Here is a 279,715-nt window from a genome sequence, read left to right on the forward strand (position 1 = left end):
ACCCAAAGAGAAAATCTTCTCCAAGATCCAAAAAAAAAAAAAAAAAAAAATCCAGCCTCTACTTGAAAAATCCAGCCTCCAATGATGGAGAACTCTACTTCTGAGAGAAACCAATTTCACCCTTGGACAACTCTCATTATTAGGAAGTTTTTTCTTTTATGCAACTTCTTATCTGCCCCTCTGAAACTTTCTCCAGTTGTTACTGGTTCTGCTTTTGGATTCAAATTAAACAAACAAAATTGTGCCTTTCATTTCCTTAAAAACTTTTTATCATGTCCCCTGCCTTAAACTTGCTCACCACCATGTCTTTTCCTCTCCATGCTAAATATCCTCAGTTGTTTCAACTAATTGTTGTTTTGATGTGGTTTGGTGTATGTTCACTATAATAGCCTCCTTCCTCAGGGACATAGATACTCCAGCTTGTTATAATGTCTTTCATTAAATGTGATGGCCGGAATTAAAGTCCAGATTGGCCAAAATGAGGCAAAATACAGTGGGATTAACACTCAATCACTCTGGATACTATATACAAGCCTAGTCAGTTAGCCAGCAAGTATTTATTAAACACTTACTATGTGCCAGATACTATGCTAAGCACTGGGAATACAAACAAAGGCAAAAATAGGCCCCTGAGACAACATGCAAACAACTATGTACAAACAAGTATATACAGGATAAATTGGAGTTAGCCTCAGAGGGAAGGCACTAACATGAAAAAAGAACTATGAAAAGCTTCTTGTAAAAGATGATATTTTTACCTAATACTTAAAGGAAGCCAACAGGGAAAGAATTCCAAGCATGGGGGGACAGTTAATGAAAATGCTTAGAATCATATTAGTAAGATCAGGTGCCAGGGTACACTGTTGATTATTTACTTTTGTACACCCAAACTTTCTAGTGGAGTTCTAGTCTCTAGTGGAATTCCCCAGGGATTTTTCCTTGGACTTTTTTTTTTTTTTTTTTTTTTTGCTAGAATGAATTTTATCAGTTACTGATTTCACAGCAGAGGTAGTATGATTATCACCAAAGTATATGTTTAGAGCTTAAAAAAAAAAAAAAAACTTAGAGATCATTTGCCTATCATCCTTACCACTCAACAGAAGCTCCTCTTTAAGTTACCAGGGATCTCTTAATTGCCAAACTCATTGATCTTTTCTAAACCCTCCTTCTTCTTGATTTCTGAGCAGCATTTGTCATTGTTCAACACCTTCTTCCTCTAGATAATCTTTCCTTTCTGGATTTCTGTAAAACTTTCTATCTTCATTCCCCTCTTACTACTTCTTCTGATAAACTCTGAACGCAGATTGAAAGCATATTTTCCCCCTTACTTAATCTTTCCCCTGTTTTTTTTTCCTTTTGATCTGTCTTTTCTTTCATAATTGTGATTAATATAGAAATGTTTTACATGATAATACATAGATAAGCTAAATCAAATTGCCTATCTGAGGAAGAGGGGAGGGAAGAAGGAAGGGAGAAAAATTTGGAACAAGAAAAATCTTGTAAAAGTAAATGCTAAAAATTTTGACATGTAATTGAGGAAAAATAAAATACTCCTAGAGAGGGGGGAAATCTAAAATAGAAGAGAGTGGTTTCTCATATCTGCTTCTGCATTCAATCTATTATGGGAGGTTGTTTTGGTTGGTGTATATAAAAACAATCTAGCTTCTCTCAGATCTGCAGTTGGAAAAAGGCGCAAATAATGTCTTGGTGTTATTATGAACATAATTTTACCTCATGGATCTCCTGTCAGAGTTTTATGGATCCCCAGAGGTCCTCAGACCACACTCTAAGAACCACTGATATAACTCCTCATCTTTACAGATGAGGAATCTGCTGCTAAGAAAGCTCAGGTGACTAGTCTACATTACAAGAGGGAACAAACAAGAGTTGAGATTTGAGCCCAGAGCTTCTGATTCTAATTAAGTGCATAATTAATTAGAATATAATATGCAACTTCTCTACAACTTAGAGAAATCCAAGACCCAGGATCATACAGCCAGTATGTAACCCCTGTAGAAGGTGAACCTAGGCCCTTCTGGATTTGAGGACAGTTTTCCATCAATTCTAAAAAAGGGAATAAGAAAAACAAACAAAAGGCTATAAATGATTACATGTGTGTCTGTAAACCTGTTATTCATTTGTTATTAACCTGAAAACAAACAAAAAAAAATAACCAATTCCTACTGCTTATTTCTGTCATCCCTGTTGACTTATTTTCTTTGTATGTGGCATGGATTTGTTACTGATACTGTTTTTAATTACAGGTTGCAGTCAACATATAATCTGTTCTTTTCCTTCTGCTTTCTTCACTCCCCCTTTTGTTTCTTGATGAACTATATTTTTGAAAATAGGCTGGGCCATCCTCCCAAACCAGTTTTTGCATGGAGATCACTTAGAATCAATCCAGGCATCTGCTGATTTTGTTTGGAGCATCTTGCCCATATCTTCATACGAATTTCCTGTTTCTTCATCCTCAGCCACAAATAATGGTCCTTTAGCTATGGCTGTCTTCAGGGTGGTTTGTTTTGTTTACACTCAACATAAGTACTACAGGACAAGATTGCCAATTATCCTCTGAGATGATATTTGTTACCTTTGGGAACTGATGAAACTTGCTTTATCAACTCCTTTCTTCTCCTTTCCTAAGGAAATCTGTGAACCATCCTTCCATTTAACTGCAAACTCTTTGTGTCTTTTGGCTTCATTTTATAGAAAGAATGTCAATACAAATGTGGCTCATTTCCTCTAATAGTGTGTCCACTGAATCATTATTCCATGTTAATTAATACTAGTAAATGATCCAGAATCATGTGAAGCTTAAAACCCTTAGCTCATTGTTCCTGAATTTCCCTGCCATCACTGTGGGAACAAAAGATTGCTACACAGAACAAAGGCATTTTGTTTATTTTTGTCCTTGTCATGATTCACCATGGTCAGTGTAATTCATCCCTGGTGGCCAACCTTCTGGTTATAAGCCTTATTAAAACTTAGTTCTGGGATGACCAACACATATTATCTCCAGGATTCTGTTATTGTTATTATCTATTAATATTGGCTAATTTTAAAACTTTTTTGTTTGTACTTGCATTTGTCTCTCCAATGTTCAGCATGATACCTGCCATATAGTAAGCACTCAGAAAATTATTTATCAATTTAGTTGATATTTATCATCTCAATTGATCCTTACAACACTTTGGGGTAGGTACTGTTGTTATTCCCATTTTATAAAAGAGGAAAATAAGATCCTCAGAGTTTAATGATTTGCCCTTTGTTACACAGCTATGTCAGAAACAGAATTTTACAGAATCTATGTAAAAAGATTTCTCCAAAGCCATCTAATCCAACCTTTACCTTTAAAAGAATCCTCTTTATGGTATCATTAAGAAGTGTTCATGCCTTTGGCTGAATGGAATCTGTTATCTACTAAGGCAGTCCTTTCCATTCCACTTTTGGTTAGCTCTATTTGCTAGGAAGCATTCCTTGCAGCATTTCACTAGAAATTTTTTTAAATAATCATAACTTTTTATTTTTCAAAATACATGCAAAGATAGTTTTCAATATTCACCCCTGCAAAACTTTGTGTTCCAAATTTTTCTCCCTCCCTCCCCATATCCCTCCTCCCACAAACAGCAAGTAATGCAATATAAGTTAAACATGCAATTCAATTTTTCTAAACTTATTTCCACATTTATCATGCTGCACAAGAAGAATCAGATCAAAAAGAAAAAAACAAGAAAAAAACAAGTAAGCAAACAACAACAACAAAAGGTGAAAATACTATATTATAATTCACATTTGGTCCCTATAGTCCTCTTTCTGGCTGCAGATGGCTCTCTCCATCACAAGTCTATTGGAATTGGCTTGAATCTTCTTATTGTTGAAATGAACCTCCCATCACAGTCGATCATCACTTGTTTTCTGCCATGTACAATGTTCTCTTCATTATACTCACTTCACTTAGTATCAGTTCACGTAAGTCTCTCCAGGCCTTTCTAAAATCAACCTGTTGATTGTTTCTTATAGAACAATAATATTCCATTACATTCATATACCATAACTTATGCAGCCATTCCCCAACTAATGAGCATCCATTCAGTTTCCAGTTCCTTGCCACTATACTACACTACAAAAAAAAGCTGTTACAAATATTTTTGCATATGTGGGTCCCTTTCCCTCCTTTAAGATCTCTTTGGGATACAGACCCAGTAGAGACACTGTAGAATCAAAGCATATACATAGTTTGATCGCCTTAGGCATAGTTCCAAATTTCTCTCTAGAATGATTAGATCAGTTCACAACTCTATCAATAATGTATTAGTGACCCAGTTTTCCCACATCCCCTCCAACATTTATCATTATCTCTTCCTGTTATCTTAACCAATCTGAGAGGTATGAAGGAGCATTGTGGCCACATTCCACACTAGAATCCCGGTTCCATCTAACAATTTAACATTGAGTAATGTTTTAGAGAAATTTTTCTCTCACAAATTTAGCAAGAACTAACACACAGTTTTTCTTCAATACCTTAGGGACACACTCTTTCCTATGCTATATTGGTCTCTGGGGAAATAGGCTCAAAACTTGCTCAGTTCCTATAAAATAGTATTCCAAAAAGTTCATGCCCAGATGCAACATTACTGTCAGTGATACTGAGAGTCCTTCCCAAAGATCACTGCTTGTTCCTCAAGGCATGGATGCTGTCTGTAAAACTATCCAATTCTTTTGGCATACTTTCCCAAGGTCAGAGCCTCTGATACTGTAAGTAGAAAAATTACTGAGATCCCCCAGAAACAAATGAGGAAAAGAGTCACTAGCTGAAGCCAACAAACCTTCCTGAATGTCCTCTACAGCCAAATAGCTTCCTTTTCGTTATACAGTTATCCAACCAGAACCAGTGTCCCACAGTCTACTCTCCAATATATTTCCTTATATATCATCACATTTCTTCCAGAAGCAGTTCATTTGCATCCACCATTTAGAAAGATGTTATCTTTTCTATAACATTTTCCATGTGGAGGCTCTAACTGAAGTACTTTGAGTATGCCCAGATCCCCATGATATACTACTCTCTTCTGGAAAGCCATCTACTTATCTGCCCACTCACTCCTTCAGTCTTCTTTACTAGCTCAGCAGCTACCTAACTGTAGGTGTTCCCTAAATTCTACTCTGAGTTGTCTTCCTTTCTGCCTCCATACTCACTCTTAGGAACCCAATCCACTCCCATCGGTTTAATTATGGTCTTTGTGCAGATAACTCCCAGATCTATTCTCTCTTAAACCTCAATCCCATATCACTGATTGATTATTATACATTTAAAACTGAATGTCCTGAAAATATTTTGAATTCAACGTATCTAACCTAAATACATTACTTTCCCCCCTAAATCCTCCCATCTTCCAAACTTCCCTATTTCTATTCCACCATTCTTCTAGTTTCTTAAGTTGGAAATCTCAGCATCATACTCAATTCCTCCCGTCCCTCATCCCACATATTTAATCATTTGTCAAACTTTACATCATCATTATAATCAAAATAATCATTTTAAGAACTTATTATTACAATCTCTCTTGTATCTAACCTCTTACCTCCAATCACAAAGCTAAAATCTTAGTTCAGATCTTCCTTACCTCTTATTTAGAATGTTGTAACAGCCTCCTAATTGGTCTCTGCCTCAAGTCTCTCTGCAGGCCTACAATTATAACTCTCCAGTTATTCTACACAAAGCTTCCAAAATGATTTTCCTAATGCTGATCTAATCATGTGACTCCCGTACTTAACCAACTCTTGTGACTTCCTACTGCCTATAGTAGGAAGTCTTCTTCTAACTTATAGAGCCCTATACCGATCTACCTTCCCAGTCTCATTGAACTCCCCTTTCCCATACTCTGCCATTCAACAAAAGTGTCTTTCTCTTTGTTTCTCGCTCTTGATCCTCTATTTCCTATCTCCATGTTTTTGTATCAGCCATTTACTATGCCTGAAAGGCACTCCCTTTTACCTCTACCTCATACAATCTCTTTCCTCCTATGAGGCACTCCTTAGATACCATTTTCTTTTTTCTTTTTTTCTTTTTTGCTTTGTATTTCTTTTTTTTAAACATATTTTTATTAATTTTTATAATTATAACATTTTTTGACAGTACATATGCATAGGTAATTTTTTTTTACAACATTATCCCTTGACTTTCTTCTGTTCCAAATTTTTCCCTTCCTTCCCTCCACCCCCTCCCCTAGATGGCAGGCATTCCCATACATATTAAATATCTTATAGTATATCCTAGGTACAATATATATGTGCAGAACCGAATTTTGTTGTTGTTATTGTTGCAAAGGAAGAATTATATTCGGAAGGTAAAAATAATCTGGGAAGAAAAACAAAAACAAAAAAATAATAATAATGCTCACAGTTTACACTCATTTCCCAGTGTTCCTTCTCTGGATGTAGCTGATTCGGTCCATCATTGATCAATTGGAATTGGATTAGCTCTTCCACTTCCATCAGAATACATCCTCATACAGTATCATTGTTGAAGTGTAGATACCATTTTCTAAATGAAGCTTTTCCTGATTGCCAGCTCCCCTCAACTGCTAGCAGTCTCCCCCCCCCAAACTACCTTGCATTTAATAATTTTGTATAAGTTTACATTTATTTATTTTATTTACATTTATATGTATTTTTTTTCTCTTCTCCGTTAGAATGTAAGCTTATTGGGGGTAAGGATTTGTTTCATTCTTTGTACTTGTAACCTCAGCACTTATCACAGGGCTAATACATAGTAACTCCTCAAACAGTGTTTGTCAATCAATTATTGTTAATTGAATGATCAATGGAGTGGACTTATGGAAAAGATGGAATCAATGTCATAGGCATGTGGATTAATTAGCCTTGCAAGGAGGAAAGCTATCTCTTCCTCAGCAAAGGAAGGAAAGGAAGAATAAATACAGAGGAGGTTTGCAACATGGGGTAGAAACCAAGAGACCTCACAATAGTTGGTTTCTGCTTTGTCAGGAAAAAAGGCAACACAGATATCTGCTGAGAGGCAGAGGGATATAAGAGGCATTGAGGATTTAGGAGAGAAGGAGTTTAGACCAGCTGGTTAAGGGAGTGGGATAGAACAAAAAAAAAAAAAAAAAAAAAAAAAAAAAAAAGATTTGTTCTGTAGCAGAGATGCCCTAATAATGATTGTAAAACATGAGTTTATAGGGGAACAAGTTGGCACAGTGCTGTGACTTGCTCCAGTAACTCAGAGTATGAATACAATGTTCCTTCCCTCTTCAAAGACTGAGGAGCAGTGGTGACAGGGAGTTGGTACCAGCTTGTCTGGGGCCCAGGAACATAGCATCAGTATAGCAGCAATAGCCCAGTTCCTTTATTCTCATTTGTTAAGAGAACCAGTGAACCATCCTTCCCTTTAACTGCAACCTCTTTGTCTTTGGTTTCATTTTTATAAGGAGAATGTCAATAGAGATGTGGCTCATTTCCTTTAGTAGTGTGTCTAGAGTAGGATGAGGAACACCCATAAAATTTTCCACATGGAGAACTTTCACTTGATTCTGAATAGAGCCTGATGTCTACTCTTTCAGAATTCAATCTGGTGTCTGAGGCTCCAATAAGTGCAGTACTGGCCTTTTTCTTGAGCTTCAGACTTTACCAGCTCTAAGCATACGTTATGATGCACAACCCCAGGGACCCACTGAGGTCTGTTTGGAGAATCGTTAGTTTTTTCTAATTTTTCTAATCTTTTCAGATATAGGCAAAGTGCGAGAACTGGTTGGGGCAACATGGACTTTTTTTCTAGGTGAATTGAGTTGAATTGAATTTGCCTCATCTCTGAGTTTTTCTGGCTCCTTGTATGGTATCTGAGGTCCACTGGGACATACCAGTAAGATTCAATTCACTTATAAAGCTGAATCCCAGGGTGGTTCCTGGGTTTTTTTACCTGTAGTATAGAGGTTTTTCAATTCCAGCTACAATCTTGAGATGAGGTCATGCAGCAGGCTTATTCTTTCTTTTCTGCTTCTCTTTTCTATAGCTTTTCTAGAAGAAAGCTGAAAAAAAAAATTTTGTCTATAGTTTTTCTTTATAACCTCAGCTCATTTTAAGCTTTAGCACCCTTAATACCATTCTTTTCAGCACTCTTCTGTTTTCATTATCCATTACCTGCCCATCTTCTGCATATCTTTTTCTTTTTAATAAAAATAGGTAACATTTATGAAGCAATTTGTGCCAGGCACTGTGCTAAGTACTTATAATCATAATCTTACTTGATCTTCATGACAAGGTAGGTGCTATTAATGTTCCCACTTTACAGAAAAAATAATTGAGGTAATCTAAGATTAGGTGACTAAGCCAAGGTCATACAGCTAGTAAGTATCTAAGGCCATATTTGATCTCAAATCATAAATCCAGACCTCTCACCCTACCCACTGTTAACACATAACTACCCATATAAAATCTAGTTTGCCAGTGTTCAACCATATTGATCTCTTTAGATAATCTCCCCCACCCTGCTTTGATTCTTCATTGGAATTGTTTTGCTCTGAATTTTTAGAATTTAATTCTTGAGTGTTTCTCAGCATTCTTTCACTTGCATCTCCCATATAATTTCAGGCCATGTGATTCTACCTGGTCTTTCTCAGAAATGAAATCTTCTTTCCTGGAAACTAGGGTACATTTATCATGTTATATACATAGATTTCTTCACTTGTTCTATCACAATTCCAAGATAGAGATATCACCTCTCTCTAAAATCATATCATTTCCAACCCCACCACCATTCTCATTGATAAGAATCAGATCCAGAACTGCAGCTTTCCTTAATAGTTCTTCTGTTTTTTGAATGATGAGATAATTTGTTGTCCAGTTATTTTCATCATGTCTACTCTCTGTGACTCCATTTAGAGTTTTCTTAGCAAAGATCCTAGAGTTGTTTGCCATTTCCTTCTCTAGCTCATTTTCCATGAGTTAAGTAACTTGCTCAAAGTTCCACAGCTAGTAAATCTCTGAGATTAGATTCGAACTCAAGAAATTGAGTCTTCCTGACACCAGACCCAGTATTTTATCCACCTTGCAATCAAACTGCCCAATGAAATAGATTTAAGACAAATAAAGAAACAACTAGCTTCTCTGTCTGGGGCACAGAATGAACTCCAATAACTATCTGAATAATTGAAGTGCCTTCATTACTCTACCATATCTCTGTACCAGGCTTGTGATCTGTTTACCAAGGTATTCCACAATATTCTTTGATGAAAATAATGCTTTATGTGCTTCATTCAAGTGTACTTCATCCTTATACGCCCTTGCTCTCTCCTGATTCCAAATCCAGCATTTGGCATTCTTAGCACTATTTTGTATACTGCCTTTCTTAAAGTCTTTTCAGTTGATTACATCTTGAAAGAACACGTGTTCTGCTAACAGAACATTTGAGAACCCAAAGTCCCTGACATGCCATATCAGAATAAAACTCAGATGGATATAGAATCTATGCCTTTTTTGGTACAGGGCATTCTTACATGAACTGATTCTTTCTCTCAATATACCTTGTTTGTATTTTACAGTCTTAGAGAGTTGTCTGGGGCCCAGCTTCTTAAACTGTGGATCATGGCCTCATATGGAGTCTCATAACTGAATATCTTTATTATCAGTAATTGTTTGATTTGTATACCTATGTTATATAATTATATGCCCAGGATCACATAAAAATTTCTTGGGCAAAAAGGAGTGTGGGCTGATTCCATCACTGACTACCAGACAGGAATCAGATTAGATCTCTTCTCCTTGGCCTTACAGGACAGAACTAAATAGGAAATGAATAGAAGTTACTGTGAGGCAGATTTCTGTTCAATATTTGATTCAATTCAATAATCATTTGCCAATCACCTGTCATCTCTAAGACACTATTCTGGATAACAGGAATATAAAAACAAAATTAAAAATAGGCTGTGTGTCTAAAGAACAAAATGCCCTAACAATTAGAGCTGTCCATATGTGAAACAAGTTGCTCTGGGAAGATTAAAGTTCTTCAGTCTCTTGAGATATTCAATCAGAGACCAAATGACACTTGCCAAAGACACTGTAGAAGAGTTTTCCTGTTAATGGGATAAGTGGAATGAAATGCCCTCTCTGTTTCCTTAAGATCAAAGATTCTATGATTCTGTGAAGAAGTACCTCTATTAGAAATCCCATTCTTGAGCTGTGGGACAAGTGTTCTGGAATAACCAGAAGACAGAAGACAGGAATGGCAATGAGACATTGTTTAAAAGAGTGGTGAATTTGAAGTCAGAGGACCTAGTTCAGATTCCCATTGTTCTATATACTTAATCCTTTTGGGCCTCAAATCCCTCTTCTATACAATAAGGGAATTTGATTAGATGAGCTCCAAGATTACTCCTATCTCTGTATATATGCTCTAATGATACTCTAGCAAAGATGTCAGACTGAGAATACTTGGCCTTGTGACCTAGCTACCTCAACTATCAACCATTATCCCAGCGGTGCTAGATGTGTTTCTTTTCTTAATATTTTATTTTTAATTTATGAAATAAACAAGCATTTCCATAACATAATAGAATTTTTTAAAAAGATGATTGCTTATGAAACTAAAAATCTAAAGCTGTTTTTCAATAAAGCAGAGCCTTAAGAAGGAGTGCGGTCTCTCTATCATCTTGATCCAGGAACTCAAAACAACTACAACATAATGAAGGCTAACCAGTGTACTCTTAGATGTAACAGTAAGCTCATTAATATTAGTGCTTAGGTCATTCAATATCATTAATAAATTTCAATTTGTGCTCCAACTTAGAAGATAGCCTTTTCTGTATATTGTCTCATTTTCTGTGCTGTGCCTGAGGTATTGGAGTCTTACCATATCTGCCATTTTCAACTTTTAAAGCCTCCTGACAGTAATCATGTTACTTATATGTACCTGCGCATATATCTGATCCTTGACTCCTAGCCTCTTAGGCAAAAATAAAACTGGACTGTTAGGTATATGTGCCAGAATCAGTGAGCAAAAGAGTCCCTATGTAACAGTGTGCTGTATAGTAACAATTTTCATCATTTTGTTCATCCATTATCTGGACAATGCCAGAATTTAATTGCTGTTAGATTTCTACAAAAGACTTGCCTTCAGAAAACAATGGGAAGAGCAATTATTGACTCAGCTATGTACCTTGACTTCCTGATTGATGTTCTGAATTTCATGTGTTAATGGATCTAAAATATAACTAAAATTCAACTATTAATATCAAAATAGGTGGATATCTGCATAATGATCAGCTTTACTATAATTCTGCCACAACAATTATATTTTGTATTATCATTCTTTTATGTCACGGGTTGATCTCTAGGAAGTATGTATTTCTATTGTTTACAGTGGAAAGCAAATTTGATGAATGATTATTCAAGAGTCTTTCTATATGATTTGGGGGAATGTTGTATCCTTCTATAAGAACATTTCAACCAATTAACTTTTTTTATTTGAGGGAAATGGTTGGATGGTACACATGTTCATGAAAATTGCATTTGTATCTAATAATGTTTTAAACATGTATTATCTGACCAACTCAATTTTTACTGAGTTTGTTCTGTAGCTTACTGTATTCTCCAACTCTATGAAGTCAGTCTATGCAGTACATATATAAAGTGCTAAGATTTTATGTAAGAGTGTTACAAGAAAAATATTGTTTTCAAATACATTACAAATAAAATAAATTCTTATAAATATTCTCAGTTAAAACAAAGAACAGGAAACTTTACTAGGGTATTTCCCCTTGAAATCTGGATCTTCATTTGTCTTAAGCATTTGTTCAAATACCTGTTACTAAAGAAAAAACAAACTAATTAATACAATTGTGAAATGTTGGTTTCTATGTGTCATTGATTTGGATCTCAAATCTTTAACAAGGAAACTGTTGTTTTCATTGCCAGAAATTCAAACTGCTAAAAAGAGACCTTTAAAATAGAGCAATTGATCAATAAAAAAGATTTGTTTTGGCAACTTGATTTGGTGTTTTTAGATGTTTAGAGATGTGTGGCCTCTGACTACAAGGAAATCTCCTCTTATACAGGTGCTAAACTATATCAAATCCATTAATTTAATAATCTCTATTCTTAAAATATTTGATACAAATAGCTCTCAACTTGAATAAAAGAATAACATCAGAAATTTTTTATTAATTTTATAATTATAAAATTTTTTGACAGTACATATGATGAGTAATTTTTTTATAACATTACCCCTTGTATTCATTTTTCCAAATTATCCCCTCCCTCCCTCTACTCCCTCCACTAGATGACAGGCAATCCCCTACATATTACATGTGTAACAGTATAACCTAGACACAATATATGTGTGTAAATCCAATTTTCTTGTTGCACGTTAAGAATTGGATTCCGAAGGTATAAGTAACCTGAATAGCTAACAGTTTACACTCATTTCCCAGTGTTCCTTCTCTGGGTTTAGTTGTTTCTGTCCATCATTGATCAACTGGAAGTGAGTTGGATCTTCTTTATGTTGAAGATTTCCACTTCCATCAGAATATATCTTCATACAATATTGTTGTTGAAGTGTATAGTGATCTCCTGGTTCTGTTCATTTCACTCAGCATCAGTTCATGTAAGTCTCTCCAAGCCTCTCTGTATTCATCATGCTGGTCATTTCTTGTTTTGTTTTGTTTTTTAATAACAATTGCTCATATTTATTTAGTATTTTCTTTTTTAAAAAATTTATTTATAATATTATCCCTTGTACTCATTTTTCCAAATTATACCCCCCTCCCTCTACTCCCTCCCCCCCAATGACAGGCAATCCCATACATTTTACATGTGTTACAATATAACCTAGATACAATATATGTGTGTAAATACCATTTTCTTGTTGCACATTAAGTATTAGATTCCGAAGGTATAAGTAACCTGGTTAGATAGACAGTAGTGCTAACAATTTACATTCACTTCCCAGTGTTCCTTCTCTGGGTGTAGTTATTTCTGTCCATCATTGATCAACTGGAAGTGAGTTGGATCTTCTTTATGTTGAAGATATCCACTTCCATCATGCTGGTCATTTCTTATAGAGCAATAATATTCCATAACCTTCATATACCATAATTTACCCAACCATTCTCCAACTGATGGACATCCATTCATTTTCCAGTTTCTAGCCACTACGAAAAGAGCTGCCACAAACATTTTGGCACATACAGGTCCCCTTCCCTTCTTTAGTATTTCTTTGGGATATAAGCCCAGTAGTAGCACACATCAGTAATTTTTAATACAACAAATTATAAAAGTATAATTATGTACTCTGCAAAGGTATGTTTTTATGAGCAAAAAAGAAAATTCTCATGATTGGATACACTTAAAAATTCTTTGTTTCAACTGAAATTCAGTCATTTTCAAAGTAGAGTTCAAAACTTGTGAAACATTTAATTATATTAAGTGGATTTTTTGTGTTGGCAGGTTGTAGACAAACTTAATAAAACTCTTGCTCAGATACTGGTGTGAATATATGTATAAATGGATCTGCTGGGCATTAATTAGCTTCCACTGCTTAAGACTTTTGTTGCCTATTACTTGGTTCAGATCTATACTGTGTGTATCTCCAATACTCCCAGCGCATCAACCCTTCTGGGCAATAGATGGAGGAAGCTGTTGTACTGTTCTTCTAAATCGGAACACTAATTGGAATTTATTAAAAATATTATATTACCAAAGCACTAATATTATAGTGAGCTTACCACATCTAACAGAAAGCCTTGATTATATTATACTTGTCTTGAGTTCCTGGTCTAAAATGATAAGTTTCAGTCCTCCTTGAGGCCCTGCTTTTTTGAAAAACAACTATAGATTTGCAGTTTGAAATGCAATACTTGGTTCTTTGTGAAGTAGAGAAGAAAATGTGAGGAAATCAGACAATATATTCCAAAGCCTATTTGTCTACATGGGCAGGCCATTTCCTAGAAGAATCCCAGAATGTGGACATCCTGTCTCTTCTCTGATCTCATACCATAGCACTGTTATATTGACCTTAACATTCTCCTGTGCTCAAAACTAGTGTGGTGGGGATAGGGTACAGAGAGAAGGTTATATGAGGAAGCTGCTGCATAAAAAGTTTTCTCCAACTAAAGCCCCCTTAGAAAAGTACTCCATTAGGAATAGCTCAAGATGGGAGGACAAAGCCAATCCTTTGGCCTTTTGTTACCTTTTATTACCTTTTGGGGTTTTGCCAAATATAGCAGATGTTTATATTTATTGTCTCAGTACTTTGGGGGCCAACTTTTTTCCTGTTTTATAGTTGCTATAGAAACTAAGGGAAGAGGAGCATGAGTGAACCAAATGAGTCCTGAAATAGCCAATGTCACTTCAATAGTCACTCAGTTCCCCAACTACCTGTGGTGCTTCTTATGCCCACAGAAATGTTTAGGTGGACCAGACTTCAAAGTGGAAGGCATCATATAGACTGAATGAAGTATTTAATGATAATATGCATTTAGCTCCCTGTAGTCATTCTGACAGTCCTCAGGAGCCCCTTTTAAAATGTCCCCCCTGCCATGAGATAAGAACCAACCCATTGTTCCTGCTTAACAACATCCACATGCCTGGTAGAGTTTACTGTCCCATGAAATGAGGCACCTTAAGGAAAGAGGCAATGGTACATATTCTGCAGCACAATGTCTTTGGAAAAGACTAGAGCAAGTGGTTCATTAAGATTGTTTGAAGCGTGAGTTGAAGCTAAGCTGTCTGGAGCAAAAAAAAAAAAAAAAAAAAAAAAAAAAAAAGACAAAATAAGAATAGAGAGTAGCCCTGATGGAAAAAAACTGCCTTTACCCTCAGAAAACTGATGTAACCTTAAGTTTGCTTCTGGATTTTTCCTGTCCTCCAGGTTCAATGTAGGTAGAAGGGAATTAGATTGTGTACTGAAAGCAGGCAGATTTTGCAGAGGCTAATTTATATCACTGGAGTGGAAAGGAGAAAAGGAAGGAGGGATAGAGGGGGTTTGCCCTGGGTGCTTGATTTGGCTGATATGTCCCATTCCTCTTTCTGAAGCAGTTAGAGATGATTGGATAGTACTTCCTGACTCATGTTTGGTATGCCACCTCATAGGCCTTTATAGTCCACGTTTCATTCATGATCTACTTGCTAAATTATCTTCTCCACTGGTCAGCACTCTATCTGTTCATCAGGTGACCTTAATTAGAATGGAAACTGGAAAACACTAATAAGGAAGGATGACAGAGCTCTGGGTGTTGAATCAAAGGTATTGATCTTCAAAGAGCTATTTGGAAATTATTCACTTGGAGAAAAATCCATGATGAAAAGTAACTAGTAATAAACCTTGAATAAGATTGTTCGTTCTGTATGTTACCACCTGATTACTGTAGCAACTGCTGCTACTAAATGAATGAGACCTCAGAGATCTAGATTGTGAGTTCTTTGAGAGCTGGGACAATGATTCCTACATTTTTGAAGCCTCTTTTAGTACTCAGCACACATACTGACACATAATTTACAATTCAACAGCTAATGTTATATCAATATTGGGTTTACTTTACTAATAAGGAGGAACCCAATTTCAGTGTGATACTACAGAGGCCAACATCAGGCTTACTTGAGTTCCAACGCTCCTGGAATAATGATTATGTCACAGTTTTATTCTATTTTAGTACTGGTCTGTATTTTGGGTTTCTGCCATCTGGTAAATGATAGTTCCTCAACTTTCATTTTGTGGTTTAAACAGTCAAACATTCCAATGAGCTTGCTCGCCAAATAGAAGAAAATGCCAACCCGTGTGGACATTATGCATTTTTGGAAAGGATAATAATTTTCATGAAATTTCCCTTGTCTCATCACGTGGAGTTGAAAGTATAAGAACATATAGACATCTCTTATCTGTTGTTACTATATCGATGGCTATCTATTACTTCTAGGATCAAATATAAAGTCCTTTATTTGGCACTTAAAGCCTTCATAACTTTTATCCTTCTATTTTTCCACTCTTCTTCTACTTCATTTCACACAATCTATGATCCAACTATACTAGCCTATTTACTGTTTCTCATCATCTCCATCTAGGTGCCTTTGCTTTGGCTCTCCCTCATGACTGGAATGTTCTCACTCCCCACATCCACTGATTAATTTTGTATGGCTTCCTTCAAAACTCAATTCAAATCCCATTTTCTATATGACACTTTAGTCTCTTTAGCTACTAGTTCCTTCCCCTTCTAAAGTTATCTTGTTTCTACTCTATATGTAACTTATATATCTCTTTTTATGTAATACCCATGTTTTTCCCTTTAGGATGTGAGCTTCTTAAGGGCAAGAATCAATTTTTTGCCATGTTTTATATGCCTAGTTCTTAACATAGTGCCTGGCACATAATAAGCGCTTATTGAATACTTCTTGACTAAGTCCCCTAAAATAGAAAGTGATCATCTGAACTGAAATTTACCCTTTGATTGGCGAGCCCTTTCTTCACTGATAATGTAAATTATTAACATGAATAAGATTATATGGGGGAATTCTCTAAACTTAAGGGACTAAAATTTTAAAGAATCATAAACATTATAGAAACATCTGTTAATATTCCATCACTATGTTAACTATAAATCATTCTTGATTGTTCAATCAATTAGTCAACAAGATTTTATTAATCACATTAATCATAATGTTTTCTAAGTGATAGATACAAAGACAAAAATGCAACAATCCCTATCTTCAAAGAGCTTATATTCTATCAGAGGAAACAACATGTGCACATAAGTATATTTAAAGTACTCAAACAAATAGAAAATCTTTTCAGGGAAGAGACACTAGCTACAGAGAGTAGGAGGTAGGAGATCTGGGAAGGACTCATATAAGTATTATTATATTTTATCTTTTAAAGAAAGAGATTTTTAAAAGGTAGCAGTGAGGAGTTAAGTCTAGAAAGTGTGTTGAAGGTGCAAATTCTAAAGAGCTTTAAATGTCAAAGAGTATATATTTCATCTTATAAGTAACAGAGATCCCCTATAGTATACTGAAAAAGAAAGTAACATGGTCCATCCTGTTTTAGGAGTGTCATCTCAAGATACCTATGAAGGATGAATTGGAAAGAATTAAATCAGGAAGACCAAATGAAAGGTCTTTTTTTAAAATCACAAGAGTCAGTCTATGCAATAAGTCATAAGGGCCTGAATCAAGATAGTGGCCATGGGGCAAGGGATGTAATGGGCATGTAATTAACAAGATTTGACAACTAATTGAATGGTGGAAAGAAGGAAAGGAGGGAGAGAGGAAGGAAAGCAGGAAGAGATGAGCATTTATTAAGTACTTACTGTGGGCCAGGCTCTGTACTAAGTGCCTTAAAAATATCTCATTTTTTCTTCACAACTCTAGGATCCCGATGCTGTTATTATCCCCATTTTATACATAACTGAGACAATCTGGAATTAAGTAATCAGGAATGATTCCTAGTTTGTATATATGCAGGCATATATGTATATATTATGCATCTACATACATATATACATGTGCATAAATATACATATGTATGTATATATCTATATGTACATATATATGTAGATCAAAATATTTCCAATTCCTCTGGACTTCTTTCTGCACCATTCCCTATATGGGTACCTTCTCCTTCCCCCACCTTTCAGCTCTCTTCTTTGTGTTCTTCCATTATAATGTAAGGTCCTTAAAAACAGGACTGTCTTTATTTGTACTTGTATTTGTATTCCTGGCACTTGCCTGGTGGCCTGGTATATATTAAGCACTTAATAAAAGACTTGTTGACTTGATTTAACCTGACTCATTGCAAGAAATTAAAGATAAAGTGAATGTCTATCAGTTGGTGAATAAAATAAGTAGATTATAGTATAGGAATATAATGAAGTATTATTATACTCAATAAATATGATAAACGCAGAAAAGCAAGCAAACTGATACAAAGTGAAGAAAATAGGAGTAGGAAAATAATGCACATAATTATTTCAACAATGGAGATGGAAAAAGACACAAAAAAATTAAAATCAAATGCTGTGAAATTTTATTGGCCAAATTTGGCTCCAAAAAAGAAATATGAGGATATGCTTCCCTTCCCTCTCTGCAAAAGTGAATTATTGCATGTGTGGGATCCTGAATATAATATCAGACTTTTTAATGTATTTGGTTAGCATGACTGAACTGTTTTTCTTTTTTTCTTTTTTTGTCATAAGGCTGAACTCTTTAGGAGAAAGAGGAATACAGTAGAAAATGTATGTGATATGAAGGCAAAAGATATCAATAAAAATTCATTTTCATGACAGCCAAAGAATTTATCACCTAGTCCTGGTTAATAAGCCTCTCCAAAACAAGGCTAAATTACTCCTAGGACTATAACTATTAGTGCCTGGCATATAGAAAATGGCTAATGAATATTAACTGATTGATTGCTTATTAGATTGTGAGCTCCTTGAGGGCAACAACTATCTTTTATCTCTTTTTTAATCCCAGCATATATTATAGTACCTGACGTGTTAAATGCTTAATTAAATGTTTATTGACTCATTAAAAGTTTTTTAGAGAGATGGAATGTATCAATTTACACTTTATTACAGACACAACCTAAAAGGTCAGAGTTATCTTCATGTCATAGGGTCTCAGAGTTGGACTTTGGTAGAAGAATCTACACAATGGACATGTTTGAGGCACAGGTCGTTTTTGTTGCAGTTTCCTCTGGAAGCCTGGGTTCAAATCCCATTCTGATAATCAGCACACGTCCTTTTAGAAAAATGAAACTTTATTTTTAAAAAATTATTTAGTATATAGTTTAGGCTTTTCACTTATTCCAACCAACCTTCCCCCCAATTTTGAACACATTCCCTATGTGCCAGTTAAGGTTGTTTCTGTGGGGTTTTTTCCTTTTCAAGTTGCTTATTGACAAGATCTGCAAAATATGTGAGTATGCAGGAACTTGCTCAAAACCCATCCTAACACAGCATATGCTTATCATGATTATTTAATATATGTTCTAATTTAACCAGATTTTAATGTCAGCATCCTGTTACCATGTGCCATATGGAATAAAAATGTCAAAAAAGACGAGCGTGTGCATTTCAGCTGACATAGAGCGTAATTATTATATATATTTATGGTCCCCTTAAAAGGTTCTTGTAATGAAGTGGGAGGGTGGGTAAAGTACAAATGAAGAGGTTAAAGAAATGACATTTTAAAATATATAGCACCTCTCTAACTTTGTCTCTCCCTGCTTCTCCTAATTTCAAAAGAACCTTTTTTGGATTTATTTTAATTAGGTTTCAGTTTGTAACAGCAATGCATTATACTGAACATTTCTGAGTAAGCAAAGACTTGGCAGCAGAGGGTTATACACCTGGTAATTTGGAAGTCAGATGGTTTTCTGACATTGGTTTTAATGGACTTCCATTCCCATTTGTATGTTAGGGATGGTCAAGAAATAGTAAGGGGTTAAATGTCTTTGGAACTGAGGAAAATTAGATCTTTTCCATAATCCATTTTCAGACTATTCGGACTATTGCATAACTGCTGAAATAATTTAATCTTTGGGATTTTTTTTGGGGGGGGCAGGTAGGAGAGGGGGGAAAGGAAGGATTATTGAGCAAAGAATAAGTAAACATTAGAAGTTCTTTCTCCCCCCCCCATAACCTAGTTATCTGCAATGCAATATTCAAAGAAAAAAAAAAAAAAAAAGGAATTTGTGTGTGATACCATGAGCTTGTTGCATTTTGCTCTCTAAAAGTAAAATTAAAAGTATTAATAAGGTGGTAAAAAAAAAAATCCTATTTGCATCCCCTTTAGAACTTTTTTGTTCTCTTCTGTATGTTTTGTTTTGTTACTGTTCTTTACTTTCTGTATCACTATTACTTTCTTAATAACTCACTCCCATTCCCTCTTCAAACAGAAACTTATGAAAAAAAAAAGACAAGTATAAAAAACAAGCAAAAAAAAAATCAACATAATGGGCATGTCTAAAAATGTACATCTCGTTCTATAAATTTTTCCTTTTCAGATGAGAAACCTGGGAATTCCTAATGAAGAGCTAACAGTTGAACCAGACTTCTTTAGTCCAGAAGTACTCTAAGCTCCAAGGTACCATGTTCTTTGATCATGGATTAGTCAGAAGTGGAATTGATTCCCCTAGCAGAATCAAGGGCAAGGATTTCAAGCTAGTAACCTTGAATTCCACATTCATTTTACTTTGCAGGTTTTTTTTTTTTTTTTCCCCCATCTCTTTTTCAGAAGTACAGATGTTCTACTTAAGTCCCCTCCTGGCAGATTTGGAGGCTGGGTGTAATTAACATCTACAGGTTTGTAAATGGAGGGTCTCAGATAAGCAGAGTTCTAGAACTCTAGAGGAGCTTTGTTACTATAATTATTGTTGTTAATAAACCATAATCAAATCATAAATATCTTGACAGGTAGCTGTGCATGCATTAAAATAAAACTGTTGGCAAACAAAGCCTTATTGCATAATCCTGCTTTGCATTAGTATTAGTTACTACTTTTTCTATCCAGCCCTTATCTCCAGATTGTCTCTTTTGTTGAGTGATTAAAGTATAAAGGAGAAAAAATACTCATTGACCAAAGTTTTTTTATACCTATTTATAGTTTTTTGTTAATGATTTGTTATCAGCCCAGCTGAAATAAGAATAAGGAGAGGTAATGATAATCTCAAGAACATGCAGATAATCCTAACAGTAACCAGTAAGACTGGAAAGAGTATTTAGAGCTAAATCTTTGGAGTGCTTTACTGAGTAATTACTTCCTACAAATATAGGAAAAGAAGCTAGATAGATCAGACTTAATACAACCTCCCTTCCAGTGCAAGAATCTTCTTTATAGTGTCTTTGATAGAGTATCATCTAGCTTCTCTCTGAACACAGCAACATGGAACTCACTACTTTCTGAAATAACCTGTTCCTTTGTTGAACAACACTGAATATTAAGAAATATTTCCTTTTATTGATCTGATATCTGCTTCCTTTTAACATCCAACTCCTGATACTAGTTTTGCTTTCTAGAACCATATAGTGTTTCTGAAGACAGTTACCAAGTCCCTCATAAGGATACCCTCTTCCAAGCTTAACACCCAAACTTTTTGGAAGAATGAAAAGAAGAAAGGAAAGAACAAATTAATGAAGAGACAGAGGGAAGAACAGAGAGAGAGAAAGAGAAAGAGAGAGAAAGGGAGAGAGAGAGAGAGAGAGAGAGAGAGAGAGAGAGAGAGAGAGAGAGAGAGAGAGAGAGAGAGAGGAAAGTATGGAGAAAAGAAGAAAGACTGCAAGATATATGACAAAGTCCAGAACTGGTCCTTTGGGTAAAGCAACAATAAAAACAGCATGGCCCATATCTCCAATGTTCTTCATGTAACCTGGTTTGGAGAACCCTTACTATCCTATTTATCCAGCTCTGGACATGGTCTACCTTTGCAATATACAATAAGGTACCCTAAACTGAAGATATTGTTCCAAATCTCTGACCAGCAAAGAGTACAGCAGGACTATTGTTTAACTCTTTTGCTTAAGCTTAAGTTTGTATTAGCAGTTTTTGGTTATTATATTTTATTATTGATTTATATTGAGTTTATATACTCTAGAACTGCTAAGGGATATAGAGTAGGTTGTAGAATGATCTTCCCAAAATATAGTATAGTAGCATCTAACCATATTTCCCAAATTAGGCTAGAGAATATAATTTAGCTTTATAATTCAAGAAGTCAGAGCGGATGGGATAAGGTATTTAGACTCCTTTGCATGATATTCCTCAGTATAATTTGGAAGAGGCAGACCACCGTATCAAGGCCTCTTTCCCTTGAATGAGGATTGAACAGAACAAGCAGAATCCTCACCCTCTCTGGCCTGAATTTATGGGATCAGGACACCCCCCTGGATTCACTATCTTGGAAGAAAGCCTACATGCAATAATCTGTCAATCCACAAGCATTAAATGTTGCCTCTGTGTCAAGTACTGTGTTAGGCAATGAGAATACAAAGACAAAATGAGTTTCCGACCTGAGCAAGCTTACCTTCTACCAGGGGAGACAACATGAACATTAAAAAAAATGTGTAAAATAAATATATTTAAATGATGAATCAGGCTTGGAAGGTCAGGAAAGGTTTCATGGAGCATTTGAGCAGAGTTTTGAAAAAGGGAAGCTCTAAGAAGAAAAGATGAAAGATGGGAGTTCATTTCAGGAAAATTCATTTCAGAACCAATGCAAAGATACAAAGATGGAATGATACAAAGATGTGAGGAACAGAAAGGAAACCAGTTTGCTTAAACTTAGAAAGCAGCAAAGAAAGCACTATGAAGTAAAATGAGAAAGGTGGGTTGGTGCCAAGTTATGCAGAGCTTTAAAAAGCTTAGGGTAATTTCTACTTATCCTTAAAACCTATAGGAAAGCATGCAGTTTATTGAGAAAGGAATGATTAGTTAGATTTGTATCTAGGAAAATAACTTTGGCAGATGTGTGGGAGATGCATTGGAGAGGGAAAAGTCTTAAACCAGCAATTCTAATAAGGAAATCATTGTAATAATCAAGGCAAGAGGTGATGAGAGCCTGATCGAGAATGGGGAGAGGGGTGTATTAGTAGAGAGAAGGGAGCAAATGCAAGATATTTTGGAAATATTTGGAGCAGTTAGGTGGTATAATAGATAGAAGGTAGAGTCAGTAAGGCCCAAGTTCAAATCTGACCTCAGATATTTACTAGTTATACAATGTTGACAAGTCACTTACCTTTTGTCTGCCTCAGTTTTCTTCACTATAAAATGGAAATGGTAGCACATACATTATAGGTTGTCACAGAGGTTAAATGAGATAAAAATTGTAAAATGTTTAGCACAATGCTTGGTATATAGTCAGCATTATATAAATGTTAGTTTTATTATTATTAAAAATTAAACAAGATATGACACTTGATCACATATGAGGAATGAGAGGCAGTAAGAATTCAAGCATGTTTGCAAATCTGGATAACTGAAAGGATAGTGATACCTTTAACAGAAAAAAAGGAAGAGAAAAAAAGGAAATAATTTTGAGGGGAAAATAACAACTTCAATTTTGGACACATTGAGTTTGAGTTGTCTATTGGATATCCAGTTTGAAATACCTAATAGATAGATGGAGATATAAAACTGAAGCTTAAGTGGGAAGCAAAAGATGGATAAATAGATTTAGTTAGTCAGCTACATAGAAATGATAATTAAACCCATGGCAGTTGCTGAGATCAACAAGAGAAGTAGAAAGAAGACATAGGAGGCAGCTTTTGTATAAATCCAGTTAAAAGTGTAGTATGAAAAACGAAACAGCAAAGGAGACTAAGAATGAGTGTCATAAGGAGGGAAGAAAACCAGAAAACAAAGTTCAATAAAACCAGGGAGGAAAAAGATTCCAGGAGATGATACTCCCTACCTAGTGTTGAGTGCTTCAGAAAGGTCAAGAAGGATGAGCATTGAAAAAAGATGTAATGATTTAAAGAAGATTGGAAACTTTGGAGAGAATGGCTTCAGTTGAATTATGAGATCACCTGCTCTCTTTGTTCCCAGCACCTCCCCCCAAAATGAAAGAAAACCAAAAGTTTTATATCAAATATTCATAGTCAATATATACTGCCTTACAGACAGTGAAGTGGCATCGTGGTTAGAGTTCTGGGCATGAATTCAGGAAGGCTTAAGTTCAAATCCAACCTCATAAACTCACTAGCTGTATGACCCCAGACAAGTCACTAAATATTCATCTGCCTTGGTTTCTTAAACTGTAAAAATGGGGGGAGGGTAACAATAGTACCCACAAGATGACTCAGTGAGTAGAATGCTAGGCCTGCAGTCAGAAAGCCCTGAGATCAAATTTGGCCTCAGACACTTACTAGCTGTGTGTCTTTGAGCAAGTCACTTAATCTTGATTGCCTTAATCCACTGGAGAAAGGAATGGCAAACCACTCCAGTGTCTTTGCCAAAAAAAATACCATAAATATCATGGTTCACAGAGTCATAAAGAGTTGGACATGACTGATACAATTAAACAACTTTCCAAGTTGCTGTATTTGTGAAGTACTTAGGAGTTCTTGGCATATAGTAGCTGCTTAATAACACTTTGTTGCCATCTTTCGAACAAAACATCTATATATTGGACATATCCAAAAATATATCTCATTCTATATCTTCAATTCATCACTTCTTTGTCAGGAGGTGAGTTAAAGTATGACATTTTAAGAAGCACCTATTCTTTTTTCAGTAGTATTTTATTTTTCCAAATACAAAGATTTTCAGCAAAGATAGTTTTTAGTATTCATTTTTAAGACTTTGTGTTCCAAATTTCTCTCCCTTCTTCCCTTCTCTTCCCCTTCCCCAAGACAGCAAGCAATCCAATAAGGATTTCATATATACAATCCTTTTAAATATATTTCCATATTAGTCATGTTGTACAAGAAAAAAAAAAAACAAAAGGGAGGTAAAACATGAAAAAAGAAAACAAAAACAAAAACAAAAGGTGAAGATAGTTTACCTTGATCCACATTCAGTTTCCATAGTTCTCTCTCTGGATACAGATGGCATTTTCCATCCAAACTCTATTGAAATCACCTTGAATCACTGCATTGTTGAGCTAAGTCTATCAGTTTATCATCACATAATATTGTTATTGTGTACAATGTTTTCTTGGTTCTGCTCACTTCACTCAGTATCAGTTCATATAAGTATTTTCAGGCTTTTCTGAAATCAACCTGCGCATCATTTCTTAGAGAGCAATAATATTCCATTTCATCTGTATACCATGATTAAGAAGTAGCTATTAAGCATCTACAATGTGGATGGCACTCTGGATTCAAAGCAAAAAGTAAAATTGTCCCTAGATTGAATAATTCTTTCCTAAAAAATAGAAAGAGTACTTATATGCTATTGGAATACTGCAAATCACACGGACTTAACTGAATATAAGACTTTATGAAAGAGAAAATGACAAGCACAATTTGTGAGGATGAGGAATGTCAGACAAAGCTTCAAGGAATAGATGGCACCTGCATTGAGCCTTGGAGGAAAACAAAGAATCCTGAGGGATGGAGGATATTAGCCAGCATAATTCAGGGTTCTTGTAGCGGATAACACAAAAGGTTATAACTTTCTTTGTTGGGCCAGAATAAAAGTTCAGGTGTTTTTTGCAAATGTTCTTTTTTTTCCCAGCCAGAGCTGAAGATGGTGATGCTGTCTTGGAAAATCCATTCTTGGTAAAAAAAGAAGTCTGATGGATTTCCCAGTAGTGAGAAGCCAATGAATATGAAGTCTGCTGAATATGAAGAACTGAACATTGGATTCCCCCAGAGTTCTCACCATTTGCTTCTGGAACTCATTCTTGATGGCCAGGATCTAAGGCAACATATCCATTGAATCATACTATCATTGCTCTTCCTTAGGCAAAGAGTAAATAAAGAAGGGTCCTTCCTAGGAATGGGCTCCATTGCTCTTGTGGGATTGTGGTCTTATTGAAAGGGCAGGAGAGCCCCAAGAAGTTCTCTGAATGGTGTTTAATCATCTTAAACTAGAAGATATACAGTCAAACCTGCTCTGCCTCTGTATCACATATGACTTTTTTGAATCTCAATATTCTCAGCCTCCAATTAACCTTCAAAATCGGCTTTATATCTCCCTCACAAAACTATTACAAAGCTCTAGAGAGCATATTTATGAAAGGCCTTTGGGAATTGGAAATTACTGACAACATGTAATGATCACAAGTTAGGCCACTCATAGCATGGAGAATCACAAAAACTGAGAGCTGTCTGGGACCTCAGTAACCATTTACTTTAATGGGTAAATAAGAACCCTTCTATATAAAGGTACCTTCCCCAAGACACATGTGACTTCTTTGAATACACGTGACTTAAGGAACTCTGTATTTAATGATTTCTCTGGTTTTTTTCCTGTATGGTTTCATTTTGCTGAACTTTTTTCCTTCTCTTTTTTTCCTTTGTTCAAAGAATTGTTCTCTAGAAATTGAAAAAGTATTTCCTTTGTAACTGAGAAGGAAGGAAGGAAGGAAGGAAGGAAGGAAGGAAGGAAGGAAGGAAGGAAGGAAGGAAGGAAGGAAGGAAGGAAGGAAGGAAGGAAGGAAGGAAGGAAGGAAGGAAGGAAGGAAGGAAGGAAGGAAGGACTTTAAATTTTACTTCTAAAATTAATTTATTTTAAAATTTTAATTTATTTTAATCATCTTTTTCAACATACTCAGCAAGTGGTCTTCCAGCCTTTGCCTAAAGAGGAGGAAACCATTGCTTCCCAATGTAACTCATTCCACTCTGTGAGAGCTAAGTAAGTTTTCTTTACTTCATGCTTAAATCTCTGTACAGTCCACCCATAGCTTCTAGGTCTTTCCTTTGGAGCTAAGCAGATTAAGTTAAATCCTTCCTCCAGAGAGCAATCCTTCTAATACTAGAAGATAACTGTTATATCTGCTTTATATCACTTTCTGTCTTGCATTATAGTCAATTATGAACAAGTCTTCCCCTTATTGGATCATAACAGGGACAGAATTTATTTACCTCCTTTACATTACAAGGTCTACTCTGTGGTCCTGGACATAGTAGGAATATAGCAAATGCTGTTTGAATGATTGGATTGCTGTGTTTTTTGAATCAGAGGATCACAGAAATAGGTGATTTCAAAACAAAACATTTATGAAGTAGTTATTGTATATAGATAATAGTACTAAAGAGTGATCGAAAGTTTAGGTAAGACATTGTTTCTACCATCATGGACCGTACAGACAGCACAGGGTATGACACTGAGATGACATTAACACTTTTCCTGGACCCTCTAAATATTTATTATGTTTTTATAGTGAAGTTCAAGTTGTTTGAAAGCTTGTTTGGAAGAGTAACCTACTTAGCTGCTTAACGTGGAGAAAATAGCCATAGATCCTAATTTTCAGTGACTCCTCCCTCTCCCAAGACATGTCTGAAAGGAATCATAAGAGCTATTGTTTTTCCTATTTTTGCATTTTCTGTCAGCAGATCATTTTTATATACTTTACAATTTGATCAGACTGGCTTTCTTGTCCCTCACTTCTCATTTCTATGGGGCTATTCCTTATCCCCATGATGTTTAGAATGTATTTGTTTCTTGCTTCTTCCTCTTAGGATCCCTAGCCATATCAAATCTCAGCTTAAGATCCATGAGGTAGCGAGATGGTACAGTGAATAACCCACTGGATGTGGAGGCAGAAAAAACTAAGTTCAAATTCTGCCTTAGAAATATGGCAAATTACTTAACCTCTATCTGCCTCAGTTTCCTCATCCATAAAATGAGAATAGTAGCATCTACCTCTCAGAGTTGTTGCCAGAATCCAATAAAATATTTTTTCAAAAGCACTTTGCAAACATAAAGTCACTATATAAATGCTAGCTATTATGATATTGATAATAAAAATAATAACCTTCATGAGGCCCTTTCTAGTTCCTCCTCATACTCAAATTATTTTTATATACAGCATTTTAACCTTTTTATGTGTATATTTGTCATTCTCCTCTTCTCCCCAAAACAGGTTCCTTAGGGACTCCATTTTATCTTTGCATTTCCAGTATCTAACTCAGTGCTTAAAACATAATGGATGCTAATAAATATTTGTTTACTGATTGAACAGGCACCATGCTTGATAAATGTATGTGAGTAGTTACTATTATCTTTAATATTAAATCACTTTGTGACACTTAAACTTTATTAAATCACTTTCCTCACAACAATCCTGGGAGATAAGTAATAATAATATAATAAATAATATAAATGCTAATTTTACAGATGAAGAAGCTAAGGTGCAGAAGAGCCCATGGGTACACAATTATTAAGCACAAAGAGGGTTTATTTCTCGACTCTAGTTCCAAACTTTCTTCTTCCTCACTGCTGTCAGACCTTATTCATAATAAAAAGATATTATGTTAGATTCCAAGCCTGTATTCCTACTTGGAGCATTTCAGCTACTGTTTCACTCAGTTCCTCTTAACTAGTCAATCTCTTTCTTCACTATTTTTCATATACTATTTTGCCTCAGTTGGCAAACTTTACTAGTCCTAACCAGTTTGAACCACTGAAAAGTCCAAATTAGAGGAAACATATAAAGAAAAGCAATAGACATTACCTTCAACTATATTCAATAAATGAAACTCTTAACAAAGTGTTTATCTAGTGCAGATGTTAGAGAGAGACTAGATTGAAAAAGAAAAGAATCATTCCAAACTCAGTTGTATTATGATAACAGATGTTTAAAATGCTAAGAAGTTTAGAAGTTATTTAAACTTCCACATTTTCTTCTTTAATGTATTTAATCTAAAACTTGTTAGCTAAGTAATGAGAAGTCCCCTATATGCATTATTTATTCAATTCAAAAGTAAGAGTTTGAATGAATAAGGTTTTTATGAACAATTGAGTCCCAAAAATGTGTGTAGCTGACTCAAAAAAAAAAAAAAAAAACTACATATCTTCATGGTCTTAATCAGCTGGCTTTTACATCCCAAGAGAAATCCTCTCTCCTCCCCACAGGATTAGTTTAATTCCTCCTCCTCCTCCTCCTCCTCCTCCTTCTCCTCCTCTTTCTTCTTCTTCTTCTTCTTCTTCTTCTTCTCCTTCTTCTTCTTCTTCTTCTTCTTCTTCTTCTTCTTCTTCTTCTTCTTCTTCTTCTTCTTCTTCTTCTTCTTCTTCTTCTTTTTCTTCTTCTTCTTCTTCTTCTTTTTCTTCTTCTTCTTCTTCTTCTTCTTCTTCTTCTTCTTCTTCTTCTTCTTCTTCTTCTTCTTCTTCTTCTTCTTCTTCTTCTTCTTCTCTCTCTCTGTCTCTCTCTGTCTCTCTCTGTCTCTCTCTGTCTCTCTCTCTCTCTCTCTCTCTCTCTCTCTCTCTCTCTCTCTCTCTCTCTCTCTCTCATTTTCTGTCAGAGTTTTTAAAACACCTCTTACCTTACAGACATTATCAGTACAAACTGCTTTAAGAGAAAAATTTATCTTATAGGTGACAATGGGGCCCAATCATTATTTCTCCTCCTCCTGATAGCATCATCAAATTATGCTCCTTTTATTTTTTTTGGAAGCCACTATTTTAGATAACCAAAGGGTACCTGCTGTTCCCACATTAATGCAATCTACAAGACATCTTTCTGTTTCACTGGCAAACCACTCTTGTTCCACAGACACCAGGAACTGCTAATTAGCTCTCCATTATGATTTTTAGCAAAGTAAAGCAATATGACATAATTCAATTAAAATGACAAAAGGAGTTTTCGCCTTGACATATGTTTCCCCCTGTGTTTTCTCCTGGAAGCCAATGTTTCCAAGCAGGGTCCCCACTTCTGCTCACTTAAGCAGGAAGAGAATGCCTACCATGAAGGGGACACCCACCATGAAGCAGGCACCATGCATCAGGAGATCTAAAAATATTTGCATCTTAAGGGAAGATGAGGCTAAGGTTTTTCTTAAGCAAACCCAGAACTCTTTTTGTTAACTCCTATGAAAAGCATGCTTGAAACTAAGGGACACTGGTTAAATTATCAATCATTTTATTCATATAAATAAGTTTTTGTTTTTGTTTTTCTTTGGCTGAGGCAATTGAAGTTAAGTGACTTGTTCAGGGTCAACAGCCAAGACGTGTTTAAGTGTCTGAGGACAAATTTGAACTCAGGTCCTCCTGACTTCAGGGCTAGTGTTCTTTCTATCTACTACATCAACTAGCTGCCCCATAAATAAGTCTTTACCATAGATCATAGCTTTAGAGGTAGAAGAGAGCCTAGAAATCACAATAGGGACCTTCCCCCCTTTATTTTACAGATAAGGAATCTAAAGCCCACAGAGATTGAGATTTATCCATGTTTATGTGGTTTGTAACAGAGACAAGATCCAAAAGGAATGTGTTTTTTTTTTCCTTTAATTGACATTCCCTGTGCTAGTAGTGCTCCCGGACCTCAAGGAGCTTACATTCTATAGGATTATAATGAGAATTTATTTGTTTAGAGGAATTGTGTTTAGTTCTGGGTAGCACATTTTAGGAAGGCCATTATCAAGCTAAATCACCCCAGGGAGAGAGGAAAGGCCTAAATGGAAAGAGTTACTAGAGACCTAGCATAAACAAGGATATTTTGAAGCAACTTGGAATATTCAGTCTGGACAAGAAAAGATGGCAGGTATGTGACACTTTGATAAATCTGTCAATTCATTGGTGTGATTGTCCCCTTTTTACAATGCAGATTATAAAATTTCCAATTTATTTTTTTAATGGATGAGGAAATTGAGAATAACAGAGATCTTGGCTTGCCCATGCTGATAAGAGCCAGGACTTTAATCCAGATCTGCACATTTAAATACAAAACTCTTTTGCTTCACTACTCCCTTGGAAGTAAAGTAACAAGCATGCTTCCTCAGAGCAATATGAATATTTCTTGTATTACCAACCTCTATTCTGAGAAAAGTACTTTAGTTATAATGCAAATTACTATCACTGTTGTTATATCATTTTTGGTCCATATCTTTCCACAATTACCTTTTCCCCCCTCCTTTCTACTAAAGTCAATCCAACAAGCTTGAGGCCTCTATTTGGTTCTTTTAATCTCTCAGATACATGTACAGTCCCAGTTGGAATATACACTAATTGGCTCTCTTTCTTGCTACACTACTAGCCAATCTCTTTTAAATCTCCATGTCCTTTTCTGCTATGAGTCATTGTTTTACAGCAATTGATATAATTTGTAAAGAGAACATTGATATCTCTACCATCCATTGATGGATAATCTTTACACTGGATTCTAGGAATACAGTGACAAAAGGAAAACTCATCCCAGGTTTCGAGGAGTTTACCATCTCCAGGGGAGATATACACAGTAAAATCAATATAAGACAGAAGGAAATGCCAATAAGTGGAGTGATCAAGAAAGGCTTCACAAAGGAAATGATACCTGACCTAAGTCTTGAAGGAAGAAGTTTTCTGAGAGATTGCAGTGAAGAGGGAGGGCATTCCTAAGAAAAGAACACAGAGATGGGAACTGGCATGGTGAATTCCAGCAAACACCTAGCTGTCCAAGTTGGCTAGAATATAGAATGCACGGAAGGCATTAACATGAAATATGTCTAGAAACATAAGGTTGGGCCAGGTTATGAAGGATTAAATAACAGGTTGAGCAATTTGTCTCATCCTAGAGGCAATAGGAAGCCTTTGATAGTTTTTTAAGCATTAGAGTGGCCCATGCCTTTGGAAGATTATTTTGGGAGATGTGCTGGAGGAGGGATTGGAAAAAAGAGAGATTGGAATAGTCACTGGTAAGGAAACTCTTAACAGTAGCCCAGGTAAGGATGATGAATTGCTGGATTAGGTGGTAGCTATGTGAGTAAAAAGAAGGGGATAGAGTTGAGAGATGTAAATTTGAAGGGAGGGCCAGATCTCATCTGAGCAGCTATGCTAGATTATAGGACTAGCGTAAAGGATTTGTAATGTCCCTAACTATAACCATGGCTGTCACCTCTCCTTTCACCCAGAGCTTTACATCATTTCTTCTTTCTCCTTTATTTGAAAATTGTCAGGGAAGAGAAAGAGATTTTATATATAATCAGGCCATTTATATATACATTGAATTTAGGCTTAGCAGACAATTCAAAATTGTTGTAGGGAGGAGGGAGGGTTAAATTACCACATATTCAGCTAACAAGAAATAGAAGACCTGTGCAAGCTTTGAAACAAGGAAGTAAAGGGCCCATCCATCAAACACTTCTGAAAGTAGCCTAGGTGTGTGCTAGAGCAAGCTAAAATGAATCAGCAAAGCCAATTGTTATATTTTCAGTATAAGCCTTTATATCTTAGAATCAGCATTGATTCTAATCGGGGCTTGATTTATTGTTTTGTCAATTGTTTAAACTTAACAAAGTGATGAAAAACATTAATAATGCAGATTAAACTTAAAGGTGTGTCTTCTGTGTGTATGTTTTCCCCCCTTGGAGAGCCAGTTGTTAAACATTTATCAGCATGTCCCTGAAGGAGGCTTTCTAAGCCTCCATGTCAGCTGATACCAGGCACGGCATATTGTACATGCCCTCAGGTTTGGAACTCTGGCATTGGTCAGTCTTCTTGTTGTATTTTTTACAAAAGAAGGCTCACTGGGTAGAAAAGAGAGAAGTATAGTTAGAAATTAATGTTATGGGATTTTTTTTTCATTATCTAACAAAATAATTAGTATTTTTTAAAAGATCTTCAGAACTAGCCAACCTTGCACCTTAATCACAGTCCCCACCCTTGAGGTGACTGTGATTCTGGTAGATAGGATGGCATTCTGCTTGAAAGCCAAAGATTCTCTCATTTCCTGATGCTCAGCTTCATCTAATATCTTTTCATGAGCTGATACCACCATCTGGTGTCTGTCAGCAAATTGAACCAAGAGAATGTCGTCTGTAGCAGACCACAATTTCCAAAAGTTTTAGCTCTTTGTGCCTTATTTAGAGCTTAGAAAATGTACTTCCCTCTTCCTGCCGTTTTTTTTTTTTTTTTTTTTGCAAAAATGATCTCATACCAACAAATCACTTGCCTATTTTGTGTGTATATGTGTGTATGTACTTCTGTATATGTATCATTTATATTTTTTTTGTAAGCAAATACCATTATATTTACATATTGTTTCTATCACACATGCCTTTTGCTTTCATGGTTCTTGGAACATATTCTGTTAATTACTAAATTTAAGCCTTTGACCAAAATGACCCTTGATGGTTTTTTCAATTATCTTAGTCTAGTGGAAAACAAACATAGGGAATAAAATATCAGACTTAGAGTCAAGAAGTCCTGACTTCAAATCCTCTCTCAGACACAAATCATGTGACTCACTTAACTTTTCTTTGCCTCAATTTCCTTATCTGTAAAATAATAGTACTCATCTCCTCGAGTTTTTTTTTTTTTAATGAGGATCAAATGGACATATATATATGAAACATTTTATAAATCTTAAAGTGCTACATAAATATAACTTATTATTATCATAGATGAATACTTAGTATCTTAGAAATAAAGCTGAGATGAACAGGACTCTTTCCAAAAATGAGATGATTGATGCCAGTTCCAATGATCTCATGATGAAGAGAGTCATCTGCACCCAGAGAGAGGGTGCAAAAATTACTAGTGGTTTAACATTTCATTCTACAGCTCATTTTACATATGAGGAAACTGAGGCAAACAGGGTGAAGTTACTTGCTCAGGGTCACCCAATTAGCAAGTTTCTGTGGTCTTCCTGACTCCAAGTCTTGCAGTTTATCCTCTGCATCAGGTAGCTACCTATCTCAACCAACTACCCTCCCTGAAGTCTTCGATACCTCTTTTCTAACCAACTATGAGTATATGTAACTATGAGAAAGTGTACATGTTCTCAAGCCAGGTGTCCTGAACTATTATAAATATTAAAGGTATTATTCTAGTCTGGGCCCTGGGGAAGCATCAGGACAGTGTGTTCCAGGAAGGATTGTGTTCTGGCCTTTTTGTCGAAACATATTCCTGTTATTTTAGAATAGTAATCTACTCAGAAACATGTCTGTCTTTGACTGAGAGCAAAGCTTTACCTGCCCCTGGCTCTTATTAGGTCTTCAATTTCTCCTTCTAAGGTAATGCTCTGCATTAAATAACTCAGTCTAATGGGAAACACAAAACCTACAAATATAATAAATATGCCAATGGGATAAGCCTTAGGAGGACTTTTTCCTTATGAGTTTCATTAAGGCAGCTTTTCTCCAAACCGCACTGCCCCCAGGAAAGAAATGAGAGGGGGATGGAAGAGAAACTTTCTGACTTTTAGTGGAATTGACTGCAGAACAAATGTGTTAAGAGATCTCCCCAGGTATAGGAAGGAAAGAAATCTTGGCTTTGGTGAGCTTCTCCATAATATTTATTAAACTCCCAAGGTTTGAAGAGCCCCTGGTGAAAGGAGAGGCAGCTATAAAAGAAATCAGACATAGTTCCTGCTTACTACTGAAATGGGGAGACATATGAAAAGAAGATAAAGCCACTTTCCAAGTATCAAAAAAAAAAGAGAATGTAAAACTGAACTCCAATGAGGGATAGTGATTTTCCAGGGTTTAATGCAGTGCCTGTGGAGCTCTACATCCAATATAAAGTTTAGCTTAAAAACCCCAACATTTACTGCCTTTTCCTTAAATTTGCCTTGCTTTTATTTTGGATATACTTTGTATCTATTTATATGTATATATGTTCTTTTCCCTCAATAAAATGTAAGCTTCCTGAGAGCAAGTACAATTTTATTTTTGCCATTGTATTTTCAATACATAGTAAATGCAGTTTATGAATTGATTGGTTGAAAAGCAATAATGGACTTGAGTCTTGCCTTATAAGTGACTTAATTATAGGTTAATTCATGAATCATCAGCCTTTAATTGTAATAGTTTACAATTAGTGTGTAATGTGCAGCACCCAACATAAGAGGCTATTCTGGAATATTTATTAACTTCACTGTGCCTCAGTCACACTCTTAAAACAGATTTCTATGAGTCATTCTTTGGCTCTATCACATTAGGGGATGAAACAGACAACTAGATGGAATAGTAGATAGACCTGGAATTAGAAAGATCTGAATGCGAATTCAGCCTCAGATACTTAATAACTATAATCCTGCACAAGTCACTTAACCTTTTTTTTGTAAAATGGGGATAACAAGGCACATACTTCCCAGAGTTGTTGTAGAGACCCAACAAAACAATAATCACAAAACACAATGCCTAGCAAAAGAATTATTATCTTTATTAGGTTCTCATAAGAATCAAGGATGTGTGTCTACATTCTACAATCAGGTATCCCAACTTGAGGGAGTGAGAATAGTAGAAATAATCCTATTGGGTGTGATTGCAGTATTGTGGATAGTTTCCTCCATCTCTGTAGCATCATCATTTCTATTTTAAGGGGGAAGAAACAAATGAAACTATCCCCCTCACAACAAGCACACACTGTGCTAAGCTGCAATTTGCATTGACAAATATGAAAAGGAAAGAATCGATTCTATTCCATGGATCCATGATTCCATGGATGTTATCAAGAGATAATATGTACATGTCAGTACATACAAAGTAACTTTGGATGTATCCTGTGAACAAAACCATTTAAGTAAACATAAATATGGGAAGATTTCCTTAACCTAGGGAGCATTCTCTTCCAACTCAGATCATACAACCCTTCACTAACTTAGTAGCTAAATCCTAAGTCGTTGCCTCAAATCCATACAAGTTAAATGATTTATCAAATTCATGGAACTAATCATATCAAATCCTGACAGAGGCGGGATTTGAATCCAGGTCTCCCTGATTCTAAGCTCACTATGTTATCCTAAGCTGCCTCTTTAATTATATACCTGAAAAATATTTGAACTTCAAGTAGATTGTTAAAATCTAGTCATCCTGATGGATTTCTGTGCTCCATAAGCAGTATTGGCAAGTCAGATTAGAAACAGCTTTGCCGTATTAGCTGTCACATCCACAAAAGTGTGATAAGCCATTACTGTATATTAAAAACTCATGATAACAGGTTACTCACTGGTTCCCTCCCTCTTCCTTTTCATTCTGTCCATTTCTCATGTATCAGTTGGGAAGTTCCTGTTGTCAAAACTTGTCTGCCATCTACTGACCTTTTGCAGAAATACATCCTTTTCCTGTAACAAGTCCCATTTCAATATCCTCAGTCCTCAGTCTTCCCTTTTTCCTGAGTGAAAGCTAGCAATTGCCTGCAGAAGCAGTAGTTTCTCCTTAATAATCTAAAAGGAGATTTTTGGTACTTTGTAAACATTTTTATTCAATTCTAAGTGAACCATTGAAATAGTAAATTTTCTGGGATAATTGGGTTAGAAAAGCAGGTATTTGGGGGCAGCTAGATCGTGCAGTGGACAGAGCATCAGAGAGTCAGATTTTGGCATGTGTTCAAATCCTGTTTCAGACAATTAATGTGACCCTGGGCAAATCCCTTAACCCCAATTGCCTCACAGCAAAAGACAAACCAAAAACAAACAAACAAACAAACAAAAATCAGGCATTTAAAACACCTCAATTATTGTGTAGTGTAGATGATTGAAATTTCTAACTAGCTTATATTTTTTCCTTAGTGCTTTTCTTGTTCATTCCTCTCCTATCCGTAATCAATTTTATAAGTCTTTGTCCCTTGCTAAAAAATATTCCTTGTATTTGTCCCTTCCTTTCTATTCTGTCACCATGTTCTCATCAGGAATTTTAAAGAACTACAAGCTCAGTGTGTAGCATAACCCAATGTAGAACCCACAAAAAGTTATTTTGATCATACTTTGTGAGTATTTAGAATAAGCAAGGTAATAGGCCTGTTGGCTTAATAACCTAGTAATATGATATCTAAAGTAATATGTTCAGTTCTAGACATTACATTTTCTGATGGACTTTGACAAACCAAAGTTTGTGACCTACAATGACCTATGATGGTCAGGAGACTCATCCAAAGAACTGTTGACAGAATTGGAAAAATTTTAATTTGAAGATAAGATGTGGGGAAAATATGATAGCTTTCTTCACTATTTGATGGATTGCCATGCACTAAATGGCTTATATAGACTCAACTTATTCTGTAAAATTTCAGAGGATAACAATTACAAGACAACATTTCAACTCAATAAGGATTAGCTAAACAATATATGAACACGCATTTCTTAAGTATGCTAGGCATTGGGCTTGGCACTGGAGCCACAAAGGCAAAAATGAAATAGTTTATTCCCTCAAGGATCATACAGCCTATTAACAGATGGAACATGCTCACAGATAAATATAGGATACATGCAAAATGAATGTTCAGTGTGAGTGAGAGAGATAGTAGAGAGCAGAATTAACAAATTAGAGAATCACAAAGGACTTTTTGAGGACAGTACTTATTTGGAACAATTTGAAAGAAAAATGGATTGCTTTTCTTTTTTTTTTTTAATTTTTTTTTATTCATTTTTCCAAATTATCCCCTCCCTCCCTCCACTCCCTCCCCCCGATGACAGGTAATCTCATACATTTTACATGTGTTACAATATAACCTAGATACAATATATGTGTGTAAATACCATTTTCTTGTTGCACATTAATTATTAGCTTCCGAAGGTATAAGTAACCTGGGTAGATAGACAGTAGTGCTAACAATTTACATTCACTTCCCAGTGTTCCTTCTCTGGGTGTAGCTGTTTCTGTCCATCATTGATCAACTGGAAGTGAGTTGGTTTTTCTTTATGTTGAAGATTTCCCCTTCCATCAGAATACATCCTCATACAGTATTGTTGTTGAAGTGTATAGTGATCTTCTGGTTCTGCTCATTTCACTCAGCAACAGTTGATTTAAGTCTCTCCAAGCCTCTCTGTATTCCTCCTGCTGGTCATTTCTTACAAAGGAATAATATTCCATAACCTTCATATACCACAATTTACCCAACCATTCTCCAATTGATGGACATCCATTCAACTTCCAGTTTCTAGCTAACACAAAAAGAGCTGCCACAAACATTTTGGCACATACAGATCCCTTTCGGCTCTTTAGTATTTCTTTGGGATATAAGCCCAGTAGCACTGCTGGGTCAAAGGGTTTGCACAGTTTGATAACTTTTTGGGCATAGTTCCAAATTGCTCTCCAGAATGGCTGGATTCTTTCACAACTCCACCAACAATGTATCAGTGTCCCAGCTTTCCCACATCCCCTCCAACATTCATCATTATTTGTTCCTGTCATCTTAGCCAATCTGACAGGTGTGTAGTGGTATCTCAGAGTTGTCTTAATTTGCATTTCTCTGATCAGTAGTGATTTGGAACACTCTTTCATGTGAGTGGAAATAGTTTCAATTTCATCATCTGAGAATTGTCTGTTCATATCCCTTGACCATTTATCCATTGGAGAATGGTTTGGTTTCCTATAAATCAGGGTCAGTTCTCTTTATATTTTGGAAATGAGACCTTTGTCAGAACCTTTACTTTTAAAAATATTTTCCCAATTTGTTACTTCCCTTCTAATCTTGTTTGCATTAGTATTGTTTGTACAGAAACTTTTTAGTTTGATGTAATCAAAATCTTCTATTTTGTGATCAATAATGATCTCTAGTTCTCCTCTGGTCATAAATTCCTTCCTCCTCCACAGGTCTGAGAGGTAGACTATCCTCTGTTCCTCTAATCTATTTATGATCTCATTCTTTATCCCTAAATCATGGACCCATTTTGATCTTATCTTGGTATATGGTGTTAAGTGTGGATCCATATCTAATTTCTGCCATACTAATTTCCAGTTTTCCCAACAGTTTTTTCCGAATAATGAATTTTTGTCCCTAATGTTGGTATCTTTGGGTTTGTCAAAGATTAGATTGCTATAGATGTACCCTTTTTTGTCCTTTGTATCTAATCTGTTCCACTGATCTACCGTTCTATTTCTTAGCCAGTACCAAATGTTTTTGGTGACTGCTGCTATATAATATAGCTTTAGATCAGGTACACTTAGACCACCTTCCTCTGACTTTTTTTTCATTAGTTCCCTTGCAATTCTCGACCTTTTATTCTTCCATATGAATTTTGTTGTTATTTTTTCTAGGTCATTGAAATAGTTTCTTGGGAGTCTGATTGGTATAGCACTAAATAAATAGATTAGTTTGGGGAGTATTGTCATCTTTATTATATTTGCTTGGCCTATCCAAGAGCACTGAATGTCTTTCCAATTATTTAAATCTGACTTTATTTTTTTGGCAAGTGTTTTGTAATTTTTCTCATATAATTCCTGACTATTCTTTGGTAGATGGATTCCCAAATACTTTATACTCTCAACATTTGTTTGGAATGGAATTTCTCTTTGTATCTCTTGCTGTTGCATTTTGTTGGTGATATATAAGAATGCTGAGGATTTCTGTGGATTTATTTTGTATCCTGCCACTTTGCTAAAATTCTGAATTATTTCTAATAGCTTTTTTAGCGGAGTCTTTGGGGTTCTCTAAGTATACCATCATGTCATCTGCAAAGAGTGATAGTTTGATTTCCTCATTTCCTACTCTAATTAAAATGGATTGCTTTTCAAAACTGAGTTTTCCATACCACTCCAAGCTGAGATCCTTAATACTTTTTGCCTAGGTTATTCCAACAGATTCCCAAGTGTTTTTCTGATATTTTGCTTCTAATCCATCTTGCATATCCTTGCCATTTTACTATTTTTAAATATTTTTATCATATCATTCCTGTTTATACCTCCAATAGTTCCCAGATTCTTATTGCATCAAATATAAATCCTTACTTCCAAATTCAGTGCCCCAAAAATCTACCCCAACTATTGGCAAAAAAAATTCTTCCATATATAACCCATTATACTTTGTTCTAGATCATCATGAGATCCATGAACATGTCATACAGATTCCCATTTCCATGCCTGTAGTTCCGTAATTTCTTTCAATTAATAGACATTTATTAAATGCCTATTATATGCTAGATATTATGTGAAATATTGGAAAATCAAAAGAAGAAAAAATGAAATAGCTGTACAGTCCAGCTTTCCCCACAACTAGTTTAAAAAGATTTAAGAACACCAGACTAGAAAGTGATTGGGAAATTTAAGAATAAATCAGTATATCAATTTTTTTCAATCGATGATCATGAATTCATGACCAGAGCAGGGATAATGGAAGAAGAGTCTGTTGCTCTGACCCCAGACACTCTAAACAGGAAAGAACCAGCAGCTTTTTTGCTCTACTCCCAGAGTCAGATCTTGGATTCAGTCCCTATCCAGAGACATGCCAATAGCTCTGTCCCTCTGATCTTGCAGAGCCTTCTAGCAAGTTTATGGAGCCGGAGCTAACAATTGACTATGGAAGTTCCAATCACGGGCAAGTTTGCAATTTTGTTTCCCAGATTCAAACTGGAGTCTAAAGGCTTGAAAGTCCAAAAAGTACTAAATGTCTAAAAACATTTAACCATAAGACCTTCAAGTGATACAGACCAGGATCATAAAAAACACAACATTCTCTAGAGAAGTATATAGAAGCTGGCCCTAACACAAAGTCTCAATTTGAGAAGTAAAGATAGAAAAATGGGTAATTTTTACAAATAATTCTATAATAGATAGCTAATGTAGTACCATGGAAAACCAAAACAAATTCAAAAGAGGAAAATAACTCTAAATACCTATGAGCAAAGTCTCAAAGAAAAACATAAGTTGGTCATAAAGTCAACTAAAATTCCTAAAATAAATAAAATAGAGTTTTTTAAGAGGCTAAATTTATATTAAAAACAAAATGACATTTATAGAGAAAAGGATTTTTAAAAATATAGGAACTCCTGAACAAAGGCTTAGAATGAGAATTAACTGCTTAACACAAATATTTATAGAACCTTATTCAAACAATATCTTGAACATTATCATAGATCAAACAAATTATTAACTTCACGAAATAAAAAGAAATATCATAAGCAAGAGTTAAAAGATTGTTAAAAAAAAAAAAAAGGAAAGCATAAGGTATCTCATGTCAAAAACCAACTGACCTAGAAAACAGATCAAGAAAAAATAATTTAAGAATTATTAGACTATGTGAAAGTCATGACCAAAAAAATTAACCTGAATATTCTATTTTGGGAATCCATGACAGAAAACTGCCAAAATATCTTAGAACCAACAGGAAAAATGAAAATAGGAAGAATTCACCAGTACTATCATGAACAAAACCCCAAAGTGAAAACTCACAGAAACTTTATAGTCCATATCCAAAGCTTTCAGGTTAAAGAAAAAATATATTGCAAGCAGCCAGAGAGTTCAAGTATAAGAAAAGACATACTGGGGATCAAATAATATCCACTAGCTTCCCACTGAAAAGAAGCTGAGAGTGTGGAATATGGTATTTGACAAGGGAAAAGATATAGGCTTAAAAACAAAGAAAGCTTACTTAGAAAAACTAAATATAATTATATATGGGGAAAATGGATCTCAAACAAAATAGAAGATTTCTGAGCATCCCTTTTAAAAAGATCAGAACTAAGTAGAAAATTTGAAATATGTTAAAAGTCAAAAGAAACAAACTATATATATATATATATATATATATATATATATATATATATATATATATATATATATATATATATATAATATGCAAATAACTGGAAGGAACTTTGTAAGGATGAAAAGTTTGTGTTTTGGTTAGAAAGGAATGTGACTATAAAACTCAAATGTCACCAGGGTCAGGAAGGGAATAAATAATGCAGAATGTCTGGGGGTTATTTTGTTGTGTTTTGATGATATTAAAAGAATAATGGGAGGGAGAAAGGACCTACCAGTGAATAAAGGAGCTATGAGTGGAAGAACTTATCTCACACAATTGCGGTACACAAGCCAATTATTATAGAAATAAAAAGCAAGGGATCAGAGAACCAGGTATCACTTGAATTTCCCTTTCATTTGAATTGGTCAAAGGAATATAAAATACACACATAAAAAATTTGATGAAAAATACATTCTACTCAGCAGGAAAACAGGAGAAATTAGACAGAGGAATAAGAGTAAGGACTGATTAGAGGAAGAATGTCATAAGCAAAATAAACTCTAATTTCAGAGCATAGATTGTGAACAGGGTTTTAAAAGGAACAAAAGAGAAAGAGATGGTAACCTGTGATTGAAGTCTGAGTGAGAGGAAGAGAAGAGGAACTGGGGTAAGAAATCAAAATGCATCAAGCATAGAGAACTATTGCTAAATAACCTAATTTGTTCTCATTTCTCATTTTTTCTTATAATTAAGGAACAGAGAACAAAGAAAGCAGAAAAATATAAGAATAGCAGAGATGGAAATATACAATCAACAATCATAACTATGAGTGTAAATAGGATGAATTTTCCCTTACAAAATAGAATGTGATAGGGAAATGGATTAGAAAGTAGAATCTAACAATATATTATTTGCAAGAAACATAATTAAAGTATAATGATGCATACAGTTAAAATAATGGGCTGGGACAATATATGTTATGATTCAACTAAACTCAGAAGAACATAGATAGTGATCATGATTTTAGATAAGGCAACAGCAAAATAAACTTCATTTAAAAATAAATGGGGAAATTATATTTTGTTAAAAACTATCATAGATAATTAGTCATACTTAATATATATGTCAAATGATAGAGCATTTATATTCTTTTTTATAACCATATTATTTTTTATTAAAGCTTTTGATTTTTAAGACATATGCATGGATAATTTTCAACATTCACCCTTTCAAAACCTTATGTTCCAAATTTTTTTTTGCTCCCTTCCTCTCACCCCTTCCTCTAGATGATGACTAATTTAATATATGTTAAACATGTGCAATTCTTCTATACATATTTCTACAATTATGATGTTGCACAAGAAATATCAGATCAAAAAGAGAAAAAAATCAGAAAGAAAACAAAATTCAAGAAAATAACAACAAAAAAGTAAAATACTATGTTGGGTCCACATTCAATCCTCACAGTCCTCTCTCTGGGTGCAAATGGTTCTCTTCATCATAAGATCACTGGAACTGGCCTCATTGTTGAGAAGAGCCATGTCCAACAGAACTGATCATCAATAATCTTGTTGTTACCATGTACAACAGTCTCCTGGTTCCAGCATTTATATTCTTTCTTCTTCTTTTTTTATTGTAGCTTTTTATTTACAAGATATATGCATGGGTAATTTTTCAGCACTGACAATTGCAAAACCTTTTGTACCAATTTTTCCTCTCCTTCCTCCCACCTCCTCCCCCAGATGGCAGGTAGATCAATACATATGTTACATATGTTAAAGTATATGATAAATACAATATATGTATACATATCCCTACAGTTATTTTGCTGCACAAGAAGAATCGGCTTTGAAATAATGTACAATTAAATTGTGAAGGTAAAAAATGCAGGCAAACAAAAATAGAGGGATTGGGAATGCTACGTAGTGGTTCATAGTCATCTCCCAGAGTTCTTTCATTGGGCATAACTGGTTCAGTTCATTACTACTCTATTGGAACTGATTTGATTCATCTTATTGTTGAAGATGGCCATGTCAATCAGAATTGATCATCATATAGTATTATTGTAGAAGTATATAATGATCTCCTGGTCCTACTCATTTCACTCAGCATCAGTTCATGTAAGTCTCTTCAGGCCTTTCTGAAATCATCCTGCTGGTCATTTCTTACAGAACAATAATATTACATTATATTCATATACCACAATTTATTCAGCCATTCTCCAATTGATGGGAATTCACTTGGTTTCCAGTTTCTGGCCACTACAAAGAGAGCTGCCACAAACTTTCTTGCATATACAGGTCCCTTTCCCTTCTTTAAGATCTCTTTGGGATGGATATAAGCCCACTAGTAACACTGCTGGATCAAAGGGTATGCACAGTTTGATAACTTTTTTAGCATAGTTCCAACTCATTCTCCAGAATGGCTGGATGTATTCACAATTCCACCAACAATATCAATTTCCCTGTTTTCCCACATCCCCTCCAACATTCAGCATTATCTTTCCCTGTTATTCTAGCCAATCTGATAGGTGTGTAGTGATATCTCAGAGTTGTCTTAATTTACAATTCTCTGATTAATAATGACTTGGAGCATCTTTTCATAGGGCTAGAAATATTTTCAATTTCTTTGTCTGAGAATTATCTATTCATATCCTTTGACCATTTATCAGTTAGAGAATGGCTTGATTTCTTATAAATTAGAGTCAATTCTCTATATATTTTGGAAACGAGGCCTTTATCAGAACCTTTGACTATAAAAATGTTTTCCCAGTTTATTGCTTTCCTTCTAATCTTATCTGCATTAGTTTTGTTTGTACAAAAACTTTTCAATTTGATATAAGCAGAATTTTCTATTTTGTAATCAATAATGGTTTCTAGTTCTTCTTTGGTCATAAATTCCTTCCTCCTCACAGATCTGAAAGGTAAATTATCGTATGTTCTTCTAATGTATTTATAATCTCATTCTTTATGCCTAGATCATGAATCCATTTTGACCTTATCTTGGTGTACAGTGTTAAGTGTGGGTCAATACCTAGTTTCTGCCATACTAATTTCCAATTTTCCCAACAGTTTTTGTCAAACACTGAATTCTTATCTCAAAAGAGGGGTCTTTGGGTTTGTCAAACACTAGATTATTAAAGTTACTGACTATTTTGTCCTTTGAACCTAACTTATTCCACTGATCAACTAGTCTGTTTCTTAGTCAATACCAAATGGTTTTGGTAACCACTGCTTTATAATATAACTTTAGATCTGGTACAGCTAGGCCACCTTCATTTGATTTTTTTTTTCATTAATTCCTTTGAAATTCTTGACTTTTTATTTTTCCACATGAATTTTGTTGTTATTTTTTTCTAGGTCATTAAAATAGTTTTTTGGGGAGTCTGGTATAGCACTAAATAAATAGATTAGTTTAGGTAGACTTGTCATTTTTATTATATTTGCTCACCCTATCCAAGAGCATTTAATATTTTTCCAACTGGAAATTGGATCAGACTTAATTTATGTGGAAAGTGTTTTGTAGTTTTGCTCATATAGTTTCTGATTTTCCCTTGGCAGATAGATTCCCAAATATTTTATACTATTGGTACTTAATTTAAATGGAATTTCTCTTTGTAGCTCTAACTGTTGGATTTTGTTAGTGATATATAAGAATCCTGATAACTTATATGGGTTTATTTTGTATCCTGCAACTTTGCTAAAGATATGGATTATTTCCAATAGCATTTTAGTAGAATCTCTGGGGTTCTTTAAGAATACCATCATATCATCAGCAAAGAGTGATAATTTAGTTTCTTCGTTACCTACTCTAATTACTTTAATCTCTTTCTCAACTTTTATTGCCAAAGCTAGCATTTCTAATACAATATTGAATAGTAATGGTGATAGTGGACAACCTTGTTTCACTCCTGATTTTATTGGGAACAGTTCCAGTTTATCCCCATTACATATGATGCTTACTGATGGGTTTAAATAGATGCTACTGATTATTTTAAGGAAAAAGTCCATTTATTCCTATACTCTCAAGTGTGTGTGTGTGTGTGTTTAATAGGAATGGATATTGGATTTTATCAAATGCTTTTTCTGCATCTATTGAGATGATCATATGGTTTTTGTTAATTTGGTTATTGATATGGTCAATTATGTTAATATTTTTCCTAATATTGAACCAGCCCTGCATTCCTGGTATAAATCCTACCTGGTCATGGTATACTACCCCAGGGATGATTTTCTGTAGTCTTTTTGCTAATATCTTATTTAAGATTTTAGCATTAATATTCATTAGGGAGATCAGTCTATAACTTTCTTTCTCTATTTTCAACCTAACTGGTTTAGGTATCAGTACCATGTCTGTGTCATAAAAGGAATTTGGTAGGAGTCCTTCATTCCCTAATTTTTTTCAAATAGTTTATATAGCATTGGAGTTAATTGTTCTTTAAATGTTTGATAGAATTCACATATAAATCCATCTGGTCCTGAGGATTTTTTCTTAGGGAGTTGATTAATAACTTGTTCTATTTCTTTTTCTAAAAAGGGACTATTTAAGCAATTTACTTCCTCCTCTGTTAATCTGGGAACCCTATATTTTTGGAGGTAGTCATCCATTTCACTTAGGTTATCAACTATATTGGCATAAAGTTGGGCAAAGTAACTCCTAATTATTGCTCTAATTTCCTCTTCATTGGTGGAAAGTTTTCCCTTTTCATTTTTAAGATTAACAATTTGATTTTCCACTTTCCTTTTTCTAATCAGATTTACCAAAAGTTTATCTATTTTATTGGTTTTTTCATAAAACTAACTTAGTTTTATTTGTTAATTCAATAGTTTTTTTTTTACTTTTAATTTTATCAATTTTTCCTTTTAATTTTAGAATTTCAAGTTTAGTATTTGATAGGGGGGTGTCTAATTTGGTCTTTTTCTAGCTTTTTAAGTTACAAGCCCAATTCATTGATCTTCTCTTTCTCTATTTTATTCAAGTAAGCCTCTAAAGATATAAAATTTCCCTTTATTACTGCTTTGGCTGCATCCCACAAATTTTGGTATGATATCTCGTTGTTGTCATTCTCTTGGGTGAAATTATTAATTGTGTCTATGATTTGCTGTGTCACCCAATCATTCTTTAGTGTGAGATTATTTAGTTTCCAATTATTTTTTGGTCTATTTACCTCTAGCTTTTTGTTGAATGTAGTTTTTATTGCATTGTGATCTGAAAAGAATTCATTTACTATTTCTGTCTTACTGCATTTAATTTTGAGGTCTTTATGTCCTAATATATGTTCAATTTTTTGTATCGTTTCCATGAACTGCTGAGAAGAAAGTATAATCTTTTCTGTCTCCATTAAGTTTTCTTCAAAGATCTATCATGCCTAACTTTTCTAATATTCTGTTTACCTCTTTAACTTCTTTCTTATTTGTTTTGTGGTTTGATTTATCTAATTCTGAGAGTGCAAGGTTGAGATCTCCCACTATTATAATTTTGCTGTCTATTTCTTCTTGCAAGTATCTTGGTACATATATGTTTAGTATTGATATTGCTTCATTGTCTATGTTACCCTTTAGCAAGATGTAGTTTCCTTCCTTATCTCTTTTAATTAGGCCAACTTTTGCTTTTGCTTGATCTGAAATAAGGATGACTACCCCTGCTTTTTTTCTACTTCACCTGAAGCATAATATATTTTGCTTCAGCCTTTTATGTTTACTCTGTATGTATTTTCCTGCTTTAAATGTGTTTTCTGTAAACAACATATTGTAGGTTGTGACTTTTGATCTAGTCTGCTAGCTGCCTCCACTTTATGGGAGAGTTTATCCCATTTACATTTGCGGTTAAAATTACTAAATCTGTATTTTCTGCCATCTTATTATCCCCAGATTTTGCTTTTCTTTTTATTATCCTCCCTTACCCCCCTCCCTAATATTACACTTATGGACACCACTTGCCTTATGCAGTTCTTTAGAATCCTTCCCACCCTCTTTGAATCACTTCCCCTTTCTTGTACCTTTCCCTTATTACTCTTTTCCTTTTCCCTTTTCCTCTCCCACTTTTTAATGAGGTGAGAGAAGTTTCTCTGTAAATCAAATATGTCAATTATTTTCTTTTTGAGCCAAATCTGATGAGAGTAAGATTCACACAATGTTTCCCCTCCTCTCTAAATTCCCTCCGGTATGATAGGTTTCCTTTGCCTCTCCTTGGGATGTAATTTCTCTTATCTTCCCTTTTTCTGATACTATCCCCTTTCTAATTCTGTTTCTCTTTTTTATATTATATCAGTAAAATCAAATTATACATGCACTCTTTATGTATGCCCATAACAGAAATACAGTTCTCAAGATTTATTTTTACCTTTTTCTGCTGCTCTTGAGTCCTATAGTTGGAGGTCAATTTTTTTGTTTAGCTTTGGTTTTTTCATTAGAAAAAAATGGAATTCACCTTTCATTAAATGTCCATCTTCTTCCCTGGAAGAAAATGCTCAGCTTAGCTGGGTAGTTTATTCTTGGCTGCATTCCAAGTACTTTTGCCTTTTGGAATATCATATTCCAGAACCTTCCATCCTTTAATATAGAAGCAGCCAGATCCTGGTGGCTTCTCAGTATTTGAATTGTTTTTTTCTGGCTGCTTGTAATATTTTTTCCTTAGTCTGATAGTTCTGAAATTTAGCCACAATATTCCTTGGAGTTTTTATTTTAGGGTCTTTTTCAGAAGGTGTTTGAAGAATTCTTTCAATGCCTATTTTACCTTCAAATTCTATTACATTTGGGCAGTTCTCTTTGATGATTTCTTGTAAAAATGGTATCTAGGCTCTTTTTTTTCATCATAATTTTCAGGAAGTCCATTAATCCTCAGATTATCTCTCCTAGATCTATTTTCCAGGTCTGTTATTTTCCCAAGTAGATATTTAACATTTTTTTCTATGTTTTCATTTTTTTGGTTTTGCTTGACTGATTCTTGATGTCTCAAAGGAATCATTCATTCATTGTTCAGTTCTGATTTAATGAGTTATTTTCTTCATCAGCTCTTTTTACTTCTTTTTGTATATGTCCAATTGAGTTTTTAAATGAGTTGTTTTGCTCTATGGATTTTTTTCCATTTCACTAATTTTTTTTTCTGAATTATTTTCTTTTTCCAATTCACAAATCCTACTTTATGGGAGTTCTTTATCTTTTTCAATTCACAAATTCTGTTTCCCTGGGAGTTCTTTACCTTTTCCAATTCACATTTCAGGAAGTTGTTTTCTTTTTCCACTTTATCAAATTTTTCTTTAAGTGAGTTGTATGCCTTTTCTGTACTCTCTTGCATAGCTTTTCTTTCCTTTCCCCATTTTTCTTCTAGCTCTCTTTTAAGATTTTTTATAATTTCTCCTAGAAAAGCCTTGTGTGATGGGGACCAGATTACATACCCTTTTGGGGTTTTGTCTGGAGACTGTCTGCTATTAGTCTCCTCAGAATTGAAAACCTGCTTTCTTTCTTTATAGAAGCTATCTATGGTTAGCATATGCTTGGTTTTTTACTCATTTTTTTAAAGCCTTTAGGGTCTGCCTTCAGGACAAGGGGGTTACAAGCTTCCTCTGCAGAGCAGGGATAGATATATGGACAGTAGCTGTCCTGCAAATGGGCTACTAAGAGTAGCCGAGTTGTGGAAATTTCCTGGGAAGAATCCCGCATCAGAAGTGTCTCTGCCCTGGGAAGCACAGCCGAGATGCAGAGGTGCTCTGGGAAGAGCCCTTCTGTGCAGATTAGCAGATGCACTGGGACTAGAGGCTGAGTAGGGAAAGTGTCACTGCTTCAGGCAGAGCCCTCCTGCTGTGCAGATTTGTGGCTGCCCCAGGCAAAAGCCCCATGCTGCAGAATGCTGTTGCACAGCTGTGCTATGGTTTATGCTGGGTCACTTTCAGTATTGGGTGGGTATAGCCAGATCCTGTTAGATTCTGGCATTTTATTTGGAGTACACTCTTTGGCCTTTTTGTAACTTCTCTATTTATCTACTGCTTTGCAATCAAAGCAGAGCAGCTAACCTGTGGTAGAGTCCTCCTTGCAAAATCTCCACCCTCTGAGACCACCCCCACGCTGTCCATTCAGTGTGCTAGCCTCTGGTTCTGCCTCCCTGCTGCACTGGCCTGCTTCTGCCAATTAGGACAAACCTTTTCTGGCAATTTTCCAGATTATCTTCGGCTGGTAATTTGTTGTACTCCCAGTATTCATGGATTTGACCAGCCAAGCAATTTGGTAATAAATAGTGAGGATATAAGAGGAGCTTAGAATGAAGTGTGTGTCTTCTCCACCATCTTGGCTCCACCCCTCCAGCATTTATATTCTTAAAAGAAACTCAAAACAAGTCAGTAAATAGAAATAGACAGTAAAACTCTGCCAAGGAAAGACTTCACTGTGTTTCTTTCAGAGCCAGACAAATCTAACAAGATAGAAGGAAAGGAGGGAAGGAGAGAAGGAGAGAGGGGGAGAGAAAGAGACCTAAACAAAATTTTAGAAAAAGTAGATATAATAGAGCTCTGAAAATAACTGGATGAGAGTAAAAAGGATTGTACAAATATCTTAGCACCTTTACAAAAATTAGCCATATATTTAAAAAATAAAAATCTCAAAAAATACAGAACAGCAAAAATGTTAAACACATCTTTGCTGACTAAAATAAAATAAAAAATAAATACATCAAAAGTCCTTCATTTGAAGGAGTGATTCAAAATGAATAGGAGACTAAGTAATTTAATTCTAAGTAATTGATTGGTCAAAAGACAAATTATAGATAGAATCAGTTATTTTATTAAATATGACAACTATGAGGAAATATACTAAAGTTGGTAAGATTTAGTCAAAATAGTCCTTGGAGGACTATCTAGATTTCTAAATTTTTTCTTCTGAATAATAGAGAAAGAACAGATAAATGAACTTCACATGTAATGTTTAAAAAACAAAAAATACCAATTAAACATCAAAATAAAAATTTTGCAAATTGGAGATTAACAAAATTGAAAGCAAAAAAGCCATTAAATCAATAAATAAAATTAGGAACTAGATTTATTTTTAAAAATAGACGTTAGTTGTGTTTAACGTATACTTTTTAATATATTTAACATGTATTGGTCTAACTGCCATCTAGGGGAGGGGATGGGAAGGGAAGGAGATGAAAAGTTGGGACAAAAGGTTTTGCAAGGGTCAGTGCTGAAAAATTATTCATGCATATGTCTTGTAAATAAAAAGCTATAATAAATTTTTTTAAAAGAAAGCACCAGTCAAATGGTAAAAAATTAAAAATTAAAAATTAAATAAAATAAAAATAGATATTAGCTAATTTGATTTTTTTAAAAAAATAAGTGAATATCTCTTAGAGGAGAAAAAAAAAATGTGAATCTAGATAAATGCAATGTCATCCAATGTAGGATTCTTAGAATTGTCTTTGCAGTCCCTCATTACCTCATGCCTTGATTATCACAGTATCCTAATCTTGGGTCTTCCTATGTCAAGTCTTCTTTTATGCAATCGATTCTCTATTTATCCACTAAAAATGGTTTTCCTAAAATGAGAGCCCAATGATGCCCACATGTTCCCTTCTTAATAAATTCCTGTGACTCTCACCTCCAGGAGCAAATATAAAAATGCTTTGTTTGACATTCAATGGCTATAATCTAACTCCTCCTACCTTTCCAGTCTTCTTACATCTTACTCAACACATACTCTTCAGTCCTGTGAACTGATCTCCCAGATGTTCTGTGAACAAGGAATACAATCTCTTAGCTGTGAGCATTCTATATGACTATCCCCAGGCCTGGAATGTTCTTTCTTCTGCTTCAGCAATTGACCTTTCTGGCTTCAAGTTCCAACTAAAATTCTATTTTCTACAGGAAACTTCCCCCAACCTCTCTTCATTTTGTTGCCTTTCCTCTGTTAATTATTTCATATCTATCATACATACACACACACACACACACATATATATATATATATATATATATGTGCATGTAAGTATATACATATATATAGCATATAATTAGCACTGTATATATTTTTGCAAGTTGTTGCTCCCATTAGATTGTAGTAAGTTCCTTGAAGGCAGCAACTATCCTTTGCCTCCCTTTTTGTGTCTTCAGCTCTTAGAACAATGTCTGGCACATAGCAGACATTTACTGAATGTTTATTGATGGGTTGACTGGATTCTAGTTGACTATAGGGAGCACTGAGAATTATTTACTGATACTGTAACAAAGCTAAAATGATTTAGATATTTAGTATCTTTTAGACATTTCAGGCATACACTCTAGGAAAGTCATTTTAGAAGGGTGACAAAGGGTGGGAGTGAGGAAACACTTGAGGCAAGAAGACCAACCAGAAATCAACTGAAATAATCCAGGCATACAGTCATGAGTGCATGTGCCAGAGTGATAGCTATGTGAATGGAGAAATTACAGAACTTGACAACAGAATGAATGTGGGAGTTAAATATAAGTGAGAAATTAAGTATGAAAAAGAAGTTATGTGTCTGAGTGACTAGGAGGATAACACTGACCTTGACAAAAATAGTAAAGTTTAGAAGGAGGATAAGATAATAGGTTTTATTTTGGATGTGTTGAATTTGAGGTGTCTATGGGATATTCTATTCAAGATGTTTAAGAAGCAACTAGTGCTATAACACTTAGGGTCAGGAGAGAGGTGAGGACTGGATATATAAATTGATATTAGAAGCCAGATTGCAAAACTTTGAATTTAGAGTTTTTTGAATGTTTAAATTGAATAAGGAAGTAAAGGTACTAAGTGTAAATGGCTTTTTCATAGAGTTTACCCATGAAGGAGAAGAAACATATAAGACAATAGCTAAAAGGGAATGATCTAGTGGAACAAGTAAAGGTTTTTAAAAGCATAGGGATCACATGGGCCTTTTGAGAAGCATTTGGGAAGCACCTAGTATACAAGGAGAAACTGAAAAAAATGAAAGTGGAGATCTGCTGAAAAAAAGATGGGATAAAATGAGATCAAGGGTGAATATAGAGGGGTTAGCTTTACTGGCAAGAAGGGCCACTTTTTCATTTGAAACAAAGGTGAAGGAGTAAGTAGTGGGGGAAGAAATATGAGAGGAAATAAGTAGGAAGAGAAGAATAGGGAGATCTCAGCAAATGGCATAATTATTTTCCAATTAAGTAAATGTCTATTTCTTCGATTGAAAGGATGGGGGGAAGAAGTAGAATGACAGGATCCAGTGAAGGAATGAAAAAATTTAGAATAGACAATGGTGAGGTGAGTAGCTAATAAATTGGGTGGGGGGGGGATATCCAAAATTATTTATTTGCTGTAATGAAAGCCAGTTGAGATTATGTCATAGAAACCAGGCAGTATTATTTCCTGATTTTCTCCAGATCCATTCAGCAGCATTTGAAAATGAGAGAAGGTAGTAGATGCTAGAAATCATGAAAAGGTTGTGATTTGGCAAGCATTATTAGTGATAGGAAAAGGGTATAAGGGACTCAAGTAGAGAATTTTGTAGAATTGAAGTGATTCACCAAAGGATCAAGATAAGGAAGTTTGAAGAACATAGCCAGTGTGGGAATGGTGAACTAGCTGTAAGAGCTACAAAGATTGAAGATTCATGCCAAGGGCAAAGTTTTAGAAATAGTTAAAAAAAAAAAAAAAAAACTTCAGTAGGTTGTAGTGACCATTAGTATCGTGGATAGTGCATCTGCTCAGTTCTAGCCCTTTACAAGTAGTAAAAGGAGTTTTTTTTCACTAGGGAGTTCTCTGTATTGGTCAAATTACAGGTTTAGTCAAGAATCTGTGTCTATTGGCTAACTTGTTCATCATGAGTTCACTGAAATTTTAGTTGGTTGTTTTGATATAAATATTTGTATCTATTATTGTCCTTAATTTCTTCACCTCACTCTGCATCTATTTATACAAATCTTCCCAGATTTCTTCGAAATCATGTCCTCCAGCATTTTTTACAGAATTGTTTTTTCCATTACATTCACATACCAAAATCTGTCTAATCATTCCCCAGTAGAGAAGGACCTCTTTAATTTCTAGTTAATTGCCACTCACCACAAAAAGTATCTGCTATAATTATATTTCTATACATAGTCCTTTTCCTCTTCTCTTTGATCTTTTTAGGGGTATAGACATGGTAGTAACAACACTGGGTCACGTATACATACAAATTGCTTTCCACAATGTCTGGACTATTTTAGAAATCACTAACTGTGTTAATGTACCTGTTTTCCCACATCATTGTCAGCATTTGTGATTTTTCTTTTTTGTCAACTTTTCCAATCTGAGGTATATAAATGAAAATCTCAAAGTAGCTTTTATCTATTTTTCATTACTATTGATTTTGGAGTATTTTTTCATGTAACAATTGATAGTTTAGATCTTAGCCTTTGAAAACTACCTGTTCATTTTTTCAATTGAGGAATATTTTTTATTTTTATAAATTTTAACCAATTTTCTATACATGAGAAATGAGACTTTTATTAAGGAAATTTGATGCAAAGATTTCCCCCTCATTTAACTGGTTAAAATTACTAATTCTGTATTTCCTGCCATCTTTTTAATCCCAGATTATGCTTTTCTCTTTCCTTTCCCTCTTACCCACATCCTCAGTATTAAACTTATATGAGTACCACTTGCCTCATGCAACCCTGCCTCTTTAGGATCCCTCCCTCTCCCTTAGAGTCCCTCCCCTTTCCTTAAACCTTTCCCTTACAATTTCTGTATTCTCTTCTATTTAGTCTACTCCTTCCCTTTACGTTTTTCCCCTCCCTTTTCAATGAGGTAGGAGATGTTTCTTTGTAAACCAAAGATGTATAATATTTTCTCTTTGAACCAGTTCTGATGAGAGTAAGGTTCACATTATGTTCATCCCCCTCCCTTATTTCCCTCAGATATAATAGGTTTCCTTTGCCTCTTCGTGAGATGTAGTACTTTTACTTTTCCCTTTTTGTGGTACAATTTCCTTTCTACCTCTAGATCCTTTTTTGTATCATAATAGTGAAACCAAATTATACATGTACTCTTTATGTATATTCATAACAGAAATATAGTTCTCAAGAGTTCTTTTTGCCTTTTCATGCTTCTCTTGAGTCCTATGTTTGGAGATCAAACTTTTTGTTTAGCTCTAGTTTTTTTCATCAGAAATAAATGGAATTCACCTATTTCATTTAATGTCCATCTTCTTCCCTGGAAGACAATGCTCAGGTTGCTGGGTAAATTATTCTTGGCTGCACACCAAGTTCCTTAGCTTTTTGGAATATCAGATTTCAGGCCCTTCGATCCTTTAATATGGATGCTGCTAGATCCTGAGTAATCCATATTGTGGCTTCTCTGTATTTGAATTTTTTTTTTTTTTTCTGGCTGCTTGTAGTATTTTTTCCTTGGTCTGCTAGTTCTGGAATTTAGCCACAATATTTCTTGGGGTTTTGATTTGAGGATCTTTTTCAGTAGATGATCAGTGAATTCTTTCAATGTCTATTTTACCTGTTTAGTTTTTAGCTGTTTCTATAACATCTGGGCAGTTTTCATTGATGATTTCCTGAAAAATAGTGTCTAGGTCTTTTTTTTAAATCATGATTTTCAGAGAGTCTGATAATCTTTAGATTATCTCTCCTAGATCTATTTTATAAGTCTGTTGTTTTCCCAAGTAGGTATTTAACATTTTTTTTCTATTTTTTTCATTTTTTTTTTTGGTTTTGCTTGACTGGTATCCTCAAGTCATTCATTTCCATTTCTTCAATTCTAATTTTTAATGAATTACTTTATTTACTTTTTAAATTTCTTTTTGTAATTGTTCAATTGAATTTTTAAATGAATTGTTTTGTTCTATGGAAGTTTTTTCCATTTCACCAATTTTATTTTTTAAGGAATTATTTTCTTTTTCTATTTCACTAATTCTGTTTTTCAGGGAGTTTATTTCTTTATCCACTCCATCTTTTAATGAGTTACATGTCTTATCCAGACTCTCTTGCAAAGTTTCCCTTTTCTTTCCCCATTTTTCTTCTAGCTCTCTTTTAAGAGCTTTTTAAATTTCTTCTATGAAAGCCTTATGTGGTGGGGACCAAATCATATCCACCTTTAGGCTTTCATCTAGAGACAAACTGTTCCATATGCGAGCAAAAACAGACCTTTTCTGGCGAATTACCAACCTTCTGTTTCCTAGTTTTCTAATGTAATCTGAAAATTATTCTTCAAGTATTTTATAGAATTCACTTGTAATGTATTTTTTTTTGCATGATACATAAGTCTTATTTAGATATTTGGTCTACTGAGACTTGTTTTAATAAACAACAAAGTGCATTTGTAAATATAAATCTACATATAGGTACAAGTCATTAAATCTTATGTTACAAGTTAGTGATCAACATCAGTTCAGATCAAATTACTAATTCCATATTGAAAGAATGTGAAAAAAAATCTTCAAATCTTAACACTTTATAGATTGCATTGCTTATAGTAATTACTTCTAATGTTTACTGAAGACACTAATTGTAGGGTTTAGAATGTATGGTCCTAGCACCTTTTCACCCTAAACCTTTACATAAAGTGACTTCCATTATATTTCTTTTCATTTCTAGGTACTTAGTAAATGTTTACTTAGTTGAACTGAATTATTATCACTAGTAAATGTTTGTCTAGCATGCTAGTGGAGATTCAAAGAGACCTAAGATACAGTCCTTGTCAGGAAGAAAGGACATGGATTTATTAGGTAAACAATAGCTTTAGAGCTGTCCACTCATTTTAAGATAATAAACTGAGGAAATGTATTATTATTAACAATTACACTTGTTAATACAAAACTTATTGTATTGACATTAAATGCAATGTCATCAACATCATGATCATTACCACAACCATTATAATTATAGTTGTTTAAATTGTTGTAAAATTTCAGAGAAATAAGCAAATATTAAGAAACTGGTGAAGTTAGAGAAGAATAGGGAAATCATGATGGTTAACTACTTTTCTAGATATAAACTTGTACTTCCTGAGCTTCTAACTTGCTAGTTGATAGGAAAAGCAATGGAAAAGTTTATTCTCAAAAATCAATAACTGATAAAAAATTACCCATGCATGTATCTTGTAAATAAAAAGCTATAATAAAAAAGTGGTAATTATAGATCCCTTAATATATTATTAAGGTTTTGCTGTCTATAAGGCCTTTAGACATAATGTTGACTCCCTGCTTGTCTATTTTAACCATTACTACAATATGTAGAGCTATCTATTTATCATATGTATTACTATACACACTTTTGCTTTGTCTGAAATCCCAGTTGTTTAATCCTGTTTATTCCCATTCACCTGTAACATAATAAATTCTTTCAATCTTAAAAAAAAATCAATAGCCGAGTTAAAATGATATGCATCATATATTGGACATCTAATTAGATTTTTTTTTTTCCTCAACTAGGTTGAAAGTAAGAGGAAATAAAACAAGTGAAATGCTTTCTATGTCAGGAAAAAGGAAGGTGATTGGTTTCTTCATACTGAGAGATTACATCTCCTTTCCTAAGTTGATCTCTGTACATTGTCAGTTTATATAGTATTTCAAAATTTAGAACAATTTTGGGGAAAAAAAATCAGTTTAGTATATAACATGCAAGTTTTGTTTTAATTATCTTAACTCAGATGAGATTACTGTCTTTTCCAAATAGTTGATCAACTTGCTTTAATTTAAAACGTTTTAGTGAGATCTGTAATCTGGTTTATAACCTCATCATTCAACTGAAACTACTCTCCACCAATGATCTCTTAATTGCCAAACCTGCTAAGTCTTTTCTCAATCTTCATTCTTCATAGTGCTTTTGACATTTTTGTCAAATCTCTTTCTGAACATGCTCTCCTCTTTGAGTTTTCATAATACAATTCTCTCTTAATTTTCTTCCTACCTGACTGATCCTATTCAGTCTCATTTGCTTGTTGTTCTATATTATGCCCTAAATCTGGATATTCCCCTAAATTTCTTTCTTATGGTTATTTTTTACATATGTAATTTCTCTCATGAATACCATTAGTTCCCATAAGTTACTATTTTATCTATACAAATCACTTCCATCTTGCTAGCTAGCTGGCTACAGCAATATCCCTATCTGTATCTAAGTGTGATTGTGTTTCAAGCACTGGCCTAGGTGCTGTGTATGCAAAGTATTTGGAAATTCAAATACAAAGAATAAAATAAATCCTATTCACAAGAAAATTACATTGTAATGTGAGAGGCAATAGGTACATATATAAATACATACTATATAAATAGAAAGTATATAGATACAAGGCCATTTAAGAACTACAAATATGTGCATGTGGAGTGGAGGAAATCAGTAAAAACATTTAGGAAACAGTATCTAAGATGTTTCTTAAAGAAAGAGAAGTGCCCCATATAATTGAGATACATTCCAGACATGGGGGTTATACATTGACATCAATATCTATGTTCTTACTATCACTGACATACATCCAGCCCATCTCTCCCCAGAGCTTCAGTCCCATATTACCAATTACCTGTTGAACATAGTCAAAACTAAACTTATCTTTAAAAATAAATAAAAAATCAACCCCTTAACCTCTTTCAGCCATCCCTATTTCTGTCCAAAGCACCACTATCTTTCCAATTTCCCAGGCTCACAACTTTGGCAATTTTACTCAATTTCCTTCATTGTTTATTGAATTTATATCCAATAAATTATCAAATCTTTACATTATTATTTTCTACCAGTTCCAAAACTAAAGTTCCATTGCATTATTCTAGGGAATAGATATTGGAATAACTTTAGTAATTATCATTAATTAGTATTAACAATACCTAATTTAACCAATTTTGTTACTTCTTTCATTAGAATATATCAAACTTCTCTATAACTTTACTAGTCTACAGTAGTTGTTGGTGCTGAAAAAATTCATTGTCCTATGGCCAATATGGTAATGAGCATTGGAGCTTAGTTAGGTGAATCCTTAGATAATAGGCATATATGAATATCATATACTTGAAGCCACTCCAGCTTGGTGAGGTCTGCCAAAGCTTGGACTACAGAAGCATAACCTTTGAGAAACTAGGATCACTTCTATGCCATGATAAGACATTGGAAGACTAGTGTGACTCAGTTGCATAGTGGATAGATTTGGAGTCAGGAAAACCTAGTTTTAGAAATTCCTGGACAGGACATTTAACCTCTTTAATTGAGACCATTTGCCAAGAGTTCTCTCATCTCCTCCTCACTCATTTCTTTCCCTCACTACACATTTACATATAACTTTGATCCCATTCCATCTATCTTCTCCGGTAGATCCCCACTTTCACTTACCTTTAATTTCTCCCTATATCCTCCTCCAAATAGGCCCATGTCATCCCTACGCTTAAAAAACAAAAAACTCATTTGCTCTACTTGACCATCCCTGCTATGTCCTATATCTTTCCTGTCCATGGCTAAACTCCATGAAAAATCCATTTATCCGCAGTACCTCCACTTCCGTCATTCAATTCAAAAGACTTTGACTTCAAACCTCATCAATTAACTCAAATATTGACTCCAAAGTTATCAGTGATATATTGTGCTCCAAATCTGATGGTCTCTTCTCAATCCTCATCTCCCTGCTTGACTTTTCTAAGGCCTTTAACACCATTGATCACCTTCCTCTCCTGGATACTCAAGTTTTTGTTGGCACTTCTCATTCCTGGTTCTTCTTCTACCTGACCATTTCAGAATCTCTTTTGTTGGATCTTCTACTTCACACTCTCTAACCTTGGATGTTTCCCAAGGATCTGTCTTGGACTCTTTTCTCTTTTTCCCTTCATGCTTTTATATTTGATCTCATCAGTTCAATGGTTCATCTCAACATAGATGATTCCTAGATCTCTAGCCAGCTCTAGCCTCTCTCCTGCCCTCCAATCTTACATCACTAGCTGCTTCTTGAACATCTAGAACGGGATATCCCATAGACATCTCAAATTCAACATGTTCAAAATGGAATTTAACTTTCCTTCCAAACACTCCTCTTTCCCAAACTTTTCTGTTTCGGTCAAGGATACCACCATCTTTCTAGTCACCCAAGCACACGCCTCTTTATCATCCCCGATTTCTCACTTACACAGTTTTCACGATGCATGACTTCACAAACTCAGTTTTTTTTTTTTTCTGGATGGTCTCCCTGCCTCATTTTTCCTCCCTCTGATCCATCCTCAATTAACCTTCCAAAACTGACCTTCCTAGAGTGAAAGTCTATGCCACATAGAGACACCTCAACTTAACCCCCAGTGGCTCAATATTTCCACCAGGATTAAATAGAAAATCAATTTGGATTTTAAAGGCTTTTATAACCTGATCTCTCCCCACCTTTTCAGTCTTGTTAATACTTTGTACTCAATGTACTCTAGAATCTAGCGACACAATTTTTCTAGATATTACTTAATATAGAACATTCTATCTTCCAAATTTGTGCCTCTTTTCTGGCTCTCCCTTATGCTTGGAATGCTCTCCCATCTCACCTCATACTCCCTCACAAGTTTCAGTTTAAATCTTCTCTTCTGCAAGAAGCCTTTCCTGGTTCCCACTCAATGCTTTCTCTAGGAAACTCATTGACAATGCATGTGTGTTGTTACAATGCATATGTATGTTATATAATAGTGTTTTTACACATAGTAAATACTGAATTAATGTTTGACTGTAAGCTTGTTTTTTTCATTTAATAAGACCCACATTACTTACCTCATTTATTGTTGAAAGGAAAAAATGAAGATAATATACATGAAGTGCTTTGCAAACTTTAAAGCACTATATAAATGTCAATTGTCCCCATTTTACAGATGTTGCAGATGTAAGTTTATTCCCAAAGGTACTGCAGATAACACATAGTTTTCTGGTTTCTGTTTCATCACTTTTTTTTCCCAATGAGATTTTTTTTTAGTCACTCTTAAGTGGCATCCAGTTTTTAATTTATTTATCCCCAAAGTATACAAATTATACACTATATAGTATACATTTATACACTAAAGTGTAACAGCTAGTGGCTTTAGGAAGAATCACAGCAAATTCATTTTTTATTTCTTTTTGCAGAGTATGCATTCCCTAATTCTCTTAGTAGAGTTCAATCTAATTTAGCAGATATATTAAGCACTTACTAGATGCAAGGTATTATGCTAGACTCCAAGGATACAAAGATTAAAATAAAAATGACAGCTATTCTCAGAGAGTTTATATTCTATGAGGGTGGGGAAAGGTATGACAAATACTCAGATAAGCCACCTTATACAAGGCAAAATTTGATGGTAGGTAAAGGAAGTAGGAAAGGTACCTAGTGCTCTGGGAACACCTAAGGTAGAAGAAAAAATTTTCATCTGGGGATATCATATCTGGGGTATCTATAAAAATGCATGAAGCAAGAGATGGCATGTTGAATTTGATCAATGACTAGTTAGTATGTGGAAAATAAAAAGAGGAAAGCTCAGAAAGATAAGTGGAAGCCAGGTTGTGGAAGACTTTATATATCAGGTTATTTGTCTTTTATCCTGACACTGTATATTTGAGTAGAAGTGATATTGGTCAAACTTATTTCTTAGGGAAATTCTTTTTAGAGCTTTAAGAAGGATAGATTGGAAGTTCCAATAGAGCAGTAATGAATTGAACCAGCTACACCCAGCAAAAGAACTCTGGGAGATGACTATGAACCATTACATAGAATTCCCAATTCCTCTATTTTTGTCTGCCTGCACAGGCTAATTGTACACTATTTCAAAGTCTGATTCTTTTTGTACAGCAAAATAACTATATGGATATGTATACATATATTGTATTTAACTTATATTTTAACATATTTAACATGTATTGGTCAACCTGCCATCTGAAGGAGGGGGTGGGGGGAAGGAGGGGAAAAATTAGAACAAAAAGTTTTGCAATCATCAATGCTGAAAAATTACCCATGCATTTATCTTGTAAATAAAAAGCTATTTTTTTTAAAAAAAGACATTTTTGCAATTACAAGCAGCTCCAACCCAAACTGGTTAAAGAAGCTAAGAAGCTGTCATCAACAATAAAAGAGAAATGTACAAAAGTAAAAAAAAAAAAAAAAAAAAAAAAAAAAGGATAGATTGGAAAGGGAAATAAGTTCTAGAGAGCCAATTCAGAAATCTAAAAGAAAAATGATAAGGTTGTAGATTAGGGAAGTGATAAAGGAAAGATAGAATGGTAGCTGAAATGGCAGAAATAGGCAACTGACTCACTCAGACATCAAACAGGCTACAAAACTAGGTGAATTGAAATAGAAACAGGGGAATTAGAAGAGATTATGAGGGTGGGGAATAGATGATGCATGCTATTTAGAATGGAAGTTCTTTGAGAAAAAAGGCTATGGTTTATATTCCCAGCATCTAATACAACAAGTTCCATGCACATAGTCACTTAATAAATGTTGAATTAAATTAACTATAAAATAATAAGTAAGATAAAATATATAGAAGTTTACAAAGAATATCTATACATGGAGATTCTCCCTTAATCTCAAAACCAAATCCAAATCTCTGCTCTGACATTTAATAGCAGTAGCAAGTCATTACACATTTCTGAGCCTATTTCCTAATCTACAAAGTACTATTCACACCAGTTTCCTCAAAGCCTTATTTTAACCTTAAAAGTTAGGAAGCACTTTAGGAAGGGAGTCATTCATTTTAAAAATTGATGATAATAAGACTGGATAAAGTTTTGGCATTTCTTTTTCTTTCTAATTAGCATGTTTTTTTCTACTCTTCAAATAAATATTAAGTAGTTTGGATACAAATGGATTTTATGAAGATACAAGTGAAAGGCTAGCACTAGACTTGAAATCCAGATACCAAGGTTCAAATTTAAACTAAGACCATTAATACTTATGTATCATCTAAATTCTCTCAACATGCTTTCTCTTCTAAACACTGGAATAATAATAATTATCCTTCTTGGGTCAAAAGATAGCTTTGAGGATCAAATGAGAGAAGATATGAAAAGTTCTTTGTGAACCTTATTTTATCAAAATACTATGAGATTATTACCATTTCATTCTCCCCAGACGCAAAATGATTTCTATTTGTGTCTCCAGGGCTCCATGTATCTGTCCTTACTGCTATTTTAAAAAAAAAAAAAAAAAAAAAAAAAGTTCTAACTTACAGCACAGATAAAATTATTCATTTATCACCATGTTATTGGGTGTGGAAAGGAGGAGAGTGTGTTAGTAGCTACTTATCACCTCTATAAATAACTGTATGTCCTTAAGCAAGTTACTTCTTAGTGAGTTTCTTTTCTCATTAGGAAAAAAAAAAATAATACTTGTATTAAAGTGCAAAGTGCTAGAAATATGGGTGTGGTTCTAAGTGATTTCTAGGTTTCTCTCTAATTCAATAATTCTATGATTTCTCTAGAAACAGAGTTAAGATCCTAGCCCCTACCTTCTAATAGATTCTGTGTCTGGAGAAAAGCAAAATAAGTGCTCGAGATAAAGAGAGCAAAAACAAATGGAACAAATACAGATAAATTTGTTTTTAATAAAGGAGTTAATTTTCTTTCAATCCTATATAAAACAATAGCCATTAAAAACTTCATTTTTGAAAGTAAAATATTTACATATGAACAAGTAACTGTGCAAAATTTACAAGAAAAAAATGGAAAGACAGGATTTCCTAAAAGACAAAATAAAAGGTGTAACAGTTGTCTGGTGTTGATAAAAATACTGATCAGCATTCAGTTTACACGCGAGAGGCAAGGGGAAGAGGGGAAAAGAGAGTCTAACATGGAAATTCACACAAAGAAAGCCAAAGTATTTACAGTCATAAAAGTACTATCAATAGACAATTTAATACAATAACCTCTGAAAATATAAAGAACCAATTAGTATATTTGTAATAAAAAAATAGGTACAAAGAAGGGACTTTGCTCTGGACATCTTTAAAGTTGGCCCACAGCTTGCATACAGTCTTTTAGCAAAATAATTATAGTTTACATAGCCATTTTTATGTTATGTGCCAAAAATTATGTACAATTACCGACAAAATACACCAACCATTTTTCAACACTTGATTCACACTGAGAAACAGTCTTTTGATGATTCTTCTCAACTTTGATTTTTTTTTAATCTAAGCTTTCACTTTTAGCTAAAAAACACAGTGCAAGTAAAATATATTTATGCTGAAAAGGTTTTCATTTTTCTTTTAACTTTACAGCTTTACAAACTATAGCAAATAAAATGCTTTTTACAGATGCTAATAACACATTCAGAAGGAACCCTCCATTACGGACTTTCAGGGCCTCGAATAAGCAGTATTGTGATTAAAAACTGAGGTTATGTTTCTAAAATTAATTGAATATTCCTCTTGAATTTTGAACATTTTGGGGAAGGGAAGAAGATAAATAGTCTAAAAATCAGTTTGCTTGGCCAACTGACTATTTAAAAAATAAAAATAAAAAAGTGAAATGAGGTCATCGGCTGTTGACATATATACCTATGTAATAAGTGTAGTTAAGTCAAACTGAACTAAAATGCACAAATAATGTTGTAACTGCTACAAGTCTGACAAAGGGCAGCTAATTATTTGCTAAACGATTCCATCAGTCTTTATATATGGCTTGTTTGGCAAGAAGGCCACTCAATCAAAGATGAGTTAAGATTTAATTGTCCTTTAATATATCCACAGGCCTTTGTAAGTATTCTCACTGTTACAGAAATGGACTTTCTCTCATACTGAAGAGTTGATTTATAAACAGGAATATAAAACTGTTCCATGTAAAGAGGTGGCTGTTTTTTAAACAATATCCCATTTGCTTGTTACAAAAAAGGCGTAATCTGCAAATATATAAAAATGTCCCCAGGCGTCTCCATCAAAAATACCTTGATCTTTTCCATTTTACTTAAGGAATGCTTTGTATAGCAATAGTGAATGGCTTGTCTCTCGCTCATTTTCTAAACAAAATATGAGGTCCCTGAGGTTGACCCGCGTTATCCTTTGTCGCGTAAACTGTCTAGTCGTTCCAACTCCAGAACTGCCTGGGACTGCTGTACTTGTTCCAGAACCCTTTTGATAAAAGAAAAGTGGAGAGAAAAGATTCCAGGTTAATACTTTAAGTAAAAATATAGAAATATTTTTAATATGATTGTACATAGTATAGTTTATATTGAATTACTTGTTGTCTTGGGAATGGGAGCGGGAAGGGAGAAAGGGAGAAAAATTTGAAACTCAAAATCTTATAAAAATAAAAGTTAAAAACTATTTTTACATGTAATTGGAAAAAATAAAGTAATGTTGTGTGTAAATACATACACATATGCATATCCTCTTCCTCCACCCACCAAAATAAATATGATGAGCAAAATATACCACCTTTTCCAAGATCCGGGTTTTTTTTTCTATAAAAGGAAGGGCTTCTATGAGAACAGTGATTTGTTAAGTCTTATTGTACTAAGTAAATGTGAGCTACTCCAAATAGGCTTAATAGACAGGTTACAAAGTTTGCATAAGTTCTTCAAAAAGCAAAAGATGAACATAACTTGGGTTCATGAACCCAAACTCAATTTCTGAAGACATATCATGCAAAGGGACAAGTTCCTCATGAACTGATTATTATAGACAGGCTCCAACAAATATTCACTGCTAATTAGCTAGAACTGACAATGCATTCCCACTCCAGGGTTAGAAATACACTGAGGTTATGTTTCTAAAATTAAGTGAATATTCTTCTCAAATACAGAACAGAATAACAAATATAGAATAACAGAAATAGTTATAAATGGTGAATAAATATTTAATACAATTATAAAATTTCAGTGATATTATTTTTACTTTAGTGGCTGACTAGCAGGTCGCCTGACATTTGAATACTAGCCAGAATGGAGAGATCCTGTTCTAAGAACCTGTGAGAAAAGGACCTCAGAGGCTATATTATCTAACTGATACTTGACCCAGACTCCTTTCTATCTTATCAATAGCCTCTGCTATTCTCCCACTGAAGATGGGGAACCATTATCTCCCAAGATAGACCATTTTCCTTCCACATAGCACTAATTAATTCTTGAGATTTCCCCCCTTAAGCTGAAATATAATTCTATGCAATTTTCGCACACTGAAACTGCGCTGCCCACTAGCATGAGTCAAAAAAAATCCAAATCCCTTTACATCAAGTCAGTCATTTAAATATTATAGGAGACAGCTACTAGGCTCCCCTGGAATCCTGGTCTTTTCTTACCATTCATTCATTCCACAACATAAAACACATACCAATTGAGTACTTGGCAATAGAGATATAAAAACAAAAAAGGAAAAAATGTCTTCCCCCTTCAGGAGCTTACATTTTAAGAAAGTAGCATTTACACAAAATAGTAGAAACAAAATATATACAAAGTAATTTCTCAGAGGAAAAAGCTAGCCCAGAAGGATCAGGATTGGTTATCTTCAGAAGGTAGCACTGAAGATTCTGTTAAGTGTAGAATGCACACTGGGAATGTCTAGTCTATGAAAAGGTACAAAGCTGTGAGAGTGCTGTATGCAGAAAATGGTAAGTATGCCCCTTTGGCCAGAACACAGGTTTCATGAAGGTTTAAACAAGGCGGGTGAGGCAAGAATGACTACAGATATATTGGGATCAGTTTGCGAAGGACTTTAAAAACCAAACAGAATAAAGCACTGACTTTGGAATTAGGAAGGCTTGAATTCAAATCCAGCCTCAGTGATGTAGTTCTAGAGTTCAGAAGAGAGATCCTTGGGGTATATATGGCCACTGAACTAATTCTGAATGTACCTGTGTTATAATATTCATAAATAATGGGTGATCCCATAGAAGCTAATGAAAATCATTGGGACAGAATATAAAGACAGAAAAGAGCCCAGAGGTAAATTATCACATAGAAGGATGATAGGAAATGAAAGAACAATCCATGATGGAATATGTTCTATAGGTCTTGAAGAAAGAGGAATCGGAGAGGCAAGATATGTGGAAATTAAAGAAAAAAAATCTTAGAAAGGTAGGTGGAAGTCAGATTTGGAGAAGAACCATAAGAGAATATTATCACAACAATCCAGGAAGAAGAGGATGGTCAACAAGTATTTTTAAATACTTAAAAAGAAATCAAGAAATAAAGACTGAGGCCATCACAGTTTGCAATTAAGAGATCATTGGTAATCTTGGAAAGAGAAATTTTCCCCATTTCAGCCAAGTAAGTCATCTGTGGTATGGTTTCTAGTTCTCTCACCACTTGGGTTACCTTTTTCTAGACATATTCTTCCTAAAATATCATTCCTAAAAAGTAATACTTATAAGTGGATACAGTATTCATTCTAGATATGTCCCACCAAGGCGAGTTCAAAGAGACTACTACTCATACCCAGCTTCTTCCCATATCTACAACTTAGGATAAGCATTAGATTTGTTTTTAACATTAACATAACAAAAGTAACTTATTTTGAGCTTGCAATTCAGTAAAACTCCCCAAATCTTTGTCACATCAACTACTGTCTAGGTATGTGTCTGTCTCATATTGAACTTATGAAATTATTTGAATTCAAGTAAAGAACTTCAATATTCTTTCCTAATAAATTTCATCTTGGTAGATTCGACTCATTTGTTCTAATCTGTCAAGATCCCTTTGATTTTCATTCTATTATCCCTGTCATGGTAATAGCATCTACAACTTTGCAAAATTTCCCATGTACTCCTTCAAGTCATCAATAAAATCACTGAACAAGAATGAATCCATGAGGCATTCCAATATAGATCTCCCTTCATATGGCCAAAAAATTCCTTTGGATTTAAGTCATTGAATCAGTTCTGAATCCACCTAAACCACATCTTTCCATCTTGTGAACAATGATACCATAGATAATACTATATCTATAACATTCTTCTGAAATCCTCTGAAATATTAGTATATTCAAAAATAAAAGTAATAAGTAGGATATGAACTATTCATGATGAAGTTATACTGGTTCTTAGTGATTACCAGTCTCTTTTCTAAATGATTACAAACCATCCCTCTGATTCCTGGCACAATTCTAGACCCCATCATTATAGTCAAATTCAACAGCTTTTAGTTTTGAGAACTCACACTCTATCCTTTTGGGCAAGTCAGGACAACATTTGCCCATTTCTTGTTCTATAGGACATTTCCCATTCTCTCTGATCTTTCAAAGGTTCAGTAATCACTTTTATCATTTCTTTCAGCATTCAGCGACATGGTTTATCCAGGTCTACTGATAAAAACTGACATATAGCGCTATACCTTCACTCTTCTATTCCCTTATCTTGAATCTTGATTCCCTTTTTAACAATTTTTGTTCTTTCTAATCCAAGAACAATTATGCTTGGCAGAGAAAACAGAAGTAGTGGTTCTACTTTCTCATGATGACTCATTATTATCCTAGTTTTTCTTTGATTCGCCCTCAGGGAGGGAAGGAAGGAAGGAAGGAAGGAAGGAAAGAAGGAAGGAAGGAAGGAAGGAAGGAAGGAAGGAAGGAAGGAAGGAAGGAAGGAAGGAAGGAAGGAAGGAAGGAAGGAAGGAAGGAAGGAAGGAAGGAAGGAAGGAAGAAGGAAGGAAGGAAGGAAGGGCTTTCTGTTTCCCAAAGCTTTTGCTGCCATGTTAGAATTATTCTGAATTGATTCGTTGCTTCCCTATGCAACCACATATCTTGACTATATTTTCTTCCTGGTTTGAATAATTTGCATTTTTGTCTTAACAATTGCATCACTAAGAGCTCCCCATGTAGATTTTTAGGTCATGGGAACCTAAGTATCCTTTCTTATAACCCTTTAAAATATAATTTCCTACAATCTGGAGTATAGGTCATACTAGATCCAGCTTTCCTCTGTTTCTATATTGTGAATTCTCATATGGGAAACTTGGAATAAATAACAATTACATTGTTACTCCAGCAACTGACTGGTCAGAATCAGCTCTAAAACAGTAGGGTCCTTTGTCGTTTCCTTTAAAAATTTAATTATTACTATGGCACTCAAAAATTTACAAGCTGTTCTGCTTTTGGTAAAGAAATAGTTTGAAAAATTAAAGTCCTCTATTTCAGATAGATAGTAAAATCATGTTCCTATGATAGATTTATGATTTCCCAAACACAAAATTCTCTTTCTGTGTAGGTTAATTTATAATTTAGTTCCATGATAACTATTACTTCTTTTTCCTCCTTCATCAAGCTTCACCTTAGTGCTCTTCACCCTGGCTCAATCACCACCACTAATGCTTTTGGGTTTCTGGATTTCCCCATGTGAGTATGTCTTAAACACATCTATCTATTTTTAAAGTCTATTTCCTCTTCTTTAGCAAATTAGTAAAATTTATTGTTAATGGTACCCTTCAAACCAGAGAGTTATTATATATGTATATAAAATATAATTATAATTATATAGTATATCTATATATCAATATATATAGATATATGTATATAAACTCACATACACACACACTTCAAATTTAGTGCTTCAAAGATGATTGGTGTGAATACTCCTCAAATAAGTAGATAAAGAGTTTTCTGAATCTTGTATCCATTATAATGTGAATTTCTTAAGGTAGAGACAGTGTTTTTGCCTTTCTTTGTATCCCCAGTTAGCAAAATGCCTGGAACATAGTAAATATTTTTTGACTTTCTGTGAGCTGACCTCACATAATACTAAAAAGAAAATATTAATGGAATGAAATCAGGAGCATATTTAAAAATACAGGAACACAGAAAAAGCAGGAATCTAGAGATCATTAGTCTAATTCACACTTTTTACAAAGGAAATTAATATATTCCCACAAGTGAAATTAATATATTCCCACAAGTAAGGGTCTTGATGGAGTATACTTGTGAGGAACTCAGATACTAATGTAGTATTTGGAATAAATGGATTTTAATACTAAATTTTCTAACTTTGACAATACAACAGGATTAATTATAAATATTTGCAGTATACCAGGCAATGTGACATAAGAAATAATGCTTAATTATTAAACTGTGTACTTTGAAGCAGTAAAAGCTTATGGCCAGCAGATGGCATGCAGAGCTCATAGAACTTAGTTACACCACAGTATTAAATTAACATACTATGACTTTTAATTGGAATATTTTGAGAACATTTTGCCTCACTCCCCCAAAAGTCTAACTCTTTAGCACTAAATATTCTGATAATATCTACCTGAATCATGGAACACCACAATTTCAGAATTAAAGTTATACATAGCTCAAATGATAATGAAAAGACATGGTAAGCATAAGTGGGCTACTACATTATTAATAATGACATATTCAGCAAGCTTATTATTCTTAAGTGAGAAGAAATGGCAACAGAAGGACATTTGAAGGGCATCATGGTGCCCATTAAATATTAAAAGAAACACAGAAAGTTCTCCAGGACATTGGCAAATCCTCTAATGAGGATTTATAGAAAGATTGGGACAATATCATTCAGTATGAAGGGATGGAGGGGCTGTAATCTTCACTGGTGAAAGAATGAACCACACCAATAAAAGCATGGCTCAAGCAAAATATGCTTTTTAAGACAGTGGTAATGAATGTTATTAAATACTTAAATACATTGTCAATGTATCACACTAGTATCTTTTCAAACTCGAAATTCTATAGTTATTGAGATTCAAATAAAGCAAATTATGATCAACTCTATTTCAAGCATTTGTTCAAAATGATAAATCCTTCATGCTACCTTAATTCTTCCTATGTTACTTCAATAAAGGGGCCTAGGATACATGCTCAATGAGAATGAAGTACATAATAATTATCCTATCCCACTGACATTATCTGGAGCTGACCAATAGGAAGTCCACTTCCCATACATATAATCAATAATGTGGGAAATTAGTTTTTAAAAAGGAGTGTAAAAACACAAGATTCTGTCTTGATATCTTGACTGAACCTGTTCTCTATTCCCAAATTGCCAGTGGAGGCTAATTCAGAAATAGTAAAAATAGTGATAAAGATCTGAAAAGGTTTCTATCTTAAGCAAACATGGACAATGAGATCAAAAAAATTCAGAAATAAACCATATGCAAAGTATATTTTTGAGACATGAATACATGAATAAGAACTTTGTGGGAAAGATAAAATTCTGGAACCAGTTTCTAAAAAGATTCTTTTTTTTTTCTGGGAATGGTATTACTTGAAGAATTATTATTCAAAGTTATTTTGTGGAATATCAAGCTGTTTATTTGACTGATACTGTGACTACTCAAATAGGGCAATGAGTTTTCCCATGTACTTCTAGTTTTCCAAGTTATGAAGGAGTGCAGATACTTTGTCCATATCTAGACATGCATAAAATGTTATTTTCATTAGAATATAAGCTTCTTAAGGACAGGAAAAATTTATAACTTTTCTTTGTAGCACTTGTATTTAATATAGTGTCTGGCAGATAATAAGTGCTTAATAAAAAAATGTATTCATTAATATAAAAGCAATCCTGAAATACATATAGAATGTCTAGATGGTCAGAATCCATTTATGTATAGGGAGAATGAATGGAAAGAGAAAGACTAAATAGATTTAACAAGAACACTAAAAGCAAAAAAAAATTTTCATTCATACAAAGACCGTGACCAATATTGCTCACTGTCACATCTAACACCATGTTAAATTAAATTAAAAGAACTAGACATCTATCAAACACTTTTAACCCATTCTTCTGAATCAAGAAAATACTGCAAAATTTTGGCTTTTACCTAATTAGGTTTCAAAATCTTTTCAACATTAAAAGATCCATTTATAAATCATTATGTGTCAAACTTTATAATTAGCCTTTACAAACTACATGTAAATTAATGATGAGAGGCACAGAATGAAGAATATCAAATTATAACTGGTTACAATAGCCTGGTAGTATTGAGTTAAAAATCAAGAAGTTCTTAAAAGATAAGATTTGACAAACTGAAACTTATTTAATAAAATAATTTGATAGTATGCTTATTCAGTAAATAAGTTGAACACAAATAATGTGCAAGGTCCTACACTATATAGCTTGATGCCTGCTTTCAAATGAAAAAACAAATTGAAAAGCGCCCACACACAGTAAAGCCTTAATAAATGTTTGTGCAATTCCTCTTTGAGAAACTTTCAAATATAACATATAAAATGTATAAGATAAGTAAGAACAAAAGCTAGGAAAGGGTGGAGCAGATAATTTCTGTCTACAGTAATTAAAGAAGGCTTCAGTGATTAAAGAAGGATTCATGGAAGACCTACCTTTTAAGGTGAGAAGTATTTAAATAATCAGAGATGAGGAAAATGTATTCAAGGCAAAGGAAAGGCAGGTAACAAAAGACATGGTGATTCAGTTTTGGGCATCATGGAAATTAAGGAAAAGTGGTGGGAAAAGAATGAAAAGGTAAACTGGAGCCAGACTGTAAAAGGCTTTCAGTTCCAGAGTAGTTAAGTTCATAATTTATTCAGTAGGCAATGAGAAAACAATGTAAAGCTTTTGAGGAATGGGAACTTATACTGTTAGGTATGCATTGAAAAGATAACATTTACAGAATGAAGTTGGTGAGAAGGCAAATAAAGTAGAAGGCAGACACAAAAGTCAAGAGAATACAATAATCCAGGCAACAGACAATGAAGATCTATCACAGGGGAACATACATGAGAATAAACAGAACTTCAAACCAAATTGGACAAAGGGAATTAATAAGAGCTATTAAAAGAACAAAAAAGTTGAGGTGGGGAGGGGTTGATTATACAGGATGTGACATATTATTTTTGGTCAGTTTTATATAACTTTTCTGTTTGTTACAAGGCATGTAATTTTTGTTTGGGAGGTTACAGATTGGTAAATAACCATGGGGTTAAAGAAAAGCTTCAGTAAAATTTTTCAGTGCACTTAATTTTAGAATTTTTAAAAGTGTCTTCTGATGATCAAAGTCATAATACCACAGTTACTAAAGATTATACTTATGTTCTTAATGTTAATTTGAACTATTAAAATGCATAATTTTACATCAAAACAAGAATTTCCCCTCCGGCCCTACCTCTTTTAGCTAGTTTGCATTTTCTCTTTTAAATTAGATTACTGGGGGAAAAAAAAAAATGCACTTCCAAATTCCTATGTACATCTTATCTTGTAGTTAATACCTATAATTTGCATATCCCCAAAGTAAGAGGGATAAATTAACTATTTTCCATTTACTATAACCCTTTTTCCTCTTCCAAACTACTAATGCAACCCAGGAACTCCTGGGTCATTGCCATCTCCTCTGCTACTGAATCCTCCTAAAAATGTATAATCTTCAATTAACATATGAGTTTTTAGAGAGTAGGAACTATCTTCCCTCTCTATTTGTACCCTTAACATTTAGTTCATAAGTGCTTAATAAACATTTTTTCATTCATTTAAACTATGTACTCATATCTCAATCTGATGTTATAGTGTGATGGTGACTCAGTTCTTGAGAGGTATTCCATTAAAACAAATGTTTTTGACCGCAGGAGAATGTAAGCTCTTTGGGAATGCATATTTATTTTTGTCTTTGTATTCCTAGCATATAGTAAGGGATGCTCCATGCATGCCTGATGAATGACATAAATCAAGAGTAGACTAGTAACAGATAAATCGGGAGGCCTTTTCTCCCCACTACATAAGAACCAATCCCATTTGTTAAAGAAGGCCATATCTTTAGTGAATGAAAGAATTTAGGAATATAAGGTGAAGAAGCACTGTAGCTGGCCTTAATGGATGGAAAAGATTGAGGGAAATTAAGTGATCTAAAGGAAATAGGTCCAAAATCATAATAATAATTAAAAATTCAAGTCTTTCAAGATCAGCAACAGGGGAGGGTTTCCTCTGATATTAGAACACAAGCTAATACATAGGCTAAAGATTAGTGTCAAATCCTCCTTTGACTGTTAGAAAAATGTTAATTTTTCTCTACTTTGATTTGACTCTTTTCCAAAGTCATCCTAATTTTCTTATTTTCATGTTAAAACAATGAAAGGACAAATGCAAAAGATCCCATTTTCTCCCCAAAAAGAATTCAAATATATTATTTAAGTAAATAAGTCAACCATTTATAAACTAACATTTACTCTAGAAACATATTAAGCTAAAAGAGAAATTCAGCCTAATAATCCAGATAAGGAAAACCAAGTTGATGAAGAATACCCATTGTTCTGTAGTAGGAAGTTAGATGCATAGCCTGTTATACTAAATCCACTGCTACATGTATCTTGATTATAGGTGGACAATAAATGAGGCTCAGAATTGAACAAGAGTAAAAATTAAGTTGAAATGGGTCAATATTTCTCCCTTAAGTGAAAACCTATTTATTTATCTGTTTGTTTGGGTGTGAGTAATGGCTAATAAAGAACTTTAAAAGTATTATTATCTCATACAATCCTGGAAAGTAGGATTTTTCAAATGAAGGAAATGAAGATAAGTAGCTTGTCCCAGATCCCACAGTGAATTAGTGCCTAAGATGTTATTTGTACTCAGGTGTTCTTCCAAGTCCACCCCACTCTATCTACTGCACACATAGCTGCAACTTATATAACATTTAAAATGTCAGAAGAACCAAAATTGCAGGTCACCCTACGAGCTATGGAAAAGCACATGGTACACATAAACAGGGTACAGCAAATTGCCAAGAATAATGTATAACTTAAAAAAGAGTCAGGCTGAGAATATAATGCAAGAAACAGAAAAACAAAAAACAAAAAACAACAGCTCATATACTACATTATTATCTACGTCATGTTGAAAGACCTAAAGAAAGGCCTCCAGCTTAGTGTAGTACACTATACAAGAACATGTGGGGAATATGTACAAGAGTCATGGGAAATGAAACAACATGTTTGGATTATAACCTCTACTCTATTGAAAGTAGAAGTCATAATCATCAACCCATTAGAGATCTACCAAAGAATAAAAGAGAAATGTCCTTTTTTATATTCTTAAGTGATGACCTAAACCTTGTTCTCAAAACATGTTCACATATTAAACTGATGATAAAAGTGACAACACTTTCAAATTAGGATATATTTATTATCTTAAGAGTATCAAACGTGTGTGTTTGACCTGTATGACTAAGTAGCCATCAGTGTAGAGAGAATTAACTTCATATTAAATGTTCTAAGAGATGTTAATGTGAATTATTTCTTCAGAGAAATTTGGGAGATTCTAAAGTGATTTACTTAAAAATTACAGGCACTCTTAGTTGTTCCAGTTTGGTTTAAAAGTAATTTCTTTATTAAGCAATCGGGACATGAATTTTGTTTCAGTTACCACTAATGTTATAGTAGATGAAAGTTTGGGCATGGTTAATATAGAAAAAACAAATAATTGCAATATATATATATATAAAAAATAAAAATCAAACTTGGGGAAAAACTTCAAACTGAAATTTCTACCCAAGTTGCTAATAATTACTAGAAAGTTTTTCTATCAAAAAATGCAAAAAACCCAACCCTGAGGTGTCACTTACACTTACTAAATTGACATCTCCTCCCCCCCCCCCAAAAAAAAAGCATTAAAAGAAATATAAATCAATGCTACTGGAGTAAAAGGTACATTCCACATAAAAGAATTCTGAGAAAAAAGGTACATTCATTCACTGCTAGTAGAAATCCAAAATTTTTTAATCTTCTTAGAGAACAATCTGGTAAATATACAGTACAAAATTATCTTCTCTTTGACCCAATGATTTAATTGTTGCATATACATCTCTAAAAAGTTATCAAAAACAAACCAAAATAAAATCTGTTTAAAGAATTTCTTATCACTACTAAATATAAATATAAGAAAATTGGAAGTACCCTAAATACCAATAGGAAAATGGTTAAATCAAGATGCATTAATGTAATGGAATATTTATGCTACTATAAAGATTGATGAGTATAAGGAATACAAAGGAAACTAGAAAAAATATTTATGATGCAATTCAAAGTGAAAAAAGTAATATTCAAAGAATAAAAAATATACATTAACAATGATCATGGGCAAAAATGAATGAATAGACAAAGAATACTAATGGAAACTAAAGAACAGAACTAAAAAGATATTACCTTATGCAGGGGAAACTAATTAATTATAACAAACAAATAGCTTAGTTATTTTTATTGATATTCAAGATTAGATTTCTAATGCTTTTTTTTAACATGTCATATTTTGTCACTTCCTTTTCAATTTTTACTTACATGTTTTAAAATTAGTCTCATCCCCACATCCTAAATTGCAATCACCATACAACTTGACAAAGTTAAAATATTTATACAACCTGATTAGAAGAAATTAACTTTTTTAAGATAAAAGTTCTTTTCAAATCTAAAATTCTATAACTACTGTACCTCTGTCCCTGATCCAGGTCCCGGAGAATCCACTTTCCTTTTCTTCCTAGGACCAATTGCTGCTAATGCAGTTAAGTTGGCATCCCTTTGCCTCATCTGTGCTAGCTCTTGTTGCTGCATCTGTTTTTTGGAAAAGAGAAATGGGGGGAAAAAAAGTTAATGATAATTATTTATTATACACATTATATAAAAAAAGAATACAAAAATATAACAAAACATACCTCCTTTGCTTTCTGTTTCAACCTAAGTTGTTCTGGATCTTCTTGCCTAGATCGAGACTATATTTTGAAAGAATAAAAAGGGAAAAGGAAAAAACAAGAAATTAAGTTTCAACCAAAACTTTTCCATTTTCAAAGCTCATACTTTATTTCCTAGAAGTTATTTTTAAACACAACATTTACTTCCCATGTGTGTCAAATAACCCTAATTTCTAGAATCAAAGATTTTTTTATATGTCAAAAGTTAAAATTCTGGGATGCAAGTTAGTGCAGGAAAAAAAGCTTCTTTGAAAAATCAACAAAAATAAATACTTTTTGGTGGTAGGGGATGCAAAAGAGAAGATAATCCAAGCCTAATAAAATTTAATTAAATTCTCTCACTAGTCACTTTAAGATATTAAACACAATTCAAGCAGAGTCCTATGAGTTAAGCAAAAAAATTGTAAAGGATGAGAACCATGTTATAGCAAACTTTTTTATTAATCATATGAAACTTGGGAATATGATTTAATTGTATAGAATCCAACAGACTAAAAACCACTTAAAAAGTTTTGTAAAAATTAGGTTTAATCAACCTGGGGGAATTCTCACTTTTTTCTGGGTCAAAATGCAACCTTTAACACAAAAATTACAAAAAAACTGAATCAAATCTTCTATAAAACTAGAAAGGCATCCTAGACCTACTAAACAATATAATACCAATAATATAACACTGATGATGATCTACAAATCAACACTTTAAAGTTAAATCATAGAACAAAACTCAAATTTAGAATTTTGTCCTGACCAATGATACTTTGTAGGTTTATTTTTTTTGTTTTATTCGAGTAATGAAGAAAGGTACTGTTCTTGGAGATAGAATTCTTAGCATTCCCAAATTCCTCAGTGGAAACTTTTCAAATAAAACAATCAGATGCTTACTCAGATAAGTTTAAAAACAAAAACAAAAAAACAGAATTTGAACCTGTTTCCTCTGCCATTAGAGTGACTTTCAAACTGATTCTTATGAAGAAAAAAAATGAATGTCCCCTACAGTGAGAGCCACCAAAACCTTTTAATCTTGTTGATTCCACAAATCCCAGTAGACCTGAAATCCAAACACTTGCCTTTGCAGCTCGCATTAAAATTTCTCTCTCTTGTTCATCTTTCCTCTGTTTTTCAATTTGATCAAGCTGTTCAAAGAATTTGAGCTGTGCCCGGACATCACTTGCCTGTTCATATCTTTCATCATCCTACAAGTAAGCAAAAACTCTTTAACATAAGTTTGAAAATATAAGATGTAGAAGTTTGCACAATACACCTGAACAAGACTCCATATGACTAATCCTAATTCCATTTCATGACCTTTTTCTAGAGTTCATTTTTAGTCATCAAAGCAAATATGATCTGTTCTCTAATCTCCCTAGAATATGACTTTTAAGTCTAACAACAAATATCAAGAAAGTAATATCTAATAGAAAATAAAAATTGAATATCACCAGGTTCTCAAAGAAAACCCTTCATCTTTACAAAAATAAACTAATAGAAAAAAATGTGAATGTTTACTATATGAATATAAACTGGAATTCACAGTGTTTATTTATTGCAGGCTACTCTTAGCTGCTGTATTCCCTCCTAAAATGGCAATGAATATTATTTCTGAATGTGAAATTAAATTTTGATGTTTTATGGTGTTTAAATTTATGTTTTTCAATGTAGGTGTTATTTTAGCTCAATGGGTATCACAATCTCTTCCAATCTTCCACCAATCAGGGAAAGGCATAAAAAATGAAATAATGGGATATGGAGCAATATAGGCATCCCTTTGACTAGTTAATCACCTCAGTATGTCAAGTCCTTGGATAAAAAAGTCTTGTAGAGTGACTAGATTGATGTGATTATTTTAAAAATATCTTTTCGCACAAGATAAAGCACTGAATCTGCTAATAATCTTCTTTAGTCTACTATATAACTGTTATTAGTTCTTCATGTCTCTTTCAGTAACTTAGAACACCATGATTGAAAGCAATGAAAATTTCTTTGAAAACTATTATTGTGAAAAACTGAAAATATTTCCAAAAGAGATATAAATGGCAACTAAGTTATCTCAGTCCCCTTAGTTTATACTGAATACACTTCTACATAGCCTATGACACAAAACCAGCCTATTGCCTACACCCACTTTAATTCCATTGTTAATAAAATAAAGTATCATTACCTTATAAGAAAGATTCTTTTGTTGGGCAGTTTCTGATACTTTTTCTACAAGGTTTTGTAGCCTTTGCTGAGTTGCATGTGACACGTAACTTACTACATCAGGATGAAGTTCTGTTATTCCATGCTTTTTACCTAGGGTCAAAGTTTACATTATGAGAGTTCCCATAGCGGTTTAAATCCCTCCACCCCATGATTTGTTTTTGTTTGGTTTTTTCCTCTGACTTTCTTCCCTAGTCATTTAAATATTAAGAAAAGTATTCCAAACTGACAGTAGGAGAAAAAAAAATAATGCAAACTTTCTAAATAATGATAATGATCAATGTGAAATGCTAAATTCTAGGCAATCATGTACAAATTCATTCATATGAATATTCATATGAAGACCAGTGTAAGCATTTATACCTATTAAAAATCTAAAATACTAGTCAAAGTAACTCTTCATATGTAACACTAATTCAATTCTTTCAAATACCAACATACCTATTTCTAATATCCTTCTTTGTAAAGGTGCTGAAAGGAGAAAGGTTTCATCTTTACAAGATCTTGTTAATGTGCCCACTAATTCAGAATTTGTTGCCAATATCCTTGCACTTTCCTCTGATAAGTTTACTCCTGCCATTGATGCAACATCATTAATGTCATCATCATCCCTGAGGAATAAAAGAGAAAAGATCACTATACCTGCATAGTGGATTTATGGGGGGAGTACATACACATTTTTCCCAAGAAGTTTTTGTTTTTGCTGGGGGAAGACAGTAATGAAGTAGAAACAGAATCCCTCTTAAAAATACAAACTATAATGAAACTTAAAAAAATAAAAAGGCAAATTACCTGTTAGGTTCAAAGCCCAACACACATAAGAGATGCTTAACAAATGCTTACTGATTGATTTATCGACTGATTTGGCAAGATCTATCAAAACCAAAGATTAAGAATATAACTAAGTGATGCTTTTAAAATCCGACTGCTTCTTTAAAAGCACTTGTGACAAAATATTATACATACCTGAAAGAACCACCTCCAGGTTCTTTAGGTTTATTCTTTTGTGCAGCAGCTGCTTGTGCCGAAACAGTAGAAAGAGCTTTGGTGCCAGGTAATACAGCAGGTTTGACCACAGGAACTACAGAAACAAAACAGACATACTGAAAACAACCTGAAATTTTTATCACATTTGTTTCTTATTTTGAATTTGTATGTTTAAGTAAGTGGTAACAAAAAAAAAAATTAAACTACTAAGATTTGTTTGAATACACTTTAAGATTACAAGCCTCAACTGTAAATGAAAGTTTTCCTCTGAAACAATTTCTTCAGAATAAGGCTACAGTGCACTAATTTTTTTCCTCTTTAAAAATTATATATTATTTTCAAGCATAAATAATTTTATTTATTCTGATCACAAGATCAGATTAAATTGAGAATTATTCAAAAGAGATCAGTTAAACCATTTACACCATACCAAAAAAAAATGGATGAAAAACACATATTGTACAGTCATAAAATGATATTGAGTGGACAACTCATTTAGTCCATCAGTATATATTTTCTGGATGGGCACATACAAGTACAATGATTTGAATATAAAAAGGAAGAGAAAACATAAGAAGGAATAGAAAAGAGAGAGCCTGCAGTCTATTTTTTTTTAATAGCAATACTGCCCCAATAATACTATATGGCTATGAATAATGGATCATCATCATCTCAAAATATTTGAAATTGCTGATAACCAAAGGGCAACAGAAAGATGAATGCTACTCAATATTATCAATGAGGACTTGTATACAAGTAGTGGTATCAAGAAAACAGAAGATCATAAGAAGAAACAGGCTGTTCACAGAACAAGAAAGAAGTATAATTAAAGATTAAACCACAGGTTTCATTGTTGTCACTAAAAAAACCCTTTTTTTTTTTTTAAATTTGAGAAAGGCTTTCAGTGTATTAATTAAACTTTCTCCTGAGGCTTTACAGAGAAATATAGATAAAAACCATATAATATTTAAAGTTATGGGAGGAGTACAATGCAAGTGCTCATACCTCTGTCACAAATCGACCAAAAAATTGAAATACTAGAAGTTAAAATTGACTACTTTGAGATAAATTTCAAAGAATGCCTAACTTATATTTGCAGTTAGGGAAATTGCTCAATATCTTCCTGATTTTTACTGTAATTGCATAGGCAATCAATAAAGAATTTAGAAAAGCTTCAAAAATAAACAAGACTAAGAGTTATACTGGTTGCTGGTTTTGAAATACACCTTCCTTGGCTTCTAATGCACAATGATGTATAAAATATCTTTAATAGCTAATCAAAATTAAGAAGACTTACCTGTTTGAAGCTGATTTAGTTGAATTTGTTGAGGAGTTGTGAGCATAATGCGATTGTGTGGCTGTCGCAATGCTACCATAGGAGTTTGTGTCAATGTTACCTGTGGAGGTCTTATCAATGCCCCTGGTTTCTGTGGTTGTTGGATAACCTAGCGAAAAAAGGCCAAAAAACACTAAATATGTTCCCAGAATGACAATACCATGCTTTCTAATCTATACTGTTATTTACTTATATTATCAAACATTGATTCCTTATTACCTAGAAAAATATGTATATATGTACATATATCCACATGCATTTGTAAATAAATACACATATGCATATGTATACATGTATCTGAATTTTTATTATGTAAGTATAACTATATGATTGTTTTGTGTATTTATGTTATAAATGTATATATTTATACATAATTACATAAGCATAATAAAAAATCAGGTACAGGGAAATATAATTAGCAATTGTATGACTAATTTGTAATTCTATTCTCTCTTTTTTTTTCCCCTGAGGGTGGGGTTAAATGACTTGCCCAGGGTCACACAGCTAGGAAGTGTTAAGTGTCTGAGATCAGATTTGAACGTGGGTCCTGAATTCAAGACTGGTGCTCTATCCACTGTGCCACCTAGCTGCCCCTAATTCTATTCTTAAAGGTTATTTAACTAGATCCTTATTTGGGATGGAGGAGAATACATAAAGCTTCTGTGACAACTTTTTTGACATAAAATCTTCAAGGAATTAACACAAATATTTAAGATTAATAGTTAATACCCAACAAATAAAAGTCAAAGACATGAAAAATCAGTTTTTTTAAAAAAAACCTTCCAACAGCCATTAAAAAAAAAAACCTTCAAAGTTGTTAATTATCAGAGAAATGCACTTATTAGTAAAATGCAAATAAAACAATTCTGACTTATGCTCTCACCCCCATCACAGTGGCAAAGCTAATGAAAGATTTGTTCAATACTGATGGGGCATGGGAAAACAGGCATGCCAATTCATTAGTTGTTAAAAGTTTATTGTTCTAACAATTTAGAAAGCAATTTGGGAGGATAAGGGAAAAATTATGAAAGCTGTTCAAACTATTTAATATCCACCTGTTCAAAAACATTCATAACAACTCTATTTGTAATAACAAAAACCTGGAAACAAACTAGTAATACCTAATAATCAGGGAATATCAAACAAACTAGTAAGAACATGTTACAAAATATTATTTTTCATGAGAAATGAAGAATATTAAAAATCTATAGAAATACAAGATTTGCATAAAGTAGTACAAAATGAAGTGCATACACACTGACTAGAGTTATATACATAATAATATTAAACAACAACAAAACTGAGGTCAAATATAAAGAACAGCATTTGTATATTTGTCAAAATAAAAGAATACACCCTTCCATTTACTTTGACAAATGGCAAATTACTGTGAGGTTGCATGTAACAGTTTACCTTTTTTTATTCTTATCTTGCTAAACTATTTTAAGAAAATAATACTTAGGGGCACCAAGGTGGTGCAATGAGTAGAGCACCAGCCCTGAAGTCAGGAAGGCCTGAGTTCAAATGTGGCCATAGACACTTAATAGACACTTAATACTTCCTAGCTGTGTAACCCTGGGCAAGTCAGTTACCCCAATTGCCTCAGCAAAAAACAAAACAAAACAAAACACCCATAATAATTCACATACTTATTTGGGTTTTGTCTTTTCAATCAAAATAGATATGATTAATAGGAATTAATTTTTCTGTATTGATCACAGTGAAATTAATTGCAAACATGTCAGTTCAATATTTTATTATCTATCTCCAAACTATTCAGCCCAGCATTCGAGACTCTTTATAATGTGGTCCAAATTTACCTACCCACTCCAATAAAACTATTAATATTAGAACTTTGCATATTTATAATTATTCAGCATTTTGTAAATGCTCAAAAGAACCCTATGAATTTGTGAAATATTATCCTCACTTTACAAATAAAGAAATCTAGTTAGCACGGTTAAGTGCCTTGTCCCAAGTCCCACAATTAATAAGTATAAGAGCTAAAAATAGAATCCAAGTCTACTGACTTTGATTTACTGCTCTCTTCCCACTCATTATATCATATAACTTCTTATAGTACCATTTATGAGGATTCTGTGAGTGAAACTTGACAAGCAGATGCTCCACAACCATGCCCTAAAATTTCCCACCTCTATACCTTTTCATATTGATCTCTTTACTTTGAATGTCTTTTTCCTCATCTCTGCCTGTCCAAATCCTGCCCATTCTTGAATATCCAATTCAATTGTCATTTCTTTAAAAATATCAAGTTAGTATCAATTAATAAATAAGTGCCTGCTACTGTGCTAGCCACTTGGGCTACAAATACAAGGAAATAATGCTAGTTCTCAAGAAGTTTACATGTGGCCTTTCTTTGCTGTGAACATCCATAACCCTGTGCTTGTACTTCTGGTATGCAGTGGGTCCCTCCTAAATTCTAAGCTATTTAAAAGGCAAAGACTGTCCCATTCATGTCTATGTTCATCCCAGTGACCTGAATATAACAAATGATCAGTAAAGATTTATTGTTTACTATTTAAAATTACCATTGTATTGCTAAGTGTTCCAAACAAATGATCATGCAAAAATGGCTTAATTTTAGTAGTTGAGAGAATGGCTTACAAAAATCTGCTTCAATTTAGTTTGACTTCCATCATTTTTTCTGTTCAATAAGCTTCTAACAAATTGATACTTTGGATTGATTCTTTTTACTAAAGTTATGAAGAGGCAACATGGTATAACAGAAAAGCCTGAGAGGGTCAAGGAAGAATGAGGGGCAAAAAAGTACAGTGGAAAGAGAATACTTGAAAACTTCCGCAACTTTTAAAATCCACATAAATTCAAATGTTGATGTGTGAGAGTACTGGACTCAGTAGAAAAGCTAGATTTAAATTCCTACTTTTGATTCTTACATGCTAGATGACCTCAAATAACTCTCTAAATCACTAAGTGCCTAAGTTTCACATTTATAAAATGTTCTATAATCTCTCAAAGGATAAAAAACTCTTAGAAAATTTGACTAAAATATACCTCAAAGACAGTAGCAAACCGAAGACTCATTTATTATTCATTTAAAACAATAATATATACTTATAATATGGATATATCAATGGTTAAAGAACAATTTGCTTATGCTTATTTCTTTTTACTGGGAAATAAAATGGAAAATTATAGGGCTTTAATCTCTCATATAGATTTTAACTATTTAAAATAATAGGTGATTTTCTTCCTAGCAGGACTTTTCTTTGACAATTCATAAAAAGGTTTCTGCAGAGCTAAATGCTTGATTTAAGAGTGAAAGGCAACATAACACTCTGCCAACTGCGAATTAATAGAAAATGTCCTTCCTTTTTCCATACCAGAGGTGTAGGTTGTCCTTGTTTGCTAACGCTGACTGGTGTGGGTTGTGTCAGACTGATGACTGGTGGTTGAAGAGTGCTTGTAACGGTAGCAGCAGTCTTCCCTGCTGTGCGCTGAACGGAGCTGCTCAACACCACTGCCGTCAGGGCAGTTGTTGCTTGTGTTGTGGGCTGTTGTTGCTGACTTTGCTGGATAAAAGCTGCCGAATCTGGTGTTAATTGTCTCAAGGCAGGTAAACTCCTCTGAAATAAGCAAGAAAATGGGAGTATGCTCACATCTCATAAAAATTATATAAGATTTTTCAAAAGATTTTTTAAAAATAATTTTTAAAGGCAGTTCTCTCTCCCCCCCCTCCCAATGTAAAATATCCACTTCAAAGTTTGTTTCCTTCAAAACTCTTCAAGCAGGATTATAATTACATTAAAATCACAGGATCAGGCCTCACATTATAAAAAAAATTTTTGTCTCCCAAAACACTAAGGAAAAAGAGAAAAGTTTGGTCACTGACTATTCTAAGTGAAAACCATTTTTTCTAGTTTAAAGCTACTTCATACTATATTGCCATGTCTTCCATGTAGTTCCTAAAACCCACAAAGAACATTAAATCTATGAAAATACTTTCTAATGTCATATTTGTTACTATTAACAAAAATATTACAAAATCTAACACTACTTGTATTCCCCTAATTTCTCTCTAGAAACATACTGCTAAAAAAGTCTTTTGTTTGTTTTTAATTCCTAATATGAATAAGGGAACTGCCTCCCAGAATAAGAAAAATTCTCTTTCCTTCTTCTAGTCAATCTTTGGACTCATGCCTAAATTGTCCACAAAGCAACTGACAGTTATATTTACTTGGCAAATCCAGAAACCCGGGTTTCCTTATTTTCTAGAAGGTAGTCAAAGCATGTACTGCTTCATGATATTGTGATGTCAAATAATTTTCAGAGAAGCTTTTCTTAAGGAGCATATTTTAATTTTGTCATGCAGCTAAACTTAAAGAAGACTTTCAAAAATCTGAGCAGGTAACTCAATTTAAACATATACACACAGATTTAGAACTTTTGCAATTTAAAAAAAATTTATTAAAGCTTTTTATTTTCAAAACATATGCAAGGATAATTTTTCAACATTAACCCTTGCAAAACCTTATGTTCCAATTTTACTTCCTTCCTCCAGCCCCCTCCCCTAGATGGCAAGTTATCCAATATATGTTAAACATGGTAAAAATATATGTTAAATCTAATATATGCATACATATTTATACAATTGTCTTGCTGCATAAGAAAAATCAAATCAAAAAGGAAAAAAATTAGAAAGAAAATAAAATACAAGCAAACAACAACAACAACAACAAAAATTAAAATGCTATGTTATGATTCACACTCAATTCCTAGAGTCCTCACTGGATATAGATGGCTCTCTTCATCACAAGATCATTGGAACTGGCCTGAATCATCTCATTGTTGAAAAGAGCCACATCCATTCAGAAATGATCATCATATAATCTTCTTGTTGCCATATACAATGATCTCCTAGTTCTGCTTATTTCACTTAGCATCAGTTCAATGTAAGTCTCTACAGGCCTCTCTGAAATCATCCTGCTGGTCTTTTCTTATATAACAATAATATTCCATAACATTCATATAGCATAACTTATTCAACCTTTCTCAATTGATAGGCACCAGTATCTTGCCACTATAAAAAGGGCTGCTACAAACATTTTTTCCCATATGGGTCCTTTTCCCTCCTTTAAGATCTCTTTGGGATATAGACTCAATAGAAACACTGCTGGATCAAAGGGTACGTACAGTTTGATAACTTTTTGCTCTCCAAATTTCCAAATTGCTCTCTAGAATGGTTGGATCAGTTCACATCTCCACCAACAATGTATTAGTGTCCCAGTTTTCCCACAATCCCTCCAACATTTGTCATTATCTTTTCCTGTCATCTTAGCCAATCTGAAAGGGTGTATAGTGGTACCTCAGAGTTGTCTTAATTTGCATTCCTCTGATCTATAATTATTTAGAGCACCTTTTCATATGAGTAGAAATGGTTTTAATTTCTTCATCAGAAAATTGTCTGTTCATATCCTTTGACCATTTATTAATTGGAGAATGACTTGAATTCTTATAAACTGGAGTCAATTCTCTATATATTTTAGAAATGAGGCCTTCATCAGAATCTTTGAATGTAAAAATGTTTTCCCAGTTTATTGCTTCCTTTCTAATCTTGTCTACAATAGTTTTGTTTGTAAAAAACCTTTTTAATTTAATATAATCAAAATTATCTATTTGGTGTTCAAAAATGAACTCCAGTTCTTCTTTGGCCACAAATTCCTTCCTTCTCCACAGATCTGAGAGGTAAACTAATCTCTGTCCTTCTAATTTGCTTATAATATCACTATGTCTAATTCATGAAAACATTTCAATCTTATCTTGGTACATGGTGTTAGGTGTAGGTCAATGCCTATTTTCTGCCACACTAGTTTCTAATTTTCTCAGCAGTTTTTGTCAAATTGTGAGTTCTTATCCCAAAAACTGGGGTCTTTAGGCCTGTCAAACACTATATTACTATAATCATTGACTTTTTTTTTTCTGTGAACCTAATCTAGTCCACTGATTGATTATTATATTTCTTAGGCAGTACCAAATGGTTTTGATGATCGCTGCTTTTTAATATAGTTTTAGGTTTGGCACAGTTAAGTCTTCATTTGCATTTTTTTCATTAATTCCCCTGAAATTCTTGACCTTTTAGAACTACTGTACTTTTTATTCTTTAAAATACAACCTTGCTTCTTCTCATTGTTCCAAGTACATGAATATAGGGAAAAAAAAAAAAAAAAAAAGGACCAAAGGATTAAGGATGTATAAATTACCTTAAGGAAAGGCACGAGGTAAGGTTGAGGTGAAGAATTAAGTTCTCGATATAACCTACTGGTAAAATCTTCTGCTTCAATTTTCCCATCCTAAAAAAATAATAATAATAACATCCATAATGAAATTCATCAGCTGAATAGAATGGAAAGTTTAATACATAAATATATGTATTCAGTGGCATTACCTTCCTCTAGCAATTTAAAACTAGCTTTCCCCCCCCCCAAACCTCTTCCTAGTTGTAGTAATATAATGACATTTCTGGTTTTCATAGGTTTTAAAATTTATTAGGAAAAAATTACTGCCTTTCTTGTCCTCAATACTTCTCAATTCATATGGTAATATTTATCAAGGTGTGATTTACCAAAGCATTGCTGTATCTTATTCAACCTACTTTTGCTTCCTAACAGAGATTTCATGTACATTGTATGTCCAAAATTTTCTCTAAAATTCTCTCACATTAGTGTGATTGCTGCTCAGCAATACAATGTGTAGACAACATGATACAATGGAAAGGGTGTTGGATTTATAGTCAAAGGAACTGGGTTCAAATTCTTTCTCCCCAATTAACTTCTACAAATAGGGATAATGGATACAAATTTAAGAATACAATGATAATGGAACATACAGGTAAAAGACAAATGTGGTCAAAGCAATTAATATTCCTGTAAGTATAGGGTCTTTTCCATTTTTCGTGAATCACTACAGGTATGTTCATAAGTCATGTAAACTCTTTCTAAATTCTCTTGCACTTTTAGATAACTATTACTATTTGCTGATCTAAAAATCCCAAATTTATATATGGGCTCAAGCTATTATGGTCTCTTACAAAAACCCAATGTTCCTCTATGCAAGGAGATTATAAGGTCAGACAGGAGCTGACTTCATATTCACCAGTATTCCTAATCCAGACTTTACAGAAGGTTCAAATTGACTACCATAGTCCTCTATGGCCCCCAAGCCACTGTAACCAGGTACTGGATTTGGTAGGAGCTATCTTATTTTAGCACTTACATTACAACAAGCAGTAAATTCATCTCTCTGTAGCATAATTTTCAAAAGTAACAGTTTATTCTCTTTTCAATCCATAGTCAACTCTCTTTTCTGTTACATTTCTTGCTTCTAGAAGAAGCTTCTTGCTTAAAATGCTCCACAGAGAATGTGTATCCAATTTATCTTTGCTGCCAGCTGACTGATCTCAGTCTAAAACTGATTAACTCAATTGTCTGTTAAGAACTTAGACAATGTTTTGTCCAGCTTAGTTTCCCATCATAAGTCAATTAAGGATTTTTTCACACTTCATAAAGAGGTAGCAAGGTGCTAATACCTTGTTAACACATTAAAATGTCTTTAATTCTATACCTGCACTTTATTTTTATCTTTATTTGATCTCTTCTTCCCCAGAAATGCACAAAATGTAAACCAGAATTCTCCCAGTGGAATGAGACGTGGTCCTTCAATGGCACCAATGGAAAATGGCCAGGTATTGTAGCTTACCTCATGACAGCATCAGGCAGCATGATAGCCTGGTTCCAATAAAGATAAAATTAACTTAATAAGAACCCACAGACCCAGGGAAAGAATTGCAGTTCTGACAGGAGAAAGACAAAGTAAACCAAGCTTGAGTGTGGCACAAGAAGTGCCAAGAAATGGCATGGAGGCCTAGTTCTAAACAGGGTAAGGTGAATAAGGTGAAAGCTGAGCTATCAGAGCCCAAGATCCCAAAGGGAGAATCTGAGTTCTGGTGGGAAAGAATGAGGAGAATGCCTGAAGGCAGATTACTTTGGAAATAGCCAAAGCTGGAGTTAAAGTTGGGTTTGAGCTTCCTCCAAAAGCTGTTTTCATAAGGTTCAAACTTCTCCCTGTAAATTTATCAATCTAAAATAGATTGCAATTTTGACAAAAAAAAAAAAAAAAAAAGAATCTAGTCCATAATAACCATGTGAAATAATACTTTTTAGTTTCACCAGATTTTGAGTCTTATATTCTTTTCACACCTGTCCTATTTAATCATATACTATAGAACAATTATTTTTGCATAAATATGTATGCTAAAGCAAAACATTATTGTTCAAAAATGTTCTTACCAGCAAGTTCTGTACTAGTTCTTTGACATTTGCTGCTGTCTCTGTAGACTGTTTACCAGAAGAGGCCAGTTTTATTAATGTAGATAGAAAATTCTTACATTTCTTCACATTTTCCATAGTTTCCTGTGTTAAATGAAAAAAACAAATATGTGACCCAAAAAAGTATTAAAATTGTAATTTTTCATTAATAGCTCCTAAGCCCACTGGAGTATATTCATTTACTTTTTATTTCTTAACTAAAATTATTTCCATAAAGATGCAAAAATTCATACCTCTAGAATCTGGCATGAAAGTCTTTAAAAGCAAAATAAAATAGTTCTTTTTTTTGTATATTCAAAAATTAACTTTGCCTTGGGGTGAAAATACAGTATAAATTGATGTCCCACTGTGTATCTATAATGCAAATGAAACCAAACAGAGATTTTTATCACAGGCAAAACCATACCATGAGTTTTGATTTGTTCCTCTTCCAAAAATATTTAAGAGATCTGTAATTTCAGTGATAAGGATATTCCTCTTACTAATACTGATGACAATCCTTCCACCCTTTGGGAGACTACTGAGTGATTGGTCAATCAGATTTAAGTAGGCTAGTCCTTAGACAATAGACACAAAGTCCATTACTAAGCCTATACAAGTCTTTCAAAATTCTGTGCTCTATTAGCATGACTTTCACAAACCTAGGATCAATTTCATGTCACAAACCCAAAATCAGGATAGGAATTTATAGAGATTGCTTCCTGCTTCACAGATGAATTATGAGGATGATAAACAAGAAGCATTTTGCATACCTCAAAGCAACATAGCTATGTAAACTATCATTATTAATTAAATAATTTTCTTAATTATATATAATGGACCCTTAATGTGCTTGACCAACAAATCATTTTGTATTCACACATCTCTTTAGAGCAGGTGTTCCTAACTTAGGGTCCATGGACCCCTAAGGAATTAATGGCCTAGATTTTCAGGAAGCCCATTAACTTAGATGGGGAAATCATATTTATTTTCACTACAATTGGCTCCTTTGCAAGTCTATATATTTTATCCATTAAAAACATTATTTTAAGAAGGGCTTCAAAGACTTCACCAGAAGGCAAAAAGATATCCTTGACACCAAAGGGTAAAAAAAAAACCCTTACTGTAGAATAAGAAGAGTAAAGTAGGATCTTACTGTGGCAGCAGCAGAAGTTGCTGTGGTTCCTTGTACAGTCCTTTGAGGAGTTCCAGGCTGTACAGCAGAGGCTGTTCCTAATGCAGCTGTCTGTGCAGTACTACCCAAAACAATTTGAGGCTACAACAAATATGAAATAGTTGGTAATTGTATCTCACATCATGAAGTCAAAGTCAGCTTTCAGACATAGCTACAATTATTTAACTTCCTAGCACTTCTAGGAATAGAGATACAACCAATCATATGGTACTACAATACTGAAACCTGACCACTGGATGGCACAACACTACTCAAGTTTAAAGTGAGTTACAAACATGGTTTATTAACAGAAGACTGCACAAGCTCTAATTTGAATAAGATAACAAAGCATTAAACATTTGTCTCTAAAGTTTCATAGAACTATGCTAACACAAAAATTCTTTGTACCTATGTCAATTATCAATAAAATTTGGACTTTTCAAAATTAGAAATTAAAAGTAATTTGGCTTTAAGAAGTCAATGTTAAAATCTGTTCTAGTGACCAGGAAGGTTAATAACATTTATTTTAATTAGTAAATTGGGGGCTCCTAGTACTCTGGGAAGGTGGAAATCAGAAACCACTGTCTCCCTTATCCCTTTTCCTCATCAAATTTGTTGATCTTTAATTCACAAAAATCAAACTTTCAGAACTGAAAAGAACCCGAAATATGTAATCCAATTCTTTATTCCATCCATTTTACAGAAGAGAAAACTGAGACCTGATGAAGTGAAGTTATTTGCTTAAGCTTACAGTTATTCAATCAAAAATTTGAATAGATTCCAAATTGGTACTCTTTACACTACAAAAAATTCTCCTACCTTAAATTTTTCTAACTCACTAATAGCGTTGAATAATACTTGAAAAATATCAGAATGCCTTCCATAAGGAGATTCATGTAAAATTAAAAACAATGAACAGATTAAATATGCCACTTGAGAAAGTGATTAAATCTCATAAGAACTTTTAGGCCCTTTTTCATCCATCCTGTCTCCAACAGGAAAGGAAAGGAAAGGAAAGGAAATGAGAGGAGAGGAGAGGAGAGGAGAAGGGAAGGGAGAGGAGAGGAGAAGGGAAAGGAAGGGAGAGGAGAGGAGAAGGGAAGGGAGAGGAGGGGAGGAGAGGAGAGGAGAGGAGAGGAGAGGAGAGGAGAGGAGAGGAGAGGAGAGGAGAGGAGAGGAGAGGAGAGGAGAGGAGAGGAGAGGAGAGGAGAGGAGAGGAGAGGAGAGGAGAGGAGAGGAGAGAGGAGAAGGGAAGGGAGGGGAGGGGAGGGGAGGGGAGGGGAGGGGAGGGGAGGGGAGGGGAGGGGAGGGGAGGGGAGGGGAGGGGAGGGGAGGGGAGGGGAAAACTTCAAAAGCCAATTTCATCAAATCACAAGGAGGAGAATCTTCAAAAAAGATATGATAAACAGAAAGCATAGTTTTAGGCAAGAATAAAATAGTAAAAAAAAAAAGAGTAAGGGAATTATTACTTTGACTACTGACAAGTCTGTCAAGCAAATCTGATAGAGTTAAACATATATTAACAACCTCTTATAACTCAAATGGAAGGCTCTCAAACAAATTCTAAGATTTCTGTTCTATTTTATATGAACATATCTGAATATTTACTTATGGTTTTTACATATGTTCTTTCTTTCTTTGCAAACCTGGCCTTCAAATAATTCTTTTTTCATTCTCCAGATACTGGCAATTGCTAATAAATGAAGAGGATATACACAGAAGCTCATTAATAGATAAATTGTTTGGAACATATTTGTTCATAGAAGCAATGCTATAAATGGGAATTTAAATTCCTTATGCCAGCCCACAAAAGCTTATCTAATTGCTAATGTAGTTAAGACTATACCAAACAAAGGAACAAACTAATTCTAGAGACGGCAGTCATGTGGTACGGAATAAGGGAAAGAGTTTCCTAACCATTTCTCAAGTATAATAAGGCCAATTCTATAAAAAATTTGTTATTTCCCAAAGTCTATTTTTGTTATCATCCCACCTTACTTTCTAGGTGCTCTGCATTCCAAATTACTTTTTCCTACTTCCAAACAAAACTTGCATTACCTTATTATAACTGACCTCACATATTGAAAGGAAAAAAGAAACATTAATTCACATTGAGACATAACTGAATATGATATTTGAACTTTTAAAAATTACTAACTCAAGTAAATGTGATATAACGGGGAATCTTTTGTAAGTACAAGTTTTTAAGTTGGGTGTTTACCTTTAAAAAACAAATTAATAATCTAATTCATCTATACAACTGCCATATTTTATTATATCAGTCTCATTATTAAAGTAGTCTCTTTTAATCTTCAATCACTAACTTTAAGCAGAACTTTGAACAGAAGACTAAAATTCAACTACTGTATAAAGATGAAACTTAACTAAATAAATATCATCTTGAGGTCTCTGATACAAGTAGAACAGCTAAGAAAATATTGACTTGCCTTCATAATAAATTTCATTCTTCAAAAGGCAGAAGAGTAACTGCTACTCTGGACCTATTTCTGACAAATAGGGATAAACTTTTTGTATTAGAAATTATAGGAATCTTAGAAGCAAATGACAATGCCATCATAAAGTTCATTAATAAGATAAGAAGGGGAAAGCTGGGTAAAAGATAGCTGAAAAAAAGATAGAAACTGATGACCTAAAGTCTTACACGATCACAAACAATTCTGCTAAAGAATAAAAGAAGCTACATAAAGATAATGATGTGGCTGCACAGGGAATTCATCAATCAACAATTTTTTTTTAAATATACAGAAGATGGAAGGAAGGATAGATAACTGGTAATGAACACAAGAATATCAGATAAGCATGTGAGAAATGCTAAAATAAAGCTGAGATTTATGATGAATGACTCTTTTTTTTTTTTTTCCTCTGACAGATCTTTGAGCTCATCGATGTGATTTCTCCCTCCAGTGGTGCAGATCAGAACCCATCCATGCCTTCTCATCCAATGGTACTTTTGTCCATGTCTTTCCTCCACAGGGGCAGGACAGGGTGGTCCACCCAATATGTTAGGGCCTTCCTCTAGATCTCTTGGCATCATATGTACACTGTCCTTTACTTATCCCTTGTGCTCATTATATGACCAGCCCACCTTCTTTTCCAGTTATACATCTCCTGCTGACATCCTTTATGCCTCTCCTCCTAAGCAATTCTTCCTTGGAAATAAGATGCAGCCTATACATCCCAGCAATGCAACTTTCCATAACCCTTTGGGTGCCCTCAATTTTAATTCTTCAAATATTGTAGTATTCCTTGGCTTTTGGTATATAGCATCACCAAAAGAATACTGTTGTTAAAAAAAAAAACAACAAAAAAACAAAAACAAAAACAAAAACAAAAACGTAACCTTTGTTTCAGAAAGAAACTTGGGATCAATGAAAGTGCTACACATATCCTAAAGGCAATCCAGCCTGCTTTCCTCCTTCTGTTTAATTCTGGGCATAGCTTATTGTCCATCCACTGTGTGTGTCCAAGATATATGTATTGATGAACCAGATCTATGGATTGTCCACTGAAATGCATATCATAGTATGGACAATAGGCAAAATTCTTTGTCCACTTGGTTTTTCCTGTGTGGATAATTATGCCGACCTCTTTAGAGTGATTTTAGATCATATTTAGGAGGCAATGTTCCAGGTCTTGATGTAGTCAGCACAATGTCATCCTCAAACAGGAACATCTGGAGGACCTCACCATCTATAGAGAATCCCTCTTCCATCTGTACAATGAGCAGGACTATCTCCACGATGGTGGCAAATATCTCTGATGAGCATACATCAACTGGTTTTAAGGATCACCTCACACGTATCACTATGAATTACTATTAATAATCTGCTAAACCAAATGTTCTTTCTGTTCTTATATCTTTCAAAAAATTTTATGTGATTTTGACAAATGGCAAGGAGACCCTTTATTGAAGGAAATTCTTTAAGGTGGTGTTTTGCTCAACCAAATCAATTTCTTTATAGTCAAACAATGAGCACAGTGGTATACTATATTCTCTACACCTTTCAGTCAATTATGTAACTGTAAAGACGTGATCTACTGTAGATTATTATTAGCAAAACCTACCTATTCCCTTTCCATGCTTTCATCAATGATGCCCTCATTATATAAAATCTCATAAAAATTTTGTAGAGGTGAAAAAGTAGTCATATGGGTCAGTGGTTGCTGATATTTTTTCTCAGTTGCCTTTTTGGGGTAATAATAAGGTCTGTGACTTTTTCCAGGCATTTAGTATCCTTCCCTTTTTCAGATACCTTGAGAATTAATCCCTCAATGCACTCAAAATTGAATCACCTCCAGCACAGACCTCCTTTGTGTATACTTGGTCCAGTCCAGATGATCTTCCCATCTTTGTTTTCTTTAGTGCCATTTCCACTTCTTCCTATAGCACATCAGGGACTGTGATGTTAGAGTCCAAATGTGGTGGCTCCACTGTCATTGATGGAGAAAACAGTTTGTTATAGAAATCTTCACAGATCTTTTCCATTTTTTGTCTTTGTTGTCCTTTCAGTTTCACTTTTAAATGCCCTTGGGATGATTTTGCTTAGTTGAGTCTCTCACCAAGTTTTATGTAAACTCGTTTTTCCTTCCCCTATTTCATTGTCTTATGAGGTGATATTGCTTATAATATCCCACCAACCTTCTGAGAAAGATTTTTACCTCCAAAAAATTTTAAACCTATAAACACTCTGGGTAACAAAAATAAATAAATAAACAAACAAACAAACAAACAAACAAATAAATAAATAAATAAATAAGGGATTCTTCTTAGCTATGTTGGGGGCAAGAGGAAGACCAAAGAAGAGACAGGGTTGCTAATTTAACATACATGGGATAAAAATAATAAACAATAAAGAAATGAAAGAACCAATCATATTACTTTTGTTTTCTCTAAGTAATAAAAGCTGACAGGGAAATGAAATCCAAGATAAGCTGAGAAGATTATAAGATAACATCTACATTTCCCTCCTCCATGCCCCCCTTCCCCATCAGTTTAGTCACCAGTCCTGAACATAAAGGTACTGAAAGAATTTGTGGATGGATGTGACAGCAAAGCTACACGTGATCTCAGAAAAATTAAAGTAATATGAGAGATGGTATAAGCCTGTCACATTTTTTTAAAACAGGGAAAATGATTTTTCAAACTATAGACTAATGAATTTGACCGATTTCTGAAAAAAAAAAAAAATTAAAGGATTAGTTTTTGTACATTTATAAAAAGAGGTCCTAGGAGACTTTATCATGTATAAGTCCAGACTAATTTAAGACTGATTTTTTTTTTGGATAGTTACTGATCTAGAACATGGGAATGCTTTAGACATAGTATATCCCAAGATTTTAATAGGCAACAAAAATCTCTTAAAATATCATTATAAACTCAAATGAAAGATATGAACCGCAGGTGAATTCAAAACTGGCTGAACAACTCAATCCAAAGAATATTGTCAACCAGTATCTAATAAAATATCCCAGGAGTCTATCTTTTGCCCTATTCCTCAACAATTTTAACCAATGATTTTGATGATGGCATATGTATCAAATCTACAACTGAAGGAAATTGCTAATTACAGGAAGAAAGACTCAAGAAACAAACAAAAAAAAAAATCAAGAGATGGGTCAAATTTAGTAAGTTGAAATTTAATATTGATGAATGAATTTCAATATCCTGGGTTTTTTAAAAAATCAACTGTATAAGTGTAACATGGGAAATTGTGGCTAAACAACACTTATTTATTATGGGGGAAAGTGTGCAATTGTTGAGTGGACTTCATGCTCAACATAAACCAATGGTATGATATGATAATCACAAAAACTAATGCAATCTCAGGCTACATTAATAAAGATGGGCTAATAAGAACAACATAGGTTATTTTCCCAGTCAGACCACATCTGAAATATTTATTAAGTTCAGAGAATATTTTAGAAAGGGACAAAGACAAAGACTTCCAAAAGATGGGAAGAAGGATATTGAGGGAAATTAAAACCATGTCAAATAAAGATCAAAGAAAAGAGTTGGTGGGGAAAGGGAAGAAACATGTTAGCATTCTTCAAGTATTGATGGGTTATCATGTGAAAAGATGAGATTCATTTGTTTGGCCCTAGGGGAAAGACCTAAACAAAGATGTGGTAAATACAGAAAGGTAGATTTCTATTCCATCTGAGGAAACATTTCCTAATAATTAGAAATACCCAAAAAATAGAATAAACTGTCTAAAGAAGCAGTGAATCCCCCTTCATTAGAGGTCTTCCATTAGAAATTGAAAGGCTGAATGAATTCCATTCAGGGATATTATAGAGTACCTGCTGAAGTATATGTTGAACTAAATGTTTTCTGATATCCCTTCCAATTCCAAGATTTCATGACTCTATAAAAAATTTTAAGTGATATATTTCAAATTGTCTTTTAAAAATGTTTCCAAAATGTTAGGAAAGTATTAAATTTGATTATCTAATATGCTATTCAAAATTTTAATTTCTATAAATATAGATATCAAAACTATTTATTTCAGTGGAAAACAACTTTTTCCTAATTAGATAAGGATGTTTTACTATTTAAATAGTATGTTTAAAGAATATTTATTAAAAACTTTAATAAAATCAATTCTTGCTACAAATTTTAATTGATATTATCCTTAATATTCAATTTACCTGAAACCAATAATACCAAATAATTTATAGTGGCTACAATCCCATTCTTATTTTGCTAAAACATATGAAGACCATCTGCAATATATTTTCTCATTAAATAGAACAAAACTATCCTTGTATAGACTAAAATCATTTATTTTACTACTTAGGTACCTTCTGGATAAAGGAAAGACAGGACAGAAAAATAAGTTAGCCAATAAATTTTTTCTTATTTACTTTTGAGTCTGATGTGCATCCAGTGATTTAGAACAGATTTCCTGAATAAAAATTTTCACTTTACTTTCATTCTTTCTGCAGTCATTTAGGATTTTAGATATAATAGAGATATCACTCCTTTTTCACAGAGCTGATTAAAACTTTAAAAATGTTTCACTCAACACTTTTAATTTTTAGCAGTAAAAGGATCAACCACTTTGTGTCCCAAAATAAAATTGTATTCAATTATTATAATAGATTTATGAGGCCTAAGAAACATCTAACCACTGACATTAATCATAAATATCACTTTAACATTCCCACCCATTTTTAAGACCTACTGTTTTGAAAGAGTTCTTAAATTCAGAATTACAATTTCATTTTTATTAACTATTCACCTGGACTACAGGAGAACGTTGTAATGTTGTAGTTGGCTGTACCGTTGTCTGTGCCTGAGACACTTGTTTAATTATGGTAGTTGGTGTCACTTGCCGTGCAATAATTGGTGTTCCAGGAGCCTGAAAAAAGAAACCAGAATTGTTCTAAAATTTCTATCAACAAACACTTGTTAAAAATTTGCTACATTCCAAAGCTGGTGTTAAGCACTGGCATTAAAATGTATATATAGTTGAGATAGGTTACTCTTGACCAATATATGAAAAAAAAAAAAAAAATCAATTCGATAACAAATAAAGTACCAAATACTTTAAATATATATTATGAGATCATTATCTAAAATAATAGCTTTATATATTTAAACAAACCTAACTACTATTCAAAGATTTCAATAATATTCTAGAGGCAAACAAAAACTTATTTTGCTTTAAAAAAAAAAAAAAAAAAAAAAGAGAGTCTACATGATCTAGGTTTTTTCATAAATTCTAACAAATGTAAAACACAAATCATTTTACCTACAATAAAGAGAATATTTTTAAAATGTGAAAATGTCTGAAAATTGTCAGTTTTGCAATAAATTACTGTTAATAAAACTAGAGAACTGCATTAAAGCAAAAAAAAAAAATTGTTGAATTAAAAGTATTACATAAAACAAGGGAAATAGTCACTTAAAATCTTCCTTAACCTACAATTAACAGAAGATACTTAAGCTTCTATTGATTCAGTTTTGATACTTTTCTGAAAGAAGGCTGGTGGCTAAAACATGTGTGATAGGTTTATAAAACATAAAACCAACAGCTAAAACAAGACTACAAATCTTTCATATTTCTTTTTATTTAATAACATATGCTATTAGGGGAATGTAGGATAACATTATTGTACCATGGAAAATAACATTTTAGGTTACCTAACATTAAAAATGGGAAATATTTTATAAGTCTGCTCATTAACATACACATTTTGCCCTTAAATAGGATATTTCACTGTTCACCTTTGAAATGATATGGCTCGGGTAGTAGAAAAAGTTGTTTTAAGTTTTGTACTAATCCCCATTTTAATCACCTAGAATAATCTCAAAACAGAAGAAGATAATTCAAATCAAAATTATAAAAGAGACAATGTCTTAATATAATCTCCCCTTAAGACAAAGTGTTCCATTGGAAAAAACTTGGACCCCCCACCAAATAATCAATCATAACTTAGAATTTTAACATTCTTATATACTTATCAATAAGGAGCATACATAATTTTAATTCTTGTATATAAAACCTACAAGAAGCTAATCAAATATCCATACAATCTTGCATACTTATTTAGAAGCACATATTAAAAATGAACTAACAGTTAATTTCCATTTAATTGGAGTTCTTGGTTAACTCCACAGGATCTAAATGTTTAAAGCAGCTACAAGTGGCTGTGCCACTGTGCCATTACTATCTAGCCAAATTTTCCAACTTTTAAAAGCTAAAAGATGTTTTTTCCCAGATAGCTCAAACCAGGTTCCCAGTTCCTGATTTGGAATGATAATTGGTGCTACAACATTTTAACATTTGTTGATTTACCTACCCAACTCCACTTAAGTGTCAACAATAACTATTAAGAAGATGTTCTACATAGAACTCTCAACTTGAGTCAGAACTGGAACTGACAAAATAGGTAGCTGTCTAGGATATGACATTTTTAAATACCATTTTAGGTTTTGCAATACAAGAGCACATATTTCAGTATGTATAAGTTATAGGTATCACCCACTAAACACCTTTCAGATTGGCTAAGATGACAGGAACAAATAATGATGAATGTTGGAGGGGATGTGGGAAAACTGGGACACTAATACATTGCTGGTGGAGTTGTGAAAGAATCCAGCCATCCTGGAGAGCAATTTGGAATTGTGCCCAAAAAGTTATCCAACTGTGCATACCCTTTGATCCAGCATTGCTGCTATTGGGCTTATATCCCAAAGAAATACTAAGAAGGGGAAAGGGACCTGTATGTGACAAAATGTTTGTGGCAGCTTTTTGTAGTAGCTAGAAACTGGAAGATGAATGGATGCCCATCAATTGGAGAATGGTTGGGTAAATTATGGTATATGAATGTTATGGAATATTATTGCTCTGTAAGAAATGACCAGCAGAATGAATACAGAGAGGCTTGGAGAGACTTACATGAACTGATGCTGAGTGAAATGAGCAGAACCAGAAGATCACTATACACTTCAACAACAATACTGTATGAAGATATATTCTGATGGAAGTGGATATCTTCAACATAAAGAAGATCCAACTCACTTCCAGTTGATCAATGATGGACAGAAACAACTACACCCAGAGAAGGAACACTGGGAGGTGAATGTAAATTGTTAGCATTACTGTCTATCTACCCAGGTTACTTATACCTTCGGAATCTAATACTTAACGTGTAACAAGAAAATGGTATTTACACACATATATTATATCTAGGTTATATTGTAACATATGTAAAATGTATGGGACTGCCTGTCATCAAGGGGAGGGAGTAGAGGAAGGGAGGGGATAATTTGGAAAAATGAATACAACGGATAATATTATAAAAAAAAAAATTACCCATGCATATATACTGTGAAAAAAATTATAAATAAAAAAAAATCAATTAAAAAAAAAAGTTATAGGTATCACAGCGAAGGCTCAAAGTCTATGAAGGACAATAGCACAAAGTCAATTTTCAAAACTTACCTAGGGTAAACATACTTTTGACAGCTCTGTAGTATCAGTAAAAACATCTGAACAACATGCAAGGGTCTCCTTTGGCTTTCTAAGGTATAACTTTCTATGATCATTGCCACTCTTTCAATAATGTCAATTATCATCATCAAATTATAAGTGTAGAATCTATACTGAATATATCAAAAGCAAATTCTATCCATGAAAAGTTGCAAAAAATATCACATTATTGTTAATTTTACTTTGCTTCTAATTTACATATTAATTTTAGGGATGTTTTATCTTAAGTTCTGATTACTGCTTAATTGGTAATGGGCATCCTCACACTTTAACATTCTCTAAAACCTCTCCTCCCACGTATTTCCACCCCTACTTAATAAACAAATGATCAATAAAGAGATAAAATGACCTATAAATAAATAAGTGAAATGAACTGCTTTTTAAAATAGTTTGTGAATATTCCGCCTCTAATTTAGCATGGTGTACAGAAATAATATCACATTTAAAGTAGAGGATTTGGGTTTGAATTTCAAATCTACTACTTAGTACTACCGGGATAACCTACATTGGTATATTCAAGATATTTAAAAAATAAAAATAAAAAATAAACAAACAAAAAACTAGCATAAGTTTTCCAACAAGTATATATTTAACTAAATAGCCTCCCAGAAGCCTTATAACTGAAATTTTGATCATAAAAAAGTTACATCCCCAGTGTGTCTCAGTTTCCTCATCTGTAAAATAAAGGGGTGAGACCAGAAAAGCCCTCTAGTTTAATAAGCCTTGCTTTATGAATCAGAGCCAAAAAAGGAAAAAAGGAAGGAAAGAATCACAACAGGTGCTAGGTCTGACTCTGGGAAATATCCCTGTAGTTTATTCCCAAAAACAGTACCATGATGTATCAATGATACCACTTTACACCAGCCTTACAAATTTTGAGTTAAATGTCCCAAGATCCTAAATTAATATGAGAATAACTTTTTAGAAGAAGTGTTTTTGGAAAATTGGTACTCATTTGAAAATAATCAGAAAACCTGAATATTGTGCTGATACTCTATAAGTCAGGAAAATAATTCAGTATTTTGTGTTGAATCCTTAAGGATTCAGTATTTTGAGTTGGATCATTTAAGAAATCTAGGAAGAAAAACATAGCCAAGGATAGTGCAGGTTAAAAGAGCACAAAAGAAGCCATGTTTTGCAGTACTAGAAATGTGAGATCAAGATGATATTTCACAAAGATGAACAGGAAACAATGAAATATCCTAAGTACACTCACCTGCACAGTTGATATCTGAACAGGAGGGGCACTTGTGGGAGTTGCAGGGCGTGGTGCCATGGTATTCTGAGGCTGGGACTGAGCATGGGCCTGTGCCTGCATCTGTGCCAAGGTCTGTTGAGGAAGCATTAACAACTGTCCATTCTCACTTCGAATGAGGACCATACCTACAGAAAAAGCAAAGTGTAATCAAGAAAAGTAGCTTTTCAATGCAGACATGATTTTAAAAAAATACTTTTATCAGAAGGCTACCAAAGGCAAAGCTAACAAATCAGGATGTGGAGACGGAATAGGGAGACAGAGACAGAGACACAAAGACAAAGAGATGTCTAAAAAGAATAAATTTGCTGAACTCTTAAAAATGATTTTAAATATAAAATTTTAACTTTCTAAATTCCATTTTTATTTGATTAGTTTTTTCAGACAGTTACAGTATTTAAATGACCATTTAACATTATTTACATAAACTAAGAAATAAGACAAAAGAAGATCCTCCTTGTTGTTTAGGTGAAAAGCCTACTAAAATTAGTACATCCCTAATTTGATCTACTAAATAGTAATAGAATGGTAGAAAGAATACTAGATTAGGAGTCAAGAGACTTAGACTCCTAACTTTTGATATTAAGTTAAGTGACTTAAGCAAATCACTTATCTTTTTTTAGTCTCAGTTTTTTCATTTATAACATAAAATGGTTGAACAAAATCACCTTTTCATTTCTAAGCTTTTGTGATTTTACAAAATTTGCACTAGCTTACTCATATTTTCTTCTCCTTTTCCAGACATCTATACCTCCACTTTGACTTTATCAAGAAAGTTAAAAACATATATAATCCCTGTAGTAAATTCTTTTGAGTTCCTCATAGACAGAGCCCAATGAAATCCAAACAAAATGAAAACAGAAGGGAAAGTTACAGTGTATTAATTTATTTTAGGCCTACTATCTAGCTCTCTCTGTGCCAAATGTCTGATTTTTCTTAGGAAAAGGCCATGTGGTTTGGTGCTTATCTTTATAGTTGAATATTGTTGAGTATATATACCCAACATGAAAATGCTCAAGAACTAACAGAAAAGAATTCAGAAAAATGAGTTTTTATGTATGGTTTCTCATTTCTTTAGTTAAATCATAAAAAAGAAAATCCTATCCATCAGATTTGACATTTAAATCATAAATTCTATTAGAAACAATAACAAAATTGTCTAACTTTTAAACTTAATTTCCCATAACAAAATTAGTAATGAAACTGCAAGAAGAGAACTATAAAAGTCATAATCTTTCTCAAGTGAATCCACAACAGATGGCTCAGCATCGTGTTACACTCCAACTGAAAAAATCAAATAGGCAGGGAAATGAGGCATTTCCAATTCAGTGAAACAGATAACTCAAATCCAAATCAACTGGACAAACCAAAGAGGAAAAAAATAGACCTTAACACAAACTCTCCAACTTTCTCCTCACTTTAGTCAAGAATGGAAATTGCATCCTCCACAGGAAAAAAGTAAACTTAGAAAAATTTATTTAAAGATTATATGGCCTGCCTCTTCAATCAAATAAAAGTTGAAGAAATCTAGAAGTTTTATAAGATGATCTTATAGTATAAGATAACATAACATAACATAATATTTCTCTTTCTAAACATTTTATAGATCATACAAATAAAAGACTCTTCCAAGTATTAAAAAGCTCATATCCAAAAATTAATATTACCTCTCATTAAAACTGTTTCCTTTCCTCCTCATATCCCCTCTTCCAAATATGAGAAAATAAAATGCAATAAAAATAGTATTCTCCCACAAAAATTTATATTCTATTGAAAATTTTTCATCTCTTTTAAAAATGTCATGAGCAAAGAAATACTTAAAGTATTGTATGTAAAGTATGAAATAATTAAGTTTATGCTGATAAGATCCTTGTCACTGTATATGGATCATATAAGAATTCAAATATAATTTTCTAACAAGAAAAAATGTGGTCTTTCAACCAAATACATTACAGCACATTTTCTGATTAGAAAATGAGAAAAAAAAAGTAGTCATACTTTACTTGATTATTTATTATTATTTGTTTAAATACACAACAAAAAGCCATATCCTTTTCCTTATGATTAGGTGAAATCTATTAATTTGTAATTAAAGTTTTGTTTAATGCTTAAAAACATTTAGCTCATTTTTGTGATTCGCTGATTTCTCATTCTACTTTTTGTTAGCTTGCATACATAAACCTTAGTTTAAAAAAAACTTTTTTAAAGTAAAACAATAGTTCTGTAGAAACTTAACAAAATATTTAATACATGAAATCACCTACAATCACAATTATAAAGAAATTATTATCTAAAATTTTCTGGATTTACCCATATCAAGTAATGACTATTGTTGAAATGACAAATTTCAGCAAAATATCAATGAAAAGATGGGTTTTTACATAAGCCTATGGGTTAACAAGAAAAGATTGGTGACATACTAGGAGAATAAAATCACAAGTTACAATGTCTCAGGCACAAATATCCAGATATATAAATGAGAAAGAATGAATGATTAATATATTCATTTTGTAACCAATTTTGTGACATTTTTACCACTGAAGAATTTTAATAATTGAAATTTTTAATTAAAAAATTATCAGCCCACAAACAGAACTGGGAAGTTCTGTTCCATGGAATGAAATAATATAGTAAGCAACATCTTTCCTCCCTACTCATGTCTTCAATATATTACTATCACTAATAAAAAAAATTCAAGTATATATGTCATTCTAAGAAAATTATCACCAATAGTATTAAATACCCTGCTTTAAAGATATACCATTCAGGACTTGTAAATCATTTAAGTTATCAAGTAGTAGAAATTAATTTTGGCATGATCAATTGAAACTATTATATCATAAACCTATTAAAAATAAACATAACTGTTATAAAATATAACAATTTTGAGATCACATAAATTACCTTAATAATTTAAGATGAAACATTTCATCACTAACCATATACTATAAAATATAGAGACTAGATGCATTTTACCTATTTTCTTTCCTCTTGTTGAAACCAATACTAGACACTTCTATTAAGAATTCTGTACACTTAAAATTACTTTCTCCACAATTAAAAAAGGACAATTAGAAGCAATTTAAGCTAATATAATTAGTTATCTTTTTAATTCAGGCAGAGGTAAGGGACCTTTTTTCTATACAGCAGAAATTTTTAATCTTTTTTTTTTGTGTCATGGACCCCAGTGACAAATGATATCTATCAGAATAATGTTTTTTAAATGTAATTTATTTTACATAGGATTAAAAAGGATACCAATTATGCTGAAATAGAGTTAACAAAATATTTTTTTAAATAAGTTCACTGATCCAGGTTAAGAATAAGAATGGAAGAAGAGATACTGATATTGCTAAAGAGAAAAAAAAAATCATGGTTAAAAGATAAAAACAAAGTGTTCTCAAAAGAGTTATTATAAACAATTAACAACTATGAAAGAATATTCCAAATCACAAATAATAAGAAAAACACAAATCAAAACAACTGTAAGTACAGTAAATTAGCAAAGAAGAAAAAAGATGGGAAGTTTGTGTTCCAGGATTTATTAGAATACAGGCACACTAGTTCACTGTTGGTGAAGCTGTGATTAATACATTAGTACAATTACTTTAGAAAGCAATTTGGAATTATGTAAATAAAATGCCTAAAATGTCCCAGAGATCTCACTACTCTAGATATAACCCAAAGAGGTCACTGGTAAAAAGAAAGTCCCTCTATCCACCAAACTATTTTTAACAACTTTCATGAGATCAAAGAATGTAAACCAAAGTAGATGTCCAACAAGTGGGAGGAATAACAAAACAAATTGTCGTATATGAATACAATAGATTATTTCTATAGCATAAAAATGACAATTATAAATATGAGAAAATATCTATGTGAATTGATGCAATTAGCAGAGGCAAGATAACAACATATACAATATTACACAATGCACACTATGACTATGTAAACAGAAAGCATAGTCACAAAGAGAGAAAGACAGAAAATAAAGAATGAATGTTGCAAAATTTTAAATAATAAGCATGGATCTAAAAAAGATGTGAAGATGTTCCTATCCTCCCATCCCACTTTGCCAAAGTAGGAGATACACTAGTATAAGACATTAATTTTTTTTTTAACGTTTTCAGCATACTGGTCTGCTATGCTGATTTTTTTTCCCTCTTTTTCTTTTTTAGTCTTAAAAAAAATCACTATTTTTATATGGGATGTCTCTTTAGGATGGGGAGGGAAGAAAGGAAAAGATACTGGAAGACAACCTGCTGATGTTAAAAAAAAAAAAAAAAAAAAAAGATGTCAAAACATTTTTAAGAGGTGGAGGACTCAAACACTACAAAAGATTTTTTTTTCCCCAAAAAAAGAAATAATTTAATAAATCCGTCTTTTGCCTTTTCTAAGAGAAAGGCAACCAGAAGTATATGCACCTCGACTTCAAATTATTAACGGAAAGAAAACTTTACTTTAAAAAGCAGCAGGTATTTGAAAATATTTTACATACTATAGCCAGTTAAAAGATTTAAGAGAGAAGAACATACTGAAAAAAGAGGGAATAGCAAATAGAGAAATACAGTGATGAACAAAAACACAAAATAATAAAGGGGAAAAAAGATGGATGACAAAATTGGGGCGGGGTAGATAAGAATACAAAGGTAATGGGAATAAAAGGAAGGAGGAAGCAAGAAAAAAATTTAGTAGGTTCTAAGATGTTACAGATATAGCCAGATTGCAATATCCAAATTGTATACACTCTTAATTACTAGATAGATATCATTTTAACCCCACCAACCAACCAAAAAACAACCATATTTTATCTCACAGTCAATCCGTATTACCCTTCTTCCCACCAACATAGCCATACATACATAAATATATATATGGCCACCACAAATGAAAACAATAAGCACACTATCTTCAATTAACAATTCCATCAGGTGATTACAAAAATATATAATTTTTTTTTACTTCTCAGAATAATCATACATGTCCAACCCTATTCCCACCCAGCTCCATTTTTCATTTTTCACAGATCAGCTCAGTTTCATCTCCAGTCCTCAGGTGCTCATACATATACAAACACATGTTATTCAATCCTGCTTTACTCTTCATGAACCCATTTGGCAAAGAAGTTTGCTATTTTCTTCTCAGTTGCATTTGACGGATGAAGAAACTGAGGTACACAGGGTTAAGTTATTTGCCCCAAGTCATACAGCTAATAAATACCAGATTTGAATTCAGGAAGATGAGTCTTCTTGACTCCAAGCTCAGCATTCTAACTATTGTATCCTGTAAATCCACAGAACATTATTTTACCCAATTTCCCATTCTCCCTTTAAAGTTAATCCAGTTTCCTCAGAAAAGTTTCCTTCTCCTCTCCTCCCCCACAGTTCCCTACACAGATAACTTGTGAGTCTAAACAAGACTAAGACAGAAGCAGCAGGCTTAGGCAGGGAGTCTGAGTTGAAATCTCATTTTCTTAATTACTATCTGTGACACCAGGAACAAGTCACCTAAATTTTTTGTCTCAATTTCATCATGTGTAAAATGGAGATAACTCTAGTATCTCAAGTAAAACAATCTATGTACTGTATAAGTGTCTGAAATAATGGTGATGATGATGATGATGCATTTTTCTTAAGTAACAAGAAAATTTAAATTATCAAGAAAATTTTTATAATTCTTATTAAATTGAATATTTCCTTTTATTATGTTTTTAAATTTAAAATATTATAAAAAGGTTTCTCATTTAAAATAAGTAATTACACTAGAGAGAAGAAACAGGTTATCTAAAAACATATACTATTTATAACATTTCTTCACTAGGAAAATAAATTCCTTATTCCAAATAATCAATTTACAGAATTCTGGCATATAACCAGTTTTGCAAATTGGGAACTGGCAGTTCACTTAGTCACCAAGCTTTAAAGAGTTATCCCCCACTTATCATTATCCTTTTTTACTTTAATTACTCACTAACCATTCTTTGTATCCCCTCAATTGTTCTTTATCCTCAAATGTTCACAAGATTCATTCTGAATGGAAAAGCAAAATTTTTTTTAACCTGGAGAAATTATTCTCTATATTATGGTGGCCAAGATCAGAACATCATCTCTCCTGCCAAAAGACAAATGCCAGAGAGCCATGAATGTTCTCTCATCTCCATCTAATTCTATGATTCTGCTGCTTTAATTTAGCATCATAACTAAATACAGGCATATAATGATAAAAGTAGTAGTAAATTATAAAGTAATAATATTACTTCAATAATTCAGGAATTAATTATGTTATCAGTATGGTCATTCCCTCCACTATCAAAATTCCTCTATGCCTTGGTAGGCATTCTTCATGAGTTATTGTGACTAGATCGATAGACAGATAGAGATAGACAAGAAAAGATCCTTAGAAGCCATTAAACTCTCTCATTTTATCAGCAAAGGAACCAAGACTCAGAGGGGTGAAATACTAAACTTATACAAGAGCATTTTTAGCCCTGAGATCATCTTTGAAATGCACTGTGCTGCCTCTTTACTCTTCGATATTATTTCTATATCTGATGATGAAGTTTATGACAACAGGGCAGCTAAATTTAAATGCATTATCTTCATTAATAGAAACAATCATTTAACTGGTCTCATATTAATTTAATGAGGTAAAATCAAGGTAGGCATACCCCAATTCACTACAAGCTTATGATCTAGAAACAAAGAAATTGTATGCTCTACTCACAATAAATAATATAGTAATTTAGTAGTAAACAGAGTGCTGTACAAAATTTGGTCTCCTGATTCTTTCTAATGGCAACTTTCTGGTGATAAAATTTTCTTAAACTAACTTAAGCTGGCACTTGAATAAAAGACATATTGTTCATCAGCAGCTGTTTAATAAGGCCTGGTCGACTACCATATATATATACTCTGCTGGTGAAGCCTTTGAAAAGCCAGGGTCATTTCTATACCATGATATACTATTGAAACAGACTTTAGCTCATCATTTTATATATTAGATTAAATTAGTTTATATACTCCTTCAGAACAAGGTCTGGTTCTTATTTCAGCTTTGTACCCCTAGCACCTTGCATTTAATAAATAAATGTTTCTTGGATTTAAGCATGTAAAACAATATTAATTGCTTAGGTATGACAACTACTACTCAAATTTATATTCTCCAATTTTTAAAATTTATAGAGAATTGACCCAAATTTATAAGAATTCAAGCCATTCTCCAAGTGATAAATGGTCAAAAGATATGAACAACCAATTTTCAGATGAAGAAATTAAAACTATTTCTAGTCATGTGAAAAGGTACTTTAAATCATTATTGATTAGATAAATGCAAATTAAGACTGTTCTAAATACCACTACACACCTTTCAGATTGGCTAAGATGACAGGAAAAGATAATGACAAATGTTGGAGGGGATGTGGGAAAACTGGAACACTAATATATTGTTGGAACTGTGAATGGATCCAACCATTCTAGAAAGCAATTTGGAATGATGCTCAAGAAGTTATCAAACTGTGCATACCCTTTGATCCAGCAATGTTCTACTGAGCCTATATCCTATCCCAAAGACATCTTAAAGGAGGGAAAGGGACCCACATGAGCAATAATGTTTCTGGCAACCCTTTTTTAGTGGCAAGAAACTGGAAACTGAATAGATAAGATACCCATCAAATGGAGAATGGCTGAATAAGGTATGGTATATGAATGTTATGGAATATTATTGTTCTGTAAGAAACAACCAGCAGGATGATTTCAGAGAGGATTGGAGAGACTTATGATGCTAAGTGACAGGAGTAGAAGCAGGAGATCATTATGCACGGCAACAACAAGATTTTAAGATGATCAATTCTGATGGACATGGCTCTCATCTTTATTGATGAAGAAAGCCATCTACACCCAGAGAGAGGACTGTGGGAACTGAGTGTGGTTCACAACATAGAATTTTCACTCTTTCTATTGTTTGCTTGCATTTTATTTTGATTCTTTTTTTTTTTTCTGGTTTGATTTGATTTTTCTTGTGCAGCAAGATATTTGTATAAATATGTATGCATATATTACATTTTTAAAAAAGAAAAGAAGGCCCTGAAAATCTGAAAAAAATATTATGTTCTCCACTACCATGTGAGAGCTAGTGTATATTACTCGCCATTTTACATATGAGATAACTAAAATTCCAAAAGCTTAAACAACCTCTAGTCTTCTGATACTAGGACCAGAGCTCTTGATACCCAAACATTCTGTCTCACTGAAACACTGTAACACTTAAGTTATTATCTTCAAAATAGATAAACAATCAATGTTATAAACAAGTTAAACTCATTAAAATTACTGTCCATTATGATGATATACTTAGAAAACCCCAGAGATTCTAATAAAAAATTATTAGAAATAATTCACAACTTTAGCAAAGTTGCTGGATACAAATAAATCCACATAAATCCTGAGCATTTTTATACATCACCAACAAAATGCAAAAGTAAGAGATACAAAGAGAAATTCCATTCCAAATAAATGTTGAGAGTACAAAATATTTGGGAATCCATCTACCAAAGAAAAGTCAGGAATTATATGAGCAAAATTACGAAACACTTGCCACAAAAAATAAAGTCAGATTTAAATAATTGGAAAGACATTCAGTGCTCTTGGATAGGCCAAGCAAATATAATAAAGATGACAATACTCCCCAAACTAATCTATTTATTTAGTGCTATACCAATCAGACTCCCAAGAAACTATTTCAATGACCTAGAAAAAATAACAACAAAATTCATATGGAAGAATAAAAGGTCGAGAATTTCAAGGGAACTAATGGAAAAAAAAGTCAGATGAAGGTGGTCTAGGTGTACCTGATCTAAAGCTATATTATGTAGCAGCAGTCACCAAAACCATTTGGTATTGGCTAAGAAATAGACCAGTCGATCAGTGGAACAGATTAGGTACAAAGGACAAAAAAGGGTACATCTATAGCAATCTAGTGTTTGACAAACCAAAGATACCAACATTTGGGATAAAAATTCATTATTTGAAAAAAAACTGTTGGGAAAACTGGAAATTAGTATGGCAGAAATTAGATATGGATCTACACTTAACACCATATACCAAGATAAGATCAAAATGGGTCCATGATTTAGGCATAAAGAATGAGATCATAAATAGATTAGAGGAACAGAAAACAGTCTACCTCTCAGACCTGTGGAGGAGGAAGAAATTTATGACCAGAGGAGAACTAGAGATCATTATCGATCACAAAATAGAAGATTTTGATTACATCAAACTAAAAAGTTTCTGTACAAACAATACTAATGCAAACAAGATTAGAAGGGAAGTAACAAATTGGGAAAATATTTTTACAGTTAAAGGTTCTGATAAAGGTCTCATTTCCAAAATATATAGAGAACTGACCCTAATTTATAAGAAATCAAACCATTCTCCAATTGATAAATGGTCAAAGGATATAAACAGACAATTCTCAGATGATGAAATTTAAACTATATCTACTCATATGAAAGAGTGTTCCAAATCACTATTGATCAGAGAAATGCAAATTAAGACAACTCTGAGATACCACTACACATCTGTCAGATTGGCTAAGATGACAGAAACAAAAAATGATGAATGTTGGAGGAGATGTGGGAAAACTGGGACACATACATTGCTGGTGGAGTTGTGAAAGAATCCAGCCATTCTGGAGAGCAATTTGGAACTATGCCCAAAAAGTTATCAAACTGTGCATACTCTTTTGATCCAGCATTGCTGCTATTGGGCTTATATCCCAAAGAAACACTAAGAAGGGGAAAGGGACCTGTATGTGACAAAATGTTTGTGGCAGCTCTTTTTGTAGTAGCTAGAAACTGGAAGATGAATGGATGCCCATCAATTGGAGAATGGTTGGGTAAATTATGGTATATGAATGTTATGGAATATTATTGCTCTGTAAGAAATGACCAGCAAGAGGAATAGAGAGAGGCTTGGAGAGACTTACATGAACTGATGCTGAGTGAAATGAGCAGAACCAGAAGATCACTATACACTTCAACAACAATACTGTATGAGGATGTATTCTGATGGAAGTGGATATCTTCAACATAAAGAAGATCCAACTCACTTCCAGTTGGTCAATGATGGACAGAAACAACTACACCCAGAGAAGGAACACTGGGAAGTGAATTTAAATTGTTAGCACTACTGTTTATCTACCCAGATTACTTATAAACCTTCGGAATCTAATACTTAACGTGTAACAAGAAAATTGGATTTACACACATATATTGTATCTAGATTATACTGTAACACATGTAAAATGTATGGGATTGCTTGTCATCTAGGGGAGGGAGTAGAGGAAGGGAGGGGAAAATTTGGAAAAATGAATACAAAGGATAATGTTATTAAAAAATTATTCATGCATATATACTGTCAAAAAAATTTTAATTATAAAATTAAAATAAATAATTTTTTTAAAATTACTGTCTATTAGATGTTCTACTCTAGTGAAAAATCATGCCATAAAAATGGAAACACCAGAGAAATTATATTGTTATAATCTTAACTTAAAATATATAGCAGTAACCTGTAATTTCTGAATACATGGCTATAAACAATTTTCAAACAGTACCTAAGTCCATCTTCATATGATTATCTGGAAGGTCCAACACAGACATATTCCCAGTGCAAACCAAAAAGGCAACTAAAGGAGCAATGTGCAAATAGATTACCCGTTCTTCTAGTCAAGAAGAAAAAAAAGATATCAGCCAATACTAGTCAATAGTCTGAGGCAAGAAGAAAGAAAAAGTTTGTTTCTACACTTGTCCTTTAGTCAAGTCAGATACACCCAACACTTTAAGACCCTATCTGGAATTTTCTTGACAAAGGCATTAAAGTGGTTTGCCATCTCCTTCTCTAGTTCATCTTACAGATGAGGAAACTAACTGTGACTTGTCCAGGGTCACAGTTATTAAGTGTCTGAAGCCACATGTAAACTCAGGAAAATGAGTCTTCCTGAATCCAGACCCAATTCTCAATCCACTCTTATGCCACCTAGCAACCTATTTCTCCAATATAACCTGCAAATTAACTGGCACATTTTGTGATATTGCATAGTAATGGATATTATGACTGAACTCTATGTCAAAAGTTACCGCATTACCTTGTGATAAACATCATATTACAAAATGATACTGTGTTCTCTGAAATCTTATCTACTAAGAAACTGGTTCCCCTAACTTCAGGAAAAATCAAAAAATTTTGTATCTTACAACAAACTACTTATCTGTAGTTGTATATTTTAAAAATAAGTTACATGGCTAAAATATTCTTTCATCTATGTTTAACCAATTATGTATTTGCTTTTTTGTATTTTAAGCTTTATGGTTTATAACGGACACATTCTAATATTCATTAAAACATTATAACAAAAACACTGGGAAAGAATCTCATTCAACATATGAGACTCTTATCTGTTAGAAATGAATCATTCTCATATAATCTAAATCCAAAAGAAATCATGTAATATAGCAAAAACAAAATTTATCATTTGCTTTGATAATAATTTAATCTTTATAATAATGGCTATACTTACTATAGTTATTAAAGTACAACTAAAGGCAGCTTAAATTAATTTTCTCCTTTATCTATTATATAAAGTAGCTTTATTCATATAAGCTTTCAACATTAAACACATGTAATTCCACACAGCACTTGATTATTGTTTATTTTTCCTTAAAAAATCCTTATAACTTAGCCAGCAACTTTCAAGGATCTAAGAACACTTCAAACTATATATTCTATCTGTCCTTTCCAACTATAAGAGAAATCGCAACAAGCATCAAAGTGACCAAAATTTAGGCAACCAAAGGGAAAATCCAGGGGAAAAACAACATCTGAAAGAATCCACAAAGTAGAAAACTATTCACAAAACATTATAATCAAAAGCCTTCTATAAATGAATCTAGCAGAAAGTGCATATCCTTTCATTGCTTTTTCCTAGTACTCCCTCTCCCTTCAAAACATTCTTCCAGTCATGCAGGTTCACAACTCAGAGTCTTCTTGATCCATCTAGTCAGTTGTAAATCTTGCCAATTTTTTTTCCCATATCATCTCCCTCACATTCCAGAAGCAGAGACACAGAAGATAATAGAGAAATGGTCTTAGAGCCACAAAGACTTAAAAGTTCCACCTCTGAAATTAACTGGACATGTGGTCCTGGACAAATTATCCAACCTCTAAGGGCTAGAGGCAATTCTCTAAGATTGTAAACTGCAGAAATGATGATGTGTATTTGTAGAAGTTTTGTAATCTGGAAGTTCACTACCCTACTGAAATCATAGTCTCTATCCCTATCCCTAAAATGCTTCATATTAATCTTCTCTCAACTTATACTGCCACCATCTTAGTTCAGACCTTTATTACCATTTGTCTAAACTATTGCCTCCTAATTGGTCTCCTTGCTTAATTTCTACTCTTCCAGTCTCTGCCTTTGCCAATCTACTGTCCACCCTGATGCTAAATTAATATTTCTAAGAAACATATATAATAACTTCCATGCTAGAAAATATCTAGCTCTGGTATTTAGGTATTTTGCTATCTATTGATAAGTAGTATCACTGGAATAAAATCTCAATTCTTCAGTCTGACATTTAAACCTTTCTACAATGCAGTTCCCATTTTTTATATATTTATTTCATATTACTTTTTGAATTCCAAATACAATGTATTACATGTAGTAGTTTAATAAGTGAATTAAAATCACAATCTTCAATTTTACCTCAGAATAATTTATATATATACATATATATATGTATATATCCACACATATATACATATATATATATGTATTTTAAGTACCATAAATCATTTGAAGCAGGACTGGCTATATCATATGGCTAGTTAGAGTGCTCCCACTATACTAAACTCCAGAAATAGCTTTGTTTAGCTTCTATTTGTTGTAGATAACAAAAAAGAGCAGTAAGGGGTGGGAACCCATAAGACTTGAGTTCAAAACTCAAGCTTTGCCATTTGATAAACTGTATGACCATGAGCAAGCCTCTTTGCATCTCTAACACAATTATCTCTGTAGTAATCATGATGTTTGCACAAAACATAATTGTTATGAGGAGACCATCAGAGCAGAGGGCCCATCAAAAAGTTAAGATAGATTAGTCCAGAGAAGTGTAGTCAGGTGAGATATGAAGAAAGGGTTGGTCTAGATGTCTTCCATAAATGGAAGGAGCACAGTGTACAGAGTGCTTTCCAGGTATGAAATGACAAAAAAATGGAAAATGACATGTATTACAATGTCTAGGAAAACAGGCACATTGGTGTACTGTCGGTATTTCTGTGACATGGTCCATTCATTTTGGAAAGCAATTTCTAAGTATGCACAAAATGAAACTAATGTGCATACACTATGATCCATTACTAAAGTCTATACCTCAAAGAGATCAAGGAAGAAAAAGATGTTTTGTGTACAAAATAGAAAATAATCATAGCTGTTCTTTTTGTATCAGCAAAAAACTAAAAATTAGAGGAGTCCAACTGGGAAAGGATTAAACAGACTATGGCATATAAATGTAATAGAATACTATTGTGCTATAAGCAATAATGAAGGAGATAGATTCAGAAAAACCTAAGACTTATATGAACTTATATTGTATGAAGTGAGCATAATCAGGAGAATAATTTATGCTATTAAGAGTTGTAAATATAAAAAATTTGAAAGTTTAAAACTCTAACCATCCATGACTCCAGAGACCAATGACAAAGAATGGTACCTAACTCCTGACAGAGAGGTGAAGGGCTAAATATGCAAAATGAAACAAAAAAGTCTAGACAGCTACTCAGCGAATTTGTTTTATTTTACTAAGCATGTTTGTTATAAAAGTTTCAGTTTGGAGGGAGGAGGGAAAAATAAATAGAAGGGAGAAGAAAGGTATGAAAGAGGAAAAAAAAAAAAAATACAGGGGCCCTAATCCAGATGGAAGTTAACACAGGAACTGTGGTAACCTAGAGCAAGAATAAGTAGGTACAACTACCCTCATCCCAAAAGCACAACAAGGGGTGGAGCCCGACCTTGGCACAAAGTCTAAGTTCAACTGGACCTGGAGAGATGACTTAAATTAAAGAAGAAACTGATCCTTAGAAAGAATTTTTTGTGGAAATAAATGTATACACACCTATGTATTAAATATTATATACCATAAAAACATAGAAAGAGAAGCAGATAATATACCTTTCTTAACATACAAGCTGGGTATGAGATTTTTCTTAACAAATAAAAATCTAAACACAATTTTAAAGGTAAAATATTTTTTTATTAAAAGGCTTCTGCACAACTAAAATAATGCATCTAAGATAAGAAGGGCAGTAGTCAATTGGGGGGGGGGATCTCTAATAGGGGTTGGGTACCCAAGATATATAAACAGTTAACAAAAACATATAATACAAAAAGACATTCCTCAATAAATAAGTGGTCACAGGTTGAAAAAGTACTCTTCAAAAGAAGAATCACACACCATTAATAATCATAAGAAAAAATGGCCCAAATTACTAATAAAAGAAATCAAAACAAATCTGATATTTTACCTCAGATTCAGAAAATTAAGAAAAATAACAAATAATGGGAATAGTCAATTTTGGAGAGATTGTGGGAAAATAGGCATTGTAGGGCTGAACTGATTCATACTTAGGGCATTGTAGCCCTAATCCATTTTTTTCCTTGATTCTGCTCATTTCGCTCTGTATTAGTTTCTCCTGTCCTGTCCAGTTTTCTTGGAAATCCTTTCATCATTTCTTAAGAATACAATAATTATTTCAGCCAATCAGTAGTCATGAATACTCTTTAGATTCTAGTTCTTTTCTTTTAACTCTCCAAGATTAGTAAGTTTGTTTTGCTATTCTCCCCTAAATATCTTTCTCTACCTTCCTGGAATTTGTTTCCCTCCTTTGTCTAGTTCAAATTAAACAATACCTAATAGATGTCTGAAATATGTGCAAAAACCACATACAATAACTCTCTCAACTCTGCAAAGGGGAAGTGAGGATATTGTCTCATATTTTTCTTTTAATTTATGTTTCTTTTTTGCAGTTTTGTTTACATTGTGGTAGTACTAAATATATTGCTTTCCTAGCGTTGTTTACTTCATTCTGCACCAATTCATAAGATCTATATTGCTACTTGCCTTTTCTTATATATTTATTCTATTCCATTCATATTCCACAATTTGTCATAGGGATCCCAAAGGATCCCCCAATCATAGCCATACATTGTTTCTAATCCTTTAATATAACAAAAACTTTTGTTATAAACATTTTGGTGTATATTTCTTATTTTTTATCTATTTCCTCCTTGGGATGTAACCCTACTAGTGAGATCTTTGAACCAAAAGGTATGGATTTTTAAAAATAAATTTGTTTATTTTTAACTTTTAAAAAAAATTTTGAGTTCTCTTCTTCCCTGCAGTTCCTCTCTTCCTGCCATACTCAACTGAGAAGGAAAGCAATATGCTATCAATTATACATGTAAAATAATTATGCAAAACTTTTTGGATGTGGATAGCAGTTTTTCATTATAAGTCCTTTGGAACTGTCTTAGATCACTGTATTCATCAGAGTAACTGTCTTTCAAATGACCATCACTACAATATTGCTATTACTTTCTACAATGTTTTCCTTGTTCTGCTTATTTCACTTTGCATCACTTTATAAATCACGCTGCTCATCATTTCTTATAGCACAATAGCATTCCATCATGATCATGTACCACAACTTGTTTAAGCACTCTCCAACTGATGGACATCCCCTCACTTACCAATTCTTTGCCTACATAAAAAGAATTGCTATAAATATTTTGTACAAATAGATCCTTTTCCTTTGGTCTTTTTGGGTTATGGATCTACTAATGATATTTCTAGGTCAAAGAGTAAGAATAATTTTATAGCCCTTTGAGCATAGTTCTAAATTACTTCCACAATGGTTGGACTAGTTTACAACTTCACCAATAATGCCCCAATTTTTTCTACATTCCCTCCTGTATTTGTCATTTTTCTTTTCTATCATGTTAGCAAATCTGATAGGGTGAGGTAATACACTAAGAATTCCTTTAAATTTGCATTTCTCTAATCAATAATATTGATAATAATATCCAAATCAATGATTTGGAGCATTTTTTCATACACATACACACATACATATAGATGATTTTGATTTCTTCTTCTGAAAACTTCCGATTCATATCCTTTGACTAGTTATCAATTGGGGAATGGCTCTTATTTTTATAAATTTTACTCAGGTCCCTATATATTTGAAAAAAAAATGGAGCCTTTATCAGAGAAACATGTTACCAAAAAAAAAAAAAAAAAAAAACCTTTTCCTAGTTTTCCTTCAGTCCTTCCTGATTGCATTGGTTTTGTTTCTAATCAAAAGATCCTCTCTATCTTTTGGTTAGTCATAAATTCTTTCTTTATCTATAAATCTGAAAGGTAAAATTTCCTGTGCTTCCCTAATTTATTTATGGAAAGCTGGGAAGACTTAAATTAAATGTTGTAATTATGTCTAACTCATGTGCATTTTTATTTTATCTTGGAATATACAGTTTGAAATTTTGGTCTGTATCTATATGGATACTTAAGGCACTTTATCTGTATAATTACAAATGGTTTTACAAAAAAAAAAAAAAGTTGTCCTTATTCACAGTTCTACCAACCCCAGTTTTAATACTTTCTCCATTATAAAATTACTTTGAATTAAATATAGAAATAACTGGTGCTCTGGTGAGATTATAGAAACAAAGGCACACTCATGTACCACTGGCAGGCTATACATTGAAAAATATACCACAAACCATCCTGGAAAACACATTGTAATTATGTTAAGAATGTGATTTGTTCAGAAGCTATATGAGCAAAACTACAAAACACTTTTCACATAAATTAAGTCTGATCTAACCAATTGGAAAAATATTAAGTGCTCTTGGATAGGACGAGGTGAGCAAATATAATAAAGATGACAATACTACCTAAAGTAATATATTTATTTAGCGCTATACCAATCAGACTCCCAAAAAACTATTTTAATGACCTAGAAAAAAATAACAACAAAGTTCATATGGAAAAACAAAAGGTCAAGAATTTCAAGGGAATTAATGGAAAAAAAAAAAATCAAATGAAGGTGGCCTACCTCTACCAGATCTATTTTATAAAGCAGCAGTTACCAAAACCATTTGGTATTGGCTAAGAAATAGACTAATTGATCAATGGAATAAGTTAGGTCCAAAGGACAAAATAATCAATTACTTTAATAATCTAGTGTTTGACAAACCCAAGGACCCCAACTTTTGGGATAAGAACTCAATGTTTGACAAAAATTGCTGGGAAAATTAGAAATTAATATGGCAGAAACTAGGCATTGATCCACACTTAACACCAAAATCAGGTCAAAATGGGTTCATAACTTAGGCATAAAGAATGAGATTATAAATAAATTAGAGGAACATAGGATAGTTTACCTCTCAGACCTGTGGAAGAGGAATGAATTTATGTCCAAAGAAGAACTAGAGATCATTATTGATCACAAAGTAAAAAACTTTGATTAAATCAAATTGAAAAGTTTTTGTACAAACAAAACTAATTTAGATAAGATTAGAAGGGAAACAGCAAACTGGAAAAACATTTTTACAGTCAAAGGTTCTGATAAAGGCCTCATTTCCAAAATATATAGAGAACTAACTCTAATTTATAAGAAATCAAGCCATTCTCCAATTGATAAATGGTCAAAGGATATGAACAGACAATTCTCAGATGAAGAAATTGAAACTATTTCTAGTCATATGAAAAGATGCTCCAAGTCATTATTAATCAGAGAAATGCAAATTAAGACAATTCTGAGATACCACTACACACCTGTCAGATTGGCTAGAATGACAGGGAAAGATAATGCACAATGTTGAAGGGGATGTGGGAAAACAGGGACACTGATACATTGTTGGTGGAATTGTGAATACATCCAGCCATTCTGGGGAGCAATTTGGAACTAAGTTCAAAAAGTGGTCAAATTGTGCATACCCTTTGACCCAGCAGTGTTACTACTGGGCTTATATCCCAAAGAGATCTTAAAGAATGTTATGTGCAAGAATGTTTGTGGCAGCCCTCTTTGTAGTGGCCAGAAACTGGAAACTGAGTGGATGCTCATCAATTGGAGAATGGCTGAATAAATTGTGATATATGAATATTATGGAATATTATTATTCTGTAAGAAATAACCAACAGGATGATTTCAGAAAGGCCTAGAGAGACTTATATGAACTGATACTGAGTGAAATGAGCAGGACCAGGAGATCATTGTATACTTCAACAACAATACTATATGATAATCAGTTCTGATGGATGTAGCCATTTTCAACAATGAGGTGAACCAAATCAGTTCCAATAGAACAATAATGAACTGAACCAGCTACACCCAGTGAAAGAACTCTGGGAGATGACTATGAACCACTACATAGAATTCCCAATCCCTCTATTTTTGTCTGCCTGCATTTTTGATTTCCTTCACAGGCTAATTGTACACTATTTCAAGGTCCGATTCTTTTTGTACAGCAAAACAACTGTTTGGACATGTATACATATATTGTATTGAATTTATACTTTAACATATTTAACATGTATTGGTCCACCTGCCATCTGGAGGGGGGAGGGGAAAAGTTGGAACAAAAGGTTTGACAATTATCAATGTTGTGAAATTACCCATGCATATATCAGGTAAATAAAAACTTAAAAAAAATAAAAAAGAATGTGATTTGTTACAGGAGCTGGTTTTTTGGTAAAGGAAAGGAAGGAAAATAACTGAATTTGAAAATTATATAAAACTAAGAAATATCAATAAAAAATTTTAGTGAAAAAGTTATTTTTGTATTCTTTCATATTTCTATGAATGTGAATACCTGTCATATACTCCTGATACATATAATCTCATTGCAGGGGATATTTCATTTTTGTTTCTGTGTACCCTACACTCAGCACAATACTTATATCACATGAATGTCTGTCTAAATGAAATAAATTCATATTTTGATTGTACCAATTTAATAAAGAATGATGGTACTATCTAAACTAATATGCAGACTTAGTGTAATAACAATCAAGAAATCAAGGTTTTACTTTATAAAATTAAAAAACAATACCAACAAAATTCATTGAGAAGAGGAGTTCTAAAATCTAAAGGGAAATATAAAAAGGAGATAAAGAGTGGAGGAAGATTGAAAAGTATTACCATAGACAAATTACTTTATAAAAATAATCCTCAGCAAAATTATTTGGTATCTGTTACAAAATTTTTAAAATAATTAATGGAAGCGATTAGATAAACAAAACTTTGAAGAAATGAAACACAATATTCCAGTGTTTGATAAACCTATGATCAAATGAGATAATATTTATAAAGCACTAAGCACACTGCCAAGCATAGTAGCCACTTTATCCCTTTCCTCCCTTCCCTCTCATGAACACAAACTACTAGAGAAAGAGTTCCTCATTTTATAAATAACTGCCAGGAAAGCCAGAAAGCAAGTTGGCAAAATAATAATAATAAAATAATAATAATAATAATAAATAATAATAATAGCAAGCTTATGAACATTTTCCACTTTCTACAATAAATTTCAAATGAATATGCAACCTAAATATAAAAGGTTAGAACATTTTTAGAAAACTTGGAAGGAGGTGTCAATAAAAGAATAGGACCATTATTTCAACTGAGTAAAATTTAGAAATATTTGCCCCTACAAAATCAATGTAGCTAAGGAAACTTTTGACTAGGAAAGGTTTTTACTATTTCCAAAAAGCCCAAATCTGATATCTGTGATATATAGGGAATGGACATAAACATATAAATCTAGTAAGAGTCATTCTCCAATAAGGAAATATGACTATATCTCTGAACTATCTTCCAGTTCTAGAGCTATGCTCCTATGATTTTGTGAGGGAAAGTAGCTATGAAATGGTCCAACCATTCTGAATACCAAATTGGAATTATGTCCCAAAAAAGTTCCTAGAGTGTTCATACTATTTGATTCAAGGATCCAATCTGTAGGCAGAAGGAACTAATAAAGACCAAATATTTATAAAAGCCCTATTTTGGTAGAAAAGAACTAGAAAGAAAATTCCTACATACTGAGAAATGGATGAACAAAATGTAATATATGAATATAATGAAATGCTACTTTACCATAAGAAATTATAAATATGAAAAATTCAGAACAAGATGAGAAGAGTTGCATGAAATGATGCGGAAAGATATAAGCAGAACTAGGAAGGCAACATTCATAATGTCTATAATAATGAAGTGAAAAAATGCTAATCACAGTGGTATAGTCAAAATGGTAAAGCTATAGGAACCAGAACAGTCAAGTTCGCCTCCACAAAATTCCTTGAAATAGATCTATAAAATACAACAGACTGAATCCTGAAGAGGATTATCCTGAAAATGTTAGTGACTTATTATCCAGCTCAATTTAGCACAGGAAGATAGAGAAGTCTGCAAACACTCTAAATGGGTTTGGATCAGGCTCATGTCCCATGCGTAGGCAGAAAATGTGCACCAGGGCAAAAGGAGATTCCAGACATATCTCAAGGTATCATACTAGAGACAGGTGCCAAATAATAGTTTTTTGCCCAATATTTTGCCTTGGGTTTCAAATTTTGGGAGACCTGCACATGAGGGTGGCATTCCCAGGTAAGCCATGGGTTGAATACAAAAACAGAAGTTCAAAAGCAAACTTCAGAAGTGTGGGATAATCCTCAGGAGTCTCAATTCTAGCAACTGGCTTTAGTCTCAGCTCTAGCATGTAGTCAAGCTTACAGGAGGAATAACCAAAAAAGAGCCTTCAATTCTGTTACTCTAAACCAACAGAATTTTCCAGATGATGGACAGTAGCTGAGACGAATAGTAATCTTCTGTTACTTGACCCAAAACTCAGGGAAAGAACATGCAGAGCTTAAGGGCATCAAACAGACTTTGCCCTGAAATAGAGCACTTTGGGAGCACTGAAAATTTTAACTCCCTAGTCTGTACTGTTGATATACTGGAATAACACAATACTCAATATCCCAAGAAAATCCTACAACTTCCAGAGTCAAAGAACAAAACTACAAGCAGCCAGAAAGAAAGAATTCAAGTACTAAGGAGCCACAATCAGAACCACACATGATTTAGCAGTTACCACAATAAAGAAAAGAAGAACTTGGAATGTAATATTTCAGAAGATAAAGGATACCAGCTTACAGTCAAGAATAATCAGCAAAAAATAATGCTACCTTTTGGATTTCCTTCACAGGCTAATTGTACACTATTTCAAAGTCCGATTCTTTTTGGACAGCAAAACAACTGTTTGGTCATGTATACATATATTGTATTTAATTTATATTTTAACATATTGAACATGTATTGGTCAACCTGCCATCTGGGGAATTGGGGGGGGGGGGGAGAAGGAGGGGAAAAATTAGAACAAAAGGTTTGGCATTGTCAATGTTGTAAAATTACCCATGCATATATCTGGTAAATAAAAACTATTATATAAAAAAAATTAGTGCTATAGGAAGAAAAATAGACTTTAAATGAAAGAGAAGATTTTTAAGTATTCCTGATAAAAAAGCTCACAGCTCCATAAAAACTTTGATGTTCAAAAACAGGAGTAAATAATGTATGAAATGTATGAAAAATGATAAAGAGTTAAATAAGAATTAATTGATTGCATCAAAGTATGTAGATATGGTGCATGTTCCCTAAGGGAGTCTATTTAGGCAAGACCTAGGAGTAAATCCATTAAGTTTTGATTATCTTAAGAATGGAGAGAAGAGGAAGAGAAAAGAAAGGAAGGTTAGATAAAATTATCTCACATGATAAGGTCTGCAAGTAGACATCTCAACAAATAAGAACCCGTAAGTAGAATTCTTATCAGAAAGGATCAAAAGAAGGAAGATTATATATACAAACAATTAAGGGCAGAAATACATTTCACTTAAAAGGAAATAGAAGGAAAAGAGAAGGGAAAGGGAAAAGAGGAATTAACAGAGAAGGCAGATCAAGAAAGGGAAATAGTCCTAAATTTAAACAAATTCTTAAAGATTTACAAAAATACTGAGGTGGCAAAGAATGGGCATTTAATGGATTATCCATTAATTGGAAAACAACTGAACAATTTATAATATACAAATGTGACAGAATACTGTCACTTTAAAAAATGATCAAGGAGTCTTAGAGAAACCAGGGGAAACTTTTATGAAGTTGATAAAGAAGTAAAAGCCTAATTGCAAAAAGAAACACAGCCAACAGGAAAATTGTTTTTGATTGACCATGCATGTTTATGCTGTTTTATTTATCATATGGCTTATCAACTGGGAGAAGAGAAAGTGAGAAAGTTGAGTTTTTACTAACTGAAAAGGAGGATTTTTTTTAAAGCAATCAAACACATCAATTTCATGACTAGTTCCAGAGAGCATAAATATATTTCTGCAATAGAGTTTAGGGGTCTATAGAAGTAGAATAATGTACATATTGTGTGGCTATTGTTTTATTCAATTTTGCTTAACTGTTTTTCTTTATTAAAAGGAAGAGTTCAATGGAAGAGAAAGCAGTATATTTTTTTTTTTTAAAGGATCCATGATTTATTCACTCATTCATTTAACCATTGCAGAAAGTCACTCATATTCAGAATGATTAACTCAAATTTTGATTTGGTTCTTTTTTTTTTTTTTTTTTTTTTTTATTATATATATATATATATATATATATATATATATATATATATATTTTATAATATTATCCCTTGTATTCATCTTTCCAAATTACCCCCCCTCCCTCTATTCCCTCCCCCCGACGACAGGCAATACCATACATTTTACATGTGTTACAATATAGTCTAAGTACAATACATGTGTGTGAATATCATTTTCTTGTTGCACAATAAACATTAGAATCCGAAGGTACATGCAACCTGGGCAGACAGATATTAGTGCTAACAATTTACATTCCCCTCCCAGTGTTTCTTCTCTGGGTGTATCTACCTCTGTCCATCATTGATCAACTGGAAGTGAGTTGGATCTTCTTTATGTTGAAGATTTCCACTTCCATCAGAGTACATCCTCATACAGTATTGTTGTTGAAGTATACAGTGATCTTCTGGTTCTGCTCATTTCACTCAGCATCAGTTGATTTAAGTCTCTCCAACCCTCTCTGTATTCCTCCTGCTGGTCATTTCTTACCGAGCAATAATATTCCATAACTTTCATATACCACAATTTACCCAACCATTCTCCAACTGATGGACATCCATTCATCTTCCAGTTTCTAGCTACAACAAAAAGAGCTGCCACAAACATTTTGGCACATATATGTCTCTTTCTGCTCTTTAGTATTTCTTTGGGATATAATCCCAGTAGTAGCGCTGCTGGGTCAAAGGGTATGCACAGTTTGATAACTTTTTGGGCATAATTCCAGATGAAAGCAGTATATTTAAGAAATTATTATTCTATTTTTTAAAAAATAAATAGTACAATTCTTTTTTTAAAGCACGGCACAGACCTATAAAAAAAAAAGAATGAAATATACTAAAGTTCAGAATAATCTTATGCTGGCAAAGAAAGTTTCTGAGGGAAAAAAATGAATTTTTTTAAAAGTTACAATAATGAGAAAGGAATCATCAAATAAAAAGTAGGACTGTTTTTGAAAGTGAAGATAATAATGATGGATGCCAGAGGGAACACAAAGCTATTTAACCCTTATTATACCTGTTTTCTCTGCCAAAAGACTTTTGACTAAAAAAAAAGAGAATGAAAATGGGTAATGGAGTTGATACCCAAAATAAGTAAGCAGATAATAAGAGAGCATAAGGTTGACCTTGATGTATTCAAGTCAACTGATTCAGGTGAACAATATCCTGGAGTGTACACACACACACACACACACACACACACACACACACACACACACACACACCCCTCCCTGCCAGATGTAATTCCTGAACCAATGTCAAAATGATCTTTTAAAATCATGAAGAATTAGAGATATACTTTAAGACTGGAGAAAGAAAAATGTCTTGTGGGGGAAAAATGGAATCTGCAAAGTATAAATCAGTAAGTTTAACTTAAATTAAAAAAAGATTCTAGAATGAATAATAACAGGAGTCATTAATTAGAATCTAAACAAAGAAACTGACAATCAAAAGGAGTCAGGATGACTTTATTAAGAATAGATCAGGCTAGATTAACTGTTCTTCCATTTAGATATCATTAAGTAGGTTAGAGGAATATTGCAGATACATCACCACAATTCTTACAAAGCTTTTCATATCTCTGTTGGGAAAAAAAAAGATGGAGAATTATAAGGTAGAAAAATATGATTGAGTAAATTCAGAATTGGCTCAACAGCTAAAACCAAATCCAATAATACTTCAATGTCAACTTGGAAAGTGACCTGTGCCAGGGAAACTGTGCTTGGCACCATTAACATTTTTATTAATGTCTTGGACAAAGATATAGAAAGAGAAGAGAAAAACATTTAAGAGCTTACTATGTTTCAGGAAATGTGTTAATTGTATTATAAATATCTCATTTGATTCTCATAACAACCCTGTGAAATATTCCCATCTTAAGATTAAGAAAACTGAAGCAGACAATGGATAAGGGACTTGTCAGGGGTCATGCAGCTAGTGTCTAAGGCTAGATTTGAATTGAGGTTTTCTGATTCCAGCTCCAGCACTTTATCTATTTTACCACACAAATAGCATGCTTATGATACAATGCTGGGAGAGATAGTTATTACATCTGATGACAAAATCAGAATTGTAAAAGATCTTGTCAGGCACAAACAAATACTGTTAAATCTAATAAAAATGAAATGTAAAAAGATTAAATATAAAGTTTTATCCTTAGACTCAAAAAATGATAAGTGTAAGATTAGGAAAAAGAAGCTAGGTAATAGATAATCTGGAAAAGAGAGTACAGTTTTAGAGAAGTACAAGCTCATTATGAATCAACAATGTGTCTCAGCAAACTCAAAAAGCTAATATCCCCTATTCACACAATATGTGGAGAATAATTTTCATTACTAGGTTCCATGTTTTAAGAGAATGAGAATAACAAGAAAAATATCCACCAACAGTACAAGCAAGATGATAAAGGATCTCAGGATTATGCCACTTGAGGATTTGTATTAGAGATAGTTAACATCTGGAGAAGAAAAGATTTAGCAGATTGATTAAATAATTTTAAGTATTTGAAGGGCTGTTATATTGAAGTATGGATTAATTAGACTTATTCTATTTGACCACAAAAGGCACAAATAGGTGCAATGAATGGAAATTACATAAGAAAATTTAGAATTGATTTAAAGAAAAACTTTCTCACTTTGAGACCTAAAATGGAATGAATTCTCCCCTATCATATAATGGGTTTCTACTTACTAGTCTCCCTAACAAGAAATCCATTCAAATCAAGGCTGGTTGAAACTTGGGCACTTGTTCAAGTATGGGTTGGTCTTTTCCAACTTTAAGATTCTGTGATTCATTCCCATTCAAACAGAAAAACATGATAGTTTCAGTCAGTTATGGCTAAGCCTGATTATACAGTAATCAGAATGGTTGAATCAATATGTTAGTTCAATGAAACATTTGCTTTGTATCTCTAATCATGAAATGAAAGGCAATGTCCCATTAAAAATAATTTCAAACATCAGCAAGCAGGTAAGGAAACATTTTTAATTGGATGGAGAACTAAAGTTACACTGTTTACTCATAAGATACCCAGATGATCAACCTAATTTATTCCCTTTAGAGTAACTGGAGGTAGGAGAAGGAAGGGAGGAGGGAAGTACTACTGCATATTTCATACCCCCTATTCCCAAAGGCCACTAATTCAAGAGGGAAAATAAAAGCATCTATACCTATGAGGTACTTTCTTGTGGTTGGGAGAGAAAGGATACATATTCCTACTATCAACAATGTGTCCGGAATTATATGAGAAAAATTACAAAACACTTGCCACAAAAATAAAATCAGATTTAAATAATTGGAAAGACATTCAGTGCTCTTGGATAGGCCGAGCGAATATAATAAAGATGACAATACTCCCCAAACTAATCTATTTATTTAGTGCTATACCAATCAGACTCCCAAGAAACTATTTTAATGACCTAGAAAAAATAACAACAAAATTCATATGGAAGAATAAAAGGTCAAGAATTGCAAGGGAACTAATGAAAAAAAACTCAGAGGAAGGTGGTCTAAGTGTACCTGATCTAAAGCTATATTATATAGCAGCAGTCACCAAAACCATTTGGTATTGGCTAAGAAATAGACCGGTAGATCAGTGGAACAGATTAGATACAAAGGACAAAAAAGGGTACATCTATAGCAATCTAATCTTTGACAAACCCAAAGATTCCAACATTAGGGATAAAAATTCATTATTCGGAAAAAACTGTTGGGAAAACTGGAAATTAGTATGGCAGAAATTAGATATGGATCCACACTTAACACCATATACCAAGATAAGATCAAAATGGGTCCATGATTTAGGCATAAAGAGGGAGATAATAAATAGATTAGAGGAACAGAGGATAATCTACCTCTCAGACTTGTGGAGGAGGAAGGAATTTATGACCAGAGGAGAACTAGAGATCATTATTGATCACAAAATAGAAGATTTTGATTACATCAAACTAAAAAGTTTCTGTACAAATAATACTAATGCAAACAAGATTAGAAGGGAAGTAACAAATTGGGAAAATATTTTTAAAAACAAAGGTTCTGACAAAGGTCTCATTTCCAAAATATATAGAGAACTGACCATAATTTATAAGAAACCAAACCATTCTCCAATTGATAAATGGTCAAAGGATATGAACAGACAATTCTCAGAGGAAGAAATTGAAACTATATCCACTCACATGAAAGAGTGTTCCAAATCACTACTGATCAGAGAAATGCAAATTAAGACCACTCTGAGATACCACTACACACCTGTCAGATTGGCTAAGATGACAGGAACAAATAATGACAAATGTTGGAGGGGATGTGGGGAAATTGGGACACTAATACATTGCTGGTGGAGTTGTGAAAGAATCCAGCCATTCTGGAGAGCAATCTGGAATTATGCCCAAAAAGTTATCAAACTGTGCATACCCTTTGACCCAGCAGCGCTACTACTGGGATTATATCCCAAAGAAATACTAAAGAGCGGAAAGAGACATATATGTGCCAAAATGTTTGTGGCAGCTCTTTTTGTTGTAGCTAGAAACTGGAAGATGAATGGATGTCCATCAGTTGGAGAATGGTTGGGTAAATTGTGGTATATGAAAGTAATGGAATATTATTGCTCAGTAAGAAATGACCAGCAGGAGGAATACAGAGAGGGTTGGAGAGACTTAAATCAACTGATGCTGAGTGAAATGAGCAGAACCAGAAGATCACTGTATACTTCAACAACGATACTGTATGAGGATGTATTCTGATGGAAGTGGAAATCTTCAACATAAAGAAGATCCAACTCACTTCCAGTTGATCAATGATGGACAGAGGTAGATACACCCAGAGAAGAAACACTGGGAGGGGAATGTAAATTGTTAGCACTAATATCTGTCTGCCCAGGTTGCATGTACCTTCGGATTCTAATGTTTATTGTGCAACAAGAAAATGATATTCACACACATGTATTGTACTTAGACTATATTGTAACACATGTAAAATGTATGGTACTGCCTGTCGTCGGGGGGAGGGAATAAGGGAAGGGGGGTAATTTGGAAAAATGAATACAAGGGATAATATTATAAAATATATATATATATAATAAAAAAAATTTAAAAAAAAAAAACAAAAAAAAAAAAAAAAACAATGTGTCCTATCAAAAGCACCTTTCAGCAGCATGAGCCTAGGACAGGCCACCTGGCAGGACTTTTCATTCCACAAGCTTTTCAGATCCCATTCTAACCTGCATACATTCATAATCTCACTGCAGTCTGTCATACTATTTAGAACCAAACTCAAAAAGCATAGTTTGTGTTTTATGGAATATTTGACATTAATTTAGTATTTTACTATAATTTTGTACTATAGACTTTTTTTCTGGAATCCTGAAATAGATCCCTGTAGCTCCTGTGTTATTTCTAAGTCTAATAATGAAGTTTCTGGTAATGTAGTACTTAATTAGAATATATTCTCTTCACTACTAGGGGTTATTTTTTAACAAAAACTATAATTTAATTGGCATAAGATGCTCCTAGAAAAGAATTTCCAAGAGGATCCACCACAGTAGATCACTACTTTCTCTGAATTTTATAGTATTAAATAAAGCTAACTAAAGCAACTTGCCTAAATCCCCACAGCGATTATGTGTCAAAATCAGGATTTTAATCCAAATCTTCCCTACTCTAAGGCCAGCTATTTTTCCATTACGATTTTAAAATATATGTATGAATAAATTTAATTCATTCTCACAATTAAACAATAATATAAATACAAAATGGTTGTTTTTTTCCCTTAAAAAAAGTCAAAAGCAAATGCTGGATTCTCTGCTATAATAACAGCACAAGTAAAATAATGAGACATAAAGCAAAACTTGGTCTTATAACTTTTCAATCATTACTGACAAAATGCTTTAATTTTAAATAATTCACTTCAGTTCAGCAAACATTTATTAAGGTGCTAGGAATAAAAAAACATAAATGAAATAGTCAAAGAGCTTACATTCCACTTTTTTAAGTTTAAAGCCCTAAAGTTTCACCTACATTTTTCTCCACTAGGGAAAGAAAAGGGAAAAGGTATACATTCCCCCACATTTTATTTATCGTCTGACAGAATTCTTTCATTACTATCTTTGTAATGTTGAAAATAATCCAAAAGGTTGATGTTTTATAATAATCAATTCCAATCTGTAATTAAAGTATCAGTTTTCTCTGTTAAATGAAAATATTTTCTTTTCTACTACTAAAGGCTGGCTATTTGAAGTTTTCAGCAAGCATAGATTAACAATATTTTTCACTGATAGGATGAGTAATACTATTTCAAAATATACAATGAATACTGTTGTCACTGAGTGATTTTTCCAGAGACACAAAGCTAGTGTCTGAGGCCAGATATGACCTCTAAGTCTCTTTCAAATCTAAAATTCTGTAAATTTAAATTATAAAAAATATTTATATATCACCTTAAGAAGAATAAGGCAGAGGCATAGTAATTCAAAAATATGAGAATTCACGTATTCCTTTTCCTTTTTTCGTTTCTAGTTGGGTTTTTTTTTAATTCCCATTCCTTCATGAAATATATCAAAGATCTGCCCTCTGTTCTCAGATATTCCCCTACCTTAAAAGCTTAAGTATTACTTCAACTGTCTTTTAAAAATTCCATGCATTATAACACATGAAAATTATATTAATCAACCAACTAATTAATTAAAACCTATGGGAATATGTGAGAAAAGAGTGTTTTAGTGTGCTATATCTACATGGTAGTACCAAATGGTTACTTATTTCTTTCAATATTCAACTCAAACACCACCTGCTATATGATACCCCTGTTATTCATGCCCTCCTCTCTACCTCTATCTTCCCCCCAAAAAATTACTTGATATTTTATTTTGTATATACTTACATAAGGACTTGTCTCCTGAAAGACATTGGAAGCTCCTCTTGAACAGGAACCCTCTAAAGGTTTTTTGTTTTGCATCTCTAATATTTAAGCATACTGCCTAGCATACAATAAACCATGATTATTGATTGATTATTGAGTATCAATTACTTTTAACTAAAAATTGTTAAAGTATTTCAATTATCAAATACTTTTCACTACCTGAGAAGAGTCCTAAAAGATAACCTTAGCTTATTTCTTCAATTCAGTATTCTTTCCATGTTACTTAGTTGCATAAAAATTTAAAAGATTACTCTTTTATTTGTATTTGCCTCAATACTCTTTTAATCTATTATGTTTGTTTCTCATTTCATCTATAGACATTACTAAGGTGAATTTTTAAAAATATGAACATTTTTCAAGAATAATACTATTTAAAGTAAAAAGAGTACAAAAATAAATTATCACCAATATTAAAAACACTACATTTCAACATTATTTCCCATCAAACACTGTTAGCTACACTAAAAACATACAAAAACACAAACAGGAATCTATCATGCTATAAATGTCATTACAAATTATTAGAAATGACATGAAAACTGAATAGGTGTTTTGAGTTTGAGGAGTTTTTTGTTGTTGTTTTTTTCTACCTTTTTGCCTCATATGCCCTCTGCTGGAGAAACTACCAAAAGCCAGAATCAAAAAGAAACCTAATTCAGTGGACATTCAATATTTATTGATACTGATGATCAAAGAAAAGATATAAGAATAATCCACCTAAAGAATTGAGCTCTCAACTATAATAATCAACCATAATTCATAGACAAATTACACTAAAAAATTTTTATGTAAAAGTTGAGTATTAAAGATTTTCTCAATGTTTAGGGAAAAAAACATCTTTACTTTAATAAACATTTTATTAAGCATCATTTACTTTATAGTAGACTGAAAGGAAGAAATGATGTTTCATGTAGCTGTCATTCCCTTCTCTCTTCAAGGAACTTGTTTTTAAAACAATCCTACTGAGGACACTGTAAATATTTCCAATTTTTCCCTTCACAGAATTCTAAAATTTAAAACAATGGAAAAAAGTTTTAAATAATAAAAATGAATATGTTTGCCCTTATTGACCTCTCAATTCTATGGTCTAGTTATTATAATTATTTTCTTCAAAATATTATCTTCACTTCTGTAGTCAAATAGACCCGTTTCCAACAATCTTTCTTATCATACAAGCCATTAAGAAATTTCCTATTATTCTCACTCCCACTAAATCATTTTATGTGCTATATAAGAATCATGCAAACAGAGATTATCTATTGTATCCCCAGTACTTAGTATAGTGCTTAGCACATAATAAACCCTTAATAAATTTTTATTCATTCATTCATATATAGGATACCGTCTGAACTAGGTTTGGAGAGATACCCAAAAACATGAAGTAAAAATGGAAAATAAGCAGATTCCAGGTGGAAGATAGGTTCAGCAGTAGTGAATGCAAATATGAGGATTCAGTTTACCTAAAGCATAAAATTTTGATAGGGAAGTAATGAGAAAAAAACCTAGAAAGATAGATTGAATGCCATGCCAAGTTAAAATCTTATACTACAAATAATGGAGTGCCATTGAATGTTTTTTGATCAAGAGAGTATGCTTTAGAAAAATTAATTTGGCAAGGATGGGAGGGGAAAACTAAAGGAAAGGTAATTCACAGTGACCAGTTAAAGTTATCTCAATAGTTTAGATCTCTAAAAGTGGGAATCCCATTTATTCCCTTGAGAATTATCATACAAAGGGGTATGTGATCAGTTAACTTATGGAAAGATGGGTCATATCACACCTCCACAAAAGGCAATTTTGGAGTTCATTTCTAATACAAATACCTATCCATCTAATATCACCCAAAAATTCCCAGTTCTTGTTCTCTCTCTCTCTGTTTTTCTCTCTGTCTACTTATCTCTCTGTTTCTCTGTCTCTCTCTCACACACATACATACACACACACACACACACACACACACACACACACACACAGAGCTGAACACACACATACACACAGCTGAACAAGCTCTTAGCTTCTATCCACCCTATATCATATAGAGTAATGACAGCAGAGTTGTACAGTTGCCATTGGTCATGTATCACATGTGGAATACCTGCTGTCCCCCATATCAATATTCAGATCCTCAAGTCTACACCTCCTTACTTACTGGTAGTAGAAAAGGACCCATTAGGCCTCCTTCACCCCATGATAATTCATATCATATATGTAAATATTTATATCATATATATTATGTAAATGACAATCATTTTTAACATATTTCCAAATTAGTGATGTTGTAGAAAAAATCAAAACAAAAGAGGAAAATGATAGGAAAAAAATGAAAAAAAAAAAAAGGAAAACAGCTTGTTTCAATTCATATGCAGTGTCCTTCTCTGTCTGCAGATGGCATTTTCCACCCCAAGTCTATTGGAATTGTCCTGGATCACTGTAGTGCTGAAAAGAGCTAAGTCTATCATAGCTGATCATTACCCAGTCTTGGAATTACTATGTACAATGTTCTCTTGTTCTGCTCACTTCATTCAGCATCAGTTCATGTAAATCTTCTCAGGCTTTTCTGAAATCAACCTGCTGATCATTTCTTATAGAATAATAATATTCCATTCCATTCATATACCACAACTTATTCAGTCATTCCCCAATAGAGGGTATCTCCTCAATTTCCAGTTCCTTGCCACTACAAAAAGGGCTGCTACAAACATTTTTGTACATGTGTACTCTTTTCCCTCTTTTATGATCTCGTTGGGATACAGACCCAATGGTGACATTGCTAGATCAAAGGGTATGCACAGTTTTATTGCCCTTTGGGCATAGTTCCAAACTGCTCTCTAGAATGGTTAAATCATTCCACAACTTTAGCAATAATGCATTCATTAGTATCACAGTTTTCCTACATTCTCTCCAACATTTAAAAAAAATTTTCTGTCATCTTTTTTCCTGTTGTCTTAGCTAATCTGATAGGTATGAGATAATACCTCAGAGTTGTTTTAATTTGCATTTCTCCAATTAATAGTGAATTATAGCATTTTTTCATATTACTATAGATGGTTTTAATTTCTTCACCTGAAAATTGCCTGTTCTTTGATCAAGAAATGACTTGTATTCTTATAAATTTGAGTCAATTCTCTATATATTTTAGAAATGAAGCCTTTATCAGAAACACTAACTGTAAATATTTGTAATCTCAGTTTTCTAATCCTAGCTGCATTGGGTTTGTGCAAAAAAAAAAAAAATTAATTTGACATAATCAAAATGATCTGTTTTACATTTTATAATGTTCTCCAATTCTTGTTTGGTCATAAATTTCGATCTTTTCCAAAGATGTGACAGGTAAACTATCCCTTGCTCTCCTAATTTGCTAAATCATGAACCATTTCAATCTTATTTTGATATATAGGGTATGAGATGTTGGTCAATGCCTAGTTACCACCACACTATTTTCCAGTTATCTTCTTTTAAGTACTTCATGAAGTAGACCTACTCTAGATTCTGTCATTACTACTGTCATTACTACCTAGACTACCACCAGTGTGCTGAGAGGTTCTTCTTCCTTTCCTCTTTCCTTCATCTTCATAAAAACCTCTAGATTTATGTACAGATTTAATCTTATTGCTCTGCCTAAAATCATAGGACTGATCTCTAAAATGAGCTTAAAGGTCGTCTAACTTTGCAATGATTCCCCAACGTCTACCCCAAATGATATCTCATGATACTCAAATGATGTCAAATGAGATAATGTATGTATAGTGCTTTCAACACTTTAAAGCATAAAAAACAAGCTATTATCATTATTTACCCAAAGAAATTTAAACACCTTGACTCAACATTTAGGACCTACTACAATTTGGCACCATTCTACCTTTCCAGTCTTGCTTTATACTAGTTCAATCCAAATACCCTATCCTTCACTGAAAAGTCACTGAAATACCCCTTTTTCTACTAAACCTACTCTGATCTGCTCTGGCCTCACAAAACATTATGCACATATGCCCTTATTATTCTAATGAAATAGTATGCTTCATCAAGAGCTTACAAGAATAAGAAAGTAATAGTTTCTTTATACTCTACTATGAGCACACTATATATGCAGTATTGTATTCAGTTCTGAGGGGCACTATTTAAAAACATTAGAAAGACAGAAAACATGCAGAGGAGGACAAATAGAATGGAGGGCCTTGACTCAAGTCAAACATTTAAAATGGTTGAGTAGTTGAAGAACCTAGGAAGATTCATCCTGGAGAAAACTCAAGGAGAAAAAAAACAATTGTGTTTGATTATCTACACAGCTACCAAGTGGAAGAGGGTTTATACTTAAATCAATGAATCAAAAAGCATTTATGAAACCCTTAGCCAAGAGATAAGAATATAAACATGGATATCTAGATGTTAGTAGATAGAGCTTTGGCTTGGAATCAGGAAGATTCATTTGAGTCCAAATGCAACCTCAGACATTTACTAACTATATGATCCTGAGCATATTACATCATCCTGATTACTTTAATTCCTCATCTATAAAATGAGCTTGAGAAGGAAATGGCAAACCACTCCAACATTTTTGCCAAGAAACCCCAACAAGAGATTTAAAAGAGTGGAACATGAATGAACAACAACAAAGATAAAAATGCAAAAGAGAGCATTCTAGTACAGAGACTGTTGACTAAGGAAGAATCATTTGAAGTAGGAAATCACAAGAATAGTGAATGAATCTACAAAGCAATCAAATAACAAACCTTTTCCAGAATTATGTTAATTTGCAAAATGTTAGTGAGCAAAGAAGGCTTTAATACAGAAGGTACATGATCACCCACTCAGGGATGTTATAGAAGGGATTTTTAGCTATGTGAAGGCTAGATGACATAACCTCTGGTTTTATACATACGTGTGTGTGTGTGTGTGTGTTTGTATAGCTTGGAAATTGTCTGCTTATACAGGGAACTCCAAAAGTCTTCGATAAAGAATTCCAAGTTTTAGACCTTTTCTCTAATCTTCAGGACTTTTTGATGGGGGGAACTGTGAAACTGTCCTCTGACTTTGGGTAGGAAGCCAAGGGGGAACTCTTCCCTCAAGAGGCCTGCCTCAGGGAATCAAGATAAAGTGGTTTCATTCTGTTATCTTGGTGGGACTAGCTGTACCCTCTATTTAAGTTGAAAATTAGTCCAGGACTACTCTTACTTAACTTGAACTTAAGTGGTCTCATTCTACTGGAAATCTAGGCTTGGGGGGCAGTAATCTCATTCAATTGAAACTTCAGTCTCATATTTCCTATTCAAGGGTAATTTTAAACTCATTTCTTTGCAGAGGTCCGAAGTGGCACATCTGCCTACCAGGACCCCTGCCTGCTGTGAAGAGACACCCTCTTTTCAGTGTTATTAACTCTTGTTTATTTCTCTGCCTTTAGATATAGAGGTAGGTAGATAGAGCTATACTTATATCTATATCTATATTAGGCCTTTATATCTCTGCCAGGACTGACTTCTCAGTGCTAATAAAACTGCCTTTTGCCACTAATATTTCAGGTTCGTAACTTCTTTCACATTGAACTTGCGCCAACACAAAGGGGATTTTCACACCTCAATTCTCTGCACTGCCACTAACGGCATCATTCTCAAACCTCAAAATAAGTACTATGTGCAAGAGAAAAGCCATTTTCAGCTGTGTTCACATTGAAGACTGAAAAGGAGGTAATGATTTAATGAAACAGAAGCAAAGAAGAGTAAGTAATAGGCCCTAATAAGTTCATTTAGCCCTCCCTCACAATTGCCCAATATACTTCAGCAACAGAACAGAATATGTCAATCATTAGGCTAGCAAAGTAATTTAACTCTACAATCCTCATCCTCCCCACCTTGATGTCACAGAAATCCAAAATGCATAAGTTTACTTAGTTATGAACATGTCTGGGCTAAAACAGAGTTTATCCAAAGAACTGAAAAACAAAAGAGCACTTGGGCAGAGTATCTATGTGACTGTATGGCATTCTACTAAGTTTGAGAAGAAAAGATAGAAATGTGGTCTTCACGTCAGGTAAAAGAGTCCAAATATCTGTGAATAAATATTATTAAGCAATGGCAAATGAATCAACATCTAATAAGGAAGAGGATCCCGTGGATTCCCAAGAGAGTATGGAACCAATATAAGATGTTCCTGAATGGTTTTTGAAAGAAAAATAAGATTACAACCAAGAATCACCTATCCAGCAAAACTAAATATAATCCATCAGAGGAAAAAGTGGTCATTTAATGAAATAGAAGATTTTGAAGCATTTGTGATGAAAAGACCAGAACTGAATGGAAAATTTGATTTTCAAATACAGGACTCTGGAGAAGCATAAGGAAGTAATCAGTAAAGTGATAACATAATGGGTTTATTAATAAGGTATGTTTATATTCCTACATGGAAAGATAATATTTGTAACTGATTAGAACTTTCTCATTATAGTAATTAAGAATATATATATATATATATATATATATATATATATATATATATATATACATAGAGGGCACAGGTGTGAGTTGAATATGAAGGAATAGTATCTAAAAAAAAAAAGATGAAATTAAGGGATAAGAGAGAAATGTACTGGGAGAAAGGAAAAGAGAGAAGTAGAATGATGTAAATTATCTGCTATAAAAAAAAAGGCAAGAAAAAGCTTTTATAATGGAGGAAGAAAATGGAAGAAAGGTTAATTGAATGACCCTTGTTCTCAACTTAATTGGCTCAAAGAAGAAATACCATATGGGTATCTTAACCTACAGGAAAATAGGAGAGAAATGGGACAGGGGAAGATAGGAGGGTTATTAAAAAAAAAAAAAAAAAAGAGGGTACACTGGAGGAGAGAGTAGAAAGTAGCATAACTTTTTGAGGAAGGACATTATGAAAGAAGAGAGAGAACAAATGGGAGGGGGGGGAATTTAGCAATAGCAATTATAAAAAAGAATTTTGAAGCAAGTTTCTCTAATAAGGCCCCACTTCTCAAACATAGAGGGAACTGAGTCAAATCTATAAAAAATAAGTCATATCCCAATTGACAAATAATCAAAAGATATGATTTATACCCAAAGGACTATACATTCATGCATATTCTTTGACCTAAACCTAACACAATATCAGACCAGGCCAAAAAAGATTTAAAAACAAATAATTAAGGGAAGTGATCCATATGCATAAAAAATATTTATAGCAACTCGGGACAAAAAAAGTGAAAACTGAGATGATGCCCATCAATTGGGGAATGGCTGAATAAATTTTGATATGTTTCGTGATGGAATATTATTGTTCTATGGAAAATGGTGAGCAGTATGCTCCCAGGGGCGAGGGAGACCTGGTAAGTTCTCCATAAATTCAAGCAAAATGAAAAGAATATTAAAAGAAAATAAGATCTACATACAAGCAAAACATATTGAACTTGAAGATAAGATGAATAAAGAAAACATAAGGATTACAGTCAAGCAGAATACAAGGCAGCAAAAACTCTCAACCCATAATGCAAGAAATACCAAAATTCTACCCAATATTAAAGACAAATAAAGGAAAACACAGATCTAATTCTATGATTTTAAATGTGAATGGATTATGCAAGCCAATAAACCAAAAGTGATAAATGACTAAGAAACACAATATTTTGTTTATTTTAAAAATGCATTTAAAACCAAAGGCATACAGAGAAAGAAAAAAAAAGGGGGGGGGGGGGGGCTAGAAAAAAATTTACTAGATGAATCCAAAAAAAGCATAAAATGTAATCATGCTAACAAAGAGAAAATATTCAAGATTTTTTAAAAACATAAACAAGGAAATTACATTATGCAAAATGGAGCCATAGACAGTAAGCCAATATGAATATTACACTCAATGTGCTCCAAATGCCTTAGCATCTAAATTCGTTAGGAAAAAAAAGCCTGAATTTCATAAAGAAGTAATACAACAATGTCAAGAAATTTTAATGCTTCCTCTCAATTCTAGGTATTACCAAAAGACAAAGCAGAAAACAAAGAACTTCACAAAGTGCTATAGAAATTAGAACTAATATACTCATGTTACAGTCTTAAAGAGACTACTAAAGAATACACATTTATCACATGAAACTTTTACAAAAACTGATCCCGTATTAGAGCATAAAGATATTTGAAACAAATGTGAGAAAGCAGAAATAACAAACAAATCCTTTTTAGACCATAATGCAATGAAAACAGTAATCAGTTCAGGAAGCATTTTTTAAAAATATGTATATAGATATAGACCAAAATAGAGAATTAACAATGAAATCTGAAATAATGGGTCAGAGAACAAATCATAGGAATAATGAATAACTGTGTGAAAAATAAATGATAATGATGAAATAACATACCAAGATTTCTGGGATGAATCTAAAGCAGTCCTCAGAGGGAAAAAGTATGTCCCTACAAACATACATTAACAAAATGGAAAAAGGATTAATGAACTGAAAAGCCAACAAAAAAAAAAAAAAAAAAAAAAAAAAAAACATACTAAAATAAGCATTTGAGATGATTTTTTTAAAAATTAGGAAAGAAATAAATTGGAAACAAAAAAAGATTACTAGTTCTTCAAAAAGGCTAATAAAATCGATAAACTAAATTAGCCAATGTAATTAAAAAGAGGGCAGAAAATCAAGCCGATAAAATAGCAAACAAAAAGGAGAAATTACACATATACACAAAAAAGAAAAAACACACAAAGAAATGAAAACAATTATCAGAACTTTATACACATATGCTAACAAAAATGAGAACACAAAAGAAAGGAACACCTTCAAAAGATACACCCAAACTAATTGAAAGCCAACTACAGATTATAACTAACCCAATATTAGAAAAAGAGATTTCAATTGCAAAGAAGAAACCCCCAATTCTGATGGATTCACAGGAGAATTCTGTCAAACTGACAACTTATCAAAGAAATCATTTATCATGACCAAGCTATTTGATTTTAGCTTAAAAATGAAAAAAAAAAAAAAAAAAAAAAAGGTTCAACATGAAGAAAATAATCAATCTGACTCATATAAAAAAAAAAAACAACAACAACAACAACAACATCCAAAATCACATAATTACTTCAAGAGACATAGGAAAAAATCTTTGACCAAGTACAAAACATATTCATTGCTAAAAATCCTATAAAACACATGCAGAGAATATTTTTTTACCATAAAGTTTAGTTTTTATCTAAAACCAAACCCCCCCCAAAAAAAAGCATCATATGCAATGAGAATATACTAAAAAATTTTTCCCAATAAATACAAAAATAAAGGAAAGGTGCTCACTTAGTACTATTACTTGATATAATTCTGGAAATTCTACAAATAACAATAAGACTAAGAAATTAAAGGCATGAAGACTAGCAAGGAGATAAAGCTATTTTATTTCTAAAATGTTGGTGATGTGATGATTTACTTAGAAAATCTGAGGAAATCAGCAAAAATATTAATTGATACAATAGCTTCAGCAAGATTGTAGACTATAAAACAAACCTTCAAAAAACAATAGTACTTTTATATAACAAGAAACTAAGAGGCAATATTAGAAAGAAAAATTTCATTCAAAATATTTATAAAATGCATATAATAATATAGATGATCAACTTCCCAATGCACACAAAATACTTGTATTGTGTCAATCACAAAGTGATCTTTTAAGATATAAAGAACAAATTTTAAAATTGGAGGAAAATTCAGTACTCAAAGCTAGATTATGCCAAAATAACAAAAATGACAGCACTACCAAAGTGAATTTAAGCTTTGAATGCCATATCAATCAAATTACCAATGGGTTATTTTACAGAACTTATCAAATTAATTTTAAAATTCAATAAAGTGCTAACCTAAAAAAATTTACTGTAAAAATTCTGATCATGAAAACCAAGAAAAGGTCCTAAAAGCACCATATATCAGCCTAAAGTCAATTCTCTTAAAGGAAATAAATGACTAGGGCAAAAAATTACCACCAAAAGAGATTTCAATTGCACTGAACCTACACAACCTCCCACCAGGCTAAAAGTAATGGAATCCAGCACCAATCCACTAAAATTCAACTATTCACAATCCAACACATACAAACCTAAATCAGGAACTTAAAAATCTCATGCCAGGGAAGCAAAAAAAAAAAAAAAACAGAGCTCAATAAAGATTTATTCCATCCTGAAAGCACCAAAAACTTGCAGGCCCCCAAACTGAAGTGACAAAATAGAAGAAGGTTATAATAGATCAGGATAAATAACCAAAGTTAACCAAACTCCCCCCAAAATCAGCAGAACCCAACACTAATAAAGTCCAAAGTCAAGAAGTAGGTTGGGAAAATAAGCAAATGGGGGGGGGGGGGGGAAGGGGGAGAGAACCCAGCCATAAAGGACTACTATGGTGACAGGACATGAAAACATTTGCATACAAAATCTACCACATGTGTCAAGCAAAGACAAATGAAGAGTGAGCATACATAAACCCAACAAAAATTTTTATCAGAGGTAAACAAAATAATAACAGCAAAGAAAAGGTAAACAAAGAAATCTAAAAGGGGGGGGGGATATTTTAAAAGCCAAATAACAGCAGGAGAGAAAAAAGTGGAAAAAGAAATGAGAGCTACAAAATAAAATTATAAAAAGAGAATTAATAGTATTATAAAAGAAAAAAAGAGATACAAAACATTAAGAAAATTATTTTAAAATTCACAAGTAAAATACAGAGTTAAAGTTAATAGCTGAAGAAGAATCTATTATGCTTTTTGCTGAAGTTAATAAAGGAGGGAAGGATAGCAATCATGATATCAGATAAAGCAAAAGCAAAAAAATAAATTTAAGAGATAAACAAGGAAATTACATTTCAATAAAAAATGTAACTGACAATGAAATAATATCAATACTGGACATAGTATATACTAGACCAAATGGCACAGAATGCAAATGCTTATAGGAAAAGTTAAATTATTATAGAATGAGATAAATAATAAAATTATACCACTAGGTAACCTCAATTTTTCCCTCGTGGATCTAATAAGAAGGTATGGAGATAAATAAGTGTTTTGAAAAGATATTAATATGATACGTCTCTGGAGAATATTGAATCTGAAATACAAAATATAGCTATTCATAGCTGCAATTCAAAAGAATTGATCATTGGGACATAAAAACCTCACCTAAAAAATGTAGAAAAGCAGAAATATTAAATATATATTTTTCAGACCATAATGCAATACAATTGCATTCAGTTAAGAACCTATGAACCACAGATTTAAAAACAGTTAGAAATTAAATAACCTAATCCTAAAAAATAAATATAAATAGTAAAATAAATAGGTCAAAAAGCAAATTATAAAATTAGTTTCATTACATATAATGACAACAGTGAAATAATATGTCAAAGTTCAAGGGAATGCAGCCAAAGCAGTATTTAGATGGAAATAAATAACTCTAAAAGTTTACATCAATAAAAGGGCAAAAAGAAAAGTCATATTAATGAATTGGACATGAAACAAAAAAGAGCTAAAAAATAAAACAAATTTTAACATTAAAATTAAATTTTTAATTTTTAAATTAGAATTTAAAACCAAAATAGAAATTCTGAAAATCAAAGGAGATATTAAAATTGAACAAAGTAAATGAATGTTTTAAATTTTTTTTTAAAAAAACCCACTGAGGGAAAACTGGGACACTAATACATTGTTGGTGGAGTTGTGAAAGAATCCAGCCATTCTGGAGAGCAATTTGGAACTATGCCCAAAAAGTTATCAAACTGTGCATACCCTTTGACCCAGCAGTACTACTACTGGGCTTATATCCCAAAGTGTTAGGATTACTAAGTTACACCAAAGAAATACTAAAGAGCAGAAAGAGACCTGTATGTGCCAAAATGTTTGTGGCAGCTCTTTTTGTTGTAGCTAGAAACTGGAAGATGAATGGATATCCATCAGTTGGAGAATGGTTGGGTAAATTATGGTATATGAAGGTTATGGAATATTATTGCTCTGTAAGAAATGACCAGCAGGAGGAATACAGAGAGGCTTGGAGAGACTTACATCAACTAATGCTGAGTGAAATGAGCAGAACCAGAAGATCACTGTACACTTCAACAACAACACTGTATGAGGATGTATTCTGATGGAAGTGGAAATCTTCAACATAAAGAAGAGCCAACTCACTTCCAGTTGATCAATGATGGACAGAGGTAGCTACACCCAGAGAAGAAACACTGGGAAGTGAATGTAAATTGTTAGCACTAATATCTGTCTGCCCAGGTTACATGTACCTTCGGAATCTAATGCTTATTGTGCAACAAGAAAATGGTATTTACACACATGTATTGTATCTAGGTTATATTGTAACACATGTAAAATGTATGGGACTGCCTGTCATCGGAGGGAGGGAGTAGAGGGAGGGGGGGGGATAATTTGGAAAAATGAATACAAGGGATAATATTATAAAAATATATATAATAAAAAAAAATAAAAAAAAAAAAAACCCACTGAACTAATAAAACCAGGACCTGATTTCTGGGGAGAAAGGACTGGAAAAGAATATTTGAAAGAATGTTCCAAATCACTAATAATTAGAAAAATGGTCAATCAAAACAACCCTAAGGTTTACCTTATACCTTGCAAATCAATAAAAATGATAAAAGATGGTAACAGTCAAAGCAGAAGGGAATGTGGGGGAAAGAAAACACAATAGTACATTGCTTGTAGAGCTGGAAATCAGTTACAATCATTTTGGAAAACAATGTGAAATCTACAAATAAAAAGCCTAATATGCCCATCATGCTTGTCATCATCAATGGAGCTAAAGTGCTTTAAATTTTACAAAGATATTTAGAATATTATTTCATTTGATTCTCACATTTCTCAGAGGCAGATATTATAGATAAGCAAATTAAAGCAGAAAAATTATGTTTTACCTAAAATCATACAGCTTGTATTTGCTGCAAAATTTGAACTAAGGTCTTCCTGATTCCTGATCCAACATTCTGTTCACTGCACCACTTAGCTACTTCATATAAAACAAAATATTTATAGTAGTAATTTTTATAATAACCAAAAATTGAAAATAATAAATTTTCATAGATTTGGGAAATGTGAAACAAATTATAGTACATAAATGTAATAAAGTGTCACAATGCTATAAGAAATGACAAATGCAATAAATACAGAGATACAAGGAAAGTTCTACATGAATTGATACAGAATGAAGTAAGCAGAGGCAAAAAAACAACAACTCCATCAAAAATAATAAAAATAAAAAATGAATCAAAAAATGCATGACCCATTATGGATAATTCCAATTACATCAAATTTTTTTAAAGCTTTGTATAAATTAAACCCAAAAGAAAATAGAAAATGGGTAGGAGAAAGGTTCATAGACAGCTTCTCAGATAAAGACATTATCTATCAAATCTATAAGAGTACAGCACACACACAAAAATAAAACATTTGTGTCTAATGAAAGTTATCTTGGGGCAGAAAAGAATTTTTTAAGTGCATAGCATAGAATAAAAGAAAATGAAGAAGGAAGCATAGAAAGTAGAATAGCTTTGAAAATGACAAGCAGTATTTATGTAGTTTTTCCAAAAAAAAAGTAAAGTGTAAAATGTAAATTCAAGGTTTTACTGTGAATCCTCTTTTTAAATTGTGCTGTGTACGTGGAAATGTTTTTCTTTTTTGTTTTTGTATTTGAGTTCAAAATGAATTTTTTAAAATGAGTTAAAAAAAAAAAAAAAAAAGAATGTGTGGTCCAATGAAAGGGAAATAAGACCTCACTAATTTTTTAAAACTGCAGTAAGCATGATAAATATGGAAAGATATACTCCGCCTCCTATCTCCTCCAAAAGCTTGCCCACATAATTATCCTGCCTCTTTAATCTGCAGTCTTTCACCTGGTTGATCTGTTTCCTACCAAGATACTGTTTAGGTAAGACAAAGATGTAAGCTGAAGTCTCTTATTTGCTTTTTTCTGTTTGTTTTTCATATTTTAAGTGAAGGAGATTGGAGATGCTCATGAACTTATGACTTATGAAAGGCCAAGGTATAAACTGTAAGAATTCAGGAGGCAAAATTCATATTAAGATTTTCCCAAAAGCCTATTTAAGAAGAAAGGTTCCAAACAATTTACTTGACTTAGCCTAGTCTTAAGTAATCATGCTATGTTTCAAAACAAATTAGTAGGGTAAATACTAGGTAAAAACAAATTAAAACCACTATACCTAGAAACTGAATTTGTATAGGAGAGACTATACTTCCCAGCCAGGTGTTGGAGGGAAATATTTGTCACTTCTGTTATTGATATAAGCTTACCAGTATTTCTTTAAAAAAAATTATTTTTTATAATCTGCAATCTCTATATATGCTGGCTCCTTCCACTCTTGTTTATAAACACACCCAAGCCTTGCCTTCACGTGACCCTATTACACTATTAGTTTATCCTTTATCTTTACCTATGCTACCATTTATGTCAATCTCCTAGAAAAAAAAAAAAGAAAGAAAAGCTGTATATATTCCATTTCCTTTCCACTTAATTCTCCACCTTTTTTAGTATGGCTTTCAAAATCATTACTAAATAAATAATTCTCTCCAAAATTAACAGTAATGCCTTGTCAAGTCAAATGTACTCTTCTCAGCCTCTTGTTCCTGAAAGCTGCAGTATTTGACAATGTTGAAAAAAGCACCCTCAGATACTATCATGTTTTGTCATTATACTCATCTCTGGGATCTCCCCTACCTATATGAACAATCTACTCAGTCTCCTATGCAAGATCATTATCTATGTCTTGTCCCTATGGGTGAATATACCCTATGATGCTGGGTTCCCTTTTCATCTATCTTTCTATACCTTTCTCAACAATCTGATCAACTCCATGGCCTCTATGTAGATTACTCCCAAATGCCTATATCCAGACCTAATCTTTTTCCTGAGCTCCATTTCTTAGCTCCAGCTACTAATTGAATATTTCCAACCAAATACTCCACAAGTATAACATACTTGATGTATCCAAAAAATAACTGATTTTTTCTCCTAAACCTCCTTCTAACTTTCTTTCTGTTAAGGGCAGTATCGTTCTTCTAGTCACCTGGATTTGAATCTTTTTTTCCTTCATTCAAATAAGATATTTTGTAAAGCACTCTTCACATAGGACTTGGCATAGAGTAGGCATTTAATAAATAGCTGATGCCTTCTTTTGACAGCCACTACTCTAATTCAAGCCTTGATTATTTTTACAACATCCTAGTTGGCCTCCCTACTCATCCCTCCTCACCCCACCTCCAGAAAGCAATTAGGTGTCACAGTGGATAGAGTACTAGGACTGGAGTCAGTAAAACCCAAGTCCAAAACAAGCCTCAGACACTTACCAGCTGTACATAAATGAGCAAAACACTTAACCACTGTTTGCTTCAGTTTTATCAAATGTAAAATGAGGATAGCAGGACATGCCTAGTAGGACTATTGTAAAATTCAAATAAAATATTAACGCTATACCTGGCACATAATCGTTATTGTCCTTCATGCTCAAAAGGGCCAAAATGACACCACTATTTCAGAGTCAAGGTACAGTATGTCTAATTGTGACTGATCAGCCAATGTGAGTTTGAAAGGCTCCATCCCAGATCAGACACAAATAATGCATATGAACATTTGGAGTGGAAATGTCTCTAACATTACACATCTCATATTTCTTTTGACCTAATGCAATTCTACTTTGCTAATAAAGCACAGCACCTTATTAAATGTGGTCCACTTGCCACACTGGGTCATTCTTTACCAGTGTCACCCATGTCTCACAATTGATTCCTAAGTTTTTCATAAAGTGTCCTTGTAACAGTTCTTCTGACCTCCATGTGAGTGCTTCCCCTGTGTGAGCTTTCCATAAAAGTATTTTAGTCAAACATACATTTGGCATTTATACATTTATACAACATGGCCAGTTCATCAGAATTACATTCTCTGCAAGTAGAATGTGAATGCTTGCTTGTTCAGCTAGAGAAAAAACCCCAGTGTCTGGTATCTTATATTGCTAGGTGATCCTCAGAATCTTTCTAAGACAATTCCAACAGAAGAGATTTAGTTTGTTGACATGACAATGGTATACTAGTCCAGGTTTCACAGGCCTATAACAATGAGATTAACACATTGCCTCAATAGACCTTCAGTGTGGGTAGGCAGCTAATACCTCTTCTCTCCCATATTTTCCTTCAGAACCTCCCAAACACTGAACTAACTCTGGCAATGCATTTGTCAACCTCATTTTCCATGTATACATACATCCCTGGAGAGTATATTACCCAAGTAAATTAACTTATCCACAACATTAAAAATTTCTCCATTTGCTGTAATCAGTGGTTCCACATATGGATGGTACAGTGCCGACTGGTAGAGAACTTCTGTTTTTTAAGGATAACTGTTAGGCCAAAATTACCATAAGTAATGGAAAATGAATACTTATTCCTGTTGCATCTCAGTTTCAGAGGCTGCACAGATTGGACAATCTGTGAACAAAAAGCCCACACCAACATTCCCTCAAATTTAGTCTTAGCTTGAAGCCTTTTCAAAGTAAATAATTCACTGTCAATATGGTAGCTGAACTTGATGCCATTTTTATTTTCATTGAAAATGTCCAACAACACTACTGAAAATATCATGCTGAAAAGCATGGGAGCAAATATACAGCTCTGCTTCATTTCACTGATGACTGGGAAAACAAAAGAGCATTAACCATTATCCAGAATCCATGCAAGTATTGCACTGGTATACAATATTGATGAACTTCTATAGGCAACCAATTTTTTCCATTATCTTCCACTGGCCATCATGATTGGCATTATCCAAAGGTCTTGATCAGGTAAACAAATTTTGTATATAGGCTTCTATTCTGCTCCTGGAATTTCTCCTGGAGTTGTCAAAACAGCAAATAACAGACTGACTGTTTCTCAAGCCTTTTTAAAGCCACCCTAACTCTCAGATTGTGAGATTATCTTCCAGGTGAAGCATAAACCTATTAAGAAGGAGTCTAACAAGAATCTTGCTACGTTGACTAAGAGAGACTTTGCTATAATTGTTACAAGACAACCTGTTTCTATTTTCCTTTTTAGAGATGGACACTGGAGTCCTCCTTAAATTCTTGGGGAATAATCTCCTCTTGCCATATAATCCAGGTGATTTCAGTCAGTTTTTGTATGAGCAATATGTCCCCTGTCTTGTAAATCTTAACTGGAACAGCATCACCATCAGTGTTTTAGCATGAGAGGATCCTGACAGATTCAAAGCCTCTTCTTCAGCTGGAAGTTTAGTTAGAGAGGAACTGACTTCAACTTGAGATATATGGTTAATGGCTTCAGGATTGGTTGATGAAAGTCTATTGAGAACATTATAAAAATGTTCAACTCCAAATGTCTTGGATCATGGCCTTATTACTAATTAATGTGGCTCCATTGGCACTGAGAAGTTGAAATGCACTATATGTCTTTTGCCCATAAATAGCTTTCAAGGCATCACAAAGGCACTTTGGATTGAGCCAAGAATCTTGCATCTCTCTAAGCTTCACTTGCACTTTATTTCTGATGGAGTTATATGCTACCTTCTCAGAAACAATTGAACTATATTGCCAGTAAACTCTATGAAGTTCTCATTTCTTGTTTAACAACTTCTGAATTTCCCATCATTTCTGTCAAACCAATCTTGATGTTTATAAGTGTTCTGGCCCATGCAAATGGCCCATGTAATTGCAGTGCTATACACCACTTTCACATCTTGTCTGTTTCTTCTCCTTACAATGACAGTCTATTAAATGTCAATGTTAGTTATGAGGATGCATTCACCAAGTTTTATTGCATTTAAGTAAATGGAAGAAAGTGTGGGTGATAAGGTGGTTATGAGACACAGAGGTCTTCAGTAGTAAGTGACCACCACTATTTTTGTTTACAACTCCATTCTTCCCAAGGACTCTGGGACATATCTGATAGTCTGTGCCTGCTCTAGCATTAAGATCACCCAGAATTACAAGTTTCCCCTCTTTCAGCACATTGATAAGGGTCTCCAAGGATGATAGTGGCATGGCACTTTCCTGTAAGCAATCTGATATAAGTCATACAATGTACAATCATTTTAAATATTTTCTTCCTTAGTCATGTTATCAAAGAAAAATCAAAACAAAAGGGAAATGAGAAAGGAAAAAAAAGGTAAAAGTAATATATTTCAATCTGCATTCAGTGTCCATAATTGTTCATGAGCCTGTTGTTCACTCCTTTGGGGAAGTATTTAAGTTTCTTGACTAGATTAGTTGTGACTGCAAAAGCTATGCCAACTTCAGGTGCTCCTCAGCATTGTGGCAACTCCAGGAAAAAAAAAAAAAAAAGTGTTTCCACTTAATAAGCTATCCTTCATTTGTCAGTCTTGTTTTACTAAGGGCTGTTATTTGGATATGATACCTGCTGATTTGTCTCACAACAGAACTGTGTATACTCTTTGATCAAGCAATACTACTATTGAATAGAGAAAGAAAAAAAAATAGAAAGAAGAGAGAAGAGAAGAGGAGAAGGAGAGGAGGGGAAGGAAGGAAAAGCAACAGAAGTGAAGTGAAGGGAGGGGAGAGGAGGGGACGGGAGAAGGAAGCAATAAGAAATGATGAGCAAGATGATTTCAAAAAACCTGAAAACACATGAACTGATACAAAATGAAATGAGCAAAACCAGGAAAATATTGTACACAGTAATAGCAAATTGTATGATGATCAACTGTGGGTGACGTATTCTCAGCATACAATAATCCAAGACAATTCAAAAGGATTCATGTTAAAATATGCTATCCATGTGATGTCAAGGAACTGGAAACTGAGGGAATGCCTATCAACTGGGGAATGACTGAAAAAGTTCTAGTAAATAAATCTAATGGAATACTATTGTTCTATAAGAAATGATGAGCACGCTGATTTCAGAAAATCCCAGAAAGACTTACATGAATTGATGCTGAGTGAAGTGAGCAGAATTAGAAGAACACTGTGCACAGTAACTAACAGAAAGATTATGTGATAATCATTAAGCTCTTCTCAGCACTATAATGATCCAAGACAATTCCAAGTGACTTGGGGTGGAAAATGCTATCGGCAACCAGAGAAACAATAATCGAAACTGAATGAGGATTGAAACATACCTTTTTTTCCCCTCTTTCTCATTTTCCTTTTGTTTTGATTTTTCTTTTACAACATGACTAAAGAAGAAATATGTTTAAAATGATTGTACATGTTTGACATATTAGATTGCTTGTTGTTTTGGGGAGGGTGGAAAGAGGGAAGAGAGAGAGAAAAAATCTTATAAAAGTGAATGATGAAAACTATTTTTACATGTAATAGGAAAAAATTATACTATGGGGGAGGCAATGAAATAAAAACTGCTATCCATATCTGGAAAAGGAACAGATCACGTCTGAATGCAGACTGAGGCATATTTTTTCCACTTTATTTTTTCATGTTTTTCCCTTCATTGATCTGTGTGTTCTTTCATATGCATATATTTTGCATAACTGAACATGTATAGCCTATATTAAATTGCTTATTGTCTCAGGGAGCATGGAGGTGAAGGGAAAAGGGAAAATTTGGTACTCAAAAAAAAAATTACTAAATGAATTTACATGTAAGTAATTGGGGAAAATATTTTTTTTTAATGAGTTGTTTGTATTTCAGGTCTGCTGGATTTTGTGTGCATGTTCCATATACCAATGGTAAGTAGAATCTTCTTCACAAAAAATTTTAACCCTTTTGGGTTTTTTTGTGTGTTTCAACCACATGGTAGAATTCCTGCCTGCCACAATAAGCATACCAGGGTTAGATTGGGTAAAGCAGATCATTTTTAGGGCACCTTTTATAGCCCCTTCTTCATGCCACAGGTGGGCTATGAAGCTCTTTAAAAAGACTGCTCAGAACTCAAAGAACAACCAAATCCCACCACTTCTTCAGCCAAGATAGAATACAACTCTATGGCCTAGGTCGCCTAGGTTCAGGATTGTAACTACAGCTCCTGCTGCTTCATCACTTGCCCATCTCCACAGATCTTTGAAGTAGGTAAATGGTATGGGTGTGGCCATTTGACTCATGCATAAATTAGATTAAAGTAAGGCAAAGCTGTGTAAAGTAGTCAACCTCATTCTCTTTTCCATCAGAGTCCAGGGACAAGGGAGGTCAGAATGATTGTCAATGGCATGGGATTCAGGGGATGACACTAGTGTCTTCAATGTCCTAAACAAGCTCTAAGCACTTCACAGCATCTGCTTCTGTCACATTAATGGCCTGATGGAACAAAATGTTCACATCTACCTATTCCACTAAGAAAGTCTTTATGTGCTTGGGGTAGACATCCCACTAATCACCAATGAGTTTTAAAAGCCCCTCAGTTACCTTGACAAATAATAGGTGCTATATAAATGCTTATTCCCTTCCTCTTCCCTCTGCCCTGACTCAATTTCCTCCTTTCTCTAAGCCATTCACTACAGTACTGCAAAACTGATATTCCTAAAGCATAGGTTTGACCAACTCACTCCCCTGCTCAGGAAGCTTTAGTAACTCCTTTTGCCTCTTGAATAAAACAAAAATTCCTCTGCTTGTCATTTTAGGCTCTTCATAATATGGTTTTGGCCTCTGTTTTGTTTATTACTTATTACTTTAATATATTCTATAATCCAGCCTTTTTGCTTTTTCCTTTTCATGGCATTTCATCTTCTACATAGGCTGTCCCATTCCTGAAGTGCACTCCTTCTTCACTACTGTCTCTTAAAAATATCACTTTTTTGAATAATATGCCTAAAAGGCATTACCATCCAAATGTTCCTGTAAGCAAATCAAACTCAACAAGCTCGTAATGGATTCTTTTCACCAAAAATCATGTCATTATTTCTGTCATCTTTCTTTGCCATCATTCACACAGTCTTCCACTTTGAAAATCTTAGTGTGATATATTGTATCTAGGTTATATTGTAACACATGTAAAATGTATGGGATTACCTGCCATGGGGGGGAGGGAATGGAGGAAGGAAGGGGATAATTTGGAAAAATGAATAAAAATAAATAAATAAATAAAAATTTAAAAAAAAAGAAAGAAAAAAAAAAAAAGAAAGAAAATCTTAGTGTGAACTTTTATTCTTTTCCTTCCTCAACTGCTTATTAGAACCCATAGCTTACTTCAAAACTTAGTCTAAGTACCACCATTCCAAGACTAGGACTTTCCAACATTCTCCCGGACATTAGTGTCTATCTACTACCCTAAAAAAATATGCTTTATCTAGTTTGAATATATTTTGCATTTATATCATATGGTTAAAAGCAAAATGGTACAAAGGTACATGTTGCAGAGAAAAAGAAACGAATAAAATTAATTTTGTCATATACTCAAAGGTAACAAGAGATATTATTTAATGAATATGTGATTATTTTTATTGCAGAATTAATGAAAAGTATTTGTAAAAATATCATCATTAGAACAACTGCAATTTACATACCAGCTTCAGTTTCTGAGGGTAAAATGGTAGAAAAAGAAATTCTACAAAGCACTAGATAAGACCCTGAAAATCAAATCAAGATAGATTCTAATTCTAATATTTGCAGACTTCAATGTAAGCATAAGAAAAGTAAAAATATATTAGAAAAAATAGTTCATTGGAAACTGAGCAGATGCCCATCAGCTGGGGAATGGCTGAATAAGTTATGGCACATAAATGTTATAAAATATTATTGTTCTATAAGAAACAATCAGCAGAATGATTTCAGAAAGGCCTGGAAACATTTACATGAATTAATGCTAAGTGAAATGAGGAGAACATTGAACACAGCAACAATAAGATTATGTGATGATCAATTCTGATAAATGTGGCTCTTTTCAACAATGAGGTAAGTCAGGCCAATCCCAATAGAACTGTGATGGAGAAAGCCATCTGCATTCAGAAAGAGGACTGTGGGGACTGAATGTGGATCACAACATAGCATTTTCACTTTTTTTTTGTTATTTTTTTTGTTGGTTTTTGTTGGTTTTTGTTGATGTTGTTGTTGTTGTTAGCTTGTTTTTTGTTTCCTCATTTTTTTTCCTTTTTGATCTGATTTTTCTTGTGTAGCATGATAAATGTGGAAATATATATAGAACAATTACATATATTTGATATATAATATTGGATTGCTTCCTTGGGGGGGGGTGTTAGAAGAGGAAGGAAAAGGGTTTGGAAAATAGGGTTTTGCAGGAGTGAATGTTGGGGACTGTCTTTGCATGTGTTTTAAGAATGAAAGCTATTATTATTTTTTTTAAATAGAATGAAATAACTTTTAAAAAGGGAGGGGGGAATATGGTTCCATTCTAATAGAATGAGAGAGGCTAAAGATTTGTAGACTACAAAGATACCTGAAATAACAGCATATGAAATTGATTATATTTTGCTAGACAGGAAAACCCTTCTTAATGATAAGGCAGTTATTCTTTTTTAAATTTAAATTTTCCCCCTCCACCTCATACTAAAGATAGTTACCATTTGACACAGATTTATAAATATGCATAAAACTATAGTATCCTTACTTCTTTATATCAGTTCTTCCTCTACCGATTGGTAGCACCTTCCTTCATAGGTCCTTTGTAATTGATTTGAGTATTTATAATATTCAGAATTACTTGGCTGTTCACAATTATTCTTCAAACAATACTGTTACCATAAATAACAATCTCTTGGTTCTGCTTATTTCACTTTTCATTATTCACCTGAATCTTTCAGTGTTTTTCTAAAATCAACCTCATCATTTTTAATAGCACAGTAAAAATACATGGCCTACAATTTAAATGACTTAAGATTAAAATATTAAAACAAAATGATGAAAAGGCTGTCCAACTAAGGGAATCTTAACTTACAATAAAAAAAAAAATTGCTTCATAATTTTCTGACCAAATTGCCTAAACTACAAATAATAAAAAAAAGTTAATTTCATCTGTCTGAACATTCCAGGTTAGTGTAATTTTTCAAATCAAAGACTTCTAGTAATAATAACAATTTGCCTTCATAAAACAAATGCCTCTCAAGTGGAACACAAGTACAGATTCTTCCATGTTTCATAGGCTTCACTAAATGTCTACCCTAATCACCATTCTCTCCATTGCTAAGCTTCAATCTTTTCCCTCTCCACTAGTTGCTTTTTGATGTTTACAAATACCCCTAATTCTCCTCCACCTTTAAAAATCCTCAATAGATTCTAACTTCCCCATGAATTTTTTCTCTTCTTTCTCTTCTCAAAAAAGCTATCTCCATTTTCTCCTCTCTTCTAAACTCTCTGAAATCTGGCTTGAAAACATATCATTCAAAGGCTTTGTTTCTAAAGTATATAGAGAATTGACTGAAATTTATAGGTATTCAAATCATTCTCCAATTGATAAATGGTCAAAGGATGAATAGACAATTTTCAGATGAAGAAATTAAAACCATTTCTAGTCATATGAAAAGGTTCTCTAAATCACTTGTTGATCAGAGAAATGAAAATTAATGAAAATGAAAACAGAGAAATGAACATTAAGACAACTCTGAGATACCACTACACATCATTCAGATGTGATGATAGGAAAAGATAATAATGAATATTGGGAGGGATGTGGAAAAACTGGGACACTAATACATTGTTGGTGGAGTTGTGAACTGATTCAACCATTCTAAAGAGCAATTTGGAACTATGCCCAAAGGTATATCAAACTGTGCATATCATTGATATAGCAATGTTTCTAGTGGCTTTGTGTCCTAGATCATAAAGGAGAGTACATGTACAAAAATGTTTGTGACAGCCCTTTTTGTAGTGGCAAGAAATTTCTTGACCTCTCTATATCATTAAAACCAGCTTACTACCAATTTCTGCTCCCCTCTTGATTTTCATGATTGTTCTGTCTTAATTTTCCCCCTATCTATCTAATTCTCCCTCTACCTATACCCTTCCTGGTTTCCCTTGAGATTCAGCTCAAGTGCCAGCATAAGGAACATGAGTTCCTTCCTGGTCTCTCAGATATTACCCACCTGATATGTTACTTTTTATCTTTTGTTGTCCCCCTCCGTTAAACAATGAGCAATGTAAGTAGGACTATTTTCATTTTGTTTACCAGTACTGAGCACAGCATCTGGAACACCGTGGCCATTTAATAAATATTTGTTGACTAATCCAAACATGTGATCAGTGACTTCGTGTATTTTACTCAAGAAAAAGCATAGAGCTAAGTTACAAAAGATTTACCAGAAAAATGCACTGACTACAAGATGATAGTGGTTTTTTTCCTAATTAATTTTAAGAAATCACTGACATTTTTACATAACAAAATTTACAGAGTTCTTTAAAAACATTCTTCTCACATAGATACTATAGGTATGTACTAAAGCAATGAAGAATTATAATTGATCTTTGAAGAGCTATATAGTCTAATGAAATCACAGATCTTAGAAGTAATGAAATTTCATAAACTACAGAACACAAAATTAAATTATTAATTTAAACTTTAGACATTAAAAAATTTCTGTATTCATAAGATCAATGATTTTTTTTTCTTTTTAAAGAGAGGAAACACACTTCCATGCAGAAAGATGACACTCACGATGCAAAATGAAACATAAATTGTTTGAATATGGTCAATGTGAGAACTTGTTTTGATTGACCATGCATATTTAGTGGGTATTTTTTTTTTCCTGAGGCAATTGGGGCTAAGTGACCTGCCCCGGGTCACACTGCCAGGAAGTGTTAAGTGTCTGAAGCCAGAAGGGATATAAGAGAAAAAATATTTTTGTTAACTAAAAACATTTAATAAAATTTAATTGATTCTTAAAAGGAAGTTTAGAAAAACTAATATAGAAGCCATATCATGACTCACTGTACTTTTTTCTGTTTTAAATAAAATTGGAAACAGTTCAATCAACAAAAGAGTAAAAAATATAAAGTTTTTTAAAATATTCAAAATGCTCATCCGAAGTTTCCATTTCAACTGAAATTAATCGAGAAGACCATGAATAATGTAGCCTATAGCTCACCCACCACAACCATAAAATAAAGACACCCCACTTCAATCCTGACCAACACAATAATTTCCTTAATGAATCAAACAAATCTAATGCCATTACCACTTCAACCTCACCAGACATTACAAACCACACCATTTCTATTAACAAAGTAAGAAGTAACATTCCAAAAGCCACTATATTTCCAACTCAACTTTCCGGGTACTCCTCCGTTGCTATAGCTGCAGTATAACCAAACACCACCAGCATTCCTCCTAAATAAATTAAAAAAAACAATTAAACCTAAAAAAGTACTATTCAAACTTACAACAATTGCGCACCCTACACCCCAACTAGCTACAAGTCCCAAGCCTCCATATCCCAGAGATGGTTTGGAGGCAAAAGCAACAAACCTGAAAATCAGTGGCAAAGACAATAAAAAAATTATTATCACTTCCATTATAATTTTAGTATGGACTCTAACCATAACCTATGGCATGAAAAACCATTGTTGGTAATTCAACTACAAAAACCTAATGACCAATCTATGCAAAACTCATCCACTAACAAAAATCATTAACCACTCATTCATTGACCTTCCTACACCCATATATAACATTTTGTTATATTCTCTGTAAATCAGTATCATCATTCAAACAGAAAAGTATTAGTTTTTTGACAGAAAGAATGAATACACTATCTTTTTGCCTTTTTTCAATTGATATTCAGGAAAACAAAGAAAAAAAAATTTTAAACTAAAACTCAGGTCAATCAGATAAAAATCAATGGGGAAAGAACAGCAAAACAAGATGAATTTTAAAAGGCAAAAAGTCTAATATTAATAACCAAATTTTAGAAATCATTTTTCACTTCTACCAATACTTCGAAATTAATAATGAGAATGAAAAACATGAAAAATACAATAAAACCTAAAAACATGATAACCAAGCTTCTTTTATATATTGTTACACTGTTTGTATTTCCCCAAACATAATGCATTAAATTTCTGTTATATATAACCCCATTTTTGTACAACAATCAACAAAAATCAAACTAAGACCCTAGAAAATATTTTTAAATCTCATTTAAAATACAAAAAATTTTTTTACTAAATTTAGAAGGACTACATCTTAGTAAATTCTACTAACTTGTATGGATTGATTTTTCTCCCTGATATTAAGTTCTCCAAAACCGTGCAAATCTAATGCTTAAAGCATTCACCTAGCAACCCTCCCTCACAGCTTCCATATTCATTAGCAAGGACACAAAGTGGATTGATGGGTTTATCAGCATTTGGAAAACCAACCTATGAAGAGAAAGGGCTACTACCTTCTAGAATGTAATATAGAGACCCCAAAGAGAATCTCCAAGAAGCTAAGGAACCAAAAAGTAGAGATAAAAAAGGAAAAAGTTCAACGCATGCATGCCTGCAAGTAAAAAAAAACACTCAGTTAGAAGATGAATTGTTTTGTGCCAGTAACAGCAAAAAGGCCAGTAATTCTGGATTGCAGAGATACAGAAGGTAAAGTTATAAGAAAACTGAACTATCTATTAAGTTATGAAGGACTTTTTAAAAAAGCAAATCAGGAATTTTATATTTTATCCTGGTGGCAATAGGGAGCTCCAGGAGTTTACCAAGTAGTAAGGTTATAATCAGATTTGAATTTTACAAAAATCGCTAAATTAATAGGGACTGAATTAGGGAAAGGCCTGAGGCAGGCAGATTAACCAGCACTACAACAGTCCAGTTATGAGGTAGTGAGGATCTTCTCCAAGTTGGTGACATTGTAGAGAAAAAAATATATATAAAAGAGATACTATAAACATGGAAATGAAAAGACTTGACAACTGACTGTATATGGGAGTCAAGAATGAGGAGTGAGAGGGGGCAGCTAGGTGGGGAAGTGGATAGAGCACCAGCCTTGAATTCAGGAGGATCCGAGTTCAAATCTGGTCTCAGACACTTAACACTTCCTAGCTGTGTGACCCTGGGCAAGTCACTTAACCCCAGCCTCAAAAAAAAAAAAAAAAAAAAAAAAAAAAGAATGAGGAGTGAGGTTAACACAAGGTTTCAAGCCCAGGTGTCTTTGAGAATGCTGGTACTGACAGTAACTGCAAAGTTAGGGGGGCGGAAAGGTTTTGGGGAGAAAGATTTATTTCTGTTTTGATTTCTATCATATTTCTATATGTCTATGATCCATTTTTAGATAAATGGATAACTGGAGCTATGAAACTAAAAGGGGGGAAGAGAAATTATGGCAGTATAAGTAGATCTAAGAGTAATATATATACATAGAAATAATCAGTATAACCATGGGAGTTAATGAGATCATCAAGAAAATAGTGTAAAGGAAGAGAAGGCGGCAAAGAACAGAATTTGGGAGAAACCTACAAGTAGCAAGGATAAACTGGATAAAGATCTAGCAAAAGATAGACAAAAGGAATAGTCAAACAGGTAAGAATAGAACCAAAAGAGAGCAGTGTCTCACCTACTCTTCCAGAGGAAAAAACCTTGTAGTGAAATGAGAGTATTAAGAAGAGGATGGTTCTGTTAAAGGCTTCATTTCTAAAATATATAAAGAATTGACTGAAATTTATAAGAATTCAAGTCATTCTCCAATTGATAAATGATCAAAGGATGAACAATTTTCAGATGAAGAAATTAAAACCATTTCTACTCATATGAAAAGGTGCTCTAAATCACTTTTGATCAGAGAAATGCAAATTAAGACAACTCTGAGATACCACTACACACCTGTCAGATTGGCTAAAATGACAGGAAAAGATAATGATGGAGGAGATATAGGAAAACTGGGATACTATTACATTGTTGGTGGAGTTGTGAATAGATCCAACCATTCTGGAGAGCAATTTGGAACTATGCTCAAAAAGTTATCAAATTGTGCATACCCTTGGTCCAGCAGTGTTTCTACTGGGCTTATATCCCAAAGAGATTTTTAAAAAAGGAAAGGGACCCACATGTGCAAAAATGTTTGTGGCAGCTCTTTTTGTAGTGGCAAGAAACCAGAAACTGAATGGATGCCCATCAATTGGAGAATGGTTGAATAAGTTATGGTCTATGAATGTTATGAAATATTATTGTTCTGTAAGAAACAATCGACAGGATGATTTTAAAAAGACCTGGAGAGACTTACAAGAACTGATGCTAAGTGAAATGAGCAGAACCAGGAGATTATTAGACACGGCAACAATAAAATTATACTATGATAAACTCTGATGGACGTGACTCTTTCCAATAAAGAGATGATTGAGGCCAGTTCCAATGATAAAGAGAACCATCTACACTCAGCAAGAGGACTATGGGAACTGAGTGTAGAAAACAATATAGTATTTTCACTTTTTTTGTTGTTTTCTTGCATTTTATTTTCTTTCTCAATTTTTTTTCCTTTTTGATCTGTAGCAAGACTTTTTTTGTACAGCTAGATTATTGTATAAATATGTATACATATATGCATATATACATGTACATATATATATTGGATTTAATATATATTTTAACATGTTTAACATATATTGGATTACTTACCATCTAGAGGAGGAGGTGGGGGGAAGGAGAGGAAAATTTGGAACACAAAGTTTTGTAAGAGTCAATGTTGAAAAAGCATGCATATGTTTTGAAAATAAAAAGCTTTAATAAAAATAAAAAAATAAAAAAGAAGAGGATGACCAATATGTCAAAACCTGCTAGATAGATAGACAGACAGACAGACAAATAAATAAATTTTAAAGAAAGGGGGTAAAAATCTGCAGAGAGGGAGGAGAGGATAAGCATTTATATAGTGACCATTATGTGCCAGGCAATGTACTAAGTGCTTTACAAATATTATCTCATTTGATCATCACAGCAACTACAGAGGTAGGTCGTATTATAATCTTCATTTTATAGTTGAGGAGGCAAACAGAAGTTAAAAGACTTTCCCAGAATTACACAATTATTACCTACGATCTGCTCTAAATTCAGGTCTTATTAAATCTAATACTCCATTCACTGTGTCAGCAGCTGTCTCTGAAGGTCAAGAAGGATAAGAACCAGGAGAACAATTTTTACAATAACAACCTTATTGATAAAAATAGCTTTGAAACACTTTAAATATCTTATTAACACAATGATAAACTATGGATACAAAAGAATGAAGAAAAAGTATACCATTCATTTTCTGGAGGAGACTTTATGATCTTAGAGTATAAAGGGTGACACAGATTTTTAAATGTGGCTTGAGTTGGATTTTTTTTTTTTTTTTTGGCCAGACCATATGAATGTATGCTAAGAGATTTTGGGGGGTTGAATTTGAAGGAAAAAAAAAAGTTTTATTTGTTTCATTCCTCAATGGGAGAAGTGGAGAAGAGATTGATGGAAAACTGCTTGTTGCTTGGAAAATAAGAACATTACATTATTGGAAAGGAAAAAAGTAATCATAATGACAATGTCTTGGGTGAAAAGAGAAAGAGGATGAAAATTATCTTAAAAACATTAAATAAATTAATGAAGGAAAAATCAAGACTAATACACTCAAAACTTTACATGTGAATAGATTAAATAATACAGAGAGAGAGAGAGAGAGAGAGAGAGAGAGAGAGAAAGAGAGAGAGAGAGAGAGAGAGAGAAGGGGGGGGTGCTAAATAAGAAAACAAATCCCATAATCATAAGAAACACATTTAAAAGAAAAAATATACAAAAAAGCAAATGAGAAACTGAAAACAATTTATTATGTACTGGGTAAATTTTTAAAAGCTAGCATTAAAGATATGATAAACAAAAAAAATAAAAACTCATAATGTTAATAGAAATAAACAAGAAAACTACCTTATGCTTAAAGGAAACATATAATGAATTAGTATAGACATTAAATATGTGTGTCAAATTCATAGAGTTAAATAAATTGCATAAAGATGTGAACATGACTAGAAAAATGTTTTTCTCTTTCCTTATTTCCATTCCATCCTCCATTCAGCCACCAAAGTAATTTTCCTAAAGCACAAATCTGACCAAGGTACTCCCCTACTCAATAAACTCTATTGGCTCCCTATCAACTCCAGGTTCAAGTATAAAATGTGTTTGTCATTGAAAGCCCTTCATAACCTAGCTTGCATGTTATCTGTCTCTATTCGAATATAAGTTTCTTGATAGTAGAGCTTTTTTGGTCCCTTTCTTTGTATTCCCAGCACTTAGCAGAGGGTCTAGCAGATTAAGGGCTTAATAAAAACTTGTTATTTAACATTTTAAAAAGTTAAAAATTTAAATAAATGGAGAATTGTTCATTGCTCATGATAGGATTTAACCAATACAATAAAAAAGAACAATAAAACTAAAATTAGTTTACAGATTTAGTGTTATACCAAATATCTAAGAATATAATTTTACAGACCTAGACAAAATATTACCAAAATTTACTTGGAAAAACAACCAAAAAAAAAATCTAGACTATCAAAGGAAATATAGAAGAAGAAGAAGAAGAAGAAGAAGAAGAAGAAGAAGAAGAAGAAGAAGAAGAAGAAGAAGAAGAAGAAGAAGAAGAAGAAGAAGAAGAAGAAGAAGAAGAAGAAGAAGAAGAAGAAGAAGAAGAAGAAGAAGAAGAAGAAGAAGAAGAAGAAGAAGAAGAAGAAGAAGAAGAAGAAGAAGAAGAAGAAGAAGAAGAAGAAGAAGAAGAAGGAAGGAGGAAAGGCACTTTTAGATCTTTAATTGTATTATGAGATAGTACAGATTTTCAAATGTGGCTTGAGTTGGAATTTTTTTTTTTTTTTTTTTTTTTTTTTTTTTTTTTTGGCCAGACCATGTGAATGTATGTTAAGAGATTTTTTGGGGGGGGGGAGAATTTGAATACTATGAGGTAGTAATCATTAAAACTATCTGCACAGAATAAAAATATCTGCTATTAAAAAGTAGATCAGTGGTGCATTGTTGGTGGAGTTGTGAAAGAATCCAACCATTCTGGAGAGCAATCTGGAATTAGGCCCAAAAAGTTATCAAAATGTGCATACCCTTTGACCCAGCCATACTACTATTGGGCTTATATCCCAAGGAAATACTAAAGAAGGGAAAGGGACTTGAATGTGCCAAAATGTTTGTGGCAGCCCTTTTCATAGTGGCTAGAAGCTGGAAGACGAATGGATGTCCATCAATTGGAGAATGGTTGGGTAAATTATGGTATATGAATGTTATGGAATATTATTGTTCTGTAAGAAATTACCAATAGGAGAAATACAGAGAGGCTTGGAGAGACTTACATCAACTGATGCTAAGTGAAATGAGCAGAACCAGAAGATCATTATACACTTCAACAATGATACTGTACAAGGATGTATTCTGATGGAAGTGGATATCTTCAACATAGAGAAAAGTTAATCCAATTCCAATTGATCAATGATGGACAGAATCAGCTACATCCAGAAAAGGAACACTGGGAAATGAGTGTAAACTGTTATTTTTACCTTCTGAATCCAATTCTTCCTGTGCAACAAGAAATTCGGTTCTACACACATGTATTGTATCTAGAATATATTGTAATATATTTAACATGTATAAGACTGTCTGCCATCTGGGGGAGGGGGTTGGGGGAGGAAGGGAAAAAATCTGAACAGAAGTAAGTGCAAGGGATAATGTTGTAAAAAATTACCCATGCGTGTGTACTGTCAAAAAAGTAGATCAGTGGAACACAGAAATAAATGACCTCAAAAACCCAATGTTCATTAAGCTGAAAAATTAAAATTTCTTAGGAAAGAACTCACTATTTGACAAAAATTGCTAGAAAAACTAAAAAATTTCTCACAGAAATTAGGTTTAAACCAATATTTTATACCATATGTTTCAATAACGCAAAATCAATACTACCATACTACAAAAATATCAAGAGATAACAATTTCTTACATAAATATAGATGGAAGAAGGGAGGTAAATGGATTCTTAAGCAAATAACAGATAGAGATGATTACAAAAACAACAACAACATTACAAAAAACTAAAAAGTTTTTTGGAGAAACAAAACTAATGTAATGATAATAAGGAAAGTGGTAGACTTGGACAAAAATTCTTTTATAAAATATCTCCAATATATTCAATAACAAAGATTCATAGATAAACAAAATAAATAAATGACTACATGTCATTCATTCCCAATACATAAATGACCAAAGAATATGAACAATTCTCAAATGAACTGTAAATTATTAAGCACCATTTGAAAAAATGCTCCAAATAATTAATTTTAAAAATTAATCTGAATTACTGTAAAGTTTCATTTCACATCCAGCAAACTGGCAAAGATGACCCCAAAAAATGGAAATAATCAATGTTGAAAGGGTTGTAAAAAGACAAGCACAACAATACACAGCATTATATTAAATACAGAGTCAAGACTTTGAAAGAAGCAATATTAAGTCTTCAACTGGAACGATGACCTAAGAAAGTTGGGATGAAATAGACTAAAAGTTATAGCAAAGATGAAGAATGATAGTTCTAGCAAGGGTAAAATAAGGAGAAAGATGGAAAACAAGTGATTATAGTTAGAAGGAGGTATTTTCAAAGTTATATATATTGTGTGTTGACATGAGTTAAATGAGACAATGAGATAAAGGTATGATGTCCATCCCTTTTGGTAGCTGAAACAAAGTGAAAGTGATTATTCTCATTCATTCATATTTCTCTCTCTCTCTCTCTCTCTCTCTCTCTCTCTCTCTCTCTCTCTCTCTCTCTCTCTCTCTCTCTTTCTCTCTCACAGACACACAGACACACACACACACACACACACACACACACACACACACACACACACACACCCCTATCTACCACCAACAATTCCTATCACTCAACTATAAGGTCCTTCTTAAGAGAAAGAACAATCTCTTGTATTTTCTTGTAGCCCTTATATGTAATACCTCATATATAGCAGATGTTACATAAATATATATACTTTTTTTGTTATGTAGGGCAGAAAGATTAAATAAATGATAACTTATACACTATGGAGCTTTTAATTATTTCCAAAGTGCTTTCTTTAGAAAATATATAGTTCCTTGATCTTCACAAAAGTTCTACAAGGGAGTCAGCCAGGTAATATACACATTTTACAGGAAAGGAAACTGGAAGAGAAAGGTTAAATATGTCCAGTGTAACACAGTAAACCAGAGATGGAGCCAAGAAAAAAAAAGATGTGTTTACTTAAACCAATGTGCTCAATATTATTATTTCATGCTGTTATCTCAAAAGTAATTTTAAAAGTCTTATCTTTCAGATTATGGAAATAGTGTTATCTTGAGCCTTCAGAGAATTTCTATAAAGAGTCAAACAAATCCAGTTATACCTCGATCCACTACGTACAATAACACTAAATTCATCTTATCCAACATAATTTTACTCCAGATATTTTTAGGCTGCATTTATAAAATGGACAGCCAATCAGAAATTGTCATCAGTATGTCTTTTTTCTTAAAATTTTTCTTTTTGAAAAATCTCTAAGTTGAACAAAAGTAGTATAAGAAAAGTCTTGGTCAACTGAGCAAATATATATAAACTAACACAAATAAAAACAAAACGTGGTCCCCAACAGATTAGTAAAGAGATATAAAATATACATAGTTCTCAAGAAAACATAAGAAAAATTATTCCAAATCACTAAAGAAATTTTCAAATAAAAATAATGCTGAGGTTTCATTTCACTACTAGAAAATTGAAAAATATGACAAAAGATGGGAATTGGAGAGCTATAGAAAAGCATATTTGGCTAACACTATGAAGTACAATTATGCTCTAAAAAAGAATGTAGAAATTAGTTTTTTAAAAAATGTTCATATATCTTTAACCCAATGACAGCATTAAGCAAGAAAAAGAAGGGAGGAAGAGAAGAAAATGCGAAAGTAAAAGGAAAGAGAAAAGGAAAAGAAAAGGGAAAGGGAAAGGAGGAAGAAAAAGCAGTTACTATATGCCAAGTAATGTGCTATATGATGTACATCAATACAAAAGTCAAAAAGGCTCTGCCCTCAAGGTTACTTGGCAAAGCACAAAAAGAAAAACAGTATCTAAGGAGCATTTTTAGATTGAAAAATCACAAAGATGAGGAATAGTGCCATAGGGGAAATACACTGACACTCCCCTTTGAAAATAATTAAAGTTTAATTTTTAACTTAATGGATGCCCCAAAAAAGAAAAAATGAACACTTTCATATGTGAAACAATAAAAAATATATAAATGCTACTTGTTACAATATATAGCTTTCTTTCTTCTAAATATATAATAAATTCAACAAGTACTTTCAAAGCTGTCCTGCTTGACTAAATTTCCTTCTGAACTTCCTTCTATTCTCTTCTTTACATTAATATACATATATATATATATATATATTCTGATGGCCTTGTTTCCTTAGTTTTTTTTGAAAATATTCTTATCAGTTCCTTCTCTCCCTCCTCAATGAAATACACACACACACACACACACACACACACACACACACACAGACATACACACACACACACGCACACACGCAAAATCAAAAAATGAGTAGCACGCTTCTTCATTGGTTTTTTAAAGTCATGGTCAATCATTACACTACTTAGTTCATAAATCTGTCAAAATTTTTTCTTTACAATGTTGTTGCTCCTGTATGAATTGTTCTGATTCTGCTCACTTCACTCTATACTAGTTCATACAAGAACAATTCCCTTCCAATATAAATGACAACATTGATTTGATTACAGTTTGAGAGCAGAAAGGGAATAATAAGAAGATACTGAGAAGGTATACTTGGTAACAGATAGCTTAGATAATGAGATGGCCAGGCATAAAATAAGATGAAGAATAAGATGAAGGTAAAGTCTAATAACTTTTTTTTTTTTTTGGCAGTACCAAATATCTGGAAACAAGGTAGATTCCCATCAAATGGACAATGATTAATCAAAATGTGACACCTAAATGTAATGGAATTTACCATAAGAAATTATGAAGACTACAAGAAGGCATAATCAAGATTCAATTTTGTTTGATCCTGGACCCTCTTCCCCCTCTATATAAAAACTCTCTCAACTATCTTCTATGAAGATGAATCATAGTTCTAAAAATCCATCCCCAGCTTCAGTTTCAATCTTACATTATCAACTGCTTATTAAACACTGCAAACTAGAGGTCTGAAACAAAACATCATTTTTCCCCTAACGGCAAGCCTCTCTATCTCTGTTGAAATAGCACAACTTTTTCAGGGTCTCAGTATTATCCTAGATTTCTCCCTCTGCCTCTTATCACACAGCCAATCAGTTGCTAAATCTTACTATTCTTCTCTAAACAACATATCTCACATCTGATGCCTTCTCTCAACTACACAACTACCATTTTAATCAAATCTTCATCACCTTACAAGAAGACTATTTAGAACAGCCTCTTAATTGGGTCTCCATGGCTCAAATTTTTTCCAAACCAAGTTCCTCCTCCACATAGCAGCCAATATTATTTTCTTCAAGTGTATATTTGACCACATAGTTCCCCAACAAAATCAATTCTAGTAACTTCTCATTGCCTCTAAGATGAAAATATAAACACCTCTATCTAGCTTTTAAACTCCTCTACAAGAGAAAACTCAAGTAACCTCTTCTGCATGGAATCTTTCCTGATCCCTCCAAATACAAGTGCCCTGAGTACCAAACTATCTAATATTTAACTACTTTGTATATATCTATATTTACTAATTTTATATTTATGATGAATATATTTTGTGTATGCTTATCTCCCTTACTGGAATATAAGCTAATTGAAAACAGAAATTATTTCATTCTTTTTATTTATATTCCAACTACTTAGCACAGTGTCTGGCAATAGTTTTGTTGTTCAGTTGTTTTTCAGCCATGTCCAACTCTTCATGACCCTGTTTGGGATTTTCTTGGCAAAAATACTGAAGTGCTTCTCCATTTCCTTCTCTAGCTTGTTTTACAGATGAGCAAACTGAGGCAAATAGAATTAAGTGACTTGACCAGAGTCCCACAGCTAGTAAGTGTTTAAGGCCACATTTGAACTGAGGAAGATGAGTCCTCATGGCTCCAAGGACAGCATTCTATCTACTGTGCCACCTGGCAAAAAGTAGGCAGTTAATATAATTAATATAATTGTTGATTGAGTATTGATTATATGAAATGATGTAAAGTAATCAATATTATTGGAAAATAGGGGTGATGTTAAAGAAGGTAACAATGAAATATGTTTTAAAAATATTTAAATAGAATAGAATATCTTAAACATTCAAATACTTTAACTTATAATAAGCACATGTATACACAATACTATTCTAACTATTGTTAGGGTAATAAAGACAAATAAAGTAAAATTCCTGCCCTTAAAGATCTTATAATCTAGTAGAGGAAATAAAACATATATAGCTTTAGAACACAAGTGGAAAATGACTTGGTCATATAGAAGGTTAAGAAAAAAAATATTACGGGTATTAAAAGATAAGATCTCAATCCTGAAAAGAAAGAATTAAGAAAGGTCTTATGAAGGAGTCATAAACTGAAATAAAATCTGAAAAATATAAGATAATGAGAGAAGAGGGAAAAGCATAAGTAAAACATGGAAAAACAAAACATACAATATGATAGGAAAATAACTAGTAATTCAATTTAGTTAAGTATAATGAGGGGAAGAATGAGACAAAATAGTGGAAGACTGACTTTTAAAAGCCCTTACATTCACTATACTTTAAGTCAAGATAGGGTTTACTTAAGTACTGCTTTTGATCACCTACCTCCTTTCTTCTAATATGTTCAAAGGCTGCTAAGTGGTACAGTACATAGAGCACTGAGCCTGGATTAGAAAGATCTGATTTCCAATACAGTCTCAAAACATTTACTAGATGTGTGACACTGAGCAAATCCTTTAATCTATGGATGCAGTGGTTTCTTCCACCATAAAATAGAGATTATTAACAGCACCTATCAATGATCTGAGAATCAATTGAGATATATGTAGATATAAGGTTATGTGATGATCAACTGGGTTGGATATGGCGTTTTTCAACAATAACGTGATTCAGGGAAATTCTAATAGATTTCTGATGGAGAGAGCCTTCCACATCCAGAGAGGGTACTATGGGTACTGAATGTGGATCACAATTCAATATTTTAACCTTTTTGTTATTGTTGTTGTTGATTTGCCTATTTTTCTCTCAGTTTTCCCCTTCTTGATCTGATTTTTCTCATGTATCATAACAAATGTAGAAATATGTTTAGAAGAATTGCACACGTTTAACTTATATTGGATTACTTGCTGTCTAAGGAGGGAGGAGGGAGGGAGGGAAGGAGGGAAAAAAATATGGAACACAAGATTTTGTAAGGGTAAATGTTGAAAATTATCTTTGCATGTATTTTGAAGAATAAAAAGCTATTATAAAAAAAACCCTTCATACCTTTGGGGAGGGGGGAAAGAAGAGGGTAATGAAAGCGAAGTGTTCTCAATATTAGTGCTTTATCTGATTTTCCTCTCCTATCCCTCTTCTCTTTTCCTCTAAACCTTAATTTTAATTCTTACTCTTTTTTTTCTATATTTTAAACCCCTCTTCACAATCTACCCTCCAAGATTAGAATTTGTTTACAACTAAGTCTTCCCTGAATTACTCTCCCATTTATTTACCCCTTTCCTTATTCCAGCTTCCCTATTTCTCTACTGAGTTGAATTTTTTTTCCACAAAACTCACGTGTGCATATATATGTGTGTGTGTGTACATATTGCATGTATATATGTTCTATTCTTCTGTGATCAGTTTAAATTCAAATGTGGTCCAAGTGATGACTGTTCCTCATAACTAATTCATGCTCATTTTTAATCACCAAATATATTATTCTTTTTTCCTTCCCTTTCTTATTTCAAGGTCATCAAAATATAACAAAATCATTCTCAAAACAAAACCTCAACAAAACAAATCTCTTATTTAACTCCTATGACTTCAGATAAGGCTCATGGAGACAAGTATTTCTTCTTTGGAATGTGACTATAACCAGGAATGTCGGCATATGTCTAATCCCAGTTACCAGAGAGGCTGAGGTTGATGATCCTCTTAGGAGTTCTGACCTCCAATGAGCTATAACAATCAGATGTTGCACTAAGTTCAGCATTAATATGGTACCTTCATACTTCTAGAGAGTTTCAAAGAACACAGAGCTTCTTGAATCAGGAACCCACCAAGTTGCCTAAGGAGGAGCCAAATCAGAAATGGAGTAAGCATTGAAGCTTCCATGCCAATCAATCAGTAGTGGAATCAGCCTGTATTTAGCCCCTATATTCCCAGCCTGAAGAAGATAAGATTCAATCAAAATGAAAAAGTGAATGTGTGTGTGTGTTTGTGTGTGTGTGTGTGTGTGTGTGTGTGTGTGTGTGTGTGTGTGTGTGTGCGCAAATGAACAGCTTTTCTTCTTATGGTCTCTTCTAGTGGCTTATACATATGTACCTTCTTGTATTTCCCTTGAATTCTGTGTTTGCATATTGAAGTATCTACTTAGTTCTGATCTTTTCATCAGAAATACTTGAAGTCCTCTATTTTGATTAAAAATCCAGTTTCCTAAAATAAAATTATTCTCAATTTTGCTGAGTAGATTATTCTTAGTTGTAAACCTTGATCTTTTGCCTTTTGGAAGATAGTATCTCAAGTTCTCCTTTCTGTTGTATTTGAAGCTGCCAGGTATCATTATGTAATCCTGAAGATAGTTCCTTGGTATTTGAATTCTTTACTTCTGAGTTGCTTTAACTATTTTTTTTTCCTTTTTCCTTAAAATCAATATTTTGGCTACAATGTTCATGGGAATTTTGGTTTTGAAGTTTCACTTATTTCTATTTTCATTTTGCTCTACCCTGGTTTGGACAGCCATGATTTCTTGAAATATAATATTTAGGCTGTTTGTTTCATTGCAACTTTTAAGTGAGTTCAAATCAAAGATTGTTTTTTTTACTCATTTTTTTTTAGGTCAGTTTTTTTTTAATATCAGATATGTTATCTTATCTTTAAAGCTTTTTTATTTTATCATCTCTTCTTGTCTCATAGTATTTACTATGATTTACATAATTTACATATTAACTTCTACTTCCTTCATTATAATTTTCTGAGACTATTAGTTGAATAAAATGTTTTGCTTCTTGTATCAACCTCTTGATTCTATTTCCCTCTCTTTCCTCCAAAGTTATCATTTCATTTATTTTATCATTGTTAATTCTTGTTGACCTTGTACTTAAACTCTTTTTCTTTAATGATTTGTTGTCTTGTAGTATTTGGAGGTTATTCTCTTCAAAATGTGTATCATTGGCATCCCTATAATAGCACTTCATCATCAATTTTTTTGGCTTACTCTTTCAGGCTTACAACCAGAATTGTAAATTTGTGTTAGGATCAGACTCTACACACTTCTGGAGACAATATTGTACATTCTTGACCTACATTATCTATAATATTGACACTGCTTTATGCAGATAATGAGTCTTTTATTCTTCAAGGATCTCAGAGGTGGCTAAACTAGGAGATACAAAGTGTCAAAGGACTAATGAGGTATGATCTAAGGCATCGTCTGAGTTTTTTTGGCACCCAATTCAGATGAGTCCAGACAATATCATCTATAAGCTTTCCTTTGGTTGGAACTCCAGGATATTGTTAGCTATTGTCAGCTATCTGGAGGGTTCTATTAAGTTAAAAACAACAAATGTGTAGCCTCATACCTCAGCTGTAGGTCCCAGAACATGTATGAGCTTTAAATTCAAACATTTAAAGAAAATATGTTCACCATGCAAACTAAACATATTAATCTTGAAGACAGGCTACATAAAGACAAACCTTAAGAATTATAGGTTTCCCAGAAAACACAATAAAGTTTGAAATATTAACTCCATAATGAAGGAAATTAAGAGAATTACCCAGGACTTATGAACAATGAAAATGAAATGCCAAATAAAAGAATTCAGATCAATTCCAGAAAAAAATTGGTGCAGAGCTGCAAACTCCAAGACATACAGTGATTAAACATAAAAAAAAAAGAACAATTCTATGCAGAAACAAGTTTTGCAAGCTACCAAGAAAAAAATCTTCAAATGCAAGAAAAGAAATTTGAATAATGTAAGACTATTCTGCACCCACTCAAAAATAAGAATGAGTAAAATAATGTATTCGAAAGAGCAATGGACCTCAAAGTGCAGTCCAGGGTGACCTACCCTGAAAATCTAAGTTTAACCATAAAAAAAAAAAAGAAAGATGGGCATTCAATAATAAACAAGTATTTAAAACATTTTTAGAAATATAACTAGAACTGAAGATTGCTTGCTTCTCAAAGATTCCAAAAAACAGAAATGCAAGAGTGATGAATAAATCCAGCAACAGGACAGCAACAGCAACAGAATAACCACAAAGACAGACCAGTAAAAAGTTTCTTTCTAACTATATATAAGAACACAGAATGAAAGAATCTAGTAGACAGGGAGCACAATGGGCAGAACTTGGTAACACTCTGCCTATTGATGAATCAGGTTTTTTTGGTAGGATTACTACATAAGGTGGTAAATGAAAGGGGAGAAAAGGGATATAGAGGAATATGTAATATGTCAGGATCAAATTAAAGGCTAACAATAAGGGGCAGGTGACCCTTGTATTCTCAAAGTGAAGAGGCTATAGGGGAGTAGGTGAGGAAAAGAAAGAAAAGATGTGAAAAGTTGGAAAAAGGAAGGAGACCTTACACTGGTAGTGAGAAGAGGTTCCACTGAAGAATGCTCTTTTGGTGAAGACAGATGAGGAACTGACATTGGATATGGTCTATAGGACTTGGTGCTACTCATTCTACATGGAGGGGTAAGGGAAGGGGAGAGTTGGAACTCCTGAAGCAAATACATTAGCACTTTGGGAGAATGGAAGAATATGGACACAAAGATTTTGAGACAAATAGGGTAGGGAGCAGGGTTACCAGGTGACAGTGTGGATCACTGGCAGGCTGCACTATCAGGGATGTGGTGAGGGGAAGAACTTTAGCATAGAGCAGTTTCCTTTCTTGACACCTGCAATGACTGGCACTCTTCTAATAGTGAAGCACAATAAGCAAGAAAAATCCATGAGATAAATTCCAAAAACAGTGCAAAAAGCAATTAGAGGGTAACAGCCTAGAATGGATACCTTGGGAGCTTTGATTATATGAGGAATTGAAAGAAAATAGAGAAACTAGGTAATTACAGGGTTCTTGAATCAGAGAATAAGGGTCTAGATTGGATAGAAAAAAAGGATAGATAATAGAAGAAATCTTTTCTGGAAAGGGGCACAAAAAATAAAATTTATAAAATTAATTGATAGCACTAGTTGAAGGGGAAAAGAGAAATCTGCCTGACAGAAAGAAAAATATATATTTAAAAAAAGATAAAAGAATTGAAAAGAATGGAGAAAAGGAATGAATGAACAAAATATCAAAGGGAAAAAGGTAACAAATGAGAGAAGGGCCTCAGGGTTGAGGGGAAAAGAGCTAGTGAAACAGGCAAGGCCACCTTAAAAAAAAATTAAAATAACTGAAACAACATAATACTGTGTTTATATCAGAAAACAAGAGGATTGGGAGAGGGGGTCATAACAGTATTAAGACAGGTGGAAAAAAAAATACAAACCTCTTATAACACTAAATGGGGGTAGATTAAATAATCCAATAAAACAAAAAGGAAAAATATGATTTAAAACCCCTACAATTTGCTACTTACAAGAAATACATTTAAAAAATAATGATACACAAAATGGAACAGAAGGATGAAAAAAAAATTTACTGTGCATCAAGTGAGTCCAAAAAAAGCAATAATTAGAGTTATGTTATCTGATAAAACAAAAATATTAAAAAAAAAAAAAGAGAAATGAACAAGGAAATTATATTATGCTGACAAACAACAAACAACAAACCAATACTAGTAATAAACTTAGATTCTCCAAATATCTTAGCATCCAAATTCAGAAAGAAATCATCTGAACTATGAGAAGATAATAAGAAGAGAGTAAAATAGTGACCGGAGACTTCAATCTCAGTTTTGAATAAGTCTCACAGAAAAACAAACAAAATAGAAAACATGAAATTGAACAAATTGCTGAAGAAACTAGAGTTGAAAGACTTATGGCATCTTTTAAATGGGACAAGAAGAATATACATATTTCTCAGCACCAGATGGACCTTTTACAAAAACTAAGACACAAAAGGGCAGAAATAGTTAACACACCCTTTACAATAATTCAATAAAATTGGTTTAGGATCATAAACAAACAATACAGATCCAAATGGATATATAACAATGAAATCCTAAATGATAAGTGAGTTAAAAAACAAATCATAGAAACAGTAATTACAAATAGTTAAGAAAATGATAATGACATACTAAGATTTCTAGGATATAGTTAAAACAGTCTTCCAGGGAAAATCATACCATTACAAATATACATTAACAAAACAGAAAATGAGAGGATTAATGAACAACTTAAAATAAGCACAAAAGAGGAGACATTAAAGATTATGGAAGATTGATAAACTGAAAATTAAGAAATAGAAATCATAAATAAAATGAGAGGATTAATGAACAACTTAAAATATGCACAAAAGAGGAGACATTGAAGATTATGGAAGATTGATAAACTGAAAATTAAGAAGTAGAAATCATAAATAAAACTAAAAGCTAATTTAAACAGAATTGATAAACCCTTAGTTATTATGATTAAAAAGAGCAGAACAAATCAATAAAATAACAAACAAGGTGAAATCACAGCAAAACCAAAATAAAAAGGATAATCAGAACAAGTTAAGCATAAAATGGAGAGCACAAAAGAAAAAAAGTAATACTAAAAGATAAAATACTCAAATTGTCAGATTATATATAGATTTTAAATATCTCAACCTCAGAAAAGAAACCGAACTATCTATAAAGGTAATATCAAAGAAAATAGTTTGGAACCTGATGGATTCACAGGAAAATTCTATCAAACTTTTAAAGAACAGTTAATACTCAAACTTTATAAATTATTCTCAAAAATTAAGAAAGAATAACACCCTAACAGAATTCTTTTATGTGACAAATATAGTCCCAATAACTAAAACAGGAAAAGATAAAAAGTAGGAGAAAAAAAAAACTATAGAAAAATGTTATGAAAATACTGACTAAAAAAATTTTAAACAAAATTCTATCAGACTACAACAATTTGTCCAAGAAGTCATTCAATGTAATTAATCATATTCAAAACCAAAACTTCCAAAGCAAATGATTATCTCAAGAGATGCAGAAAAAGCCTTTGACAAAGCATAACCTCTTATGGAAAAAAGAAAAGAAAAAATATATTAAAATATTTTCCAATAACTATAGGAGTGAAGCAAGGGTACTCACTCTCCCTATTTGATATAGTTCTGATATAGAATATATCAGAATACCTATATAAGATGTTTGCTGATGATATAATGGTTTACTTGGAAAACCCCAGAGAATCAGTACAGATTCTTAAACAACTAATAACTTCAACAAAGTTGCAAGCTACAAATTAAATCCTCAAAAATCAACATTTCTATCTAATAGAAACAGAACACAGAAATTAATGACAGAAAAGGAAATTTCATTCCAAATAGCTATACAAAATGCATAACTTATCTGGAAATCAACCTTCCAAAGCACAGAAAAAATTTTTTTCACAAAGTGCAGCTTAAAGAAATTAAAAACAATTAATATCCGGTAGAATGTACAGTATTTGTAGCTAGATAGTGCCAAATATAATAAAAACAACTACAAAAATGGAATAGGCCAAATGAGGGATAATCAAAACCAATAGAATTTAATCAGTATTTAATTAAAAAAAAAAAAAAAAAAAAAAAAAAGATTATCTAGGCAAAAACTTCTTATTTGATTGTTGTTTTTACTTAATTTTCAAAATAGGGCAATAACATTATACGAATTTGATTTAAATGAGGCAGAATTATACAAAGTCATTAGCCTTGCTATGTTCCAAAATAACAGAAGTTCAGTGACAAGACAAAAGTCTTTAACCACTTTCGTAGCTGTTGGAATGAATTGTTCTCATCCACCTATTTTGCCAGGAAGAGAAGTCTTCCTATGCTTGGGATAGATATTCCACTAACTTACTAAAAAAAAGGTTTGAGACCTGTCACACTTACCTGGTTAGCCCATTAGTGACCACTATGCATGCTACTGATACTTGGAACAACAAGTTAGAGTTGAATGCCAGGTAGACACCAAAGGTATATAAACAGCTCTGAAAAGGGCTTGGCAAGTCCTCACACCAGAGGTGCTAGCTCTCCTTGAACATTCTACATGCCCCTATTTCTTGATGCCATTATCTGATAAAAATGAATTTTTGAGAAAACTAGAAAGCAATCTGGCAGAAATTAGGCTTAGATTAACATCTTATACATATTCATAATACATTTTAAATAAATATACATCCTTAATGTACTGTGAAGGAAGTGGATATCTTCGACAAAGAGAAGATCTAATTCAGTTCCAATTGATTAATGATGGAATCATCATACTCAAAGGAACATTGGGAAATAAATGTGGACTACTTGCATTTTTGTTTTCTTCCTAGGTTATTTTTACCTTCTAAATGCAATTCTTTCTGTGTAACAAGAGAATTGTTTGTTTCTGCACACATATATTGTATCTAGGATGTACTATAACATATTTAACATGTATAAGACTGCCTGCCATCTAGGGGAGGAGGTAGAGGGAGGGAAGGGAAAAGTCAGAACAGAAGTGAGTGCAAGGGATAATGTTGTAAAAAATTACCCATGCATATGTTCTGTCAATAAAAAGATATACTCTAAAAATAAATAAATAAATATGAATCCTTAGTATTAAAGTTCATACTATAAAAAATTTAGAAGAAAAACAAATCATGTACCTCTCTTGGTAGAAGTTAAAAGACAAAAGTAATTTATAAAATAGATATGCCTGATTACTTAAAACTGAAAAGCTTCTGTTGCAAAATTAATGCATTTAAGATAAGGAAGTGGTTGAATAGGAAAAAATCTTTCTATTAAATTTCTCCAAAAAGGGTTTGGTATTTTGGTACCCAAGATATATATAAACAATTAGTATATATAAATATACATGCTTTTCATCATTTTCTTCCTTGCTCATATATATGAGCAAGGAAGAAAATGAAGAAAATCAAATTACCAGTATCAAAAGTAAAAAGATGATCTTACCATTAGTGAAGAGGAAATTAAAACAATAATTAAGTTCTATGTTACCCAACTGTATGCTAACAAATTTGACAACCTAACTAAAATGTCTGAACTTTTTAAAGATTACAAATTGCCCAGATTAATAAAAGAAGAATTAAAATACTTAAATAATCTCATTTTACACAAAAAATTGAACAAGCCATTAATGAACTCCCTAAAAAAAGATCTCTAGGACTAGATGAATTTACAAGTGAATGCTACCAAACATTAAAAGAACAATTAATTCCAATACTATATAAATTATTTGGAAAAATAGACAAAGAACACTTGCCAAATTCCTTTTATGACACAAATATGGTGTAGAGACCTAACTGAGGAAGAGGCAAAACAGAGAAAGACCTTCCTAATTAATACTGATGCAAAACTTTTAAATAAAACATTAGCAAAGAGATTACAGCAATTTATGACTAGGATAATACACTATGACCACGTGGAATTTATATCAAGATTGCAGGGCTAGTTCAGTATCAGGTAAACTATGGCATAATTGACCATAACAATAACAAAGCTAACAGAAATCATATGATTATCTCAGTAGATATAGAAAGAACTTTTGATAAAATGCAGCACCCATTGCTATTAAAAACAGAAAACAAGGGAATAAAAAGAGTTTTCTTTAAACATCTATTTAAAACCATCAGCAAGCAATATCATATGCAATGGCAATATGCTAGAAGTATTCCATTAAAATCAGGGGTAAAACAAAGGTGCCCATTATCATCACCATTATTCAGTATTGTACTAGAAATGTTAGCTTTATCAATAAGAGGATTTTTAAAAATTAAAGGAATTAGAGTAGTTAATGAGGAAATAAAATAATTACTTCTCTTTTAAAGGAATTAGAGTAGTTAATGAGGAAATAAAATAATTACTATTTGTTAGATGATATGATGGTCTACTTAGAGAATCCTAGAGAATCTATTAAAAAACTACTTGAAACAATTAACAACTTTAGCAAAGTTATAGGATATAAAATATAACTCACATATATATTATAATAGGCTACAACCCACATAAATAATCAGGTTTTTTCCATATATTACCAACAAACCCCAGATGCAAAAGATAGAAAGAGAAACCTTATTTAAAATAACTATAGACAATATAAAATATTTGGGAGTCTTCTTGACAAAAAAGATACAGGAATTATGTGAATATAATTACAAAAGATTTTTCATACAAATAAAGTCAGATCTAAACAATCTGAAAAATATGAATTGCCATTGGATAGGCCGAGCTAATAATAATGAAAATTTTACCTAAATTAATTTACTTATTCAGTGCCATATCAATCAATCTGCCAAAAAAAATTGTTATATAGAGCTAGAAAAAAAAATAATAACAAAATTCATCTGGAAAAACAAAAGGTCAAGAATATTTAGGGAATTAATGAGGGAAAAAATGTAAAGATAGATGGCGTAGGTGTATCAGACCTAAAACTATATTATAAAGCAACCATCAAAACCATTTGGTACTAGGTAGTGGATCAGTGGAACAGGTTAGGTACACAAGAAACATAAATAAATAGTTATTAATATCAATAAAAAGTTATTAAAAAAAAAAATACTGGCTGTAAAAACTGTTTCCCAGATTTGTTTCCCTTTTAATCTTGACTACACTGATTTTGTTTGTGCAGAAACATTTTAATTGAAAATGACAATTATCCATTTTTCTCTCTAGAATGGCTGGATCAATTCACAACATTATCACTTGCACTCACTTCTGTTCCAACTTTTCCCTTCCCTCCCTCTGCCCCCTCCCCTAGATGGCAGGCAAAAGGTAAAAATAACCTCAGCCAGTATTTCTAATAAAGACCTCATTTTTAAAATATATAAAGATCTGACTCAAATTTATAAGAATACAAGTTATTCCCCAAATGACAAATTATCAAAGGATAAGAACAAAGATATTAAAGCCATCTAAATGCTGTAAATCACTATAGATCAGAGAAATGCAAATACCACCTCACACCCCTCAGATTGGCTAAGATGAAAGGAAAAGATAATAACTGTTGGAGGGGATATAGGAAAGCTGGCATTGTTGTTAGAGTTGTGAATTGATCCAGCCATTCTAAAGAGCAATTTAGAACTATGCCCAAAGGATTATAAAACTCTGCATATTCTTTGATCCACCAATGCCACTATTGGGTCTCTCAAAGAGATCTGTAAGAGAGAAAGGGACCCACATGTGGAAAAATGTTTATAACAATCCTTTTTTGTAGTGGCAAGGAACCAGAAATTGAAGGAATGCCCATCAATTGAGAAATGGCTAAATAAGTTGTGGTAAATGAATGTAATGGAATATTATTGCCCTACAAGAAATGATGAGCAGGCTAATTTCAGAAAAGCCAGGAAAGACTTACGTATACTGATGATAAGTGAAGTGAACAGAACTAGGAGAACATTGTACACAGCAACAACAATACCATGTGATAATCAACTGTGATGGATTTGGCTTTTCTCAACAATGCAATGATTTGAGACAATTCCATGAGATTTGGGATGGAAAATGCCATCCGCAAACAGAAAGAGAACTATAGAGACTGAATATGAATCAAAGTATAGTATTTTCATTTTTGGTTTTGTTTGTTTTATTTCTTTCTTGTGATTTATTTTCCCTTTTGGTCTGATTTTTCTTGCACAATATGACAAATATGTAAATGTATTTTTAAAAGAACACCATAAAGTAGTCTGTCTTTTGTGGTCTTTTTGAAAGACCAACAATGTTTGCTAGATTTTTTAGCAATGTATGTACTGTAAAACTTCTAAACTTATCAACTTAAATATATAGCAAGACATTCTCATTCTTTTTGATGTTATACAGCTATAATACAAAATGTAGGAGCTTCATTTCAACTTAATATTATTAACTTTTATTAAGTATAAAAGAAAAAAAGAAAAAAAATTTAATAGCAATGTTGTGGGATGATCAACTGCTATTCTCAGTAGTCTCTAAGACTGCCTGAAGGATTGATGATAAAAAAAAAATTGCTATCCATACCCCAGGAAAGAACTGCTTGTGTCTGAGTACAGATTGTAGCATACATTTTAAAACTTTTTTTTTGAGGGTTTTGGGGGGAAGAGAGAAATCTATGTTTTCTTTCCAGCATGAGTTCTATGGAAATGTTTTGCATAACTTCATATATGCTTTCTCAAATTGGGGAAGAGGGGAAATTTAGGAGGAAAGAAAGTAAAGAATCTGGAACTCAAAGTTTTAAAAACAAATATTAAAAATTGTTTTACAAGTAACTGGGGAAGATAAAATATTAAATAATAACCTGGAAAGATTTACACAAACTGATGCTGAGTAAACTAAACAGAACCAAGAAAACATTATACACAGTAACAGCAAGACTGTGTGGTGATCAACTATGATCCATTTAGCTCTTCTCAGCAATATAATGATCCAAGACAATTCCAATAGACTTGGGATGGAAAATTCCATCTGTAACCAGAGAGAGAATGTAGAGACTGAACATGAATAGAAACAAACTATTTTCACCTTTGTTGTTGTTGTTGTTATTGTTGGTATTTTTCTTTCCTAATATGACTCATATGGAAATACATTAAAAACTAATTGTACATATATGATATGTATAAGTTTGCATGCTATTTTCAGAAGAAGGGAAGTAAGAGAAGGAGGGGGGAAATATTGGAACTCAAAATTCTACGAAAATGAATGTTGAAAACTATTTTTACTTGTAATTGGCAAAATAATATATTAAAATAAAAATTAAAAATAAAAATTTTAAAAATATATAATAATTTAAATTAAAATAAAAAATAAAAATAAATTTTAAAGATCAAGCAAGACTTAAATGAAGAGAGATGAGAAGACTGAGAATCCAACTATCTCTGTGTGGAAATGAGAAGTCCATAGGCACTATATACTGCACAAGTTTTCAAACTTTTTCAAAATACCAATCAGTTTTGCCGATTTTTTTTTTCTTCCTAAAAAAATTACTATTTGTCATATGGGATAACTATCTGGGAAGGGGAGGAAAAGGGATGGCTAGGATAACTATGGTAATGTAAAAAATAGAAAATATCAACAAAAACATATTTAAAATTAGATATTCACCATGTATTTTAAGCAAAGGAAAGTCTCTCAGAATTTTAAACTTTAATTTCTCAAGTAATCTAATAAGCCCAAGGCAGTTTGCTATAGTATAAAATGCTTTAGGCTTAGAATCAGAAAGACCTGGGCCTATATTCCACCTCAGATTTTTATTAATTGTGGGTTCCCTAAACAACTCAGATAAAAACTCTGTGCTAGTATTTCTAGATCTATAAAGTAAAGGTGTTAGAGCCAATTAACTCTTAGTTCCAAATTTAAAGCTATGAACCAGTGAAAACAGGCCAATAAAAAAACTATCAGTGTTAGTAAATAATAATTAATGTTAGTAATGATTAGCTGTATCATTAAGAAAAGGTTAAATTATCTAGCTAGAGTATGCTCTATTTAAGAAGGAACCAAATATTACATTTTAGAAAGATCTTATCCAAAACAATTAATAAAAAATTACTCAATCTCTGAATGTCTCAGAAAACTGAGGTTTTATTATTATAGTCATCTGTTTCAAAAACTCTTAACTTTTCCCCTCATTTCCCACCAAAAAAAAAAAAAAAAAAGTCATTAGTTAAATCTTCTCAGTTTTGCTTTTCTGATAGGCTTTATCTCTTGCTTATTCAACTTATAAAAGAAATTTTCTACTCTCTCCATATTCAAGTCTTATTTAAATCCCTTACAATTCCATTACTGAAAGATAAATATTTCTTAGCCTAAGATTTTGTGATTACAACTGTCATTTAAAGGATAAACTGAACTGAAAAGATAAAACTATTAAGTACTTGAGAAATTCAAGTAATTATTCACTAACAGCCATTAATAATCACTCAAAAAAAAAAAAAAAGGAAACCTTAATTCAAACAAATCAGTGATTAAAATAGAATCCCCCTCAAAAAAATACAAATAAATCCCTTAATTATTAGTATACTGATTTTTCTTCCCTACTGAAAACTTACTAACTTATTTGATTTTCAACCAAAAGAATGCATCCTGTGACACAATAGTGAACCTGAAAAGCAGACTCCTGAAAGGTTTCTAGAACAATAAAGACTTCAATTTAATTATAAACCTAGAGATGAACTAAAAGTTTGTCTGAGTAATGGCATACCTAAGTTTGGAGGCCATTACTAACAAAAGGCTGGCTACCAAATAATGACTTTTCAACCATGGCAATTTATGAATATCCCCCCTAAAGTAAAGAGGTAATATATATTATATGGGCTTTCTTGAAATGGGAATTTATTATTTCATATTTTGAATCTTCTCAAGTTCTGCTGTGTACATAGCAATGGATTTTTTCCCTTTTTTTCTAAGTTTTAAAAAAAAATTTTAAGAGGTCATATAATCAGTTTGGGATATTCCACATCAGGGAAATCACAGCTACTTGAAGACTTTATTTACATATATACATCTCATTGGCACTTCCTTTCATTTAAAAAAATGACCCCATTATGACAATAATAGGTGGTGTTAATGTAACTCTTTACTATCAGAAAAGCCTTGTATAGACACATCATTTAACCCTCATTCATTAGTGCTGGAGGGTAGGTTTTACAGATATTTTCATGCCCACTCAACACATGAAGAAAAAAAGATGCAGAGAATTTATGATTTGTCTTTCTATAGATGTTCAATGATTAAGAGTCAGAGATAGGATTTGGACTAATCTCTGACACAACCAACTAGTAAAGCCATTTCAAATATGGCCATGAATGCTAACACCTACTGTTACCACCTACAATTTCCCATTGTGCTATCTATAATAAAAGACTTTAAAATATGCTAGTTTTTAGAATTAGCATATTGTTACTATATCAATGGCAGTATAATACAAGAAAATGTACGCTCATGCCAGAGAGGAGCTCTAGTGATCAAAATTTAAGTCAAAAATGAAGACTTTAAAGTGAAATCTATAATATGCTCCTTTCTTTGGATGACATTGTGCTGATTACACCAAGTCCCAAAACATTGCTGGGTATCCTAAATGATACAATCACTCAAACAATTTTAGCCTAACTAGCCAAACAAGTGAAGAACAAATGTCTTTTGTTCTGACTATGATTATCAGGTAAAAGGACAACCTCATGGAATTCATCCATCAGTATTATTTTTCTTATATAGACAGCACAAATGTGCAATAAACTAAGTAGAGAATTGAATAGAACGGATAAATGAATAAGCATTTATTATTTACTGTATGCAAAGCACAGACACTTCCTGCTCTCAGATAGCTCACATTCTACTAGGGAAGTAGCTCACATTATCTAGGGAGATAATATATGTTGAAGATTTCAAATGCAAACCAGATGAAAAAGTACCATGGTACTGTGCAAACCAGCATGTTTTCTGCAATCTCTTCTTCATTATTATTTAATGTCACTATTCCCAGGGGTCTTGGATTCAGGGACCTAGGCAGTCCCCATTACATCTGAGGTGGTGTTGATAGTGATGGTAGTGGTGGTGCTAGTAGTGGTGCTGATGGTACTGACTCTTTGACTTGCATGATACAAGCTTCCTAGGATAATTCTCTACTTCAGAGTGCCTTGCTACTCCAGCTAGATTGCCTAGCCTAGCCTACATTGGCAGGTAGTTGGACAGCAGCTGGTAAGGATTGCTGCCATTTTCTCCACAGGACCTACTTCCTTGGATGACATGTGTGATGTGGACTCCTATAACTGTCTGCTTGTTAGTGGCAATTGATCAATAGTTGGTGCTGGTTGTGATAAAGATCCTGGGTCCTGCCTCCAAAATTATTTCTCCCATAAATGATAACTGTTAGAGTCGAGCTGGAAGAAGGTCTTTTGGTTTGATAGGACACTGCTATTTCCAAAGCTCTTCAGTTCAAGATCTTGGGTTGTCATTAGGACTGAGGGCAGATAGTGGTGAAAGTAGTTTAACTTGCTTGGCACAGCCTGCTTCCTGTCTTTCCCTCTGGATATTTTATTGTCTTTCCCTCGAGGTATCCTGCTGTTTCAACAGACTAGATTGCCTTTGGGAAGCTTCAAAGTTATTTTAATGGCTCCCAAATTTCTCTCTGAAATAAAAGGCCCCTTTTTTAACATCAATATTCTTCCAGGGCTACTATTTGACCACAAGTCATAAAGCTCTACAGTCTCCAAAGAACTGAAATTAAGTTTACCCAAAAAGCACTGAAGAAATACATGGTAAACATAAGCAGGTCTTGGAATTATACAAAATATATGTAAAGGATGTCTCATCAAAGAAATATATGATGGGGGAGGGGAAAGTTTTAGTAAAATAGCGGAGTAGATTGGTAAATTTCAAGCTCTTCCAATTTCCCCCCCACAGATAGAAAAAATTTGTGCATCAGGGTGAACATAAAGACTCAAAAAACTAAAAAGACTTGGGGCAGAACAAGGGTCCTCCTGATACAAAATCTGAAGAAAGACCCAGGCCAGGAATTAACCGGTGTGAAGTGCAAAACACCTCTGGGCTAGCTCCACAGAAATATCAAGTGGAGATCCCTTTGGCTAGCTGGGTGTGGCTGGAGCCTCAGCAGGAACCACAAGACACTTTCAAACCTCCAGGACTGTTTGTGGAGCAGGGTTTGGTCCAGGAAGACAGAGTGAACCTCCGTTGATTGGGAATGCTAGGCCCAGTCGTTCTACTGAAATGCAAGCCTGGTGAAGAAGGAACCAACACCTGGTGAATGCAGAAGCTATGGGGAAGGGGCACTGCTGACTATGGGCAATTGCAGGAGGGTGGAGCTCTTGGTTTGGGGTTCCTGGTCAGAGGAGAGCTCAGTGGAGAGCTAAAGGGAAGCTTGAGGCACTATCCCTCTCATTCCACTATTAGAAATGCTTACCGTAATGCAACTTTTTTTTTTTTTAAATGAACCTGCAAAAAAGAAAAAACCCCATCATTGAAACGTATTATGGAAATAGAGAAGACTGGGATTCAGCTTCAGGGGAGAACACTTTAGCTTTAAAAAAAAAAAAACCACAACTTCTGGGGGCAGCTAGGATAGAGCACCAGCCCTGAAGTCAAGAGGATCTAAGTTCAAATGTGACCTCAGACATTTAACACTGTTAATGTGACTCTGTGTGACCCTGGGCAAGTCACTTAACCCCAACTGCCTCAGCAAAAATTAAAAAACAAAACAAAACATAAAACCTTCTACCCCCTAAAGAGTAATACTGTGAAGCAGCTCCCTGCCCAGGAAAAAATTATAGAACTCAAAAAAGAATTCAAAAATAAAATGAGAGACATTGAAGAAAAACTAAAGAAAAAAATTAAAACTATCCAAGAAAAACAAGATTATGAAAAAAAAAAAGTTAACCAATTAGAAAAAGAGGTGGAGAGTCTCAAAAATGAAAATAACTGAAAATTCGAATCAGGCGAGGGGAATACAGTGAAGCTATGAGAAACCAAGAAATAATAAAAAACAAATTATAAGGAATGAGAAAATAAAACAAAAATGAAAACATCTCATAAGAAAAATAACAGATCTGGAGAACAGATCAAGAAGAGAAAATATAAGAATTGGATGGCCAAAAAGTTGTGACCAAAAAAGAGAACCTTGACCCGATAATGCAAGAAATAATCCTAGAAAATTGTCCTGGAGTGATAGAACATGAGAAGACAGTAGAAATAGAAAAAAATCCACTGATCACCTCAAAGAGATCTTTTGTGGAAAACAAATAGGAACAGTATTGTCAATTTCCAACACCCCCCCCCCAAATCAAAGAGAAAAGTTTGCAAGAAAAAAAAAAACCAATTCAAATATGCTGTTGCTACAATTAGAATTGTACAAGACAGCAGCAGCTATAATAAAAGACTGCAAGTCTTGGAATCATATCTATAGACAAGCAAGCAAAAGAATTAAAAGTATCATATCCAGCAAATTATAATTTTCAATGAAAAAAAATGGCCATTCAATGAACTCAAAGATTTTCAGGACTTTCTATCAATCAAACCCAAACTTAACAGAAAATTTAACATATAAGAGCCAATATCAAAGAGCAGTTTTAAGGAACTCAACATGGACAAACATTAACAAATTGCTTACTTTTTTAAAACATAGGAAATGTTTATTTTAAGATTTATATCAACAATGGGGTAAGCTCAAAATAAAGACTGGCAGAGTAAAAATAGTGATCATGTTATACAAATGAAGTGCAAAAGAAAAATAGACACAGAGATATTAAAGAGGGGAGGAGAGTTTGTAGTTCTGAAAACATACATCAGGAATGGGTTCAATAAGCAGTACTACATATATAGTATGAAAAGTATATAAAACCCTCCAAAATCTATAAAGAAACAAGGGGGGCGGGGAAATTTGTGGATGGGGAAGCAAAGGATGATGGAAAAAGATAAGGGAGGGATTCTTGGGTAGGAGGAGATTAAGTAATATTAAACCAAGTTATAGAGCAGAATTTAATGAAAGAATCAGCAAGGATAGGAAAGATGTGTATCTGAGATAATGTGTGTGTATATATGTATGTATATATCTACATACATAAATATATCTTAACTAGCTTGCTTGGGGATTGTTGGGAAGGATGAAAGGGAGATATGTGTATATCCTTGTGCATGTATTTACATGTATATATATATATATATATATATACACATATATATATATATATATATACACATATATATAAATAAATATATCCTTTCTTAACTATAGCCTGCTTGGGGGGTAGGGGAATGAAAAGGGGAAAAAAAGAATAAAGCAAATAAGGTGCACAGCAGAGAACAAAAGAACAATTTACAAGGAAGTAAAGACAAATACTTATGAATATAATTTCTCCTACTAATATATATACTTTCTTAAATTAGTATTTGTTGTCATATATTTTGAATCTTCCCTAATATTCTTCTGGGCATATGATAATGTTCTCTTTTACCTTGTTTAATTTTGTTTTATATTGCTTTTCTGTTTTTATTTTTGCTTATTGTGTTTCTTCAAATAAAATAAATTTGGGGAAAAAGTGGGGAAAAAAAGGAATATATGATCCAAGAAAGATGTGTTAGTACTAACACATACTAAGTATTTAACAAATGCTCTATGTATAACTATTTTATCATATAACAAAAGCAGAGTATAATGAGAAGAGTGTAACCTCTTCCTCATATAAATTAAGCTTTTTAAAAGACATTGAAATCATGCCAGAGACTTGATTGACTCAGAGGACTAAAGGCTTTCTCTATTACCATCACTTCCTGTTTACCTGAGTATACAAACAGTCAGAAGAAAATCCAGATAGGCTACTATATTTGGCTGGTGGAAAACAATGGACAACTGAGGCAAAGTAACTTGAAGTAATCTCAAAGGACATTTTTATTTAATATCCTTCTTCTGCAATGGCCAAATAAATCTCCTTTTATTAATTGTTGAATGACCTACAGTTGTCTCATTTTGTTGCAATGTGTGACATAAATTATGCAACAAATCATTTGAAATCAAGCTAGTCCATCTCATTTAATATAGTTGTTAAGTGGGCCATAATAGCAGAATGGCTTGTATCTTGAATGAAGTAGGGGAGGATGATCAAACCACTATTACAGCAACAGAACACCTTGTAGCAAGAGCCTTTCAGGCAATATAAGGAGAGTGAAAATGAAATGAAAATGGGAGTAGACCCTACCAATTTGAAGCAATTAGCTCAGTGAGTGCTGGAAAAAAAGCTGTTGGGGAAGATAAAGAAAATACTAAGCCTGGAATTTTCTTGCTGTTATTGACCAATGGCAGAAATTGGACTGTCATCTATTCAAAAGTAAACTGGCCCAACACATTCAACCACTAGGAACAAAACTCTTCACTTTTAAGGATCATGCAATAGAAGCTGGTGACTGCACAAATAAAGGGACACCTATTGACTGTAGTCATCTATAGACCAAAGGTAGGGACCAAAAGCAAGAACAATAATTTCTAACCCAGTGGTTTCATTACATCAAGCTAATATGAGAACCATACAACAGGAGAAAGAGAGGAAGCAGGCTAATGCTTGGAAATGAGTGGTAAAAAAAGCCTTAGGTTTACCCTATTATCAGTTCTCAAAATGTGATTTTTTTTCCACCAAGGAAGCAGAAGGTAAGTGGATTTTAACCACCAAAGAACCAGGAGATTGCAAAAGATACTCATAAAGCAATTAGAAGAATCACTGGAGCAATACTACTAAAGACATGATCAACTAGAGTTAATAAAAATAAAATCAAAATATTAACTAGAATTTATATAGAACTTTAAGATTTCTAAGTGTAGGGACAGCTAGTTGGCACAGTGGATAGAGAATCAGGCCTGAAGTCAGGAGAAGCCAAGTTCAAATCTGATCTCAGACACATAACACTTCCAGCTGTATGACCCTGGGCAAGTCACTTAACCCCAACTGCCTCAGCAAAAAATAAATAAAGAAATAAAGAAATTCTAAGTGTTTTGCATGACTTCACATGTATAATCAATATATTACTTGCCTTCTCAAGATATTGGGAAAGGGTGGGAGGGAGAGAATTTGGAACTCAATTTTTTTTTAATTAAAGTTAACTTTCTTTAAATATAATTGGGAAATATTTAATGAAATAAATTTATTTTTTTAAAAAGTAAAAGCATTTGCTTGCCTATTACTGAGCTGTGTAAATACTTGCTACAGAACAGATAACACAAGTTCATACACCTTTACCCAGAGTTACCTATAATGAATTAGATGATGTAAGATTAGCTCTTCTAGCAAAATGGGTAGGGCATAGTTAGCTTCTTATTGGTTAAATAAAAATGGTACATTCAAAATAATGTCATTAGTCCAAGTCTCTCAAGTGTTAGTGTCCTTCACAAACAAGTTGTGAGTCAGCCAGACTTTGAGGCCTCCCACTCAGGCCTGAGAACCCTAATGGCCCAATAGACTATTAGAGCTTGTCTCCTAAGAAATGTCATTTTGCCTTGTTCATCAATAATTCCATATGCTCCATAACAAGTTTATGTAATTATACTTCATCAGACACTAATCCTGATAACTGGGGTTGCTCTAGGAAATGGGAGTCCTGACAAATCCCCTCAGGAGACAAAGTAAAAGACAAGCTGCATGCCTGGGGAATCTGAGAGCGCTTTGAGGGATGAAACAAATATTTTCTTCTACATTGATTTCTGGACATTGATCATGAGGCTGGTCAAGGATTTGGGGAGCTACAGACAACAGAACTAGACAACCAAAAGATCATCCCTTTGGAATCCAAAGGAGGAATTTTGCCTATATCTCCTAATAACATTTAGTTGTTTGTGGGGCATCTAGAGATATCATATGCTCTCCATTGAACTAAACAACCAATTGTAGCTGTTGCAAGGATAGAGATTAGAAAGTAGGTTCATTGCCAATCTGGACATGAGGATTGTGATGCCATGGTGTCCTAGGCACAAAACCATATGATCTCTCTAACTAAAGACAGGGTCGCCATTACTGTCCAATTGAGCTCCTTATGAGAGTTGGCACATCATGTTAGCTCAAGTGGTCCTTAACCTGTACTCAATTAGGAAACTGGCTCCCTTACTTCATCTCAGGATAAGAACTTTGTTCATTAATAGTTGTACTATGAACCAGATGTCTTGATCAAATGTCCAACATCCCAAAAACCATGTCTAATACACCAATGCCATTCCTGGAAACAGAAGAGGGTTTCTGCTCCAGTAGTTTTTGGATCTAATTCCCAAGAAGACTTACTCAACAAAAATGGACTGCTTTTGGACAAAGTCCCAGCTGACCCTACACAGCACTTTTTTTATTCCCTCCCCAGCAGACCTGGACTTCAGGATCTTTGCCCTCTTAGAGGGGTTAATATGCCCTGAAGAAATACCTCATGTCCCAAAAGTAGGTTTCCTTTCTTCTGGAATGGGTGAGACAACTCCTTCACAGAAAAAAGGTCTGGAGGTAGGGTGAGTTAAGGGAGGATGCTATTGTTGAGAGATGCTTCAGCATGGGGAAGGAGAAGTTCTTGCTATAAATGATACTGAACTAATATTTACTAAAAGAAAGGGAATCCCATAGCTAAAGTAATCCTGAATCCTTTGCTAAAACTGAAGAAAGAGGGCTTATAGAGCCCTTCTATTAAGAGATGGCATCTTCACTGAAGGAACTTCAGAGGAGGCAAAGAATATTAGATTATCCTCCTCCTGATGTAGTTCTCAATATAAAAAAGAAAGACTTATGATCTGCTGACTACTTTATTATGTAAAAGATCAGTAACTATGTCAGAATTGTCATTATCTGTGGGATGGTCTTTAAATCTCTAACTGTATGCCAGAAATACCATCACTGTGGTCTGGTGTTTCTGATATTGGTAATATCAGGAAACTCACTGGTAGCTGCAATGATCTAGTATAACTCACCATATGGACCAGATCATTGAGCTCTGATACTATGTCCTTTAGAAAAGAAGAAAAAAAGCTACTTTTTGTTCTCTAGTATTTAGTCTCTCTTTCAGGTAACTATAACACTGTTTTACTTTCAATATGTTTTGTTTTACTTTTTCTTTTCTTCTTTTAGTGATGTCAATATTATGTTTCTTCAATACCAGAGATCAGGGTTAACCAGTAACAACCCTAAAATCTTGTAATTGATAGAAAGTTCTCCCAAAAAAAGCTTCTTAAACTGTAGGTTGTAACCCTATGTAGAATAGGATAATTGAATGTGGGGGGCATCACAAAATATTTGGCAACAAACAAAATGTTTCTGAATGCAAAAAACATCAAAAAATTAATTCAAAAATCAAACACATAATGAATTTGAGGTGTTTCTGGCAGTGCTTACCCATGTTGCAACATGCAACTTCTAACCCTAATCTTAAATGTAGCCTTCTTCATCTTTATACACACCATGCATCCTTTGCACTGCATATACATGAATGCTGCCAGAAATAACTTAGCTCAGATTCGAAATGGGGTTGCATAAAAATTTCTCAGGCAAAAAGAGGCAACTAGTAGAAAAGTTGAAGAAGTCCTGCTCTAGAAAATTCTAAAGACCATATCACCAAGAGATATAAGGCAACAAAAACAATATTCTAACACTTTTCTCCAGGCAAATTAGGCTAATTTCCTTAAAAGACACTAAAATCATCCTAGAGACTTGATTTGCTCAGAAGGCTGAATGAAAATATGTTGACATCACTTTCTGATCACATGACTTCTTAACAGCTACAAGGAAGCAATCTCTGATCATGGCTGGTGGAAAATGATGGGATGGAAGTTCACTCAGCTAAATCCACTTAAGGCAACCTAAAGAATATACTTTTTGAATAACCTGGTATGGCTAAGTAACCCTCCTTTGTTAATTGTTCAATGATTTAGGGAGTCTCATTTTGTCCCAATATCAAACATCAACTGTCAGGGAATTCAACCTGAGTGAGACCCAATGCAGAACTGATAGGTTCTATGCTCTACTAGTACCCTCAAATCATGGCTTTGCCAATTAATATCTTGGACAAGTCACTTATAACTCTAGGACTATTAAAAGAAGGAGTTGGACTAGATGACTTTTAAAGTCTCTTCCAGCTATAAATATATGATAATTGTATGTAAAGAGGAAGAATGTAACAAGCAAGTTGGGTGGAGCTATTACGGCAAACCTACGAAAGGGCATGAATAAAAGTCAAACAGAATGGACAAGCATGTATGGATCAAGATAGGCAATGTCGAAGTAAATATCTATGTTAATTAAATTATTGATTATCAAAGTATGTGAGAGCATATTGTTATTTGTCAGAGTAATTTTTTTTAATTAGGTCCTCAGAAGTCTTCTGGTAGAAGTAAAGGTGATAAATATTAAACAGCCCCTACTATATGCCAGGCACTGTGTTATGCACTTTTCAATTCTACAAATATACAAAAAATCCCTTCCAGAGAAGTTCTATGACATAAAAGTAGCTTACGACAGAGCTTAACATTGAAGTCCACTAATTCCAAATCCAGCATTATTTCTACTATACAGTTATAATCATAAAACACAACAACAAACAGCTCAATTTTGGTATTAAAGTTTTGGATTTGAAACTGCTTTCCCTTGTGTCAACAGGAAATTCCCAATGTATAAAGTCCTTTCACCAATGCAGATCAACAAATTATCTTTAATTTATAGTCTTAGAGAAAAAATTGCCTAAGACATTCAAAGATTAAATGATTTGTTTACATTCATTTACACTTCAAGTTCAGAAGTAGAACTTCGGTCCTCTGAACTCTAAAACTGGGCCTCTATTTAGATGCCTAATCAAAATATAAATTATTCTATACTAAATTAATAAAAGCATGAATAAAAAGTCTATCTATTGCTAACCTCCTTCTCCTAAAGAAATATATAGAGATAAGGCAAAAAAGAAAAATAGCTACCAAACTGTTTTATTCATTTTTCTGCAATTTACTCTGTCAATTATATAAAAGATAGCCAATGAATCTTTTCATCCAAGATAATGATTTTATTCACTTTTACAAAAAGAATTCCTTTTTTAATCTGTTCTCCAAGAGTTGTTACTTGCCACAGATAGGAAATAATTGTATACCAAAAAAAAAGGTCCATAACTTGATATTCCTAAGGCGGTCAATAACAAATATTAAAATGAAGTTAGAGGCTTTGTCCGAGTTTTATAAAATATGACCTCTCTAGTTTCATGAAATGGAGTTGAAAAAAATAAGTTAAAACTTATAAAATTCTTTAACATTTATAAAGCACTTAAACATTATCTCGTTCCCAACCACATAATGAGATAGATGATTTTATTATCATCATTTTACGTAGTGATACAGGAGCCACCTGCCAGTGGCTGCTGGAGGTCTAACTCAGACCTGTAGAATGGATCTCATGTGAGAGGATGATGATGATACAAGGAGACTAAGAAAAAGTTGCATTCTCTGACCTCTCTCCTCATTCCTCTTGCCTCCAATTTCATTCCCAATCCACAAGGAACATTTGTGAAGGCTGCTTTGGAACTCCTTCAAGTGTTTTGATCCATAGCTGCAGAGGTTCTCGGAGAATTGACCTGCCCCTTCACCCAGACATAGTCCTTAATAATTCCCTATTTTTTGTTTTATAGGAGTGTGATTATTTTTCCTCCACAACATGGGCAGTAAATTTGTGCATTAGCTGTTATATGAGTACACACACTAAAAAGTGCAAACAGCACTGTCACCTCTGGATGGTTGTAGGGTGAGATACTATAGTAGGTGTTGAATCTTGTGAGATGTCATAGAGGCAAATCAAATAGAAAAGAGGACTGTAGTCAGAACAAGCATTTTTCATAAATCTCTCATCAGTCTCCCAGCTCAGCCCTTTGATGTGTTGGCCCATTTAATTACCCTGATTAAAAAAGTCTTACCAGATCTCTTCTCTCTTTCCTTCCCCACAGGTTACCAAAGGAACTCTGAGAGGATCCTACCCATGAACAGCTTTCAAGCACTGCTGCTTCTTTGTTTCTTGTGTTTCTTATGCCCCACAATCGGGCACCATATGTTGCAATATGGGAGCCACCTGCCAGTGGCTTCTGGAAGTCTAACTAAGACCTGTAGAATGGATCTCTTCATGTGAGAGGAGGAGGATGATACAAGTCCTGGAAGGTAACTCCCATATCGCAACAATTTCACAGATGAGGAAACAGAAAATTTAAGACTAGTGTATATCAACCAGAATTCAAACACAGGGCGGACTGATTCCTATTATAGTACTCTTTTAACTAAGCAAGCACTAGATGTATATCAGCTTATTTTTTTTAATTAATGAGAATTTCTAAATTATACAAAATCAGGTCTTAATAGACGAGACAAAACAAAAGACTCTCACAAGAATCTATCACATTACAATGGTCTCACTATATAACAATGGGATGAACATTTTATATGCTTACCTTAATACATCTGTAAATGGCAATCCTACTTCAGAAAAGGAGGAATAAAATAAATAATGCCCCCCTTTATATTTTAGTAAAGATAAAAGATATGAATCACAAGCAAAGACAATATCTGACAATAAAAGTGGGAAATTTAAAGATTCCTTTATCTATTCTACTAGAACTACCAAGGGACTTCAAAATCTAGCTAGTTTTTTTTTTCCTTCTTGAACTTTAATTTCTGCAAACACAACAGCCAAACATGACATTCCAGTAGAGTAAAACAATTTCAACTTTGTCAATGAGTCCCTGAAAAGTTTTCATGTTAAGGAGCATAAAGAAGCAAATTTATTTGCTGTTTTTATCTTAAGATTACAAATCTAAGTGAACAAAATCATCTTTCAGTCACACCAAGAATAAAAGCAACTAAAAATTCATAATGAATCATGGGAGAAAGGTTTAATTTAGAAATATTAAGAACTCTTACATTTCCAATGTGTTGAAATTCAAGCAGTTTCAAACTTAAGAATGAATACTGGACATTGGTATCCTGAAGTCCCCTCTCTCCCCATGAAAACTGTCCTCAAAAGCCTCCATATTCCTATTTGCCTCAGAATTCATATTTCAAAATTGGCTTTCAAAATCTTTGCTCTTAATCTTTCAACTAAATTCAATTATCTAGAGTCTTTGCTACCTAATCCATTGCAGTGGCTTCTTCTTATTGACGTCTTTATAAGACCTCACTCAAACATAAATCAGAATCCTTACTCCTAATGCAAAAGATATAAAAGGCTTATTCCTAGATTCCCTAATAGAAACTTTTGATGCATCTCCTCAAAGAAACTAAGGTATAGATAATGGTTAAGTTCTACAATAATATTAGTACTATTATTAGGCTACATTATTTTCATGGGCTAACCTAAGAATCTAGCCAGTTATAATTTTTTTTCCCCCTCAGGAAAAATGTGTCAAGTTCCAGCAACCAACTTAAAAATTAACTAGGAATATGACCTGTTCACAAAATAGGGGACTGTCTCTATACAGAATGATATAACTTCAGACAATTTAGCATAAATAAAACTGTTACAAATGATGTGGAGCCATGTGTATCTCGCATATTGGCAAAATTACTTTGTTACAAACTACTTTCTAAAGGGTAAAAGTTTAAAATAGCATTTCACTTCTTCAATACCTGAAGGGGTTTTTTTGGTACTTAAAAGTACACCTTTATGTGTGTATATAGATTATAATTTATCATTTCAGGGGGAAAAAAACCACTTTAAATAGCACAAAGCACAACAGGACTTATTTTATCACTTTAAGTATCTTCTCACATTTATTACTCTGAGCCCCCTTACCATCTGTATCTAGATTTTTTTGTTCTCCTGTGATTCAAAGCTCTTGTGTTCCATTATATCTTCTAGAACTCTAAATTTTAGAATTCACTAACAAACTTTTCAAGAAAATGCTATATATTCACTGCCTCCCTTTCTTACCACTACTGAGTTCTGAATTCTGATTTTATAATTGTGAAACTGTTTTCTGAAAATTCACCCATAATTTCCTAATCTCCAACAAATCCAGTATCTTTTTATTTTTCAATTTTCCTTCTCCTTAATCTCTCTGTAGCAGTTGGCATTGCTAAACCTCCATTTTTCATTGCTCATTCATCCCTTGGCTTTCTGAAACAAAATTATACAACTTCTCTCTAACCTCCTAGGCTTTTTTTTTTTTTCCTATATCTGCTACTCTTCCCAACATTCCCATACACCCAAGTTTATTTGAATCCAGTCTCATTTGACTGACCCAGCTCTCATCTCATCCACCCCCATCACTTCAATTAACTCCTATGTGTGGATAACTCTCAGTTTTTTTATATCTCCATCAGATTCATGGATATCTTACTGTCAATCTCAATTCTGTGTACTCAAAAGTGAATTCATTATTTCTTTACTACAAAATTGACTCCCCTCATGGATTTTCATGTTTATATCCTCAAAATGTTTAGAGCGTTATTCTGGCCTTTTCCCTCTTCAATTTCCTCACATCCAGATTCGTTATAACCTGTTCATTTTTCCTTTGAAATATCTCCCAAAGGGCAACTAGATGACACAGTGAATAGAACACTGGCCCTCAAGTTAGAAGGATCGGAGTTCAAATTTGACTTCAGATACATAATACTTCCTACCTGTGTGACCCTGAATTAACCTCACCTCATTAAAAAAAAATAATATATATATGTGTGTGTGTGTGTGTGTTTGTGTGTGTGTATGTGTGTTTGTATGTGTGTATGTGTGTGTGTACATATATCACACCAACCAGCCTTCTCAGGCTTCTTTTTTTTCCTCTCTCTACAATACTGGCTCTCATTTATGCTTCTGATAATCTCTCCTATATAAAATGCCTAATACTAATTTCATATATATACATATGAAGAGCACTGAAAACAATCCAATAAGTATTTATTAAACACTCACCTCTCTAGAACTTGGTTTTCTTATCTGTAAAAGGAGGATAATACCTCCCAGGATTATGGAAAGGGTCAATAAGATGTGTTCAGAGTGCTTTAATAAGTAAAGTGCAACGTAAATACAAGCTACTACTACTATTATTTTCAATGCTATTTCATAAGCCTTAACAATAAGTTTCTGGAAACATCACATTTTGTAAAACTGTGCATAAGATACTATCCTAGATGCTACAGATACAAAGGCAATATCACTGAAAAAATAATGCCTGCCCTTGAAAAGCACATATTATCCTGAGTTAAAAAAATAAATACAAAGAGAGAAGGCTTTATAACATTTGGAAAGTTGTATAGTCTTTTAATGACTGTAAACTTCTCCCTTTTACACCAATATTCTTTCACTAATACTATATAGTTATAAATCAGTGATTACCACAGTCTCCAAGGAATCAAAATTGTGAATCACCTAAAAGGCAATGGCAAGGAAAAAATTATTGGGCACAAATGGCTATAACATATGAAAAACTGAGTACAAGAAGGGGAATAAAGATATAATCAAGAAGCATAACCAGAAAAGGAGGTAGAATGGTTATGTAGAAAGAGATAAAATTACTGGACAACTTGAGTGATCAATTATCCTAAGTCAACTAGAAAAAGGCCTTCTTTATACTAAGAAAACTTCTTAAAGTTTATAGAAGAACACAAATAAGAGCCACAAAGGAAAGAAGGCATAAAAGAGTCTCAATCCACACTATATGATAGCGCATTATATCCTCTTGTGAGATCATAGATCCATTTAAGTTTCAAAGAAAACATATATTTCCAATCCATCCACTCTACTCGTTTAACATTTCCAACTGATTGCTGAATAATCAAAATAATATGTCTAAAACTAGACATCTTTCTCTCCTTCCTCTCAATTTCCCTTTTTTAAATTGATGATTCTCTCAACCTCTGAGTGAGTCAAATTTAAATCTTTTAAATTATCTTTAACTTCTTCCTTTTCTTCACATCTAACTAGTTGCTAAATTCTGCTGATCCTACATTAGCACTATCATTTGCATTTATCTCCTCTATAGTCACTAAATATCTTCTAATTGGCCCCCCAAATATCAATTCCTGCCATTCTTCATTAACTCTGCCCTTCAAACAGCTGCCTAAAATAATCTTCACATAATACACAAGTCTGACTCCTATGTCCAAAAATTTTCAATGGCTCCCTAACGCTCATAAAATATATATAAACTCCTTATTTTGGCACTTTAAGACCCCACAAAAATCTGCTGCAATTAACCTTTCTTGTTTGTCTTTTTACTTTTCCTCCAACCAAAATACACTATTACCTTTTCCCAGAGTTCATTCCCACCCTTCCTACCTTCATGCTTCTGCCCACAATCACCTCCTCCTGGAATGTAGTGCTTTTTCATATCTTTACCTGTTGAAATTCTTCTCTTTCTCCAAAGCTCAGTTAAAGTTTTAGCCACCACCACTACCCCATGAAGTTTCTCTGATGCTCCCAGCTTAAAGTGATCCTCAAAATTCTTAAAACACTTTATATGAACCTTTCCTTTGCCCTTATTATATATTCTTCCTCCTTTTATACTACTTCCTGTTGTATATTTCCCTCTAGGAGGGAACATCATGTTAGGATGGAAAGAAATTGGTATTTATTAAGTGACTATGTGTCTTATTATCTCAGTTAATACTCAAAATAGCTCTGGGCTCACATAGGTGCTATTATTATATCCATTTTACAGTTGAGAAAACCAAAACAGAGAGATATTAAGTGACTTGCTTAGGGTCACATAGTTAGAAAGTATCTGAGCCTAGATTTGAACTCAGGTCTTCCTGACTCCAGCCTGTGCACACTAGCCAATGCAGCTGCCTGAATTACAGTAGAAAATGTGTTAAATTTAGCAGAGAACTTGGTTCTCTTGGTTCCAACTAAGCCATCTGCTACCTCTATAATATTGGGCAAATCACTCAACCATTTGAGGCCTCAGTGTTCATCATTTGTAAAATGGGAGGCTATACTAGATCACTTCCAAAGTTCATTCCAGCTGTATAACTCTATGATTGTAGTTAAGCCCCATAAAGACAACAAATGTGAGTAAGGGTTTTTTGGTAGTTCGTTTTTGTTTTAGAACCTAGCAGGATATTTTATATATTAGGTGCTTAATGAACATTTATTTGAATAAATGTCACGATTCCAAGCTTTTATCATACCACATTTAAACTATCACAATATACTTTTTTTTTCCCTGAGGCAATTGGGGTTATGTAACTTGCCCAGAGTCACACAGTTAAGAAGTGTTAAATGTCTGAGGCCAAATTTGAACTTAGGTCTTCCAGACATTAGGGCTGGTGTTCTATCCATTGGGCCACCTAGCTGCCCCATCATAATATGCTTCTAATAGATTCAATTATTATAATATCAATTTCAACTAAAAATAAAAATGTGTGCCCCTCCTATGTTTTCCCCATTTCAATCTGTTAAAAAAAAAACCTGTGTAAATGCTGCTCCAAAACCTTCCCTGCTTTTCCACTATCCATACGATAATCACACAGAATTACAGAGCTAAAAGTAATATTAGAAATTATCTATTCCAACTCATTTTACAAATAAGGCAACTAAAACTCGGGAAGATAAGATTTGTTCCATGTCACAAACTCAAATAAGTGCATAGCTGAGACTCAAATGCAAGTTTTCTGATTCTTAAATCCAAAGCTATTTCTACTATACTACATTAGCTTGGTATTTAAATCCTTCAGAACCTGACCCTGCCTACTCCTTTCTACTTATCTCTCTTTATTCCTTTACAAGTCCCTCCACTCCACCCAGATTGGTTATCTAATATAACTCATGCCTCTACATAGAATTTCCTCCCCACTCTAATAAGCTTATTTTTCATTCTTCCTCAAAAGTCTAGCACAAATATATCCCTTCTATGAAGTCTACCCAATTTTCTTTTGTTCTCTCTCTTTCTCTCTCTTTTTTTCTCTCTCTCTCTTTTTCTTTTCTAAATTCAGGTAATACTGTCTATACTACTTATTTCACATTTAATAAACAAAGTGGTAGTTATCCATTTATCTGTGACTATGTTTTGTCTATTCATTAGACAGTAAACACTCTGGGATAAGGAAATGTTTTTATCCTCTTCTATTCCTAGCTTATTCTCTATATATTCAATGAGCATTTATTGAAGTTGATTATAACTTACTGAGAAAGAGAATGGTCCTTTTCTTCCCCCATCTTATCAAAGAAGATGCCATATCATTAATTTCAGTACTTTTAAGACTTGAGTTTTAAAGCTAGAAATACTATTCATAATTTCTTAATGCTTAAATAGTAGTTGTTGAAGTATAACTGTACTATGTACATGAGCATGAATAAACAAACAGGTAAAGGTACATAAATGTATTAATGAGCAGTTTTTGTATTGTAATATAGATTCAAGAAGAATATGGACAATCTTATTTTCCATCATTATTACCTCATCATATTATTCTTCAGTTGAAAGAATTTTTAGGTAACATATCTATAACTCCTTTCTTCAAAAGATAAAGAAACTAAGGCCCAGTAAAGTTTCTGGATCACACAGAGGGATGATGGACTAAAAAACAAGTACCCAACCTTCCAAGCAATATTCTTTCCACTATACCACAATATCCACCTTAATGTTAACTGACAAAAATATGTTATTATCTTTACATCATATGTCTTATTAAATATATTTAAATTAGACTCCTTCATTATCATAAGACATAATTAAATGATACCAAAAAGTTGGAAACTACTTTTTAATTAATCAATAGATAGAGCTAAGGATAGTAATAACACAGTGTGTGAATTAATGGAAAGAATACTAGTATAAATTGTATGTTTTGAATGATTCAATTAATTACTCTACATACCAATTATGCATGACACAAACCCCCCTCCTACCACTAAACTTACTCCCTCTTCCCCTATTTCAAATGACCCCAATCCACATTAATTCCTAATAATTCTTCAACTATTGCTCAAGTCTCACCTCATCCACCCTGATCTCTCCTTCCTCTAAATTACTAACTGTTATCTACATATACTTGGCACTTATCTTGCACGGTTATTTTTATATAGCCTTTCTACATACATTCCCAACTATTCCACCAAAATATAACTTTACTGAGGGCAAGAACTACGTCTTATATTTCTGTATCTTTAGTACCTAGAATGACTTGTACATGAAAACAATAAAAATTTGTGAAAGGAACTTATTTTCTGTTCAAAGTCCCTGAAGCTGTCTTCAATAGGAGGATTAAATGAAAATTTTGTATATGTTCACTAGGAAAAGAATTTGATCCATTTCAAGCAATAATAGGTCACATTATGTAGACATCTGTAAAGGTGTAAGACCTACAAAGTGTTTTATGTACATTTATTTTATTTGAACTTCACAATGGTAGGTGCTATTATTATCCCAATTTAACAAATGAACAAGCTAAGGCTCAGAGAGGTTGAATGAATTAATTTTCCAGGATTGCATAGGTAATGTTAAAACCAGGATTCCCTAAATGCAAGTTTTGTACTCTTATCCACTTTGAAAATGATATCAAACTCAAAACAAAATTAATTCCTGGACTACATGTTGACTTAAGGAAACTACAATATTGTAGAGGACCGCTTTTATTCAAAAAAAAGAGGAGAAAGGACTCCCATGTGCAAAAATGTTTGTAGCAGCTCTTTTTGTAGTGGAAAGGAATTAGAAATTAAGTGGATTCCCATCAATTGGAGAATGGCTGGGAAAATCATGATATATGAATGTAATGGAATATTATTGTTTTATAAGAAATGATGAGCAGGCTGATTTCAAAAAAGCCTGGAAAGACTTACATGTACTGATGCTGAGTGAAATGAGCAGAATCAGGAGAACATTATATACAATAACAGCAAGATTACATGATAATCAACTATAATAGACTTAGCTCTTCTTACCAATATAGTAATCCAAGACAATTAATGCCATCTGCATCCAAAAGGAGAACTATAGAGACTGAATGAGTATCACCTTTTTGTTTTTGCTTGCTTTTTTTTTCTCATGTTTTTCCCTTTTTGTTCTGATTTTTCTTTCATAACGTGTCACATGGAAATATGTTTAAGATGATTGTACACATATAACTGATATCAGATTGCTCACTGTTTTGGGGAAGATGTAAGGGAGGGAAGAAAACTTGGAACTTAAAATCTTACAAAAATGAACATTCAAAAATAATTTTACATATAACTGGAAAAGTAAAATATTACTGAGAAAAAAATAACATCTATGCTGTATTGCCTTTTTTTTTTTTTTTAATTTGTTAAACACTTCCCAATTACATTTTAATCTGTTCTGGTCACAATTAGGAGTTTTGTGGGCCTGTGGCCAGCAAGTTTGACACTTCTAGTGTATATTTTGGAGTGGAAACAGACCTTATAAGTCATATAGTTCAATGTTTCCAAAAACAAAGGGAGTAAGAATTTATATAGAACCTACTAAGTGCCAGGCACTATACTAATTAAGCACTTTGCAAATATCTCATTTGATCCTCACAATAGTCCTGCCATGTAGATGCCATTATTATCCATATTGGACAGTTGAGAAAGCTGAGGCAGAACTCTTTTAAGTTCAGTTCTATAATGTCTATTGTTTTACTCTCAGCACTGAAGAAGGGGTCTCAGCAGCTAAAGGACAAGGACTAGGAATAGAGGTAGGATGAAAAAGCAGAACATAAAAAAAGGACTTAAAGGAAGAAAAAAAGAGAGTCAGTTTTAGTCTTTTTTAAGAAATAATGAATTTGGTGGTAATATTTTGTAGACCAGTAAAAATTTGCTAAGAATGTACAACAGTTAGTAAAAACACTAAAGAACATTGATGGCATTGGAGTGTAGAAAGATCCAAAAGACCATGTTCAAAGGACTTGCCCACTCAACTGGAAAAGTCATTTACCCTCAGGGAACCTATTTCTTCATCCATAAAGTAAGAATGCTAATATTTCAACTACCAATATCAGCTGAGGACTCAGAAGACTGTTCAAAACTGACAATTGCTATACCCTTGTGAGCTTCAAAAAGCCACTTGGACCTCAGTTTCTTCACATGTAAAATGGGACGGATTGGTCCAGATGGTTCTGAAGTCCCCTACATAGCTCTAGACAAAAGAATATAAAAGTCTGGTATTGGGAAAGTGCTTTGTAAAATGTAAAATATTATAAAATATGAGTTGCTATTGTTATATAGTTTAACAACTACCTGAAGATTAAATTTCTTCTTCAACATTTCCAACAGCAGTCATCTGTATAGTGTCTGAAGACCTCTAGTGGTGAAGGATTCATGCCTTTCCAAGGCAATCCATTCTACTTTTAGAAATCTCTAATTATTGGGAAGGTTTTTCCTATATTGAGCCAAAATATGCTTTCCTATAACTTCTATCCACTTATTCAAGTTCTGCTTTTGAGCCAAACAAGTATAATCCATCTTCATATAATACTTCAGATATTCAAAAGCATCAATCATTCTCTCTCTCTCTCTCTCTCTCTCTCTCTCTCTCTCTCTCTCTCTCTCTCTCTCTCTCTCTCTCTCTCTCTCTCTCTCTCTCTAACAGAAACAGTCATAGGACCTTAAATTAGTTCCTAACTTCTTATCCAGGAGAAGGTAATCAGTATTAAAAAAGTTCAAATAATAATCAAAAAGTGAAATGGTATGTCTTAGAAAGTAGATAGTAGGATTACCTTTACCTAAAATATTTTAAGCAAAGATTAGATAACCATTTCTTATGCATACTACAGGAAGTCCCTTACAGGATTCTTAAACGGAAAAAACTGGTTTCCTCCAACTCTGAAATTTATCAATAAATGAAAATCAAAATTTATTTTTTTTAATAAAATATATTTAATGAAGGAAGGGTTGGAAAAATATAATACCTAAGTACAGGATGAAAGAGGTATGGCTAAAAAAATTTGTATTTAAAAAAAATAACCAGGTAAACAAATTGACAAAAATGGAAAAAGTGTTGGAGGGACTGCAGAAAGACAAGAGCTGTTGATGGAGTTATAAAATGGCCCAACCATTCTGAGAAAAAATAATTTGAAATTATGCTTTTTTAAAAAAGCAACTAAAATTATCCTGTGATCCAGAGATTCCACTGCTAAACATGTAACTCCCACAGGAATCAAACTCAGAGGGGAAAAAAGGTCCCATGTATAACAAAAAAATTATTGCAGAATTTTTTGTAATAGCAGAGAACTACAAACAAAATAGATACCCATCAACTGGGGAATAGCTAAACAAACTATAGTACATTAATGTAAATAGATTATTATTACACTGTAAAAAATGATTAATATAAAGAATTCAGAGAATGGGATAACACCCTTAACTGATAGAGTGATGAAGCAAAGCTAAATAAACAATATACAATACTTTTACAATGTAATCAGAAAAAAAGAACAGTGAAGCAAAACTAAGTATTATGTAATTGTAATGATCAAATTTGGGTCCTGAGAAGAACTAAAAAAAAAAAAAAAAAAAAAAAAATTTCTCCCTCTCTTCATTTCATGGGATAGAAAATATGGTTATAGAATGTTACATATACTGTCACATCCTATTGTATTGGTTGATTTTGCTGACTTTTTTTCTTATTTGATCTTTTTAACAAAAAAAATTCAATGTAATAGAATACTATTATAAGAAATGATTTAGTAAGATTTCACAAAGTGGAAAAACTTACATGAACTGATGAAAAGTAAAGTGAGAAGAACAATGTACACAGTAACAGCAACACTGAACCATAATCAACTATGAATAATTTAACAATTCTCAGCAATATAATGATCCAAGACAATTCCAAGGACTTATGACAAAAAATACTATCCACATCCAGAAAAAAGAACCAAGTCCGAATGCAGATCCAAAGAGATTATTTCCTTTTTTTTTTTTTTTTTTGGGGGGGGTGTCTTGTTTCTACTTTGACAATACATCTAATATGGAAATATTTTGCATGATTCAACATATATCACTTATATCAAATTGCTTACCATCTTAAAAAGAGGAGAGAAGAAAGACAGGGAGAAAATTTGGACTACAAAAATTTTTCAAATGGATACTAAAAATCATCTTTACATGTAATTGGAAAAAATAAAATACTATTTCAAAAACAATTTTAATTGTTATAGGAGCAGAGAAAAATTCAAAAATAAATGAAATTTTAAAACAGAAGCCACCAATAAAAATGTTAAGAAAAAGAGCTTGTTATATTGCAATGTAAATAAAATGTTAACAATGTGCCAAAGTAACAAAAAATAAAGTAAAATAAAATCAACCAGAGAATGTTTTTTCCCACAAAAATCAGAAGTCACAAGTCATATGGAACACTGAATTCAGATAAAGTAAATAGAAATTGTTTAATTCTTTATACTGTTATCCTCAGCACCTAGAACAAGTGCTGGCCCATTGCAGGTGTTCAATAATTCATTAATTGATTGATTGATTAAGCATAGCAAGAAAGAATGGACCAGGGTTAAAAAGGGCTTGAAATTATTTTATACGCAGATAACTTGGTGATGTTTGACCTAAGAAAAAAAGATTTGGGGAAAGGGGAAAACAAGATAGTTATCTTCAAGTACTTGAAGAACTGTCACGTATAAGAGGAACTACATTTGTTTTACTTGATCCCAGGGGACAAATAATGGGAAAAAATTTCAACTCCATATAAAGAAATTCTTTGTAACAATCGGAGCTGTCCAAAATCAGAATGAGCCTACCTTTGGAACTCTTAGAGAAAAGGCTGGATGACTACTTAGTCAGGACTACTTATAATAATAAAGGGACTTCCTATACACAATGAACAAAATGACCTTTGTGGTCTGTCCCAATTATAAGATCCTATAGATTTATGATGCCATGGTTATTTTTACTTTGTCTAGTAAGAATCACTGAAAGACATTCCCTTAAAAACTATAATTCTTTTTCTGAACCAGATGCATGATTTCATTTGTTGGGGAATTCCTGGAATAGAAATTTACTCTACTAGCACAGATTGGCAATTCATCTATAAAGACAGAGTTGCCTGGGGTAACTGAATGGCTAAATGACATAGCTACTATCATACAATTAGAATGATGATGATGAAGATGATGATGAGGAAGACGCAACAACAATGATGACAAACATTTACATGATGATTTAAGCTTGGCAAAGCAATTTACCTGTAATCTCTTTTGGTCCTCCTAAAAATCTGGAAAGGTAATATTATTACCACTATTTTGCAGATGAAGAAACTGAGACTGAGTTAAATGATTTGCCCATGGTCACATACCTAAATGTTTGCAACAGTATCTGAAGTCAGATTTTTCTAACAGCAAAGTTTTATTGCCTTTATTATGCTGTCAAAAACCACACACACACATACAACTACATATTCAAATCAAGTTCAAAAGTCCTACTTGTAACGGATTTCAATTTTCCTAGTTGAATCTTATTTGGACTTCATAAACAATTTCTTTGGAATTTCAAATTGCTATAAACTAAATATACTAAAAATCAAAAAACAAACAGGGGGCAGCTGGGTAGTATAGTGGATAAAGCATGAGTTCTAAAGTCAAATGAGTTCAAATCTGGACTAAAGACACTTAATATTTACTAGCTGTGTGATCCTGGACAAATCACTTAGCCTCAATTGCCTAGCCAAAAAGCAAGCAAACAAACCAAAAAACCCAATCACCACCACCACCAAAAAAAAAAACACACAAAAAACTCCCCACAAATTAGTGGTCATGAAAATAAATCAACTACTAAATTAAAATATGTTCTACATACTAGATTCTGAATTCAAGTCTCTATCATGTATTTATATTTTAATAAATATTAATAACATTCTAATATTTAACACATTCAAAACGTAAGTTCTGTGTCTTTTTCTCTATAAAGGACATGGGCTCTATTTGAATAAATGTACAAATATGTATAACACATATACTTTGATTCATTGTCTTGGGATTTTTTAAAAAGTTCAAGTTCCCAACTTGGCATCTGCTTTACCACTACAAAATTTAATGTATTTAGGACAAGAGAATCATATGGTAGCTGAATATGGTGGATATGGTCGGGATTTAAGAGATCACCTAGTTGAATCACCTTGTTTTTAATGAAGAAACTAAAACCCAGGGAGCTGAAATGACTTGTCCAATCTTCAATCATGAAGTGGTAGAGCCACCCAGAGCTGCTGGCTCCAAATTAAGCACTATGAAATTATAAGTCCATATTATCATTTTTGCCAACCAAAATGACAAATGGTCAAGGGAAGTGGATGGGGAAGAGATTTAGAAATCATTTTCAAAATAACAATATAGTGTAATTTGTACATAAAGTTCAGAATTTGCTTTGAAATAATAACATAAGGTGACCAATAATAAAGCAGTTACCAATGTCAATATGCTTTCATATGAAAAGCATTTTAGAAGTATATACACCTCATATGATCTGAAATTAATGTTTCGAAATTAGACCATGGTATCCCAGAAGATTAGATTTCTATCAGAAGACTTGGGTTCAAATCTCAGCTCAATTTACTAAATCTCAGTTTATCTGTAAAATAGTGAAAACAATACTTGTCCACCCTTCCTCACAAAGTTGTTACAGAAATATATATGACACTAATTTGTTAATGGCAAAGAACTATGCAAATATAAGATAATATTAGATATATCTTATCAATATTCAGGAATCTATGAGCAATGACTTCCTATATAACTAATATAAAACCAAGAACAATAAATTACTCAACAAAATGTTAAAATTCTGCCTAAACTAAACAGTAGTAAATATTCAAGTATGAAGTGTGATCTAAAAATGAACTATTTCCCACTTCAATTCACAATAATATCTATGGAATTAAAATAATTTCCATTTTCACAGTAACATATTTCTCAAAGTTTTTTCATAATAATTCATTTGATTCTCACAAAAACTCTGAGATAGGAAAAAAATATATATTGTCATCAGATTCCTTTTATCTGATGAGGAAGCAGGCTAAAAAGGGTTAAATGATTTGCTCAAGACCATGAAGGCAGAAGTTGGGCTAGAACATAAATTTCCTGGCTTCAAGTCCAACTTTTTTTGGAAGGGGGCATTCTACAGTACTATTTAAAAATAGTTTAAGTTCCTTAATAATTAAATGATCTTTCCAGTGCTTTCAATTTATTCTTATTGGGCTCTTATTTAGGATTTTAGTGTGGTGAACACTAAACCAAGACTCAGAAGATTGTCTCAATTCTTCCATTTACTAGCTACACAGTCTTAATTAAGCAAATCATTTTTCCTTTTCTGAGCCTCAGTTTCCTGATCTATAAAACAACATGGCTAAAAAAGATGAAAGATTTCTTACACTCCAAAATGTTATAATCCAGGATGGGTTTTTTGGCTTTTTGTCCTAGTAAGAACAAAATATGGGGGAAAAAAAAAGTCTAATATAATATGTCAGTACTTTCTTTCCCAGTCACTATATTTGAATAATAAAATGACAGAGTAATCATTCATACATGCAAAATAAGAACAAAAGGAAGGACTTATTTAGGTTAGAAGCCCACTACCACCCATTTGGATTTCAAAAGAGGAAACCACCCACTTTTCTCATCATCTATGTTTTTCTAATTTGAAAGAATGCTCAGAATGGAAAAGCAAAACCACGGCTTTAAAATGCAGGATAAAGGATAGAACAACAAAATATTATTTACTCTCATCTATCATTCCATAAAATATGTACCATATTTCAAGTGTACAATGTTTTTAATAAATTTAAGATTTCTAATCTGCACAATGATTAGAAGCATAAAAAATAATATCTGCAAACACAGGAATGGTTATGCTTTTAATGATAATGAATATTAGTCAATCACAAAAGATATTAAAGTCTATACAAGTTAATGATATTAGTTATGAGAATTTCTTCTTCACTCAATGACAAGTTTTATATCTCTTTACCTTTGAGAGTCAAAATCAGGGAAATGTAGAAACCAAAATTTTAAATTCAAAAAATATACAATATTAGACAATGTTTTAACTTCCAATTTCAATTTTGCTGTATCTTACCTACATTGAAGTGATTTTAAAGATTAATGATTATTGAGTAAATATGTTTTAAAATAACTGTTTTAGATGGTGCAGTGAATAGAACTCCAGCCCTTAAGTCAAGAGACACTGTGTAACCCTGGGTAAGTTATTTAACCCCAACTGCCTAGGCAAAATAAAATAAAATAACTGTCATATGTGTGTTTATTTATTGATGATTGGGAGGAAAAAATCTGAAGTTCATTTTATTACAAACAAAATTATTTTTTTTAAAGGTAACTCAAGAATTACAAGGTTCTAATTGCATGAGTCTCCTTTCTTTTATTAATTTAATAAATTTATTACTATAGGCCTGGTTAAATAAATTACTTCTATATATATGAAAGGACACCAGCTTCCAATGTTATATTATCTCAAGAAACAAGCTTTGAAGGCAAGAGCGCTAACCTCCAAGGAAACCAGGTCCTAGGCTTTAAGGGGAAAAAAAAAAAGGTATCATTAAGACTCCTGGGTATCATTTCAATAAAAGAATAGTAAAACTTTTAAGAAATTTGCAAAGTCAGACACAGCAAAGCACACATGCATGCACACATATACAATTTTATCTGGATCCCTTTAAAGCATCACCTTAAAAGGTTCAACATTTTTAAAATAGTTAACTACATTTCCCTAACTTCACAAAACTATTTCTAAAAGCACTTGCTTTATTCAACTTTTTATTTTATATGAGGTTAAATGTATATATTGAAATGGTTTGTGTAGAATACGCCAAGAATCAACTTTCACTGAATAAGGAACAAGATGAATACAGGTCTTTTCCTCTCTAGACCACAGATGTGAGCTGTGACTCCTGTACTGATCAAAACCAAACTAACAGGTAGATATTCAACAGTTGATGTTTTGGTAGCCTTTACTGTCCACATTCAATTGTCATGCTAGTCTTAGAATAGTGTGGTCAGGTAGTCTTAAGCATCATTTGAGGAGATGAGCACAAACTCTACTGCATGCTTGTGAACAAGAAGTTTAACTTCTTAGCACCTCAGTTTCTCTGTAAACAGGAGTAACATTTTCATACTCAGGTTCCTTAAAGATTTGTCCTAAAGACTGACTAATAAACAATGTATACTTATTTTTATTCATCCCTTGGCAAATATGAAGTACTTTTAAAAGTTTCTTCTTATAACTCAGATAAACCTCTTATAAACCACAGCAACATAGGTCTTATGCATTCAATAATTTACTATTCGTAACTACTGACATTGTTATAAGGTACTTTCAGGTTTTCAAAGCTCTTTATATACATAGTATCATCTGATCCTCACAACAACCCTGTGAGGTAGGTTGTATTTTCCCCATTTTACAAATGAGGAAACTGAGGCTCTGAGAGGTTAAGTGGCTTGCCCATGATCACATAGCTATATCAGAGGCAGGATTCAGACCCAGGTCTCCTGCTCCCAGGTCCATCTTTCTTTCCACTATTCTTTGCTGCCTCTACAGTAATCTCCTCAGGATGAAATGAAGCCATGATTGCTGATTGTTGCCAAAACATGATGGATTCCCCAGTTCCAGAAAATACCAAACTAGGTATTTATAAATCCCATACCCCTTTCCCAATCAACTTTAATAAAATATAACAATAATAATAACAGCAATAATAATAAGTCAGTAAAGAAGCCAAGAACATACTACAGCAAAGAATGAGCTCCCTGCTCACTCTTAAATATAGTTCTTCCCAAAGAGAAGGGTAAGTTGGACCAGGAATACTTGGGGAAGCTACTTGTGTTCTATGCTAAGTAGAGCTGTCCAGTGCTGTCCATGTGCCTTCTCCCCAAAAGTATCTTTTTTTCTTTTCAAATTTCACTGTTACCTAGCATCAAGAGGAAAAACTTGGTTAAAGCCTTAGGCCTAAAATTAGACCCACCAACTCATTATATCTGAAGACAGACTTATATATGCATGTCACATAGTCTCTTCCTAATCTACAATTCTGTAATCAGGATAGTACTAACCTGGAAGCCTGTGCCCCAAAATTTTGGCAACCTACTAAAGAAGGTGAAAGATTCTATAATATGCCAGAAATCACATTATGTTCTGAATTATTTCACTATTAAACTGTCTTAAGGACCTGCTGCAGTTTTATAAAAGTATTTTTTGAGGCAATAAACAATTTATGGGATTGAATGGAAATAACAAATAATACCTTTCACATATACAATACCTTTCATCCAAGAGTTTCAAAACCCTTAACAAAATAGGTATTAATCCCATTTTACAGTTGTAGAAACTGAGGTATCAAGTAATGTTTCAAGATCAAGATCACATGGCAAGTCATCTATAGCAAATAAGGAAACAGTATAGTAACCCTTACTCTCAAACTTATCTCTGAATTCCAAGATTTTGTTTAAAATTTACAAGAAGAAACAGTAAGGTCCTTGGCTGTCTGTGCTTTACAAAAATCAAAGGGTTACCACAGAACAGATTCCAAAGATCTTTTTTTTTGTGAATGAAGGAAGAAGAAGGCGGGAGAGGAGAGACCACCCACTATGGATGGATGCCACTATTTAAGGCACCTGAACTTTTGAACACTCTGATCTTGGAAGCATTCATTTTTAAGTATCAAGTGTCATACAAAAGTTGATAGGTAAAATCTATCAAATTAATCATTTAGAAATTTAGAAATCATTTAGAAAAATTTAGAAATTGGTCTTAGACTGAAAATTTATTATTGGCAAGCCCTTTAAAGCAACAGAAAAGTCAACTCGACTAAAGTAGTATAAATGGAACGACATAAAAAAAAAACCTATTATATTAAGTGGATAACATTAAGAAAATTTTTAAAAATCTTTTTTAAGTAGTCATTTTAGAAATGTCTTCTTTATATGCTAATTATCCCATCACCTTCAACTTTACAAAAATAACAATCTTAATATCCCTTTTTCATTACAAATTTTTATAAAATTGTTAATATCAAAGCACACTTTTCAGTGTATCTGGGACAAATTCTATTTCTTACTAGCAAATTTTTAAAGTGTTTTTCCCCAGGTTATTCCTACAAGAAGGTAGCTTTTCAAGAGTACACATCCTATTACAGTAATATGAATATTCAAATATGAAGTTTAACTCTTTAAGAACCTCATTTACAAAAATCCTAATCAGCAAAGTAAGAATTCTGTGCAAGAGTGTGTTGCATAATTACATATTAAACATTTATATTATTATCCTTTCTAGTTTCTAACTACATAAAAGTGACTGAAGAATGAATATAGGTTTTAAGATGGAACTCAAATTTTGCATAGATGGATTTTTAACTGATACTTACACAAAGCTTTACAAACCTCTCTTCTCCCAAAATATAGATGTATAACACTTGTATCACTAAAATATTAAAGTGTCAATTTCCTATTTGCCAAGTATACCCAGATGATCAATTTCTTCAGACTATGACTACCTACCACCTAAGTAATATAATGAAAGAAAACATTACAAAATAAATCATTAATTCATATTAAAAAGTATGAAATTCAATTTGGAAAAAAATGATGCCAATTCATAAGCATCCTTAAGTATATTTTCTGAAAATTTAATTACAGGGCATAAGTGGTATTTTCAGAAATGTGTAATTTTGATTTATCAGACTAAAATGTATTGCTTAAATCAAAACAACTGTTATTTTAAAAGAAAAAAGAATAGTTTTAACTAACCCTACTTTGCTTTACTTCTTTGGACACAAAAAGAAAAAAAAAAAAAAAAAAAAGGTTAAGTTCACGAAGTTCATACTGGTTTGTGGAGGTCTATTTCTTTACTAAAAAAAGAAGGTGGCATACTTTATGGATATATTTGACAATGTATCTAAGATAATTATGATAAAAATCAAGAAAATGACATGTGTTATCTTAGAATCAAGCTCACAGTGTTTGTCACTCATATCAGACTTAAGATTATTTTCTGATGCAAAATATTAGAAATATTGCAAAAACTCTAAGAATTAAAATATTCTTTTTTTTCCCCCAAGATTTAACAAATAATGTTATCTAGCTGTCAAATCCGCACAAGCAAATTTGGGCTTAATACTAAAACTAAATCATAAACATCACTCTCAAAACCACTAATAAAAGAATTGTAAAAGGGCATGCCCTTCTCTAATCACTTTTTTCTTCCCAATAGCAAAACATTCATTGGAATGAAAGAGGAAATTCTCACTAAAAGTGATTCAATTAGTTCCATATTTCCAAAGAGTTGATTCAAATACTTAATAATATATATAAAAACGAGTATACTATATAGTCAAAAGACAGGGCTACTTTCCCTCCCAAAGTCTAGATTTTAGTTTTAATAAGGTAATTTATAATCAGCAATGTTTCTAATTATAACCTTAGTTTTTCTTTTAAAATAAGTCTCACTTTTAAAATGTGACATATTCAGCAGGAAATTATAATCTGATAGATACAGTAACTATGAGTTTCTTAATAAATGGACCTCAATTAAACTACTTTAAGACTACTATCTCTACTAGAGATATTAGAAATATCTTCCAGTCATCTGAAGTATCTTTTTGGTCAAACAAGGACAATATCAACTTTAATTAAGGCACTAAACTACAAATCAAAGGAAAAGGACTTTATTATATAGGAAAGGGCAGACCTTTTGTGTGGCAATCTTTTAGGGGGAAAAAAGCTATGACAAACTTTACAAATTACCTTATGTAGCATGGATTAAGATTAAACAAATACATACCTGCAATTAGATAAGTAGGGAGAAAAATTCTGGCTAATTACTCTGGAACACTCCCAAATGCCTATTGTAATCACCAGCACAAAATGTCAATACCCTTTCTTTGGGGTTTTTAATTAAGCCTAAACTAAGTGCAAAGAAGGAAAAAAAGTTTTTGGATAGCTTTGGAACTACCCCCAGTATGTCACCAATTTAAAAACAAAAAAAAAAAAAAAAACTGTTTGAAGTTTTACACTAGTTCTTAACCCTTAAATGTTTAGACAGGAAAATCTTTCAGTTCATTGATAAAGAAATTGTTTTGAAGCAGCCACTCATTATTTTTAGAAAATACTATGGGACATGTAAAGTACCAAATTTTCATGACTGATTTTACTACTACTACACATACAATGACTACATACTAAGGGATTAACTTTAAGGAGAAATATTTTTAACTCATAAAATATCTATTTACATTAAACTAAAAAATACTACTAATCAAAAACAGGAAATATTTCGAGTAAGGTATTTTGTATGCCTAAATGTTCTGAAAAAATACCAAAATATTCTATACTATTCACAATATTTTTCTGACTTTTAAGAACTTTTAAATAATATAGCAGAATCGACAATCAGAAAGAAACTGGTAAGACTACTACATATATTAGCATTTTTGAAATAAAAACATCCTTCTATAAATATACTGGACAGTAATTTCATAATATATTACTTTTACTACACTAAGATCCACTGAAATGAATAGCATATGCACACCATTGATTTCATTAGGTAGTAATAGTAAAATTTAATTAGGTGTTCTTTGTGTAGTAACAATACTGCACTGAAAAGTACTATAAATACTGGGAAAATACTTAAAATACAGTTTGAAGATTGGGATGTTAGCCATAAATGATGTGATCTTTCTAAGTTCATTTTTATGTTCACTTAAAAACTGTAATACAGTTCTGAGTAGTTTTTAAAAGTAGAACCTGAAAAGAGTAAAAGCTTTCAAAGACTTAATTAAGCAGTCCTGAAAATAGGGGGTGTGTCATTCTATTTTTCTGTCACCTTTAGAAATCAGATCCCCCTATCATAGGAACTCACATCACTTGTTGATAAAAACAAAAATTATATATGATGAGATAAGAACACATTATACCTGACTGCAGAAACTACTAATACCTCTATACCTCTAGAACTCTTCTCTTTTTTTAAAATTTAAATCCAAGATTGTTTTAATGTACATTTGCATAGTGAAGTGATTTATCTCCTGTGACATACCTGCTGCTACAGAGCTTTAGTCTGCTTTCTGTGGCAGCAGGGGCACACAGGGACAGAGGTTAAGCAGCATGTTTGATTTATTCACACAATCACAAAATTACTTTAAAATTCAAAGACACAATGAAGAAGATTAAATAGAAATATGTATCAGCAGAACACCATCATGTTATGGAGAGAAAAATCTCTCCCAAAAAAACACAGACTTAAAATGCAAATACAAAGAATTAAGCAGTAGAAAAGTCTTATAAGACAGGTCTACTTAGTATGCCCCAGTATCTGCAGCTTATTAAATTGGTAAAAAGGTTAAATGACCTTTCCATTTTAAATAAGAACAAGAACTTTCTATGACTTACAACTAAAGTCAAGTATTTGGATCATTTGCTTTTCATCACAATAAATACTTCAATGCTTTTCTTACCTGGGGGTAGTTGAAAATTTTGAATATTTGTAGGATTCTGAGGTGGTTGAGGCAGACGGGGTGCTAAAACTGTAGGAGTCAACGTTGCTCGGATACCACCTGTAGTAGCTGTTGGAGTCCTTGGCAGACTTTGTGCCACTGTATTGGCAGTGCCTTTAGCCATCCCTGTAGGGGTCCCAGGAGCTGGAGGAGGAGGTGGTATCCCACTAGGATTGGGGATGCCACCTTGCATAGTTTGCCCAATGATCATGTTACCCCCTGTAGTGGATTGGCCACTGGTTGTCAATGTTTGCTGTTGAGGCACTGCCTGCACTATAGTTTTAGGGGACTCTGATTTGATGACCTGTGTGGTGGCTGTGGATGGCATGCTGGAGCCAGGTTGGCTGTTCACAAGGGATGCTTGAAGGGAAACTCCAGAACCCACAGTAGCTACAGAAGCAGCAGCAGTAGCAGGCAAACTTCCCACACTGATAGTTGAATTGATCACAGTATTGCTCCCATTCTGGGTAGCTGCAGCAACAGAAGCTGCAGCAGGTCCTGCTGTGTGAATTGGTGGCCTTACTAGTGCCACGGTAGGTCCCGCACTTCCAATGCTGGAGGAGGAGATAACGGTGGGTGAGGAAGAAGAGGATACAGCAGTGCTAAGGAAAGAAGAAGTCTGGATGACAGTGTTAGAAGAAGCTGAAGGCAAAACAGCATTGACAGCATTTCCCTTCCCCAGCGGCAACACCACAGATCCTGGTCCGTTGTTGACTAGGGTGACAGCAGGTGCAGCAGCAGCAGCAGCAGCAGCCGGAGTCCCAGCAAAAGCAACAGCACTTCCTGAATGGTGAGAGTTCATCACGACGTTACTCCCATTCAAAGTTTGCACCGTGGTGGTGGTACCGATTTTGCCGTTTCTGGAGGACAAGGCGGTTGCCATGGTGCTGCTGATGACCACCGATTTGCCCTGACTGATGGCAGCAGCCCCTGGAGCAGCGGCAGCAGCAGCTTCGGATCCTGCTGTGGTGCTGCTAGTGCTGGTGCTGCTGCTGCTGCTGGTAGAGGTGGATGAGGAGGTTCCATCCAGCAGAGCTGAACCCTGGGACCTGGTCGTGTTGTGATTAATAACACCCCCTTGCACTCCTCCGGCCCCTGCAACAACAACAACAACAAGGAGGAGGAGAGAATAAAATAAAAAAGGGGGGGAGGGGAAGGGGGAGGAGGAGGTCTGGGGGCATTACTTCAGCCAAGACATGTTAACATTAACGGGAGACAAATTGGGGAATGGGAAAAATCGAGGGAGCAAAAGATCAGTTCTAGAGAGGTCTCCCTTCTGAACTGAGAGCTCTCCCAGTCCCCCGTTACTGAGACCCCCCACACCTGAGGTGTCAGACCCTTGTACTCGGGATGTCAGCTCCTCCAGACCCTATCCCTGTCCGCCCTCTGGGATGGCTGGACGACCCTGGGAAAGAGGGATCCCCCTTTCCTTCCCTCTACCCCACCAGGGTCCCCTCGCTGTAGCCAGGGAGGGGTCTTGGCCCCCCATCTCTTGCCCCTTTGCTTCCCTCTTCCCCGTGCACCCGCCCACAGAGGGTCCAGGGTTCCCCAAGGCCCGGGCACCCTTCTCACACCGGGTGCCCCCGGGAGGGTGTCAGGCCCCCCTCTGGGGAGGGGGGTCGGCAGGGCTGAGGGGGATCGGCCCTGGCTCCCCTCTCTCGCTCCCTCTTGGCTCCCTCTCCTCCGGCCGGGACCTGCCGCCCCCGCCGCCCCCCGCCGCCGCCGCTCTACCTGCTTTTGTGATCTCCTGGGCCAGTCCCATTTTGCTGCTCTCCGTCTGGACATTAGCACCGGCGGCGGCGGCGGCGGCGGCTCCTACTACTCCGGCTCCTCCAGGGCTGCCGCTCACAACATGGTTCCCCAGCCCCCCGGCGCCTCCGGCCCGGATCTCGGGCGTCCTGTGAGGGTGATGGTGGTGATGGGCCGTGCTGGCCGCCAGCTGAGACTCCAGAGAGCCCACCATGTCGCTCACCACTTTCTCGTCCACCTCGCTGTTGAAGAAAACCTCATCCAGCAGATCCGAACCCGCCGCCATCTTTTTTTACTCCGCCGCTTTGGCTAATAGCGACTGGGTGAGGAGGAGGGCTGTGTGGGGAAGGGAGGGGGGGGAGGGGGAGGGGAGCCGGGGACGGGGAGGGGAGGAGGGCCGCCAGGGAGGAGGGAGGCGGGGAGGTTCCTCCGCGGCCGCCGCGCAAGCGCGCCACGGCGGCGCGTCACCGCGGCCCCGGGATTCCAGCCCGTCCTGATTGGCTGCCCGGCGCGCTTAAAAGCGACGGCAAATGGCTGCTAGCGTTATTGAAGAGTGAAGAGGGGAAGCAGTCGGGCTACCGAAGGGCGGGGGGAGGGGAAAGAGTGTAGAAGGTGGGTGGGGAGGGAGGCGGCGACGACCTCGGCTATGGTGGCGGCTGGGGGGGAGGGGCGGATGCGGAGGCTTTGCCGCTGGCGGCAGCTATGGCTTGATACCCGGGGACCTGTGAAGACGGCCCCGGGACTTGACTACGGAGGGGTCGGAAAGAGTGCTGCAGCCGGGCCGGGCGGGGGAGGGAGAAGAGATGGGGCGGGGTGGGAAGATTTGGTGTGGGGCGGCGGCGGCGACAGGCGGTGGTTCGCTCTTTGTCTTTGCTTGCTCCAAAATGGCTGCGGGTTGAGTGTGGCTGGAGCGAACGAGGGGTGAAGGGCGCCACCGCCCCGCACCTGTGCCGTCGCCGCCGCTTGCCAGCTGCGTGTAACTGAGACACCCCCGCCCAGCCCGAGCTCAAGGAGGAGGGAGGAAAGGAAGGCGGGGGAGCGAAGACGGAGACGGAGATGGGGGGGATGGGGGACGAGGAGAACGGCGGTTGAGGCCGCACACCCCGAAGCCAACCGCCATTTCACCCCGCGCGCACGGCGCGGCTTCCCTCGTTTCTCCGCATCGCCACCCCGGGGCCCCTGCTTAGGTCGTTGTCGGGACGCCCTCCTGAATAAACTGGGCTGCGCTGTGGGAAGAAGCGTCTGGGGGAGGAGAGAAGAAAGTGGGGCGGGGGAGGCTGTGGGCTGCGCCTCGGCCTCGTCACTCGTGTCGGAAAAGGTTGTTATTAGGGAGGTTGCGGGGGGAGGGAGGAAGCAATGCCGCTTGCCCAGAGCGCCTCGGGGCTGCCGGCGTGGAGGCAAGAAGGGGTGTCTCTCCTCCACTCACGGGTGTTCTCGCCCCCCTTGGCGCTGCCGACTACTCCCCACCCCCTTCTCGTCACTGACCCCCACGGAGTCTGCAAACTACCCCCCCAACCCGCTCCTCCTCGCCCGCCCCCCAAATACACACACCCCTTTCCCTTCCTCGGAAGGGGAAACACCCTCTAGAGGTGGGGAAATTTGGGGGGAGGCGGGGGGAGTCCTTTTCGGAAGAGTCATCCCGGCTGCACCGCCTCCCGGCTTGTTTGTATGGGGCTCCCCCGAGCCGGGCTGAGGAGGAGCCTAATCCTGGAGCAGGTTGAAGGAAGGAGAAAAAGATGGGGAGTATGAAGGGATTGCATCCGAGCCTTCGCGACAGAGCCTTAGCGGCCCTGGGGAGATGTCTAGGCTCGGGATAGGCAAGAATGCCTTTTACCCCGTTCCAGGGGAAAGAGAGGGGGGCGAGGTCCTCCTCCCTCCCACCCCACCCCGGGAAAAGAGATGTTCTCGGCCAGCCGGGGGATCCCAATCCTATAATTGTCACCAGAGTTGCGCATCCTTGGGGGGGAGGGGGGAGGAAAAGGGGGGAGGGGAAAGATGCGGAATGAGGCTTTGAATGTGATTGCTCCCACGGCTGCAAAGGGAAATGAATGTACCTGACAGCGGAGCAGGCCAAACTTGAACTATCTTCGGGTTAACCTGATCGGAAGTGACATCTGAAAGAATTATAAAGCTTGACTACTCGATCCCCAGAGGGTTACTGTAGGTTGGTTTTAAGCCATTCTTTTTTCTTTTTTTTTTTTTAACTCATCTCGCATGAAGATTGTAAACATGAGTTTGTGAGCATTGTCCCAAATGTGTGCCTCCAGTGTTACCCATGCGGAAGAAATAATTCAAAGTGATTTCCTCACTTAAAAAACGCAGGTAATTACTGAGTACTCTAATCAGCTTACCAATTATATTATGGCATTTTACATACCAACTCACTTTTATATGTATTAAGTCATTTCATGGATAAAGAAAACCTTTTTAACCTTGGCTTGTCATTTCCCTCCACCATAAACCTGTGAACAAGCTGCTAAATAGAACGAGTTGTACTTTATTCCCTTACCTCTTGGTGGAGATTCGATTAGCAACCGGAAATGCAGGGGAGAAACTGGAGATGGAAAAATCAACTATAAAGTGAAAAATCTAATCTTAATCACCTTGATTATTCCTCTTTAAAAAAGAGGTCGGATTAAAACAAACTTCAAAAGCATCAGATTTTCTGTTGTATGTCTTAGAAGAATGACAAAGTAGCTTAGAGGGAAACAATGGTAATTACATGGTAACTTCTAGTTTTATTAGACTACAATAGGAGGAATGTGTCCTGCTTTGGGGGCTAAAGAGGGGCTGTGAGGAACCAAACTGTGTGGGTGGTAGTTTCTTTTTGTCTAAATATGGAAGGTCAAATAGTTGCTACACGGTTCCTGTTGAAGAACCTTAGTTTTTAAATGAATAGCTTTTAAAAGTTTGCTGTGCATTTGTTGTTCCTTGCTCAGTGTTACTGTAATATAGTTATTCTAGAACTAGAATTGTAAACGTTTTAATGCTTTGTTGGGAATGGAGAAGAGTTGGTTAAAATGTTATTTCCGTTTTTAAAAATGTGGCATTCTTTCCTCTCACCCCCCCAAAAACCCAAATACTTTATGTAGTATCATTGCTAAAACTGTTGTTTGTTATTTATCGTTGACAACTGTTTACAGTCTTATTTTGCTACCCTGAATGCATACACTTTTAAGTATAAAGTATGATTCTGTTCTAGATGTAGATATGTTACTGAATGTGATCACTTACAAAAAACGTCTATTTAAATTTTCAAACATCTTCAAGTATTCAGAGATTCTAGATAAATTCCCTATTCTCTTGCTGTTGTTCTGATTTATGTGTTTCATATAAATGTGTACTTATGTATGTATTTCAAAGTAAAATAAATCTAAATCTCCTAAAGACTTGTGTGTCTTTCTGCCTTTCCCTCTGCGTAGAGAGAGCCCAGGAGACCTTTCTTTTGTTGAATTGCTTATCCTTTAAAGTCCAACACCACCACCATCTACCTATGTAACCTATGTAACATTTTATTTCTGCATTTCACTAATATACTTGTGCAGTATTGTGTATTATGGACATTTTGTTTGGTTAGCTATAAACTCAATTGAGGCAAAAGTTTTCTATTTGAATTTTATCTACAATGCCTTTCTGGTGCACAGCACTGTGCTTTAACAAATGTGGATAAATTTGATTGTTAGGAATTGGAAATAGTTTTTAAAATGCCTATATAGTTGAGTTGTCACTAGTCCAGAGCTTTTGGAGGATTTATTTTTTAATATATATGATTTTTCCTGAGCTCTGCAGTGCGAAATTTAAAACAATTTTAAATTCCTTAACTTTTAAGTACCAGGAATGCTCAGTATTAAGATCCTGCCAAGATATAGCCCTGCCATGTGTATTAATTATGTCTAATAATTTTCATCTTTGTGATAAAATGGGAACTTGAGTACATCTTTATCCTTTCCTTCATTTTTCAATTAATAAAATTGATCAAATGGATCTTTATATAGTATTTAGTCCTAATTGATAGTGTTACTGTCAGGCTGTCTTTACCATGTTCCAAATGTGGTATCCCCAACTATGATAAGTGGTAGATAATACACATTTGAATATATTACCAAACAAAAAAATAATTGACATATAGGGGAAAAAATATTGGACTTAAAAGTTTGTACTCATAATCTTAATATATTCTAAGCACCTACTGGCTAGGCCCCAGAAAAGGTACTTATGGGGAGGATGAGGAAGGTATGAAAGTTATTTTGTTTTTAGAATAATTGGGAACATGGAGTTATTGTGATTGGACATTGTTAATGGAACTTGGTACTTTTTTTTTTTTTTTTTCAAGAAATGTATTCTAGATCAAGTTACTGCTGTTTGGAAATACCTACTTTTCTTTGGCGATGTGATCTCAAATCTAAATCTGTCTCAAGGAAAAAAAGAATACAAATATAAATTATGAATATATGTATGAAATATATCTAAATGTGTGATGTGGAAAATTATTTTTAAACAAATTGATGTATATATGAAAAGGTACAGTTATCAACCCAAAACAGTATTGTTTCTGGGTCTTTAACAATATTCCTAAATTTAATAAGGAAAAAAATCAGCTAAAACAAACAAATATAAAGGACTTCCATGAGCATCTATAAACATTTGGTGTCACTAAGTAATTATTGTTGGTGGTTCTTCGTTTTTGAAGAGGTCCAATGATAACTTGTGCTTGAATTGGATTTAAATGAAACAGAGTTGCACAAAGTGATCAGCCTCACCCTCTTTCTAGTCATATAAGTCCAGGGGCAAGACTAAAGTCAAGATGACTGGTGATGGTCCAGAACACAGTGAAAGAGATATTTTTGTGGCCATTGGAACAAATTGTTTTCATCTACCCATTCCACTGGGGGAAATCGTCACATGCTTGAAGTAGATGGCCCCCCTAATACACCAACAGGTTTGAGACCTGTCAATTATCCCCAATATGATATAGTCCTGTAGGGATGAGTGTGACTGCTGGACCAACACACTATGGCTTCTTGGTGAGAGTTGGATAAAGGATGAATGAGCAGCCTTGAAAAAGGCTTCACAAGCCCTCATAGCAAAGATACTAGTCCTTTCCCAAGACCCCATTAGGTAAGGTGGGGAAGAATATAATTTTTTTTTATCAATAAGGCAGCTATATTTTAGGATTTTACTACAGTAACTCAATTTACATGAAGACAAAACTAACAAACCAATAAATTAATTAAATATGAGAATGATTTTGCCTTTTAAAATAACAGGCTAAGCCTCCAGTACTTCCAGTTAGGTCAGCTTTCTAAACAACCTAATATGATGGCATTAGTATCTTATTCAAGAAACTAGTCAACTTTTAAAGATTTTTCTCTAATAATTCCACTGAACCTTGCCCTAATATACTTTACAAATAGAAATCAACCAATCACAATCCTGTCATTTCATAAAAACTGATTTATTTGCCCTTTGGTCTTATATTTCCCATTTTTGATTTTTAAAATATTATTGGCATTGACTTGGCTATCACATCAGTCACACTTTTTGGTTGCTAAGGATATGTAGTTCATCTGAGCCAGCTGATATGAACTCAAAGGCAATGAGATTGTACTCATTCTCTCCTTACATATTTAGATATCAATTTAGAACTGAGGCTCTAAAGAAGAGGTCATCCACTGCCAAGTCATCTTAATTTTTTTCAACTGGACTTGAATTACTCTGGAAAAGAGAGTAAAACTGATGATGACTTTATATAACTCTGCTTCACTTCATGAAGTGAAGATGCTACACACACACATGAAGATGCTACTCCATGTCATTGGTTGTCTGAAAACAAAAGATGAACAACAAAAATGGATATCAACTATTAGCCATTTTTTTCTGGATATTTTTTCCAACTACATGTAAAAATTTTTAACATTTTTTTAAATTTTGAGTTCCAAATGTTCTTCCTCCCATAAACAATTTGATATAGGTTTTATATATGTATGTGTGTATGTAAATATGCAAAAAAATTATATATTGATCATATTGTGAAAGAAAACAACCCCTAGAAAAAAAAATGAAGAAAAACTAGTATGCTTCAATATATATTCAGACTCCATCAGTTCTTACTCTGGAAGTGAATAGCATTTTTCATTGAGTCCTTTGAAATTCTCTTGGACCATGGTATTCCTGAGAATAGCATTAGCCATTTTTTGTCTCATTTTTTCCAGTTCAATGTCTTTTTCCTTGACAAAAGAAACTGAAACAAAATGAAAATTAAGAAATGCCTTCTTTCTGTTGCAGATATCAAACCATTCACTGAGAACAGTAGTCTTTTTTCTCTTTGATAATTACCTTTTTCTCAATAGTTTTTTTAAATCATTTTTGTCAATCTTTAACTTTCTAGACTTCTACTCATCTTGAACTTTACCACTTGACACCATTCCAATAATAACTTGCCAATTAATTAATTAATAGACACATTAAATGCTTACTATATGCCAGGCCCTGTGTTAAACAGTGGGGCTTAATAGTGATAATCATCATGATGATGATGATTATAATAGGAGAAACAAAATGTATAATTCAGCAAATCTAAAATAAGTTCAAATTGTATGAAACAACCTTAGAGAAATAGCACTAACAATTGGGAGATGTCTTCTGCAAAAGATAGCATTTGTGAGATCTTAAAACCAGGTATTTATATTTGGTTGATAAAATCCTGATGAACCTACATTGATTTCTTCAGACAGCATTCCTTTTTATTCTTTCCAATTGTTTGTCTTTGTGTTTTTAAATTTTCATTCTTGAGATCTTGCCTTGTCCTTACTTTCCTTATAGAATTTTATTTCAAGAGATCTTACCTTATGAATGAATCTTATGGTTGTTTTAAAATTTTGTTCTGTTGTACACAGCAATAAGATTATGTGATGATCAACTCACTTGGATGTGGATCTTTTCAACTATGAGATGATTTAGGCCAGTTCCTATAGACTTGTCTTGGAGAGAGGCATCTACATCCACAAAGAGGATTGTGGGACCTAAATGTGGATCACAGCATAGTATTTTCACCTTTTTTGTTATTATTTGCTTGCTTTTTATTTTCTTTCTCTTTTTTTCCTTTTAGATCTGATTTTTCTTGTGCAGCATGATAAATATAGAAATATATGTATAGAAGAATTACATATGTTTAAAATATATTGAATTACTTGCTGTCAAGAAGGAGGGTGGGGGGAAAGGAGGGAGAAAAATTTGGTGTACAAGATTTGCAAGGGTGAATGTTGAAAACTATCTGCATATATTTTGAAAATAGAAGGCTATTTTTTTTTAAACCCACAAAAAAATCTACTACTATGAAATCTAAGTGTATAAGGTGTATGATAGAAAAATTATATTCTGATTTTCCTCTTATCACAAACTCTTTGAAGGGGATGTTCCCTACATGATTCCTATCATTTCCACTGCAGCAACCAGTTCTTCCCTGTTAATAATATAAGTAGAATTTCTCTTGTACAGTGGTTCTCAAACATTTTTATTTTAGAACTTCTTTACACCCTTTTGGTGTCCAAAAGAGTTTTTATATGAGTTATATTTATTGATATTTACCATATTAGAAATTAAAATGCCTTAGTATAATTATGAAAATGGTTTTGATCCTCTGAAAACAACTCTCAGACTCCCAGGAGTCCTGAGATTACATTTTGAGAACCACTCTTCTATCTTTTGAAAAATGAAATTATTAAGACAAGTCAAGGTATAGTTAGATATGATTTTGACAGAAGAGCTAGAGGCAAAGTTGGTTTTTCAAGTCAGCAAGACTCTGGGTAAGTCACTTCAGTTTCATCAACTATAGAATAAGGATAATAGTATTTATCTCCTAGGGTTGTTGTAAGGATCAAATGAAATAGTATTCAATAAAAGCTGCTTAGCACAGTGTCTGACTCATAGTAAATGCAACAAATGCTTATTTCCTTCCCTTAATAAAGGTCCAAATAATTGAGATTTCTGATTATTTACTATATTGCTATGCCAGGTTTATCTTCCAAAATCACATCTATTCCTTTTTTTGCCTGAATGATCTATAGCAAAAGCAGGCCCTGGGAAGTTAATTTTTAAAATGCTGATGAAATAAGATAAATCCAGTTAATAGATTTTACATGACAGATAAGCTGAAGCTGAGAGTCAATGTGTTTGTAATATTTACAGTTGTCCAGACAATAAGGGTTCAAATAATGTCTCTGTCCCATACTGACTTTGTGATCCTAGGCAAAGTTATTTAACCTCTCAGTGGTTTTCTAATTTTCTAAGTCCTCCAGAAGGTACTGACATTTACATTGGTAATAGAAAGCTTCTTTCATCAACAAATTTGTAGAACTAGTCTCTACCTACTTAAGCAAAATTTAAATAAATAAGGGGACCAAATTTATAGTGGAAACATGAGTTTCTAGACATGAAGATGAAGTTGATAGTAATCACTCCCTTTTTCAATGGGTCTGGACCATAAATCATCAGTATTACTTGTTGGCACCTCTCCAGCTGACATCTCCCCTGTTGACACCTTTTGCTTCAAGGAAGACACAGAAGTATAAGAGGATCCAGGCAAACTTTTTTTAATTGTTAAGTGAGAGGTTACATATAAAACATAAACAGTTTTTGCATCTAGATAGGAAAAAAAATTAAAAGCATTAATGAATGATATTCCCCAGATGTGTGCTATCTCCCATAATTCTTTTTCCCTTCTATTTTTTTTTGTCCTCCCTACTTTAAAATATCTCATTGTACTCCCTAGTCTTTTATCTTTTAGTCTTCTTAGAATCATCCCTTTCCTTTATCAGTCATCTATTTCTTTTGGCTCTCCTCCCTCAGCCAGCTTTCAGGTCTGCTTTTTCTAAAGATAGGCTGAAGTTCTAAGTGGATTAATGTTTATATTTGTATCTTCATTACCTATATTACTTTTCTCTAAGGACTAGAACAATTTACAAAAAGGAGTAAATACAAAGTCACCTATACTAGTGTCAAATATTCAATATATTTAATATTAGTCAAACATATCAATATACTTGATTAAGTATACTGATCAATAAACTTGTAAGAATACTCTGCCCATGTGTGGAAACGATCCAAATTTGTCAATGATATCCTCTTTCCTATTTATTGAAAGCAATGAAAAAGTATCAATTCGTTATGTCAAGAGAAATGGTTAAAGCATGCTTTGTTTGTGATCAATATTTCTCTTAACTTTAACTGCAGAAAAACTTGTCAATTATAATTCAGTTTTGGAGAGTTTTGTATTAGGCAAATAACACCATCATAGATGATTAAGTAAAGATGTCTGCCTTGGTCCATGAGAAAGAAAACTTAATCACTTCGAGGTAGAAAAAAAAAACTGACAGTAAAATATTGTATTATTGATAGGTCTGACTCCATTTTCATTATTCAAAGACAACTATAAAATTTATTAAAACTTGTAAAACTTACTAAACTTAAGATTCATAAAATATAATAAAACATTTCTAAATTTGAGTTGAAACTAACATTTTACTTAACTAGGTGGCAGAACAGATTAATAGGGAAAATTAATAGCAAAGTTGAGGTTACTCAAATGCAATTTACTCTCCTCTAATTCTCAGGTGTATTCTATATAGTTAAGGTCACCAAATAGTATAATAAATTATTATGCCTAGATTATATCCAAATTTCATCAAGCTTAATTAGTTAAAACTTTTCCAAGAAACAAGAAACTAAAATGTCACAAATTGCTAGTACTCAAGTTCATGATTTTCCTCATGGAAGAACCCTTAGACTTTGATGCCAAAAATTAATTTGTCTTGTTTCAAACTTAAGTCTAACAAGTTTGGTTATCTTGGTTCATTAGCCCAAAGCAGATTAAAAGCAGCTAAGCAAAAGGGAAGAAATGCTATGAGAAGCCAACACATTGCTATTAGCAGAAAGTGACACCCAATGAGCCCTATGACTGAGAATCTTTAAAAGCAGATATAAGAATTTAAAAAGCATGGTAATCTACATAGTATAATTTAGTATAAAGACATGCAACTCTACATACTTCAGTAGCTTCCAATGACTCTATACAAGACAATAATTTTGTCTTATTGCCCCTTATCAACCATAGCTCCTAATATATTCATTCCTCTCCTCTTTCTCCCTGTATTAAAAGGCTACTGGATTTGCCCATGATTTCTCAATCTTCTTTAGGCCTATTTTTGGTGAGAAACTATTTAAGAAAAACTTAGCAAGTAGGCTAAGTACTAGATTTGGAATCAGGAAGACTTGAATTCTAATATTACCTCTGATCCTTACTACTCTATGCTCATGGACATATCAATGTTTAGCACATAGGAAATTCTTAATAAATGCTTGTTGAGTAATTTAAACTTTCTTTATTTTCCTCATTAGAAATATGGAGATAATAATTCCTGCAGTACTTAACCTCCACAGAGTTACTTTATACTTCAAATGAAATACCTTGCATAATATACTTTACAAATTTTTAACTGTGCTATTTGTATAGGTGTGTGATCTCATATCTCTAACAGTCCATAATGTAACGTGGCAATCTGGCCACGTTCTCATCTGATATAACTTTTGCCTATGTCTTCCTATAATTCCTTCACATAGGGTCCCCTACAATAAGGATTATACTCTAAAACAGGGTTTCTCAAAGTGTGGTATGCGTTCCCCCAAGGGTACGGGAAGAGTTTGGTGGGGGTACGTGTTGCACCAGAGTTTGGTGGGAATATGCACTGTACCGTGCTTAGCTGTGCCTAATTCTACCTTCTCATGAGTTAAGTCAAGACAATCTTGTGAGGCGTGAGACAGTCTGGTGTGACATGGCATGAATATACCGCACTTGCTTACAGAGGCAACTTACTTCATTAGTTAGTGGCTTCTCCAGGCACCTGTGTATTTTTAGCTTTTGTGAAGTTTTTCTTATAGGAAAGGTTTGTAAGTCCCACTGATTTTTATTATTTTTATATAGAAGGATGAAATTATTTGTGCTGAGATAACAGATAGTCATAATTTGGTTTCCTGGTTGTTAATTTTAATCTGAGATGCGGCTCCACATCCATTAGTCTGTTCCTTTTTTTCAACTTAATGTCTACAAATGCTGAAAAAACAACTTCACATAAATATGAAGTTGGAAAAGGCAAAGTGTATTTCAGAACTTTTTCTGTTAAAACAGGATACACATGTTGCATTTGTAACCAGAATGATGTTAAAGTACACTGCTTATGTTTATTTTTCAAGAACCATCCGAAGACAATTCCAACAATTGCTCTTCTTCCGCATGTGACAAACCTTCTGGTATGGATTTATATTTTATTATGAATAATTTTATTTTTTGTTTATTATTATTTTGTGTATGTACCAAAAAAGGAAAAAAATAAATATATTTTGGTTGTTATTAAAATACATCCTTTTTTTGACGAGGGGTACTCAGCATTATGAAAATTATAGTAGGGGTACACATATGTCAAAAGTTTGGGAAACACTGCTCTAGAACATTTTACAATCATTTTGTGAATGCCAATGAAGGATGCTAGCTATCCTCATTTTTGATATATGACCAGCCTATCTTTCTTTCCATCATGCACCTTTCTATTGATGTCCTTTATGCCAATTTTCCTTTAATAATGTATTATAGTCCACTCTTGCTCACACCATTTCTCACCATTCCCCATTGGGTAATCTACAATTTTCACTGAGGATTATGGAATTTCATGACTCATAGCACTACAGTATGATTTAAAGAATATTGTTGTCAAGACAATAGGCCTAACTTTTTATGATCACAAAATGCTAGAAACAAAGTAGGTATTCATCAATTGGAGAATGACTAAATGTCAATATATGAATGTGGCAATGTTAAAGCACTGTAATAAATATTCTTTCACCTACTTTTTTTATTTGGGTGAATAGTTTAGCTGAACTCCTTTGAGGACCTAAGGAGCTTACTTAGAAGGTTCTAAAATATTCTGGAGTTTGAAACAATTAGCAAGATGTCACATGAAAGCAGGAGCACCTGGACTCTGCATTGGATACCCTCCCTGATAATGGCAAACAATTTGGCTATTTGTTTTATACTTAACTTGATATTAATAATTAAAGGGTCATAGAAAAGTTAGGCTATTATTTCTTTGAAATAATCTTGAATATTCTTGAGTCAGATATGATTTAGAGAAATACAAAAAGATTTATTTGAATGAATATAAATCATAGCAGAATCAAATTTATAGTGACCTATAGTGATATAGAAAACAATACTAAAAGGAAACCAAACTTAGAGTTGAAATAACCAAACATGATCCCAGAGAACAGGGGTTAAAACACATTTCTGTCCTCTGAATCAGGAAAGACTATGAGTATGGAACATTGCAGATATGTACCGAAGGGCTTGGGGCATTTTGTGAGTCAGTTTTGCTTAATTGTTTTCCTTTGTTACAAGGAAGAGTTCAAAATGAAAGGGAATATATTAAGAAATGATTGTAATGTAAAAGATCAAAAGCATACAGAAAACTTGTAAAATAAAAAAGATTTTTTTTGTTTCACAGAGAAACTGGAGGTCATTAAAAGCATTGTACAACTTCCCTAGGTCAATCCTTTTCTTACTCAAAGCTTGGCCTAGATTGTTATTCATTTACAGAATATGTCTAAGGTTCCAGTCTAATTTGATAGACATTTAATAAGTGCCTACTATGTGCCAGGCATGTTTCTGAACAATGGAGATACAAAAAAATAAAAAGAAACACAGGCCGTGCCTTCAAGATTTTAAGCTTTATGGAAATCTTCAACATAAAGAAGAGCCAACTCACTTCCAGTTGATCAATGATGGACAGAAATAACTATACCCAGAGAAGTAACACTGGGAAGTGAATGTAAATTGTTAGCACTAATATCTGTCTGCCCAGGTTGCAGATTCTAATGTTTATTGTGCAACAAGAAAATGATATTCACACACAGGTATTGTACCTAGACTATATTGTAACACATGTAAAATGTATGGGATTGCCTGTCATTTAGGGGAGGGAATAGAGGGAGGGGGGGATAATTTGGAAAAATGAATACAAGGGATAATATTATAAAAAATATATATAAAAAAAAAGATTTTAAGCTTTATTTAAATTTATTTAGATTAGATGTATTTAATTATCTAAATTAATTTGAAATCTAATTGGGAGAAGGAATAACAGATAAAAGAATTCAGCAATGGATGGAAGGAAACCAGGAGGAAGTCATCCCCTTGTTCCCTGGAGTTCAAACAAATCAGGAGAGCCTGAAAAGAAACGAAAAGTTCAGTTTCTACCCTTTATGAAGGCAGAAATAGTCTTGACAGTACTCATTCATCTACCTTTTTTCCCCCTTAAGTAGATGGTTCAGCCAAACTGCATTGATAATAGATAATTCTTTCATTTACTTATTTTTTCTGAGTGGAAAATTCAGTTGAATTCTTTTGAATATCTAAAGAAATTGCCCACAAGACTCTAAAATGTTCTAAGGTTTGAAGGAATTAGCAAGATGTCAACTAAAAGAGCAAAATTAAGAGCATTCTGTATTGGATACACTCCCTGATAATGGCAAACAACTTAGCTCTTTTATGCTTCACTTGATAATAATTAGAAGATTATAGAGGCATTATTACTGCTATTTCTTTGAAAAGATCTTGAATATATATGAATCATTTTATCATAGGATATTTTTTAAGGTGCACAATTTTGCTCTACTAAAACAAGTGCTTTTTTTCATAATGTACAAATAATACAGTGGGATCTTACATTATCTATAAGTACAACATGTAACTAAAGATATGGTCTTCTGCAAAATATGTGAAAGTCTGCCTGTTTCCTCAAAGAAACCCTCAGTGTATAAATGTATTGATTATTATAAGAATAATGATTTTGTAGTGATGAGAAACTAAGGGCACGGGCTAGTAACTATATTTTCTTGGTTGTTTTTTTCTTGGTAATAATAATGTCCATGACTTGTTACTAATAACTAGAGAATTAATCCCTTAACAAACACAGAATTATAGCTCTTCTAATACCTATTTCACTATCTGTACTTGGTTTAGTTTAGCTATTTCATTTTTTATTTTCTTTGATGTCACTTCTTCTTGGAATCACAATGAGGACTGATGTTAGAGTCCAAATGTGTTGACTATTATAGATGAGAGAAATAAACTTTGTATTAGAGATTTTTATAGGTCTTTTCCACATTCTTTATTTCATTTTAGTGTCTTTCTAGTTTCATTCTTAAATGCTCCTGGGATGATATGATTTAATGTAAATTCCTTAAGGTCAGAGACTTTTTGTTTCTGTGTTTGTATCCCTAGTACTTAATATAGGACTTCACCTTTCAAATGCTTATAACAATGTTTGCTGAATTGCTTTGAATTAATCTCTCAGGAAGATTTCTGAAAACTAAAATTTCTTTTTTTTTATTCTTTTTTTTATAGTTTTTATTTGCCAGATATATGCATGGGTAATTTTACAGCATTGACAATTGCCAAACTTTTGTTCTAATTTTTCCCCTCCTCCATTCCCTCCCCCCCATTGCAGGTTGACCAATACATGTTAAATATGTTAAAGTATAAATCCAAACAGTTGTTTTGCTGTACAAAAAGAATCGGACTTTGAAATAGTGTACATTTAGCCTGTGAAGGAAATAAAAAATGCAGGCAGACAAAAATAGAGGGATTGGGAATTCTATGTAGTGGTTCATAGTCATCTCCCAGAGTTCTTTTGCTGAGTGTAGCTAGTTCAATTCATTACTGCTCTATTGGAACTGATTTGGTTCATCTCATTGTTGAAGATGGCCACATCCATCAAAATTGATCATCATATAGTATTGTTGAAGTATATAATGATCTCCTGGTCCTGCTCATTTCACTCAGCATCAGTTCATGTAAGTCTCTCCAGGCCTTTCTGAAATCATCCTGTTGGTCATTTCTTACAGAACAATAATATTCCATAATATTCATATACCATAATTTATTCAGCCATTCTCCAGTTGATAGGCATCTATGTAGTTTCCAGTTTCTGGCCACCACAAAAAGGGCTGCCATAAACATTCTTGCATATATAGGTCACTTTCCCTTCTTTAAGATCTCTTTGGGATATAAGCCCAGTAGTAACACTGCTGGGTCAAAGGGTATGCACAGTTTGATAACTTTTTGGGCATAGTTCCAAATTGCTCTCCAGAATGGCTGGGTGTATTCGCAATTCCACCAACAATGTATCAGTGTCCCTATTTTCCCACATCTCCTCCAACATTGCGCATTATCTTTCCCTGTCATTCTAGACAATCTGACAGGTGTATAGTGGTATCTCAAAATTGCCTTAATTTGCATTTCTCTAATAATGACTTGGAGCATCTTGAAAACTAAAATTTTTTGCTACTGTTTCTTTGTATTTTATGAGTTAATATTGATCATAATCTTCTATCATTCTTTACCATAAGATTTTACAAATGAATTTCTCTCTTTAGTGATGTTCTAACTTGTCATATATCTCTTTCTTAGTAAAGACATCGAATGTTTTTTATTACACAAGACTGTTTTGGCTTCCTTATTGTGGCAATTGATTTAATTCAGTTTAACTTCCTTGAAATGATCAGTATAGATACTTGTTCTTTTGTCAATTTCTCTTTGTGTGTGTCAATTGTGTAAAAAAGTCAAAATGGAGTTGCTCCAACTATGTTACATGTACTCTTATTATTTCTCCTAGTTTGAAATTAACACTGCTTTTTTGCTCTAATATTTTTCAGCATGCAATTCTTTTAAATATATTTCTGTATTTATCATGTTGTGCAAGAAAAAATCAGACCAAATTAGGGGAAAACATGAGAAAGAAAGAAACACACAAACAAAAAGGTGAAAATATTATGCTTTCATCCTTATTCAGTCTCCATAGTTCTCTCTCTGGATGCAGGTGACATCTTCCAGTCCAAGTCTATTGGAAGTGCCTTGAATCACCTCATAGTTGAGAAGATCCAAATTCCATCACAATTGATCATCACATGATCTTGTTGTTACTATGTGCAATGTTCTCCTGGTTTTGCTTATTTCACTCAGCATCAGTTCATGTAAGTATTTCCAGGCTTTTCTGAAATCAGCTTGCTTATCATTTCTTATAGAGCAATAACATTCCTTTACATACATATACCATAACTTGTTCAGCCATTCTTCAACTAATGGGCATCCATTCAATTTCCAATTCCTTGCCACTACAAAAAGGGCTGCCACAAACATTTTTTGGTATATGTGGGTCCTTTTTTCCCTTTTTTTATGATCTCTTTAGTATACAGACTCAGTAAAATTCATGGATCAGGAGAATGAAGTTTTATAGCCCTCTGGGCATACTTCCAAATTGCTCTTCAGAATGGTTAGATCATTTCATAGCTCCACCAATAATGCATTAATATCTCAGTTTTCCCACATCCCCTCCAACATTTATCATTATCTTTTCCTGTCATCTTAGTCAATCAATCTGAGGTGTGAAGTGGTACAGCATTTCTCTAATCAATAATGATTTAAAGAATTTTTTCATATGATTAGAGATGGCTTTAATTTATTCATCTGAAAATTATCTATTCATATCTTTTGACATTGGTCTACTTGTATTCTTATAAATTTGAGTCAATTCTAATTTTTTTATTCTGAACTTAATGAACATAAGGGAGAACAGAGAAGGTCAAGACAATTTTTTATGTACAAAGTAGAACAGGAAAAAATATTACATGTAAAATTGAAAATGTCTATTAGATATAATTTTCTTTTTTGAAAGTATATAATAAACTTAATATTTCTTTCAAAACGGACATGGCTAACTTCTTTTTTTATTTTATAATTATAAAAAATTTTTTGGCGTGTATATGCATGAGTAATTTTTTTTTATTACATTATCCCTTGTATTCATTTTTCCAAATTATCCCCTCCCTCCCTCTACTCCCTCCCCTAAATGACAGGCAATCCCATACATTTTACATGTATTACAGTATAACCTAGATACAATATATGTGTGTAAAATCCCATACATTTTACATGTATTACAGTATAACCTAGATACAATATATGTGTGTAAATCCAATTTTCTTGTTGCATGTTAAGTATTAGATTCCGAAGGTATAAGTAACCTGCGTAGATAGACAGTAGTGCTAACAATTTACATTCACTTCCCAGTGTTCCTTCTCTGGGTGTAGTTGTTTCTGTCCATCATTGATCAACTGGAAGTGAGTTGGATCTTCTTTATGTTGAAGATATCCACTTCCATCAGAATACATCTTCATACAGCATTGAAGTGTACAACGATCTTCTGGTTCTATTCATTTCACTCAGCATCAGTTGATGTAAGTCTTTCCAAACCTCTCTGTATTTGTCCTGCTGGTCATTTCTTACAGAGCAATAATATTCCATAACCTTCATATACCATAATTTACCCAACTATTCTCCAATTGATGGACATTCATCTTCAGTTTCTAGCCACTACAAAAAGAGCTGCCACAAACATTTTGGCACATACAGGTCCCTTTCCCCTCTTTAGTATTTCTTTGGGATATAAGCCCAATAGCAGCAATGCTGGATCAAAGGGTATGCACAGTTTGATAACTTTTTGGGCATAGTTCCAAATTGCTCTCCAGAATGGTTGGATTCTTTCACAATTCCACTAACAATGTATTAATGTCCCAGTTTTCCCACATCTCCTCCAATATTCATCATTATTTGTTCCTGTCATCTTAGCCAATCTGACAGGTGTGTAGTGGTATCTCAGAGTTGTCTTAATTTGCATTTCTCTGATCAGTTGTGATTTGGAACACTCTTTTATATGAGTGGATATAATTTCAATTTCATCATCTGAGAATTGTCTGTTTATATCCTTTGACCATTTATCAATTGGAGAATGGTTTGATTTCTTATAAATTAGGGTCAGTTCTCTATATATTTTGGAAATGAGACCTTTATCAGAACCTTTAACTGTAAAAATATTTTCCCAATTTGTTACTTCCCTTCTAATCTTGTTTGTATTAGTATTGTTTGTACAGAAACTTTTTAGTTTGATGTAATCAAAATCTTCTATTTTGTGATCAATAATGATCTCTAGTTCTCCTCTGGTCATAAATTCCTTCCTCCTCCACAGGTCTGAGAGGTAGACTATTCTCTGTTCCTCTAATCTATTTATGATCTCATTCTTTATGCCTAAATCATGGACCCATTTTGATCTTATCTTGGTATATGGTGTTAAGTGTGGATCCATATCTAATTTCTGCCATACTAATTTCCAGTTTTCCCAACAGTTTTTTTCAAATAATGAATTTTTATCCCTAATGTTGGCATCTTTGGGTTTGTCAAAGACTAGATTGCTATAGATGTACCCTTTTTTGTCCTTTGTACCTAACTGAATGACTGGTCTATTTCTTAGCCAATACCAAATGGTTTTGGTGACTGCTGCTATATAATATAGCTTTAGATCAGGTACACTTAGACCACCTTCCTCTGAGTTTTTTTTCATTAGTTCCCTTGCAATTCTCGACCTTTTATTCTTCCATATGAATTTTGTTGTTATTTTTTCTAGGTCATTGAAATAGTTTCTTGGGAGTCTGATTGGTATAGCACTAAATAAATAGATTAGTTTGGGGAGTATTGTCATCTTTATTATATTCGCTCGGCCTATCCAAGAGCACTGAATGTCTTTCCAATTATTTAAATCTGATTTTATTTTTGTTGCAAGTGTTTTGTAATTTTTCTCATATAATTCCTGACTTTTCTTTGGTAGATGGATTCCCAAATATTTTATACTCTCAACATTTGTTTGGAATGGAATTTCTCTTTGTATCTCTTGTTGTTGCATTTTGTTGGTGATATATAAAAATGCTGAGGATTTATGTGGCTTTATTTTGTATCCTGCAACTTTGCTAAAATTCTGAATTATTTCTAATAGCTTTTTAGCAGAGTCTTTGGGGTTCTCTAAGTATACTATCATGTCATCTGCAAAGAGTGATAGTTTGATTTCCTCATTTCCTACTCTAAATCCTTGAATCTCTTTCTTGGCTCTTATTGCCAAGGCTAGCGTTTCTAGTACTATATTGAATAGTAATGGTGATAGTGGGCAACGGACATGGCTAACTTCTTGAAGTTTTCATTTAAAAATTTCCATATGTGTCAAAATATTTATAGCACTATTTTGGGGAACAGCAAAGAATTGGAAACAAAGTAAATGTCCAACTAGGGAAAGGCCAAATTGTGGTATGTGAATGTAATGTATTATTACTATGATATAAGAAAATATGTATACTATGCATGCATGGAAAGATCTATATGAATTGATGCAAAGAAAATAATATACATAATAACTACAACAATGTAAATGGAAAGAATCACACTCAAAAATAAAAATCAAATGTGAGAAAATTATAAACATCAATTATAACTTAAATGTATAGATATATGAATACATCTCCCAAACTCATCCCTTTGTGGGGGTGGGAGGTGCAGAGGTGTTTTTCAGTCTTTTTTAATGTACTGATCAATTTTTTTTATTATTTTTCTTCTTTCTCTACTTTTTTTGTTTTAAAAAATATTTGTTACATGATATGAATCTTTGGGAAGTGGAGGAGGACAAAGGATACTAGAGATAATTATGATATAAAAAAACAGAAAATGTTTTTAAAATGCTTATTTAAAAAACAAAATTTTCATGTCGATATAAGATTTTTAGATAATCTACAAATCTATCGTTTCTTTCATTTCATATACTGAAACTTTTTCAATGTTTTTTTTATCATCTTCCCCTATATACACCTCTGCATTGAAGCTATTAGTTGACATAATCAGGGAAATTAATCCAATTTTCATTTCTTTATATCATTTTCTTTAATAAAAATTGGTGGATACATAGCAATTATCTTCAGGGAAGCCTTATTATAAACCCCTACATGAGATGGCCTAGTATATAATGAAATGATGGTTTTTGTCACCTCAAACTAGATGAAACCAACTCTGCTAACTTTTTTTTGGTCACTATGAGCCATCTTTCCATTTTGCTACAACTTCCCATTTTCTTCTGATTTCACTTATATTAAGACTGTCAAGATTGAAACAATTCAGTTCCTATAGTAGAAATGACCGTTCATTGGTCCTTGAACAAAGCTCTCACATTTAAAGTATGTAGCAAATAGAATGGCTTTGGTTGCAGGGGAAAAGTAGGGCAAAGGTCGCCAGCTCCACCCATTCCTTTTTCAGCCCTATTCTCCAGTTGTTTTGAATGGCAACTGGGCATTTGGGAGGTGGGAAAGAATCTCTTTTCCCTAGCTCCTTTGCAAATCTACAAAATGATCTGAAAGGAACTTATGATAATTTCCCAGGAGTATAAGAATTGAAAGGATTTTGGACCATAGCTTAAAATAAGATTTGTAACTAAGATAGCCTTGAGAACCAGGAGGGGAAGAGAATTTATAAGAAAGATCTTTTTGAATGTCTACAGGTTTCTCTAGCTAGCAGGATGGATGGCTAGGTGAAGTTGGCCAGGGTCTACATCAGAAAAGAACTAAAGATAGCAGTTGCTATAAACTACATAGCTTGCTCCAAGATGGTGATTTCCAGACTCTAGATACATGCCTCTTTTTTGTATGAAATAAATTACACAAGCAATTTTCTTAGCTCATATTTTATTCAAGTGAAATTAGAAATTTATTTCAATTTTTAAAACTAAACTAAAATAAAAATACAACATGATATTGATAACACTTTTCATAATTTTCCCACTTTACCTTACAAAATAATAACCATAATAATATTATTGATGTCATGGGAAAGTTTACTTTTAGATGTAAAAATTTGTCAAAATGTGGCTCACTGATGACTGTACTGCTCATCATTCTTCTTCAACCATTGAAATCAATGGTTTATCTTTATAACAGTTACAACAGAAAACCTCATTTCATACAAATAAGATAACATGAATGTCAGCAAAATTTGCAAAACTTTGATAAAGCAAAAAAAGTTTATTGACCCACAGCCAAAACACAAGTGTTCACGTATTTGCCAACATTATCTTGTATCTATCATGTATCTTGTTCAGATAGAGTAAAACCAAATATATCAAATTTTTCCAAAATAAATTTTCCAAAATTTCCAAATAAATTGCCCATTCATTCATGTTTAGAAATATCCTTTCCTTAATTGTTGTTGTGAAGTTGTTAGTTAATGAAAACCAATTCTTAACATTTTTCTATCACATTTGCAGGGAATTCATATTTCAAATTGGGAAATATTTCAAAGATGTACTTTTATAAATATATTATAATAGCTCTAACTTTTTCATGAATGCAGTAATTTTATCTTTTTTCCTCATTTTTTTCTTTTTTTCTGGTAATTTAAAATTTTGTTTTAAACTTAACATTTTTTTAAAAATTTTAATAGTTTTTATTTACCAGATATTTACATGGGTAATTATATAACATTGGCAATTGCCAAACCATTTGTTCCAATGCCCCCCCCCCCCAGCTCCAGATGGCAGGTCAACCAATACATGTTAAATATGTTAGAGTATAAATTAAATACAATATATGTATACATGACCAAACAGTTGTTTTGCTGAACAAAAAGAATCGGACTTTGAAATAGTGTACATTTAGCCTGTGAAGGAAATCCAAAATGTAGGCAGACAAAATTAAGAGGAATTGGAAATTCTATGTAGTGGTTCATAGTCATCTCCCAGAGTTCTTTTGTTGAGTGTAGCTAGTTCAATTTATTACTGCTCTATTGGAACTGATTTGGTTCATCTCATTGTTGAAGATGGCCACATCCATCAAAATTGATCATCATATAGTATTGTTGAAGTATATAATGATCTCCTGGTCCTGCTCATTTCACTCAGCATCAGTTCATGTAAGTCTCTCCAGGCCTTTCTGAAATCATCCTGTTGGTCATTTCTTACAGAACAATAATATTCCATAATATTCATATACCACATTCTCCAATTGATGGACATCCATGTAGTTTCCAGTTTCTGGCCACCACAAAGAGGGCTGCCATAAACATTCTTGCATATACAGGTCCCTTTCCCTTCTTTAAGAGCTCTTTGGGATATAAACCCAGTAGCAACGCTGCTGGATCAAAGGGTACGCAGAGTTTGATAATTTTTTGAGCATAGTTCCAAATTGCTCTCCAGAATGGTTGGATGTATTTGCAGTTCTATCCACAATGTATTAGTGTCCCTGTTTTCCCACATCCCCTCCAACATTCTATATTACTTTTCCCTATTATTCTAGCCAATCTGACAGGTGTGTAGTGGTATCTCAGAGTTGTCTTAATGTGCATTTCTCTAATTATTAATTATTTGGAGCATCTTTTCATATGACTAGAAATAGTTTCAATTTCTTTATCCAAGAATTGTCTTTTCATATCCTTTGACCATTTATCAATTGGAGATTGGCTTGATTTCTTATATATTAGAGTCAATTCTCTATATATTTCTGAAATGAGGCCTTTATCTGAACCTTTGACTGTAAAAATGTTTTCCCAGTTTATTGTTTCCCTTCTAATCTTATCTGCATTGATTATGTTTGTACAAAAACTTTTCAATTTGATAGAATCAAAGCTTTCCATTTTGTGACCAATAATGATCTCTAGTTCTTCTTTGGTCATGAATTCATTCCTCTTCTACAGGTCTGAGAGGTAAACTATCCTATGTTCCTCTAATTTATTTATAATCTCATTCTTTATGCCTAAGTCATGAACCCATTTTGACCTGACCTTGGTGTATGGTATTAAGTGTGGATCAATGCCTAGTTTCTGCCATATTAATTTCCAGTTTTCCCAGCAATTTTTGTCAAACATTGAGTTTTTATCCCAAAGGCCAAACACTAGTTTGTTAGAGTTATTAATTATTTTGTCCTTTGGACCTACCCTATTCCACTGATCAACTAGTTTATTTCTTAGCCAATACCAAATGGTTTTGGTAACTGCTGCTTTATAATATAATTTTAGATCCGGTACAGGTAGGCCACCTTCATTTGATTTTTTTTTTCATTAATTCCCTTGAAATTCTTTACCTTTTGTTTTTCCATATGAACTTTGTTGTTATTTTTTCTAGGTCATTAAAATAGTTTTTTGGGAGTCTGATTGGTATAGCACTAAATAAATATATTAGTTTAGGTAGTATTGTCATCTTTATTATATTTGCTTGCCCTATCCAAGAGCATTTAATATTTTTCCAATTGGTTAGATCAGACTTAATTTGTGTGAAAAGTGTTTTGTAGTTTTGCTCATATAGTTTGTGATTTTCCCTTAGCAGATAGATTCCTAAATATTTTATACTATCAGTAGTTACTTTAAATGGAATTTCTCTCTGTAACTTGAACTGTTGGACTTTGTTAGTGACATATAAGAATGCTGATGATTTATGTGGATGTATTTTGTATCCTGCAACTTTGCTAAAGGTGTGGATTATTTCTAATAGCTTTTTAGTTGAATCTTTGGGGTTCTCTATGTATACCATCCGCAAAGAGTGATAATTTGGTTTCCTTATTACCTACTCTAATTCCTTTCATCTCTTTCTCCACTCTTATTGCCAAAGCTAGCATTTCTAATACAATATTGAATAGTAATGGTGATAATGGACAACCTTGTTTCACCCCTGATCTTAATGGGAATGGTTACAATCTTTCTCCATTACATATGATGCTTATTGGTGGTTTTAAATAGATGCTACTCATTATCTTAAGGAAAAGTCCATTTATTCCTATACTCTTAACTGTTTTTAATAGGAATGGAAGTTGGATTTTATCAAATGCTTTTTCTGCATCTATCGAGATGATCATATGATTTTTGTTAATTTGATTATTAATATGGCCAATTATACTGATATAAACTTAACATTTATAAGAAAAGAAAAACTGTCAAAAACAATAAATTTCCATTTCAAGAAAACCTAATGCTCCACATTGTTGTCAGAGATATCCAATTTTCTTTGCTTCTTTGTAGTTTTTCTTTTATACTCTGCTATGTACTTTTTCTCTTACTTTATTTTCCTCTTCCCTGCAAGAAGACTACTATCAAGCACACGCATGCTTGTGGATACACACACACACACACACACACACACACACACACACACACATATACAGAGAGAGAGAAGGATAAATATATATATATATATATATATATATATATATATATACACATATACACTCATACACATATATGTAGGATAGGACTATGCTTATTTCTAGTTGTCATCTCTTTCTCTAAAGGTGGATAACATCTTTCTTCATAAGTCCAAGTCTTTCTATGTTTTTCTAACTATAATTTCCTATACCATAGCAATATTCCAATCCAATCATATTCTATGTGAAAGATTGTATATGAACGTTTGTCTCTCTATTTTCAGCATTCTTTTTATTCTTGGCTGCATTGGTTTTATTCATATAAGAAAATTTCAATTTAAAATAATAAAAATTATCCCCTTTACACTTTAACAATGCTCTCACCTTATAATAATATTTCTGGAATTAATGAATCTACTTTCTTTACATCTTTCCTACTAGCACCCCAGAATTCTTTGAAGTTCCTGACCTTTTGTTTTTCCAAATGAACTTTGTTATTTTTTTCTAACTCAGTAAGATAATTTTTTAGTAACTTAATTGGGATGGCATTACATAAATAGTTAAGTAAAATGGTCATTTTTAATTATATTGCTTTATCTACCCATGAACAATAAATATTACTTCAATTATTTAGATATGACTTTATTTGTATATTTTAGTATTTATATTGTATTTATTAGTATTTATATAGTTATGTATAAATAAATATGTATAATTCATATAGTTATATATATTAGTATTTGCATATTTGTTTATGTTCATATAGTTCCTTTGTCTTTTTGGCAGTTATACTCAGGCATTTTATGTTGTCTAGTTATTTTAAATGGTCTTAAACAATATTAATATGGCTGACTATAGTATAACTTCTCTGTTTTTCTCTTTTGATTATACTATTTTGTCTGAGATGGTGACTACTATCCCTAATTTTTTTTTAACATATTAAATTCTACTCTTGACCTTTATTTCATGTTTGTGTGTGTTTCTCATCTTTACAGAATTTCCTGAAAGCAATATATTGTTGAATTCAAAATTTTGATCTATCAGTTTCCATTTTATGGGTAAATTCAACACATTCATATTTTAAGCTATAATTACTTGTACATTTTCCTCCTTATTTTTCCTCCTTATGCTTACTTTATTCCTATCTCTCCTCACTTCTTTGCTTTACTTCTCCTGGATACTGTGCCCACCTATATCTCATAAGCTGTCCATTCTTCCAAAAGTCCATCCTTTATATATTCTTTTCCTAATTATATCCCCTTGCCCTATTTCTTTCCGAATTTAAAACTTTTATACATCTGTATACATACACGTGTAAATGTGTATATGTGTGCATGTACATGCACACATAACATATATGTTGTTTCCTTTTTAAGCCTTTCCCAATGAAAATAAAGTTTTAGCACCACCTGGCTTCCCCCCACTAGCTTCTTCTGTATCAATTTGAATGAGATAATTGTTCCTTTTTATCCCTCCCTCTAGTTTTGTGGTTTTTTTAGAATCATCCCACCAAACTCAGTTAAGCCCAAACTTTTCTTTCAAACTACCCAAATAAACATGTCATAAAAAACTGATATTTTCATATGTAAGAAATAAGTAACTGGACTTATTGAGTCACTTACAATTAGTCTTTAATATTTGTATTTCTTCTGGGTGTTATATGTCAACTTTTACCATAATTTTTGATATTTTTGTCACAAACTTGGGAGCATTTCACATTTGTGTGAGAGAGAGAAGAGAAGAGAAGAGAAGAGAAGAGAAGAGAAGAGAAGAGAAGAGAAGAGAAGAGAAGAGAAGAGAAGAGAAGAGAAGAGAAAGAGAAAGAGAAAGAGAAAGAGAAAGAGAAAGAGAAAGAGAAAGAGAAAGAGAAAGAGAAAGAGAAAGAGAAAGAGAGAAAGAGAAAGAGAAAGAGAAAGAGAGACAGACTCGTAAGTCACATGTAGAGCCCCCAGTCACATTGTCCTACAAATAATCTTGCTATCTGTGGGTTCCTCCAGTGCGTTGCAAACTACAGGTATCCTTTCTGTTCTGAGTTAAAACTAGGGACTGTGCTTTCCTGCAAGTGTTTACAGCTAGCAGGGTCCCAGCCCCTTTGCCACTATACTTATCAGCTATGTGCAAGCTCCTTCTTCTTTCAATGGCAGCCCAGTCCAGGACAAGTCTGGTTAGCACAGCTGTGTTTGCCATCCCTCCACAGCAGAAAAACCTTCAATCTTCTCCAATCTCATATTGTCTGGAAGATGAAAGTTTCTTATTCTTCTTTAATTAGTTTTCAACATTCATTTTAGTAAGATTTTGAGTTCCAAATATTTTTGCTTCCTTTCTTCTTTATCACCCCTCCCCAAGACAGCAAGCAATCTTATATAGATTATACACGTACAATTTCTATATGAGTCATTTTGTGAAGGAAAAATCAGAACAAAAGGAAAAACCACAAGAAAAAAGTTTTTAAAAAGGTGATTATATGCTTTGATCTGTATTCGGTCTTCATTAGTTCTCTTTTTTAATCATTTCTCTATTTACTTTAATTAGACATAAAAACTTTTTTTGGTTATAGATGCACATTAATTAAAAAAAAAATTTCCTTATGAATCATGTTAGGAGAGAAAATCAGAACAAAAGGGAAAAACCACAAGAAAAAAATAAAATCAAGGTGTGTGTGGGGGGGGACGGAGTGAATGTTGATTTACATTCAGTCTCCATCATTCTCTGACTGGATGCAGATGACATTTCAAACCAAAGGTTATTGGGATTGCTTTGGATCACTGAACTGTTGAGAAGAAACAAGTCTGTTGTAGTTGATCATCAAACAATCTTGCTATTACTGTGTACAATACATTCAGGGTTCTGCTTATTTCACTCAGCATTATTTTATGTAACTCTTTTCAGGCCTTTTTAAAATCAGCTTGTTCATCATTTTTTATAGAACAATAATATTCTATTACTTTCATACACATACACACAACTTAATTCAGTCATTCCCTAACTAATGGACTCTTTCCAGTTCTTTGCTACTACAAAAAAAGCTGCTACAAACATTTTTGAGCATGTAGTTCCTTTTTCATTTTTTATTATCTGTTTGGGAATGCAGATCCAGTAATAAAATCAAAGGGTATACAGAGTTTTATAGCCCTTTGGACATAATTTCAAATTGCTCTTCAGAATGGTTGGATCATTTCACAACTCTAGCAACTCCAGTTTTCTTTTCTTTTTTTTTTTTTAATTTTTAAAATTAATTTTATAATTATAAATTTTTGACAGTATATATGCATGAGTAATGTTTTTATAACATTATCCCTTGTATTCATTTTTCTAGATTTTCCCCTCCCTCCTTCTACTCCCTCCCCTAGATGACAGGCAATCCCATACATTTTACATGTATTACAGTATAACCTAGATACAATATATGTGTGTAAATCCAATTTTCTTGTTACGTTAAGTATTGGATTCCGAAGGTATAAGTAACCTGGGTAGATAAACAGTAGTGCTAATATTTTACATTCAATTCCCAGTGTTCCTTCTCTGGGTGTAGTTGTTTTTGTCACTGATCAGCTGGAAGTGAGTTGGATCTTCTTTATGTTGAAGATATCCACTTCCATCAGAATATATCTTCATACAGTATTGTTGTTGAAGTGTATAGTGATCTTCTGGTTCTGCTCATTTCACTCAGCATCAGTTCATGTAAGTCTCTCCAAGCCTCTCTCTATTCCTCTTGCTGGTCATTTCTTACAGAGCAATAATATTCCATAACATTCATATACCATAATTTACCCAACCATTCTCCAATTGATGGACATCCATTCATCTTCCAGTTTCTAGCCACTATGAAAAGAGCTGCTACAAACATTTTGGCACATACAGGTCCCTTTCCCCTCTTTAGTATTTCTTTGGGATGTAAGCCCAGTAGTAGTACAGCTGGGTCAAAGGGTATGCACATTTTGATAACTTTTTGGGCATAGTTCCAGATTGCTCTCCAGAATGGCCGGATTCTTTCACAACTCCACCAACAATGTATTAGTGTCCCAGTTTTCCCACATCCCCTCTAACATTCATCATTATTTGCAACTCCAGTTTTCACATTTATCATCCCCAGCAACATTTATTATTCCTGTGGGAATCTGTGGGGTGTGAAAAATATAAAATATAATAAATAAATAATTTTTAAAAAGAAAAAAGAGAGAGAGAGAACAATGGAGATTGCAGATCAAAGCATACTATTTTTACCTTTTGTTTGTTTCTTTGCTTTTTCTTATGGTTTTTCATTTTTGTCCTGACTTTTCCTTCACAAAATGACTCATATGGAACTTGTACATGGATAACCTATATAACATTAGCATTTCTCTAATCAACAATAATTTAGAGCATTTTTTCATATGACTATATGTGGCTTTAATTCATCTGAAAATTGTTCATATCCTTTGATCATTTATCAATTGAACAATGATTTGTATTTTTTATAAATTTGACACTGTTCTTTATATATTTTAGAAATAAGGCCTTTATCAGAAACACTGGCTATAAAAAAAAATTTCCCAGCTTTATGCTTCCTTTCTAATCTGTTAGCTTTGTTTGGGCAAAACTTTTTTAATGTAATCAAAGCTGTCCAATTTGAATTTCATGATATTTTTCAGTTCTTCTTTGTCTAAAAATTCCTCCCTTTTCCAAAGATCTGATAGGTAAACTATCCCTTGTTCTCTTTGCTTATAGTATCACCCTTTATGCCTAAATCATGTACCCATTTTGACCTTATTTTGGTATAGGGTATGAGAGCCCATACTTCTTTCTCTGGATGTAGGTGGCATTTTCTATCCCAAGTGTATTGGAATTGTCTTGAATCATTATATTACTAAAAAGAGTTAAGTCAGTCAAAGATGATCACCACACAATGTTATTATTTGTGTACAATGTTCTCCTGGTTTTGCTCACTTCACTCATTATTAGTTCATATAAGTCTTTCCAGGCTTTTCTGAAATCAGACTGCTCAAGATGTAAGTTTCTGAGGTTAGTTGCCTTCCAATTCCTGTAGCCCCTAGGACTTGTTTGTTGATTTCAAAGAGTTGGCTTTGAGGTGTTTGTATTTCATTCGGGGCCCAACTTCTGCCCAAGGAAGTCAGGTCTTTCCTAGAGTCTTCTTCAGTTATCTTAAGAGAACAACTGTTTTAGTCTGACTTTTATTTCTGCTGCTCTCCATTCCCTCTGAGGTAATGTTCTATTATTTTCTGGGGAAAAAATTTGGGGAGCTGAAAATCTGACCTACTCCACCATCTTCCCAGAATCTTCTCCAATAACTTTATCTTTCTGATTAGAGTGTACATTTTGATAACTTTGCATTAATTTATTTTGTTTAGTCACTTTTTAAAATTATCTACAAAATATAAATATTTTAGGAGGAAATCGTTGCATTAAAGTAAATTACTTCATCTTTTTTTATTTGATAGTATTTTATTTTTCCAAATATATGTATAATTTTCAACATTCATTTGTATAAGACTTTGTGCTCTATATTTTTCTTCCTCCTTTCCTTATTTCTCCCCTCCCCAAGATAGCAAGTAATCTGATGGAGCTTAAATATGTACAATTCTTTTAAACATATTTAACCAATAGACCTCAAACCTTTTAGTGAATTAGGGATACACATATACACACACACACATACACACTGACTTCATCATCATGGTTATCTCTCGTGTCCCTCAAAACTCATACAGTACATTCTTTCCATTAGCCCTCTCTTAAAAAGCTCTCCTTCCAGCAACCTATGATAGTCTACATCTTTCTTCCACCTATCCCCTTATTCTCCCTTCTTGATCAACTCCAGTTCACTTAGTTTCTTTCTTTTCTGGCTTTCTTAGAATCTGGACCCCTCCTTCAATGTTTCTCTAACCTGATTTCCCCATAATCAACCCACCAACCTATTTATATACCTACCCGTTGTCCCCATATATACCATGTTTATAGATAGGTACAACCCATCCCCAGTCCCCTAGGGATTTTGCCTCAAGTTCACAGAACTTTCAGTCTTTGATCTCACTTGAAGATGTCTGTTTATGGTCATGAGAATGAGGAACATATATATACTTTGAAATATATTAGTTTGGATAAGGTGAAGTTTGGTGTCTTTAGTGTATATGACAGAGGAGACTCATCATGCTAGCCAAGATATCAATGATCAGATCACAGAGATCTTTTCTTTTTTTCTTTCTTTTCTTTTTTTTTTTTTCCCTGAGGCTGGGGTTAAGTGACTTGCCCAGGGTCACACAGCTAGGAAGTGTTAAGTGCCTGAGCCCAGATTTGAACTTGGGTCCTCCTGAATTCAAGGCTGGTGCTCTATCCACTGTGCCACCTAGCTGCCCCTTTTATTTTTCAAAATATATGCAAAGATAGTTTTCAACTTTCATCCTTACAAAATCTTATGTTGCAAATTTTTCTCTCTCCCTCCCCATTTTCCTCCTCCCCTAGACAGCAAGTAATCCAATATAGGTTACAGATATGCAATTCTTCTAAACATATTTCCATATTTATCATGCTGCAAAAGAAAAATCAGATCAAAAAGGGGAAAACAATAAGAAAGGAAAAAACAAGCAAGCAAACACAACAAGAAAAAAGTGCCAATACTATGTTGTAATCACATTCAGTCCCCATAGTCCTCTCAGAGATCTTATAAAATAGGAACACACAGAGATTTTGCAGCAGATTCAGGAGTGAAATGAAGATCTTCTATAAGAGGAATTCATCTCACAAAGTAACTCCATCTCTACCTCCTTAGCAGCCATGCCTGTGCTGTTAAAAATATCCGTTTTGTCCATTGCTTTACATACCATACAGCTCCCACTAACTCAAGTGGCCAAAATTTTGAAAACTTTGTCCTTAAGGGAATAACTTCTATAAGAGCTAACAACCAGCTGGTGAAAGCAAAGAACAGTAACATCGGTGAAAAAGCTACATTGCAGTTGATGATCAATACATGGTAAAAGAAGAGCAGTTCAGCAGAGATGCTCTTGCATTAGAACAATGATAAAGAATACCGCAACTCTAGAGGCTGGGATGTATGAGCAGCTCTGGTTTCACATGTTTCTTGGCTACATATGTTCCCTACATAGATATCTGGCTATTTGTGTCCTCCGGTTATACTAGTAAAATAAAATGTTAGTAAAGGCTCATAAGCCATAGTTTTGAATAGCTCATGTTTAAGAGAAATTTTGGGAAAGTTCTGAAGGTTACCAATTTGAACAGCTACATTAATGTTTATTGTCTAAAAATGTGTGGTTCTTGGCATTCGCTATCAAAAAAGAAGGAAGAGGAGGAGAAAGAAAAGAACAATTTAGGAGCAAGGGTTATTTTTCATTTTTCTATCATAGGTTTCCATGAAACTTTTCATGAAACATTCACTCTGTAAATGGTGCTTGTTAGTACTACTTTTACAATTTAACTACTTAGTGAAATTATAATAAATATAAGACAAAGTTACCATAATATAAAGCCAATGCAAAATGGTTTCCTTTATACAGATAATAGGTGGGAGAAGAGGTAATCAGTAAAGTCATTAGGAAAGAAGTGGAATTTGAACTCAATCTTGAGTTACTTCATTCAATAAATATGGAGTAACAAATCTACTTTGTGAAGTATTCAGTGCTAGTTAATTATTAATGAGGTCAATTTAAAATAATATATTGATCCCCTTAATGGAGCTTATAATTTGACTCAAATGGTCTTAGTTATGTCTTAGTTACCATTCGTCCTGATCTATATCTTGCCACTAGTCTCAGATGGCACAGGATGAGAAAGTGAGGCTAGTGATTTTGCATAGTTCTCTCTCATTTCAATTCATTTGCATGTTATGGCATCATCTTGTTGATGTCATGGTCCTCTTTGAGAAGGAAAGACAAACAATAATCTCTATGAACAGTTGCTCTACTGAGGACCCAACTGGAACTGGCTAATTGGGCAACACTATTCCTCTCATCTTTTTTTTTTTTTTTTTTTCCTCTCTCTTTCTCTCATATACCTTACCTGCAGATGCTCTGCCTAAAGGAATATAAATTTTGATTACTGAAACCTCACAAGATATCTATGGGTTAGGACTATGCCTTAAATCCAAATCACTCAGACTCCCATTGGTTGACCAACAATAAGTCCTAGGTCAAGCCCAACTTAGTCTTCAGGCCCTGTTTGGCTCAGAATGAATTTGTAAATAGCAACTGTTTCTGTTTTGGCCAGAAATCCAAAGGATCTTCTTCTCCCAGATTTTTTTTTTTAAACTAGGTAAGAGAGGCCATTCTCTGCCTCATTTGTTACTTAGCTTTGATTGGGCATTGCCTCAGTCAAACTGAGACCTGTTAAAGCCCATAGTTTAAAAAGGTCAATGCCCCCACTGCATCCAAGGGCTATCTCCAGGCATCTTGATCTATATCTTTCAATTGAACTCACATGGTTCCAAAGAAGAAAGTGAAGCTGGAGACTGCACAGACCTCCCTCACTTAAATCCAATTCACTTTCATGTCGTGGCATTGCCTCCTATATCATGTACCGCTTCCGCTTCCATTATGTCATGGTACTCTTCAAAAACAAAGGACAAACAACAACTTTTAAGACTGTTCATGGTCTCCCAACTTGCTTCACTTTATAATTTCTTATTTAAGGAATCCCTGTTAAAATTCAGTTCTTTAAAGTCATGGAAATCATGTTTCTCAAGAAAAATGGGTTTCTTGTAGCTAGAAACTGGAAGTTGAATGGATGTCCATCAATTGGAGAATGGTTGGGTAAGTTGTGGTATATGAAGGTTATGGAATATTATTGCTCTGTAAGAAATGACCAGCAGGAGGAATACAGAGAGACTTGGATTAACTGTTGCTGAGTGAAATGAGCAGAACCAGAAGATCACTATACACTTCAACAACAATACTGTATGAGGATGTATTCTGACGGAAGTGGAAATCTTCAACATAAAGAAGATCCAACTCACTTCCAGTTGATCAATGATGGACAGAAATAACTATACCCAGAGAAGGAACACTGGGAGGCGAATGTAAATTGTTAGCACTGCTGTCTATCTACCCAGGTTACTTATACGTTCGGAAGCTGATGATTAATGTGCAACAAGAAAATGGTATTTACACACATATATTGTATCTGGGTTATATTGTAGCACATGTAAAATGTATGGGATTGCCTGCCATCGGGGGGAGGGAGTGGAGGGAAGGAGGGGATAATTTGGAAAAATGAATAAAAAAAAAATGCAGTAAAAAATCAAACACTTTATCAATCATTGATGAATTCAAGCAACCAGGCACAACACTGAAATAGTATGTGCACATATATGTGATAGTTTACTCATTGCCAATGATATGTGAAAGATTGTTTGAAATGAGATAAGCAACATTAAACTAAAGTAGTCCAAAAAAAAAAAAAAAAAAAAGAAAGAAAAATGGGTTTAAAAAAAAAAATAAAAGAATAATGGGTTTCTTAAAAGTTTGCTAGCTTTACAATATAAAATATATGTAAAATAAATATTTGTGGATTTCCTCATTTAAAAAGAATTTTCATTGTAGAAAGAGGTGAAGGGAAAGACAAATGCCTGTGCTAGCATTAGGGATACAAAGATAAAAGTATGATATGATAGAAGCATGATTTACCCCCTACATGGGTGTGGTCTGGTCATATATGTTCCCTATCCATACATCTCTTCAAATTTGTGCCATTTGTGTTCCTCATGTGTAGTTGTCCCATACATAATTTCTATAAAGATCTTTTTTCCCCATTGGATGCATACATGGTTGTCAGAGTAAGTTTAAGGTTGATTTTGGGTATGGAAGGGTTACTTTATTTGCATTTCTATTTACTTAAAATGTCTTTGTTATCAACTATGTATAACCTGGTTGACTGGCAAAAGGAAAACATTAGTGGAGAGGCATGAGCTATGGTTTGGAGGGTATTCTGACCTATAATACACTTTAGAACCGGCAACAGCTAACTGGGGACTTAATGATCCTACATGCTGTTTAACAAACTCTATAGATTGACTACCTAGTTGCATATAATAGTCTGGATTATAGTAATTTTTCATCTACTGTGTTTTTTCTACTTCAAACAACAAAATGTACCATTTAAGAGTTGATGCCACTCTTATAGTCAGGAGAATGTGCAATTTGAGAGCTGATTTCTTTGGAGTAAAGTTTGGAGACCTGAGCTATAGAGTCAATGACAACTAAGAACTCCAATCTTCAAGCCCATGTTCTCCCTTTCCTTTTTGTATCCTCTTGGCTAAATGCTGACCTTCCCTAATATTCCCCATCCTTGTTGAAAGGAAGCCAAAATCATTTCTCCACACTAACCTTTGGGTGCATTACTCTATCACAGTAATGGTGGGCTTCTGTGGGGCAGACCCTCCAATGTATCTTAATTCCCTGGCTTTGCCACCCATTCTATAGCTGCCCCTTGAAATTTACATTCTTTCTATCTTCCTACATTTGAAGTTTTCCCCAATTAGACTGTGAGCTCCTTGAGAGAAGGAGCTAAATTCCTTTTCTATTTGGGTCTCAGCCTTAACACATAATAAGCATCTAAGAAATGCTGTTTCAAAATTTTTCATTCATACAATGTATTGCACTGAACTGTACATTTTGTCTCCCAATTGTCTTTGCAAAGGAGGACCAAACCTTAGCAATTATGCCTAAAAGCACAGGGAAGCTATTTGAGGTATAAGCCTTCTGAACCTTTAATATTTTTCTTCCTTCCTTCCTTCTAATTCTTTCCTTCCTTCTAATTCTTTCCTTCCTTCCTTCTTTTCTTTCAAAAAAAATTTTTTTTCTTTGACCGACTGAGAATATGATATAATACAAATGTAACAAAGAAAGGAAAACATTAAAAACTTCTACTCCAACAAACATTTTGACATAAAAGAAGGGTTAAGTTGTTTTTCTCAGATAAATAAAAATGTCTTTTTCCTTAACTGATGCCAGGAGAATGAATTGGATATCTAATTCTAATACTTTCAGTTCATTGGGCCATAGAATTTAGTCACCTATGACTTTTGTATTTACTTGACATAAACTCTTGTGTGGAACTCTAAGCCTAGAAGTGTGGCATAATTAAAACCATGAATACACAGTACACACAAAAAAAAAAAATGGATTAGAATCAAGATTGTTGTAAATCAAGGAATTTTTATTAATTATTATTATCCAGGCCACCACAGCTTAACTGTCCAAATATCTGAGCCCTGTGATTTACTGATATTCTACTGTGTAAAATTACCACCATTTGTAAAATCATCAGAGAATAATTTGCAAAGTTAGACTCTCCAAACAAATCTGAGGTTTTTTACTATTCTAAATTCCTAAAAAAGATGCAATCATTATTTATGCCTAATTGTTTTATCAATTCATAAATTTAAAAAATATTTATTGAAAATCTACTGTGCCAGGACCGGGACTTAGGTTTGCCCAAGATTAATTATGCAAGTGGTTTAAGGTGCACATACCTCTACTAATGTAGCTCAACTCAAATTCAACTGCAAGACATCTCTAGAAAAGTTTGAAAATTATTAGATGGAAAAACTATCTTCCTTTGTTCATGTTTAGTTCTTCTCAACAACGTTTGGCCCCCAACCATTTCACATTCTTCCATGTTGTGGAGGCATATATAAAAATACTGTATGTGTGCTTGCTATGTATTATTCTTCATTTTTGAAAATTATTAGATGGAAAAACTATCTTCCTTTGTTCATGTTTAGTTCTTCTCAACAACGTTTGGCCCCCAACCATTTCACATTCTTCCATGTTGTGGAGGCATATATAAAAATACTGTATGTGTGCTTGCTATGTATTATTCTTCATTTCTCAAATATCTAATCCTCTCTTTGCTCTCCAGAGCAGTTAAATCAATTAATAAAAACAGAGGACCATGGAACTAAAAAGTAGGATCTGTATACTTAAAAAAAAACCATGCCTTAGCATATTGCTTTTCATTCCAAAGCTTCAAGCCATTCCACCAAGAAATATTACTACCTTTATTACACAAATGGGAAAAGTAAGGGAGAGTTTTAACTAGTTTAACAAGAATTACACAAAATCAATAAGACAGCTAGGGAGTATGCAGTTTTCTAAAGTGAAGTAGTTTGTATAGTAAAGTGTACTGTTCACCTCTCCATTCAGCAAAACTCCAGTGGCTCCCTAATACTCCAGGATCAAATATAAAATCAGTTTGGCCTTTAAAGTCCATATCTTTCCAGTTTTCTTATTCTTTACAATCTGCTCTAATAACCCTGATCTAATACACTGGCCCTCGTCCTATTTCATTTTTAATTTTCGTTTACTGTCTCTCTATGCCTGGAATCTTCTCTATCCTCATATCTACCTCCTGTCCTCCCTAACTTCCTTCAAGAGCTGGCTAAAATTCTACCTTCTACAGGAGGTCATTCTCCATCTGTCTTGATTCTACTGTCTCCCTTTTATTGGTTCCTAATTAATCTGGTATAAAGTTTATTCATATATAGTTGTTTGCATATCATCTCTATATAATATTAGGTTGTGAGCCTTTAACAGCAGAGATTATATTACCTTTCTTTGTATCCCTAATGCTTAATACAATGCTTGGCATGTAGTGGTTGCTTAATATTTACTGAATGGCCAATATTGAGCCCAATGCCTAATAGCTATAAGGCCATAAATAAGACTAACCACGTTTCTAAGTCTCAGTTTTTTCATATGTAAAATGAAAACAATATCACTTATGGCCCATGGTCCAGGGAGACCTCCTTCTATAAGGGGTTCTGGCCTTTAGCTCACATATACTGGGTTAGTCCTGAAGAAGACTTTACCAAAAGTAAAGGGAACAAGACTGCCAAACCTTATAGAAAAGTAATTAGAAAAAATTTAACAAAATAAAAACACACTAAAACATAGATAATGTTGCATTTTAAAATAAGTCAACATGAGGCTGTAGGGGTCCTTGAGTACAATTTGTAGCCTTGTTTCTATTTGAATGACACTACTATTCCAGTTCATTATGTATCCACCTCAGAGAAGAACTCCAGGGAATTCTCTAAAACAATCTTAGGTAAAGCTCTTGCATAGGGTCTCCCCAGAGTATCTGCTAGAAAAGGTTTTCACTGTGCACTATGACTATTGAGATATCAGTATTTTCTGTGTGTGTGTGTGTGTGTGTGTGTGTGTGTGTGTGTGTGTGTGTGTGTATGGATGTATATGTGTACCTATCTTCACTACAGAAAATAATTAAGTGGCAAAAGACTCATAGAGGTGGGCTACTACATGCAGAAAACACTAACTCATAAGACTCAGTTTGATAACTTTGTTAGACTATTAACAAAAAAAAAAAAAAAGAAAGAAAGAAAAGAAAAAAAAAAGAAAAAAAAAAGCTATAGTTGCTAATCTGCATTCCTCCTAGATTTAAACTGGGTTAAGTACCTAAAAACTGGATAAGTACCTGGCAAGCATGGTATGATTTTTTAGTGGCTTCAGTTTCCAGGATGATCCATCCTGTTGGTGGTTTTCTCCTCCAAGAAGTGCAGTTAGAGAAATAATCTCCCTCTAGGCAGGTGGTAACCAAATATAGAACTCCCAATCTTTTAAACTCATGAAATTATTGCTAGTGCAGCAAATGTCTATTTCTCGTGACTGGCAGACACTGGTCTATGATCATAGACCATATAAATAAAAGAAATATATATATAAATATAATATAAGTTATTTTCTTTTTATAAAAGAAAATAAAAGCAGAAAAAAGGTGGCTAAGGACTCAAGACTTACATCACTACCATGTGTTTGTTGCTGCTACTGTGAATGATGGGAGTGTTTTTTCCTCCCACTTGCTTGGGGTCATTTCCATCTCTCTTATAAACTACCAAGTGTTGGGTTTTTTCTTTTTTGGGGGAGAGGGGAGTGTCCCTCTTTACTCAGTCACCAGTCATCTTTGACACAGTAACAGGGACCAGGGCACTAGGCTAGGTGTTAATCAGTCATCTCAGCAAAAAAGCTAGAGAGTATGCCTAGTTGTTGGTGGTGGGTTTTGGGTTTTGTTTTTTTTTTTTGGGGGGGGGGATTACTTTGATTATTCCTCTTATACATCCTAATTGCTGAAGATTGTTTTCTGTGTTTAAAAAGATATATTTATTTTGAAATCTGACACCAAAAAAAAAAAAAAAAAAAAAAAAGCATTTTGATAAACACAATAGAATACAAAAAGAGGATTCAAATCACTTGGCTTTTTTTTTTTTTTAATACATTACTTTAAAAAGGAAAGAAAAAGGGAAAATACTGCACAATTTGCTAAATCTTATCTACTCTCATTTCCTCCTGTTTAATTCTGGGTTTAATTCATGTTCTAATTATAGCACCTCTGTATTACAAATATGTTTCTATGTAGACATATATGTTTATATATGCTACAGTCTGCCTATGAGTAATATGCATTTTAAAAATATATTTTGTATTTCTAGTGTGGTTTGCCATACTAATCTACTTTGAATGATTGTAGTTCTCACTGAGGATGCCCAGGAATCTGGAGCACCATGTAATGTTACTGGTGAAAGAATCTTACTAGAGAACATATCTATTGCTTACAATAAAATGCTTCTCATAATTATGATTATGAATTGCTGGCATTCATTCTCCCTCCCCTTCCCTCATCCTCAGTTAAAAGCTGAAGGAGCCAATAGTATCAGTGCTAAATAATACAATAGGAAGGAAGTAAGCATTACTTTATTTAAGCATTTGCTGTGTACAGTGTTACATAGTGCTATGTTCCAGGTACTTTGCTGACAAATACTCTCTTATTTGACCTTCACGACAATCTCATACAACATAATATATAAAATAATATAAATCCAGAATGGAAGTATTTAAATGTTTCCTGGAAGTCAACAGAGGTTGTTTTCTAACATGCAAATGTAGATTATTAATACCTAAGTAGAGATAGTATGAAAGGAGATAGCATCTAGGCTGTAGAAGGGAGAAGACTTTCATATAGACCAATTAGACATATATGATACTAGGATTGAGAAAATCTAAAGGGAACTCTGAGAAAAGAAAGAAGTCACAGAAGTACAAGAAAATAGAAACTTTAAAAATAGGACTAATGAAGGCACATCATAACCCAAGAGAGACCAAAATCATATAAGAGAATGTAGTTTATTGACAGTGTACAGGTTAGGTACGGACAGCCTACACCTATATTTTTCAAGTATGGTCTATGGACCCCCGGGAATCCTTAAGGTTCTTTCAGTGAGTCCAGGAGATCAAAACCATTTTCACAATAATACCAAGATATTTTAATTTCTGTGGTGATATTAATACACACACATATATACATGCAAATATTCCACAAATAACGTTGAAATTCTCAGTAACAAGAGTATAAAGGGATCCTGAGGCAACAAAGTTTGAGAGCATAATCTAGTTAGGCTGAAATGTAGAATACTTGATGAAGAGTAATAAGAAATAAAGCTGGACAGGAAATTTGGAGCCAAGATGTAGGGGATCTTGAATCAGAAGTAATAGTCATGAGGAAATAGGAAGCCAATGAAGGTTTTTGAATAAAGAAGTTACATAATAATAGTGATTGAATAGGAAGATAACTTAGATAATGAAATGGAGAATATATTCAAGGAAGATAAACTAAATAGGAAGACCATTTTGGAAACTTAAGACAATTTATGAAGGAAGAATTGAGGACATATTAAAAAAAAAAATCAGAATGATTTTAACTAGAAACCTCTAGGCTTATAGGAAAGGGAATAACTCTTCAGAAGACTTATCTAGGAGGATTATTATAAAGAGCTTGACCTAGAACTGAATGGTGAATAGGAAAGCAGAAAAACCTTTATAGTAACATTATTCTATTCTAGTAACATTATTCTAGTGGAATGAAACAATAAAATAATGTATAACTAAGCTGCAGAAGGTACCAAAAATTTCTATCAGTCAAGTATGTTAATATACTTGAGCTGTGCATGTTAGTAATTCAGTGGACAATACAGAAGGAAAGATACTTTGAGCAAATTAGAAAAGGGAGAAGACCAGAACTTCATTCTCTGATGAGAAATTCTCCTCACTCTGGATAGTGATAGTAGTGATAGTAAAGCCAAAAAATCATCAGGAGTAAGAGTGTAATAAGGTTAAATAGCAGGATACTATTTTTTTAAAAATCTAGTTAAAATCATGGCTCCTTTTTTACATCAGGAATAAAGTGGAATAAGGTTAAATAAAAGGATAGATACTGAGTCTTTTACATATATTTTTTTAAAAATCTAGTTAAAATCATGGTTTCTTTCTTATTTAAAAAAATAATATTTCTTTATCACAAAAAAATTTAGCCTTTGAAATTCAGAGTTCCAACAATTCTGAAATTTCAGCCATTGGGACAGCAGCAAAGATTCAGAAGACTCTTGAAGAAGGAGAAATGAAAAAGAGAAGCAAGGAGGAAGGGAAGGAGGAAGGGAAGGAAGAAAGGAAAAAGAAGGAAAGTGGAAGAGGTAGCAAACAAAAGTCTAGTCCTAATGGCAGAAATTCATTGTTAAAAAGTAAATGATATAATAGAAGTAGCACTAGACTTAGAAACCAAGAATCTGGATTAAAATTCCTGGTCTATCACTCATTGTAATTGGAATAAGTCATATAACTTCTCGGGGGTCTCCATTTCATCTACTATAAAAACAAGGGGATTGCCCTAGACTATTTCCTAAATATCCTTTCAACTTTAAATCCTATGATGCTGTAATTACTAAATCCTGTAAAAGGTACAAAGTATAATCAGATAACTAATTGTCCATAACTCCTAAGAACTGGAGGAAATGGTTTTAAATACAGCAAAAATGAGTCTAGTTCAACAACAAAACTTCTTGAAGCAAGAGAAAATATACACCAGATATTCTTTTTTTATGCTAAAGCCCAAAGTATGGGATATAAGAGTAGGGGCTGTGTCTCAGTATGTCCTCTTTCCCCAAAAAGCTTTCTATTTTTCTCTAGGCTAATCAATGTTCGTTACTATTTTTTAATATACTGCAAAACTCTTAAGAAAAAAAAAAAAAAAAGCATACCTAACTCTTCTACTGTGTTCTTTTATTACTTATATGCAGACTACATTGCACTCTATTTGTTGCTTTATGTAGTCCATCGTATGCCTTGAAAGAATTACAGAATCCCAGAGTTGGATGAGATGTCAAACAGTATCTAGTCTAACCCATATTTGAGCAGGATTCTCCTCCACAACATCCTCTGCAAGTGGATTATAACAGCTACTTGAAGATCTCCAGTTACTCATCTGTAATATGAGGAGACCTGCCAAGTGATTTTTAAGGACACTCTAAAATCCTTTCATTCTATGAAACCATGAAAATCCTTTTGGGGCAGCCCATTTCACTTTAGAATTCTTTAAAAATCAATGCATTTAATATTACCATAATGAGTTTTATTTTTTATATATTTTAATATGCAATGATGATGATCTCAGATGATCCTTACAATTATAAAGTGAAGTAAGCGGCAAGTACTATTGTCCCAATTTTGTAAGCAATATGGAACGACAGAAAGTGCACTGGGATCAACATTTATTAGCCATGTGATCCTGGGCAAGACATTTAACTGCTTTGTGCCTCAGTTTCCTCAGCCTCAAAATGGGAGTGATATTTGTTATAATGATCTCACAGGACTATGTAAATCTTAAAGTACACAAAAATATTAACAATATTTACATGTTATTTTAATTAAGACTATAGATTGCAGAGAAGGGCTTGATCTGCACTGATAGAATGTCTTCTCTCCAATTTGTCTTATCCCATTTGTATATGTTATTTCTCCAATCAGGACGTGACCTTGAGAACAGGAACTGTTTCCTATTTTTGTCAAGCTTTGTAACTACAATTTAGCATAAATCCCGACATACAATAGGCATTTAATGAGAGACCCTTAACCCGACCTTCCTGAAGAGGGAATGAAATTTAAGAAGTCATGAAATTAAAGAGGTACAGCTTTTTAAAAGTCAGTATTACTATTATTTTACAGTTGAAGAACCTGTCAAATGGAGAAGTTATAAGGGACTTATCTGCACTGCAGGTTGATTACAGGTTCCCTGAATCTCTTATGATTAAATCATCCATACTAAACCATCTCTTATTACTAAATCAATAATTGTGTGATTCTATAGTCTGTGTATATTTTGTTTCCAGACCAAATCTAGATTTTCCAAATAGAATTTTCAGATAATTTACTATATACAAATTAGTCAGATTTAGAGCATCCCCCCAGTTCAGATTTGTCTTTAAGCTTTCCCAGATAGTCATAGGTATGGATGATGTATACTATCTTTTGAGAATTTCAACTTTGGTCTAAAATGGTGAATCATGGGGGCAGGTAAATGATGCAGTAGACAGAGCACCAGCCCTGAAGTCAGGAGGACCTGAGTTCAAATCTTGTTTCAGATACTTAATACTTCCTGGCTGTGTGACCCTGGGCAAGTCAGTTAACCCCAATTGCCTCAGCAAAAATAAATAAATAAATAAATATTGAATAAAATGTTGAATCGTGATTGGTTTTGCCTATATTCCTTTGTTCATTTTGGGTCCTGCAAACAAAGTATATTTTTAGCTCCTCTTGCTCTAGCATACATGTGGTAGTTAATGTCCACAGGCATCAAGCCAGTGACTCAGGCTACCCTGTAGGGATTGCAAAGGGGCCCTTGTGGATCACTCAGTGCATTTGATTACCAGGCCTAATTAGTAATGCTTCAAAAGTCCCAAACTCTACTTTCCTCCCCAGAAAGTTAGTTGTTAGTGCAAACTTTTCCCCTTACTCTTGGTTCCCTTATGCATATATTTCAGGGATTCAACTCCCAAGGGCATTTTCAGTTCACAAGGAGCCATAACAACTGGGCTCCTTTCTGATTTTGATGCTGAATAGCCTTGTATGGGTCATATGCCTTCTTTGCATCACTTTATTCATCTGGGTTGAGGTGGGTGTTAGATGGATCTTGTCTCTAAGGTCATTATAGCACTAAATTTTGTGACCTTACACTGAAGTTTAACTACATTTAGTATTTTTTTTTAAAGGAATACAATTCTTCATCTGAACTTAGTTTGGACAGGACCAACATCTGAAAGGTTTGTTTGATTGGAGGAAGTAGTTCTTTCCACTTCCCAAATCCTATGAGATGTGGGCTGCATATCTCTCCTGCCTCTATGCTTCTTTTAAGACTGATGAGCCAGGGGCAGCTAGGTGGCACCATGGATAGAGCACCAGCCTTGAATTCAGGAGGACCTGAGTTCAAATGTGATCTCAGACACTTAATACTTCCTAGCTGTGTGACCCTGGGCAAGTCATTTAACCCCATCCTCAGGAAATAAATAAATAGAGAAATAGATAGATAAATAAACACATAAATAAGTAAATAAATAAATAAACAGATAAATAGATAAATAAACAAGGCTAATGAGCCCACACACCTGTCAGATTGGCTAAGATGACAGAAACAAATAATGACGAATGTTGGAGAGGATGTGGGAAAACTGGGACACTTATGCATTGTTGGTGGAGCTGTGAAAGAATCCGGCCATTCTGGAGAGCAAGCTGGAATTATGCCCAAAAAGTTATCAAACTGTGCATATCCTTTGATCCAGCAGTGCTACTACTGGGCTTATATCCTGAGGAAATACTAAAGAGGGGAAAGGGACCTGTATATATGCCAAAATGTTTGTGGCAGCCCTTTTAGTAGAGGCTAGAAACTAGAAAATGAATGGATGCCCATCAATTGGAGAATGGTTGGGTAAATTATGGTATATGAATGTTACAGAATATTATTGTTCTGTAAGAAATGACCAGCAGGATGAATACAGAGAGGCTTGGAGAGACATCAACTGATGCTGAGTGAAATGAACAGAACCAGAAGATCACTATACACTTCAACAACAATACTATATGAGGATGTATTCTGATGGAAGTGGATTTCTTCAACATAGAGTAGAGCTAATCCAATTCCAATTGATCAGTGATGGACCGAATCAGCTACACCCAGAGAAGGAACATTGGGAAATGAGTGTAAACTGTTAGCATTTTTTGGTTTTCTTCTCAGGTTATTTTTACCTTCTGAATCCAATTCTTCCTTTGCAACAACAACAACAACAAAATTCGCTTCTGCACACATATATTGTATCTAGAATATACTATAATATATTTAATATGTATGGGAATACCTGCCATCTAGGGGAGGGGATGGAGAGAAGGAGGGGAAAATTCAGAACTGAAGGGAGTACAAGGGATAATGTTGTAAAAAATTACCTATGCATATGTACTGCCAAAAATGTTATAATTATAAAATTAATTAAATTAAAAAAAAAAAAGACTAATGAGCCCAAAAAGGCAGTCCTGTGCACTGGAAAGAGTGCTGGTTTTCAATCAGAAAATCGGAGGGCAAGGCCTGGATCCCAAAGTTCTTATGTGACTCGGGTCAAGTCACTTAAACTCTCTGATCTTCAGCTTCCTCATCTTTGCATTAAAACAAAGATTCATGACCATTTTTTGTGTATTGTTGACCCTTTTGACACCCTGGTGAAGGCTACGGACCCCTTCTGAGAATGTTTTTTTTTTTTTAATTTTTAATAATACCTTTTTATTTTCAAAATATGTCCAAAGATCATTTCAAATTCACTCTCGAAAGACCCTGTGTTCCAAATTTTTCTTACTCCCTTTCCTTCACTCCCTCCCCTAGACAGCAAGTAATCCAATGTAGGTTAAATGTGCAATTCTTCTAAATATATTTATCATGCTGCACAAGAAAAATTAGATCAAAAAGGGAAAAAAATAAGAAAGGAAAAAAGGCTAACAACAAAGGTGAAAATACTATATTGTGATCTACATTCGATCCCTATAGCCCTCACTCTGGATACAGATGTCTCTCTCCATCACAAATCTATTGGAATTGGCCTGAATCTACCTCACTGTTGAAAAGAGCCAGGTCCATTACAATTAATCATTACGTAATCTTGTTGTGTGTATGACAGTATGTGTGTATCACAGTCATAGCATCAGTTCATGTAACTCCTGAGAATATTTTTAAATGCATGGACTACAGAAAAAACAATTATATCAAAATATTTTGAAAAACAAGTTTGTATAACTCATATTTAGAATCCTTGCAAATTCTCCTCTTTATCAAACTTCCTTACTTCTGTCAAAGTACCACCAGTGTTCCAGTCTTCTAGATTCAGAACATAAGTATTAACCTCTCTACTCCTTCCCATCCCTTACTAGTGAGCTGCAAAATCCCGACATTTCTATTTCCACCTTTCTCTCCAATCAGAATTCTCCTCTCTACTCATGGCATTCCTTTGGTTCAAGTACTGATCACCTTTTGCACAGACTACTGTAATGGCCTAATTGATCTTCCTGCCTCAGATCTTTCCCAACCACTATCCATTCCTCACAAAGTTGTCATTTTCCTTTAGTGAAAATCTACCATATTTGTTCTCCAATTCTCACACATGGTAGTTCTTTTTCCATGTCCATATCTATAATGCATTCCTCATCTCTGCCTCATAGATTCCTTCATTCCCTTCAAGATGGAGCTTAAATACCACTTTTATACAATACCTTTCCTGACCCCTCCAATTGCTAGTGACCTTTTTACCCTATCATGAACTTCAAAATATACTTATAAATATATAAATTTGTATCCCCAAATAGAATGTAAACTCTTTGAGAAGAGGTATTGTTCTATCAAAAATGTATATAAAATACTTTATAAACTACAAAGTTATATACAAATGCAAGCCATTGTTATTAGTAACATTTGGGAAAATAATATGTAAATTAAGATTTTTTATGTGAACACACACATACCCATATACATACATTCTCAGACCTTGGCAAGGTACCACTCTAAGTACATTGTATTAGAAAGAATGGACTCCATCGATTGAGGATATGACTAAATAAATTGTAGTATAAAAATTGTATAGAACATTATTGTACTGCACTGGTAAGAAAAAAATGAACATGAATTCAGAGAAACATGAGAAGATATATAAATTGAAGCCAAGTATGCAGAACCTTAGGGCGGCTAGGTGACGGTGGATGTAGTGTCTGTAGTCAGGAAGATTCATCTTTATGAATTCAAATCCAGTGTCAGACACTTATTAGCTATGTGGCCCTGTGTAAGTCATTTTACTCTATTTGCTTCATTTTCCTGATCTGTAAAATGAAGTAAAGAAGAATTTCAGGCAAACTGAAATGTCTGAACAGCATGCAGAAGCTTGAGAACAATATACTCAAAATGAAAGTATTTGTTTAATTATGATCAAGTTTGGTCCAGTAGATATATTCAGAAATAAAATGTGATGTAAAAACAAAAGATATAAATTTTTAAAAACTGTAAAGGAACTGAGGACTTTTATCAAGGTAGATTTCTGAGAAATATAGGATTCTTGTTGGATTTTCAATTTCTTCTTATGCAAGTTCCCTCTATCAATTAAATCAAAGGTCCAGTCCTTGCCCCTATTAGGTATAAAGCACTGTTCCATTCACTGACAAATGCACTATATCATTTAAAGTTAGAGATACAAGGGCCCTATCTTTAAGGAACTTAGTAAGGGAATAAGATAGTTATAATAGCTAATATTACAGGAAAAGTATTGTAACAAAACTGAGAGCTACGTAAAGTTTGAAGAAGAAGATCATTTTCAATCGGGGACAGAGAGAACGAGGAAAGTTTTCTAGAAGCAGTGGCATTTTGTGGAGATTTATCGGATGAGTTCAAAAGACAAAAATAGGTAAAGAGGCCATTCTAGGCAAAAGAAACAGTTTGAGCAAAGGAAAACAATCCACTAGACACAATCTGTCCCTGGCCCAAAGCCCACTATTCTTGAACTTTAAAAAGAAAAGGAGGAAATGATTGGATCAGTTTTCTAGCAACTTTCTAAGGGTTAAATTCACCTTTCTGTGGGAAAGAATCAAATATCCAATATATAGTCTATATTTTATTGGATGAAAACAACATATCCATATATACCGTTAGAATTAGGGACTAGAAGGGCAGCTAGATGAGACAGTGGATGAGCACCGGCCCTGTAGTCAGGAGGACCTGAGTTCAAATGTGACCCTGATTCCTGGTTGTGTGACTTTGGGCAAGTCACTTAAGCCCAGTTGCCTTGGGGGAGAGATCGAAAGCGAGAAGGAGAGACAGGGAGAGACAGGGAGAGAGAGAGAGAGAGAGAGAGAGAGAGAGAGAGAGAGAGAGAGAGAGAGAGAGAGAGAGAGAGAGAGAGAGAGAGAGAGAGAGAGAGAGAGAGAGAGAGAGAGAGAGAGAGAGAGAGAGACAGAGAGAGAGAGAGAGAAAGAGAGAGAAAGAGAGAGAAAGAGAGAGACAGAGAGAGAGAGAGAGAGACACAGAGAGAGACAGAGACACAGAGAGAGAGAGACAGAGAGAGAGACAGACAGACAGACAGACAGAGAGACAGAAAGAGACAGAGAGACAGAAGACAGAGACAGAGAGCCAGAGAGAGAGAGCCAGAGAGCCAGAGAGAGAGAGAGCCAGAGAGAGAGCCAGAGAGCCAGAGAGAGAGAGAGAGAGAGAGAGAGAGAGAGAGAGAGAGAGAGAGAGAGAGAGAGAGAGATATGGAGGAAGGGAGGGAAGGAGAGAATATAGGGGTTCATGGATTATGATTTGGCTAGAGCACATACCTATGAGGGAGAGCAATATGAAATGAGACTGAAAGCAACTGAAGCTTCTTGATCAGTGGAGTGACAAATTTTAGGAATCAGTTTTGCAGCTCTGCAGATGACAAATTGGAAAGGGGGGAGGCCAAACAAGGAGATCAATTAGGAAACTACTGTATAATTAGTTAAGGGGAAAGACACTGAGGAAGATGTGAAACAAGTCAGTCTGGTAACTAGTGCCAAGGATAATTAGGAATAAGGCATTTCTCGATGGGAAAAGGGGAGGAAAAATGAAGAGTCGGAACGATTCTGGGGTTCAGAACCTGATGAGGGGTGGTGGTATTGTCAATAGAAATAGGAAAGATAGGAGAAAAGGAAATATGAAAATCATCTCCCTTTGAAATAGTGACCAAAAGTAAAGAGCTTTTCCAACGTGAAAGGGAATTTTTAGCTCCACTTCACAAGCTCCCAGCACCAGTACTGCCGGTCCATATTTGTCACAGCCTCTGCTTCTTCCCCTTTAATTTGACTTTTCAGGTTAGTTTAGACAAAAGCAGAATGATCTTTAATTAACATATAGTAAAATGCTGCCCTCTAAACCTGGCATAAAGTACTTAAACGTTAAATAATATTACATTTCTGGGATCAGTAAAATTTACATTTGCAGCTCCCAGAGCTGATTGGCCAAAGGGCCCATGCCTCCATCGGACCGGCATTTGTGATGCCATTCTCTTTCCTCCGCTTCAAACAGGTGGGCCCAGAGCAGGTGTCAGCAGGCAATGTCAGTTCCAGAATTGTCTTCCCCTTACCTGTCACCGTCTCCTCGGTCACCTGACACGTGCAATTAGTGCCTCCCGGTGGCGTCTCGTCCATCTTCTTCCTGGGAGACTCGGGGAAACTTACCGAGCTGGAACTTTGGCCCGGAACAGATCTCCAGGGTGCTGGAAGAGCCTCGCGGGCCTTCGTGCTTAGGTGCCAGAAAAGATGGAGCAGCCCCCAGGACTCTACTGACTGACTTTTCCTGGGAAGACAGGTTGGGAGTTCGGCTTCCTCGGTCTAGAACTGCCCCGTCCCCACTCCCCTATTAGCCCCACCTCCTCTACTGCCGTCCTTCAAAGTTAAAGAAAACAAACATCCATGGGAAGCTCGTCAAGAAATGCGCTCCATCTATTGCTGCCAGTCTCAAAGCCTCTGGCCTTGAAATCCTCCGTCTCGGGTTCATGAGTGTCAGAGCTAGAAGGGTCCAACATCGGCTCACTCGGCTCGCTTCGGGAAAAATTGAGGCCTCGAGACTGGGGAGGACCTGAGCTGGTCCTACAGCCACTGACGTGTCTGGAGCCATGAGTCAGGGCCGGCCGGCAGAAGCCCGTCCAAGAACTCAGTACCATTAGATACTGAGAAGGACTTACTTACGCAGCGGCTCCCGCAACCTCAGGATAGCAAAGATGCGGAGCAGGGACACTCGCTCCTCCGCGCAGGCAAACTTGGGCTCCTTCCACCGATTGGTGGGAAGAAAGGGGCGGGAAAAAAAAAGAACGAGTGGGTGCTCTCTGGAGCACAGCTGGGGAGGCAGGGCCAGGCTGGAGGACAAGCCCCCTTTAAAGTGGCCCCGCCCCGGCTTCGGCTGCTCCGAGAAACTTCGGCCCCAGGTGACCCCTTCTCTGCCCTCCTCCAAAAGGGTGCACCAGTGCCAAGCCCCGCCTCTTAACTTTCAGAATCAACCACGACCCCAGGAATACGAGCAGAAGAATGCACCGCCCCCCAACCCCACCCCCAGGCACGCGCCTCCTTGGCTTTAGCTAAGCCGCCGCCGAACATACCTCCCTTTTTAGTTTATGTCTCCGCCCACCTCCAGACCCACAGCGTCGTTATTGCGCCGGCGCAGACGCTGGGCACGCCGGGAAGGGATGTGGAGGGTGGAGGGTGGGTGGAGTGGAAGGTAGGAGAGTACGAACCACCAAAAAGCTTTTCTCATCGCGCCTTGCCTTCTAGTCTCTGCGCAGGCGCAGGGCGTGGAGTCTCCAGTCTCACCGCCGGCCCCCGCCGCCATATTTAAAGGGCAATAAGTGCGGTGGGTCGGTCCGCAGTGTGCGTGCGTGGGAGCGGACTGGCGGTGCGCAGTCGGGGAGCACCCGGATGTGGCTCTCCTCTCCCTCCGCCCCCTCGCGTTCCCCTTCCCTCCCCTCCCCCCAGAGGCCCAAGCCCCACAGGCAGCGGCGGGAGGTGGAGGTAGCTGCGGAGGCTTCAGTGCTTGTGCGGTGAGGAAGGCCGAGCGGACCACGGGCCAGGCCCCGGCCCCGGCCGGCCGTGGCCATGAGCGGCTCGTCGGGCACCCCGTACCTGGGCAGTAAGATCAGCCTCATCTCCAAGGCGCAGATCCGCTACGAGGGCATCCTCTATACCATCGACACGGACAACTCCACCGTGGCCCTAGCAAAAGGTACCGGATCCAGCGGGCCCCGGATCGCTTTCAGCTCGGTCTGGCCCGCGCTGACTCGCCTCAGCCGGCCCGCGCCGTTCCTCCTCTGCTCCCCTCCCCCCGCTCCGATCCCGGCCAGCGCCCCCACCCACAGCCCCGCCACCGGAATCCTCTCTCTCCCGCCCCCCGCCCCCCGCCCCGCGAGGCCCATCCTGCCCTGGGCCGCCACAGCTGACCCGAGTTCTCCTCGGCACCGACCCTTCTCCGAAGCCAAGACTCGTCCCTTCCCCTTACCGATCCTCTCAGTTCTTAGAGCCGCAGTTCTTTTCGCCTTCCCTCCCAGTCCCTGCTTTTATGCGGCCCCGAGGCACTACCTTTAATCTCACCCCAAATCTTTCTTCTCTGGAGTCTGAACGCCTTCCTTTCTGGCTGCTTTGAAGTCTCCACCCTCCGCCCCATCACTCGTGTGCCTCCGCTCTCTTTCCAGTGGGAGGTTGGGATTTAGTTCTCAGCTACAGCTGTGTGCTGCACCTTCCGGGAAAGGACCGACAGCCTTCCCTTGCCTTCCCCAGCTCTCACGGTCTTTGAGTATCCTCTTCCTTCCCTTTGGCCCCAGATGTCTGCCTCTTCCCAACCTTAGGCTCGGGTCAGCTGGCTCTTATTCTTTCTTCCAAGGAGAACTGCAGCCCGTCCACTATTCCTCATCTTGTTATCTCTTCTCTGCAGCCTCTTCAGCACCGTCTCACACATACAAACCTACTTCTGAGGCTCATAAGAGCTCACCTGCAATGGGATCGTACCCTTTCTCTTCGACACAGCACATATGCCAACATACGAGCTTTACTGACCGTCCACATCCTTTATCCTCCCACTCCCCGGGGATATCCCTTACCCTCTCCCAGCGGGCCCTCTTGGCTCTGTGCCCAAAAGAGAAAGTGGTGGTAGCTGGAAGAAGGAGGTCTTTGTGTCTTAATCTTGCCGACCTCCCTAGCTACCTCTCTTATATATAAACTTTTTTTGGTTTCGACCAAAAATGCCTTGAGTTGTTGATTGACCACCAGAGCTTGGACTTCTCCCTCCTGCTTCCCCAATCCTCTTAATATCTATACTTAATTTGTCCCATTTTCCTGCCTTGACTCTGTATCCCGGCACATATGTGCAATAGTCTCTGTACTTCCATGGCCTGGAACCTGGTCATAGTAGGTCGAGTCTTCTAGATCTCTGGCCTGCTAAACCCAGACTATAAATACGTGGGGAATTTAAGATAGGAGGACTTGATGGGAATGCTGGCTCTGACTTCAGCTTTGGTATTATTTCTTTTAATATGCCCCTCATCCTGTGTTTTGTCTTCTCCCCCTCCCCCCTACTTTACCTGTTTGTTGTATTCCTTATGGAGATCTGCCTCTCCCAGAACAATGAATGTAGGTTGATATGAAGTCTTAATGTAGCTCTCTAGGTTTATAAAAGTGTGTGTGCGCGAGCACGTGAGCCACGCCATCTCATGCCATCTCATTCTACTGTAACATCTAGGAAGAACTATGGCATAGAAACTGGCTGAGAGATTGTGTGTTGCCTTGGATCAGGCAGGTGTACACTAAAATCTGAAGAATCCACTCTTGGATTCTTGCCACCATTGGGTGGCAGGGCATGTGGAGGGCTAGATTGCTACAGGTTTCTGGAACCAATTAAAGTGCTTAGACCTTGAGAGTGAATAAATTAAGATTTTAAGATGCAGAAGTAGGAAGCTGTGTGCCCTTGGATAGACTTCCTCCTCTTCTATTTGTTTCACATTTATGAACTGCCCACTAAGCATAAGACACTTATCTTTCTAATGTCTTCTTTTTTCCATTCCTCTCCCTCTCAACCTTCGGACTTGTAAACTAAAGTTGTGGTTTCTGTCTCTACCTTTACTATGACAAACTCTACCAATCTGACTTGTACCCCTAAAAGGCATCAATTTAAGGAACATTTATATCGAAAGGATTTCCTTTGTGGCTGTTGCTGTGTTATTTTTTTTTTTTTTCTGAATTGTATTAAGGTAAAGGCAAAAGATGGCTCTTGTGGCATCTATTCTCCACTGAAGGAAATTTAAGGGATAGATGAAGTAGAGTAGGTAGTAATCTGACAAAACTCCTGGCAGTTGTTTTACAATTTCCTTAGTGTATTTTGGGTACCATGCTTGCCTTGTGGAATTAGCAAAAAAGGATCAATCTGTCAAACTTGATTTCTTGTATTAGGGAAGATGACAGATCTACAGGATGCAGGTAATATGGGCTGTTAATCTATATCACTGTGCATGCTTGAGTATTTAAGTGAATGAAGACATTGCAATTTCATTTTAAAAAGAAAATGTCTATTTAGTTATCCTAAGTTTAAGTGCATACATTCACTTATGCTCCCAACTACTACATTAAGTATAGTGTCTAAATCTTTTAAAAGGGAAAAACTGAAACAACAATCATGTTGGGCCAGCTCAATCTCTGGAGGATAGAGGATGCTTAAAACCCTGTACCCTTAATTTATACAGGGTGGGCTGATTCTTAGGTCCTGGCCCAGTGAAAACCTGGCAATAGTTGAATTGTGAGATTCTCCAGTACTACCTCAGGTGATGCCTGTTAAGATGCCTAATATATCCCACTTGTTCTAGATTCATTCATCTAAAGAGATGGATTTACTATTGGCCTCAATTCTGGATGCATTTTAAATATTCATTTTTTTTCCCTCACAAAATTTTAAATGGCATCAAATTTGTTATGGAAAATTCTCTAAACTGATTAGCATCTCTGTTTTAAAGGAAGTTGTCTAGTTTCTTTGAGTATTAAAACTTATTCTTTTCTTTTTAATATGATTGATAAGTAATAGACAAAAATTTACCCTATTCCTAGTAGGCTTAATTATGTACGATCTATATGTATGTAGGATCTCTACATTTATTGTCTTCAGAACCTTTCAAATTTTGCCTACTGTCAAATAAACTACAAATAGATATCAAATCCTTTTTGAAAGGTATTATGAATTTAGAGAAAGGGGTTTGTGTATAATAATTATTGTGTATATAGGTTTTTTAGGCTTACAAAGTGCTTTATCCTCACCACAGCCTTAGGGAGTTAGATGCTATTATACCTGTTTTCCTAGTGAGGAAATTAATCGAGGTTAAGTAATTTGCTCAGGGTCACACAGCTTAAAATTGACTGAAGCAGGATTTGAACTCATATCTCCTTGACTCCAAATCTAGTGTTTGAGCTTTTGCTTTTCATGTTTTCCCCTTGAGAAGAAACCTATCAGATAGGAATGAGTTGAAATAGTTCAAGATTCAGGATAATCAGTCTAACATTCTAACCTTATTTTGTTTCTAAGTGAGATCCTTTGGTACAGAAGACCGACCTACTGATAGACCTGCTCCTCCAAGAGAGGAAATTTACGAGTACATTATTTTCCGGGGAAGTGATATCAAAGATATTACTGTATGTGAACCTCCAAAAGCTCAACACACACTCCCTCAGGATCCTGCTATTGTGCAAGTAAGTGTGTTACCTGGAGTTAATAATTTTGTTTTTATGAGTTCAGGACAAATATTTTTTTCTGTTCCAATTTACTTAAGCATTAACATGAAGAGCTTAAGTGGGAGGTGGTAGTAAGGAAGGATTTTCATACTTTGGTGATTTGGGCTTGGTCTCTTAAGTGAGAGTTCTCAGGAAATGAAATTGGATACCGAGACTTAAAGGAATCTTAGTTGAAGGAAGTTTTAGGGAGATTAGTTTTTAGATACTAACATTGATGTAATTTATATATGGCTAGTAGGCAGATGGCTTATGAGATATGTATATGAAGTCAACCAGTTATTCTCTTATTTGTTCAGCAGTTTTTGAGCTTTAAGGAGCTAAATGGATTTAATATTGAATTTGAAGTGTCTTCCAATTTTCTCATTGTATTACTAGTAAAATGAGTCCCTTTATATTATCCCTAGACCTTCCCTTGCAATACTTTGTTCACAAGTGAATGATAGGAGGAACAGAGAATGACAAATTACTAATTTCAATAAGACAGTTTGTGCCTATAGTTTGGCTAGCCATTTAAATTTTTTAAATTAGCTCTTCTGCAGAAATGTAGGATAGTTTTTTTTTGTTTGTTTGTTTTTTCTTTACTAAACAAATTCTTTGCATTTTCAGTTACTATGTAGACTGGAAGTGAATATTGAATATTAGGCCTAACTGTTCTAATCTTACATATTGTTTTATTTAGTCTTCCCTGGGCTCTGCCTCTACGTCATCCTTCCAACCACATGTGCCTTACAGCCCCTTTAGAGGTATGCCACCCTATAACCAGCTTGCTGCCAGCTCATTACTTAGCCAGCAGTATGCAGCTTCCTTAGGTTTAGGTGAGTAAAACTTTTGTACTTTAAGTTGACCCATATAATATTTTTATTCTGGGGTGATACCAGCAACGAGGAATCAAAAATAAATATATTTTAATTCTCTTCAGATAGCATAGTTAGCAGTTTTATTTTTGTGACCTTTTTTCTGTTTGCTCTTCTAAAAGATGACCAGATTAATAGTAAATGTATATTCTATAAAATCTCTTTCAAACTTTAATGTAAAGTGTTATTCTGAATTTTAGAGCTCCTTAAAGGAAACTAGTAACTTGAACTGTTAGTATTTCCCAGATGGAGGTTCTGCCTTAATATTGTAGTTACACTCAATCATTGTTAATGACTGGATGCATATTACTAAATTCTAGACATTCTGTTTAGTAAACCATGTTTCTATAATCTTCCGTTTGAGCCATAAAAGCCTTAGCTAAGCCTTTTAAGTGTAACTCTTAAGCCATATTGAATTTAGACAACCTAATCATGATTACTCACTGGTATTATAATGTCTGATGGTAAGGACCAATATAAGGCTTAAATACAAGACTAGTGCAGTAGGTTACTTTCTATTAAAATGTGTTTGCTTAATGACTGTCTTCTAACAAGCCAGGCTACATTCCCACCCTGGCTTGCTGCTTTTCTTAAATAGTTTGTATTAGCATCAAAGTTACTTGGATCTCTTTCCAAGCTTGCTGTATGTTAGAGTAGTATTTCATTACTTATTTATGGGCTTTCTCTTTTTGCTCTTTTCTCTCATCTTATTTTAGAGAAGTTGGTAAGCCCTCCAGCCTCAGCTGCTGCTTCAAGCCCTAGTTCTTCTCCATCTCCACAACCTGTTTCAGAACTTGACATGTCCTCAGAGCCACATCAGCTTTCTTCTAAGGGTAACAGCAGTTTTGAAGAAATGCATCTGTCTTGCAAAGCCAGCTAAGACCAAGGGGGTAAAACTAGTAGAACAGAATGACAGTAGGTGTAGTTTACACATGTCAGATTAGCGATATACTTAACTTCTGTTTGAAAAAGTATATAGTTCTTTTATCCTTTTTTAATAAAAGTACTGGAAATGATAAGGAACCAATAGCACAATCTTATTGTTTTTATACATAGAATTGCCTTTCATTAGTCACTTCCATTGTATATAGTAGAAGTGACTATGGAACATGAAGTAGAAAAGTTACTATTAGAAGAAAGCCTCTGGTTTTGACGGGACATCAGAGTTAATCAGTATATTAGAGTTGGTAAGCTACATTCATGAATTGCTGCATGTAATCATAGTGAAATATACCTTTTCTGCCTGTTTATTGAGACTTATGAATCACAGGAGGGAAACTAGAATTCAAATTGAGTTTTAAAGCCCTAAAAAAATAGAATAATGTCTTGAAATTAATCAGAATATGTGCTAGTACATACAACTTATCTTAATACTAATGTAAAATCATCGACTTTTCATTTAGAGGTGGCTTTTTATACCACTTCTTTAATGACTTAAATCACTAAAAATTAACTTTGACAATTCTATATATGTTAAACATAAATTCCAGAATCATTGAGATTTGAATGGATTTTTAAATGGGAAATAATAATAACTTTCATTATGTCATGCAACTACTGTCAATCTGTCTTACTTTGCATGTTTTGAATTTGATTGAACCACTTATGTTTTTTCTCAAGCTATAGGACAGCTGTTTTTGTCCAGTATTCCCCAGGATAAAATAATCATTCATAGGCTGATTTTACCAAACTTCCAATACTTGATATCATAGAAATGTATCATGTCTTTTAATGACATGGGAATCTGCTTTAGATGGACTTTCTGGAGTTCTAAAATTGGGATCAGCTATGAAGCTAGCCATATGTTTTGATGGGCTATGACTACAGACCTGATATTTGCATACTTCTAGGAGATCTTCTGATGTGCCACCATAAGGGAAAGAGTATTGTGTTTTCTTTTTCCTCTGACTTTCAGCTCTATTCTCTTTTAATTCAGGAGCTGGTTTTCCATCTATCCCAGTACGTAAGAGTCCCATGGTGGAACAGGCAGTGCAGACTGGTTCTGTTGATAACCTGAATGCCAAAAAACTGCTACCCACCAAGGCTCCCATAGGGATCCAACGAAATGGTCGCCAGGTCCAAGCAAACAGCAAAACGAGTGGTACTTGAAATGCTTTATCCTACTTTTTGTTTGGTAATGGGGGGGAGGGACAGAGAGTAAGGGGAAAGAAGAAATGAAGAATGATTATCTCTAGCTTTTTACAAGATGCTTTAAGCATAGTATCATATTTGGTACTTTTCATTATAAACTTATAAGTGTCTGATCTCAGAAAATCTTTCTCCTAATATTCTTTTGTATGCCTTAGATGTAGTTCAGCCAGTACCTGTGCAAAATCAAGGGCAGGTGAATGATGAAAACAGAAGACCTCAAAGGAGAAGATCAGGTAATTTAGTTTAAAATGAATAACTACAATTGAAAATTGATAGAGCTTTAAAAATCTAAGTCAGCAATACTGAAAGTGAAAATGCCCAGCTACCTGTTGTTGTATCATGAGATATATGCACTTGGATTAAAAATCTGATGTTTTTAGAATGGAGATTACTTTTTGAAGGCCTTATTTAGAGGTACTCCTCTGGAATCTTGTTAACTTGTTTTAATCTTGTCGTTTCTATTCCCATAGGGAACAGGCGAACAAGGAACCGTTCCAGGGGGCAAAACCGTCCAACAAATGTTAAGGAAAACACTATTAAGTTTGAAGGTGACTTTGATTTTGAGAGTGCAAATGCTCAGTTCAACAGAGAAGAGCTTGACAAGGAATTTAAGAAGAAACTAAATTTTAAAGGTCTGACTTAGCTATGTTTGATTCTTTATGTAAACATGTTTATAATACATTAAGGTGTAATGGACATTTTTAAGAGGAATACATTTAGGATACACTTAGTGCTTCAGGACAGTGAAGGGTTTTAAAACCGTATCATGAAAATTGTTGAAAGAACTAAGGATTCCAACTTAGAAAAAGACTTAGAAGAAATAATAGGTGAGTGCTGCCTTCAGATGTTTGAAACCTTTCATTTAGAAGGGATGGATAAGATTTGTGTTACTGTAGAGAGTAAAAAGAATGAGTAGGTTTTACCAGAAAAGAAAATTTAAATTTTATAAAGATTTATAACAAGTGGCACTGTACTGCCTTAATATAGTCAGACCTATAATAAACTGAGCTTCTTTTGCTGGAGATATTTTGTATATAGTAGGAATTTTGTGAGAGTCTGAATCAGAGGTCTCTCTTTTTTTTTTGTAATATTGTGAATTGGCTTAACATTGGGTATAAAAATTGTAGTACTTGTAAATTCTAAGAACCTCTTCTGTTGACTTAAGCTTTAAAAAAAAAATGCCTACTGATTCTGATTTCCTAATTTGCTCACAGTGATAAATATTTAAGTAGCTGAGTTGAGATGTATATATATTGAATTTTATTGGACAGTTGGGGCAGTGAGGGAATCCTATCTCTTAACTACAATATATGTAACAAAGCACAATAAATAGTAGTAGTAATAAGCACTACAGGGTGGTATACAATTACATTGGTTTGAGTGCAGTATGTGATAGTTATGTAGACTTTGCCAGACTAATTCAAGAACTAAGGAGGCAGCTAAATGGCACAGTAGATGGAACACCAACCCTAAAGTCAGGAGGACCTGACCTCAAATCCAGTCTCAGATACTTAAACAACATTCTACTGTATGACCCTGGGCACAATTGCTTTGCAAAACAAAAAACAAACTAATTCAGCAACTTATAAAAGTTGATTCTTGGTTATGTATCTTTGCTGGATTAGTTCATATATTTCTTTATATTTCTAGATGACAAAACAGAGAAAGAAGAGAAGGGAGATCCAGCGGTAGTAACTCAGAACAATGACAGTACCACAGAGGAGGACCTCCTGGGACCTAACTGCTATTATGACAAATCCAAGTCATTCTTTGACAATATATCTTCTGAACTAAAATCCAGGTAAAATTGTGAATGTAGGGAAGGAAAAGGATTCTTAGCTGACTACTTCTTGAAGACATTTAAGTGCTTTGAAGACTGAAACTAGAAACTCAATACAAATCAAATCCCACTATAATAAACATTTCTGTACAACAGACTCTTAAGTCCTAGTTGATGAACATTTAATTTGAGGAATAACAATAAAGCAGATTCTGGTCCAGTTTTTAAAAATTGGGCAACCTTAAATTTGTCCTAGAATTTGCCCATCTGTGTACCACTGACATTTTTCCTGTTTTTCCCCTTCATCTTTCTTCAGTTATCAGTTGTTAAGGTTAGGATAACACTTGTATAAAGAGTTACTATCCACTCTGAATGAACATTCACTTACTTTGGCTTCTGGGTTTAGCCTAACTCCCATTTAGAATAGGATTTTAGAACTTAGAATCACCAAAGCAATTCCAATAGACTTGGGGATGGAAAATGCCATCTGCATCCAGAGAGAACCTTGGAGACTGAATACAGATTGACGGATTGTATTTTCACCTTTTTAGTTTGTTTTTCTTATGTTTTTTTTTTCCTTACACAACATATATATGATGATGTAAATCCTGAATGATCTTGGATATCCTCTGACCCTCTTGTTTTACAGATTAGGAAACGAGGGCCTAAAAAAATGAAATGTTGCAGGGTTAAAGCTTTAGATAGTAGGATGAGTCCACCTAGTTTTCTCCATGTCTAGTGTTTTTTTTTTTTGTTTTGTTTTGTTTTGTTTTTTTTTTTTTTTTGGTTTGTTTTTAAATTACTACATATTGCTTAGCCAACCAGTATACTATAGATTAGCTCTATCTTTTAAGTATGTTTCTCTGATACAGGGAAGTAGTTCTTCCCTGATAGAATTACTACTTTTTATTATTTGTTTTTGTATACTTATTGTCTAGCACATAGTAGGCATGAATAGTGCTTGACTTGAGTATTAATTTGGGACCCAGACTAGAGGCTGCCTAGCAGGAATATCCTGAATATGTTTTACGACTATACCAGGATATGTGGGATAGGTAGGGTACTGGATATAATAATACAGAGCTGTTTAGGCTCCCAAATGGACTTCCTTAATAGAAAAAAAAATCAAATAATTTGTGCACAAGCTATTCTAGTCAGCTGGGATATAAAAATCCATTCCATTTCCTTATTTTTACAAGCATAGACTGGCCCTCAAGACTACTAAACTCAGCACTCATATTTTTTTTTTTTTTAAGTTTATCAGACAATAATAATGACATACGCAGATTTTTTTCCTTCTAATTCTTTGAGTGTTTTAATTTCATAATGTGCGTTAAATTTAGTGTTATGATCTGTGTTAAATATATTTCAATTCTGACTAGTTCTAGGCGTACAACATGGGCTGAAGAAAGGAAGCTCAACACCGAGACCTTTGGAGTGTCGGGAAGATTTCTTCGGGGCCGTAGTTTCAGGGGTGGTTTTCGAGGTGGAAGAGGCACTGGAACAGCCCGACGCAACCAAACTTCCCATAGAGCTGGTACTGGGAGAGTTTGAGTGTAACTATTTGTAAGTACAGAGAAATGGCTATTTCTTGCCTTGATATAAATTGGATTGTTGAGGGAGATTTAGTAAAGATTGGGGAGTATTTAGGCTAGACGTGAATGCCTCACAAGGCATTCAGCAGAGTGTTAAATTTTACTTATTCCTATGTCCAACAAAAGGAAAATTTTAGGCAAGGACACCATTCACCTGTCATTTGGAGGAAAAAATTTGTGATTTCAGTGGTATGGTAAGTCCATTGACACAGAAAAAGAAAATTCCATCTTTATAAAGATTGGTGATTCAATTGTCAAAGTCAGGGGTACATCAAGTATAGTTACTTAGAAACTTGCCCTGGTCACACAGCTGGTCTGCCAGTGGACAATACTTTAATCCAGGTTTTCTTGATCCAAGAGTAATCATTCACTATACCATAGTATTCAGGAGATAATATCCCTAATAATTTTACTAGATGAGCCTCTCTTCTATATCAGAAATGGCCAGATCTAGAGAGGGAATAGTCAAGGGAAAATATAGCTCTCTTCCCCATGGAACAAGAATACCCAATCTTGGTCATTATCTTTTCTCTTGCAGGCTAAGTGGCACAAAGATGATGCTGTGTATATAAGAAAACATTGAAAATGCTGCACTTAATGTGGGGAGAAAATGGGTCATTTTGTTTACTACTTTTTTGGAAAATCCCACAGTACTACTGCTAATAGTTTGGACTTCAACTGAACTTGGACTTGGTCTGAGTAAAAACCACTTGTTTTTTGGAAGTGTTCATGGGTAACCTCTTTTGAGGTGTCTTGGTCTCTTTCTCCCCTCCCCCCTCCTTTTTTTTCCCCCTCAAAGCACAGTCTAAATTTAAGCTTTCTTTTGGTATTTTGCAGAAGGGTTCTATTTCTTTTCTTCTTTTTTTTTTTTTTTTTGAAATAGCTTTGGCTTTTAAAAAGTAGAACCAAATCTTATTAAAATTAAGCCAATTATATTTTTAGTAACCAAACTGACCCTTTGGTGCTGCTGGTCTGTCACTCCCACTTCTAAGAAGCAACATGTTTCAGTAACTCTTGGTGTCTGGAGACCTGGATGCCCAGTACTAAATGGGGTTTATGAGTACTTGGGGTGTTTTGGGGTGGGTTGGGAGGGAATATAGGGGTTGTCACATGGATCATGTATAAGCAAGCCACAGAGTACCCAGGGTAGGTGTCAGCCAGAACCCAGAGATGAGTTGTCAGAAGAGGAAGAATTAAAGATGACTTCCAAGAGGCCCTGTGAATATTCAAAGCTATGGGTCCAGGGTAGACTATATCATCCCTATGGGAACTGATGGGGGATATAAAACTCAGGGTCAGCCTCCCTAGAAAACCTCTTCACCAGCCCTCCTTGTTGCTGCCAACCTGTCTCTGGTACATGCTATTTACCAGTCGTGTTGGATTTTGGCATAACACTCTTGAATGCTGTTTTCATCCATTTAGGAATAGGGGGAGGGGGGAGGGCGGAAAAAAGAGCAACCTGCTCTTCAGTGAAATTGAGTTGGCAAAGGGCATGTTTCCTGCAAATTGTAAATAGGTTTTTTTGTTTTGTTTTGTTTAGAGGTGGGGTGGAGGGGAGGGTGGGGAACATAAACTTGTTGCATGAGTAAATGGGTTACATCTTTAGTATAGGCATGTACCCCTCTCTGGTTGGTAGGGCATTTTGTTGAAATAAGCACCTTGGTAAATGAAAACCTCCTTAAAATAGCTACAAGGTTTTAGTTATGCATTGACTAAGTTACTGTAAAAGCTTGGGTTTATTTTTGTAGGAGTTAATTGCTAAGAATTAGAAATATAGCAATGGGGCTGCTCTGTTGGAGTATTGTAAATTATAAATAAAACATGCAAATGTTTAATACTTTTTCTTGGCTTTATCTTACATTCCCAGAGTCAGTCGCTTAGGGGTGCTTATGACATGTGTAGCTTATCTCTTTTACTTGCTTAAGTTGTTTCACATTGATCATTAATGGTTAAACTACAGAAGCCTATTGGGAAAGAGAAGTAAAATCTGTCCCTTTTGGTACAAACTAAGATTTTCAACAGTAGAGACAAACTAAAATTCATCATAAAATACTTAGTTTTCCTCTTGACCTAGTAGCATAAGTAATCTTTAAGCTTCAGGCAGAAAAGAAACAATTTTTTGACAGTGGTTTTAACTTGTTAGGGAACTAATTTTCTCCCTACACCCCATTTGTATTTTGGTGATTAATACCTTTCTCCTTGTTAAGCTAAAATATGTCACATTTCACGACTTTAAAGCACTCGTTGCTTCAATATGAGCCTTCTGGAATCAAGAATCACAGATTTTTTCCATGTCAGCCCTAAGGGGCACACTTAAATTGGTATTATGTATCTGTACTTTCTCAATCCCTTTTATTCTTTTTAATGTGACTTCTAAATACTTAGTAACAAATAGTTTTCTCCTCTCAATTGCCCAATCCTCAAAACTTTTAAAAAGCCCTCCTTCCCCTCCTCAAAAACCCCGAACAAATAGTTCCAAATTAGTTGTGTCCAAAAATGATTCAACTTTGTATCTTGAGATGAGACTATTATCTGTGAGGTGGGTAACATCATGTTCCATTTTTCTTAAGACACTATGAAGAAAGGAAAAAAAAAAAAAACTATATTGCAGGGTATTTGGGATTCAAATCCAAGTTCTTCTGTGTGTTGTTACCTGTGTGACTTAGAAAAAAGCCATTTTTCATCTCCCAGCCTCAGGATTCCACATCTGTAAAATGAGGTGTTTTGATAATATCTTAAAAGTTCTTTTTAGCTTTAAATTACATAAGGCTTAACACTCCCTGGTGTTTGGATTTATTGGGGGAAAAAAATTTTTTTTTTTTTTAAATTTTTAAATTTCTTTCTCAAATTGCTCCCTCTCCAGCTTGACTTCCCTTCCTAACCCATCCATGGCTTGGAAAAGTGAAAACAGTATTCCAAATAACTCCCGACAGCCTGTTCGTTCTGCACATTATACAGTATTAACAAAGACTAAGATAACTGCTTTTGTTGTCAATCACTCCCACTCCACCCCCAGAGCTTTTTCACATTAAATTTTATCTCAATAATTCCTTCACTTTATTTTTTAAGCTTCTTAATAAGCAATTAAGCAAATCACTAGTCTGAGATCTCCCAACTAGTCCCACTGCTGAAAGATAAAAGTTCAAGTGCCTCAAAATTCTGGCTTTAAGAAAATACTGAAGAAACTGCAACAACAGGAAGGCAACTTCAGACTTGGCCTCTTTCTGTAGAAGCAAGTCTTACTAAGTCTATGTTGATTGGCTTAAGGAAGTTAATTCTAGAAATTAAAAGTATCTTACTGTTGGGCCTTACCTGGGATCAGTTAAATAATATACTATGTTAAAAGCATATATAGTACCAGCATGATATAAATATTAGCCTTATCCTCTAGACATTAATGTTGAGATGTTATTTGAGAGTGATCAATTTTGTACAATTAGTATGGACCTGAAGGATGTAGGCACGAGTTAATACTATTTATTTCTATTCCCTTGGAACTGGGATAGTTAGCCATATTTTCTTATAGACAGACTTCTCTAATCCTTCATCCACTCTAGGGCAGAGCAATGAGGCTACAAAAACTTTTTATAATCTGATGGATTTAAATCTGTTTATTTGATACTGTTTCAAAATTAGGAAAATCATGTAAATACACTTTTAGATTTTTCTAAAGTGGACTTTTAAGTGTTTCCCCTCCCCACTTTTTTAACCAAATATCATTGATTTACAGGAAGATCTGGCTAATAAGCCTGTTATCAATTTTCACATTGCACAGGCTTGGTAATAAAGTTACAACTAGCTAAAATTCTGCAGTGGTATTTGAAGCCAACTGAATACAAATTCTATGTAATGATCAAGTTGACTTAATAATTGTTGGACCTCATGTAATAGACACTACTTTTCTCCAGGATATATTTAAATATATTTAAGCTGGACAGCTTCTCACTTGTGACTAATGGTGCTGTTCATTTTAAACATGTGACTAACTTTTGCTGTACTTATGCTGGACAATCAGATAATGAATACAACAAAACAGTGAATAATTGAAAAAGCCAAATTTAGGTTATAGTTAGGCTAGTGAGTGATAATAAAAGAAAATAGGAGTAAGGTGGGAGGGAGAGAAGCTGTGAATCTTTCAAAAGCAATTTAGTGGATGGCAAAGGGAAGATTTTAACAGATGAAAATTTTGGAGAAAAGACTCCAGATCTTCAGGGGAGGCCTACAGAAGTGAATTTATGTGCCTTAAGAGATTATAAAGCAGCACCAGAAC

General features: G+C 34.0%; 2 protein-coding genes and 1 pseudogene across 2 annotated transcripts; 2 read left to right on the forward strand and 1 right to left on the reverse strand.

The window, feature by feature from the left end:
• Positions 1–7,672: 7,672 nt before the first annotated feature.
• Positions 7,673–11,099, forward strand: LOC141552748 (protein kish-A pseudogene; annotated as a pseudogene).
• A 51,354-nt stretch (positions 11,100–62,453) lies between these two features.
• TAF4 (TATA-box binding protein associated factor 4) lies at positions 62,454–215,672 on the reverse strand. Its single transcript, XM_074288751.1, has 16 exons — positions 215,307–215,672; positions 213,537–214,670; positions 100,783–100,949; positions 96,810–96,929; positions 89,530–89,649; positions 88,356–88,478; positions 86,271–86,360; positions 83,394–83,636; positions 79,993–80,140; positions 78,675–78,789; positions 78,150–78,319; positions 77,671–77,801; positions 76,580–76,705; positions 75,477–75,533; positions 75,256–75,375; positions 62,454–64,002 (listed from the first exon to the last, which is right to left on the reverse strand). Exons 1-16 carry the CDS (start codon positions 215,608–215,610, stop codon positions 63,835–63,837), a joined length of 3,336 nt encoding a protein of 1,111 aa, XP_074144852.1. The 5' UTR covers positions 215,611–215,672; the 3' UTR covers positions 62,454–63,834.
• A 49,458-nt stretch (positions 215,673–265,130) lies between these two features.
• LSM14B (LSM family member 14B) lies at positions 265,131–277,280 on the forward strand. Its single transcript, XM_074288752.1, has 10 exons — positions 265,131–265,523; positions 268,860–269,023; positions 269,745–269,880; positions 270,636–270,752; positions 271,856–272,020; positions 272,226–272,303; positions 272,541–272,702; positions 273,721–273,871; positions 275,233–275,416; positions 275,984–277,280. The coding sequence occupies exons 1-9, from the start codon at positions 265,397–265,399 to the stop codon at positions 275,402–275,404; spliced, it is 1,272 nt and encodes a 423-aa protein (XP_074144853.1). The 5' UTR covers positions 265,131–265,396; the 3' UTR covers positions 275,405–275,416; positions 275,984–277,280.
• Positions 277,281–279,715: the final 2,435 nt, after the last annotated feature.

Source organism: Sminthopsis crassicaudata, chromosome 2 (assembly GCF_048593235.1).
Source record: "Sminthopsis crassicaudata isolate SCR6 chromosome 2, ASM4859323v1, whole genome shotgun sequence".
NCBI lineage: Eukaryota > Metazoa > Chordata > Mammalia > Dasyuromorphia > Dasyuridae > Sminthopsis > Sminthopsis crassicaudata.

What these genes read in the sequence shown, in the direction of transcription:
- TAF4 (XM_074288751.1), bottom strand. Translation starts at nt 215,610, where the DNA reads ATGGCGGCGGGTTCGGATCTGCTGGATGAGGTTTTCTTCAACAGCGAG. An exon ending in AACGTTCTCCTGTAGTCCAG is followed by an intron (nt 89,650 to 96,809) that starts GTGAATAGTTAA and finishes TATTTGTTGTAG; the next exon opens with CCTCAAATTGTTTTGGGTAG. An exon ending in GACCTGGATCAGGGACAGAG is followed by an intron (nt 64,003 to 75,255) that starts GTACAGTAGTTA and finishes TTTTATCAAAAG; the next exon opens with GGTTCTGGAACAAGTACAGC.
- LSM14B (XM_074288752.1), top strand. Translation starts at nt 265,397, where the DNA reads ATGAGCGGCTCGTCGGGCACCCCGTACCTGGGCAGTAAGATCAGCCTC. An exon ending in AGCAAACAGCAAAACGAGTG is followed by an intron (nt 272,021 to 272,225) that starts GTACTTGAAATG and finishes TGTATGCCTTAG; the next exon opens with ATGTAGTTCAGCCAGTACCT. An exon ending in ACCTCAAAGGAGAAGATCAG is followed by an intron (nt 272,304 to 272,540) that starts GTAATTTAGTTT and finishes CTATTCCCATAG; the next exon opens with GGAACAGGCGAACAAGGAAC.